General features: G+C 42.7%; 2 protein-coding genes, 1 long non-coding RNA gene and 1 pseudogene across 6 annotated transcripts; 1 reads left to right on the top strand and 3 right to left on the bottom strand.

Moving 5' to 3' along the window:
• Window positions 1-32,441: 32,441 nt before the first annotated feature.
• LOC136320418 (uncharacterized) lies at window positions 32,442-37,466 on the bottom strand. 2 transcript variants are annotated; one of them, XR_010728332.1, is made up of 5 exons: window positions 37,324-37,466; window positions 36,723-36,811; window positions 36,172-36,333; window positions 35,503-35,637; window positions 32,442-32,639 (listed from the first exon to the last, which is right to left on the bottom strand). It is a non-coding gene; the product is annotated as an uncharacterized lncRNA (long non-coding RNA). The 2 variants fall into 2 exon arrangements; XR_010728333.1 differs by lacking the exon at window positions 36,723-36,811.
• Window positions 37,467-74,955: 37,489 nt separating this feature from the next.
• On the bottom strand, window positions 74,956-93,989 carry ROPN1L (rhophilin associated tail protein 1 like). Of its 3 annotated transcripts, none has more exons than XM_066243626.1 (6): window positions 93,906-93,989; window positions 93,565-93,697; window positions 88,736-88,859; window positions 86,984-87,145; window positions 78,938-79,113; window positions 74,956-75,116 (listed from the first exon to the last, which is right to left on the bottom strand). In XM_066243626.1, exons 2-6 carry the CDS (start codon window positions 93,693-93,695, stop codon window positions 75,053-75,055), a joined length of 657 nt encoding a protein of 218 aa, XP_066099723.1. In that variant the 5' UTR covers window positions 93,696-93,697; window positions 93,906-93,989; the 3' UTR covers window positions 74,956-75,052. The 3 variants fall into 3 exon arrangements, with proteins under 3 accessions (XP_066099723.1, XP_066099706.1, XP_066099715.1); XM_066243609.1 differs by having other exon boundaries at window positions 93,565-93,738; window positions 93,906-93,987; XM_066243618.1 differs by having other exon boundaries at window positions 93,565-93,719; window positions 93,906-93,969.
• A 7,079-nt stretch (window positions 93,990-101,068) lies between these two features.
• On the bottom strand, window positions 101,069-179,992 carry MARCHF6 (membrane associated ring-CH-type finger 6). The gene is made up of 26 exons (XM_066243586.1): window positions 179,752-179,992; window positions 164,068-164,164; window positions 163,194-163,267; window positions 159,706-159,849; window positions 152,383-152,455; window positions 146,876-147,044; window positions 144,760-144,952; window positions 142,713-142,774; window positions 141,894-141,926; window positions 139,364-139,415; window positions 136,045-136,103; window positions 134,468-134,548; window positions 134,141-134,209; window positions 133,987-134,061; window positions 131,150-131,284; window positions 128,723-128,842; window positions 127,864-127,964; window positions 126,397-126,534; window positions 124,587-124,791; window positions 122,622-122,691; window positions 119,363-119,544; window positions 117,565-117,699; window positions 111,536-111,625; window positions 108,417-108,549; window positions 106,823-106,958; window positions 101,069-103,828 (listed from the first exon to the last, which is right to left on the bottom strand). The coding sequence occupies exons 1-26, from the start codon at window positions 179,768-179,770 to the stop codon at window positions 103,738-103,740; spliced, it is 2,736 nt and encodes a 911-aa protein (XP_066099683.1). The 5' UTR covers window positions 179,771-179,992; the 3' UTR covers window positions 101,069-103,737.
• On the top strand, window positions 111,637-115,422 carry LOC136313337 (proteasome subunit alpha type-3 pseudogene; annotated as a pseudogene).
• Window positions 179,993-203,402: the final 23,410 nt, after the last annotated feature.

Raw genomic sequence — 203,402 nt, 5'->3', positions numbered from 1 at the left:
GAGTGCATCACTTCCTCCTTTCCTTCTTAGAAATATGTGTCCAAATGGCACTCCAGTGGTTTTCCCTTTAAAGATAAACTTCTGGAACAGTCCTCTCCAAGTAAGAGCTAGTGGTTTGTGAGTGATCCACTCCAAACTCAAGTTGGTCATTTTCCTCCTTTAGAATTGCACTTGGTGACCCCCTTCAACCCCCCACTCAGCACACTGTAGCACCAGAGGCTGAAGAGGCCTTCGGGTTCACACCTCTGGCTACCTCGCTCAATTACCCCAGGTGTTTTTACCACAAAGACAATAAATTTTCAATATTGTTAAAAGAACACAAAATAAGGCGTATGTAGCAAAGTCCACATTTATTTAACATGTACACAAAATCTACATAGGAGAAAGTATCAAAACTGCTGAAATACTTAGGATAACTGTTAAACCAATTACATTTTGAGAAATTGTAGTTTATCCAAGAACTTTTCATTTCAATGAACTATTTATGATTTTTAAAGTTTCATACATGTCAATTACACAATTTGTTGATTTAGTTGAAAATTTTGATTTAATATTTAAAAATTTAATACTTCAGTTCTCTGTCTGGAGCGGACCACCGACCTGCACTACTTACAACAAAAGAATCTTTCCAAATTACAAGCAGTATATTTAAGAACTGAGAAGTGAACAGCCCTGTAGTAGTGACCCCCAAACTTTATTCGGAAAGCAAAGTGGAAGAGGGAATCCTAGTAGTGGAGCAAACCTAAGCCCACCCCACTATTCATAAAATACCATGGTCCCACCTCCAGGGCTAGAATGAGGATTGATTGGGAGAGTGATTTTAAACCTTTGCACATTGTTTGGAATTTAGCACACCATGAGTGTTCACTTTCGTTACTATTAAAAATTAAAGTATCCATTTACCTTGGTGATATAAACTGCCTTGCCGAAGCTGCTTCTCCAAATGTGTTAGCCTATTTGCGAAAAGAACTAGCCTGAGTAAGGTGACTTAAGAAATGCCTTTTAGTTTTTTCATATGGAAAGCAGTGTGGCTTTGAATAAAAAGTAAACTCATATCAGAGAGAACTAGTTTCCAATTATGACTCTACTGCTCTTGAGCTACAGCCATAATAGTAATGTCTGTTACTGTGAGTATGCCAGTATTCATCCGATCAGTCACCTATTCTTGATATTTAGGGTTAATCCAGCATTTTCTTACTGTACACACTGTCCAGATATTTCTAATGCACCCTTGTCCGGGTATTTCCTTAAAAGAACCACCCATGTCAAGTGGCCTGACCTTTTTAAACTCCAGTACTTTCTTTGTTGCTATATTCAGATAGTAACCCAAAGTCTAGACAATGGGGAAAGAAATCCAAGAAACGAATAAAAACTATTCTAAAGGAAAGAAACATGAATCAGTGGAGAACCATACCATTGACGTTCCATTTTCTCGCTCCCACTTTCCCTCAGAAATCTTCAAGGATGTAGTTTGGAGAAGTTCATTACCTCCAGCTCCCCTGATCTCTACAGGAGAAATTAGAAGTGAGTGGGGGGTGAGGATGGGACATCTCTTAGTCACCTTTTCTTTTCTTAACAGTCTTAAGTAAACCAAAATTATTTGACTTGGAGTTTTTGCAAATTTTCCTGTGTTTACTGCAAAAAAGAAAGCGACCTGGAGCGTCCTGAGTCCGTCTGCAGAATTTGTAGTCGGGTTACTTTTCTGACCTGCTGAGAAATACGAAGACAAGTTTCTGTGTATTTTTTTTTTATCTCCCCATTAAAGAGAGCAGCTGCTGTTTGGCTGTAACTCAATTCAATTGACAGCAGCTAGATCCCTCCCAGTGTAGTCTGAATTGGTGCGACTATGTAGGAACTTCATTTTCTTTTACTTTTAGGAATGGTTTCTGCCTTCGTGGTGAAATATTTGAAAGGAGTATATGCATGTGTGCACCTAACTGCCAATTCTTCTGCCTTTCTTCTGCTTTTGACAGGAATTAGCAATAATGGGATATAATTAGAGAACTCATTATTTGCTCCAAGGACAAAAATGCCCTGGGTCCTCATCTGAATTAAGGTGGTTGGATTTTCAAGGCCGATTCAGGGAATCATATGTGATGTGGAAAGCTATTAAAAGACCTACTCGGCCCTGGCCGGTTGGCTCAGTGGTAGAGCGTCAGCCTGGCGTGCAGAAGTCCCGGGTTTGATTCCCGGCCAGGGCACACAGGAGAAGCGCCCATCTGCTTCTCCACCCCTCCCTCTCCCCTTCCTCTCTGTCTCTCTCTTCCCCTCCCGCAGCCAAGGCTCCATTGGAGCAAAGATGGCCCGGGCGCTGGGGATGGCTCCTTGGCCTCTGCCCCAGGCGCTAGAGTGGCTCTGGTCGCAACAGAGCGATGCCCCGGAGGGGCAGAGAATAGCCCCCTGGTGGGCAGAGCGTCACCCCTGGTGGGAGTGCCGGGTGGATCCCGGTCGGGCGCATGCGGGAGTCTGACTGTCTCTCCCCGTTTCCAGCTTCAGAAAAATACAAAAAAAAAAAAGACCTACTCAACAAAAGGCTTCTCCATAACCTTGGTCTCCCACCCTGAGTACTGGGCACCCATTTTCCCCATCATTGTCCCTTTGGTCAAGCCCTTGTAAATGCTCTTGTTACCCTGTTTACCAGTAATGTTTTTGTAGCTTTCTTCTTATAACCTGAAAGTTCACCAAACATAAGGGCCAGGTCTTATTAGGGTTATTTAATCCCCAGAATTTCAGAGGGTGGCTCACCATCTTGTCGATCCTCTGCCAATCCCTGTTAAAGGAAAGAGAAGGCATGGCCTGCTGGACCAGCCTATAGCTGTCTCTCAGAACTTGCTAGATGAATATAAGAACAAGTACAGAGCAAGAACCTGAACTTTCTTTAGCTGCCTACACTCCCAAGTCTTTGGATCTAAGGGAATTTTTTGAAAAAGACACACCAGCAGAGGCAGGAAGACACAGGACCCAGCTACTGACCATCAATGGTTCCTCAGCTTGTGGTGTATAACCACTGTGTTCAAACTGCCGGGGGAGGGCAGGAACCAAGAAGACTCGGGCTCACCCAGTGTGGTGGTGCCGCTTCTAGAGAAACATCCTGTGAAACAGAAGGGATGGGCATCACAGACGGCTCTGAGCCCAGACCCACGTGTGGTTAATCCTCCTCGTACCAGCCTCCTCCTACCATCACACACACGTGTGTTTAATCTTCCTCCCACTAGCCCCTTGTCCTCTCCCTGCACCCACCCTGCTCCAGCAATGTAGGGTGCCGCACCTGCCACCAGGCCCTTCTCTCGGTCCCCACAGCAGCCTTCTCAAGTCTTCTCCTACACCCCTAAAGCCCAACCCACCACCCTCCTCAAAGCCCTCACCTCCTACTTTACAGAGAGAATGGGAGCAATCTGCTGAGTGAGCATGCTGGAATCCCTCTCCTAGCCCCTCACTGACATCATCTGCCTACTGACATTTGTTATGTCCAATCTCCAGGAGAAGAGGCATATTGGAGCCTGCCTCCCTGGGGATTCTAGATGCCTCCCCACAGGGTCCTCTCATCATTATCTATCACCTGTCCTCTGACATTGGCAACCCCACTGAGATCTCCACCTTAAAGCAGGCTCTACTTGTCCCACAAACCCTCTTGCACCTCCCCACACCTTGCCTTCACAGCCGGACCTTCTGCAAGAAAGATCTCCTTCAGCAACTCCACTTTTCATTCTCTGTTTATTCATTTAAAAATATATGGATGTTTTTTGAAAGTTACAAAAGTAGTTCAGGCTTCTTGAACAACCCCCAGAAACCCCTGGGTCTGTAACATGAGAAGGCCATGTCTCCCCTCTCTGTTTTCCCATCCCTCTTTGAATGCCTGTCATCTGCTTCTCCACACCCTCCCCACAGCCACTCCACAGGTCTGTGGAGGCTTCTTTCTGTTCAAGTCAATGGACATCTCCAGCCCTGACCCAAATCCTCTGCCTGAACAGTGACCATTACAGCAGACACAGACATAGTCGCTAGGACTCACTCTGGCTGTCCATATCGTCGGCACCCAGCTCTCCAGTGCAGAGCTGGGAAGTGGGGATGCCACACCCCATATTCCATACCCACAGGGCCCTGAGGCTCCAGGAAGGAGAGTAGGTGGGATTTCCGTCTCCACAGACTGCAGAGGAGCAAGGCTGAAGGCCTGAGAACTAGACTGAATTTCAAGAACAGAGACCATTCTGGGCTGCATGCTACCACAGCATGTGGTCCAGACTAGGCTCAGGAAACATTCCTGAATAAACGAATAAACCAATGGAGGAGATGGCTGAGCAACCCCAGCTTGCTCACAATCCTAAATCTAAAGCACCCTATCCCCTCCTACCCAACCTGGAAGCAATTAGCTCCTAAATCCTGAAGACCAACCCTGGCACAGATTTTATGGGAACTATATCTACCCCTTTACAACATAGACCGTGATTGAGACAACAGTTGCTCTTTTCATTAGCACATTGTTTTACACTTGAATGTGACGGCCTCTGGTTCTGTGGCTGGAAGAGTATAGATTCTTTCAACAATTCACCAGAACATTTTGGCAATTTATTTTTGGACCAAATATACCCCCAGATGCAAAATCAATGTCTCAATATGCACATTGTATCACAGACTCCCTCCATGGAATCCTCCTCCCAACCCTCAGTGACTCATGCTCATGTTTTTTGCGGTGGCAGCCAGCTCCCAAGTCCCCCATACCAGGCTGCAAAGGGCTTCATGCATCATCTCCCCTTTAAGGCCTGGCTTCTAGTTTCTTCTTTCTCAGCACAGAACTCTTCCCCTCCCATCCCTCACAGACATTCTCCTTGACATGGTCCTGCCCCGGATAGCTGGCAGTTACTCTCAGTGACAATTACCTGTGCCTGCCCACGTGCTCACAAGTGTCCCCTGAGAGCTACCAACCACTGGGGCTACAGACCGCTCAAATTGGAAGGACTGAACGATGTCACTGAAGAGAGCAGGACCTCACTGAAGTTCTCAAATGGAGGCAGTGACACAGAACACCTCTGTTGAGGGAAGCAGCTGGACCAGAGTCTTTATGACCCAAAACACAAGGCATCGTGGATGGACTGGGGCTGCCCTTGCTGGCTGGCTGAGTGTGTTGGCAGTAGAACCGGAAGGACATATAAAAGTCAATATTTCTACTGGTTTCAGCTCTCATTCAAGCCTAATGATGCGCGTACATTGGAGTGCTGAGGTGCAGTCAAGGGTCATCGTGTCACTGTCATCGTTTTCACCCCAAGGAGAAAGATTTTTTTAAGTGGACCCTGAGAAGTAATTTATCCGCTAAGATGGACTCCCAGTGGTCAACCAAGGACCAAAATTTTATAAAAGTCTAGTGGTCATTTGCTGACAGGGGCTTCTCGTACACCCCCAGTTCCAGGAAGAACCTCAGAATGAACTCGCAGCTTCCTGCACCCCACCCACTTGTGTTCACCATCTGAATCAGCCACTGCAGGGAAGTCCTGGATTTGTCTCCGACCAGCAAACTGAGGCCTGCCCCGTCCAATCAGATCACGTGATTTAAATATCTCAATTTTATTAAAAGGACCTAATTGGAAACTGAGGTGGAAACTTTCACTATTTGAGGTGGCCTCCCTTTTGTCTTGAGGGAACACAATTGCTACCTGAATCATGTGGCTGTGGCGCCACACGCTTTAGTGCCAAACTGGCCAGACTATGTCCCACACCACCGAGGACAGGGGATCACCACAGCTTGACTTATAATACTCCCTAGCTCTCTATCATAGATAGTTTTTCACTGCTCCATGTCACTCTCCTTCTCTCTCTGGGCCCCAGATTCTTGGGCCCAAATAGTCCTTCCTTAGATTTGTAACCGCACAAGAATTTCAATTCTTTAAGATGACTTTTTCCTTAATTCAATCTATCTTTGTCCAGTCTGATAGCACCACGACATACTGCACGTCCGCTTCCTTAATCATTAAACCCTTAGGATATCAGGTTCTGGTCAGAGTCGAGCTGTCTTAAGAATGAAGCTGCAGGCCTGTTGATCAAAGGAACAGAGTTTCAGTCGAACTGAAGATAACATCTCAACCTCAGTTGTGTTTCAGCATGCCTATGAAAGCAGAATGACCTACTGACCACACTTAGGAAACAAGACAGAAGGACACCATGGCTGACATCAGGACCTATTACAATGATCAACTACTCCCAACCCTGGCCCCAGCCTATCAGTAGAGCCAACTCTGCCCCTGTGAGGACCACCAGGGAGCCAGGAATAAGCATTAGCTTACCTGTGTCTCCAGGCTTGGCCCCATTCCCTTAAATAAGGACCTTTTTAGTCTGGTAACAGATTGTCAGAGGAATGAGACCAAATCATTCTCCATCTGGCTCAGATCACTTACCCTTGGAAGATTTCTGAATTCTATCAGTCTATTGTGTGTGTGTGTGTGTGTGTGTGTGTGTGTGTGTGTGTGTGTGTGTGTGTCAGAGACAGAGAGTCAGAGAGAGGGACAGAGAGACAGAAAGGGAGAGAGATGCGAAACGTCAATTCTTCATTGCGGAACCTTAGTTGTTCATTGATTGCTTTCTCATATATGCCTTGACCTGGAGGCTACAGCAGAGCGAGACCCCTTGCTCGAGCCAGCAACCTTGGGCTCAAGCTGGTGAGCTTTGCTCAAACCAGCTGAGCCCGCACTCAAGCTGGCAACCTCAGGGTTTCAAACCTAGGTCTTCCACACCCCAGTCTGACACTCTATCCACTGCGCCACTGCCTGGTCAGGCCCTATCAGTCTATTTTTTAAGAGGTTTTCCCTAAATCCTGAAAAATATCTCAAAATGAACTTAGTTTCTCTTTTGCCCAAACCAGGCTTCTCAGGGCCTTCTTACCTACCTCCCATCTACATTTCTCAGGCTTCCTCGTGCCTCACTGGGACACTGTTGACTAAGTATCCATTTCATTCCACCACATGAACTAGGACCACTCTTACCAGCAGGAAATATGACTATATCCCTACATCATACAATGACAAGTGTCCCCCACTCCCATCCAATGTACAAGTGACAGAGCTCTCGAATAAAGTGTCATTTGTAAGGAACGTCCAATAAGGTTTACTTGCCACTCATTCACCCTTATGCTCACCTGTGATCATTTATTTGCCACTCAACAGTAGCAGCACTAAAGAGGTAAAGAAAATGTTGGTATAAAAGTTGGTTAAATGACCCTTGAAGTATAGATGGCAGAATTCTACACATCTGGTACTTTTCTGTGAATTTGGAAAACACTGCCTTTGTTTTTTCTACCTGAAGGTAATTCTGGCAGCTTCCTGGACCACACATTTCCCACCAAGATGCGGCCTCAGTGGATCTGTTGGTCCTTTGACCTACCTAGCCCTAGGCTTTGTCAAACCCCCTAATTCTCCTTCTCCTTTAATGTTTATTTTGTGAATTTTAGAGAGAGAGGAAGGGAGAGAGAGAGACAAGAACATCAATCTGTTCCTACATGTACCCTGACCGGGGGTTGAACTGGCAACCTCTGTGCTTCAGGGTGATGCTCTAACCAACCAAGCTATCCAGCTAGGGCACTCCTTTCCCTTCTTTTTTTAACCCAGCATCATACTCTTGTTTCTGCCTTCCTTCCCTTTCTTGGGGTAATTCTATGAGGTCTCATCTAAATTCCTCTCTTCCTTACCTCTGACCTCCCAGCACTCACAGCCCACTAACCTCTCCTCTGGGGTCATGTCTACAAACCCATTTTTGGCACTATCACCCAGGTTACTGAGTACTTCCCCAGAAAGTCATGCTTGCTAAAATAAAAACAAAAACAATGCTTCGTAAAAATACGGTTGTGGTCTCCACCCTGGGGGGTTCTTGAACCCAGTGAGAAATTCTGGTACCTATTCTTCTTCTTGCCATTCTAGACACTCACCACTTTCACCTCCTCCTACTTGGTCTCAGCAGGTGACCTGACTCCAATGCCAGCGGTCCGCAGGGCTCTGCTCTCTGGGTCCATCCTCCCTGGCTGTCTCATCTTGTCCCTGGCCTTCCCCACACAGAGGGCTCCTGAACTAAGCTCTAAGGGCACAGCCAGACAGCACCCTGGATGATGCCACATGGAGGTCCTTTGTTCAAAAGGGTTAGAAATTCTGCTCTTTTTAATTGGGGTAAAATGAAAGTTCTCTAGGGCTAAAAAGTCCTCTCTAGGGACAGCAACATGCACCTTACAAAGCTGTAAGAGAAGATTGCGAAAAAGAATACATGGGAAAAGTTTAACATGGAATCTGTAATCGAATAAGCACTTAAATAATATTAACTATTATTATTAAGTTGCGTGCAGTAAATGTGTGAAAGGAAGGCTAAACCCAGAGCCCCAGCTTTCTCCCTGACCCAGAAATTCCTTCCATCTCTGTATCTGGAGGCCCCGCCCCTCCCAAAGGCACCCTGGGAACCGGTCATACTAGACCCCACCCCCTCTGCAACTTCTCACTGCCAATAAATTCTGGTTTCCACCCACCTGTGGTGTGGGGAGGGAGGGGAGGGAGGGGCCCCTCTGGCTCCAGATCCTGTCAAGCTCTGAAATTCCCGACTGTTGCTAGTACTACTCATGATTTAGGCATTTCTTGTTGGCTCAGGAGCTCAACCATTACTCATATCGTTGTTTACCCCAAATTCCCCCTCAGCCAGACCACCAGTTGGGGAATTCCCACCCTGTGTGTCCTTCAGACTTACTACTGAACATTTTAACCCAAAGAATAACATTGATGATGAAATAGGTGCCCAGCAGATTCCAATCCCCAACAAGCCTTCTTTAGGAATGTTGTTAACCCTCACCCCCTCCAGCCCCCATCTTCCAACCCATTATTAACTCTCACCCCACCAGTACCCACCATCCACCCATTGTTAACCCTCACCCCCTCCAGCTCCCATCTTCCAACCCATTATTAACTCTCACTCCCACCAGCACCCACCTTCCACCCCATTGTTAACCCTCACCCCATCTAGCTCCCACCTTCCAACCCATTATTAACCCTCACCTTCCCCAGCCCCCACCTTCTACCCCATTGTTAACCCTCACCCCCTTCAGCCCCCACCTTCTACCCCACTGTTAACCCTTACCCCCTAATGCCTCTATCTTCCACCTGTCTTATAGGAAACACATGGACTTTTCTTGGCAAAATAAAACTAATGTTTCAACTACTATTTAACCTCTTTATGTTTTCATTTGTCTGCAAAGATGAAACGAGTAATGGTGCCTTCTTCAAAGTTTTATTAATGAGGATAAATGAGCTGATTTGTGTAAAATGCTAAAAACAGAGGTTGGCACATAATAAGCATTACATAAGTGTTAGAATTGGCATTACTGTTGTTGTTCTTTAGAAAACAAGCACACAGTTTCTCCAGGCTGAACGGTCCTGATGGATGAGCTGAGCTCCTCCTTTGTTCTGTATATATAGCCTCTAATTATACCAGATTCCTGAAGAAAGACCTGTTCCTGACACCCAGGTATCATTTTGGAAGGTTAAAGATTGAAACGGGGAAAGGTGGTAAAGAGATTATGCAGGGACACCGTCATGATACTCCCCAAGCCTCCCATGCCACTAGGCACCACCAAGTCAAGGCATTAGTGGACCCATCTTGAGCCATATCCAGGATGCCCAGGGCCACCGCCCTGCCTCTCAGCAGCTGTGGCAGCAATGTCACCTTCTTTGAACAGTTACACAACCTCTTTAACACAACCACTGCTAGCCCTTCCATACCTGGGGCCCTTCTCCAGCTGTGCAGTAGGAGACTGTCACCTCCCATCCGCCTGCTTTCTTCTCTTGTGGCCTGGGACAAGAGCCCAGGAATAACAAACATGAAGAAGCTTCCAGAACCTCACAGACTTCTGCAACCAGAGGCCTGACCTGGAGTTGCCAGCTCCCTTCCATCATGGCACGTGGAAGCACCACTGCATTCCTACCCTCAGCAATTAGAGGGGCAAGCTGGTTTCCCAGAGCCTTCCTCCACCCCCGCCAATCCCTTCCTGGGGCAAGCCTAATCGTTCCTACCAGAGGCACTGCCTCCCAATCCTGAAGATGGAAGGCCACTCGAGGCACAACCGCGGACATTCCTTAGTCTCAAGAGAGTATTTATATCTTTGAAAACTTCCAGAACCAAAGTCCATTTACCTGAAAGCAACATTTTTGGGGGTAAATGCCATAAAATACTGACAATCTGATTTTAAAAGCCTTCTCAATCAGAATCAGTTCTTAATAAGCAAGCTGGACTTCTGGTCATCCTTAGAAGCTGACACATAATGCCTCACCAATCTGGGATTCCACCAGACCTTCTCCCATAGTTAAATGAGATAGTACTACACATGCTATCTTCTTACTTGCTCTTCCCACTTAAAAATATGTTGATATCTATGTGGTAGATATCTTTACATGCTGTTGTGGGTTGAACTGTGTTCCCTTAAAATGCATATTTTGCAGGCTTAACCCCCAGTGCCTCAGAATGTGACCTTATTTGGAAACAGAGTCATTGCAGATGTAAATAGTTATAATGAGGTCATACAGGAGTAGGCTGGACCTTAATTCATTATGACTAGTGTCCTTTTAAGAGATGAAGAGAGATACACAAGAAGAAGGCCATGTGACGACAGAGGCAGGGATTGGGCTGATGCCATTGCAAGCCAAAGAATTCCAAGGATTGCTGGCCCCTGCCAGAGGCTGGAAGAGACCTGGAAGGGTCCTCCCTACAAGTTTCAAAGATAGCACAGCCCTGCTGACACCATGAATTCGGATTTCCAGCCTCTGGAACTGTGAGGCAATCCACTCTGTTCTTTGAAGCTGCTTGGTTTCTGGTACTTTGTCAGAGCAGCCCCAGCAACCTAACACACACGTTAACAAATACAAACCCACATCCTTCTTCGTGATTGTCTAGCTCTGAATTGTATAATCGCACCATAATAGTTTAAAGAATCCAGTATTGATAAGCCCTTAATTTATTTCCTGGGGTCACTACTTTAGATCAAAGTGTAGTGCACATCCTTGTGTGTGTATAAAATTTGCCCCAACTGTCTCTTTATATCCTTGTAAGTATTACTGAAAGTGGAGTTACCTATATATCTTTCAAGGATTTTAAAAATTTAGACCAAGTCACCTACCAAAAAGGAAAATAGAAAAATTTATAAATAAATAAAAAGTTTAAACAAATAAATTGTCTGTTTCCAAAAAATAAGCAATTCAAGAATAAGAATACATGCTTTAGCTGAAAAATTTCCCAAATTATAAATGCTAACTTTCTACCTATCTTCATGTTGCTATGCCATAGGAAGCAATCATTTAAAAATGAAATAAAAGGAGATTAGGTACTATGTGAATCCACAGGTAAAAGAAGAAGAAACTGGGAAATGTAGAAATAGAATTTCAATGGCATTGCTTGAAAGTGTACTTGAATAGTGGCTAAAGAGTGTTAGCAAGCATTGTCTTTTTCAAAGATGGAGGCGCTTAGTGGGGAAGGAGGCCAGTTATCCCTAACTGTGCAGCTCACACATGAACCATGAGGATGGTAGACCTCTGGAAGGGGAAAGGTAGGTTGGATTCAGGAGGAAGCAAGTGAATCAAGTGGTCAAGCCCCAGGTGAGAGCCAACCAGAGGGGGTGCAGGACAAAGAACCTGAGAAGACATCTCCTGGGAGTTTGAAGCAGGTGATGAGTGGAAGCAGAATTTGCTCAAGGAAGCTTTGACCTACTTCAGTGGCTTGCTTGGGGCTGGCCCAGGGCCCATGGAAAGCGAAGGGAATTCCCTTGTGCATTTTCCCCTTTCCTTTTACTGTGAAAAGATATGTTTAAAAAGAAGAAGAAAGAAAGAAAGAAAGGAAAAGAAAGTCATGACTCTCACACAGATTTTAAAATCAACTCTTGTTAAAGATTTTCTTCAACAAACGAAGGAACCAGGAGCTGTTACCAACTCATTTAAAAGAAAATCTTAAGATCAGGCTCATTTATAAATCCAGAAAATTGAAATGAATGTGCAAATGAGGGCAACACTGGTTTTTCCAGGTGGGAGGGAGAGAAGCCAACTGAACCTCTTCGGAACGGGACAGACATTGCACATCTGTAAACAAGAACTGGTTTGCATTGTTATCCGTTACTGTACTGGGTTGGCGATTGTCCACCAAGAATTCATGTCCACCTGTGAATGGAACCTTATTTGAAAATAGTGTCTTTGTAGATGTAACCAAGTTAAGATGAGATCACCTTGGATAAGGATGGGCCGTAAACCCAATATGACTGCAATCTCTATAAGAAGAGGGAAACTTGGACATAGACACACACGTGAAGGCAGAGGCATAGACTGGGCTGATGTCTATGAGCCAAGGGCACCAAATGTGCTGGCAACCACCAGAAGCTGGAAGAGGTGGGGAAGGATTCCCTCTCCTGTTTCTGTTGATACCTTGATTTCAGACTTCTAGCTTCCAACACTGAGAGAAAAATTTCTATTGTTCTAAGCCACTTAATTTGTGACACTTAGTTACCGTAGTCCTAGGAAACGAACACAGTTACCTACAACTTACGGAGATAGAAATAGCTCAAAGACAATGAAAGGCTAGAATCAGACAGCTGGAAGCTTTTGCTGTTGGCAAACAATGCCTAGTGTTCTAATGAAGCACAGACTTTTCCTGCGTCACGTTCAAGTTCCCTACCCACATCATCCATACTGGAGGATGGGCTGGGTTTTATCTACATAAGTTTTTATGTGTTAGATGTCACTTCATCACTATCATTCAGTTTACATAAATGTCGGACCTTGGTGAGCTCCCATTTATGACATTTGGTTTTAATGGAGACATGGTTCTATATTCTAAACAACTGACAAACCACATTTTAATACACATAACCTGAGGACCGCCTATTTTAATATATTGGTTTTGCATTCATTTAAGAAAATCAGGGTAGATGATGTTCACAAAGTAACATTTGCTTCTCTGAGATTCATTTTCAGGTCATTTCATGTTAAATATCTCTTCTATAAAAGGTGGCAGGTGTGTAAAATTTGGTGGAACACCGGTGCCTTTCCCTTCCCCCTCTTCTTCTTCCCAGGTGTGTTATCTTTGCCTTTCTCTCCCCTAAGCTCCACGGGCCCTTCTTCTGCTTCTGTAACTTGTTTCCTGAGCCTACACAGTCTGGCTGGCTCACTTCTACTACCTCTGTAACTTTCTAAATAAACTTTCTCTTATAATCTGGAAAAAAAAGTATAAAAACAGACAAGGTTAACACTTGTCCTTGACCCTATGCGTGTGGAATAGACTGTCGTCAAGAAAGATGATCTGTCGGATGAGAGCAGAAAAGCAAATCCTGGAGGGAAGGGGGGAGGGCATTACGGGGAGGGGGACGGGGAGATGTACTGGGGAACACGGGGGAGGGAAGGATGTATTCGGAGTACACTAGAATCTATGTAAACACAATAAATTAATAAAAAAATTAAAATAAGTAAATAAAAAAGAAAGATGATCTATCTGACTCTTCCCAGGTACCATGCCATTAAATGTGTTGCTGTTAGGCCAAAGGCATGGTCCTTGGCCTCTGCCTCGTGAGTTTCAGCTACACTTGGGTGTCCGGACTGGGCACCACAGCCTTCACCGACAAGTGTGGGACCAAGTATTTAGGTCAAAACCTTTCATTTTTACTTACCTTGTTTTCCTTTTTGTGTACTTTAAAATGACAACAAAAATTTTGGCAATATCATACATGGATTCGTGCCAAAAGAGATGGAATGTTTTTTTCCAGTACGTTGGAGTTCCCAAAGTGTGAAAGCATGACAGAAATTTTTGATTAAAATGATATTTTAGTCAAAATATTTTAAGAGCACTTTTTGTATGTTAATATATTTGTTTTTCCTGCAAAGGAGAACTGTCTGTGGCATACAGGATTGGATAGAGTTATCAGGGATCTACAAAGTGCTGAGGGGTTTGTATGATTCAGCTTTTTCTATCAGCATGATTAAAACACCAACAACAAAAGCCAACCTTTCATGGTGGAGAAACTCAAGCGAAAATTTGCATTCTGTCAGCTGCCAAAGTTTCCTTTGGAGAAGAATCTAAGAAAAAAAATTCAGGTTGATGCTTAAGCCAATCCAAGTTTTCAGTCAAATAATGATTAGCCATAATAGCGTAGGACATCAAACTTCAAGTTTTTTTATAAAAAGAGATTTAACACTTCTCTTTTCCCTATTACTTATAAATATCCCAGTAAGGATACGCAGCCTAATAATTTGACTAAGCACAATGGTTTAAGATACTGCTGGGGGAAAATGTGGTTTTCTCAGTTCTCAGAAATCATCACAAAAGCTGATGATATTTTAGAAGGCGTGTGAAAATTCTTCAAAGTAAATTGCTCAAATAGGAAAAAAGTATTAATGGGGTTGTGCCCTGCGGTGCTCCAAAACTGTTGGACTTTGCAGATACTGAGTGAAAAATCAAAGGAAAACACTCATTTCTGGAGCTTGCTTCGCCATGCCTCATCAGCAGTGCCTTTCAGAACTCTGCCTGGGAATTGATAAGAAAAACCTCAACTGATGGTAATCAATTATATGAAAGGCTCTGCGTCAACCCCAGACGATCCACTTTGCTCTGTATGAGGCTCTGAATGCCGCCCAGAGGTTTGTTGATTGCCAAAGGGGAAAAAAAAAAAAACATTTCTACCTTCAGCAAGAGGCAGGCGTTCTGTTTTTGGAAACTAGAAAAAAGACTGGCCCTGGCTGGGTATCTCAGTGGATAGAGTCTTCCCAGCATGCTAAAGTCATGGGTTCTATCCTTGGTCAGGGTACATATGAAAAGTAACCAATGAGTACACAACTAATTGAAACAAGTTGATGCTTCTCTCTCTTTCTCCCCCCCCCCAACCTTCCTCTCTCAAATCAATGGGGGGGGGAAAGCTTCATAAAAAAAGAGACATAGCTTTAAACTTCTTCAAAGGATCTCTTTCAGCAAAGCTTACCATATTTGACAACTATATTTGAATGTTTAAATATAAACTTCCCTTTATTAAAACATTTGGAGCCCAAATTAAGCCACAGGTGCTGGGAATCATAGCTAATATTGTCTTTTTATATATTTATTTCAATTAAAACTTTCAAAGAGCCTGACCTGTGGTGGCGCAGTGGATAAAGCTTCGACCTGGAATGCTGAGGTCGCCGGTTCAAAACCCTGGGCTTGCCTGGTCAAGGTACATATGGGAGTTGATGCTTTCTGCTCCTCCCTTCTCTCTCTCTCTCTCTCTCTCTCTCTCTCTCCTCTCTAAAATGAATAAATAAATAAAGTTTTTTTAAAAAAAACTTTCAAAGAGAAGGTTCTTTTTTTTAGTTTAGTCATTTCAGAGAGGAGAGACAGAGAGAAGGAGCAGGAAGCATCAACTCCCATATGTGCCTTGACCAGACAAGCCCGGGGTTTCAAACCGGCAACCTCAGCGTTCCAGGTTGACACTTTATCTACTGTGCCACCACAGGTCAAGCCAAAGAGAAGGTTCTTAAAATGAATCTTATGGAAAAAATAAATGTATATCCAGTATATGTATAGGTTGAATTTAGGAAATATTTTCTAGATGTCATGGCTGTAAAATCTCATTTCAAAGCTGATCAAGAAACTCCTTTTCCCCTAATATTCAATCTGTGCCAGAAAACATCTCCAAGAAGAAATTGTATAGTTCAGGCTTTTGCCAAAGAAGAGTCCAGAAAATCACTGCAGAAATCCTTGTAAAAGAGCCTGCTGAGAGTAGCTATTGATGGTTCTGCCTTCTTAAGAGTACGCAGATTATCATGTGAGTGCACACCCTCTCCCTGGGGAAAGCCAGGGCTGGAGGGGAAGGTGATATGACCTCCATTTCTAGTTGTGGGGCTGCAGTTGACTTCAACTCATCAGCACAGCACAGTGTCCTGGTCACGTCATTGGTGCGGGAATGATATGGCAGTAGCTGGCCAGTCAAGTGAGACTTCTCAGGGATTTGCAGACAGACCCACTCTCTGTCTCCTACCAGGTGTGGAGGAACAAGTAGATGGGTTTGACTTCTGCAGGTCCACAAAAGGAACGGGCCTCAGGATAAAACTCTCCATACAGAAGGTAGAAAGCCGGAGTGCTTACATCACACGACTGAGTCATTGCATCAACCTTCTGGGGGATCTGAGCACCTCCAGACTCGCATTATGGGAGCCACTGAATCCCCCCTGTCATTGAAGTTAGATTTCTAATTACTTGCCACATATGGACTCTTGGCTGAATCTGAATTCGATGCCAGAGGTGAGTGTGGCAAATGAAAAAACCCTAAAGTTGACAGCAGTCCGAGGGAAGGTGGGTGGAGGGACTGGATGAAAGAGGGTAAAGGGATTAACCAAAAACACATATATACCTAACACAGAGACACGGATAACAGTGTGCTGATAGCCGGGGGGGGGGGGGGGGGGGGGGGGTGCAGGTGGAGGTGGGCACAGGGTGGGGGATGGGGACGGAAAGAGCCTGCTTGGGAAGAGCACGCGCAATGCACAGTACAGATGGTGTTTCATTGAGTTGTACAATTGAAACCTATATGGTTTTGCAAAACAACGTCACCCCAATAAATTCAATTAATAAAAGTAAAATACTTTTTTAAAAAAACTCTGAAGTGCTGACCTACCTGGAAAACAGTGGGGACACTGTTAGCCCAGTTTTGAAACTGGCGTATATTGCTATATGCTTGCAAAATGATTAATTAAGCTATCTTCAATTACATCTTAGGAAATAGGCCATGTATCCACCAAGACACTCTTAGGGGACCTGCTAGGAAACGTTCTGGAATCTGTTGGACAAGTTTTGTAGTCTTTTAAAGGATTTTAAAGGAAAAAAAACAAAAACACAAGTTGTGTCGAAGGCGGCCCAAGAAGAACCAGAGCCAATAATCCCTGTTAACACGACTGGAGTCTTAGCTGATAGAATCCCTTGGAGGCTCTCTAGGTAAAACATCTCACCTTAAAACAAGGGAGAAAGCATCCTCCTTGTTATCCCGCGTTTGCCCACATATATCTGATGTTTTTCCTTACCGAGGACTTCGAACACAAAACAGCCTGAGAGACCAGATACTGAAAAGGGCCATGTTGGGCTCCATCCTGCTTCCTCTGAACCAGGGACAGATGTAATTTTCAAGCTCCCTCAATGTTTCTGTGAGCTGACAATATTTTTAATGTGTCTTTACAAAAATATAAACATCATTTTCTTTTATTATTACCACCGTATTGATTTGTTTTTTTATCATGTTATTATTTTGAAATTCCCAACAACATTAAAGAAAAGCATGTACTTTTTCTTTTCTCAAAATGGGAATAGATTTTGATGTTTAAGAATATTCTTGGCCTGACCTGTGGTGGCGCAGTGGATAAATTGTCGACCTGGAAATGCTGAGGTTGCCGGTTCGAAACCCTGGGCTTGCCTGGTCAAGGCACATATGGGAGTTGATGCTTCCAGCTCCTCCCCTCTTCTCTCTCTCTGTCTCTCCCTCTCTCCTGTCTAAAATGAATAAATAAAAAATAAAGAAAAAATTTTAAAAAAAAAAAAAAAAAAAAAAAAAAAGAATATTCTTCTGGAGAGTCTGGAAGCTGCCGGGATATATTGTCAAAGGGAGCCCAACTGAAAATAATTGAAAGACTATAAACAGCAATGTTTGACGGAGAAGGTAGGGAGAAATTTAATTTACCAAAACATATATATATATATATATATATATATATATATATATATATCACTTTAACTTTTATAGAACCTGTCTACTTTGAAAGGCAAGAGTAATTGAACTGATTTCCATTTATTTTCTCCTTCCTGCCAAAGCTTTCAAAGTGTATTTTTTCTAATGATGATAACACAGTACCTTGCTTTTCAGGAGCTCCAGGGAGCTCGAAGCATTTTCCACATATTATCTCATTAGGCTCGATTCTCTCCCCAGATACTTTATGCACATCATACTGTTTTTATAAAATGACTGGAACTCAAAATGGAAAATGACAATGACACCAAATCTCCTGCAGCTCTTTTTTGAAAATGTTGTAAATATATATGTGTGTGTGTGTGTGTTGCGTATTAGTCTAGGTTCTCACTTGCAAACAATAGAGCTCCCACTGCAGCAAGTCTAAGCAGGAGAGGGGTTTGTGAAAAGATGCGGAATAGCTTACCAAAAGGCCTGGAGAGCCAGAGATTCTGGTTCACGGGCTGGCCACCCTAAACCCCACTGCTGCAGGGTTTTTTTTAACAGATTTTATTTTTAGAATAGTTTTAGATTTATAGAAATATTGAGCAGATAGTACAGAGAGTTTCTATGTGTCCAGCACCCAGTTTCCCCTATTAGTAATATCTAACATGAGTATAGTACATTTGTTACAAATAATGAACCAACATGGATACATTATCATTAACTTTATTATTCTAAAGGGCAGAGATTATTGAGATTTCTTTGGTTTTTATCTAATACTCATTTTCTGTTGAAGGACTCCATCCAGGTTTCCACATTGCATTTAGTTGTCATGTCTCCTATGACTTCTCTTGGTTGGGACAGTTTCTCAGACTCTCCTTGCTTTTAATGACCTTGACAGATCTGAGGGAAATGTCAATCAAGTGTATTGTAGGATGCTCTTTTGTCAGAATTCACCTGATGTTTTCCTCATGATTAGATGAGGATGATCGGTTTGGGGAGGAAGACCATAGAGGTAAATTCTATTTTCATCCCATCCTATCAAGGTCCACAGTATCAACATGTCTTGTTGATGTTGACCTTGATTGTTTGGCGGAGGTAGTAGCATTTGCCAGGTTTTTCCACTATACTATCACTCTTCCCCACTCGCCTTCCCACCACACACTGCCAGACATTTTTTTTTTTCTGTGACAGAGACAGAGAGAGGAATAAATAGGGACAGACAGTCAGGAAGGGAGAGAGATGAGAAACATCAATTCTTTGTTGCAGCACCTTAGTTGTTCATTGATTATTTTCTCATATGTGCCTTTTCTGGGAGGCTACAGCAGAGCAAGTGACCCCTTGCTCAAGCCAGTGACCTTGGACTCAAGCTAGTGAGCCCGAGCTCAAACCAGATGAGCCTGTGCTTAAGCTGGCAACCTTAGGGTTTCGAACCTGGGCCCTCTGCCCAGGCCCCAGTCCAACACTCTATCTACTGTGCCACTGCCTGGCCAGGCCTGCCAGGTTTTTATTTAGTCTAGTACCAGGGTGGAACTGCTGGTTGTCCCTGCTGTCTCATTCCTGTGCTTCTGATGAGAGTGGGCATATCTTCATCATCCCTGCACCCTCCACAGGCTCCAGCACAGTGCCCCACATGCAGTGGGCACTTGATAAGTCTTTATGGACTTTGAATAGAATTGGGTTTCACCTGATGCTTAATAAAGTCACCCATCAGACGCTGGTAGGCAAGTGAGGCTAAGAGCTATAGAAGGAAGGAGCCGCTTGGCTGGTGAACACCCACCCACAGGAATGGCCAGGCCCCAGGGCACTGATCTTGATCTTGTCCCATTCCGCATTGTAAAAACCTACTTGGCAGAGGCTGACCCAGTCAGTACATTTGTTGTTGTTGTTGTTTTCCTCCAAGTGGCAGAGGTTCTCCTGGGGCCTTAAAGTTAGGGTGTGAAATTTATTGTCACAGGAGTGTTAAGGTGACAGAATCTCCCGAAAGTCCAAGACTATGACATGTGGTTGGGCCAGGCCTTGGCAAAATTGTAACTGAAGGTCCCATGGGTCTAAGGCAGCGATTTTCGACTTATGTGCCACAGAATTTTTAAAACATGCAATACATACCTGACTGTTTTAGTCAGGGGCACTGACCAGATTGTCAAATAGAAAAATGACAACAGCCAACACAACAATAGCCATGTGATATGAATCAAAATTATACCTTCTTTTTTTTTTTTGTCAGATGGCCAAAAAATATAATATAATAGTTTTTTTGGTGTGCTGCAAAATTTTAGTAATTAGTTTATGTGTGTCATGAGGTAAAAAAGGTTAGAAATTTCTGGTCTAACGCATTGTGATCTGAACTTGGAGAGTCTGCTAAAAGTCAGGCAACCTGTGCCTCCCTGTGGCCGTCTCCTGTGCGGGCTGCCTCACCCCTACTCCACATCCTCGATCTTGGTAGCTGTGTTGTCCGCTCATAGAACTCTGACAAGCCTGTGGCCACCACGGCCCCTGCTCTACCTGTAAATGACGCCTTTGACTTTACCTTTTGCTTCTTTCTACCTGATGAATTCTAGACACCAGGACATAGACTGGCCCAGTCCTCTCCTAGTGGTCAAGACTCTCTGTACCAGTCCCTTTTGCAGGCCACTCTTGGATTGGGAATCTAGCCACCATTGGTCAACCCCTGGCCAACTCAACTGAGGCCCCGAGGACAGCCAACAGGGCCTAGAAGTGGGACAGGTTCCCGAGAAGGGGCAGTGGCACACCCAGCAGAAGGTTCAAGTGTCAACCCAAAGGCATGGAAACAGGCTTGCCTGATTTGCAGCTGCAACACAGCCAGAAAGGCATCTCTGTCCAACATGGTGGAACATGATGAGGTCCTGCCTGCAAATGCCTTACCTCCAGTCATGTCCTCAAGCAGTTTTCCTGGTGTAAAAGTAAAGCTCAGGTCAACTTATTCACCAGAATGCTTTTACAAAATCAACCTATGCTGAATGTCAACTGTGTCTTTCTTCAGACTGAATTTTATCTATTTTTAAATGAGTTCTTTTACATGTCGAGGGGGTGGGAGGAATATGAAGCAATTGTAAAACTGATGTTTACAGTGACTCCTGGGAAGTAGCACAATATAGAAACTAGTAAGTAACCTTAATTAAATTACATGCAGTGGACATGTGAATTTGGGCTTTTCAGCACCAAGTCTGTGCCTCAGACTCAGCCTCCTGCCACCCCCTTCCCTGCCAGAAGCCCCGCAGTGCAGTGTGGGCAGCCGGGGAGTGTCTGTTTGTTCCTTTCCACCTAGTACAACATGTTCTACCAAGTCATTTATTCCCGTCTTAGAAACCGGGATCACTGTGGGAGTGAGGATGTAGTCAGTGTGCCCACCTCCAGCTCCCTCCCTGGAGGAGAGAGACCTGAAAAGTGCTAGAGAGGAGCCCACTCTCCCAAATCAGCGTGGGGACAGCTAAGCTACTGACCCTGACCCAGACGCCAAAAGCCCCAACACTCACAGTCCATCCACAGCACACACACACTGCTGGGACCCTCTCTCCCAGGATTTTGTATGCAGGACCACAGACAGTCACCAGGTGGGTCATTGCTTCCCTCTTCTTTACAGATCTTTCTGAAACATTCCCATGGCCACCACCTGGTCTGAGCCCTTCTGTACTGGACTTCTAGGGTCTGAGCTCTTTGCCTGTAACCCTTCCACCTCTTGAAACATCATTAAGTTCATTAGACAATGGAGAATAAAAGGAAGCCTCAGGGGTAAGGGGCAGACGTGGCCTAAACCCCAACTCTTCTGCCCACCCCGGAGCACCTTCCATAGCCCGGCTCACAGAGCAGTCTTCCCTCCCTCCCTCCCTCCCCGCCCCGCCCCGCCCCTCCCACACCTTCCCCTCTTACTTCCCGGCTCCTCTCCTCCTCTCACCGTGCTGCTCCAGCCAAACTTCCTGAGTCACAAGTATCTGAACGCATGGTGTCTTTTCTCCTCCCCCCTCTATCCGCCATTCCCTCCACCTGGGGTTTTCTTCATCTAGGCTTCGCCACTCAAAATTCTACCTTCCTCTCACCCCAGCTCAGGGCTCCAGTAAAGACGTGGAGGGGGCAGGAGGAGGCTGAGCTCCAGTTTGCAAACGGCAAGGATCTCTGGGAAGGGTGTCCAGCAGCAGGCAGGTTGCGGGTGGGAGAGTTGTGAGAGGGGCTCAGCCAGAATCGGGATGTGGGTGTCCTCACCAAGGGCAGCAGCATGAGCCAGAAACCGGCCCCAGGGTATCTCGGTCTGGCCACTCCTGAGGGGATGCACTTGGCTTCACCCTGCAACCAGCAATCCCCTTCCAGCCCGGGGGCAGCAGAAATGGGGATCTAGGGTGCCCAGGAGGAGACTTTGACCTTTGTATGAGGCCACGCAAACTCAGGATCCCAGAGGCTGTTTGCTTCTCTCTGTCACTCTTCCAACCCTGGGGTGAGCTGTCACCCTGCTCCTCTGATGGGGACTCGTGAGTGAACTGAGAAAAGCTCAGAACAGGGCCCGGCGCAGAGCAAGCTGCATTATATAAGCACTTGCTTAAAAAGGACAAGGAGGGAAGCCTCAGCGGGGATGGATGTGCCATGCGTTTTGGCTACAGTTTGGTGTGACATGTGAGATATTTAATAAGCAGTAATGCAGGCCCCATCCTTCCTGTCACCCCGCATTCACCACATGGCTGAGGGGCCCTTGCCGGGGCTCCTCTCCAGGACCTGCCCCAGCGGGGGCGAACCTCGCTTGCCTCCTGCTGTGCGAAGGAACCGGACTCCAAATGTGGTTTGCATGGCACAGAAACAGAACAGGACCGTGAGGCCTGGGGAAGACCACCCTCCAGCGGTGCACGATTATGCAGAGCTTTGGGAAGTGACGGAGCTGTTCAATGTCTTGATTATGGTGGTGATTACATTATTATACACATTTGTCAAAAATCATAGACCAATAAATTATATAGTACTACAAATTACATTCTCCTATAAATTACATGATACTATATAATTATTATACCATGTACAATACTATATTATACCCTCATAATCCTATAAACTCTATTATACTATATAAAGGATAACTGTAGCCTGACCCAAGTGATGGTACAGTGGATAGAGCAATGAATTGAGATGCTGAAGGCCCAGGTTCGAAACTCCAAGGTCACCAGCTTGAGCACAGGATTGCTGACTTGAGTGTGGAATTATAGACATAACCCTATAGTCACAGGCTTGAGCCCAAAGGTCGCTGGCTTGAGCAAGAGGTCACTGGCTCAGCTGTAGCCCTCCAGTCAATGCATTTATGAGAAAGCAATCAATGAACAACTAAAGTGCCACAACTACTAGTTAATGCTTCTCATCTCTCTCCCTTTCTGTCTGTCTCTGTCCCTGTCTGTCTGTATCTCTCTCTCTCTCTCTCTCTCAAAGAAAAGAGTAATTGTAAGTTGAACATCAATGAACTGACTTAGAAAAACAAGACATTAGAAGCTGAGGGTGGGTTGTCACAGTGTGGTGCTTTTTCTAAGAGCCAAACACTGGACTTGGTTCCTGTCCTGATTCTGAGGCCTCCTGATCCCATCCTGCGAGGGGGACCTTTCCGGGCCTGTATCTGAGAGGAAGAAGCAGGGGCAGGGCCGTGCTGAGGCTGCGCTTCTGTGAACACAGGCTCCCACTCCCAGTTAGGAGGATGACAAAGAACCCTAGACGAACTATCCCTTGGAGGATCTATGGGCAAGTCTGTGCCTCCGCTTCATCCCCACTTGGACTTTGTTTCCTTCTGACTTGAGGGCTTTTCATAATTTCAAAACTTCTCTGAATAGCTACTCGGCAGAAGTTATGCCCCGAAGAACTTCCTGGAATTTATCACGGAGAAAAAAGAGGCCTCTTCACAGTGACTGAGCTTAACAGGGGGCGTGGTTTGGCTTGTGCATTAACTGTCTTATGATGGGGCAGAAAAACAAGTTCCAAGTGAATCTCAAAAACAAGAAACAATAATAATAATAATAATAATAATAATAAGTTTACATGTTTTCTGCCACACAGAGGAGCTGAAATTGGTTCACACAAGGCTCCAGATTCTACATCTCTTGCTCACTTTGGAGCTCAGAAGACCACACGTTTCTTTCAGGGGTATGGGCACACATGAGTGTGTGTGCACGCGTGTTTACACAGCTGCTTTTCAAAGTGGCCTTACTTGCTGCCGTGCTCTTCAGTGGATACAGATAAGAACATTAGTCAAGTTCCTTTCCCTAGCCAGCTTCCACATTCTGAATTTTTGTAACATGGAGCTGCCTCTGCTTTATATTTCTGTTGCAAGCAAAGTAAGGGAGGGTTTGGGATACCTCCGGGACCGCCCTCCTCCTGGCATCAAGAAAGGCACAGATTCCCTGCACGTCCGGAGCCAGAATTTCAGATGATTCCACAGGCCTCTGCAACATAACCTGAGGGGGCCCGGGAAGGCCTCCCAACCCACAGCTTCTCCACATGTGGGCTGAGATGCCAGCAGGAACAGCCAGTGCCCCAGGTTCTCCCTGCAGCGCTTTTCTGAAATGCAGGCTCCTCTGGCGGAGAAGCCATGACTCATGTAGGCCCCTGGCTTAGTCGCCAGCTCCAGCACTGCCTGTCACCACTAGCCCCTCGCTGCGGGAGCCCTGGGCACTCCACTCTGGGACAGTTGGTGAGTCCCTTCCCCATCTCCTCCTCTCAGTTCCTAGACTCCTGGAAGAATGAGGCACATCTCATTAAAAGCGCTGACCCTGTTTGGAGGGGCCTGGAATTGTCTTGGCTGCCCCTCTGCACCCAGAGCTCGGGCAGGGGCATTTGGGAAAGGGGTAGGACAGGAAACTGAAAAAGAGGATTCACAGAAGAAGAAACGGGTGAGCAAAGCAGGCAGATTCCTCTGACTTCATCATTTCTGTGTAGGAAGAGTTTCTGAAATGGCTTACTCTTAGAAAACTAAACAGATCCCAAAGCCTCCGCTTTTTATAGAACATCAGTCCCTGGTTCCAAATTAGCAACCCTTAATCTTCCACCGGTCTAGTTCTGAAGTGACTATTAAGCTGCTGGGTTAGGACTTCCTGTCAATGCCCAGATCATCCCTGACAAACCAGAGGCTTGGAAGGGAAGAGGCTGGGGTGTCCGCAAGAGCTTAGGAAGGCAGCACCGGGGTCTTATGGAGCAGGTGGGAGGGAGAGAAGCTGAGCCCCAGGAGGATGGCCACAGGGCCATGGCACTTCCAGCCTGAGCCCCTTCCTCCCCTGTCCCAGGGAAAGACCTGCTGAGTTAGCATCTTGCTTCTCAAACGTTTAGGCTTCCTTTCCTTCTCTTTCTTCCTCTTTTGTGCAGTGAGCTCAGGTCAGGGCACCCGAACACATTGGTTAAGAAGGATTCATTTTCCCTGCAAATCAGGTTTTGTGAAGAAACGGAAAACGTTCCCGGCAGGGCTGGTTCCTTCTGAGGCCGTGAGGGGGAACCTGTCCCGCCGTCTCCCCTGGCTTTTGGGGCTCTGCTGGCATCTTTGATGTCCCCCAGCATGTGGACACTTCACCCCAACTCTGTCTTCATCTTCACATGACATCCCCCCTGTGTGGGTGTCTGTGTCCAGATGTCCTTGCTTTGTAAAGGACACCAGCTTTACAGGATGAGGTGTCAACTCTGCCCCAGGAGGACCTCATCTGAACTAATTACATCTACAAGAAATCTTATTTCCAAATAAGGGCATGTGCTAAGGGTTAGGTGAGGGGGTTTAGGACTTCAACGTATGGATTTTGGGGAGACACAGTTCAACCTATAACACGAAGCAATCTGGTCTTATTCCTCCTGCCGCTTCTTCAGAGCATGCCGCTGAGATAACAACACAAGGAGACGCCAGTGTAGACTTGCTCAGCTCTTCCTTGTTTCCCAGTTGTCCTGCAGACACTCTAAATCCAGTCACTTGGCCACAGTACAGCTTGCAGATTTTTTTTTTTTTAGAATTGAAGCTAATTTTTTTTTTTTTTTTTTTTTACAGAGACAGAGAGAGAGTCAGAGAGAGGGATAGATAGGGACAGACAGGAACGAAGAGAGATGAGAAGCATCAATCATCAATTTTTCGTTGTGACACCTTAGTTGTTAATTGATTGCTTTCTCACATGTGCCTTGACCGTGGGCCTTCAGCAGACTGAGTAACCCCTTGCTTGAGCCAGTGTCCTTGGGTCCAAGCTGGTGAGCTTTGCTCAAACCAGATGAGCCCGCACTCAAGCTGACGACCTCGAGGTCTCAAACCTGGGTCCTCCGCATCCCAGTCCAATGCTCTATCCGCTGCACCACCACCTGGTTAGGCGAATTGAAGCTAATTTTAAAAAGTTACGGTCATGGGTATTGATATGTGATACCTGACATTCTGACCATAGCTATCTTTCCACACATTTACCATGAGAAAGACTGTGTTGGAACTGTTCCCATGTGACATGATCATTAATTCTGCTATAGCCTCTTAAGAGAGGAGTGTTAAACAGATGGGCCCTTCAGTCTGTTTCTTATGAATACAGCATCAGTTTAATCGTCATGGAAATTACACATCTATTAATGTTTCTCTTAATCATTCTTAATTAAAAGTCTCCTTAAACATTCCAGAGAGCAGAGAGCAATTTCCTTAAGGTAGTACATCAAGAAAGGTAAGGGCCTCTAGCCTGACCAGGCAGTGGCGCAGTGGATGGAGCGTCGGACTGGGATGCAGAGGATCCAGGTTCAAGACCCCGAGGCCACCAGCTTGAGTGCGGGCTCATCTGGTTTAAGCAAAGCTCACCAGCTTTGTGATTCAAGTCTAGCCATGCAGGAGGCATGGGCTTGGGGCCATGGGAGAGATCTGCTCTATCTGATGTGTGACTTCGGGCACATTACTCAACCTCCTGAGACTCTTGTTCAAAATACATAGAAGAGAGAGAATAAAACCTCCTTATCAAGGTGGAAATTAGAATTAAATGAAATTATCTAGGTGGAGTCTCTTGTACGGCATGGGCAAAGAGCAGGCACATGCTAAACACAAGGTTTCTTTTACCTCCTTGCTGGGTAGAGGTCTCAATAAGCATCCAATCCCCTTCCTTGCTATCCATGAGAAGATCATGGCCTCCCAAGCACATAAGTAATTTGCAACTTTAAACTATTAATATACAATTGCTTTAGTGAATTTTACATAAGAAACTAAAAATTGTTAACAACTATTGATTCCAGAATTCCCTCAAGACAAGAATTATCTGCCTCAAAGTTCCATCCATGGTTCTTCCTACCCTGCCTGCCTGCTACACAGTGGTGTTTGCCGTGTGTTTGTTCAATCAAGGAATGGCTTGTGCATTAGGTCAGGCTGTGTCTGCTGCTAAGAGCAGAGTGCCTGTCATAGCAAATGGTTTTGTGGCTCCTGTGGTGCTAAACCCAGAAGTCTGAGATTTTTGGCCTGCTTCCACTGCTGGGCAGTGCCATCGGGGACACAGGATTATCCCTGTACTTCTCCAGGTGGCTCTTCATCCTCAGTCTTATTTCCTCTTGGTTTCAAAAGGGCTGCTGCAGCTCCAGGAATCATGTTTACCTTCAAGACAGTAAGAAAGTGGAGAAAAGAAGGTCGTTGACACATCTATGCCTTTTATCCGGAAAGCTAAAGATTTTGCAATAGCCAGGTGACTGCTGCCCTCATTCAGTGAGCCTCCAGCTGCAAAATATTCAATACATGTATGTTAAATTGGGTTGAATGGTGGTTCTCTGTAATAAGGCAGAGGGGAGAGGTGGATGTTAGATGGGTTGCTAATGGGTCAGCCATAGAAACTCAGAATAACCTGAGTGAAGCCATTTAGAAGAGAGGCTAATAAATAGTCTAATTTGGTGTCTTTGTGGAAGTGGGAAATTGTCAACACACACACACACACAAAAATCTATTACTTATAAAAGCAAAACCATCTTTACAAAATGGTTTGATGTCCTTGGGGGATATTACCTTGATTGTTCTGGAGTATTTATATTTGTTTTTTTTAACAATACTTGTGGAAATAAATGAGTTCAATTGGCTAAAAAAAAGAAAACATGTCTAGGTTTGCCCATTTAAATGAAGGTTGTCACGACTATCCTGGGAAAAAAATACTTTTAAATAAATAATACATCTGCCTTTGCCGAAGATATCTATATGGTGCTTACAAAATTACAAAATTACAAAATTCAGGTCAATAGTCATGTATAAAAACCAGTTTGATTGCTTTGAAGGCAGTCCTCGTTTTTCGCTGAAAAATGCCTTGTTTATCTAAATGTGATCACTCCCCTCATTCTCCAGACTCGGCTCTGAATGACTCAGCTTTTTCTAGACTTCAACCCTCAGAGTTGGAAGATTCTGTATTATTTTTTTTAATGGGAATATATTCAAAACAACTTGCCACAAGGTTTAAAAACAGTTCAAGTGTTAGGGACGTTGAAATATGCATTTCTCCCCACAAGGTGACTCCTTTTGGGGACCCAGGCCTCCTGGAGTCATTGCATAACCAGAGTGGGTCATCCAGTCTGGAAGAGAAGGCTCCCTGGGCCTGCCCAAGGCTGGCCCTGCAGGGAAAGCCCACACTCCAACAAGAGAAGCATTCTGAGGGTGAATCAGTGCCTTGAGGCTCAAAATTATCCCCAAATGAAACCTGAAAGGAGATAGCGTCCTTGTCAGCAGGCTGGGTCCCGACAGATGCTGAGGTGGAAAGTGATGAGCTAGACTGCTTCACTGCACAAGCAATGGGACGGGGCCACGCGGCCCACCTGGTGCTGGGACTGCTGGCGCACGGGGCCCATGACCAGGAAAGGTCACCACGGCAGCACCCCCGAGAGACCATGTCTGCCACCCTCATTCTGTTTCCTGTCCTCCACAGTCACCTTCTGAGACCATCAGAGCCTCTGGCCCACATGTTGAGGACCTGCCAATAATAACGGTGAGAGTGGCAGCTGCTGACCAGGACAGTCAGGTTGTGAGGGTAGCATTCCTCTGCCCCTTTGTTCTGATCTTTTTCTTCTTTTTTGTAAAATCTGGGCACTGAGCAAGCACAAGCTTTGCACGGGTGAGTTGGAAGTCACAGCTGCTCCGGGCTGGGAGATTCAAATTAGAAAGATTTTAATTAGTCTTCATAACTGCCAGTGCCTCTTACTCAGTTATTTATTCACTCTCATCCCACAAACATTTACTAAGAACCCACTGTGTGCCCCAACCACTAGCACAATGATGCTTAACCATTTGGTAACTGAAATGATTATAACAAACCTCTTTCTTGGCTGAGTCAGAGTACAGCTGGGGACCTTTACAGGAATGCCACGAAACCCCTGCCTTGAACAAAGACAGATGATCCACACAAATTACTGACACAATATGACTTTATCATAAGCAGCACTTTCATCGAAGAAATCTCAAGGTCTTTAAAACTATTACAACAGCCTCCCAGGTTTAGGGGCTCACATTCCTGAGTAACACTTGCTTGGTGCCCAGTGCAGTCGGGCATGAGCAGCTGTTAAAGGGACCCTGGCTACAGGCGACTGCTGTGATTTGGTAACCAAGAAAGAGAAGCCGGTTTACTCACCCACGGGGAGAGAGGCCAGGTGAAAAGTTAACCTGGAAACTGAGTCACGTGTCCATGTATATTCATGTACAGAGAATTGGACTCGGTCCCTCCATCTTGCAAGACATGGAGTGGGCTTTGACCACAATCCCTGCCACAGCCTCCCTCCAAAGCTCTTACTGATGGACCTCAGAGGGCATCCCTAACACCTGGCATGCATTATGCAGCCCCTCCTTGTCTATACCTGCTCACTTCCTCAGGGGAAAATCCCACCTTATTCTGGAGTCACCCCCTCTACACAAACGCACACAAACACACACACACACACACACACACACACCACTAAAACAACACCAATCACTGGCCCAGGCCTGGCTCTCTTCCTCTCCAACTTCTTCACCTGCTTCTGTCCTACTTGACTTTATGCTCAAGTCCTCCAGCAGTTTTCCTAGAAACCCTCCAGCTCCGTCCAGCCAAACACAGCCTCTTTCTTTATGTCCCAGGTTCTCATCACACAGACAATGGAAGACAGTAACCTGTCTTTCTTCCCCTCAGAGGCACTGTGACAAAGGAACCCGATTGCTGTCTAAGTATAAGTGCCATTTGGACCAGAATTAAGTCCTCTGTGATCAAATTTGGACAGAGGCCTGTGCAAATTAGAAATGATCAAAAAGCTTACTTACAGAGTTCTCTAGGTAGCTGGGTGCTATTCACACATCAGCACATTTAATCTTCATAACAACCAACTCAAATGGGTACTGTTATCTCCATTACAGAGGTGAAGAACTGAGTGGCAAGAGAGGTTAAGTAACTTTCCTGAGAGCACAAAGCTGGTGGCAGAGACTGGATTTAAACCCAGGCCGCTCTAGAACCTCGTTTCTTAACCAGGGCCTGGCCTCACCAAGAGTACCATCCTCAGGCCTCCATCACCCAACAAACATCAGGACCCTGAATATGCCCGCTGTTCCAGTTATCCATACAGGGCAACAACCACCCCACCTTAACGGCACCAAAAAGGTCATGCCTAGGGATCTGTGGCTCAGGAATTTGGACAGGCCAGCGTGGAGATGGTTTGAAGCCTCCACTGAGGAGACATGAATGGCTTGGGGCTGGGATCATCTGGAGGCTTCTCTACTCTCAGCACCTGATCAGAGATGACTGGAAAGGCAGGTCCAACTACGTAGGGAGCACCTGCACGTGGCTTGAGCTCCTCCCAGCACGACAGCTGGAACCAGGGCAGGAGAGTCTTGAGAGGAGACATTCCAAGAGAATGGGGCAGAGCTTCAGACCTGTTCAGACCTGGGCTCAGAAGTCGTGCTGCCTCAGTTCCGCCACGTCCAGTTAGTCACAAGGGAGCCACGGGCAGCCCAGTTTCCAGGGGATGGAGAAACAGACTCCATTTCTTGACAGGAGAGCGACAAGGTCACATTGCAGAAAAGCATGGATCTGGAGGACAACTGTAGCCATCTTTGGAAAACACAACCTATCACACATCTGCCAATCCCAATTAAAATTCACCCTCAGATCCCAAGGTATTCACTTCTCACTTCTAATATCTTGTCCCTGTGATTGGAAACTACCACCAAAGGTAACATGTGAGCATTTTCTGATGGACTGGGCTACTGGGGACAAAGTTGGGTCCTAATCACAGGAGGTCCAACTGTGGCAGTGGCTTCTTTTTGTGTTGTCCTGGAGTCTTTCCTTGGACGACAGGAGACATCAATACTACTGCCTTTCATCAACTCTGCATTTCTGATCCAAATCCATTCTCCAATTGACACTGTATGGGAAGCTTGTTGAGAACATGAGTTCCAGGGTCCCACACACAAAGTCTAGTTGAATTAGTGTGAGGTTGGGCAGCACTGTTATTTTCCACAGGGTCCCCAGGTAGTGTGCATCTGAGTCTGAGGACACCTGTATTAGACGAAGACCTTGTGACCACTGGGAATAGACTACCTTCTGTTTCCAGAAGGCAAGCAAGTGAGTGACATTTTCACTGGCTCCTGGATGTATCATACTCTTTATTATTTTTAACTTTTACTTTTGATTTTTAGAGAGAGAGAGGAAGGGAGAGAGACAGAGAGAGAGACATCAATTTGTTGTTCCACCTATTCATTCCATCATTGGTTGATTCTTGTGTGTGCCCTGACCGGGGATCGAACCTGCAACTTTAGAGTATAGGAAGGATGTTCTAACCAACTGAGCTACCCAGCTAGGACCAGACATATACTCTTTCTAAAGAATTTGAGCATCCAGGTTGTTACTTGCCCATTGACCAAGAACAAGTAGCAATTTGCACTGGGGGAAAAAATGTACATTTAACTTATTTAGGTACAATGTTTCTTTGTGATGGCCAATAAGAAATGGAACGAGATGCAGACTCATTATGTGGCTATAATTCTTTATAATCAAAGGATCAGAGCACTTCCCAAAGAACTACTTGCCTTCAAATGACCTTTCAGAAGGAGACAGAAGGAAGCCCGTCTAACTTTCTTTTTCTGGCCTTTGGCAGTATGGGCAGGGTAATTCATCCTCACAAATAGTGCTCAGAATGTTTGGCAGCACCCTTTGGTTTTGTTTGTTTGTTTATTTGTTTGTTTGGTTTTTTGTATTTTTCTGAAGTGAGAAGCGGGGAGGCAGAGAGACAGACTCCCGCATGCACCCGACAGGGATCCACCCGGTATGCCCACTAGGGGGCGATGCTCTGCCCATCTGTGACGTTGCTCTGTTACAACCAAAGCCATTCTAATGCCTGAGGCAGAGGCCATGGAGCCATCTTCCGTGTCCCGGGCCAACTTTGCTCCAATGGAAACTTGGCTGTGGGAGGGGAAGAGAGAGATAGAGAGAAAGGAAAGGGGAAAGGGTGGAGAAGCAGATGGGCACTTCTCCTGTGTGTGCTGGCTGGGAATCAAACCCAGGACTTCCACACACCAGGCCAATGCTCTACCACTGAGCCAACCAGTCAGGGCCTATTTGTTTGTTTTTAATAGGAACTCACAAAAGCTTGATCTAGTACACTTAAATATTTTAGATATTCTTCAAATGCCAACTGGCTGAACCAATCTTTATTTTCAATTTGGTGTGAAACTCAAAAATGCCAAGTTGAAGTTGAAGCTACTAATTCACAATGGAGCAATAAACTGTGACAAGAGAAGCCCACTGCACAAGAGGAGATGGGGCCATAACTCATGTGTACAGACACACCATATTTTTGCAAAACTGTTGGCTTGCCTCCCAGCCTGATAAGAACACTCTGTTTTCTTAGAGCTGTTGCTTGTGGGTGACTCAACTTATATTCCATGAGAAGATCAAAGATTGTGTGTGTTTTTTGCAAGGCAGGCCACCTTGGCTTGACCAAGAGCCTCAGGTCTTGATTGCAGTCATCACTAGCTGTGTGGCCTTTGGCAAGTTACTCAACCTCTTATCTGTAAAACAGGAGACCATAGAGATACTTATCCCTGGGTTCTTGTGAGGGTCACAAGTTAATGTGGGTGAAATATTTCAAATGTTCTTTGGCACAGTGTAAGTACTTACTAAGTAAGTGCTTTAAATTACCCATCATCCCATGTTTTGAAGTCGAAATTACCATTACATGGGTTCTTCAGGGGAGTGAGAATATATGTCACCACCAATTTAGTAAGAACTCACAGCATTGCTGCAAAGCTCTGACAGCTTCCCATACCCCACCTTAAGCATGCACATATGCATAAACACACATGTGTGCACGCCTTCCCTGGTGGCCTCCTCGTTTCCACAGGCTGTTACACACATTGGATGCCCAGTCCATGCACCTTGGTTTGAGATAATGTGGCTCTGATCACCTGGGCAAGAAGGAGTAGTCTTGGCTGACGTGGAGGCAGGAAGGGTCATAACTGGCCTGCTAACACTGAGGATACTAGTAGAGCCTCTGAGATCTTGGGTTCTTCTGGAAGCTGACTTACTCCCAGAAGTAATTTACTGCTCCTCCTCATCTTCCAGTAAACAATGCTCTTCTCTCTAATACAGACTCCAGGCCTTAAGGACTGTCATTTGGTGCCAAGTGCTGTTTGTTCCGTGAGCAGCCCACCTGGCAAGGTTGAGTGACAGCTGGGCTGCACTGTCTCTTAAGGGGCTGGGGCTGATTTTGACCCTACAGTTTTTTTGGTTTTCTATTTTAAATTGAGGACATAATGCTTTATAACATTATATAAGTTTTAGTTGTGCAACATTATAGTTTGACACCTGTATATACTACATTGTGCTCACCACCAGAAGTCTGGTTTGCATTGTCACCATTCAGTCAAACCCTTTACTTATTTTACCTAGAGATTCTTCTGTTTTTCTAGCTTTGGATTATAAATATTTTATTATATTAAAAGATTTTAACTTATTTTTGTATTATAATTAATTTATTTTAAATTTTTACTTTTAAATAATGGCAAACTTACAGAAGAATTGTATTTTTTAAATTCTCATATGCTCATTGTTAACCTTATGCCTTATTTTTGCCACACATATCACTTTTATTTCTCTCGATAAATATACATACAGTATTACTTTTTCCCTAATCCATTTAAGAGCAGGCAGACATCATGCCCCTTTACTCCTAAATATTCCCACATCTATCTCTTAAGAACAAGAGCATTCTCTCATGAAACCACAGTGCAGTTATCTGAGCCAAAGTGCATCACTGATTACTACCATATGTCCCAGTGACGTCTCTGCAGTGTTGTTCTCCCAGTGCAGGGTCCAAACTTGGATCATTCATCATATCTAGTTGCCAGTTCCCTTTGGTCTCCTTTAATATGACATCTTTTATTAGCTATTTTTGTTGTTGTTCCTGTTTTTTTGTCTCTAGTGAGATTGATATACACATAAGTTGCTACCAAAGAGTTATAAGAGAATAATATAAAACTCTCATATACCCTTCACTCAGCTTTCTTGAAGTGTGAGTTTATCTGAGGTTTCTTCCTCACTAGATTCATGTTATGCATTTTTGGTAAAAATATATACCAAAGTGACATTCTCAGCACCTCTCTTTCTCATGATGTTAATTTTGTCCCATTTATTAATAATGTTAACTTAAGTTTAAGTCACATCTTTTCATGTGTTTGTTGGCTACTTGTATATTATCTCTGGGACAATTCTATGCAAATCTTTTGCCCATTTTTAAATTGGGTTGTTTGTCTTGTTGAGTTGTAAGAGTTTTTTATATATTCTGGATATTAAAATCATCTCAGATATATAATTTACAAATATTTTCTCTCATTTTTTGGGTTGCTTTTTTCATTTCCTTAGTGATGTTTGTTTTCATTTTGATGACATGCAATTTATTTTTTTTCCCTTGGTTGTTTATGCTTTTGATATCATCTGTAAGAAAACATTGCCAAATTCATTATCATGAAGGTTTTCCCATGTGTTTTCTAAGTGTTTTATAGTGTTAGCTCTTTCATTGAGATCTTTGTTCCATTCTAAGTTCATTTTTGTATAGGTAAGCATCAAAATGTATTTCTTCACATGTGACTTTTCACTTGTTTCAGCACCATTTGTTGAAAAAACATTCTTTCTCCCATTAAATGCTCTTGAAAAATCAGTTGACGTAAACACATGGGTTTATTTCTAGAGTCTCAATTCTACTCTATTGTTCTATATATTCATACTATGTAAGAACCACACTGTCTTGATTACCACTGTATGTTATAAAATAAGAAAATATGAATCCTCCTCTTTTGATCTTTTTTAAGATTGTTTGGGTATTCTGCATTAGCTATATATTTTTATGTAAAACAAATGCTGGGACTTTCTTTGAATAGCAAGTATATGTATAACTATTCAATTATTTTACTTTAATTTTTTAATTGGTATTTGTGTCTATGATCATACTCATCAGTTTATACATATAAATATCTTAATTTGGATAGGGAGAGAGATATGATGTAAAATGTGCTTCTGGACCATGAATCAGAGATATACATATATGGAAGGGGATATAGAGCTGGAGGATGCTTTTACCCAAACTGTTTGCCTGGCTAAGCCACTAATAAGTTAACAGAGGTCTAGGAAAGCCCTTGTGGCTTTGACTCCAGCTATGTACATTAACCTGAGTGCACAAATCTCAAGATTCTAAAAGGCACTCAACCCCAAAATCCCCCCCAGGACCTTTATTCTCTCTGCCTCCTCTGTCCAAGCATCATGTTTCCCCACCACATATTCCAGGTACGTGGACCGCCTCTAAATGAGATTATAACTCGAGCTCCTGGCTTGCCTGTAGCTATTCTAACCCTGGTGTCTCAGAGCCATCATGCAAACCTGGAAAGAGTTGAGCTGGATGAGAATCTGGATCTCGAGGTTGTGCAGCAGTCAGCAGGATTAATGAGGAATGAAGCTTCATCATTCTCTTTCATGTATTGTAGGACCCATGTCTCTGTAAGTTATGGTGATTTGCTAGAATGATTGACAGGACACGATAGTGAGTTATACTCCAGGCTAAGATTTATTACAGCAAAAGATGAAAAGCAAAAGCAGCAGGAAAAGATATATATCAGCACAATGCAGAGTAGCCTAGCTGTGCCCCCCTGCCGGGCCCCCATGCGAGCCCACTCCAATGTGCTTTTTCTCTGGCAGAGGACCACAGGGTCATGTATGGAAGGCCTCTGCTCAGGGAAACTCATGCAATTCTCAGAGCCCAAGGCAGTTATGGGGAGTTGGTCATATAGACACATCCTGCTATCCATCAACCATGGCAACTAAAACTCAACAATGAAACCAGGTTTCTCTAGATAAATATGTATATGTATAAATATACATACTTATCTAGAGAAAGAAACATTATCAGTCTTGCCTTTTGTGCTAAGCCATCATGGCAAGCTAGTAAGGCACGGTCCATTACCCAGGTGTACACAACAGAATCATCAATCACTGACATAACAAACTTTTCTCGAGCTACATTCCCAAGGGTTGGCCAGGGGTCAGTCATACCTCCAGGTTTCTTTGGAGACATGCAAGCAGGGAGCAACCAGACCTTCCCGCATATTTAACATTGTCTAAGTGGTTATCAGTCTACAGCTACAGGTACATCTAGATGACTTGCAGAGCCTCAGGAAACCATGTACTGCCCATTGGATTTCACTGCTGTGGTCACTGTAAAATAGGAGAACACAAAAAAGTGCGCAAATGGCCTACTTTCAAATCTCTTCTTGTGTGTGTTCTTAAGAAAACTATGTTATCTCTCTAAGCCTACCGTCCCAACCAAGGGTGCACCCCAACCAAGGGAATATTTGTGAGATTACTGTGTCAAGTGCCATGCCATGACCGGGGCCTCACAGGGGTGGGTGCGAGCCATGTGACCACCCACCCACTTCCCACCCCAACCTTTCTCACAAGCCAGTCCTGGACACTACATTTTTCCACATTTTGCAAATTTTCCATAAATGGTCTTCTGTGTTTTATAATCAGAAAAAAAATTATTTTAAATGAACAAACAATAGGGTCTCAGTTTCCCAACATATATACCAGTTGCTTATTTCTACCTTAGTGTGACCGTAGCCACAGAGTAGGAATAACGTTGTGGTCCCACCAATTTATCTTATCTTGAATTGTTTATCGGTTTTAAGATGAGCTGAAAAATAAAATTGAATTTGAGAAATAAAATCTGGACTTCATTTTTCCCCCTTTTTCTCCATTTGCGGCTGTGCCCTGGCCGACCGTCCTGGACTCAGGCGGCTGAGCCTCGCAATCTGCGCACTGCGCGTCTCCACAGCTGGGCGAACCCCGGTGCCCTGCTTACGCCAGCTTTTCCTCCTTAATCCCCGAGTTAGGATGGAAAACACGGCTGTTCTGATTTCATTAGGCCAGCAAACTGTTTTTGCAAATCCCCTAGACAGTCTCTTGAAGGTGTCTGTTAAATGAATGTCATTCGACATTTTTTAAAGGACCCATAAAGAAGAAATTGTGGTTGGGTTCTGGTCTATCAAGTTCCCTCTACGTGGATATAAAGGCAAGAATGGCCCTGGGTAACCGGTGATGCTGCCGATGTGTCTCAGAACTTTCCTATTTCATTCACTCGATAATCTCGTGAAATGCCTTTTGCCACTAGCTAGAGATACAGAGAGGATGAAATACTGTCTTTACCTTAGTGCGGGTGTTAAGCTGAAGATAAAAAAGCCCCAAGGCAGGCTCACATAACCCAGGAAGGGTAGAGGGCGCAGGCAGAGACTCCAGGGTTCGGTTCGTGGCCACTGTCTGGGCTCACTCTCCCATCCCAGGCCAGGCTCTTCCGCCCACAAGGACGCTGGGCTTCATTCACCACCAGAGGGCAAATGATACCTACTGCTCCTTCCCAGTGAAGGGCCCTGATTGGCCCAGCTGCAGTCAGGTATCCAATTCTGACCAATCAGTGGTGGTCACTGTAGGCAGACTCTGTAAGAGCCTGGTAACTTGTGGTTATGATAGAAAGAAGGCACATTTCTCACAAGGAGGGTGTTATCCTCAATAGACAGAGAGCCCATGCCCACCACAGCCCTGCTCCAGCGACCTCCCTGCCCATGTAGGGAGAGAGTCGAATAAGCCACGTGAGGAGGGATGGGCCACGTGCACAAGGTCCTCTGTTAACCAGAAGCGTGGGTACTTCTCTTTCGCCACATGGCTGCCTGGAAGGTTTCATGCGGGATTTAACAGCTTAGCTGAGTAGTAAAGGTAGAGATGAGGAACCGGCTTCCAAGAGGGGCCTGCGGAACGAGGAAGTGGGGACTTCTAGTTTGTGGGGAGATTTGGTGTTTGAGAGAGGGGTGGGCAGGGAATTAAAGACCTTTTATTCTGGTCAAGGGCCAGTCCTTTCTCTGGAACGTGCAGGACTTGAACACCTTCAGGCCTGCAGAGTTAGCCCTCTACTGCACAGAGGGAAACAAAAACAGGTAAAATTCAAACAAGTCTGTAGCTTAGTTAGTAATCATGTACCAAGGTTGATTTCCTGGGTTTGAGCATTGTATTATAGTTATGTAAATTGATAATGTTACATGAAGTGGTAAATGATATATAAACTCCCATCCAAGGGTAGATGAGGCTGAGGGAACAGTCACAGCCAGGATGGAGATGTTACCCACGGTGAGCAGACAGGGAGAGTGTGTTTTCCTGCAACCTCGGCCCAGCCTGGGTCCCTCTGGCCTGCCCCAAGGAGCCTGCCCACTCCTGTCAGTGGCAGACGTGGCCACTACCATTCTACATTCTAGGGACCCTGGGCTCCCATCTCTGAAGCCCATGGTCCTGCTGCAGTAGAGTCCACCCGCGCCCTAGGAGGCTGGAGAACAAATCTCTTCTCCATTGGGATGGGGGAGGGACATGGGGTTCGGGCCCACCACCCTGCTCTTCTCCCTGACATGTGGATTCGGGGCACACACAGGAGGCTGCTCTGATCTCCTTCCCCAACCAGCCTCCACTTCCACCTGCCCTAACATCCAGAATATAATATTTGCAGTAATACCCTTTCTGAGTTAACTGGGAGGCAGCCTGCTCAAGACAGGCATAACCACTGGGATGTTCCCACAGACAAGACAAGAGGCAGAAGGATGCACTCCATCTAGTTAACTTCGACTTTATTATTTTTAAACAATTATGCATATTACTATAGTTATCATAACTTTTTATTCCGCATTCATTTTATGATCAGTATGTGCCAGGCACTGAGCAAGGTGAATTATTGAGTTTTCCTGATGAAGCCAAACAAGTCATGAGTTGTATTTAAAAAAAAAAACAAAAAAAAAAAACTGGGCCTGACCTGTGGTGGCGCAGTGGATAAAGTGTCGACCTGGAAATGCTGAGGTCGCCAGTTCGAAACCCTGGGCTTGCCTGGTCAAGGCACATATGGGAGTTGATGCTTCCTGCTCCTCCTCCCCTTCCCTCTCTGTCTCTCTCCTCTCTCTCTCTCCCCCCCCCCCACCATCTCTCTCTCTCCTTTCTAAGGAAAAATTAAAAAAAAAAAACTGTATAAAGATATGGCATAAAGCATCTTCTATAATTAAATGGTATAGAAAGACTGTTTAGAAGAAGGGCAAGGAGAAACTTCCTTGAGTGAAAGCATCTCACTCAGAGATATTTCTTCTGAATGTCACCAGTAATTGTTGATGAAACATTTCTGTGGTCCCACCTAGCTTTAGATATAACCCAGTTGTTGCTCTCAGAGCAAATATCCCAGTGCCCCTGAGACACTATGATACAAACTCTCTTTGGTCTCTGTTTATAAGTTCTGGGAAACAAAGACATAATTACTTCTTGCAGTTTGGTCTAATTGTTCATCTGCTGCCCTCAGAGGGAGGCTGACTCTGTTGTCCCCCGGAAGGCTGCAGTCCGTCCTGGAGGAGCTAGGGTGATCACTGTGGGCAGAGAAGCAAGGGCCCTCTGAAGCTGCTTTGGTATTGCAAGTTTTTTCTTAGAGGTAGTGTTGATTTGGGAGGCTTGGAGTATAGAATAGGACTAGGTCTCTAATCTAACAAACCTGTAATAAACCAGTTTATTGACAGCCATGCCCACCATGTCTTTCTAGTAGCCACTGCTGACCAGTAAAAGCCAGAAGGGAGGAGCCCTTCCTCCCAGTTCTACACGGGTTTCCTCTGATGCTGAAAATCAGGTGTGGCCCACAGGGCAGCAGGGACCCTCTGCCCTCCTGCTGTGAACAGACATTGTTTCACAGTTCCTCCCAGGGGCCACCAACACACACCTCCAGGACCCTCTCAAAGCTGCTGTCTGGCTGTTTGCTAGCTAGTACTTCACACTGGCATCCACAAGCTTGTCCATCTGCTTATATTTAAGGATCTTTTAAAGCATCTGAAATAAAATTAATGGTAAGGAAATTAAAATTTTTTCAGTACTATGTGCCAAGCACTGTATCAGGCATTTTCATATACAGCAATTCACTTGGCCTCTCTGTGCTTCGGTTCCCTCGTCTGCACAAATAAACCCAGTGACACTAATCCTTAATCACAGAGGTCTTGTACAGAAGCACTGAGGTAATATACACAGGTGCTCAGAACAAGGTCTGGGACAGGATGCATTCAATAACTGTGAGTAGCTATTTCAGCCTCCTCTTTCTCTTCCTCCATAAAGTCCTTATTTAGCCCATTTGACAGATAAGGAAATGGAGGCTCAGGGAAATGACTTAATCCTGCCAAGTACCTCCTGGGGGAACATGGCTCAGTCACCATTCAAACCCAGGCAGGCCAGGCTCCCTTTCCTCACGCCGCCACTCCCTCCGGGAGGCACAAAGTCTAAAACCTAATTGTTACCTCCCTGGTGTGTTTTCATCATCTACTTTCAAGCCTTCTACACAGACTGGTGGCTTTCAAATGGTTTTGACTGCAAGCCTTGCTTAGAAATGTTTTACATCACAACCCAGAACATTTATGTATAAAGGTGAAGTTAAAGTTTCCTGAAACAAACTTCCTCTTACTATGGTCTATGCACCCTAGTATTTTTTCTACTTGGTTCTATTTTATTTTATTTTTAAAAGTTGGTTTCAATGCGGCCTTGCATGGCAGGTTGAAAACCACTGAGTTCTACCTTCTGAGCAGCCCTGCCCAGATGTGGTCCTGAGTGCTCCCTCCAGGTGACCAGGGCACTGGCTCCCACAGCACCAGCTTCTCCCCGCTGAGAAGAGGGGCCCTGGGCTCCAGGTGGGCATCAGAGGTGGGTTTAGCAGGAAGCTCACAGAGCCCATCTGCAGGTCCCCATATGCACCGGCCAGTCTGGGTCATCTAGATTCACTCAGGCCGTGTCCAAAAACATGTTCCTTTAGGCTTTATCCATTCAGAGTCTCCTTTACAGTGGAGTTGCTCCTTTCTGTTTGCCTCTTGGTGTCCAAGGGATTAGTACTACAAAGTAGGGATCCTTGAATGTCTGACCAGAGGCCAGACAGTGCTTAGCAAGGTGGAGGCAAGAACAAAGGGAAGAAGAAGCTGAGGAAAAATTCCTCCAGGGATGAGCCTCCCTCGGGGGCCAGCTGGAACTGCCAGTCCCAGCTGTGTCTCTGCCCCAGCCCTCTCCTCTTCCTCCAGCCCAGAGCCACCCCTCTTCAGCTGCCTTCACTGCTTGATGTGGCCTGTGCCCGAGATCTGGCCTGGAGGATGTTTGTGGACATGATGGGCAATGCTTCCAGGCCTGGCCCAGCACAACTGCCCACATGGTCTCCATGTTCTTCCCCTCTGTGGACAGATGCAGATGACTTGGGGACCTCGCAGAGACCATGGGTCCCCAAATCAATGCCCAATGGATACCAGCGGATACCACCTGCTAGTCAGGATCACTCATTTTAAACTTCATGTGAGTGAGACATAAACTTAAAGAGTAAAGCCAGGAAGATACAGAGATTACTCTAACTCATACACACATGTTTCCTGAATTTTCATGCTACCCAAATTCAAAACAGTGGAGCAGGAGATTCTTAAATGTGGCAAATTCAACTGCACAAAAAATTACTTCAAAACAGGATACTTTGTGCACTGAGTTGAATAGTGTCTCCCCACCTGGAACCTCAGAATAAGACCTTATTTGGAAATAGGGTTTCTGCAGATGTAATCAAGTTAAGACAAACTCATCCTGGATTAAGGTGGGTCCTGAATCTAACATGGCCGGTGTCCTTAGGAAAAGAGAGAAATTTGGACGCAGAGACACAGACACCCACAGGAGAAGGCCACGGGAAGACAAAGGCAGAGACTGGGTGATGAAGATTAAATCAAAGCACCCCCGAGGACTGCTGAAGCCACCCAAATTAGAAAGAAGGGAGGATCTTTCTGGGCATCTTCAGAAGGATCATGGCCTCACGAACACCTCAATTTGGCATCTCGCCTCCGGAACCATAAGACTGAATTCCTGTTGCTTTAGCCCCCCAGCTTACAGCAGCCACAGGAAACTAATGTGCTCTGTAATCAAAGCTCCATGTAATTTCAAGAAGTCGTACTATTCTTAGCCCAGTTCTGGCCATGTGCTCTTAGGAAGCCACCATCCTGAGTTTATGTTTCCAGCTGGAGGATGTGTGCACAGTCCCCTCCTCCTCTCAGCCTTCCAAAGAAATCCCCATGGGGTTGGGTTGCCAGGAGACTCCAGGGCAGACAAGCTCTCCGCCAGGGAAACATTTGGGTCTTCAGGCTTAATTGCCCTTGAAGATGGCTTGGCTGCCCTCTGCAGTGGTCTGCGCGGTGGAGTGAGAGGAACAGGGGCCTGGCAGATGAACTTCAAGAAAGGCCAGACATGCTCATCTGCTGTTCCTCACTATGGCTGCGCCTAGAATCTGGCCCAGCAGCTGGATAGCCGTTTGTCAGCTCAGACCACATGAAGATGGGTTTTATCTCCAAACTTGCCAAAAAAAAAAGTCTTTTTAGAGTGTTTTGGATTTTGGAACTGTGGGTTAGGGATTGGACTTATATCGTCATCATCATGATGTGAATGACGTAATGTGTTTCTTCTATACTTAGAAATCAGGTCATTTGCACGAGCTCCAGGCATACTTTTTCAGTATGAGACAATGTTTCCCAGTCTACAGAGACTTGAAAACTGGAAAGGAAATGAGAAGTACCTCCCAGGATTCAACTAAACAGACGCTACTGTTCTCTCCAAATCACAGGCCACCCCACCCCGGCGACTTATATGAGCAGACCTGACACAGCCACAATGCCAAGGCCCCAGAGACTCGCCTAGACACCAGCGACTTCTCCAGGGACAGAGTCTTCTCACTGTCCATGTGTACATGCCCTGGGCTTGTGGGAGGGGGGAAGCCTAGTGGGTAGCAGTGTCAGATTTAACAACTAGAAATATAGGATATCTGTTAAATGTGAATTTCAGACTAACAATGAATAATATTTTGTGTATGTTCCATACAACATTTGGGGTGTACTTATACTAAAATTTGTGGTTCATCTGGAACATAATTCATTATTTGGAATTCAAATTTAACTGGGTGTCCTGCATTCTATCTGGCAATCCTCCAGTGGGCTACAGAATTAGGTTGTCAGTAAAGAATAGTCTATATCAACCTGCTTCACAAAGAAGGGAGAACACCAGCTAGAGAAGAATGTAGAGCCATCTCCAGACCTGAAGGGTTGGACTGGGAAGTAGAGGCCCTCAACAGTGGAGGCAGCTTCCTCTCCCTCTCTCTCTCTCTCTCTCTCATTTTCTCTCTCTCTCAGTGCAGACTGTCACCTCTGCTTCTTGCCCACCTCGTGCCTTGTTTCCAAGCCCCTCCCTGACTCTGGAGTCAACTGCCATCCCGTTTCATGGACGTCCCCAAATGGATATGGTCTGCTTCTTACTCGGTGACGGCCCTTACACGCACTGTCCTGCACCTTGTAGCTCCCATAAACCATATGCCTTGGAGTTCCTCCAAGTTAGTGCATATAGAGCAGCCTCCTTTTTTGAATGCTGCAGAGAGATAGTGTTTGGAAAAGGGTGGTGGGAGAGCCTAGAAATTGTTTGAACACTGATTAACATCTTTCTCTGTACAGGGACTGAGTGTTGCCCAACCGCTAGAGAGTGCACACTGCATTCTGAGGACCATTGCCTTCGGAGTATGAGCAGTCGGTCAAGCAGGGCATTTCAGGGCCTCTGCACCTGCACAGCTGACAGTCCTGGGCCTCTCTGTTACTCTTTCAGGTATCTGCAGAGTCTCAGAGAACTCTCCTGGCTGAATAATCATTAGTTGATTGAGTAATCATTCAAGCTGTTAATTTTTTTTAATTATTTTTATTTATTTGTTCATTTTAGAGGAGAGAGAGAGAAGGGGGAGGAGCAGGAAGCTTCAACTCCCATATGTGCCTTGACTGGGCAAGCCCAGAGTTTTGAACCGGCAACCTCAGCATTCCAAGTCAACGCTTTATCCACTGCACCACCACAGGTCAGGCCAAGCTGCTAATTTCTTGATTGACTGTTGACTGTCAAGGAAAGCAGATATAGACAAACAATCTAATCACTCTTGCCTGGGGTCTAAAGTAGGGCTTTCAGCACTATTGACCCTTTGATTGGATAATTCTTTGTGGTGGAGGCTGTCCTGTGCATGTAAGATATTACCAGTATATCCCTGTAACTGTATATGCCAGTAACTGTTCCCCACCTCAGTGGTAACAATCAAAAATATCTCCAGGCCTGACCTGTGGTGGCGCAGTGGATAAAGTGTCAACCTGGAAATGCTGAGGTTGCCGGTTCAAAACCCTGGGCTTGCCTGGTCAAGGCACATATGGGAGTTGATGCTTCCAGCTCCTCCCCCCTTCTCTCTCTCTGTTTCTCTCTCCTCTGTCTCTCTCCTCTCTAAAAAATGAATAAATAAAATAAAAAATAAAAAAAATAAAAATATCTCTAGACTAAGGCAAAATTGCCTAGGTTGAGAACCACTGTACTCACAGTTTCTAAGCTCATCTCACTCCGTAGGTCTATCACAGAGGAAGCAAATAATTCACTTTTGACCAGTGAAACAGTAGTTATAATACCAGAAATAAAACTCTTCAAAGAGAAAGTGTAATCTAGAGGCTGAAGCAGTCTCCTGAATAAAGACATTTCCACCTTCAGTGTTCATTCCCTAATGTGTTTGCTCCTGGGAATCAATTAAACCCTTGTTTCTCTCTTAGAAAAATGGTTTCGGCAGTCCTCCTTTCCTTCCGGGACACCAGCTTCAGGTGATTTCCGTCTGGGACACCCTCTCCTGATAGAAGGTCTTCTGAAGTCAGGCTAGAGCCCAGAGCAAGGACCGTTGACCCCTGAAGGTTGAAGGGAACCAGAGACAGAGGAAGTTGGGAGAGTGCATGTATATTTCATACTATTGGCAAGGACTGGTCCTTTGTTTGCTGTAACCAGGTCCCATTTTGAGAGAGCTGGGACAATTCAGAAGCAACATTCCATAGACACTTCCATATTGCTCAGGTGCCTTTCCTGGCTCGTTTTGGCTGGGCGGAATCACCTCAGTGAAATCTGTGGCATCGTGGATTAAGGCCTAAAGACCTTCCAATCCAGTGCTCCTCAAACTGGGCTGCCCACTTCAGTCACCTGGGATCTGGAACAATTCCTGATGTCCAAGCCACTCTTCAACCAAGCCATGGCCGGTTGACTTAGCGGTAGAGCACTGGCCTGGCATATGGATGTCCCAAGTTCAATTCCCAGGCAGGGCACACAAGAGAAATGACCATCTGCTTCTCCACCCCTCCCTCTTTCCCTTCTCTCTCACTATCTCTCTCTTCCCCTTCTGCAGCCATGGCTTGGTTGGAGCAAGTTGACCCCAGGTGCTGAGGATGGCTCCATGGCCTTACCTCAAGTGCAAAAATAGCTCAGTTGCTGAGCAATGTAGCAATGGCCCCAGATGGGAAGAGCATCTCCCTATAGGGGACTTGCTAGGTGGATCCCAATTGGGGCACATGTGGGAGTCTGTCTCTCTGCCTCTCTGCTTCTCACTTAAGAAAAAATTTTAAAATATAAAATAAAGACTTTTATTACAAACCACTCCTTATCAATTAAATTAGGACCCCAGTGGTAGGATGCAGGCATCAGGGCTGTCAAATTCCCCAATGATGCCAACGTGCAGGATCTCCTTCCTCTGTGGCCTAGCACTGAGCCCCACATTCTAAAGTGCATTCAAATGACCCAGGGATCTGGTAAAAATGCAAGTTCTGAGTTAGGATATTGGGGTGGGCCTGAGATTCCTCATGTCAGGCAAGCTCCCGAGCTTAGAGCAAAGTGCAGTGCTTGGATGGTTGTCACCAGAGAGCTGTTTAAATGCAGAATCCCAGGCCCTACCCAGGAGGTGAGTCACATGCACACTCAAGTTTGAGACGCTCTGCTCTAACCCACAGCTCCTCTTTACTAATGAGGAAGAGAGGACAGAGGCAGGGCCCAGTCCCCGCCGCTACTTAATGCGAACATTCTTGGAACACGTGCTTGCCTGACATCCCACCAATGCGATGAGCTCAGTAAGAAGCATTTATGTCTCTGACAATTATGATTTCAGGCAATGTATATAATTTCCCTCTCCTATTACACTGAATTCAGGCACAAAACCAAACTAAACACAAAAATGTAGGAGGGACAGAGCAGAGACAAGATGAGGAAGATTCAAAAATAGGACAGAAGCAAGGTGTATTTTTCACCTGCCTTTGATTACAAAGCTCTGTAAAGTGGAAGCCTGCAGGTACAACTGCTCAAACACAGAGGAGGGAAGCTCAGTGGGAAATTGCGGTTCATTCCTGTTGGAAGCATGATCAGCAAGTTAGCCCAGCCCAGGGGGGAAAAAAATAGGAACTTCCTTTGCTTCCCTCAGGATGGGCTAGTTTCAGTCTGGCAGTGAGAGAGGCGTTAACCAAACGGAAATGCCCAGTTTCCTCTATTTCTAAGACCACAAAGAAGTGCAGAACTGACCTGAAGCTGATTAAACAGAGGTGGTGGCTCCAGAGAGCCACCAGAAAAAAATGTGATGACTTTTTAAATGTCTCTTAAAGGGCAGCCTTTCACCTTTCCAGCCTGGAGCTGATTTTTGGAAATGGTCAAAAGTTACTCAGAATCAAATCATGTGATTGATGTGGGTAAACAAATTCAGTTCCACTTTAGGAGACAAATCCAAAACATGGCCATAACGCAACATTCCTGGTTTCCTTGCGGGGGCTGTCACCTGGTTCTTAGGGGGCATCCTTACAAAAGTCCCAGTGCAGATTGGAGCAGGGACAGCAGCCTGCGGTTTCTCTGACGCCTCTTTTGAAGGACAAAATGTTCCTGTCAAAAAGCAGGTCCCTAATTATCAGGTTTCCTTTAACTCCCACCCTCACCTCAGTTCACTGAGGGTACTCAGCCATTTTCAGGCACAGTATGGAGCACTGTTATGGGTGCCAAGGCGGAAGAGGGGGTCACCCTCGGGGCACTGGCTATGGCAGGTGGTGGAGGGCGGCAAAGAAGGGGTTGATACCACCCACATTTGTTTCCTGCGGCTGCTCTGGCAAAGTACCACAGTGGGTGGCTTAAAACAACAGATAGTAGTTTCTCACTATTCTGAGGGTCAGAAATCTGAAATGAGGTGTCAGAGGGCCATACTCTCCCCAGAGGCTCAGAGAGAGAACTTAACCTGATCCTTGCCTCCTCAGCTTTGGGTGGCTGTCTAAACTCCTTGGCTTGTGGCCACATCACTCTAATCTCTGTCTCCTTGGTTACATCACCTTCTCTTCCTCTGTGTCAAGTCTCCCTCTGCTTCTCTCTTATAAGAATACACGTGAAGATATTCAGGGTCCATCTGGGTAATCCAGGATAATCTCTCCATCTCAAGATCCTTAATTTAATTTGCATCTGCAAAGACTTTGCCATAAACAGTCACATTTATAGGTTACAGGGATTAAAACCTGGTATCTCTTGGGGTCATATTCACCCCCCACACACACACAGCAGGATTGAGGCGCCCATCCTTGTTGCCAGACAAGTAGCAGCTCAGGCTACTCTGACCCCTTCTTCTTTCATCCTCCACAGGCTCCCAAAGGGGACCTCACTGAGGCTAGACCAAGAGTCAGAAGAGATCACCTCCCTTTTCTAATGGTTCTCCAGAGTTTTCCGTGTCCAGGAGGGGATCTGAGTGGCCCAGAGAGCTCAGAGTGGCTGGCATAGCTCAGAAAAAGTTTGTCGTTGACCTGGAAATGCTGAGGTCACCGGTTCGAAACCCTGGGCTTGCCTGGTCAAGGCACATATGAGAGTTGATGCTTCCAGCTCCTCCCCCCTTCTCTCTCTCTGTCTCTCTCTCCTTGCTCTCTCTCTCTCTCTCTCTGTCTCTCTCTCTCCTCTCTAAAAAAAATGAATAAATAAAATTAAATTAAAATTTTAAAAAAAGAAAAGAAAAAGTTTGTCCATCTGTCTGACTCCAGCACTCCCATCTCTGCCTGTCTCAGGTGAACCACGGGCTGGCCATCTTGGTGTCTTCCATAACAGGCAGCTTACACCTTTATTCAGTCCTGTCATTGTACACTCTAAGTCCTCAGGCTCACAGTGAGGTGGGGGCCCATCACCTGGGAGCTTGTTGGATAGGAAGACTTTCAGGCCCTGCCCCCCAACCTCCTGAACCAGAGTCTACAGTTTCACAGGATCCCCAGGGGGTTCCTGAGCCAGTTGTAATGAGAGAAGTACTGGTTAAAGGCTAGGGTCGTTCCCTTCTCACCAGTACAACTGCTCGCTCCATTCAGGTTCTGGTCTTCTCCCTGCCAGCAGGAGAGTATAGATGGCTGGCCCCCCAGAGCAGGGGCCTGGGGCTTGAAGCAAAGCAGTGCTCATTAGATTTCTCTTCCTGCCACTTAATCTATTTTGAATTTCAAATAACATTCTAAAACTTGGCTTGGGTTATTCTTAAGGAAGGGAGAGGCAGGTGTGCTTGTGTTTAACAAAGCTGAGATGTTTCTCCCGACTGAGTGCGTGCAGGATCTGGGAGCAGCAGCCTCCTCCCACAGCCTGCCCAGTAATCTCTAAAACCAATCTGATTCAGGCCCTCCCTGCCGGGAACATCTGTTGTTTATCCACCAGTCTCTCTCTTTTTCTCCTGGAAAGGTCTCCCACCATGGACGGGAGCTGACAATTACAGTGTGATCACCTCCCTCCCGCCCTCCACCCCAATACATGACCTGGGTCACATGGCAGTCATATGACTCAGGCCTGCCTATGTCAAGTACACTGGCCACAGTGATATGTCCAGCATTGGTCATGTGACTGGCGCGAGACCAATTAAAGTCCTTCTCTGGGGCTTTTCATACTGAAGCTGGGATAGTTTCTCTCTGTTCTTCAGGGATCCTTAACTGGGATGAGTCAGTCAGTGCTGCCACAGGGAGGTACTCCCTCATGGTAGCTCCACGCGGAGGTACCTGTCCCATGGCACCCAGCCACATGGCCCTACCTGCCTCCTAGTACCCACCCCACAGAGGGTCCCTGCCAAATGAAGAACACCCACCTGCAGGGGGAGGAATTGTGGCAGGAATAGAGAAGCCTAGATCAGAGTCCCAACAGAAGAGGAATTCCTGGCTCCACTCCAAAGCCCCCTTCTAGTCCCGAGGTCATTGGAGTCCTTTCCCCAGAGTCCTTCTATTATCACATTCGTTTTTCTATCTAAACTGGTTTGACTTTGGTTTCTGTTCTTTGCAATTGATAAAGACCTGACTAACACATTCCCATCCTGAAACGTTTTAATGGCTGCCTTGCTGGGTGACAGGGTCGCACCTCTCCTGTTGGCATTCAGAGCCCCTCCTTTCTCACTCCGTGTCCACTCCCTCCTATGAGAGCTAAGCTCTTGCACTCAGAACTCTTCAAAGGCTCAGGCGTCTGATGGGACAGTGCACGCCCTCTTTTTCCTCCCAGCATTTCAGTGTCTGCACCTGGCGGACAGCACTGCAGTGATCTGCATCTGTGTTTCTCCTCCATAGCCTGTGAGCTGCTGGGCCTTGGAGCCCTGGGGACCAGTAGATTTTGGAATCACAGAACTTGCTTAGCAAGTACCATGGATGGAACATCCAAACTCCATCTGGGGTTTTTGAACTCAGTGTCTGTGAACACGTTGTGTTTCAGTGAGCATTCATGAATGTTCTCAGGAAGGCGACACACTGCCTCTGTGCCCCAGTCTCCCTATCTGTAAGAAGGGGGAACCCATAGTTCCCACATCACAGACGTGTCAGGAGGAGTCTCTGTGCTCTGGAAGCCTTTAGAATGGTGTCTGGTAACCACTGTAAGCTTCTTGGGGGTTTGCTTGGTTAGTTACATTTTCTCTCCTCCCCCCAAGTCCTCTTACTCTTTCTCACCTTCTCCTGTTATTTCTTCACACTCTCCCTCTCAGCGGAGGGGGTTACTAAACATCACGGGCACCCGTTGCTGCCACGGGAACTTCAGGGATCTGCTGAGATGGCCCCCAAGTATATAGAAAGAGCCCCCCACCACTCTGTCCATTCTGCTTGCTTCAGTCCAGCCCCACGCCACCCCCACCCCACCCCACCCCCAGTGTAGAGCCTATTTCCAGCCAGGTGACCCAGGCACTGGGCTCCTTATCCTCTAAACATAATCCTCGGTTTATCCCCTGGGATTGGCAGGCCTAAAACCCTGGGGCAGATGCTCAGCAGCTGCGGGGTCCGAGGGGGTTGGCTCAGGACGCTCCGGCCCCTAAGTAAGATCTTTCCTTGAAAGGTGAAAAGATGCGTTTTCTTCCGCACAATATATTTTTGTTCTGATTACTCTATTTCCCCCTCCCCAGTCAGATTCACTTAATAAATTTTAACATATAAATAGTCACAGCTACCTCCTGGATTTAATCTCTAAGAGGCCAGGTGGGTCATTAAATTGTCATCCAGCGAGCAGGTAGCCCAGGACCCCTGAGTCAGGGCACTGGGCAGGATGAGGGGGTGCTCCTGGTGGCCCCCTGAGGTCGGCAGCAGATAGTACATCTACACTGTTGCTTTTTTCACAACTGGGTCATTCTGCTGAAACCACACTGAGTATTCAAAATGACACAGTGCAGTGGCTGGGGTGGGAGGGGGCTGCCGTGGGGAGGGGCACCCAGCAGAGACGTGGAGAACCTCCTGGCCACAGGCTTCTGGTATTTTTGCCAGTCCTTAGTCCTGTCTGCTTCTTTAGTAACAGCATCCTGATTTCCCTTGGGGAGGCTCCCCATCCCTGTGTCCATCCAAAGGTGTGAGTGGGACCCAGGTCTGGGCACTTGAAGGGCCCCACCTCCCACCTGCTGTGACTGCCTTGGGTGGGCAGCTCCCTGAAACCAGGCTACAAAGAGGCTCCTGAGCTTTCCAGAATCTCAAGTTGAGCCAAGAGACGAAGAAAGAAAGGTTCTAGAGGACTTTTTCTAAATGACCAGATCTAGCCACTTCTGGAGCTGACAGCCGCTGGCCAGTTCAGGTATAGGAACCAATAAATTCTCTCCTCTGCACAATGGCTAGGCCAGATTCCTGACCCTGCAACAAGGAGACCCTGACTGCTCCCTTGCCCTTCTTCATGCCTCCTGTTTCCCCAGATCCTGACCCGCTATCTGCAACTTTGCTTGCTTGCCTCTATTAGTCTCCTAGGGCTGCCCTAGAAATTACCACAGATTGGGGGCTTAAAACAGCAGGAACTTATTCTTTTATAGTCTGGAGGACAGAAGCCCAAAATCCAGGTGTCAGCAGGGCTGTGCTGCCTCTAAAAGCTCCAGAGAAGGATCCTTCCTGCCTCTGCCCAGCTCTTGACGGCTCCAGGTGTTCCTTGGATTGAGGCCACAGCACTCTGATCTCTGCCCCATCTTCATTTGCAGTTCCCCCCAGTGTACATATCTCTCTGTTTTTTTCTCCTCCTCTTATAAGGACATGATTTTAAATCAAGATTCTTTACTAATTACATCTGCAAATACCCTATTTCCAAATAAGTTCCCATTCACAAGGTCTAGGTGAACATAAATTTTGAGGGAAAACAGAGGCAGATTAAGGTTGGTTGAGGCCCCAGACACAGAAGAAAATATTGGATCCCTTAAAAAAGAGAGAGAGAGACAGGGAAAATAAAAATACATGTTAACCATATTTTTAAGTAAATAAAAACTATGTACTATTAATGTTAAAATTGCACATATAAAACCAAACTTGGTGTCATTAGAAAAAAGTGTAAAGTTGGGGTTTTGCGGGGCCCTTCAGAAGTCGGGGCCCAGGGCACACATGGGGTGCACCTGCCATTAAATCCACCTCTGAGGGGAAACTATTCAACCAATTGCCATGCCCCATTCTACAGCCCCAGGCTCTAGGTCCTAGGATTCTCCCAACTTTGCCTTCAAGCCCTGCGAGGTCCCTGGTACACAAGACTGTTTAGTTCAGAGTCCCTGTCCCCCAGAAATCTGATCTTCCATTCTTAGAACTCCCATATACCACTTTAAAATTCCCAGAATTGCCTGACCAGGTGGTAGCACAGTGGATAGAATGTCGGACTGGGATGCGGAAGGACCCAGGTTCGAGACCCCATGATAGCCAGCTTGAGCATGGGCTCATCTGGCTTGAGCAAAAAAGCTCACCAGCTTGGACCCAAGGTCACGGGCTCGAGCAGGGGGTTACTCAGTCTGCTGAAGGCCCGCGGTCAAGGCACATATGAAAAAACAATCAATGAACAACTATGGTGTCGCAACAAAAAACTGATGATTGATGCTTCTCATCTCTCTCCGTTCCTGTCTGTCTGTCCCTCTCTATCCCTCTATCTGACTCTCTGTCCCTGTAAAATAAATAAATAAATAATAATTTTAAAAAATTCCCAGAATTTATGGGAAAGAAATGTGTGCAATACTGATGTTATCAAAAGGTCATGAAGTGACAGCCATCCCCCCTCCCCCGACTTCTGGAGCAGGTCTGCAGTGAACCAGAAAGGCCTGCTGGAAGGTAACAGAAGAGAATAACAGAAGCATTTGTAAAGTTCTGTCTTTTAGGAAATTTTTTGTTTTGGTTTTGTCTTATTTTCAATTGTAGTAAAATACACACCACATAAAATTTACCATGTTAGTGACTTTTAAGTGTACACAGTTCATTCAGGGGCACTAAGTCCATTGTCATTGTTGTGTAACCATCACCTCTATTCATCTCCAGAACTTTGCATCTTCCCAAAGTAAAACTATGTAACCATTAAACAATAACTCCCCATCTCTCCCAACCCCTGGCAACACCCATTCTTTCTTTTTCTATGAATTTGGTTCCTCTAAGAACCTTTGTAAGTGGAATCATATAATACTTGACTTTTTGTGACTGGTCTCTTTCAATTAGCATAATTACCATCAAAGTTCATCCATGTTGTGGCAAGTGTCAGAATTTCCTTCATTTTCAAGGCTAAATAGCACTCCATTGTATGGCTAGACCACATTTTGTTTATCCATTCAACCATTGATGGACACTTGGGTTGTTCCCACCTGTTAGTGGTTGTATTGTGAATAATGCTGCAGACGATGGGGTGTACAAACATCTCTTTGAGACCCTGCTTTCAATTCTTCTGTGGGAAGAATCCCCAGGAGTGGGATTGCTGATTCATAGAGTAATTCTATGAATTACTATGTTAATTTTTGAAGAATGACGGAATTGTTTTCTACAGTGGCTGTACCATTTTTCCATTCTTACCAATAATGCCCAAGTGTTCCAATTTCTCCACCTCCACACCAATACTTGCTATTTTTCCTTTTTTTCACTGTGGCTATCCTAATGGCCGTGGGGCACACACCCACTTCTTCTGTGTGCCTGGTCCTCCAGGAATTCCAGCATGACGAGTCCTGCACCCCGAGCCCCAGGCCCACCTGGGACAGCCAGCACCAAGAACAACCCCAGTCTGGTGGGGCTCTGTGGAGCCAGGCTTCTAGAGGACATGGCATTTCAGCTAACCCCACAGAGAACGGAGCGTTTAGACAGGCAGGGACATGAAAGAACACTCCCTCCAGGCAGGGCACCCTCCAGGAAGGTCAGGGCTGCCCCATCGAGGCAGAAAGATTGGATGTGGACGTGATGTTGAGCATGAGGTGAAACCAAAGCTACTGTTAACCAGCCGCCACTGTGTGGCGAGTTCTGCCATGTCCACACTATCTTGTCAGTCCCCACATGACCCTGTGGGCAGGTGTTCTTAATCTTCTGTTTATGGACACAGGGACCAGCACTCAGAGTTAAACTGTGAGTTCATGCAGGAGCCTAGATGCATATCCAGCTCTTCCTAAAACCTGTGCTTTTGACTCTAAGACAGGCTAACCTCTGTGGGTGGGGACTTCTAGAACTTATTTTTAGTAGTTTAGTAAAGGCAAGGTGAAGCATCAGTTTCAAATCTTACAGAAGGATAAAAAAAAAAAAACCCATTGCATGTGTACAGTTTACAGAGTTACTAACCAAAGCAAGCAAGGAGACATTGGAAGTATAAAACTTTGACTTCAAGCCGAACTGGAAACCCATAGGAGAAACTCCTGAGCTTTTTTTGGTGCAGGGCGGTGGACGTCGGAAAGCAGCGCTGGTTTCCACGGGAGACTGCCAAGCGCACGCAGGATGGCCTGTGGCCGGCCAGCCCTGGCCAGCTCTGCCCCTTTGCTCGCTGTGACCCCATATTTCTGGAAGAAAAGAGGCCCAAATCCCCTAAGCAGCGCCCATGAATTGCTTAATTAGAAGGCAGAACATTTTCACTAACAAAGTATTTTTCAGAACTGTACAAATGTTGAGCAAAATATCAGTTTTGTGTCAGTGTACCACAAGGCTGAATCACAGGACCTCCAGCACCTGCACTTTCATTTCCCTCCCGTTGTCCCCCTGCACTCCGGAAGGTTCTTGGAGACCCCCTTCATTGTCAGAGTCTCAGCTTCACCTTTACTGCCAGAGATGAGCTGGTCTGCTTGAAACCCACCCAGCTAGCTCCGAGGGAGGAGCCAGAGGTAATGTCTCTCTGTGGGGAGGGGTAGCTACTGTCCAGTAGACAGAGAGTGTCTGGGGCAGAAGCCAGGCATGGTTGCCCACTGCCCATTAGAAACATGCATGTTCCCTGAGCCCTCCGTGTCAGCCCCGTGGGAGTTGGGAATAAGTTGGGAATTAGCAATCACCAAGCTAATATTCACCATGTCTTGTGTTTTTAGGATTCTGATGCTTTGATATCTGGAGGCTTGCTGACCCTGGAGAGACCCCCTTTCCCAGAGCTCGCCAATTCCTAGATACAGTAAATGTCTTTCCCATGGTATGCTTTTCAAATACTAACAACCAACCCAGAGCTGATTCCCAGACACCGCTCTCATGGGGCTCACCGTCCAGGCCATGATCCTGCCCTCGCCACCCAGAGCGAGGTCCTAGATGTCTAGGGTCACCCGTTGTCCTCAGAACCCTTGGAAGTTATCAAAGTAGCCAATCCTGGACCTACTTGCCCTACCTGTTTCTCCCCATGGAAACCAAAACAAACGGTCTTGTTACATTTTTCCCTGGCTCCCTCTGCCCCTGACCAACCCTGGTGCATCCCTATGTAGCCCATGTGATATGGCATGTTCCCTATCCCTTGGGAGCTGTCAACAGCAAACTACTTCTCTGATCTGTTGGTCTTTCCATACCTCAATTTCCTATCAATATGCCATATTTTAAAGCAAGGCTTGTGCTGCTTGCTGTGCTCTGAGTAATAGAGTTCTCTGTCCCCGGCCCAGGGACTGGCAGTGTCCATGGCCCTGACAGACCAGGGTACCCTCTGAACTTGGCGAAAGGAAAAATCTTAGACACTTCACAGTCTGTCAATACCCAGGCCTAATACACGGTGGGTTTCATAGGAACTATGAGGGAAGAAATAGAAGGTCTGGGATCAAAGAAGGCATGCAACCAAATTGGGTGTGAGAGAAGCGAGACCCCTTGAAAGATCAGTGATCAGAGAACAGGGTTCTTCAATTTTGCTAAAAGGTGAAGGGAAGTCTGTGGCCTTAGGGGATTTGTCAGTCACAGTTGCGGCCATTCTGTCTAAGGAGGGCCTCCCAGCTTCTCATGCTCTCGCTCACACTCAAACCCCAGCAGGCTTGTGCAGAAGCATTTCCTTTTTTTTTCTTTTTTAATTAAGAGGAGGGAAGGTGGAGACTGACTCCCACATGCACCCCAATTGGAATCCACCTGGCAAGACCCCTACAGGGTGATGCTCTGCCCATCTAGGGTGTTGCTCTGTTGCTCAACAACCAAGCTCTTCTTAGCGCCTGAGATGGAAGCCATGGAGCCATCCTCAGTGCCCAGGGCCAACTTGCTCCAATTGAGTTATGGCTGCAGGAGAGGGGGAGAGAGGGAGAGAAAGAAGTGAGAGGGGGATAGGTGAAGAAGCAGATGGGCTCTTCTCCTGTGTGCCCTGACCAGAAATCAAACCCGGGACATCTACACACCAGGCTGACACTCTACCACTGAGCCAACTGGCCAGAGCCACAAAGGCATTTCTGATTCAGGAGGTCTGGGCTGGAGCCCAAGATCCTGCACTTCTCACAAACAACTGGGGATCCTGATGCCTCTAGTGCTTGGCCCACACTCGTGCAGGGGTCTTGGGACACACTCAACACCAGGTCCTTACTTCCTGGCGTGCCTGTAAATGGGGCTGAGGACTTCCTTAGGCCCACATCTGCGCCGCCAGTCCCTCTGCCCCCCACCAACCTTGGGTTCGCACAGCCTCAATTCCAAAGCGTGCCAAAATGGGACACTGCAGGCTGTGACTCCCAGGGGATCTCAGGAATTTTCTGGAACAGAAGATAGAGTTCTCAGAATGGCCTTGATCTCCATCCCCAAGAGGGCTGGTATCCAGTGACCTCCAGCCTCTCAAATCCAGCTGCTGCATCAACTGCCTCGCACATATGTGGGGCCTGATAATGGGTTTTGAATTAATTTTAAAAATCCATCCATCTGTATTTCTGTATTGTGCATATCCAGGGGACAACTGAAAGAAAACTCCCAGCAGAATGATCACATTTCTTTATGGCCTATTTGTTCATTTATCTGCTCTTCTGGGAGCTAAGAAGTTCTTATTTTTAGCACCCCCCATACTAAAGCATGGATTTTTTTTTCTTTCAAGTTTTCTTCAAAAACTGACAGTTGCACAATGGAATACTACATAGCCATGCAAAAAAGAAGGAACTCTTACCCTTCTAACAGCACGGATGGACCTGGAGAGCATTATGCTGAGTGAAATAAACCAGTCAGAGAAAGACAACTACCCTATGGTTTCACTCATATGTGGAATCTAATGAACAAGATAGACGAATAAACAAAATAGAAACAGGCTCATAGAGAGAGAGAGCGAACAGACTGACAGCTGTCGAAGGGAAAGAGATTGGGAGGTTGGGTGAAAAAAGTGAAAGGATTAAGAAAAAAAAGAATCTCATAAAGACAACAGTTTGGTGATTACCAGAGAGGAAGGGGGTGGGGGAAGTAGAAGAGGTTATGGGGGGATAAATGGTGATGGAAGGAGATTTGACTGGGGGTGGTGAACACACAATACAATATACAGATGATGGAGTACAGAATTGTACACTTAAAACCTATATAACTTTATTAACCAATATCATCCCAATAAATTCAATAAAAGTTGTTGGGGTTTTTTTTATTTTTTTGCCTGACCAGGTGATGGTGCAGTAGATAGAGCATCAGACTGGGACGCAGCGGACCCAGGATCAAAAACTCAAGGTCGCCAGCTTGAGTGCGGGGTCACTGGCTTGAGTGTGGGATCATAAACATGACCCCATGGTTGCTGGCTTGAGCCAAAGATCACTGGCTTGAAGCCCAAGGTCGCTGGCTCACGCAAGGGGTTACTCAGTCTGCTATAGCCCCCTGGTCAAGGCACATATGAGAAAGCAATCAATGAACAACTAAGGTGCAGCAACGAAGAATTGATGGTTCTCATCTCTCTCCTTCCTGTCTGTCCCTATCTATCCCTCTCTCTGTCTGTCATACACACACACACCAAAAAAAAACAACAATAAAAAAAACACCTTTTCAAGTTAAAAAAAAGTTGACATTTTCACCTTTAAACTGCAAAGTTATGTCATACATGTCATGCACTCAACAGGAAGAGGCTTTGGGGGTAGCAGCTTAGGAAAGAGGCTTTCTCTACCAAAACCCCCAAGAAATATTCTCAAGGCAGGAATGGGGGGTAAGAGTGGCCGGGAAGAGTCAGCAAGGCTGTCCCCGAGGCAGCCTCCGGCAGAAATCCCAGCACCTCAGGCCTTTGTTGACTCTGGTGTCCGGGGAGCCGAGAGGAAGGGCCCCACCTCCACCCACCCTGTACTCTTTCCACTTCCAGAGAGGAAAATGTGGGTGTTTACTCCAGAGTCTCCTCCCTGAATTTGCAGCTCTGCCAAATAAACTTCCATAGACCACTCATTAAATAATGAACTGAGTGCAAACCCCCTACTGTATTCTTGTAAAAATATTTAAAAGAGGATCCTCATCACAACTGGGTTCTTGGACTCAAGAATTGTCTAGTTCTGGTGCACTGGAAGCACACACACACACATTTATTATTCCTATGTCATTCATGGAGAAATGGAGACCTAGAGAATTCAGACTTGCCCATGTGCTTACACACACACACACACACACACACACACACACAGCACTTCCAGAATTTGAAAGAACCATTGTACACTTCGAGTGACTAATTCATAGCTTAATGATTTGTGAAAGCTAATGTTTCCATACAAGTTACCATAATTATAGCAGCCACCTCAAAATTAATCATAGTAATAACAATAACAGTGCAATACTAGAATTTTCTTAATGCCTCTGTGAAGATAAGAGGTGGCTAATATTAGTGTAAATATAAATATCATTATTATGTATCTTTAATGTACACTGCGTAGTTTTTACAAAATTAAAAATATCATTTTAGCTCTGACCAGGTAGCTCAGTTGGTTAGAGCATCATCCTGATACATCAAGGTAGTAGGTTTGACCCTGGTCAGGGCACATGCAGAAATCAACCAGTGAATGCATAAATAAGTGAAATAGCAAGTTGAAAGTCTCTCTCTCGCCCTTCCTCTCTTTCTAAAATAATTTTTTTATAATTTTATTTTTTTAATGGGGTGACATCAATAAATCAGGATACATATATTCAAAGATAACAAGTCCAGGTTATCTTGTCGTTCAATTATGTTGCATACCCATCACCCAAAGTCAGATTGTCCTCTGTCACCTTCTATCTTGTTTTCTTTGTGCCCCTCCCCACCCCCTTTCCCTCTCCCATTCCCCCCTCCCCCCCCCCCGTAACCACCACACTCTTATCAATGTCTCTTAGTTTCACTTTTATGTCCCACCTACGTATGGAATAATACAGTTCCTGGTTTTTTCTGATTTACTTATTTCGCTTCGTATCATGTTATCAAGATCCCACCATTTTGCTGTAAATGTTCCGATGTCATCATTTCTTATGGCTGAGTAGTATTCCATAGTGTATATGTGCCACATCTTCTTTATCCAGTCATCTATTGACGGGCTTTTTGGTTGTTTCCATGTCCTGGCCACTGTGAACAATGCTGCAATAAACATGGGGCTGCATGTGTCTTTATGTATCAATGTTTCTGAGTTTTTGGGGTATATACCCAGTAGAGGGATTGCTGGGTCATAAGGTAGTTCTATTTTCAGTTTCTAAAATAATTTTTTTAATGGCACTCATTTAAAAAAAAGAAATGATCATTTTACTATGTTTTCTCACTCCCAAAATAAGTTCTTAAACTCCCAAAAACTGTTCTTACTTTTCCCAATAATTTTTTAGGCATGAAAACCTAGCAATGTTTGGGGTACGAAAGTATAATGAATTGAATAGTGTCCCGCCTCCCCAAATGCACATCCATCCAGAACCTCTGAATGTGACCTAGGGTCTTTGCAGATATAATCAGCTAAGATAAGGTCATCCCAGAGTAGGATAGGCCCTGGATCCAATGACTGGTGTCCTTGTAAGAAGAGGAGAGGACAGACCAATGTCCACACAGAGGAAAGAAAAAGCTGTGAGGAGAGAGAGGCAGAGATTAGAATGATGCAGCTGCAAGCCAAGGAACCTGCTGGCAGCAGCCAGACCCTAAGAGACGAGGAAAGATTCTTCCTTGGAGTCTTGGCAGGGAGCCCGGCCCTACAGACATCACAGTTTGGACTTCCTGCCTCCAGAACTATGAGCAATTATATGTCTGTTGCTTTAAGCCCCCAGCCTATGGCACTTTGCCGTGGCAGCCCTAAGATACTAACACAGAACGGAACAAGGAGCTGAGAGCCCAGGAGGAAGCTCACAGAGGTTTGAAGACACTCAGGGGCTGCCACTCAGATGTCTAGAGAAGGCTCAGGTCCCTCTGGTCCCATTTGATCCATCGCAGGAAGTAAACATTGCACAGTCAGGAAGCCAGGGTGACTCCAGTCCTCTGCCACCTCATCCCAACAACCCAGCACCCCCATCCCTGTTTGTACCTATGTAAGAAGACACATTATCTGACCAAACTGATAAAAGGTCCCCAGTAAGGAAATAGCAAATTGTGTTCTCCATGTGTTCACTTTGGACCAAACCTTCTGCTGTGAGTTCTTTCAACAGGAAATTATAGAGACCATTAGGTACAAGTGTCCTTTCCTCCCAACCTTCTGTACCATGCGCCCGCCCTCTCCTCTCATTCCTATAAGACTCACCTAGTAAATTTGCCATCATTTTTCTCAGAGCCTGTGAGCACCTTGACTGACAATCCAAATTCCTCTGCCAGTCCATTGTCAAGTCTCAGCACCAGTCCTCACCAGCTGCACATCCTTGTCCCTCCTTATGGGGACACTTCAATTCCTTCACCTACAAACTGTGAATGACAGGAAGAGGACCTTCCTTCTAGATAAAGGTAGCAAGTTTGGGAACAGAGAACAGAACACAGAAAGCCTGGTACAGCCAGCACTCAGGAAATGCTTAACATCTTTACGAATCTGTACAGGGTCAAGGTCAATTGCATAGACCAGAGGTTGGCAAACAGCCTGTGAGCTAAGAATGGTTTTAACATTTTTAGGATTTTTTTTTATAGAGAAAGAGAAAGAATGTATAAGAGGAAGGGAGAGATAGAAAGAGAGAGAGAGAGAGAGAGAGAAGTATCAACTCATTGCTCTACTTAGTTGTGCATTGATTGCTCCTTGTATGTGTCTTGACTGGGGATCGTGTCAACAACCCCATGCTCAAGCCAATGACCTTGGGTTTCTAACGGTGACCTCAGCATTCCTGGTGGAAGCTCTATCCACTGTACCACCACTGGCCAGCCCTTCTTACATTTGTAAATAGCTAAAAAAAAAAAAAGAATATTTTGTGATGTGTGAAAATTACATGAAATGCAAAGTTTGGTGTACATAGATAAGGTCTTATTGGAACACACCATAACCATTTGTTCCCACATTGTCTGTGGCTGTCTTCACGCTTCAACAACAAAGTTGAGTAAGCTGTGACAGAGACTCTTAACCCACAGAGCCTAGAATATGTCTACTAGCTGATATTTACAGGAAAAGGTTGCTGGCTCCTGGCACTGGCTCTGGAGTCAAATTACTTTACTTCAAATCCTGTATCCACTACTTACTAGCTGTGTGATTTGAGTAAGTTATTTCTCCTTTTTCTGTTTCCATTTCCACATCTCTAGAATGGGTATACTAGTCTTTATTTCAAAATATTTTTATGAAGATTAGATGAATTTTTATGTTTAAGGTCTTAGAATAGTGCCTGGCATATAAAAGCACAAAGATGACTTAAATTATTTTCTGGTCTTTATTTTAATCCTCAGTCTCCCTAAATCTTTAAACAACACTGTCCTATATCTGAGTAAAATGTATAAAAATTCACAAGCCTTTGCCCTACTTGACACACAGGGGTTCTTTAAACTTATCGTTTTCTTCACTTTTCTTCAATTCCTTCACTTTCATTATTGCTTCATTGGCAAACAGATCCAGGAAATCTTAGTCAGACTTCTCAAATCCCAGATGGGTTTTAATTTGTTACATTGGAGGAAAACTTCATATTCCCTAGCAGATGCACAGGGACTGTGTTGTTAGTCACATCTGCCACCTCCTCACTTTTTAGCATTAAAAGACATTTTTGCAAATGCTAAGGATCTTGATTCTAAAAGCAAAAGCAGAACAATAAACCTTGTATTTCCCATGTGGACAAGGACGTTTCCTTCTCTAAGTGCCAGTGGCGGGGGTGGCATGTGAAGGGGTCTGGCAGAGCTGGAACAGGCATGGTGGGCATGGACCAGTGCCCCCCACCGTCCTCTCGCTTCTATTACTCCATTGTGGCTGAGCACTGCCCGTATCCCAACCTCCTGTCCCATTTGGCGTGGTCATGTGACCAAGTGCACCATGCTGGAATGCAAATGGAGGTGACAGGCACCACTCCTGAGTCTGAACTTCAAGGCATTGAGCACACGCTCCTCCACAGTGGCGTGGGGGGGAGGTCTATCATGCCACGGGCACCACTCGCAGAGAGGTGCCAAATGGTCTCCAAGACAAACAAGAAAAACATAGTAGAAGTGCAGTTGGCGTCAATAAAGTGTCGTGCCCTGGGCGCCAGTTATGTTCGCTACATCACTGCTCCTCCATGCCTCCACCTTTCCATGAACCACAACCATGAGGATGAAGGTGATAAGTGAGGGCAAAGCAACAAAATGGATAGAACCTGAGTCCCTGAGTGACTATGTAGAGCAGAGCAGCCTGTCACCTTGGACCCCTGCTGAAAGGACAACTTATTTGAAAAAGAGTAAACATCTGTGTTCTTTATGTTACTTTGTTATAGCAGCTTAGCTTGTACACTAACACAAGTTCATGCAGCCCACTGCCTTCAGGGCACAGATGAGCAACCAGAGTGACTGGGTGATCCCCTCAATCCCATAATCACCTGCAGAAGCAGGGTTGGAAACAGCCTCTTGCCTGATCTGGGGTGGTGCAGTGGATAAAACATCAACCTTGAATGCTGAAGTCGCAGTTCAAAACCAGGGGTGCCTAGTCAAGCCACATATGGTAGTTGATGCTTCCTGCTCCCCACCTTCCTCTCTAAAATGAATAGAATCTTTTAAAAAAATAATTAATTTTAAAAATAAAGAAACAGCCTCTCACAGTCCTGTGCTCTGTCTGCTTCATGTGGGCATCATGTTTGCTCTTGGGAGACAGGCCCATGCCCTCCCAGGTCTCTGCAGGTATCCGCTCCGTGCTTAGCACTCGGTGCCCGCGGGCTCCTGGGAACAGTGCCTCAACTGGGTCCCGCCATGAGCGAGAAACCTCACAGTAAGCCACACAGGGAAAGTTTAATGTAGGAATCCGTAACTATAACTGGGACTAGGTACGAGGAAGTGGCTGGCAGGAAGTAGAGAGAACTCTAAGGAATGTATAAGAGATATAAGGAGCAGCCGTGACCCCCAAGGACTGGCATGGCAGCCCTCCCCCACCCAGGCTGAGGTCCAGGTCTCACTGGAAGGGTGTGGCTGTGGTTAGTGAATGGCAGAGAAATGGCTGTGATGCTGTGCTAACAGAATTTGCTGGAAATATGCCCTGTAGGGTGCCGGGAAAAGCCTTTCCTGCCGAGACCTCTTACTGGAGGTGCACAGCTGGGAAACCACTGAAGGGCTCGTGGGGGAAGCTGCTGGCCACACAAGAACAGCGAGCGTTCCACATTCATTATAGTCCACCTTCATTATCTCAAGGTTTCTGTGGGTTGGGAGTCCTCTGCTCATGTAACGAAGACACCTCATCAAGGTGAGGGCTGAGGCTCATCTGATGCTCAGGGTTCACTTCCAAAGTATCCAGGTTGCTGGCAGAATTCGAAGCTGAGGTTTCTATTTCTTTGCTAGCTGTCAGCTGGAGGTGGCTTTCAACTCCTAGAGGCTACCCACAGGTCCTTGACACCTGGCCCTCTCACAATGACAGCTAAATTCTTCAAAGCCAGCAGAAAAATCTCTCTGTAGTCAGCTACTGCTGGATCTTATATAATGTAACACAATCAAGGGTGTAACTATCCCATGACAGTCACAGGTCTACATACACTCAGGGACAGGAGCTTGCACAGGGTAGATATAGCAGGGGGCATAATTTTGGAAGCCGACTCAGAATTCTGTCTGCCACAGAAACTCAGAAAGTCTGTGAAACTTAGAAAATTTATCGAGAGCAACTCTATCTCCTTCCCATTCTAGAAATCTCTTTGATCTCCTAAATGAGCAAAGATTCCCTTGCTGCCCTTTAACGTTTTACCATCCTCAAACCCTTCCTTCTCACTGCTGGAATCCTTAAAGGGCTTTCTTCTTTGGGATCAACAGAAAACCAAACCTAGATCTCACTTTGGATCAAACCAGAGCTCCATTACATTTCTGATACCCCTTTATACTCAGTTTGCCAGAAAAGAAGAAATGGTGTGTATTAGTCTCCGAAGGCTGCTATAACATATCATCACAAACTGGGTGGCTTAAAACAACAATTTATTCTCTCACAATTCTGGAGACCAGAAGTTCAAAATCAAGGTGTCAGCCAAGCCATGCTCAATCTAAAGGCTCCAGTTTAGGTTCTGTTCTTGCCTCTTCCAGGCCCTGTTGGCTGCCAGCAGGTTCCTTGGCCTGTGGCAACATCACTCCACTCTCTGCCTCCATCTTCATGCCTCCTGTGTTTGTGTCTATGGCTCAAATCTCCCTTTGTCTTTCTCTTATAAGGACACCAGCCATTGGAGCACTTTAAGTCCAAAATGATTTCATCTCAAGATTCTTAATTACATCTGCAAAGACCCTTTTTCTAAACAAAGCCACATTCATAGGTTCCAAGGTGAAGACTTGGATGTATCTTTTGGAGAGCCACTATTCAACCAATTCCATGGGGGGAAGTATTGATGTAGAACATTGTTGCAAAGACCAGATATTCTCCTTGCCCTTGCAAAAGCATGGTAGGGGCCTTGACTGTTTGGTATAACTGATGTGAGGCTTAGCTGAAGTGGTGCTGCCTTTAGGACCAGGATCCCAACCACTCAAGACCCTGCTGCTCAGCCTCTCCCCTGCACGCCCCCCAACCCTATTGTGATGAGGCTCCTCCACACTGGGGCACACAGCAGAAGGGAACTCAAGTGCACACTGCTGGCTTCGGCAGCCTCCTGTGTGATGTTGGACAAGTTACTTAACTTTCCTCTTCCTCAGTTGTCACATTTATAGTATGAGGTTAATAACAATAATATCCATTTTATGGGATTCCTATGAAGATAAGTTGAGGTAATGTGTATAAAGTAGGCAGAATTCTAAGACAGCCCCCAAATTCTCACCCCACGAGTAAGTGTGCCCTGCATAAACCCCTCTCCTTGAGAGGCTGGCATGTATAGGTTAAACTAGATGACATTTCCTTTGGGGAATGAAAGATGGAGTATATCAGTAACTTCCATGGTTCAATGGAATGCAAGTATTATACAATTGTTTGCTACTACTATCACTACATCTCTTAACCCACATCCTGGTGGCTCTTCAACCCCAGGAAAGGAAAAGGATCTCTCTTCTTCCCAGCTCCAGACTGACAAGCTCAGGAAAGGCTCTGATTGGTTGAATGTGAGTCATGTGCCAACCCCTTTGACAAATCACTGTGGCCCGAAGGGGGAGCACTGTGATAGGTCTAGTTTAGAATACATGCATGCCCTATTAGAAGGATGGTTTTAATATGTAATATATGCACAAGGTAAAAGATCAAACAGTAGATAAAGTTACACAGTAGAAAGTAGGACACTTCTCAGAAGTTTCTACCAGTTTCTTTAGGGTGCATATCATTCCAGAAATAACTTGTCCATCTATAAGCATGCATAAGAATATGTAGAGATGCAGATATGAATCTCCTGACCTGTTTTCCACACAGATGGTTGTGTGCTGAATATTTTCCACTTCTTCGTCCCAAGCATTCCTCTCCTTGCTCCACCCTGCTCCAAGCCTGAGGCAGCTGACCTCTCTATCATGAGGCTTCCTTTCCCTTGGCTACTGGTTGGGCTTGGCCAACAGGAGGCCCTGGCAAAAGCTCAGCGGGTGGGAGGCAAATGAGAGCGGCTGGCATTTATTCCCCCAGCTGCCTCCCTGCAGATTTCTTTGGGTGTCTATCCCTCTACCAAATCCACAGCTCCTGCCAAGGGCCCTCTTCCCAGCTCTAGCCAGCTTTCTGAACCCTAGTGACAGATACACATACCTTTTCAGGCTAAGGATCATAAAACCCCCACATAGCTGACCCAGAGCCCTGCACCCTCCCTCATGGATGTCCCTTACCCTTCCCAACACTTAGGTAAAGAGTCTCTTATGAAACCTTCCTCGCCCTGGCCGGTTGGCTCAGCGGTAGAGCGTTGGCCTAGTGTGCGGAGGACCCGGGTTCGATTCCCGGCCAGGGCACACAGGAGAAGCGCCCATTTGCTTCTCCACACCTCCGCCGCGCCTTCCTCTCTGTCTCTCTCTTCCCCTCCCGCAGCCAAGGCTCCACTGGAGCAAAGATGGCCCGGGCGCTGGGGATGGCTCTGTGGCCTCCGCCCCAGGCGCTGGAGTGGCTCTGGTCGCAACATGGCGACACCCAGGATGGGCAGAGCATCGCCCCCTGGTGGGCAGAGCATCGCCCCTGGTGGGCGTGCCGGGTGGATCCAGGTCAGGCGCATGCGGGAGACTGTCTAACTGTCTATCCCTGTTTCCAGCTTCAGAAAATTGCAAAAAAAAAAAAAAAAAAAAAAAAATAGAAACCTTCCTCTCAAATACTGTACGAGTGTCCCACACAGGTGGTCCACTCTGTATACTTTCCACTTGAAAATCGAGAAGTGGAGTCAGTCTCCCTCTCATTACTGTCCTCTTCCCAAGAGCCACATTACTCTTTACCTTTTACTAGAGTAGATCTGTTTACTAGTAGAGTAGCCTGAAGTCAGACTGCAGGGTCAGTCACAGTCCTGCCATTTTCTACCTGAGTGACCTCTGGAAAGGCACTGTGTCTTGCCTTGTGGTTGGTGTGGGAACTGAATGAGCTGCGAAGCCCTCACCACAGGGCGCCGGTTGAGTAGGTGCTGGATAAATGCATTTTCATCTAAACCAAAATGTTATCCCAACCCAAATGTCCCTGAGGACCCACGGAGCTGTGTCTGCCAGGGCACTTTGTGCCTGCTGTCTGGGTGGTGACTAAGCAGAACATGTGCCCAGGTGGGAGCCATCCTCTCTCCCAGGTCAACAGGCTCCATTTTGGCACAGGAAAGTAGGGGATCCCTGCTCCATCTTAGTGGGGTCACATACCAACTGTCCATGAGGCTTCTGGAAAAACCCAATCATTCCAGTAAAGATTGCAAATTAACACATAACACCCATTTAGCTCACTCCACCTGTTGGGTCTTCTGACCTCATGGAAAGCCAGCACCAGGAAAATGGGGCTTGTTGGGTGCTGGGCAAATGAGTTTGTAAAATTTGTATTTTTTGTTGTTGTTGTTGTTCACTTTTATTGTTAAAAAATGGCACTGGGCAGCTATGTGTGTGCTTGCCCTCAGAGCAGGGCAGTTGATTGCAAATTGTGGATTACCTTCCTGCTTGGGAGGAGCCATTGTTTTGCTAATGCTTGCTGAAGGAGGGGTCTTTGTGGGCCTAGCCAGTTTTGTTGGGAGAGAAGAAGGAGTGTAAATGGGGAACCAGAGGTGATGAGCTTTTGCTAGCTCTGCTGAGACTGGTGGGGCCCTTGATTCTAGAAGAAACTGGAGAAGATTCTCCTGGTTGTGGAGCCGGAGAATGTGTCAGGGTTTTGGGAACCCTGAATGAAAGGGAAGTGTTTTCCCTGTGTGTTTGCTCATTGGCCGGTACAAGACTTTAATAAACAGAATGGCCCACCATTTTTTGGCTCCACTGTTCTTTACCATCTGCCTGAACCCAATGAGAACCTGCATGGCCACAACAGCATTGGCCACAGGCCACATACTGAGCAAATAATTTTTTTAAATGTGTGTTTTTAGGTGTAAGGCCAGAAGCCAAGGCCAGGGCTACGATCACAGCTGCCCGGTTCATGCAGGTTCGCATTGGATTCGGACAGTAGGTAAAGAAACAATGGAGCCAAAAACTGATAGGCCATTTTCTTTCATTCTAGCTTGCACCCGGCAGGCAAGTAAAAACACACACTGGGCTCCAAAACCCACTCACATTCAGTGCTCACAAAGCCACTGACTTATCCGAGTTTCCTAGAATCAAAGGTTTCTAGCTCACCAGCCTTATTCTCCTCTGTTCCCCATCTCCTTCCTTCTCCAGCTCCAAACTGCACAAACTGGCCTCTCACTCCATACTCCGCCATCTTGGCTGCTTCTCCTGGCCTACTCCACATGGCCTCTCTCTGCTCTGCTCTCTAACGCTATTCCAGGAACCGAGAGCGCAAGCTCCTGTTCTGCCCCCATTTTATATTGTAGCTTCACAACCTCTAATCCAATATACAAAATAGGGAAGTCTCTAATACAAAGTCACTTCTCTGAGGCATGATGGGATTGTACCACCCCACATCAAAAAGGGTGGGAAAGGCTTAATCCCAAAACCAAGCCCCAGGCTACAAGGATTCTCAACACACATTAATATCACCTGGGCGACGGCCTCCATCTTTAACAAAGTGAGCATAATACATTTTATCTGCCCAACATTAGGTTTGCTCACTTATATACATATTTTGCATTGGCCTGGGCAGTGCCATCCATGTGTATGTGGTCTGTGAAAGGCTGCGGTGCTTGCCCTCAAGATGGCAGATTGCAAATTGCGGGTTACCTTCCTCCTTGGGAGGGGTCATTGTATTGCTAATGTTTGCTGGAGAAGAGATTTTTTTCCCAGCCTGTGTTTTAGAGGAAGAGGAGGAGTGCAGATGTGGAACCAGAGAATGCGCCAGGGCTTTGGGAGCTCTGAATGAGAGGGAAACAGTCTTCCCTTCCTGTCTGTTCGTCCGCCGGTATGAGACTTTAATAAACGGAATGGCCCATCATTTTTTGGCTCCATGGTTTCTTTACCGTCTGCCCGAATCCAATGAGAACAAGTGAGAACCTGCATGGCCACTACGGCAGCGGCCACTGGCCTTACAGGGGTTGTACTGGAAATGTTGTTTGATGGGACAGAAGTATGAGGTTAGGTGGACAGGTCTGAGTTCTGGAGTGGGAGGGGGACCCAGGATACTGCCCCTGGCCTCTTAGTTCTGATTCAGTCCCCTAGAAAAGGGGATTAATTATACTTCCTGCAGCCTACCTCCTGGGCCATGGTGAGAATCCACTTTGATAACCAAGGAGAACAAATTCTGCAAAGCAATGTAATAGAATTAGGATTTTCCTTAGAGAGTGTCTGAATGCCTTTCATTTTTTAAATGCTAAGACACAGAGCCTCAGGCTTACCCAGTGTTTAAAGGATCTATGAAATGTTTAAGGCTGGGAAAAAAAAATCATAGACTGCAAATTATGGAAGCAGCAAAATCAAGTTCAATAAGTTATATATATATATTAGTTCTTCACTAATTGTTAAATTGAGTATACATAAAAATCTCACTACATTTGTGTAAAGCCAGTAGCCACAGTCACCATCACAGCCACCTGGCCCATGCAGGTTTGCATTAGATTCGGACAGACGATAATGAAACAATGGAGCCAAGAACTGGTGGGCCATTAGCTTTAATCCTAGCTTGCACCTGGCAGGCAAGAAATACACATAGTGGGAAAACACTTCCCTTTCCATTCAGGGCTTCCAAAGCCACTGACTTATCTGAGTTTTCCTAGAATCAAAGGTTTCTACCTCACCAGCCTTAGTTACCTCTGTTCCCCATCTCCTTCTCTCCGCACAAACTCTGCACAAACTGGCTTCTCCCTCAGCACTCCGCCATCTTGGCTGCTTCTCCTGGCCTCCTCTACATGGCCTTTCTCTGCTCTCTTACAGCATGGGCTCCTCATAGAACGTAATCATTCTTCCCCGGAACAAAGTGATCTCTCTTCCTTTTAAAACCTTTTGGTGCGAAAGCCCTACCCCAACACACATTAATATAATCACGCCCATCCCAAGCAAGGAAGGTAACTAATATTATCACCTGGGAGACGGGCTTCCACGTGGGCAGCGCCATCTTTAACAAAGTGAGCATAATATATTTTATCTGCCCAACAATTTGAAAACCATTTGTAAAGCTAGATCTTCTCACATTACAAGAATTCCCAAGTATTCTAGTGATTGTCGGGAAGTAACAGCTAATTATAAATCAGATGAATGACTTGTAACTAAATGATTTTATGGACGAAATCACTGACCCTGCCCGGCACTAAGAACCCAAGTGATCATGTTTCCAGAATCACCTCTACTTCTGCCTTTTCCCTTCCTTACACATCATCAACACCAAGCAAAACAAAACAAAAACCACTTTCTTTAAAGGAGAAAAATACAGAAGTTGACAAATAAGAGCTAGGTTGAAAATCAAATAATTTGCCAGTTGCTGCTACAAGGACAAGGACTTCTGAGATGCACTTCAGTGAGACAGCAGTTCCTAAAAGTCCTAAGGCCAAAGTCATCATCAACTGATTTGCATCTTATAGCTTTTCCAAACCCATTTCCCTCAACTCACTCTCCTGAATCAAGAGAATACAAATAGCCTGACCAGGTGGTAGCGCAGTAAATAGAGCATCAGACTGGGATGCGGAGGACCCAGATTCGGGACCCCGAAGTCGCCAGCTTGAGCATGGACTCATATGGTTAGAGCAAAAGCTCACCAGCTTGGACCCAAGGTCGCTGGCTCGAGCAAGGGGTTACTCAGTCTGCTGAAGGCCCAAGGTCAAGGCACATATGAGAAAGCAATCAATGAACAACTAAGGTGTCGCAATGCGCGACAAAAAACTAATGATTGATGTTTCTCATCTCTCTCCGTTCCTGTCTGTCTGTCCCTGTCTATCTCTCTCTCTCTCTCTCTCTCTCTGTAAAAAAAAAAAAGAGAGAGAGAATATAAATATTTTCAAGTGGTAGAGCATCCTCCTGGTATGTGAAAGTCCTGGGTTCAATTCCCGGCCAGGGTACACAGGAGAAGTGCCCTTCTGCTTTTCCCCCCTTCCTCCCTCTTTTCTCTCTCTCTCTTCGCCTCCCGCAGCCAAGGCTCCATTAGAGCAAAGTTGGCCTGGGCACTGAGGATGTCTCCATGGCCTCTGCCTCAGGCGCTAGAGTGGCTCTGGTTGCAGCGGAGCAATGCCCCAGATGGGCAGAGCATCACTCTTACTGGGCACGCCAGGTGGATCCCGGTTGGGTGCATACGGGAGTCTGTCTCTCTGCCTCCCTGCTTCTCACTTCAGAAAAATACAAAAAAAAATAATAATAGTAACTTTTTTAAAAAGAGAATATAAATATTTTCCAAACCCACACCTCACAAAAGCCGGGGATTTTTTTTTTTTAACGCTCAGACTCCATCATTGTCAAAGTCTATTTTTTACATCACTTCAATTAGAAAAACCTTCTTTATCTCTGGAGGAGCTGAATCCATGTAGGACATCTGCTCCTCTTGGTGTGCGTGCGTGTGTGCATGTATGCGTGCGTGTGTGTGTGTATGCGTGCGTGTGTGCGTGTGGAACTTGGTCCTTCCCACCCATCCTCAAGGACCCATCCTGTCTCCTGCAGCAAAGGAGTGTTTTTGCTGGGCTCCCTCTCAAGCGCCTTCGTTCAAACATTTCAGTCACTTGAATGCTTTATTTTATGCAACGCATTAATTAGTTAATGATACTTGCAACAAAGCTTCTGGTTATTAACTAAACCATTTGAGTGTGTTCCCCAAAGACAGGTAACAATCCAACTGAAAGCCAAACTTCCTATGGCTGTTTTTAAAAGAAATAACTGGGTCTGAAGAAAAATAAAGATGATTCAACTATGTCACAGGAAGAGTCCAACTCAAGATGAGAAAGGAAATGATTTCTCTTTAATGAGAAGAGGCTCTCTGCCTGAATATTGAAAATCTAGTGAATGGAGAGTAAACTACCAGTCTGGACACAGAGAGCAGAGTACCTTTATTAGATGCTACGACAAGATATTGGAGGCTCCCCAACACAAATGGGACAAAAAAGCACCTCCCCTTTGATGCTTGATTAATTACAGAACTGGCTTATTTTCCACCTCCACAGAGCCCAGTTTTGGGGCACTTGGGACCCCAGTGGTGGCAGTGAACAGAGAGGCACAGCCTCTGAGGCTGCAGTTGAGCTGAAAATGACCCAGAGAAAGACCCCCACATGCGTTGTGGGAGGCACCACAGGGGCAGAGCACCAAGATCTCAGTGTGAGGTCAGACCTGCGGGGCTGCCTCCATCTCCGTGGCTGGTGTATACCAAGCGTAAATGAGTCAGGTTTTGCTAGACTCAAAAGGGCCGGTTTCTCTTTCTGCCATCTTTCTGTGCCACCAGAACGGTGCACATGAATGTCCTGCTGATGCTCCCAGGACCCCACCAACTAGAACACAGTTAAAATTCACTGGTTTCATTTCACTTTGAATTTTCAGTGATTTCTTTTAAGTGTAATTGTTTTATAATTATGTAAAATATTTACAGAATTCCAAAATCAAATCAACACAAAGGGATGTTCAGAGAGGTCCACCACCAAGCCCTGCCTCTCCCATTCCACACCTTCCTGCTCCTACATGGTATTTCTTATTTTATGGTTTAGCCTTCCGCTGTTCTATTTACCTACCTGTTTATATTTATGTATTTAGGAAGGTTTGTATTTTTGCTATGATGATTAACATGTGTATCTTTATGTAATATCCTTAGTCTTTTCTTTTTTGGCTACTGTGTGTTGGCTCTTTACTATGATCAATAATGAAATTTCCTCTACATCTGATGTAAACTTCATTTTAACAGATTCTTTTCATATAGCTATTCCAGCCTCAGAATTCTTGACAGATGCTATATACTTACATGGCCAGAACATACACCCATTATATACTATAGCATATCCTTATAACTATCGCCTAGCCTTAGTTCTCCAGGTCAACAATATTCAGCACTCCCTACTGGTTCATATGTTGACCTCTCCCAGCTCCCTGCTTATCTGATTCTTTTTATCCAGCAAATTCCCCAGAAAGGGTTTGTTGGGACATACTGCCCAAGGACTTCCATGTTTAGACGAGCTTCTTTGTGGCCCTTATTCCTCAGAATGCCTTGCAGCTCATTCCATGTTTATCTCTGGCGACAGTCTAGCACTGGAAGGTCACGCAAGCAAAGGAGGCAGAATGCACGTCCCTTTCAGCTTCTGGCTGCACTTTTTGTTCACCCAGCGAACCCGGCAGACCTAAGGGCTCCAGGACTCCTCTGCACTGTGAAGTCCAGGTCCAACCTTGGGGTCAGCGAGGATCTCCTAAGTGCTCAGTTCCTTCACCATCCCATCTGAGGGGAGCTATTAGTTCATTATATTAAATTTTCCCTTTTCTGTCTCCTATAAAATGTCTTTATAAGTTGCAAACATCCTGTGTACTGCACCCATGTGTACTCTCCTGAGGTGGCTGATTTTCTTGCTTAAATAAATATAAAACCTGCCTGACCAGTGGTGGTGCAGTGGATAGAGAGTCCACCTGGGACACTGAGATCCTCGGTTCAAAACCCCAAGGTTACCAGCTTGAGTGCGGGGTCCCTGGCTTGAGCGTGGGATCAACATGAGCCCATGGTCGCTGGCTTGAGGAAGGCAGTCACTGGCTCAACTGGAGCCCCCATCAAGGCACGTATGAGAAGCAATCAGTGAATAACTAAAGTGCCTCAACTACGACTTGGTGCTTCTCATCTCTCTTCCTCTCTCCCCCTTCCTGTCTCTCTCACACGTGCACACATGCAAAATAAATACATATATACCTACATACATATGTGGATACAAAAACCTTTCTATATATGTCTTTTATCATGTCTGCAACAAGTGGACAGTAATGCTGGAGCGCTCGTCAGGGCTCTGCATTCATTAGAGCCGCCCTTGTTCTCAGCATTTTCCCTTTGGCACATCTGTTCACTCTATGACCACAACTGCACTTATACAAAATCCAAGGTTTCTTTTCTTCTGATCCCCATGTGTTGAGGCATTACAGTTAGAAGGAAAATACTTAAACTCTTTGGAGCAGTCAAATTTTTAGAAAGTTTAAAGAAATTTAAGGCCTGACCAGGTGGTGGTACAGTGGATAGAGCATCGGACTGGGATGCAGAGGACCAAGGTTCAAGACCCCGAGGTCGCCAGCTTGAGTGCAGGCTCATCTGGTTTGAGCAAAGCTCACCAGCTTGGACCCAAGGTTGCTGGCTCGAGCAAGGGGTTACTCAGTCTGCTGAAGGCCCATGGTCAAGGCACAAATGAGAAAGCCATCAATGAACACTATGTGTCGCAATGAAAAACTAATGATTGATGCTTCTCATCTCTCTCCGTTTCTGTCTGTCTGTCCCTGTCTATCCCTCTCTCTGACTCTCTGTCTCTGTTAAAAAAAAAAAAAAGAAAAAAAGAAAGGCAGTATGGAGTACAACTATTAAAAAAAAATAAAAAGAAATTTAAGAATAGTGAAAGCTTTTTAAAACTCTAATAATTACTTGTAAATTTATAGAGTAATCTCTATATGTTGCCTATTTACTGGGAGAGTGACCAAAAGTTCAGGCAAATGACATCTCAGATAAGGGAGTGTAGTATTCAGATGAAAAATATACTTTACACAGCTCAGTGCAAAAAACTAAACACTTTTTAGATAACAGCAAAACATTTCACTTAACTTTGGGTTTTCACAAGTCTTGGAACACCGATAATATTTATCAGCATGGTGACCAATGTGCAGAAAAGCAACGAGCCAAACCGTTCTGGGCTCTCAGAAAAATTAGCCAAGAAGTATATATGTTTCCTAATATTCTGTGCTCCCTACTGGTTCTCATGTTGTATGTAACACTGTATATAAAGAAAGCATGTAAAAGATCTCAGATCCTTATTCCTGTTCCACATGCTGGTCCACATTGCTTGTCCTGTTTGCTCTGCAGCCACAGCTGCCCTTTGAGCGAGCACAAGTCTCCAGGCCCACCTTTCCAGAGAAAACCCAGCTCTGGCTGAAGATGCCCTCCTGGGCAGTCTTTGGTGCAGCTGCCAGAGAAGAAAGGGTGCCTGCGTCCTGCAGGTCAGGGGTTCCCATGAAAAAGACCAGCCGGTTTTAAACTGCCTGTCGCCCTTCCAAGTAGATTGTTTTACTCCTGCTAGAAATGACTTGCCTTTAGGGTCTTACAAGAACACAGTAAAGGGCAATCCCTTCCCTGTCAATAGACCCTCCCGAACACATAAGTCACACTAAATTTCCATTATCAAAAAAACTCACACAGAGTATGCACGTGGTTAATGACAAGTTGTATTTTATGCCAAGATTTTAAAAAGCATTCTTTCGACATTAAAATGCTGTCCTCTGTATTAATGGCATGTCTTCTGAGTTGTCTGTCAGAGGTTTTCTAAATTTTCCTCTTTAGAACGAAGAAATCTGCAAGTCCTATCATGCCATTCTTTCTAGAGTCTCTAAAATGCAAACAGATAAAGACACTTATTAGTAATTTCTCACAATACACAATACAACTTTCATAAAACTATGATTTAGTATAATTTAATTTAAATATAATTTAAAAGTTTTACCCTAAAAATTGATTAGTTATGGTCTCTAGTCAGTAATTCTTACCTCAAAAATTAAACAGTTCTATTTTTTTATACAAAAATGGGTATTTATTTCTAGGTGAAAAAGATCAGTACTATATTTAAAGATTTTTCTTTTCTTTATTGACAACTCAAATTTTAGTCACCAGTTAACAAAAGTACTCTTCTGTTTAAAATGTTTGTCCAGTGCACCTGACCAGTGGATAAGAGCATTGACCCAAAACTCTGAGATTCCAGGTTTGAAACCCCGAGGTCGCCAGCTTGAGCACAGGCTTGCTGGCTTGAGTATGGGATCAATGGCTTGAGCATGGGATCATTGACGTGATCTCAAGGTCGCTGGCTTGAGCTCAGAGATTGCCAGGGCAACAGTGCTGGCTTGAGTAAGGTGTCGCTGGCTCGGCTTAGTCCCCTGGTCAAGGTATGTAGTCAATAAACAACTGAAGTGAAGCAACTACAAGTTGATGTTTCTCATCTCTCTCCTTTCCTGTCTCTCTCTAAAATCAATAAATAAAGTACACTAAAATAAAATAAAAAAATTTGTTCAGTGAAATTCAAAGAACTGTCTTATGTCCATGAAATTTGGCACTGACAATAGTATCTTTTAATTTTTCTCTTTATTTATACATATTATTTCTTAAAAGATGGTGAACATGAGTAAACTGTCAACATCAGTAGATGTACTATAAAAATATTGAACTATAACAATGTTGATTTTCTTTTTTTCTTTTTTAATTAAGTGAGAGGCAGGGAAGCAGACTCCCGCATGTGTCCCGACCAGGATCCACCCGGCAAACCCCTACAGGGCAATGCTCTGACCATCTGGGGCCACTGCTCTGTTGCTTGGCAACCGAGCTATTTTTAGCTCCTGAAATTGAGGCCATGGAGCCATCCTCAGCACCTAGGGCCAACTTGCTTGAACCGTTCCAATCATGGCTGTGGGAGGGGGACAGCGAGAGAGGAAGAGAAAGAGGAGGGGTGGAGAAGCAGATGGTCGCTTCTCCTGTGTGCCCTGATCAGGAATTGAACATACTAGGCCGATGCTCTACCGCTGAGTCAACCAGCCAGGCAACAATGTTGAGTTTCAGTGTCATGGGGAAAATGATATCTGTCTTTAGGGCTCATATTTTAAAAGTAAAATGAATACAAATTAGTAGTGGTTCTAAGTGGTGTTTTACTGTAAAAAGCAACCCTCTCCTACAGGCCCAGGGGAATTACATCGTGGAAAGTCTCTCATGTGGCCACTAAAAGAAGAGTGGAATGTTGTAGAAAGACGCCTGTCACCTGACCACTTGCTGTCCTCCTCAAGCTGCAGGAGAATGAAAGCCAACTGGCACCCATGTCCACAGCTGGGGAGAACTGATAATCAGGTGATGAAAGAAAATCATACTATGGAATTTTATTTGGACTTTCACCTTAGGTAGAGTCCAGGGGCTTGAGAACAAACTTCTCTATGAACACGTCAGGCCAGCGTCCTTCTGGCAACAGAGAGGGCTCGCTCTAACTTTCCAGGGGGCTTCCCAAGACTCCTGGGCTAGGTCCTGGCAATGGTGCTCCACAGTCAGCCCCCAGCACCTCATCGGCCAGCACTCCTGGTTGTCCAGCCCAGCCAGCAGTGGGAGGAAACTTATGGTGCCCCTGGGGCAGCACAGTGGGGGAAGCTCTCTGTGAGAGCGGGGACTGCCCCCCATCACTTGGGAGGAGGGAAGCAGGCTGAGGGGATGGACCCCAAGTCAGATAGCAGTGGCCAACAGGTCTGGTGGTAGGATGATGCCAGTCACCCTCCTGTGGCTTATCACTGGCATGAAGGGCGGGCTGGAGGGAATTGGTGACATGCCGGGCAGAGTGCAAATGCCTCTGGCCTGTGTTCCAGGCTGGGCCATGTCTGCTGAGTGCCTGGGGGTGTCCCCAGGAAGGCAGGAGGGCTATGGGCCAGGTGTGGGATGAGGAGGCTCAGGGAAACTCTGATGGGGCAGAGAGTAGGGCCACCTAATGGCCTGACAGCGTCAGGAGTGAAGGGAAGAAGGAGAATAGCGGAGGAGCCACAGGAAGTGGTTACAGAGTTGATAAATGACCTACTGGAGGACTATGGGGTCCAGAGGCACAGTCGGATGGCTGGGCCTCCTAGGAGATGCGATCTGGAAGGCAGGAGGAGAGGAAATGTCTTGGAAGGGACAAGGCAGCCAGGGTTCTGTCATGCAGGAAGTGAGGTGAGAGTTGGTCTGGGCTCACTCTGCATCCCGGACATGGAAGGTGGGGGAGGGTAAGAGGGGATAAGCATTTGGGCAGTGCTGGTGGGCCTGCAGGACGGAGCTTCTCAGGCCCAAGGGGATGTATTCTCCTCGTCCAGGCTCCACCCTGGGCTCTGCTGTCCTCATGGCCCTGAAGCCTGCCTGATGTCTGAGTATCTGTGCATCTGGAGTCCCTAGGATTGCAACTCTCTGGGGCCCAGTGTGCTATGATCCATGGGCTGCATCCCTGGCACCAAGTAGGCAATCCATACACATGTGCTGGGGACAAAACCTACAGATCAAAGGTGTGAAGTGGCCCTGGCCAATTGGCTCAGCGGTAAGAGCATTGGCCTGGCATGTGGATGTCCCAGGTTCGATTCCTGGTCAGGGCACACAGGAGAAAAGCCCATCTGCTTTTTCACCCCCTACTCCCCTTCTCTCGCTGTCTCTCTCTTCCACTCCCAAAGCCATGGCTCAATTGGTTGAGCACATCAGATTGTTCCATGGAGCCTCCACCTCAGGTGCTAAAAATAGGTCAGTTGCAAGCATGGCCCCACATGGGCAGAGCATCAACCCCCAGAATCCTCATGTCAGGGTGCATGTGGGAGTCTATCTTTCTATCTCCCTTCCTCTCACTTGGAAAAGAAGTAAAAAAAAAGAAAAGAAAAGAAAAGAAAAAGAAAAGGAAGGTGTGAGGCTTGGGAAAGACCCCCTCACACAGGCACTTAGGGGCAGTGGCCCAGGATGTGCTGGAAGTCCTCTCTTTCCCTCTCTCTCTCTCCCTCTCTTTCTTTCTTTCTCTCTCTCTCTCTCTCACTCTGCTGAAGTCTGTGGGAGCCAGGCTCCATCCTATCTCACCCAGAGCCCCCACTCCTGTAATTAACAGGCTTCCTGGGCTTAAGCCCATGAGGGGCGCTGTCACCACCCTCAGGGAGCCTCCTCTATGGAGCCATGGCCTCGGTCTCGGGGGGAGAGTAGCACCCTATCCCACCTGCCCGCTCTCAGGCTGCTCTTCCTCTGCACATCCCCCACTCCGGGGAGCACGGTATGGGGCACACAGTGAGCAGCTGTGTCCATGGGCCCAGTCACGCGCTCCTCCTGCAGTAATCCATTTCTGTGTTTCATTGTTGAGAAACAAATTCTATCTTACTTTTCAACATGCTATGATTTTAAACGACTTGACATATTGTACTTAAGAATCAAGATAAATTTGGATAAAGTTTTTTTCACGACAGGATAAATGTCCTCCCTTTGTAGTCTGAAGGGAACTGAACTCAAACCCCACACTGCCCCGACTCCCAGGGAGGAAAGCTGCCTGCCGCTGCAGCATGCTTAGATGGTGGGGGCCTTTCCTCCTCCCACAGCCGGACCAGCTGGGACAAGCTATCGGAAACAAGGGGTGAGAGACAGGAGGGTCTGTAATCATCAGTATGTCGCGTGTCAAGGAGTGCGTCTACTTACATGCCTTCCTTCAGAGAGGTGAGATAGACCTCCGTCTCCATCGCAGGGATCTCGGGGTCCAGGCCGGACAGGTAGCGGTAGACGTAGGAGAAAGTCTCAAAGGGGATGCGCGCAGGCCCCCCCTCCGGGTCTTTGGTCAGGATCTCGCACAGGTTCTTCATGGCAGTGTTCAAGGACTAAAAACATCACAAACGGGGGTGGGGAGGGACTATTACTGCTTGGATTTGCTAAAATTGGAGCAAAGATTATATTTTACAGAAATCCTCCCCAAAATACACTATTCTCTTAATCTAAATTAAGAACTTGGTGAATGTATACTTGCCATAAAAAAAGAAATAAAAAGAAAGGGTTCATTAGGATGCAACTGGTCTGAAAAAAAATGTTTAACTCACAGATTTTATATTAATATGGAAATGACTTAAAGACAGGAGGAAGCCTCCTTTTCCTTAAAGACACACCTCCTGAGCCTTCCAGAACCCTCCAGCTCCTCTGGCCCCAAAACATACCTAGAGACAAATTAAACTGTTATCAACTAGGGGTGCCGCTGTGGAGGGTGGGGGCTGGCAGGATCCTGCTGGTGCCCACCTGCCCACTGGGCGCTGAGGGCCCGCCCTTGCCCCAGGCCTTGGCCCGGTTCTGGAAAGCAACAGGCCTCCTCCCCTGAGCTGGGCACTCCCTCAGCTCTCTCCTGCTCCCTACATCAGTCACCCTCATCCAGCCTGGCCGACACCCTCGCCTCTCAGCCCAATTGCCCATCTTCAGGGAAGCCTGCCACCCCACCACTATGTTTCCAGAGCATGTGATCTGTTTCACCCTCCCCTTCAAGCCATTCCAGCCATGAGGGCATGAGATGCATTTGAGAAGCCGTTGCCTGTGTCAAAGACCAGAGTTGGTTTAGAAATAGAATTTGTCTGGTCCTGGTGACTTTACAGGAGCAACCTGGAGGGGCAGCAGGGTCCAGAGCCTACAGCCACCGGAGATAGGCAGCAGCAGAGAGCAGGAGTCGCCCCCCAGACCTGCCTGTCCAATGTCCAGGAATTCTGTAAGATGGCTGATCCTATGTTGGTAGGCTGACATCAACCATGGTGGGGGCAATTACACCACATTCATGGGCAGACACTGCAGCCCAAGGGCCTCCTGTAGGGAAGCTTCTGAAGGAAAAAACCTGGTCTGCACTTAGGAGCAAAGAGCAGGCAAAGAACCAGTGGGACTGGCACAGAGGGCAGCCCCAGGGGAAGCTGCGGCTGAGGGAAAGCCACACAGACTTGCTTGACTGGAACAGCGACTGCGTGGGCTAGCACTCTGCCGTCCTCCTCTGGGACATGCAGAGGGCTGGAGCCAGGTCTGTTTTTTTCCAGACACCACACATTTCCCATCTGGCAGGTTGTGTGGGGCGGGACTCTGGGCACAGCTGAGCCGGTTCTCTTGCAGGCCCCCGTCCGTCAGCATGCGCCATGCCTGTTCCATCCGCAGGCTCCTCAGGTTGTGGGCAGGACCCATTTCCTCGTGGCTGTAAGACTGCTGGGCCTCACTCCCTGCTGGCACTGGCTGGCGGCCACCCTCCGCTCCTCAAGGCCACCTGCAGGTCCTGGATGTGTGCCCTCTCAGGACATGGCAGTTTGTTTTTTCAATGTGCCAGGAGCTCAACCAGGTTCCCGCAGTAAATAAAACATGCGAGAAAAACCGTGCTGTCTTTGCCACAGGGGGAGGACACAGGCAGCGGGACAGAAACGAGGCTCTTGCACAAAGTGCACCGTCTGAAGCTTGATGGGGCATCTCCTTCCCTCCTCACAGCAACCGTGTGAGATGAGGACAGTGGGGCCCAGAGAGGCTAGGCTACTTGCCCAGAATACGCCAGCAGACCAGACACAGGCCACCTTGGTAGCCATCAATAACAGCTACTGGGTAGGGTCAGGGAGGGGGGGCAGGGGCAGACACGCTGCCACATTCCGGGGAGTCCAGGGCTGGACAGACTCCCCATCACCATCACCGACAGCTGGGCAGCAGGGCATCGGGAGAGCCCCTCCCACACTGGCCTCCGGGACGCGCTGCTGGGCGGAGGGCAGTCCTGAGGGGGCTCCTGGCCTCTGGGACGCGCTGCTGGGCGGAGGGCAGTCCTGAGGGGGCTCCTGGCCTCCGGGACGCGCTGCTGGGCGGAGGGCAGTCCTGAGGGGGCTCCTGGCCTCCGGGACGCGCTGCTGGGCGGAGGGCAGTCCTGAGGGGGCTCCTGACCTCTGGGACGCGCTGCTGGGTGGAGGGCAGTCCTGACGGGGCTCCTGGAGACAGTCGCTTGTTTCCTGCACGTCCCTGACGAACTAACTGCAAGGCTGTCCCTCTAACAGAATGTCCTCAAGAGAGGACTTGGTAAAACAGAAGTTGTGTCACAATATGTGTTTCTTGCTTGAAACTCTGCAAAGACATGATGTTCAATGTTGGATTCTGCTTTTATATCCGACACAAGTAGAAGGAGGTCCCCGCCACCCGGCGCGGGAGCCCAGCGAGGATGACAGGGAAGCAGCAGCTGCGGAGGAGCAGGCAGAGGAGGGCTGTGTGACTGGAGGTTCAAGTGCTCCCGAGGAAGAGGTATTTAAGGAAAAAAAATTCATCAAAACATTCTAGCATTGCTACCTTCTGCAAAGACACGATGACAAGACCGTTGTTAACATGTCTGACAGTAAGATTTGCAGTAATTTTTATATCCAAAAGGATTCGTGAAGCAACTTCCGTGGCTTTGCACTGAGAGTTGTTTCTTATAAACAGATTTCTCGGCTCCGAAGGGCTGCAGGTAGTCGGACTTCTGGCTCCCGGCCTCCTCGGCAGGCACCCCTCTGGCCTCAGACCCCCCAGGGGGGTAGCTGACACGCTCACTCTCTTACGGCCAGGCACTCGCCTGGGCCACCACCTGAAACTAAAGCGCAGGTGTGGGAGAGGCGCAGACGCAGAGGCACTGCCCTTGAGCATCTTCTATGCGCCAGTTCTGTGGAATTCTTTGATTTCAGAATCTTAGCTGCTGTCGTGATGACACACAGGACCACCTCACACATAACCCCAATGTGTCCCTTTTAATGAGCATGGAAATAAAAATGGAAACAGAGTCTGACGGACTCTTTCACATGGAGGAAGATCAGAGATGTCTGCTGCCTAAGGTGTGGCCTGTGTGTGCTCAGGAGGCAGCCGGATGGAATGTCAAATGGTGGTACTAACTCCACATCTCATTTGCAAAAAGCATGCGAGCCTTTTCACTCCATTGTCTTATCCTCACAGGATTTCTCACTTCAAGCTCGATTCTGGGGCTCCTGGCAGGTGAGGGAGGGAGATCGGCATTTTCCAGGTGGCTGGGACACAGTCCCAGAGTAAAGCCAACCTGCTCAGGCCAGACACCAGGAAAGGGATGGCGGGCCACCACTTCCAGCACCCGCCGACGTGTGTGGGTTGGATGTGAGCGCAGCAATGCTCCAGTGGAAAGACACCCCCCTTTCATCTTCCCCACAGAGGGAGAGCCTTGGACTCGGTAATGGGCTAAGTGGTGCTTGGGGCAGATGATCCCAGAAACCCGAGAGCAGCCCTTTCCTCTTTGGGAGTGGTTTCCAAACACATCGGGGCTTGCTCATGGTGGGCAGCTGTATCTTGTCACTGGCCTCAAGTGGCAAGGAATCTTCTTGGCCATCTCAGAATGGGCTTTAGAGGCCAACTGGGGAAGCCTGAACAGAAGGTGGTAGGAAAGTAAACCAGGACGCCACCTCCATCACTGGATTAGTGCCGCCATCAATGATCCTAAGCGTTAAAATGGTAGATCAAAAATTTTGGGGTTTTTTTTAAGCATGGTTATCATTTTTAGAGCACCAAAAAACAAGTTCCCTATTCCCTGCACACACTTACTGAGAAAGCCCATAATGACATTATAGGACATTTCATGGTGCTAAAGAAATGTAAAGATACAGGTCGTGACATACAGATGTGATCATTTTGCCAGGTAAGCATACCAGGCACTGGGAAGAGGATGGGAATCACTGCCACTCCCAACCTGCCTGGGGCAGCCCACAAAGCCCCTGATCCCCATCTGCAGGTTGAGAAAAAATGGCCAGAGGAGAGATTAGCACTTCAAGGAGATAATAGGATGTCAGCTCCAAGGGCACAGGGGCGCTGGCCTCTCTCATTCACTTTGAAATCATCAGCACCCAGAACAGGGCCCAGCACAAAGCGGTGCTCCAGACACATTTGGGAAGGAATGAAGGACTGGGTTCTAGTCTTTGCAGAAACCTTAAACTCGATTCATCTGACTAGAGTGATTTTTTAAAATTGACTTTTGAGAGAGGGGGAGGGAGAGAAAGAAAGACAGAAACATTAATCTGTTCTATATGTGCCCTGACTGGCGATCGAACCTGCAACCTTGGTGTGTCCAGATGACACTCTAGCCAACTGAGCTCTCTGGCCAGGGCCACAGTGATTTTTAAGAGAAATCCAAGAGCACAGAGAATAGATCTGCCACAAGCCACGCAGATATGGACACAGCAGCAAGAACAGCACCCACCATGGAAGCAGAGAGACTAGATACAGAGAAAGGCAGTAACTCATTCTAAACTACTACTCATCCCGCTTCATTTCATTTCTTCCCTTTTTGAAGGTTTTCTTTTAAAGCATAAAAATAAATGCTGAAATGCCAAACTACACCAAGAATTGTCTCCTGGAAGTCACAGCTTCACGTCAGTGCCCCTCCAAGGCACCTCGCCAACGTGGGCACACACAGTGGCATTAATAAGGCCTGGCTCCCAGGGCTTCCCTGCAGGAAGGAGCCCCAGGAGAGAGGCGAGCCAAGGCCAGCAGCTAACACTACCGCCAGGGTGGCTTGCTTAGGGGACAGGGCTGGACCCCATATAACGTATTACAGGAAGAGAGAGGGTTACATGCTCTTTTCTGTCCCTTCCCCACTGGGCAGTTTAGGAAATGAAGCTCCATCTTTGACAAAATGTCTCCACCTAGTGTCGCACACCACACAACGGATAAGAGACGTCTCTTCCAAAACAGATTCCTCGTGTTTGCAAATCTGTGCTTCATTTTCACGATTAGGGAAAAAGAAATGACAAAGATGGATCCCAAAATTTTAAATATTCTGCTTTTTCATCATTATTAAAATCTAAATTTCACAACTAAGTTTAGAGGCACAAACTATAAACATTAATCCAAATGTTTGATATTAATTTTATATTAATAAAATCTTAATTCCACAGAGGTCCAGCGGAGCAAACTGACATGAAATTTTCTCCAATAATTAAATTCACTTGTCTTTGCCCTTGCCTATAACACGCCACTGAGATACTACTCTTCTGATGACCCCGGAACCTGTCTTTCCTACGTGGTCAGCCAGTATCCAGCCCGTGGCACAATGGCCCAGGGCTGACTGCCCTCGCTGTGGCTGACCAGGGAACACTGCCATTGTGAGCAACATTAGGCTGCCACCAGCCTGAAACCTGGCCTTCCTGGGCTTTCAGTTTCTCCCTGGTGCCATGAATAGACGTGAACTGCAGTGTGTCCCCACAGTATTGCACAGCAGAGGACATGATCTATTGCTGTCTGTAATGACACAGATAAGTATCTGGCAAAATCTAATTGACAGTTAAAAAAAAGTTCCAGAATCTTACTAACAACATAATTATTTTTTTCATAAAGATAAAACCAACTACACTTAAAGCATTTCTCAGGGTAGAGGTGTGATAAAAGGGAAGCATGAGATTCAGGAAAGCCTGGCTTCAGGCGAGTAGGTTAGTTAGTGGGAGTAATCATGCTGAGTAGTGCTACATACAGTGATTTTTAAACATTAAAATTGAATCAAAGAGCCTCATGTATGGACCCAAGATGACTGTGCGCCATGAAGTGAGGAATATGAATTATCCGGTTATGTTCTCTGGGTCCAAAGACTGAAGGGGGCGGGGGGTATGGTAAAAGAAACTGCTCATTTCTACAGTGAAGAAAGTTCTCTTTTCTCTACCACCTTTCTTCAGAGCTTAAAGTGGTAACTCTCCCTTATTTGATTCAAACACTGGAGCTGCAGATTCTAGACTTCCGAAGGGAGGCGGGCCAATGTCCTTCCAGCTCCAACCCCTCGCCCCGCCTGACCTCCGGGGCTCACAGACCCTCTCACCTCAGAACAGCAGGGCTTTCTGGGACTTCACTCCCAAGCCCTTTGGTTATACTTGAACATCAGCAAAGCTGTACTGTAGCTATCTATACTGCTCACAAAAATGAGGGGATACTTCAAAATGAATCTGAAGCTGTGGTAAGGTACCAAAGAATGGAAGGATTAATATTTCAGGAGAGGAAAGAGGGAGTTTTTCTGGCTTGCAGAGACATACTGTGTAGAAAACCCCCTTTTTACTAGGAAGCTTAAAAGGCGTTTTATAACTTGGGCTAAGCATACAGAGAGATTTTGTAAATATGATTCTTGTACTTGTGTGTGATTTACACCAACTCAGGATAGACAACAACACTGTATTGTAAAAAGATTTTGTGCTGGGAGACTAGATTCCCCCTCCCCCACCTCTGTGAGAAACCGGGTAAACACCTAGCCAGGTGTGGGGAGAGGGGAGAGAGATTAAGCAAATCTTTTCCTCTCTTCTTCTTCCTTCTTTAATGGGCCATTTACAAATGCTTATTCCCTGGTGCCATGTAGGCTCCCCATCCCCTCCTGAAAACGTGTAATCAATGTATATACCTCTGGACCAGCGGTAGTCAACCTGGTCCCTACCACCCACTAGCAGGTGTTCCAGCTTTCATGGTGGGCAGTAGCGGAGCAACCAAAGTATAAGTAAAAAGATAGATTTAACTACAGTAAGTTGTTGTATAAAGATTTATTCAGCCAAACAGCAAAAATCCGACATAAAGTACTTGGTAAGTAATTATAATTATATGCTTTAACTTGCTGTAACTCTGCTTTATAAATTTTATAAAGTAAAGTTACTTCCCTACTTTATAAATCACCATTACTGTGGAACCGGTGGGCGGTTAGAGAATTTTACTACTAACAGAGATACAAAAGTGGGTGGTAGGTATAAAAAGGTTGACTACCCCTGCTCTAGACAAAGGAATGGCAAACAAACATTAGAAAATTTAGAAATATCTTTTTATATGTAGAACATTTTCTGCTATCATATTACCTTGTAAGTTTTAATGTGTAGAAATATTTTTATAAATCCTATAGATGAATGTTATAAGCTTGCTAATGAATTGTGTCATCTCTCTCCCTCCTCCTTTTCCCGCCAACCTGTGTGTGATCAAAGGTATATAACCTGCCTCAGGGCTATAGTCAGCACGCTTGATTTGGGTCAGCTATGCCTCGTGTTAGCCATATGCAGCCAGCATATTAAATTTCCTCCTTTTAATAAATAACTCCTTAAAAATTCATTTGGACTTAGTGTCTCTACATAAACCTAGCAGAACGGTACTTTATAACAAAGCCATAAAAAAAGCAGCACTTGATTGTTTTTAATTAAGAACATCAGAAAAGCAAATGACAAGTGAGAGAAAGTTGTTCAATTATGCAAATGAGATGCAAAACCAACTTTTATTTTATTGGTGAAAATGCACTATACAAAAGGCTGAAAGTACTAGAGTATCTGCACGTTCTCTGATCTCCTAATTTTTGTGAGCAGTGTATTAGTTACTAATAATAGATTTAATTAAAGTATAAAATAATTCTGTGCCTCTCTCCACAGATTAGGAAAACAGATACTATCCATTTACCAAGTGATGTATGGTTTAATAAAAAGTCATTGATGCATTCTCTTCTAAAACCTAAGTACAATTTAATGATATCCATATATTTTACCTACTGTTAACATCTTTTAAATTGAGGTATTCATAAGTATTTAACTTCTGTAAATTAAAATAACTATAAGTCTGCTAATACAATAAGTATCTGAAAAACATGACTTTTCTGAGACAAAATTACTAAAGAAATGTGTTTCCTTCAGTAATTGAAACACCTAAATTATTTTTCATCCAAAGCTATGATTACACAGAATTATCAATATGCTATTTCTAGGTACATACCCCACCAAGCATGCTACATCCAAGCGCTAAAAATTTTATCCACTCCATTTCTTGTTCACAAGGATCCAATTGCAAGATAGCTCTGAATTTTTCAATTGGCAGGCACAAATTTTTCCATTTCTGCTCAAGATCAGCTAATTTCACATTTCGCTTGTGGCTACACTGTTTAGAAAACACAGTATAATTCAATTTATATAAGTTTTTAAAACCCACAAAATAATATAATGTTGGGAATACTTGAACATACCCCAAGTACTCAAACCCATGCAGGGACAGGTGAACTCTGGATCCATGACCCAGTCAGCCCTGTGGTGAGAAGAGGGGATGTATGCAGTGGGAGGGCACGCGTGCAGGGACAGGTGAACTCTGGATCCATGACCCAGTCAGCCCTGTGGTGAGAAGAGGGGATGTATGCAGTGGGAGGGCACCCATGCAGGGACAGGTGAACTCAGAATCCATGGCCCAGTCAGCCCTGTGGTAAGAAGAGGGGATGTATGCAGTGGGAGGGCACCCATGCAGGGACAGGTGAACTCTGGATCCATGACCCAGTCAGCCCTGTGGTGAGAAGAGGGGATGTATGCAGTGGGAGGGCATGCATGCAGGGGTGGGGGCAGTGAGCTTGACAACAATTCTGACAATTTACTTTTTAGATAAGGACTGTGAAGTAAATATGGCGTAGTGTTATAACAATAAAACAGGCATGCTGATGTTGGGTATGTGATCCCCTATTATCTGTGTGAAATACTTCGTAATAAAAAATTAACTTCAGTAAATGTAATAAAAACATTTAAAATCCAACCCCATAAACATGTTAAAAGTTACATGGGAGAAATCGTAAATAAGAATTCATTCCTTCTACTATTTTAAAACAATCTATGAAAATGGATACCTTCTGCAACCTGCTAGTACTGTTCCATGTGAAAAGCTTTGAGCCATGCTAGCATATCTTTTCCCAAGCTCCCTCTTTCAATGGCTATGTGTTTTCCCTTATAAGAGAGTGCCATGGAAAAATCCTATTTTCGGAAGTCAATGTATCCTGTACAGAAGCATAGTACTTCAAAATGTATAATAGGCACTATGTTGTACACTTGAAACTAACATAATGTTGTATGTCAACTGTAATTGGAAAATAAAAAATTATTTTTCAAATGTGTAATGGGGACCAATCAATTTAAAAATCAAGGTTATATCATTGGTGTCATATTTAGCAATACGACCCAATCACTATGAACGTTGATCCTCATAGCTGGATGATATACCTCCTATTAACTCATTTCTCTAAAAGCAAGCTGGTAGTCAGGAGAAGACTCGTGAAGGCTGTGAGGGCAGGGCCAGACCCAGGCTGTCGGGAGGGTCGGAACCAGGCATCCCAGGGCAACCATCTTTTGGATGATGCCTTCAGCTTTCATGAACACATATTTCAAGAAGGGATTTGCAACCTCCATGTCTAAAATGTCATATTTTTTTATTTTCAGACCTTTTTATTTTAGTCCAACAGCATCGAAGCATCTTAATTTGGCATTGAAAATAAATTAGATTTTACTTTCCTACAAGCTAATCATGAATAGCTATTTTGGGTTCTTTTCAACTAGAGAAAGGCCCTGAACACTACAAGTTCCTCTTTGAATGAAACTCAAAGGTTTATCGCAGGGAAAGCACTTTGCGGGGATAACCTTGGCGGTTTCTGTCAGGCATTAAGGAGACAGCCTGGCTTTCTCTCAGGTTAAACTGATAACATAAAACCTCTTATACCTGCTTGTGCAAAACTTTGAGCATTCCTTGAGTCAAGCCAGTGTCTGTTTTCTGAGTGGCCACAGGCATTTCAATTCTGTCCTTTACAGGAAGTGGATCTCCTCTTGACAAAGCTGAAAAATACCTAACAACAACAGACATCTCTGAAGACTCATCAATACACAAAAAGCAAATAATTAAGTAATACACTTTCTTAAACAACATTGAGCCTAACAGTGATGAGACAGGAGAGCTCTAGAGTCCGAGGTCCCAAGTCAGTCCCAGTTCCTGCACTCAGCTCTGCTACTTAACCCTCTGCTGCCTCAGGGTCTCTGTCTGTAAAGTGAGGATAATGACAGTGTTGGGCAGATGAAATATATTATGCTCACTTTGTTAAAGATGGCGCTGCCCACGTGGAAGCCTGTCGCCCAGGTGATATTAATGTGTGTTGGGGGTGGGCTCTGGGCAGGCAGGATCCTTATAGCCTGGGGCTTGGTTTTAAGACTAAGCCTTTCCCACCCTTTTTGATGTGGGGTGGTGCAATCCCATCATATCTCTGATAAGTGACTTTGTATTAGAGACTTCCCTATTTTGTATATTGGATTAAAGGTTTTGATTTCTAAACTATAAAATGGGGACAGAATGGGAGCTTGCCCTCTTGGCAATGCTAATCCTGAGATTAGCATTATTTTATTTTATTTTATTTTTTATTTTTTATTTTTCTGAAGCTGGAAACGGGGAGAGACAGTCAGACAGACTCCCGCATGCGCCCGACCGGGATCCACCCAGCATGCCCACCAGGGGCAAAGCTCTGCCCACCAGGGGGTGATGCTCTGCCCCTCCGGGGTGTCACTCTGCCACGACCAGAGCCACTCTAGCACCTGGGGCAGAGGCCAAGGAGCCATCCTCAGCGCCCGGGCCATCTTTGCTCCAATGGAGCCTTGGCTGCGGGAGGGGAAGAGAGAGACAGAGAGGAAGGAGGGGGGGGGTGGAGAAGCAAATGGGCGCTTCTCCTATGTGCCCTGGCCGGGAATCGAACCTGGGTCCCCCACACGCCAGGCCGACGCTCTACCACTGAGCCAACCGGCCAGGGCCGAGATTAGCATTAGAGAGCAGGGAGCAGAGAAAGGCCACGTGGAGGAGGCCTGGAGAAGCAGCCAAGATGGCGGAGTGCTGAGTGAGAAGCCAGTTTGTGCAGAGTTTGTGCAGGGAGAAGGAAGGAGATGGGGAACAGAGGTGAATAAGTCTGGTGAGCTAGAAATCTTTGATTCTAGGAAACTCGGATAAGTCAGTAGCTTTGTGAGCACTGAATGTGAGTGGGTTTGGGAGCCCAGTGTGTGTTTTTACTTGCCTGCTGGGTGCAAGCTAGAATTAAAGATGATGGCCCATCAGTTTTTGGCTCCATTGTTTCTTTACCGACTGTCCGAATCCAATGCGAACCTGCATGGGCCAGGCGGCTGTGCTGGTGCCCTGACTACTGGCTTTACAGACAGTCCCTGTCTTAGGGCTCTCAGAAGTACTGAGTGGACACAGCGCCTGTTGTTCTTATTAAACAAACACCATGAGTGATCCTGCAATGTTGCCAGAGGAAATGGAAGATACAAGCCACAGCACCCAAGGGTAATGTCATGGTCCAGTCATTCCACTTGAACAGCTGAGGTTCGGTCTTCCCTTTTCTAGGCCTTGCTATTTTTCCAGAGGCTTGAGTGCAAGCATCTCTGCCTGTTCACTCTAAGGCACCCAGATCAGGGGTGTCTTCTATGTGCTCCACTGGGAGTGGGCTGCATAACTCTGCTAGGTCAGAGGCCACCCCTCTCCCACCCTTCACTGTTCCTGCCAGCTTTTGTTTCTTTGTTTTATTGTTTAGTATTTTTTTTCCCCTTTAATTGTTCCTTTCTGGGCCACAGAGATTGCTGCTTAATACAGGGGGCAAGCGGGGGCACAGAAATCTTTTGGGGCAACATGTCAAGAGGGCGCACACACTCAGCCTCTGGCTGGCAGGGAGGAGGGAGGGTGCCAGGCAGGTTCTTCTGCAAAACTCACTCCCCTTTGGGCCAGCGTGCCAGAGGCGGCCAGCGGCTGAGCCACATCATTTGCGGCTCTACAACTAACACCAGGAAAAGAAACAGGAGATCATCCACCAGGGTCACAGGTAATAATTTTAAAAACATGAATAATTAGAAACATTTCTGAATATGTAAGAAGATGTCCATAGGTATTTGATAGGCTAAAACAAATTTTATATCTCAACCATTTTTTTCTCCACCCCTCAAATTCAACTTTGCTTTCATGTTTTTAAAACAACTCCATTCATATCTTGTTTACTGAGTGGTTTGAGAGAGAGTCAAAACGAAGGCAGCAGTTAGACAAATGTGGACCTGAAGGCCGAAAATGCCAGGCTGAAGCATGGGTGCTTGGTTTTGCCATACTGTTCCTAATTGGTTTTCACCTACTTCATGAACTTTACTCTTCATAACCTATCAAACCCATCCCCAAGCTTGACAGAGCCTGTACAACAGTGGTTCTCAATAGGGGGCAATTTGGGTCCTTCTGTTCCCAAGCAGGCACTAGCAATTTCCAGAGATATTTTTGTTGTCACCAAAGGGTGTGGATGGTGTTACTGCCACCTAGTGGGTGCAGACCAGGATGCTGCTAGGGATTCTACATCCCCACTTCCCTCATACACCACCCCCAAAACTGTCCCCTCCAAAGTGTCAAATGAGCGGAGGCTGAGAAAGACTGCATTAATGACAAGACTAGCTTGTGTTAGCCTCTGCTAGTACCCGGGAGGCCCATGTGAGTGAAAGCAGCCTTTTAGTACTCGGTCAATTCTGGCCTCCCTCATACTGCGTGATACACAACTGCCCAATGACATCGTAAGGCACAGCAACGACATCACAGCAGAGTACACAGGCTCGGGGCAAAGCTGTCCCACCTTTGCTGCTGGAAAACCTCAGCTGAAAATAATGCTAACCTGAATGTCTACTTGGGATTCCACAACAGAGTTAGTTCCAAGTGCACCCTGGTTTTCTGCCGTTTTTATTTTATCCTTTTTTTCTTCCTAACACAGCCCCTTCATTCATATGCTGTGTCCTGTTCTTGGAATACCCTGCACTTTGTCTCAATCTCAATCTGCCTACAAAATCTTTCAAAGACCAATTCGCCTTCTTCTGAACAACATCCTTACAGATTCTGTTCTGAGAGCTGGAATAGATCTAAGTCCATCACACACACTGCTTAATGAATAATGCCTGATTTTTCTCCTAAACTCCCAAATTATTCTTGAAATTAGCTGCATGGAACATTCAGAAAGTTCTTGACTAAGCCTTTTTAAGTGAAGCTTAAAATAGTTGTCTTTAAAGTGTTACCAAATACAATGTTCCAAGAAAAAATGATTAAATCTTAGAATGTTTTGTAGAATATAAATAAATTTTATTATGAGTCCTATCTTTTGTTTAAGTTTGAATAATGGTTAAAACCAGAAACCATAACTTGGGGCGGGGGGGCAAGAACCTTGAGTGACTATTTCAGAAGCAACCGACAGAAGTGTATGCCGTAATTTTTTTTTTTTTGGCAAGAACATTGAGTGCCTATTTCAGAAGCAATTGACAGAAAGAAGTGTTTCTCAGAAAGCAAAGCTCCAGATTTGTTACAAGAAGGAGCCTTGAACAGGAGGTTCAGTAAGGGCCCCAAAGATATCTAGGTCCTAATCCTGGAATTGTGGGTCTTACATTGCATGGTAGTAGGGACTTTGCCTATTATGTAAGGATTTTGAGGTGGGGAAAATTATCCCGAGTTATCTGGATAAGTCCTGAATGCAACCACAAGTGTCCTTATAAGAAAGAGAGAGACAGAGGGAGACTTGAAGATGCCACACTACAGGCTTAAAGATGGACAAAGGGGCCACAAGCTAAAGAATACAAAGAATGCAGGCTCTAGAAGCTGGAAAAGGCAGAATCAGGTGGATTCTCCCTTGAACCTCCAGACAGAGCAAAGCCTTGCCAACATCTTGACTTGAGCCTGGGGAAACTGATTTTGAACTCTTGGCCACTGGAACTGTAAAAGAACGTCTGTTGTTTTAAGCCATCAGTTTGTGTGGGATTTTGTACAGCCGTCATAGGAAACTAATTCACCTTGGTTACAGACTTTAGAGTTCAGCAAAACTTGATATGCTAGCTACTAAACCAGTTAAATTTATACTGTCATTCTTGTGAGCATAAAAGTGAGCTTCTAAGTCTGTTAACTGAAAAGGGGCAAAGAGCTTTTCTGTAAAATCAAAACAGTTTATTTTAATGGTTCTAAGGTCTGTTGACTTGTAAATTTACAATTGGGAATTTCTGGTCCTGGAAATAGAACGTTTGCCACAATAAACTGTGAAGACTCATTTGCCATGAACTACGCTGGACAGTGCCTTAGGCAGTCTTGGGCTGAGGCCCCAGCATGACTTCAGTCTTCTGGTTTGGCCAGCACCTGACCCCGGGGGACTGTCTGAGGAGGAGGAACATGGACATAAAATTCCTCCTTGTAAAAATCACTTTAAAAATAAAATAAAGGGACTATAATTGCTTTCTATGTGTTAGTCTATCTGCATAGATAACAATCTCCAACAATGAAGTTGTTACCACTTGGTAGATAAGCGAGCATTTTGCAGTAATTTCTGGTCCCATGGTCAATAACCACGATGCTTTCTAGATAGAGACTTAGGAGTAGGTACCACCGATGCTAAAGTGAAGTCTTGCGGATACTGTAAGTGTCCTGGGCGTCGGAGCACGGCTCCAGGAAGGAGGGTTCACTAGCACGCCTGGGCACGGGGCCCATGGCTGTACGAGGCGCTGGTCCCGGGCGCTTACCCCGCGGACCACTGCAGCACATCGGTGGGCTGGGTGCGGATCGCTGCCTTGGTGAACTGCTTCAGGATGTCCGGCAGTTCCGGGGGGATGTGGATCTGCTGCGCGCAGAACATGGTGTCGGGAAGCGGCATCGCTGTGCAAAGATGAGGACCAAACTGGGAAGATTAAGGTGTGCTGCGTGGGGAGAAGTAAGTGAGTCAGCCCTAGGCCCGGCCCGCCCGCCCGCCCACCCCCCAGGCTTGGGACCGGGTCAGGGTACGGGGCTTGGAGCAGCACTGGAGTCCAGGATCCGGGTTTGGGACCGGTTTCCCCAGGCCCGGGCCGCGTGCGGCACCTCTTACCCGCTTATCTTCGGACTCCTCGGAAAATGAGGGCCAACCGCCCCCTCTAGCGGACCACACACAGCCGCTTAGGAGCTCGAGCCGGCGCTATTGTTTCGCATCAGTATCCCGGCAACCGGGACGCGCGTGGGCCACGCCCCTAGCCCCGCGCACGCGCACAAGCCTCAGACCCCAGGGCTTGGCGGGGCTGCCTAAGTGTGTGCGGGAGGCAACGCGCGTGTGCAGTTTGGCTTCGGACCCGTACTCTCCCAACCTCGACCTTGACCACTGACTGATAGAGCTGCACGAGCTAACCGTTTCACTTAGAAAAGGGCTTTATGATCGCTTTCCTACCGCCGGCTATGAGCAGCGAATTCACAAAGCCTGACCCACTTCTTGCACTGGCTACTTGATCTTTAGGGACGGGAGTGACTCAGATCCTCCTACTGTGGATGCCGTTAAAGTTGCGAGGGCTGATCGGTGCAGGCAGCTCTAGCCTCCCTGTATGAATCTAGCCCCTGCCTTCTTCAACTGCCCCGTTCATCCTGCACGTGCCCCTGACAGCTTGTCCAAAAGATATTCTCAACTTCAGGGCCCTGCGGTTGCTGTTCCCACTGCCCAACCACTTCCCCTTAGGGTGCTCATTCTTCAGATCTCATTTTTAAAATTTAGTTTAGATAGTGGGGAGTTTCCAGCCAAAAGAAGGTTCTATTTAACTTGTTTTATTAAGTAGGCTGGTTGAGCCAATACAATTGGGTGTAGAAAATAAGCCACTTCTGGTAAAAGTGGAAGAGGTACAAGCAACCGTTCTGTTCTGGTGATGCTGATCAGGGCAGCACGCAAGGTGTGGGCCCTGGTTTAGCCGGTACTCTGGCTGGCTGCTGCAGCCACCCCTAACACCCATACTGAATGAAAGAGGGACAGAGACCCGCCTCCCCTTGCTCATCTCTGGACAGGAAGATGGAGAACTAGAATGAACTATTTCTAGGAAGGGGCCAATGACAAGCCCTCCTTCCTTCCTTAAAGGTATCAAGCGCCGACCATGACTCCTCTACCTGGCAATTTATCCGCCAAATAAAAATATACCTTTTCAAACTAACAGCATTAGCAAAAACTGAAAATAGTCAAACAGCATTGATGACGATATGGAAAAACAAGGATGCTCATACACTGATGAGAGAGGAGTGTTAATTAGTAGATTTTGAAGGCAATGACACTTTAAGATTTTTTGATGACTTAATCTTATTTCTAGGAATTTATCCTACAAAAATTCTAGCCTGAGTATATAAAATAAATGGACGGAAATGTTTACTACAGCATATAATAAAATGGGTTAACTAAAACTAATTCTTTCAGAAAAGTTAAATCATAGCCTTATCCACAATGGAATACAGCACAGAATTTTATTTTAATTTTTATTTATTGATTTTAGCAAGAGAAGAAAGGAGGGAGAGAAGGGAACAATGATCTGTTCCTGTGTGTGCCCTGACCAGGAATCAAATTGGCAACCTCTGCGTTTCCAGATGATGCTCTAACCAACTAGACTGTCTGGCCAGAGCAACACAGTTCGAATTTTAAAATGGGTTAGCTACTTATGTGCTGACATAAAAAGATGTTTGTGAAATATAAAGTGAAAGAAAAGACCCTATAGAGCAGTCTGTGGCGCGTGTCACCTGTACTGTTGAGAAAAGTATGTGAATATATGCTTATATCAAAGCAGTCTGGAAGCATATGCTACTGACAGTGGATACTTCTAGAGAATGGCACAGGGCTTTCAGATTTCATCTTAACCATGTATTAATTCTTTTGATTCTGATTTATTTTACTTACTCAACAATACTGAATGTCAAATATATCCCAAGGAATGTCTAGAATACAGTAGGAATCCCCAAAAGTGTTTTTTTTTTTAATCTCTAGAGCTTATATACAAGTGAGGGGAAACATGCAAAAATCAACAAGATAGATAAACCCTATAATATGTTAATAAATATGAAAAAATACAACAGAAGAGACACGAATGCCTCAGTAGCTGCCATTTTAGATAAGCCTCGTTAAAAATGACAAGTAAAAAAAATGAGAAGGCTGGGGAGAGCCTGGATAAAGAACATTAAAGCACAGCAAACAGCAAGTGCAAAGGCCCTGAGGTTTGACTTGTTCTTGAAAAAAGGAGCAGTAAACACAGGGTGTGTTGGGCCAGAGAGAGTGTGGAGTTGTAAAAAGTTCTATTCTGATTGTCTTCTCAGTGAAAAATAGGAATAAAAGTCATCAACCAAAAATGAGGAGCAAGTGGCCCTTTGAGGAAAAAGGAATAAAATAGTCCAAGAGAGAGCCAATATGAACACAGCATCACTTTTTGAAATTGAGGGGTATTTAACATGCGATAAATTGCAAAAATTTGAAGTGTAGTTTGGTAAGTTTTGACATATGTAGACATGTCATACCAGAACCCCATCAAGATAGTGAACACGGCCCTGGCCGGTTGGCTCAGTGGTAGAGCGTCGGCCTGGCGTGCGGGGGACCCGGGTTCAATTCCTGGCCAGGGCACATAGGAGAAGCGCCCATTTGCTTCTCCACCCCACCCCCTCCTTCCTCTCTGTCTCTCTCTTCCCCTCCCGCAGCCAAGGCTCCATTGGAGCAAAGATGGCCCGGGCGCTGGGGATGGCTCCTTGGCCTCTGCCCCAGGCGCTAGAGTGGCTCTGGTCGCGGCAAAGCGACGCCCCGGAGGGGCAGAGCATCGCCCCCTGGTGGGCAGAGCGTCGCCCCTGGTGGGTGTGCCGAGTGGTCCCGGTCGGGCGCATGCGGGAGTCTGTCTGACTGTCTCTCCCCGTTTCCAGCTTCAGAAGAAAAAAAAAAAGATAGTGAACACATTCATCACCGTTTCTTCATGCCCCTTTTAAGTTCCTCAAGTCCCTCTTTGCCACGCCCGCTGATTTGCCTGTAGAATTATGTAGATTACCTTGCATTTTCTAAAACTTTATATAAATGAAAGCATACAGTACATTTTGGGTCTTTCACTCAGCATATTTTGAGATTTGTACATGTTGTGTATACCACTAGTTAATTGCTTTTTGTTTGGATATTTATCCATTCACCTGTTGACAGGCATGTGGATTCCAGTTTGGGGCTATTATAAAGGTACAATGAATACTCATGGACAAGTCTTCATATGGACTTACACTTTTCTCACCAAGTAACTAGGAGTAGTAAGGACTGATTTTAACATTTTAAGAAATGCCCAACTATACTGCTCATGAAAATTAGGGGATATTTTATAGCTTCATATTCATTTTGAAATATCCCCTAATTTTGTGAGCAGTGTATTTTCCCAAGTAGTTGTGCCATGTTAAGTTCCCTGTTCTCTCCAGCAGGGTATGCGAGTCCCAGCTCCTTTATTTCCTCACCAACACATAGTACCATCAGTATTTTTAGTTTTAGCCTAATAGATATGTGGTAGTATCACTTTGTGATTTTAATGTGCATTTTCCTAATGACATGATATTGAACAGATTTGCATGTGCTATTTGGCATCAGCATACCATCCTTGGTCTTTTTAAATATTTTGCTCATTTTTAAAATTAGCAAATTGGTTTTCTTACTACCTGATTTTGAGACTTACCTATTCTGGATGCATGTTCTTTATCAGAAATGCTTGGTAAATATTTTCTGCCACTCCATGGATTGACTTTTTGTTCTCCAAACAGTATACTTTACAGAGCAGGCAGTTTCAATTTTGATCAGGTCCAAGTCATCAAATTTTCCTTCTTTAGATTGTGCTTTTGTGATTGTGTCTAAATCTGCAACTAACCCCAGGTTGAACATTTTCCCTTTTCTCCTAGAAGTTATACAGTTTGAAGTTTTATATTTAGGACTATAATCCATTTTGAGTTTTCACATACATTGAAATATAGATCTTTTTTATTTTTAATTTTGATTTATTTCAGACACTGAGAGTCAGAGAGAGGGATAGATAGGGACAGACAGAAACGGAAAGAGATGAGAAGCATCAATCATCAGTTTTTCGTTGCAACACCTCAGTTGTTCATTGATTGCTTTCTCATATGTGCCTTGACCATGGGCCTTCAGCAGACCGAGTAACCCCTTGCTCAAGTCAGCGACCTTGGGCCCAAGATAGTGAGCTTTTTGCTCACACCAGATGAGCCCACGCTCAAGCTGGTGACCTCAGGGTCTCGAACCTGGGTCCTTCCACATCCCAGTCCGACGTTCTATCCACTGCGCCACTGCCTGGTCAGGCTAGATCAACTTTTAATTTTGCTTCTGGGTATCCAATTATTCCAGCACCCTTTGTTCGACTTCTGTACCTTTAACAAGAATCAGCTGTCCATATGTGTGAGTCTATTTCTGGACTCTGTTCTGCTCCACCAGACAAATGGATTTGTGCAGCCAGGAGTGGTTCATTCATTTAGGTAAAAAACAAAGAAGTGAATGAATAGGCTTTCTGGCATGAAGAAACTTCTTGTCCTACAGAAGCTACTGAACAAACAAGGAGAACAGAAAGATATAACAGTTACCTATGATAAAGAGAATTTCAGAAAGGTGATTAAATAATGTGAAGCCTGCTCTTTGAAGGTTACTCCTGGCTGTTGCCGTAGGGATGGTTTTCCTGGTGTTGAGTGACTGAGTGAAGTAGACTAGAGGAGGTTGAAAGGAATTATAGGGTTGTAGGGGGAGAGTACTAAATATACAAAAGTAACTAAGGATGCACCTAGGTTATCATAGACTCCCCCCAGGTACAATCTTTCTCCGTGTTCCTTGTATTATATTCATAACTCTAATAGTAACTTTCGCTTTTTCTTTCTTTTTCACTCTAACTGGGCTCCTTGAAGGCAAACCCCATACCTCAATCAACTACAGTGAAACCAAACAAACATCAGAAAAATCTGAGGGGGTGGACAGAGGGGGAAGCGTGGTACCTCCACAGATCCTTGTGGTATGGGTTTTATGTTTGCAACCAGGGGTGGGAGGGGGGACTAATGGTCACTTTCTGAGACTCACTATGCAACATCCTTTGCTGTAAAATTTTAGCTTCACAGATTAAGGATGCTCTATGGTTCAAATAGCATTTCACCTACTACCACTGCATTTAAAATAAAAAAAATGCACTTGATTTAAAAAATCATAAAAAAAAATTGAACCTAGAAACAAAGGAAAATTAGAAACAAAAGGATCTCGCATACAGGACATAGAGGAGGGAAAGAATCCTCATGTGATCCCTTTTTCTGAGACTTTCTGAGTCCATTACATAAAACGGAGTTGATTTGTTTTACTCTATCCAAGTATCCATCTAGAAGACGTATTGGGTGCAACTCTAACATTCAGATCTTGTAGCTGAGGCACAGAGGTAGGCAGCACAGGATGAGGGACTTGACTTCTCCCAGTGGAGATGCTGTGCAATTAGTGAGGAGGAGAGAAGCATGTGTCTCTGCAACTGTCATTTTAAATTTATACTTAGAACAGAGAGGCTATAATCACATTAACTTGAGTGAATTTTCTTCTATAATTATGTAAAAAATATATGGATTGCCTGACCAGGTGGTGGCGCAGTGGATAGAGCGTCAGACTGGGATGCGGAAGGACCCAGGTTCGAGACCCCGAGGTTGCCAGCTTGAGCGCGGGCTCATCTGGCTTGAGCAAAGAGCTCACCAGCTTAGACCCAAGGTCGCTGGTTCCAGCAGGGGGTTACTCGGTCTGCTGAAGGCCCGCGGTCAAGGCACATGTGAGAAAGCAATCAATGAACAACTAAGAAGTCGCAACGCGCAACGAGAAACTGATGATTGATGCTTCTCATCTCTCTCTGTTCCTGTCTGTCCTTGTCTATCTCTGCCTCTGTAAAAAAAAAAAAAAAAAAAAAAAAAAATATATATATATATATATATATATGGATTATCTACTTATGCTCGTAATACACATTCTGCAATTCTGAAGCAATCTTGCAATAAAGCAAAAACCAACTGAAAAAACTAGGCCTACAGCTAACATTCACTTTATTCAGTTTTGTTCTCTCAACTCAGAAGACAAGAAATGACCACATAAAAAAGGGAGCACTTTAGAACAGTGGTTCCCCAACCCCTAGGCCGCAGACTGGTACCAGTCCGTGGGCCATTTGGTACCGGTCCGCAGAGAAAGAATAAATAACTTACATTATTTCCGTTTTATTTATATTTAAGTCTGAACGATATTTTTTAAAAATGACCAAATTTCCTCTGTTACATCCGTCTAAGACTCACTCTTGACACTTGTCTTGGTCACGTGATACATTTATCCGTCCCACCCTAAAGGCCAGTCTGTGAAAATATTTTCTGACATTAAACCGGTCCGTGGCCCAAAAAATGTTGGGGACCACTGCTTTAGACTATATACAAAAAACTGATGAGTATGTAAGGTGTTTATAGAAAACTGGTGTCCCCAATAAATGTTCTATTTAGCTTCTTACAATAGTCATGTCTAGACCTTACAGTCCTTACATATTCATTTAAGGTACTACATAAATTACTTTCATGACTTAACAACGAGGTACTCAGAAACAGATGGGAATGAAAACATATATATTATCTTTTTGCTGAGATATTGTCAAGGGTTATTTCAAAGTAGCCTTTGCTCATACTGTTGAAAAGAAAAAGACACAAGGCAGTAAATGGGCTGAAGAGAAACCATCTGAATCAGGAAGCAAATTAAGTAAAAAGATACAAGACAGCTCCAGCAACCAAGTCAGAGCATATCCACAAATGAGGCTTTTAGTAATACTTCAGGGCTAAGATAGTTTACTTTTGTCTTTCCTTGATTGTGACTCATTAGGTACTCTTCTAACTAAAGAAGTATTTTAATCATGTAATTTTACAATTAAAATACTTATCACATTAAGGAGAGAGCTTAAAATAATCCTGAAAATTAGCTAATTTGCAAAGTTTTAAAATTTTTCAGTGTTCCTGTACTGGCACTACGTTCTAGTGTGTGCCTGTGTGTGCAAACACTATATGATGTAGAAATCTCCAGTGCTTCTTTGTATTGTTTTAAAAAGTCATCAATTCAACCTAAATTCAAGAATTATACTTTAATAATAGCATTTTGCCAATACAGAAATTATATATCTAAGATCAAATCATTTGAGAAAAAGTTACTCTCTATTACTTGAATAAAGGGTAAGAAAAAAACACAAGACAAGAATCCACAGTAATAACAGTTATATTGAAATAAAAATTACTTTTGTTTACATCTGGAATTGAGATGTCCAATCCTCACTGTTTCTCCAAAGAACTAACAGAAAAAGATCACCTAAAAACACAGAGCTTTTTTAAAGCTAGCTATACACAAACTTCACATTGGCATTTTTCTTCAGTTTTCATCTTAACTATTAGTTCTTAATAGTTTAAAAATCAAATATACTTTGCTAATAATGAACAACTGCACACCTCTTACTGTGACTATTTGGTAACTGGTCACATAGAACTAATCCTAAATGTTGATTTGTCTTCAATTTATAAATAGTAAAAGTAAAGCAAAAAGGTCTTCTTTCTTAATAAACTTCCTTGAAGGTTTTTAGCCAATGTAAAACGAAGCACAACTACAGTTATTAAAAATAAGTTCTACATGAAGAAGGGCAGCAGTACTTAGCACTTTCTGAACTAGAGATTTTAAATGTTTGTAAGACGACTGACTGGTTAATAAAATCTTGATGCTACCCAAGTAAACAGTATGCCAACAAATGTTTTCCTTATGAAAATATTCATCTTTTCAAAAACAGGAAGGACAAAACAGAACTGAAAAACTAGAGAAAATCATTAAATAAGACAAGATCAAGTTATCTGCAAGTGAAATGGAGGGCAACTTTTTGGCCATTCATATATATATGTATTTTACAAAACAGCTGATAAGTCATTTAAAATTTTGTAGAATAACAATTTTTAATCATTTGTGATATCTGCCTATATATCTTTCTAGTAAAACAGATAAGTGTTCCAATGACTTTATATCAAGATCTACAAATTCTCTGAAAAATTTACAAAGAAACCGAAATTAATATAATCAAGTTATATGCCAAATTTGATAGTATATTTCTCTATTTGTATAGACATAGACCATTACGTGGCACTGTTTTAATATGTTCCTTATTTTTTATAGAACTAAATTTCTAAGTGAACGCAGGGCTCGCAAAGACTTTATTTTAAATACAAAAGAAAGGCCTACTGCAAACTGCCATCAAGTATAACACTGACTCCTATGTCAACCTTTTTTTAACATATATACTGATGTATTAAAATATATTATAAAGTAACTGCTTACCATTTGGAAGAAAACTGTTGAAATATTAAACAACCAGAACATGTTGCTTTTGATTTTGGTAGCTTAGGTTTGGCTGACTTTCATATTTTAAAAATCCTCAGACTTGAGTTTATAGGTTTTAATACTATATGGAAATTCTTATACAATTTTTGAAGACCTGTGCTATTTTCTCTAAAAACTTTTGGTTTATTGTTAAAAAAACAAGCACTATTCTTAAAATACATAATGACCATTTAATACTTGGATCATGTGCCCAATCATTGTTTCTCTAAACTTCTACTTGAAGATTTGATTATATGGAAAAACCAAGTTTGTATGTTCAGTTCTCTAAGACTTTATAGCACATTTCCAATGAAATACATTCTCACTCCTATATTAAACTGCCAGCTCAGCCAGGTTCCTTCTGGACAAATAAAATCAAGTTGGTTTTGTAGTTATATTCTGTAAACAAAAAGCTCTGGAAACCTTGGGATTTACTTAGGGACAACTAGGAGAAATGTATTCCCTAATCCTTACCTAATGACACACTAACCAGCAGGACTAAGTATTTTAACCAGTCTTTTCTAATGCTGTCAATCTCAGACCAAAAAACAACTACATTTAAGAAACATCCCAATATGTCCTAATTCCAGTAAGATGCAGTGATACTGGTAATGTTATCCTATAACACTTATGATCTTGCATGACTTTCACCACTGCTGCCAAAAAAGAAAAAAGGATAGCTGTGTGTAGGGAAGAAAGTGGGTGTGGGGACTAATAAAAATCTTTTTTTGGACTTCTTTTCCCTCTAAGTATAGGCATGCCCCTAACAAGCACAAAAACCCAACTCCCAATGCTAATCACTAGGAATATTAAATTATCAAAATTAAAAATAATTTCCTCACCTAGCACAAGATACTATACAATATTACAAACACAGACACATGAAAAAAATCAGGCAGTAGAAAATGTACAACAGCTTTGGTGTTATACAAAATAACTTCCAAAAACGATCGACAGTGAAGCACAAAGTTCATGTTTTCTTACCACAGACACTCCACTGCTGATTTCTAATTGTTTCCTTCTATGTTCTTGGTAAGGTCTCAACAGCCAAGACAGATAAATGTGCAGTTTACTTAATAAGAACTGCCTGGAGCACCATGACATTGTGCTCCAAGAGATGTCATTATAAGTCTCGCCTCTGCACTGTGGCTCTGTGGCACGTTTCCTGTCAAGATCACAGCAGGTCCAAAATAAAGTGACAACTAGATTTAATAAATTAATATACATTTGTTTAAAGATGTACAATGCACATTCTGTTTAATCCAAGGTTTTAGGGTATCCAGGAACTTCTATGTACACATATACAGATCTCAGACAGCAGTGATGTCAGAAGATGCAGGAAGGCAGCAGAACCTTCACTGGCTGCTCTCTCCAAATGCTGAGAACACAAGTCAAATACATTTAACTTAGAAACAATGCTGAGAGATCACTGGGGGGAAATCTCCAAAGAGAGAAGTCCACAGAAAAGGACATGTAAAGGCAGGGGAAGGTCAAGGTAGTTGAGACAACCACTTTATTCTTGGGACAACTGTGGAGGTGGTGAAGATGTGCCTTGCTTGCCAGATTTCCGTTCATAGTTCACAAGGCGTTGGCCCACAAGGTACCTAGGATGCAAAAAAGGGTAATTACTCTCTTATATGATCTTACATATTAAGACATTCTTCCAAAAAAACAGTCAGTGACACGTCTTTTTTTAAAATGCATATCATGGCCCTGGCCAGTTGGCTCAGTGGTAGAGCATCGGCCTGGCGTGCAGAAGTCCCGGGTTCAATTCCTGGCCAGGGCACACAGGAGAGGCGCTCATCTGCTTCTCCACCCCTCCCCCTCTCCTTCCTCTCTGTCTTTCTTCCCCTCCCGCAGCCAAGGCTCCATTGGAGCAAAGTTGGCCCGGGCGCTGGGGATGGCTCCATGGCCTCTGCCTCAGGCGCTAAAGTGGCTTTGGTCGCAACAGAGCGACGCCCAGGATGGGCAAAGCATCGCCCCCTGGAGGGCGTGCCAGGTGGATCCTGGTCGGGCGCATGCGGGAGTCTGTCTGACTGCCTCCCCGTTTCCAGCTTCAGAAAAACACACACACAAAAAATATATATATATTTTTTATATATATATATATATATATATATATATATATATGCATATCACATCACTTCACTGCTACTTCCATGGATAGGTAGGTATCAATAGAAGGGGAGTGAGGAGAGGAGTGAACACCTGCCAAAGGCACAAATGAAAGCAGGAACCTCATAGCGAAGGCAGGTGTGTGGAAGACCTGAGCAGCAAGGGTCAGAAGGCCTCAGATCGGTGCAATGGAGCTCAGACTCTGTCTGTTAGAGCTTTTCATGACTCAGTTACTCAGAGGCCAGAGGAGAGTAAGGCAGCATAAACTTTACAGGGAATTTATCTGTATGGACCCTATTTTATGAAACAGCTTAATGCACAGATCTGAAGAAACAGACTAGAAAAATTAATCAGAGACCTGGGTAGGGAGGACCCACCCTTGCCTTTTTATTGAATCTGAAAAGCTCAATTTCTAGAGAAAAGGAGAAATCAAAGGACAAAGATTTCAATTAAGTCAAAAGGGAGATGACATTCACAAATGAATGTATGTGAATGACTGAAGTAGAGGGTTATGGTCCAAGAACAGAACATGAGGTGTTCGTAACTCAGGTGACATGATGACAGGGAGAGGTTATGGCCAAGAGCTCAGAATGGCAGAAACAAGAGACGGAACTGTCTCTGGTTGAAATGACAAGACCAGAGGTCCTCTATCAGGACAATGCATCATCATGACAACAGCAGGGATTGCCCAAAAGAGGCATTACACCATTACTATTGCCCACTAAATATGAAGGAATGGACAGGAGCTTGACCCCTGGAAGCCAGCAGGTCACAAAACTGATGGCAACAAGCTGGAGGAGAGTGGAGTAAAGCGTGCAAGTACCCATTTGGAAGCATCAGTGCAGATCAAGGAGTGTCAAGACCTTGCCAAAACAAGTGAAGTGAGAAGATGCACTCTCACCACTGAAATGCCCCTTCTTCCTCTTTCATGTTTGACAGAACTTGGTACTCAGATCACCAGAAAATGTACTTGTGTTGTCTACTGTCAGTAAATGCTCTGGAGAAGCCTCACTTTAAATTTCATTCATTTTTTTTTTTTTTTTCTGAAGCTGGAAACGGGGAGAGACAGTCAGACAGACTCCCGCATGCGCCCGACCGGGATCCACCCGGCACGCCCACCAGGGGCGAAGCTCTGCCCACCAGGGGGCGATGCTCTGCCCCTCCGGGGCGTCGCTCTGCCGCGACCAGAGCCATTCTAGCACCTGGGGCAGAGGCCAAGGAGCCATCCCCAGCGCCCGGCCATCTTTGCTCCAATGGAGCCTTGGCTGCGGGAGGGGAAGAGAGAGACAGAGAGGAAGGAGGGGGTGGGGTAGAGAAGCAAATGGGCGCTTCTCCTATATGCCCTGGCCGGAAATCAAACCCAGGTCCCCCGCACGCCAGACCGACGCTCTACCGCTGAGCCAACCGGCCAGGGCCTTAAATTTCATTCTTAAAATCATTACTTTTACAAGTCCCGAGAGCAATAAGGTGAGCACATCATTTCTGTTCCAAAATGAGACACTCATGAGTCAAGGGGGTGCTGTTCATGATGCCACAAAGGCAGATGTGTAAACTGGGACTCTCCCAGGCAAACCAGGACGGATAGCTATAAACAAACTCACTTTCTCTGCTAGACACCACTGAAGCAGAGCAGGAGCCAGCCTTCCTTAAGGACATGGAAGGTCAAATGGCTGTTATCCCCAAAAGTTATCCTTGGCTGTCCTCAATCTCTCAACGAGGTCAGGTCACAAAGTTTCTTTAAGAGAGAGCTCGACACTTTTGAAGTAACCCTGCAGCCTCTCTCAGCAGTGGTGACAGTAACCTAATGGCCCTTACTGAAAGAAAGGCTTAGGAAGGTACTGCTAATTCCTAATGTAGGCTTCTTTTTATCTCAAACTATTTAATATATTGTCAGATCAATGCATTTGAAAACAGACTGAAAACTGTAAAACAAGCATTAAAAAAATCTTCCTCTCCAAACCAGTTTCTCCTAGTCTTTTAATCTACCTCAGCAATTTTCAACCTTTTTCATCTCATAGCACAAACTAATTACTAAAAATCTGTGGCACATCAAAAAAATTTTTTCTCAGCCTGACCAAAAATATATATATAGTTCTAATTTATTCACACCAGACAGTTACTACTGTGCTGGCTGTTGTCATGTTCTAATTTGACAATCTAAGGAAAAAAGGTCAGTGCCCCTGACAGAACAGTCAGGCACTGCACACTGAAACAATTCTCACAGCACATGTGTGCTGCAGGACACCCAATGAAAACAGCCGCTTTACATAAATGACAGCTCCGTCCTGCCAGCCCTTAGACCAACAGAGTCCTAGATAACACTTCATACCCTCATCCAGTCTTACCAGGTCCTGCTAACTCTACCTCAATATACATCCAGAACCTAAGCAATTTTCCCTCCTGTGATTTATCACATTACACATAAAAATTAAAAAATGAGAAATCTTAATAAAAGTAGCTAAATGAATGGAAGTCAGACTTACTTGTCGTTTTTAATATGTTCATAAAGGCGCTTAAACTGGCGGACCTGGAAGGACAAGATCCCCATCAACACCACGACCATCAGTAAGAATGGATAAATCCGCCGGTGGACCAAGTTTTGCATTTCCACAGTAACACCTGTAAAACCAAAAAGGGAAACTCTTAAGTGTATATGGAAAAAGAATGAAATGAAAATATATGCCTTCACTAAGTAGAGGGGACTGGATGGTGATGTTTAACTGAAATTTATCATGTATGAAATGAAGTGAGGCAACAGGTGAGGTCAAATTGGAGCTGGTCACAAAACAAGGAGGAGCCATTGAACTAAGCTTAGGAGCTGGATTATGTTCTAAAGGCCACAGAGGAACCAAAGAAATAAAGTTCACTAAAGAGGAACATGAGATTTGTTCTTCTGAAAAGTTACTGTGGCCACTATAGAGAATGAATTAGTTGTCATGGTAGGGAAACAGACAGGAGGAGGCTGTTGATGTTAAGTGAGAGACAATGTACTCAATGAGTCTTGGGTAAGGACACCAGAAATGAGGGAATGGGTTCCAAAGGACGAATCAGTAGGACTGAAGAGCACTTGAGTACATAGAAAGCAGAGAGCCTCAGGTGACATGATGACCTTTAAGGTTTCTGACTTGTGCAGCCTGTTGGATGATAACACAAAGTCATGAAGAGGGAATTCAGAAGAAAAAGATCTGGAGGGGAAATTTTGGTGCTTATAATTTTAAACAGCCTTGGTCAGTTGACTCAGTGGTAGAGCATCAGTCAGGCATGTGGATGTCTAAGGTTCGATTCCTGGTCAGGGCACACATGAGAAACAACCCATCTGCTTCTCCACATCCCCCCTCCTTTCTCTCTCCCTCTCTCTCCCCCCTTCCCACAGCCATGGCTCAAGTACTTCCAGCAAGTTGGCCCTGGGCACTGAGGATGGCTCCACGGCCTCCACCTCAGGTGCTAAAAATAGCTCTACTGCCAAGCAACGGAGCAATGGCATAAGATGGGCAGAGCATTGACCCAACCCATAGGGGGCTTGCAGGTGGATCCCAATCAGGGCACATGCAACAGTCTGTCTCTCTGCCTCCCTTCCCCTCATTTAATATAATTTTGAAAACATGCTGGGTTTAAGATCCTGTGAGGATTCTTCAGTACAAAATTGATCACCTGTAGTTGATGAAGTGTCACAAATTAGCACTGCCTCTTTTGTTTTCTTTCATACTAAAGAACATTTTAAAAATTAATTATAACATGTCCTTAATCTTATAAGTCTGTGATCCCCACACTTCTAGTCAAAAGAAGACAACTTGAAGAAAATCTATTCCTGCCTATTTTGGAGATAATAAAATTTGTCAATACTTCCTCATTTGCCTAGAGAAAAAAAACTGTACCAAAGGGCTTTATGATCCTCTTAATTTTGCCAGGTAGTCAAATCTTAAGAAAAATCGTGGTTTTTTTTAATTATTGTTTTTAGCTGGATTTATATTTACAAATAAAGTATTTGGGGCCTGCCAGCCTATAATACCAAAGTGACAATAATGTAACAATGTCAGTAAACGTGCTCTTTCAAGCTCCCCAGCTGGCATTACGTACCTAGCAAAGGGACAATGCCGGATGCGATGACGTAAGGTACACACAGAGAAAGCAAGAGCACAGAAATCACAGGCGCTGCCAGTTTACGAACAATATAGTGAAGATCAATGTTCCGGATGCCATTTGCGTAAACCTGAAACATGGGGGAAAATATCAGAACAAGAGTACAAAACAACTCCTCCAAATTAATGGAACAATCTCTACTAAATCCATGCTGTAGTAGGGAGTCCAATCTACCAGCTACAAAGGATTCAAATAGGTTCTTTTTTCCAAAGTGAAGGCAAATTCCAGAACACAAACTAAGTGTGGTGCCCGCAAGTATTTACAGAAATCTATTTACCTCTTTGCACTTTGCAGTTAGCTCTGCTAAGAGGTGAAATAAGATGCTAATCTAGAATCATCATTACACTAGCCTTCAACAATACAATACCAAATGGTGTCCAATAATATTACTTTAAGACCACATTAAGGCCCTAGCCAGCTGACTCAATGGTAGAGCGTTGGCCTGGCATGTAGAGGTCTCAGGTTCAATTCCCAGTCAGGGCACACAGGAGAAGCGACCATCTGATTCTCCATCCCTCCCTCACTTCTCTCTTTTCTTCCCACAGCCATGGCTCAGATGATTTGAGCAAGTTGGCCCCAGGCACTGAGGATGGCTCCATGGCCTTGCATCAGATGCTGAAATAGATGAACTACTGAGCAACAGAGCAGCAGACCCAGATGGGCATAGCATCATCCTGTATGCAGCTTGCCAGGTGGATCCCAGTTGGGGCACATGCAGGAGTCTGTCTCTATGCCTTCCTGCCTCTCACTTAATTAAAAAAAAAAAAGACATTAACTTGATGTAATTTAAGTAATTTGTTACTACTCAAAATTGCATTCATTTTACCTGAATATATATATTTTTAAAAATTATAAACAAAGAATATATTTCTAAAAAACCAAAATGGCCTGACCACACAGTGGCACAGTGGACAGAGCGTTCACCTGGGACACAGAGGACCCAGGTTCCAAACCCAAGGTCACCAGCTTGAGCACAGGTTCATCCAGCTAGAGTATGGGGTCGCTGGCTTCAGTGTGGGATCATAGACATGACCCCATGGTCGCTGCCTTACAACCCATGGTCACTGGCTTGAGCCAAGGTCACTGGCTTGAGCAAGGGGTCACTGGCTTGGCTGTAACCCCCTGGTTAAGGCACGTATAAGAAACAATCAGTGAACAACTAAGGTGCTGCAACGAAGAATTGATGCTTCCCACCTCCCTTCCTGTTTGTCCCTATCTGTCTGTTTCTCTCTCCCTCTGTCTCACTCACTAAAAAATATATTTTTTATGTAAAAATTTAATATAAAATAATTCTACAGTGAATATGTTTTTAATTCAAAATTTTTAGAACATTTCCATAATCTTATCCAGAAACTCTACTGGATAGTACAGCAGAGGAAAGAGTGGATGAAAGTGGGAAAACTGGCTCTGGCCAGTTGGCTCAGCAGTAGAGCATCGGCCTGGCGTGCGGAAGTCCCGGGTTCGATTCCCGGCCAGGGCACACAGGAGAGGCGCCCATCTGCTTCTCCACCCCTCCCCCTCTCCTTCCTCTCTGTCTCTCTCTTCCCCTCCCGCAGCCGAGGCTCCATTGGAGCAAAAGATGGCCCGGGCGCTGGGGATGGCTCCTTGGCCTCTGCCCCAGGCACTAGAGTGGCGCTGGTCGCGACAGAGCGAAGCCCCGGATGGGCAGAGCATCGCCCCCTGGTGGGCGTGCCAGGTGGATCCCGGTCGGGCGCTTGCGGGAGTCTGTCTGACTGCCTCCCCGTTTTCAGCTTCAGAAAAAAAAAAAAAAGTGGGAAAACTTTGGGAATAATTGAAGATAAGGATGGCATGCAGAGGGAGACAAAATGACTAGAGTGTTGTTCTTGTTTTTCCCAGCACTTGAACCTCATGTGGGCCACAGTCACAACTCACCCCCCATCCCTGAGGAGAGGGCCAGAGAGAATGACAAACTGACAAATTGGCTTAACCCCCTAAAGGCAGCTTCTAATCCCAAAAAGCCTAGTTAACACAAATGCATTTACAATCACGCAGCAAGGCATCCCAGTGTTTCTCAAACATTTTACTTAAACTTAAACATATATATGAGAAGAATCCATCAGAGAGCAAAATATTACAAAAATCCATGTTTTACAGCCTCCAGCTATAAGTAAACTCTTCTCCACACTCCTTTGCAAGGAGTGGATATGCTGCCACAACTCCACCTCACTGCAGATCCCTCACAGAGTTAAGCCCACACTTGACAGATGCATATGAACACACAGCCATGCACTGGCCCTTCCCACACCCCCACAAATCTCCAGATACAGAAATTTTTTTTACCATTTTCTTGTGCAGGCTGTGCTGATAACTACTGCCTTTATTTCCTATACATCAAAAGGAGGTATGCTTTTACTGCTACAAAACTGGGACATCTTATTCATTTGGCACTGAATAAGGATAAGATGATTGCCCACAAGAACATTTTCTAGACAACTAAAACTTTAAAAAGTACCAAACTGTTACGTTGGCTACTCTGAATAAAAATCTTCCTAAAATGAATTATATAATAATAATTCCTAGCCTTATTATCAGAATACAGAAGCTAAATGCTAAATCTATCTCTTTCAAGGTTATCACTACAATGACCAAATTATCTGATGGTTCCATAATACAGTAATATTGTACTTTTAGGTGCTACATAGCTAGAATACTCCTAAATAGCTCTGCTTTTTTTAATCTATTATTTTTGTCCTTTTATTTATTACCTGAACAATAGCTTTTTCCCTACTATAGGTTTAGAAACCTAAACAACACGCCTCCACCGGAACTACTACCCTGAAAAAAAGGACATATGCTAACATTTGCCTTTACTTTGGAGACAGTTCTAACTGGTTAACCTTCAGATAAGAGAAGTCTTAAGAGTGGTTGATAAAAATTTATGGTGATAAAAGAGCAAACTGACTTTTCCTTCAAAATAAAAATTATATATACTCATTAAAGAAAATATAGAAAACTCAGAATGAAAAAATGTGTCCCATCAGTTAAATAGAATTACTATTACTCCCAGTCTTTTTCTGAAAAATTATTTTGCTTACCTGTTCAATTACAGTTTTCAACCACCATTGAGGACCCATCAATGTTATAGCTGCAATGATTTTGGCATGCAGGACTCCAAGTGCCCAGTCCTAGGGTAATGAAAAACATTTAACAGGTTTTGTTCTTTTTAGCAATAAATTCAACATAGAGGTTATATAGTTTTCTTCTGTTACATAAGTCCTGCAGGATTAGTAAGAGTTTTACAGAAGACTAACAAACATGCTAGAAAATACAGGCAATTTTTTTTCTCAAAGGCTCAAGTTCACATTTCAGTCCAAAAATCATTCTTGTATCTTTCAGAAATCTACATTATTTTCCCAAGAGAATTAGAACAAGTATGAACATTAATGGAGATCTCAGGAGCAAATAAATAAAACAGTGCCATGATTTTATTTCATAAACCAACCTTAGACTGTTTTATTGGCTTTTGCTGAGCTGATTATGTCAAAGTAAGATTGTGGAGGCATATCTGACCTAAGGAAATCCTCCCATGGATCACAGAGAGCTTGTAGCTTGGAGCATTCCCAGTTCTGCTGAACTGTTGTTACTAGAACCTCCACTGTCACACCAGGCTCCTCACTGTGGGAGACTCACTAAGGAGGTCCACAGATCACTGAGGTGCAAGCTCTTGCAAGATCCACTGCTTTCCTGGCTTTTCCCACTGCCAGGACACACCGCACCAGTTCCTCTGCTGGAATTCCTGTCTCCCGCAGTTCGGCAGCCGTTTGGCACAGGAAAGGCAAATAGCTTGGAGTCAGGAATGAAGAAAAAGCAAGTTGTTCTGTTTTCAAAGTTTGGGGTTTAATATGAAGGATTCCATGCTGCATATATCTGTCTATGACTTGTGTTTTTCCCCTACTCAAAAACATACCTGAAAGATACCTGCATCAAAACACACAGCTCTACTTCATTCTTTTAATTGCTACACTAATATTCCAAAGCGAAAATCTACCACACTTTACCTAGCCACTGTTGATGGATATCTGGGTTGCTTAGAATTTTTTCTGACATTATAAAAAAACAATATAACAGCAGAAATAGCCTCGTTCTTGCCTCCTTCTACACTCATGTGTATAAATGTTTCTTTGCAGCAGATTCTAAACAGTAAAGCTACTGGTTCACAACATATAATCCCTCATAAAATTGAATAGTTTCAAATAAAATTGAATAGTTTCTCCAAGGCAAAAACGTTGGGTACTGTCAAGACCACCATGTAACCAAATAAGTTGTATTCACTACCCACTGAGGTGAGAACACAGCATGAGGGTGCTTAGTAACAGCATGTTAGAAAAGCCTAGATACAGAATTTTAGTTTATGTGAGGTGACTTGGGGAGGATTGAAGGAAGCAGGCAGGGCTTTGCTCTGTCAGATGTTATTAGAAAGCAGAGGATCTATTATCTGGTATCTTAATAAATCAGACTGAGAGGCAGACTAAGGCTAAAATTGTATTGGTAATGAAGCAGCAGCCAATCATGTTTGCCTGGACGGGGGATATTTGGTCATTTTTGTGGTTTAGACAACAGTCATGTTTTACCTATGCTCAGACATAATTATGGCAGGGGTCTCATTTTTCTTGATCCATCAGGGTCAGAGTGAACTTATATATATAATGTTGATGTTCTATAAAACATGTTTACGCACAACAGAACACCAAGGCCTAGCTCAGTGGTTTTCCATCTTTTTTTTACTTGAGGACAGGTGAAAATGGATGAATTACTTTGGGGACCACAAAGGCAGAAATCACCCTAAGCATAACCAAATTCGACTGAGATCACTGTGTCTATAATATTCATACACCATCAGGGTGGTTACCTCTTTCACGAACCAGCAGAAACTTCTAGCACACCAGTCTGCAAACCAGCAGATGAAAAACACTGGCCTAGCTGACAGGGCCAGGCCAGTTCCTCGGTGTTAGGGCTGCCTTGCTCCTTTTCAGTGCTGCATCCTGAATAACACCAGGAGGCACATACCGTTTGGTGTATTTGCAGTGATCACTGAGTTAAAGGCAGCATCCACTTGACCCCTCTACTATAAAGTTGTGTGTTTGCCTTTGAGATTATCAAGTAATCTGTAAGGTGACACTTTGCCACCATGTAAATAATCACTTCTGCATTGTGGTGGTGCCAAAGCATGCCAGCAAGAGAGACCCTGTTAAGAGTCTGCACGCTGCAATGGAAGAGGAATGCTTTAGGCCCTGAAGCCCTACATGTTCTGCTGGTTATAGCAGGATGAGCTCAATCAGCATCAGGCATGACCTGTCAGCCTCTACATTCTCTCCTGATGGAAAAGTTTTTCAAGTTGAATATGCTATGAAGGTTAGAGAAAACAGTAGTATAGCTACTGGAATCAGTAAAGATGACATTGACTTTGGGTTAGAAAAATTATTCCTTTCTAAACTTTAAGAAGGTTCCAACAAACGACTTTTTAATGTTGATGGGCATGTTGGAATGGCAGAGCAAGTTTGTTGGCAGATGCTTGTTCTTTAGCAGACATTGCAAAAGAATAAGCTTCCAACTTTAGATCTAACTTTGGCTATAACATTCACTGAAGCGTCTACGGACACAGTGGCCACGTGTGTACCTGCATATACAACCTACAGTGCTATTAGACCTTTTGGCTAGTTTCATGTTAGGGTCTTACAGTGTGAATGATGGTGCAGCACTCCACATGACTGACCTATGGAATATTTCATATGGTTACTGGGGCTATGCTATTGGCAAAGTCAGGCAAGCTGCAAAATAGAAACAGAAAAGCTTCAAAGAAAAAAATGGCTTACTGTGTGATACTGTTAAAGAAGTTGCAAAAATAATTTACATAACACATAATTAAATTAGGGATAAAGTTCAAAATGGCACTCAGCTGAGTTGGTGAAATAACCAAAAGAAGAAAGGAAACTATCCCAAAAGATATAAGGGAAGAGGCAGAGAAGTATGCTAAGGAATCTCTGAAGGAAGACTATAAATTCAGATGATAATAAGCAACATTTACTGCAGCATTTATGTTAAATTTCTAATCCAGTCCCCATGTAACTATTTAGCCCCTTGGATTATTACATATCCACTGACAAATTTTCATTATATTTTTATCATGTTAAAAAAAAAATTTGGCCCTGGCTGGTTGGCTCAGTAGACAGAGCATCCGCCTGGCATGCGGACATCCTGGGTTCAATTCCTTGGTCAGGGCACACATGACAAGCAACAGATCATCTGCTTTTCTTCCCCTTCTCTCCCTTGCCCCCTTCTCTTTCTCTTTCCCTCCTGCAGCCAATGGCTCAACTGGTTTGAGTGTTGGCCCTGGGCACTGAGGATAGCTTGGCTGGTCTAAGCATTGGGCCTCAGGCACTGAGGATAACTCAGTTGACTCGAGCATTGGCACCAGATGAGGGTTGCCAGGTGGATCCCAGTTGGGGCACATATGGAAGTCTATTGCCCCTCCTCTCACTTAAAAAAGAACAAAAAAAACTTTTTGTAAAAAAAAAAGCATGTCTGCAAATTCTTTTCCTATTGAGCGGCAGGGGATCTACTTCCCCTTTCCTTGAATCTGGACCAACCTCTGTAACTTGTTCCCAGAAGAACATAGTGAAAAAATGAGGCTGCAGAAGATGCAGGTTCTGCCTTACTGGTTGGGATACTCATTTCCCTGAAGCAAAACATAAGAAGCTCAGCTCCCCTGAGGTTTCCAAGTTGTGAGGAAGCCCAAGTACATCCAGTGGCAACAGCTCAGGTAGGGTGCAACCAACAACCAGCATTGACCCCCTCACAGGGGAATGATGGTATCTCCAAATGATTCCAGCTACGGCTGTTAAGTCACACTCAGCCACGGAGTCTTTCCAGCTCAGGCCCAGACAACATGGAGCAGGAGACAAGCTGATATGCCCTGTCTTAATTTCTGCCACAGACTCTGTGGATAAAATAAATGGTTCTTTTAAGCCACTAAATGTGAGGGAACTTATTACACAGCAATAATAGCTGAGGACCCATCAACTTTCACCTGATGGGTTCAGCACCTGCTAACAATCATTGCTGGAATCAATTATTTTGTGAACTACCACAAAATAGTGATTTTCTAATTCTATTAATCCCCCTACCTTTATTAGCTGGTGTCATGGTAAAAATACAACAACAAAAAATAGCTTTCCTTCTATCAACTGATGCAATTTGACTACAATGCAATACAGCTCTCACAGACAAGCCTAACACATGCCTACTTACTTCCATCTGCTCTTTAGTTTTCTCTTTCATTCTAACTTATAAGCACACTGAATTAGAGGCAATTCACTATATACGCACCCTCTGAGGTCCACCCACTTGATCCTTCCTAGAACACACTTCTTCCTTTCTTACCCACTCCTCTCTACTCTACTACGTTGTCCTACACATTACCTCCTACAGAAAACCACTATCAGAAACTTCCAAAGCTGGTTAAATACCTCTCCTGATGCTTGCCCAATCATAGCACCATCTACATATGTACTTTTCTATCTTTCCCACCAGCCTGTAAGGTCCTCATGAAACTGCTGCATTAGTCTCACTTCCATCTGCATTATGCAGCACAGGGCTTTGGCACACACATTAAAGCACTCGAGTATATATCTGCTATTAAATGACATGTGCAGAAGTTCTTTATTTGGAAAGTAGAGGAAGGGAAATACATACCAAATAACTTTAATTGCAAGAAAATCCATTATAATGTACTAGGAAGTAAAAACAAGGCTGAAAAGCTTTTGAATGACTGAAGTCAATGCCTACCTCTTTCCCATGACACCTCTTAAAAATCTAAGGTCTAGGCCCTGGCCAGTTGACTCAGTGGTAGAGCGTCGGCCCAGCATGTGAAAGTCCCAGGTTCGATTCCCAGCCAGGGCACACAGGAGAAGCGCCCATCTGCTTCTCTACCCTTCCCCCTCTCCTTCCTCTCTATCACTCTCTTCCCCTCCCGTAGCCAAGGCTCTACTGGAGCAAAGTTGGCCTGGGCACTGAGGATGGCTCCATGGCCTCTGCCTTAGGTGCTAGAATGGCTCCAGTTGCAACAGAGCAACATCCCAGATGGGCAGAGAATACCACCTAGCAGGCATGCCAGGTGGATCCCAGTTGGGTGCATGCAGGAGTCTCTCTGTCTCCCTGCTTCTCACTTCAGAGAAAAAAAAAAAAGTGAGGTCTATGGCTTGATCTGTGGTGGCGCAGTGGATAAAGCATCGACCTGGAACACTGAGGTCACTGGTTTGAAACCCTGGGCTTGCCTGTCACATCAAGGCACATATGAGAAGCAACTACTATGAGTTGATGCTTCCCGCTCCCCATCCCATCCTTTCTCTCTCTCCTCTTTCTAAAGTCAGTAAAGAAAATCTTAAAAACAAAAAAATTTAAAAGTCTATGCCATTAACTTCAGTCCCAAGTACTATGAAAAAGTTAAATTTCTTTCTCCATAAGCTTTAAGACCTTTGTTGTGGCCTACATAGGTTCCCTCAAAATAATTCCTATGACTGTGGGATAATATGCTATAATTACTCAAAAGTATGTTACTGCTTGCAGTCTCAAAGCCAAAGGAGCAAAATATTTTACCCTAACTAAGAGGTATAAAGATCAAAATCTGTTAGTTTATACCTTTAAATACTATTCCTCAAATCAGTAGTAACATTTTTTTAAAGATATTTTTAAAATTTATTTATTTATTTATTTTAGAGAGAGGAAGGGGGGAGCAGAAAGCATCCACTCCCATATGTGCCTTGACCAGACAAGTACAGGGTTTCGAACTGGCGACCTCAGCATTCCAAGTTGATGCTTTATCCACTGCGCCACCACAGGTCAGGCCAGTAGTAACATTTTTAACCTATAAAATAAGGTCTAAAAGATGTATATAACCTGCATATTTTGAAAGCCATACGTTAAAATGTATTAATTTTACAAAGATTCCTGAAGTAGCAAATGTTGAGTCTTTCTAAACAAACTACTTAAAAAATCACTTTTAAAAATTAAGGACTTTCCTGATGCGAAATCTGAAAAGAAATATGTGCAAAAGATGTGCACTTACCTGCCATGGGTAAAAAAGAGGAGTCTGATCTAAGGGAACTCTCAGGGGAGCAACAATGACCAACTCAAATAGAAGCCCCAGAAGGAGTGGGACAACTCCAGCCAGCAGCACCGCAACTATCAAAGTCTTCATTATCTATTAGGAAATGAGAGGCATGTCATTAAAGACAATCTCTGACTTTTAACCAAATGCTTCATTCCATTTGGAAGTTTATTTTTCTTCTTTGACCTTACTTCTAATAGAATGAATATATTATCTTAAACAACTTACACACACTTGCCACATGTTTAAAAATTTAATATATAACTATAAAAGCTCAAGTGATAATAAAAACATTATTATGCTATGCTGCTAAAAAATTAAAGAAATTTCATTTTATTACATATATTAACCAAGTGGCTGTGCTGTTTTTCTGAATCTCATTCTCAATAGTAGGCTTTTGTTTGTCCAAGAAAAGCTATTGATTGTTCCAGGCCCCTGATACAATGGTGACCACCCACATGCTGACCTCTGACCCCTGAGGTGGACTGGTATAGAAGAAACCCTGAGGTAATTAATCAAGCTGATAAAAGTGGCTCCCTCTAGAATAGTGTGGTCCAACAGAACTTTCTAGGATAATAGAAATGTCCTATATTTGCAGTGTCTAATAGAGTAGCCATTAGCTACAGGGTCAATGTATTAGGCCATGCAATACTAGAATCTGGACAAAGTGGCAAGATGAAAATGAAGTATATACAAAAAGAAGAGATAGGATAAAAGAGCCACTATAAAATCCTGACAAAGGAATTAGTCTTTAAAATGGCCTTGATGTCAGATGACCTCCCTTTTCTTAAGATAGCCTCAATAAGTACATTTGTTTCAACAAAAAACTAATGAGGTTTGCATGGAGATGCAGTATTTGTTCTTTTAAATGGCAAATTAATGATATGGCAGGACATCAAATGAAAACTAGAATTAGCTGGTTTCTGTATTTTTAAATATAGTTAAGAAGTGTCTACATTTTAAATATAGTTGTGTCTCATTATCTTATTAATAGCAATTAAACCACTCCATCTATATATTTTTCAACATTAATATTAAATGCATATTAAACTTTCAGTGAAACCAAAATATAGATTCAGATACAAAATAAGAGTTGGTTATATAAATGAAAAGGCAGAGCAGTTATCTAAATATTTTTTACAAGTCGTGGCCAACATTACAATCAACAAATAAACTGCCACACTTGGACCACTGTCTTATAGCGGCGCTTCCCCCCACCTCTGTGGCATTTTAGTTCCTTCTTGAGAGTAAAAATTTCCATTACTTACTACACTTTCACATTAGCCAAGACATTCTTGATTTAGCAATATACTAAGAAACTAAAAAAAATCCCACTTATATGAAAAACATTGACTTAAGTCAAGATTTTTACATATTCAAATAGGTCAAGAAATCAAATTTTAGGGAAAAATATCATTAAAGAAAATTTCTACTTAAACATATCAATTTTAAATTCCTTAAAAATGTAATCAATCTCCAAAATAAGTTTTCTAATTATATTACTTACTCAAGAAGAGCCTTACTGGCCCACTTAATAATATGATTTCCTTTTACCTCTCAAATACATTTGACTGTGGTTCCCAGAATGAACCAGAACACTACTGTCTTAAATGACTACCCCTTCTAATTCAAAAAAAGCAACTTTCGTGCCACTATCAAGATAATCCAGAAACAAAAATGAAAAGATTTAAAGAAATGACTGCAAAACATCCACTACACATATCAGACAAGATCGGTCTTTATTAGAAAAACCTACCATGAGGGACCACTCTTTAACCTTCTGGAAGATCACTCTGCGTCCCTGGGGCATCCATGCTACCAGCACTGTCACTGCCCTTATGGTCAGCCAGCACACATAGAGACCACAAGCAGCTGTGTAGAGCTCATGAATTTTGGCAGTCCCTGTCCAAAATGACATTAACCAGCGGCCAGCAAATACTGAAAACAGACAGGGTGATAAGTGACATACTTGGCTACAAAACAGAGAACTATAATCTTTATGTTAACGCTGTTCTATTTTCAATAATTTTAAGAGATTAATCAAGATAGCATATTTTGATACATCACTGCCTTCATTAAAAGCAAACAACAAAAGCTTAGCAAACTCTACAGAACACAATTATTTGATTAAAATACAACCAAACCACAGCAAACCATTGGGGAAGAGCTCTCCTGTGATATGTACTCTGACTTGCCATGCCAATTACTTGTTCTTTTGAAACTGAAAAAGCTTGTAGGGGCTTTTATTTTCATGTTTTTATCACCAAATAAAATCATTAGGAAAATAAGACAAAAATTAGAGAATTTATTTTCTATTATTTGTGCTGTTAATAGTTTTAATATTTAGAAGCATCACAAATAATTTAGAATAATTTTATTTCAAATGACTTGTTAATCTAGACAGAAAACTAAGTGTATTTCAGTAAGAAGTGGGCACAATGACATTTTAAACCACAATAACCAAAGAATACCATATTAATTTTCTTGGCATAAATTAGGATCTAAATATGCTGAAACTAAAATAAACAAACAGGTTGAAACTTAAGAAACAGATTTGAAAGATGGCTAAGGAATAGCTTCAGATAACAGTTATTACCAATAAATTCTACAATGTACTCACACAGAAATACCTAACTTTCAGGCAAGACCATTTATTTAGTAATGTTCTTTACCTGGTTACTTCTTAATAAGGCTAGAGAGAACAGCGAGACCCAAATTTACAGAGCACTTTCCTATGAACCCATTCCTCCTCCTTACTCAACTATCTGTTAGTTCTGAACACCTAGAACGGGCCGGAAACCTATGGCTCGCGAGCCAGATGTGGCTCTTTTGATGGCTGCATCTGGCTCGCAGACAAACTTTTAATAAAAAAAATGTTAAAAATATAAAACATTCTCATGTATTACAATCCATTCATTTCCTACCACTCATGTTCATGGTTGCAGGTGGCTGGAGCCAATCACAGCTGTCCTCTGGGACACCAAATTTTCATTGGATAATGCGTAACATACATGGGTCGTTGTATGGCTCTCATGGAATTACATTTTAAAATATGTGGCGTTCATGGCTCTCTCAGCCAAAAAGGTTCCTGAACCCTGACCTAGAAGGAGCTAGTGGCTGTCCTGAGCACTTCTCATATATTATCTCATTCATCCTTCCTACAATACCCCAGCATAGATACTACTTCCATTTTGAAGATTAAGAAACGTAGGCTTAGCAACAGAAGCTTGCCCAATCAAGGTTACTCAGGGAGAGAGGCTGAATTTGGACTCATGTCTACATGACAAAGCTCATGCTCTTCATCACTGAAACTACAAGTCTCCAATCAAACTAAACTAGCTCAACTGTCAGTCTTACTGAATATAATGCTGATAAACACTTTGTTGCAGCCTTACAGAATGGCTTGGGTAGGAAAACAATATCATTTTTAAAGATAAATACTTATAAATGGTACATGACATGAAATCATGTGCATGTTAATTTGAAAATCTAAAAATCGTCTGTGAGAATTCTGTAGAAATTCTGTGTGTATATTTCTACTCCAAGGTTTTTTTATGTTCAATTTTGTTTGGTAGGTTTTTTAAAATTTAAAGGATACTTGCTATTCCATACTTCACATACTTCTAATCAAAAGTGTTTCTGAAAGAACAGGGTTAGGTTTTAGTTTGTAGTTATCATCAATTAAATGGTAGCTACAGAAAAGTAATCTATAGTGGGAAAGAACATCCTCGCCACCTGAAATATGTACTGACAGTAAACATTCCTATGATTAAATATATATAACTTCATTCTTTCTACTATATGGTAGGACTGAATTAATGGAGATCTAGTTAACAATCTTCAATGAAATTAAAAATACTTTTATTGCCAAATTCAAGTACTAGAACTAGGTTTCCTTCTTTTGTTGACTTTTTCTTAGTATTTCAGATAAAAACATGAAAATAGAACATAAAAATTATAACTATAAAACTGTCCAAATGGGTAAATTCATTTTAACAGCTGTGGTGAGTAGTGAGCTTAAGAGCAAAGTTCTAAAGGTCAAAAGTTATTATGCAGAAACAGTAAAAATATACAAACAAAAGCTTAATTTTACCAGTTTAAGGTAAATCACAATTCCTACAGTTTGGGGGGTGGGAGGAGAATATATAGATTAGAAACCTCACTTGAAATTAAAATTTCATGGTTGGTCCTTCATAACCTTAACCTTCATGGGAAAACTCAAATACTTATTAATATAAATTTGATCTATAAAATTATATTGAATTGGTGTTAAAATCAAGACACTAACTCAATACACAGTTATATGCTTTATAAGAGCTCAAACTTACCTTCCACTTAATGATTATTTAAGTGGCTAACACACATCTGCAAGATTTTGAATTTTCTGGCTCGCTATAAACACTAAGTGGGAGGGTAGAGGCAGCAAGCTGTTCCTGCCACTTTGTAATTGGCTTTGGGCTCCAACCTCATTTACACCAGACCTCTGAGAATATGACCAACTACTGTATTAATCCACAGCTTCTGGTAAAATAAAAAAATGCTGTTTAACTGAAATTTAAAGATGAATATTTGTGAACACCAGATGATAAAAAGATAAGAGTCTGGCTTCATAAAGGTCTCTAGCAACAGCATGCAGTGGATTGAGAAGGTAATTATAAGAGGAGAGCAAACAATTAACATCAAAAGACTGGCCTGAGAAAATGATTTAAGCCACACAGATGACTTTTTGAAAACCTGTACTGTAATAAGACAATGTCCATGAAAACTGAGTGGTCACAAGTACTTGACCTCCAAAAATAAATTAGAAACTATAACCTGAATTTTTCTCCCTCTGATCCAATACAACAGAGTCCAATGAGATGAAGAACCCTAAATAGATCACGATCCCATTTCAATCAGAAATGAGGGGGAATACATTTCAATTTGTATCTGATGAATAGTCACAGCAAGATATACCTTTTTACAACATAGCACCTTACCCTGACATCATCAGTAGAGGTAGGTTAAGCTCATACCTGGTAGAGTAAGGCAGATGAGGCTGGCGATCAGTAAGGTTATGCACATGAAGACAATCAACAAAAATATCTGCAAGGCAAAACATAAGAGTGCATAAATGATTTATATGAGCTCCATGCATTTTATAATAACCCTTTAAGAATCAACACAATTCTTCCAGGAAAAAAAATAATCTGTATTGTTATTTCCAGATTTCCTTCCATTCTACATAAAAAGGAAACTTATACTTTGGGTAAAATTACCTATAATTTGAGCCAAAAGGAAAATAAATGTCCATTTTCACAATTAGATGTATTGGCAGGTAACAAGTAAATACATTTTTTAATCAGAGAGCATAAAAGTAAAATGTGATCAGCTTAAATTTTTCCTCATAATTCATTAGAAGTAAAAATACTCACTTTTTAAAAAATCAAATTCTCAAAAATGACGACTCATGGGAGGAAAGCTTCTTTCTAATAGTCCTGCCCAATTAGAACCTTTTACCATGATGGCAATCTCTCCATCTGCACACCCAACAAAGGAGCCACTGGCACATGCAGTCAACTGAGCATCTGACATGGGGTCCATGTGTATGAATAATGGAATTTTATACTGTATTTTACTGTGTGTGTATGGGCATGCGCACGGGTGAGTGCGGGCGTGCTGCCTATAAAAAATTTTTTTTTTCATTTTTTCAGCTTTATGGCAGTATGGCTGACAAATAAAATTGTAATATATTTAAAGCGTACCACATAACCTGATATATTACACACTTTGAGGGAATTTTCACCATTGAGATAATGAACACATCTATATTTACAAACTGTACTCGCTTGTAATTAAATTTAAATGTAAGTAGCCATGTGCAGCTACTGGCTCCTGTACTGAGAAGATGAAAATGGCACATGGCTCCCTGGACAGCAAGGTAGTAACTGCTGTTTGCCTTCTATCAGACCAGGCGCAAGCCTTCCTAAGCCTGGCAAGCAAAGCTCTGGTGGGAAGGCTGAAAAGGACAGGTGAGAACTGTCCAAGAGGAGGCTGTGAGGTTTGGTCAGCTTTCTCTGCTTGAGAAACCCATTAATGATTACCGCTATGATAGAGGCCAGAAAATACTTTTTGCCAATCCAAGAGCCTCATCTCTTCCAGCTCTCCCCCATTTCTCATGGCTCCCCTTCATCTCGTAAGGTTCCCCTTCATCTCTCAGTACTCACCTACATCCACCCCACCCTCTAGATACATTCAATTCCCTGTAGTTTCAAACCTACCAAGTCTCACCTGCCTCTTGTCCTGATACCTGCCTGGAATCCCCTTCCTCCTTTCCATCTTTCTCTGCCTGGCCTTCTAGCTTTCAAGACTTAGCTCAGGCATCACCTCTATGAAGATTCCTGAAAACCTTCAAAAAAGTATTTTGTAGAACAAGGAGTGACCAATCATGTAATATGCTACTAATATAGCAAGTAAGGGAGAATCGAGGCCTGACCACAGGATTTAACAACACTGGTGACCCAGTGTTGGAATTGGTTAGGAATGTCTCTTTCCTAACCAATCTGGTCTTCAGTTTCATCAGATGTAAACATGAGATCCACACTCATGCCTCTAGGTATTTGGAGAAGAATTAAATAAGAGAAAAACATTAAACTGCCCTGATACATTAAACTGTTACCGATACATTGTTGAAATCTTTAAATGTTAATTTCTTATTTGACATACAGTCTTTTATATCTTTCCTTTGAAACAGCATGGAACAACAGCACAAGAAATCCCAACTCTAAGGCCCATCTCTGAAATTTGATAAATTTAGGTGACATTGACATATATTATGTTGCATAATGCAAAGGCTAAAACATGAGTTCTTGTCAGGAGACTGTTAAGACACATTTACCCAGAGGACTGACTACATGCTAACAGGACCAGTAACAGCACCAGAATTTCTCAATAGAAATTTGAAAAAACTTAACTTTTGATTAAGTCAACACAGTACCTACCCTGAGTGGAAAATTTAAAGGCCGGCGGTAAGGCTGAAAGCCAACAGGCCCTCCCTGCTGGAGTATGGCTTGGTGGGCTGCATGCAGGCCTTCCCCCACCACAGGAATAGCGTTGTTATTTCGAGCATGCTGGTTATTATTAACTTGTTGGTTTGCACTGTTCTCACTTTCTTCCTGGTCTCCCAATAAATAGGAATGAAGATCCCTATATAAAATTACATCAGTGAAAATTCTCACTTCAGGATCAGAATAAACAGAAGACATAATTATTTCTTAATAATTATTATTTAGGGTAGAAAATATAACAAGTAGAATCTGCACACATCACCACTATTACCTCAATCTGGTCTAAATGGTTGTTGTACCTGATTTAAAATAAATCCTTCCAAATTTAACATTAATTAACATACAAAATATCAATAAATTCAATTTATATTGTTATTATGAGAAGAGATCAGTATCTGGGGGAAAAGTATAAAATGTACAATATACTTTATGGGAAGATCTTAAGCAAAAATAAATAACAATAACTTCTTTTCCTCTTTATAAGAGGCTATTTTGTCTGCTGGACTGTATCTCAACTAAAACCTCCAATGCACAGATCATTTAAGGCATAAATGAGCCTGGGGAAAGAGACTTAGGGCAAGGCACAGGGCAGTTAGGAAAGGATAAATAATTAAATACAACCAAATGCATATCAACCAAATACAGGTATCACACTAAGGTTATCTACAGAATGCCACATATTTTTGGGGAGAAGGAATTTAAATCACAAAGATTCAACTTTTAAATAAGTATATAAAATAAAGCTTGAAAAAAATTCAATATGTTGACTAAATAATCGAGAAATCAAATCTGAGAATGACTCATACCAAGTTTAAGACTTTATCATTCATTCATTCATTCATGACAGACAGAGAGACAGAGAGAGAAGGGGGGGAGGAGCAGGAAGCATCAACTCCCATATGTGCCTTGACCAGGCAAGCCCAGGGTTTCGAACTGGTGACCTCAGTGTTCCAGGTTGACGCTTGATCCATTGTGCCACCACAGGTCTGGCAGGTTAAGACCTTTAAAATAAGGATATGGTGGTTTGTTTTTTAATGCACTAAAACTTTTTTTATTTTTTTACCCAGTATAATAAAATGAATAAACCTGGGCCTGCAGCAAACCTCTCTCTGTAAGAGGATAAAAACAGCCCTGGCCGGTGGTGCAGCACATTTAGTGCTGTCCCATAGGTCGAGGTCGCTGGTTTGATCCCAGGGTCTCCAGCTCGATCCCCAGAGCGCTGGCTTGACTCTGAGGGTACCAGTTCAAGCCCCAGTCAGAGCACATATGTGAAGTAATCAATGGATGCACTACTATGTGGAATGAGTTCATGCTTCTCTCTTTCTCTCTCTCTGTCTCTCTCAAAAACAAAACAAAACAAAACAAAAAAACATGCATACATTCTCCATAAACGTAGAATTATTTAAATATTATAACCTACAGATGTCACTAAATTGTCTCTTTCTGAAACAAGTACTTCCTGAGCAGGGCATGGAACATAGTTGTTCAGAAGGGTTACTAGTTGATGCTTCTCTTTCTTTCTCTCTTTCACTCTCTTCCTCCCTTTCTCACTCAAAAAAATAAAAATAAAAACATGCATACATTCTCCATAAATGCATGTAGAATTATTTAAATATAACCTACAGATATCACTAAACTGTCTCTTTATGAAACAAGTATTTCCTGAGCAGGGCATAGAACATAGTTGTTCAGAAAGGTTACTACACTGACACATAATATGCCTACAGTACCTGTCTGTACTTACAGCAAGTATCCAGCGGTAACAGTCCATGCTCGCACAAGCCCCTTCAGCCACTGACGCGTGTGTCCCTGCTCAAGTAATGCTGGCAAGACAACCTGAAGCAGAAGCAGCTCAAGGGACAGTTCACTCACCGGAGCATCACTAAGGCAATTACAAAGAGCCATAATTTGTAATGTGAATTCTATTTTCCATTATAACTCTATCATATTAAACATTTAAAGGAATGACAGCAAAACTCCTCCTATAGCTGAATGAACCCATTCCACTGTCTTTATCAATTCTCTCACTGCTCTCAAGGCCAGCAACACTTCCCACTCCAATTCCACAAAACTGTTCCCCACAAGGGTTACCAATAACCTTCCTGTGGTTAAATCTGATGGTCAAGACTTAGTCCTCACCTCACTGGTAGCATGTTACTAGTAGCATGTTACACAACTGGTCACTCCTTGCTCAACACACCCAGAACACAGCTCCCCTTCATCATTCTGACCCAGATATTATGGTGTAGATAATAGAGGAAGGGGTGGGGGTATTAAGGATGGATTACAAATGGAGAACAAAAGGAAGGCCTAAACTAAGGTAGTAAGTGGTAAACTGAAATGGAGTAGATAAGATGTAAAGAATCAGAATTAAAAAGATATAAAGACTATTTAGAAATAAAACTGAGGAAGAAATTCAATTTGCCTGGCAGATTTCTGCTTTAGGTGAAAAGGTAATACAAAGCACTCAAAAAGGGAGTATAGGAGCAATAAGAACTAGGTTTCCAGGTAACTTAAATTTTTAAATCAAAAAAAGATTTTCCATCTATAAGCCTTATATCCTATTTTCAATCCATAACTAAATGTGCAACTATAGCTACCTATATTCCTTATGTTTTTCACATAAAACATTTCAATGCTGAACAACAGCAAACTTCATTTGCAGAAAAATAAGTCTGCCTTCCTTTGAAAAATGTAACTGCTAATGTTTATGTGATCTAGAACATGGCAAAAGTTAACTATCAAACAATTTCCAATGTCTATTAAGAAATACATGTTTTACATGTATGTACAGGGGGTCTTCAGGTTACGACACAGTTCCATTCCTGCAACAGTGACATAACACGAATTTTGGTCTAAGTCGAAAGGCACCCTAGCATAACACAAACAGAACACTTACCCTTTTAACAGTCTAAAATGGCATAGGTAAGAGTACGGGGGTAAGCCAACTCCCTCACTCATATGCCACATTACTGTGTATTCTTCTGCCACACACAACCAAACTAGTTCGCCAATGTAGTCCATAAGCACAATGCTAATGGTGTAAGCCAAAATCCTCACATCTCAATTTTTTAAAAGTTTTTATGAGTGAGCATCATAAACTCAAAACGTCTTATGTCGAGACTGTTGTAACCCAAGGAGCCCCTGTACTCTGAATATCAAATCCCTAACAAAGCTAAATTAGTAAAGCTTCCGAATTTCAAAAACTTACCTGTAGAGCATGACATTATATGGTAGAAAATTAGGCAGCAGACTCTTAATTATACGTATAGGAAGCCAAAGCATCAGAAGGACAATTGAGCCAAAGACAATCTGCAGTAAGAAAAAGGGCATGACACCATTGTACATTACTGCCATGAAAGACAAGCTAACTTCTAAACATGCTCACCCAATATCTAAGCCAAATCTATACCCACCCAGGGTGCAGAGTGTTCTCACTCAACACATTATATTTGGATCCTCCTATGTAAAGAATACATTCCTGAGATGGCTACTCCTCTCTCTTTCTCCCTCCCTCTCTTTCTTTCTCTCTCTCTCTCTCTCCCTCCCTCCCTCCCTCTCCAACACAGTGCTCAAACAGTAGCCACAAATGATAATCACTGCATGGTACATGATGAGAGATCTAGAAACTCACAATGAAAGATCACAATTGTCTGCAACTTAATAAATCACCTGTGATCATTATAAAACATGACCCATATAATGGCTATAAAACTTTCCAAAGGGTGCAATATTGCTTTTACAATTTTATTTTGGAAAAGTTCAGATTTAACTAGGTAATTTCTTCTAGGCAGGGAAGAAACTTTGAGACACTATATTAAGAGTTTAATTTAGAAGCTATGAATAAGTCTCCATTGCTTTAATGCAAATTAATTATAATCCAGAATTTCATAATTTGGTAATTAATTATACTACTAAAGTAATAGAAAACATTTTTGTTTCAGTATATATTTTATTTATCAAAGTAACTAATAAACCTGCTACTTAACAACCAAGTTCCACAGATTTAACTAAGTTATTCAATCTATGGAGCACACTTGACTTCAAAAACAATAAAAAGGTATGCTTACCACTGACAAAATAAATCTTCGGAGATGCCTATATATGGGCAAATGGATCATTTCTTGTACTGGATTAAAATCTGGATCATTCAAATTCCTTAGAAACCACAGTACACCAGGTCGAAGTACCTGCAAATACATTTTTAATGCTATGAATACTCACCAATGTCTTCAAGGCTCTTTATATGAGCTAAACATTAAAAGGAAAAAAATCTTAAAATTACTTAGGCTTCCTAAAAAAATGTGCCCCAGAAAATTCCTATGGTTGTCCTGGGAAAACAAGTTCCTAAATCAGAATCTTTACAATAAATTATCTTGCGTTTGATATCCTTTTATGTTTTTAATCATTTAATGCGAAATAAATGTATTCAAGGGCATTTTGTCAAATTTAGAGCTCCTAGATGAAAAATAAGTGTTTTTTTTTAATTGTCATTATGTTGTATCATCTAGTGTAAGAATTAGGTTGTAATTTATAAATATTCTAAACAGAAGATCTGATTTCACGCCGACTTGTGGTGGCGCAGTGGATAAAGCATCGACCTGGAATGCTGAGGTCACTGGTTTGAAACCCTGGGCTTGCCTGGTCAAGGCACATATGGGAGTTAATGCTTCCTGCTTCTCTCCCCTTTCGCTCTCTTTCCTCTCTAAAATAAATATATAAAATAAAAAAATAAAAGATCTGATTTCATTCTTTCACTTTCTGAGAAGAGTTATTTTAATTAAGAAACCTTATAACTTCTCAGTACACATCTTGATTTTACTACCTACATTTTCGAAAGCATCAATTCAAAAGTCTGGGTATGAGTCCTGGGTGGTCCAAACTCACTGAGTTACTCTTGTATAAAGCATCTCATCTGCCCAAACTCTATTTCTCCAGCTTCTAAACAAGGAGATTATAACGTATATCTCTAAGGTTCCATCTAACTTCCAAATACTAGGATTCCATACCAACAGAAATCCACATAGATAAATTGAAAAATTCAGTATACAACTTTTTATCACTTAACAATGTAATTTAGAGGTAATTTGTAATTATAAATTTTTAAAAAATATTATTTAGTCTCAATCACTTGTTTTAAAAAAAATACAAGTTTAATTTGCAAACAGAATTTACTGAACTTACACTATATGATTCAGGAGAACATGTGGGCCCCTAGGCATACCCCCCCCCCCCCCAATTCCTTAAAACACTCAAACAGCAACTACACCGAGAACAGCATTAGGTCTCTATGCTTTTGGATCCCATTCACACTGGATTAGTCAGTCTGCTCCTTCAGGCCCTTGCACATCTCATCACCACTCTCAAAGGAGTGAGCTGACTTGTTCAACCGTTAAATTCCTTCCCGGGATATGATTTTACATTATAGAATGAGGACTATGCCTTTGATTCTCTTATCCCAGCAACTAACACAGAGTTGAGTGTGCAGTGATACTGAGGGAAAGAATGCACACTTACCAGTTTTATACTTCTTACTGCACCAGAATGACTCATGAGATGTATACTAAAGAATGACAACCGCCCCCTCCACGTCACTGTCTTCAAATCATAAAAACTGTCTTCTCCAAATATAGAGTTGGTAAGGTACCCATCTGGCAAATGAACTAGAATCATAAAGGACTTTCATTCTAATTCTATGCTTAAGGTGCCTGCTTCAAGGCCATTTTACATATTCGATCCTATAAAACCATAACCTTTGGGTATTTCCAACATTAAATTTCCTTGAATGAAGCTTAAAACAGGCTTGGATCACATAAAATTCCAAGAATTTGTATTAGAAGATGGCTACAAATAAGTGCATTTATTTGTCTACCCCCAGTCTAGTCGTCTTTGAAACTTTTAACTATTTCTAGACAGAAACATTAAAACTTGCCTATTTTTGAGAAAAATGACTGAAAATAGTTTAAAGCAATTAAGTCAAACTTATCTATCAGTTATTCTCTCTTAAAATAAATGATTTCAGGCCCTGGCCGGTTGGCTCAGAGGTAGAGCGTTGGCCTGGCGTGCAGGAATCCCGGGTTCGATTCCCGGCCAGGGCACACAGGAGAGGCGCCCATCTGCTTCTCCACCCCTCCCCCTCTCCTTCCTCTCTGTCTCTCTCTTCCCCTCCCACAGCCAAGGCTCCATTGGAGCAAAGATGGCCCGGATGCTGGGGATGGCTCTGTGGCCTCTGCCTCAGGCGCTAGAATGGCTCTGGACGCAACAGAGCGATGCCCCAGAGGGGCAAAGCATCGCCCTTTGTGGGCATGCCGGGTGGATCCCGGTCGGGCGCATGTGGGAGGTCTGTCTGACTGCCTCCCCGTTTCCAGCTTCGGAAAAATGGGAAAAAAAAAAAAAATGATTTCATTAGGAAATTCTAACTTTTGAGGCACAACTTACAGTTAAACAAAAGTTTTTTTCATGAATGTAGAGTGACAACACTTCCCTGTAGAACTTACCTCTCTCAGTAAAAGAATGAAGGAGGCAAAGTAGAACACGTAGACCATTCCCACTAGCCAGTGTAGAAACATGGTAGTACCTGGAGCCGACTGAAAGCTCAGCTCTCGATCTTTCAGAGTAGCATCAAACATTTCCTAAATCAAAACAGAACAGGTGAGCAAGAGTTGTAGCACCAATGTTTGCCACATTAACATTTCCATCTTGGCCCTGACCGGTGGGCTCAGTGGTAGAGCACAGCCTGGCGTGTGGAAGTCCCAGGTTCAATTCCTGATCAGGGCACACAGGAAAAGCACCCATCTGCTTCTCCACCCTACCCCTCTCCTTCCCTTTCCACAGCCAAGGCTCTCTTGGAGCAAAGTTGGCCTGGGCACTGAGGATGGCTCCATGGCCTCCACCTCAGGCACTAGAATGGCTCCAGTTGCAATGGAGCAACACCCCAGATCGGCAGCGCATCGCCCCCTAGTGGGCTTGCCAGGTGGATCCCAGTCAGGCTCATGTGGGAATCTGTCTCTCTGCTTCCTCGCTTCTCACTTCAGAAAAATTAAGATAAAATAAATAAAATAAAATTTTCCATCTTATAGGGAAGTAGATAAAAATCACTATACACATAGATTATGATGTTCTAGGACCACAGTTCTCTTAATACCATCTCATGATGTCACAGAAATATAAATGATATAAGGTTACACACTATTTCAAAGATGTATATGACACTTTAAAACGTTTATATATAAGCAGCAAGACTAATAAATCAGCCTGACCAGGCGGCGGCGCAGTGGATAGAGTGTCAGACTGGGATGTGGAGGACCCAGGTTTGAGACCCGAAGGCCGCCAGCTTGAGCACAGGCTCCTCTGGTTTGAGCAAAGCTCACCAGCTTGTACCCAAGGTCGCTGGCTCGAGCAAGGAGTTACTCAGTCTGCTGAAGGCCCATGGTCAAGGCACATATGAGAAAGCAATCAATGAACAACTAAGGTGTCACAACAAAAAACTGATGATTGATGCTTCTCATCTCTCTTCGTTCCTGTCTGTCAGTCTGTCCCTATCTATCCCCCTCTCTGACTCTCTGTCTCTGTTAAAAAAAAAAAAAAAAAAGACTAATAAATCAACTGTTATGTAAAAACCTTACTGATACTAATACTATAAAAGAACCATTTTTAGTTAACATACTATCTTCTTTTCCTGGCTATAGGTCTGTCTGTATTCATACCAAGTTTTAATAGTAAAGTATGAGAGAAAATGTTATCTCAGAACCGAAAGTAGCTTTTCTACATATAAAATATTTTTGAAAAGTCAAAAACTTACTATCACTGATAGCCATTAAAGATCTTAGTTAAAACAAATAGTTAGGGTTGAACTGATTACAAAAACCATCCTCTTATCACACTGCTCTTTTTATGTGTATAATGTCTTGGTATTATCGTAAAGTTTGAAAGAGTAAAATGAGAAGAAAATTCTCCATTGATTATCAAAAAGTTTCTCAAAGTACTCTAACATCAAAAATCTGCATGAGAAAATAGGAACAAGGCAAGGGCTGGGGCAAAGGTTCCTGCCCTGAGGGGGAAGAATAGGCTTGTTAGGACAAGATGTGAATAAATAAAATGTCCAAATACCCTGGGAAGAGGCAACTGTATTCTTTACCCTAGAGAACAAGAAAACTTGACTTCATTGCCACTTAATCCTCTGCAACATGAAGCCCAAGAGCAAGACCGTACAGACCAATGGATGACAAACATACTAGTTCTATTACAATGTTCTATTGTGGGTTTTGTCCTCCTTCAAAATCCCTTGTGCTCTGGAGTTGTGTTTTGCTTGACATGCTTGATAATAGTTTCTAATGTGTAAATTCTCAGTATTGATGATGTAATGTTAGCAATGTATCTTTATTGAAAAGCTGCTCCCATTTATGTTTTCTCATGTTTTAAACAGGGAAATTGAAAATGTTTGGTGACAACATGCCAAACTTTGACTCTTCAACTCAGCTATTTTAGAAGCATAGTAACTCTTTCCTTTGGATAAAGCTTCTTTAGTGCTGATTTCTTGGTGTAAGGAACCAAGAAGAGAATGCACTAACATTCCATAAACAAATAATTCTTTCATTTTTGTCAAGGAGAAAGAAACATTGGGAATTACCCAAGAAATATTGTTACCCAGGTAATGTTAGCATTTAGCACAAAAAGCTGGGAGAAAACTCTTAATACCAATAAACCCTGAAAATAATGATTACTTGGATAGCATGACATGTATCTGTGAAGTTCGCCCTGAGCATAAAAGAGGAATAGCTGTTACTTCCTTCCTAATTTGCATTGTTTTGCTGAAAAGATCTGTTACATAAAGTTATGATGGACCCATACTTCTGATATGCATCTCTCCCTAGGGATCAAGTTTCTGGGGCAGAAAAAGTGTATGTCCAGCAGAAGGTGCCCTCGTTTATTTTAGAGGGGGAGACGAGACTAGGTTGATGTGCTGCACAAAAGCCTAACTTAACTCAAAGACAAGATGACAACGATCACTGTGACTGGTTATGGAATTCAGAAAGTCTCCGTCTCAGTTGTCTGCTTAATGCTTACTAGCCTAGAGTACTATTTTGGTGCTTTCTTTGTAATAAAAAGACTGCATTTTCAAAAAAAAAAAAAAAAAATCTGCATGAACCCTCAAAAAAAAAAATCAGGTACTCAAGAAAAATTAGCAACATTAAGACTCCACAGTGATACATTCTCAGAACAAATTAAGCAAATTATTATCAAATACTGACTTTCCTTTAAAAGAAACCCATTCTAAAAATGTCTTTTCTGAAGCCTTTATATTATTTCATTGTATGATAATGAATAAACTCACCAGGGAACAGATATCCAGCCACCAGCCACAAATGAGAGGGAACACTCCAATTTCCACCACCACTAGCAAAGAGACCTTAAGCAAAAGTAAAGGTCATCAATATCACCCAAATGAAAAGAAATCATTTCCAGTTTTAACTTATAACAAGAATTACCTTAACAACGATATAGCAGACTCCCAGCAAGCGACGAGATCTATGAAATTTAACAAGAGTTGCCAAGCCCTACAGCATCTAGTCAAGGAAAAACTGGGCATTTCAAGGTACAATAAGACATAAATATTTAGGCAATATAGTATTACTTGGCAGATAGAATTAATTTATTCCATATTTTGTCTGTCCTTATCTTCACTTCAAATGTCCACAACTTTTACTAAGGGTACAAGGGAAGAGAAATACAGTACTATAGTTTTATCAGTAACAGAAACAACTCTTTGGTATGAATAATATTTCTAAACATCAAGTTGGTTCATTAAAGGATACATGACAAATTATCAGTGTTATTGCTAAAAGTATATACCCAACTATGGTTGTGATCAGGCCTTCGAAATGAGACGCTTGGACCTAGAAATAAAGAAAAACATAAACTTTCATTGTACCACATGACCCCACCCCAGGATAATAATGTATTAAACAATTCAACCAAACTAGAAATGAACCGTGTCTAGGCAATTTACATCTAGAAAACAACCACAAAATTCTCTTTGGATGACATCTTTGAAAATCAGATTCTCCCAGTCATATATTATAAAAGGATAAGGAAAAATTAAAGAACACTTTATTCAAGCAGACAAAATAGAGTAAATTAAATTTTATAAAACTAAGGGGAAAGTTGTAATGCAATGAGTCTGTGCTCTGCCCCATTCTGAAGCGGACTTGCTAAGACTGAGCACGAAGAGCAGCAGCACACTTTCTAAGCTGTCTACCTGCCCGATGCATCCCAGCCACCTCATTTCCTACCACTAAAAATGACTGTTTATCCCTTGCTCCCCAAATCTGTCCCATTCTCAACTCAGAAAACAAGAGTCTGGGTAGCCTCTTTTTGGTTCCTGAATTTCATATAGAGTATGAAGTGGCGATAGTTTGAAGAGTCAAAATTTAACAAAGAATTCACCATAACTTTTCAAGTTCTTGCATTCAACTAATGAGAATTCGGAGAGCTGTAACAAACTCTGAAACACATCTCCTTGCCCCTTCAGAACAGTTCAAAACGTGCTCTTTCAGGATTCACATACATAAACAGATGAGCATCCAGATGTCAGTTCTTTCTTAAAAACTAAATATCCCCCCCCCCCGAACAGCAGTACTTGTCCATCTAAATATTTACAAAACCTCTGAAAAGCAATGCTAAGATGTCAAAATTAAAGCAAAATATTTACAAAACACTACAGCCCATCATTCAAAGATTGGCTATTTTTTAATCAATTGATGATATACTGCTATGTTTCTAAATTTTTAAGGGGCATCTGGCAAAAAAGCGAAAAAGGGCGCACAGGTTCACTGGGCAGGTCACAAACAGTCTGCAAGGAAACTTTCCTATAGTATGCCTCTGGATAACCAACAGCAAGGAGGACACGGGATCTCAGAGCACACCTTCTTTAGCTGGCAACATAACCTACCAATTTGAGCCACTGTCAGTTTTTAAAGAAAACAACATGGTGTTAGATAACTATACCTTTGTATAAGGCAGACTGAGAAATGAAGTAACTCTTTACAATATTATTCACCCTTTGAGTAGTACGAACATTCATGTACGTCCTTGTGCCTCCTGACCATCCAGAGTAGGATCGTAACAAAAATTTATTTTTAAAAATGTATAAGGCAACATTAAAAAAAGGCAAATGTATGTTCTTATTGTTTCCATAAGTTGGTTATCAAACAAACATAATTTTAAGTTGATAAAACTGGAACTGGAACTAATTTCATTTTTTGAAAAACAACTCACTCTCAGGAGTCAGCGAGCATGAAAAAACTCACCACTCAAAGGGTTAATTATTCAACAAATATCATATTTTCAGGGATAATCAAGGAAAGTAAATTTGTATAAATATTATACTCACATGTTCTTCAAATCCCAAACCAACAAGGGAGAAATGACCAATGTGGTAAGGGCAAAATGCTGAAAGAGAGGAAAAAACTCAATGAAAACTTCAAAATCAAAACAATGAAAACTTCTAGTAGCATCTCCCACTAAAAGGAACCAGGGCTTTTAAAAGAAATGAAATATACTAGAACTGGGGCTAGAAATGCATTTCTTGGAACATTCTCTATAGCCAGAGAACAGCAACGTTATCGAGGTCTAAAAGGCTAGTGGCAAAAGGAGCCAGGAACAACTGTGAAGAGTCTCACAAGCATCAAAAAGCATAATGACCTAAACTGATAGAAACACACTGAATACATACAAATCCATGAGTTCATTACACTCAAAAAGTGGCAGGCCGAAAACAAAAACTTTTTAAAAAAGGAAAAAGCAACATCATAGAAAACATTTTTATCACCAATGTAAGTAGTAAGCTCATCAGTTCCTTACCATGAAAACTGATAATTAAAGGGAAATGACTGCGCATCTGTCCTGCTACTTTTGAACAAACAAGTTCACGTTAACTAAATAGCTCTAGCTGATAATAAGTAATTCTGTATAGAAAAACCAGACAATAAATGTAAAAATTAACATTTTGAAAAAAATTATTTTGCAATGCCTAATAAAATTATTTCAGGCCAAGTATCATCAGGGATAATAAAATCAGGTGAAATGTTGATGAAACACTAGATATCTGTACGATACTGAAATACCATCCCAAAGCATTCCTTTCTTATGGATAAGAAAAAAGAAAGCTATCAACAGATTTCAAGAAGCTATCACCTGAACCACTAAGATGGAGAACCAGACATGTCTTCTATGTCGTATTAGGCAAAGAACAACCAGTGAAAGATTTGTCCCAAACATACTGAACTTGAATCTGATCAGGCTCTTGCAGACAAAGAAGCAAGGTGGCAAAGTAGCAGACATCATCAGGGAGCAGTAGGACAGATGTAGAACATGAGGCACTTACAGGACAGTTGACCTAAGTAAGTATCTTCAACAAATCAATGGCAAAAAAAAGAGGGAAGCAGAAAAATATTCTTGATCACAGGATTACCAACCAAAAATAATGTCTGTCTGGACATTATCCGGATCATCATTCAAACAAACCAACTATAAAATGACATTTAAGGAGACAATCTAAGAACTTGTAATGTGCTGGACTGCTAGGATGATTTTGTTAGGTGTCATAATGGTATTATGGTTAAATAAAACAAATATCCCTTATAATTTTCATAGTAAGAATTTTTACAGTGTCCTTTCCTCAAGTCTTTCTTTTTGTTTGTTTTTTTTGTTTGTTTGTTTTTTTCAGAGAAAGAGAGAGAGTAAGAGAGAGGGATAGATAGGGACTAGGGACAGACAGGAACGGAGAGAAATGAGAAGCATCAATCATTAGTTTTTCGTTGCGACACCTTTGTTGTTCATTGATTGCTTTCTTCTATGTGCCTTGACCGTGGGGCTACAACAGACCAAGTAACCCCTTGCTCAAGCCAGTGACCTTGGGTTCAAGCTGGTGAGCTTTGCTCAAACCAGAGGAGCCAGCGCTCAAGCTGGCGACCTCGGGGTCTCGAATCTGGGTCCCCCGCATCCCAGTCTGACTGTGCCACCGCCTGGTCAGGCTCAAGTCTTTCTTGTTGTGTTAAAATTTTAATTTGTTCTTTTTATAAAAATGTTTATTTTATTGATTTTAGAGAGAAAGGAAGGGAGACAGCAAGACAGAGACGGGAACATCGATCTGTTCCTGTATGTGCCCTGACCAGGGATCAAAGTGGCAATCTCTGTGACTCAGGACGATGCTCTAGATTGAGCAATCCAGCCAGGGCTAATTTGTTCTTAATAATAACATTTAATTTTCTTTTATTTATGTCAAGAAAATGAACAGCATAGGTTGGGGAAGGGGTGAGAAATGTCCAATTATTAAGACGAAAGTTAAGAGTGAATTTACAGGAATCTGGCCAACAAACAGTTTTGATGGTGTATTCTATGGGTAGAAATTTATTTATGGGTTTAAGATTTATTTAGAATTTACTACAAATAAGATGTGTATATTATTTTACTAATAAATTATGTATATCATAAAGCACAAGAAATTTTTAAATAAGGAAAAAAATAAATAGAATTTTTCCTATTTTGTTCTCACACTCAACTCTGAGGATGACTCAAGAAGGTCCCTAGGGAAAGGTAAACTTTCAAGTTTCAACTCTATTTGTATATGTAAATATTAACCTAAGCATCATTTTAACAATTTCTATTCCATTCCACAGCAACTACCAGATAGGCATCCTAAAATTAAGGTCAGTTTTTCAGGATCATTCCCTTATATGAGAGACAGCAGTGAGGTAATATTTCTGCAAAGGACATGACCACAAGAGTCAAAAAAATGGCAGAAGAAAACTACAATAGAGTAACGCAAGTAGGGAAAAAAATGTGTGCTTAATCCCAATGACTATGTTCACCTAAAAGGAAAAAGTACATTCCTAAAAAAAAAAACTTCGATTGATTTCAAGAGATCCTACTTAAAGTATATATAAATTTAATAAGACAAGGTTTTTTCATATAAGCTTATATATGGGTTAAAAAAATAGATAATATTTCCTTTATATAAAATGAGTTCTTATTTTTGTAATTCAGGTTTTAAAGGTAACTTGTTCCTCCAAACACTAATTTAGAATCAAGCTTTTCTTACAAGAGAAAAGACTAAATTCTATAGATCAATTTTTCTCTCAAATAAAACTTAGTCAAATATCAGTTAGTATACATATGAAAAATAAATGCAAAATAATCTGCAAATTTTCACCCCATATGAAAGGGAAACAAAGAATGCTTCCTATTAATTACAGCCATCTTTTTTTCAAGATATTTTGTTATCTGTAAGTTTCTTTTGCTCTTTACCAATAATATTCAGAAATTTAGTTTTGTCTCAGCCCTGGCCAGTTGGCTCAGAGGTAGAGCATCAGCCCAGTGTGTGGAAGTTCCTGGTCAGGGCACACAGGAGAAGCGCCCATCTGCTTCTCCACCCTTTCTCTTCTCCTTTCTCTCTATCTCTCTCTTTCCCTCCTGTAGCCAAGGCTCTGTTGGAGCAAAGTTGGCCCAGGATGGTTCCACGGCCTCCCTCAGGCACTAGAATGGCTCCGGTTGCAATGGAGCAATGTCCCCTAGTTGGCATGCCATGCTTGGTGGATCCCAGTCGGGGCGCATGCAAGGGTCTGTCTCTCTGACTCCCCTCCGCTTACGAGGGGAGGAGGGGAGAAAAAAACTGAACTACTGTAATAAACAAAAGCATAAACACCACTTACCAAAAACAAGAATGAACAGAGTGTTTAAAGACACCACCCAGAAGACATGTTCCTAAAAGAAAAGAACATTAATAAAACATATTCATTCCTATTTGATATGTGTTTAGACTACTCCATTCATTTAGATGACTGAAATGTGCACTCTATAATTGAGATTTCATTCCAAAATTAAGTACAACTTTATATTTTTCATTAGATAGCCCATAAAAAGAAACCTAATAAAATTCAAAGTTCATAATGCTACACATAAAATCAAAAAAATCAATATACATTTCCTATTCATAAATTAATAATCCACCATAGACTACACAGATTCCCATAAATACCTGCCAGATTGCATTAAAGCAAATGACACTGAAAAATTACAAATGGAGAAAAAGTTCAAAGCCACATTAATTCCCAACAACATATTAATGTAAAAATATACAGTGCTTCTTCCAGTGTCCATTTTGTTCTCAAGACTTCTGCAAGGTAACTTTTCTGGTCCCTTTTCTCACTATGATGTCTTGACCTTGTTTGTTTGTGCATCAGAATCCTCACTCACTTGGCCACTGATCTACTTCCACAGTTATGTACTATCACCTCCAAGATGACTGCTATCATCTATTCCTCCAGCCATGTCACATGTACTTCAGTCACACTCCATGCTGCCACAAGAAAGTGCAAGCCCAGTGGTTTTCAACCATGAAACAAACCACTGTCCAAGCCCATTTGTGTAGGCCCATGCCCTCCTCCCCCATCAAGTTAAATTATCCTTCCAAAGGCGGCCAACACTGCAAAATTTTCTTTATAGAAAGATTTTTCTAATCAAGTCCCCAATCTGCTACAAACCCAAGTAGCAAGAAGGGTGACTGTCTAAAAGATGACTGCTACATTCCCAATCACCACCCTAGCTCGTATCACTTGAATTTTTTCAGCTTCTCTGCCTAAAGTTATCTTCTCTAAAAATTCCTTGCTTACAAACTCCACCAAGAGACAACTAATTAAGCCCTCCTCTATACCTCTTGTATCCTATGCACACCTTCTGTCACTGAGTCTTTAACACACAGTACATACCTCTGAGGGTCCTTATTCACACATTCATTTCTCTCTACTAAACTATAAAGCATTTTGAGTACAGGAATCCTATTTCATTCATCTCTAAATCTTCTAGTAATTATCACAATAGCTGACACATGGCAGATACTAAAACTATTTTCCATGAATAAAGTCATCCTATAAATATTTTCCCCAAAAAATTAGAATGAGATGAGTCAACCCAACTGCATCAACAACTTTTGTCATTCATCTATGAGAGATTGATGAGGTAAAAAATATAAATGAACATGCAGCCAAATAATACCTTCTATAATTTGTGATCAAACTTTGACTAGGAGCTCGGTGACACCACATTCTCACTAATCTGTGAAGTATCATATATATGCCTCAGTATAACTACTAACCTCAACTTCCTATTCTGGCTCCCATCTGGAGCCAACCTGAGGAGGACACCAGCACTGTGGACAGCAGAGGAACTAGATGAAACTTATTTGGGTTTCTGATGACCTTTTGGGCCTCTAGATCAAGCCCTCCTCAAGCCCACCCTTGTTCGAGACCTGTTCTTAAGTTATTGTTTTGGTCACTAGGGGTTCTCCCACCTGCAGCCAAAGTCATCTTGATACTCAAAACCATCTAAAATCCCAAATGGTAAGTGATGTTATATTATAGAATCTTCAAAAAAGTATCCTGTTTTGCTTTTAACCCATTTATGCCTCATGTTCTATTACTGCAACGGTAGTGTTATGGGAGTTACTTATATCCTACTGCTCAAGGTCACCACCGAGGTCTGATTTTTCACACATGCTTGCCTCCTGAGGGCACAATGTTATAACACGGTGCACAGGGTTAGTCACTGCTGCAGATACTGGCATGGTGGGAGCTTGTCAAAAAGTGATGTGAATATTCAGAAAACATTTGAAGTGAATTTCAAAAATTTCAACCTTTGGCATAAATGAGTTAAAGGACATATTCTTTAAAGAAATGTTCTTCATCTCTAAATTGTATTCTTTGCTAATAAGATAAAGATAGGTGGGATTCAGCAAAAAGTGGAAACCTGTGAGAACCTGGGGCTCTCACTGTGTGCATGGCAAAAGTGTTCTGTCTTCACTAGATGAGGCATTTAAACTTCAAAAGGTGGAACTTTAAAAGACCAAGTTCTTAACTACCATAAATTTTGTATTGTATTTTATTTTCTAAAAATCAAATATTTAATAATTTCCTTTCAAATTGTATGCTTTGCCAATATTTGAAATACATATAACAAACTTCCTTCAACATATCAAATAGTCAAAAATCAAAGAGCATTTTGATCTTTAGCATAAAAAGCCAGAACATACGTATATCTGAAACCAATGAGTCACTAAGACAAATAATTAAGTCACAATTCTATTATTAAAAAATATTACCTTTATTGTAAATCTGAAAACAATGAATCACTAAGATAAGTAATTAAATCACAATTCTATTATTAAAAAATATTAGCTTTACTTACTAGAAAAACTAGTGATCCATCAAGTCCTAGCATCTAAAATAAACAACATTCATTAATTCAAGATAAAACAGGATTTTTTATTCTATTTATTTTAAAAGTATCATTTTCCTTTCAATATCTTTAAACATAATCCTTACCCACTATTTTTCAATATAGCCTATCATTTCAGAGAGTAGAAAATCTCCTGTTTATGGGAGTTTTATATTTTAAGCATACTTTTATTCCAAATCATGGTTTTAAAGATTTTTTAAAAATATTTTATTTGTTCATTTTCAGAGAGAGAGGAGAGGAGACGGAGAGAGAGAAGCATTAACTCCCATATGTGCCTTTACCAGGCAAGCCCAGGGTTTCGAACCAGCAACCTCAGCATTCCAGGTCAATGCCCTATCCACTGAGCCACCACAGGTCAGGCCCAAATCATGGTTTTAAGTAAAAAAAATTCCATCTTGAGTTTCATTCTTACATTAGCTATGGAGCCAGTCAAGATTTCATGAATACAACTATACTGTCAAATGAAGCATCAGAATAATACTTATATTTAAATTGTTACTCCATTTTTTCAAAGTCCACAATTTCAGGTTAAACATTTCCTAAGTAGAGCAAGGTTTGAAGACAAAAAATGTTATCTGTAGATCTTCAGTATATTTTTAAAATTTTCAACACAAAGAAAACATCACAACTTTCTCTAGAAATTAAAGTTCTATTAAAGTTTTCATCAAATGTAACTACAAAATTAGTGTACACATTTGAATATGCCCAACTTTAAAATACACTTCAGAATAAAAACACCACAGCTTAATGGAAAGAAGTCTTACTCACTCTTTCCCACGTAAGCTCTTCTGCAGCTCGGTCCCATTCTAAAGCATTCCAGTTCATGTCGTCTGGAAATAAAATTGTAGTTTAAAGATTACTTGCAGAACTTGAACCATAAATAGTGAAGTGCATTCTCTTAATCTGGTGTTTTATAAGCTGTTATTGAGAAGATAAACCACATTTAAAAATTTTCCATATAGTTATTTGCTTGTTAGGTAATAAGAATACATATACATAAATACAACATATAAAATAAGTAAGGTGGTTCTAATATGTGCTAAGTACTAGAAAGGAAATGAACAGGATTATGTGAAAAAGAAGTCAACAGCTCTGAATCAGGATTGACTCCAGCAGATTTGAGAAAAGTAAGATAAGAAAGCCAGGTGGTCTACAATTCTCTGGGTGAGGAGGAGGTAGAAGATACGGTGTGAAAGACAGGGGTCAGAGCATATAAAATTAATCTGAAGTCTGGATTTTTTTTTCCTTTAGTATCATAGAAAAAACACTGAAAAGATTTTTTAAAGGCAGAAGAGCAATCCAAATACTATGTGGATCAAGAATGGAAGAAGGACCTGACAAGGCAGTGGCCAAGTGGATATAGAGCGTCGAACTGGGAAGTAGAGGACCCAGGTTCAAAACCCCAAAGTCGCTGTCTTGAGCACAGGCTCATCCGGCTTGAGCACGGGGTTGCTGGTTTTAGCATGGGATCATAGATATGAACTCATGGTTGCTGGCTTGAACCCAAGGTCGCTGACTAGAGCAACGGGTCACTCACTCTGCTGGAGCCTCCCAGCCAAGGCACATATGAGAAAGCAATCAATAAACAACAAAGGTGTCACAAGGAAGACTTGATGCTTCTCATCTCTCCCTTCCTGCCTGTCTGTCCCTATCTGTCCCTCTCTCTGTCTCTGTCTCTCTTGCTAAAAAAGAAAAGAAAAAAGAAAGAATGGAAGAAACAAAACTAGTTAGGAGCTAATGCATTAAACTGAAACAGAAATGGTGGCCAGCACTAGGATGTCAGTAGGTTGCATTCTCAGAGTCTTTGAATAGATAGATACTTGTCTCTCCCCAGCAAAGGCCCCATTACACAATTCAGTTCTTCTCATCCTTCTGGTCATAGCACTTACTCTGAGCTACCAGAACACCCAGTTATTAAGATTTTATTTATGGATTTTTAGAGAGGGGAGAGAGACAGAAGTGGTAAGCATCAATTCATAGCAGCTACCTCCTATATGTGCCCTGACCGGGCAAGCCCAGTGCTTCTAAACAGTGACCTCAGCATTCTAGGTTGACATTTTATCCACTATGCCACCACAGGTCAGGCCAGGACATCTTGTTTAAATAAGTCCCTCCCCAATAGCATCCTCAGAGTAATGTGCATAATGTTTATCACAATGTGTAATGATAAATTTGTTCACTTGGGTATTCTTAACTAGACCAGAAACTCCGTGAAGGCAGGGCCCTCACGTTTGCGTGCTTGGCACCCAGGAGACACTCAAGATAGTAGCAATGTCAAGTGGACCAGAGACAGGGCAGCACTTGACAGGAAAACTCTAGGGTGGGAAGAGAAAAAAGGAGGCCCTGAGGTACTGACAGCTGACTGGGGGACCCAGTCTCGAATCTTCTTTTACACTGTCAAGTTACACTGCTAGAAAAGGAGAAACTGGTTTCTTTGGATGGAATTTGGCCTATAGGTTACAGTTCAAGAATTCCTCTTTGAAATTAAAAGTACTGATGGAATAAAATGGCAAAGAAATAAATCTGTATCAAATTTTTTTTAAAAAAACTAGGAGCTATACCAACTTAAAAATAATTTTTTCTATCCACTCTACGAAAGTCCTATGTAAAGTAAGATTTTAAAACAAAATGTACCCAGCTTCACAGGGAAAATATGTATGAATATGTCTGTCTATACATAAAAATTTGCCAAAATAAAGTAAAAACAGAATTTTAAACTCATTAAATTTTGAAAACTCCAGTCCTTCTCCCCAAGGCAAGATGGGAATGAACTCATGGTAGAGAAGAGGAGTAAGGACAAGCCAGCAGCCATTACCCTGGGCCCCGTTGTTGGCATCTGCTGCATCTTCCCCGCCTGCCTCATCCTCTTCCTCGTTCTCCTCCTCCTCTTCCTCTTCTGCCTGATCGTCCTGGGCATCCGGGTTTTCCCCCACTACCGCATTCTCAGCTGGCGGGTTGGCAGGCTGGTCAGGGGCAACATTTTCAGCACCATTTCCTCCTGCTGGAGCCTAAAATCACAGAAGAGCCCAGACATTTAATTAACTTTTTTCAATCTTGCTCTATTTCCAAATCAAACTACCTTCTAAAAAAACTGAACTAGCCTGACTTGTGCCACAGTGGAAAAAGTGTCGACATGGAACACAGAGGTCCCTGGCTCAAGGTCCAGGCTTACCCGGTCAAGGTACAAGTTGATGCCTCATGCTCCTCTCTCCCCCACCCCATTTCGGATCAACTTGGTGTATAAGGATATAAACTCACTTCACACTGTATATATTCATTCAGTATAATTTAAAGATTATTCTTTTTTTTTTTTGTATATTTCTGAAGCTGGAAACAGGGAGACAGTCAGACAGACTCCCGCATGCGCCCGACTGGGATCCACCCGGCACACCCACCAGGGGCGAAGCTCTGCCCACCAGGGGGCAATGCTCTGCCCCTCTGGGGCGTCGCTCTGCCGCGACCAGAGCCACTCTAGCGCCTGGGGCAGAGGCCAAGGAGCCATCCCCAGCGCCTGGGCCATCTTTGCTCCAATGGAGCCTTGGCTGCGGGAGGGGAAGAGAGAGACAGAGAGGAAGGAGGGGGGGGGGTAGAGAAGCAAATGGGCGCTTCTCCTGTGTGCCCTGGCCGGGAATCGAACCCGGGTCCCCCGCACGCCAGGCCGACGCTCTACCGCTGAGCCAACCGGCCAGGGCCTAAAGATTCTTTTATAAAGCATTATAGCAAAATGAGTTAACAATCTGGTTATCCTGACTACATCATTCCATATATAATTCTTCCTTATAAGACAACTTCTATCTTTAATGACCACCTCCAGGATAAAAATATATTTATTCATGCATCTATTTGTTTGTTTATACACAGATATAAAATTTAATTCTCAGTTATCAAACACTTGAGGAAAACAAAGCTAATTTCTATTCTGTAGGTATGCCTGTCCATATAGACTTTATCAGTTCCCACATGCATCTTCCTCTGACTCTTCCTGAGTGCAGCTACCTAGGAAGCAAAGACATAGTTGTAGTTCATTAAGACACTCTCAACTTCCATGGAGTTAACAAAGATTCAAAAAGAACTATATTAAATGCTTCAAAATATGAGATACAATGATAAAAGTATTAATGCTGGATAAGAACAGTATCCTTGCTTTAGAGTTCCATTTTTGTATGTGTGGCTTTTAAAAGAAGTTGCACTCTAAATTCTGTAGATAAAAAAAATAAACCAGAATTTGATGAAATCATCTACACACTAACAAAAGGTCTTACATGAAAAATTAAGTTGTTAATTTTCATTTTGAGTATCTTATAGTCAATTTTTTCATAACAAAATTTTATGAAGTATGAATTGTTTTCATATGTAAGGAGCTAATTTTTTTACTATTTTCAGCCCATAATTTCTCAGCAAACAAAATACTAAAAATAATTTATGTCCTCCTTCTCTTCTTAATGCCTCTAACAAATATTCTTGCATTGTAAACATGTCATCTCTCAAAGAAATAGGAAAACTGCACACCACTGTTAATAGTGCTCCAGAATGTATTTCTACTTCTGGTAATATTCCTGCTGGGAGCAGCAAAGGCAGTGCATTTTACACACAAGGAAACTGATGATCAAAAGAGTAAGTTGCCTCCTTAATGTTATGCAGCATGTCAGAATCATGTGGAAAGAAATCTGTGTCTTAATTTCCAGGCCAGTGTTAAGCAGCAGAGACAATGAAAGGACATTTTACTATACCCCTATTATTGCTCCCAGCCTTGCTAGAAAATTAAAGAGACCACGTTACAGCAGCATTCTTTTGATTTTTCACATCTCCCTTAATCTTCTCCCAAACCTTTCCATTATTCTGCTTTGCAATAAGGGTTTGGGTCTTAGAAGGTGATGACAATTCTCATGTCCTGCTCCAATAAAATGAATTCGAGGGTGGGGGCCAGTTACCTCATTTTGGTGGTGTCCAGCAGCATTAAAGGGTGGAGCGGCATGTTCCAGCCAAATTGGGGCTCCCCCGTGGACGATCTGCTCTCGCAGCCACACCAGGCTGATGAATGCGCACAATGTGCACGTCACCACAAAACAACCCTGCAAACAATCTGCCAGTAAATTGTCCCTAGTAAAAAAAAAAAATACACGGAATTACTTCAAAGAACATCTAAGGAAACCAAAGAAACCAAAGGTAACATTTTATTTTATACTAAAATCTCAGAACAAAACAGCCATAAATTCATAATTTTCTGGCTGAGAGGCAGTTTCTCAAAAAGAATTATTTCTGAGGATGATGACCTATCTTATAAGCTGGCCAAATATACTTCTTTATATATTTTTATTATGTGTTTATATTATATTAGTAGTCAAAGAATAATATCAGAACTACACAAATTAGTGATCCATTGCCTTTCTTTGAACAAGACTTAGAATGAGGAAGGTGGCAAGCAAAAATCCAAAAGCAGCCAAAACTAGACAAAGACCAAACATGTGGCCTGTAAAAGGTTAATGACTGCCCAACCCTAACAACCTTCTTGTCCTATTTTATACACAAATTTAACAAACATGGTTAGCTGGTATCTGAGCCTATACAAATGAAGAAAACAGCAAGTAAGAAAGAAAAAAAAGCACGTCCAGAAAGGCCTAACACCAACATAAAGAACAGAAGGCCAAAAACTATTCAGTATGCATGTGTATGACAAAGAAGTCTGTAACACACTTTAGAAATCTGTCACTCAGAAAACAGATACAATTTTGATGCTAACTACAAGTACACCAAAAGTACATTAGTTCCTCAACAAATTCAGATAGACAAAAACAGTTCCCTTATAATCACATGAAAATTAATGGAGCATTACAATACTGACAAGCTTTTTGTTTTTTTGCTCTCTGAAGGAGCTTATCCTTCCCTATTCCATGTTTGCTTTCTGAATAATTCAAGGATAACTCAAGAATCTTGGTAGCATTTGGAAATCTGTCATAATGGAATAACTCTTTTTCCTCCATGGAAAACCTAAGTAAGGGTCAATTTGGGAGATCTCAATCTAGCAGCTCCAAACTTAACTGATGTGGCATTCAGCTATTATCTGGACTATACCCTGGATCAAAAGAGGAATCTTAACCACTCCCTTGCTGAAAAACAGCCCAAACCATTATAACTTTGATAGGTTGAAACTAAATTACCCACCCCCCTTCTCTACTCCTTCCTTACCCTCTGCAATAAAAACAACTTGTTGTAGATTTTAAATGACAGGCTCTTTGTACTTTTCCCTCACACCTTAAATCTAGGCTGGTTTTATAAACTGCATGGACCAGAGGTGATGTTGCCCATGGTCCAGTGCCTAGAAGAGAGCTTGCTAGCTTCCACTCACCCTTTTAGAATGCTGTCCTGAGACATGATGTGAAAAAAACCCACTAGCATTCTGGAAGGTGAGAGACCACATGAAAGAGAACCAAGGTACTCCAGCTGGGCCATCTTAGACCATCCAACAGCAGTGAAACAAATGAGTAACCAAGGCAAGCCCAATAGATAAACTCATCAGCTGAGCCCAGCCCAAACTGCTAACTCGCCAGAATTATGAGCAAATAAAATGGCTATGCTATTGTTTTGTCCTGATCAGATAGTTTAGTTTGTTAGCGCATCATCTTGATTGATGCACAGAGGTTGCCGGTTTGGTCCCTAGTCAGGACACATACAGAAACAGTTTGATGTTTCTGTGTCTCTCTCTCTGTCCCTCCTCCTTTCTCAAAAAAAAAAAAAAAAAAAAAAATCAATGAATAAATTTTTAAAATAAAATGAAATGGCTATTTAATTTTAAGTCACTAAGTTTTAGAGACAGTACTATATATTTTGAAGCAATAGTTAACTGATACGCTATGCCTAGAAATGACCTGAGGAACTGAACTACAGAGTATGTAACAACTACTATGCTGTTAAGAAATTTAAAGTATGCCCTGGCCAGATAGATCGTTGGTAAGAGCATCATCTCAATTCGCAGAGGTTGCCAAGTAGATTCCCAGTCAGGGCACATAAACATCAGTCTCTCTACCTCTCTCTCCCTGCCTTCCCCTCTCTTTAAAATCAATAAAAAACTTTTCTTTAATGTAAGTAAGAAGAGGGGGAGACAGACAGACTCCTGCATGTGCCCAGACCGGAATCTACCTGGCAAGTTCCGTCTGGGGCCATGCTCTGTCCACCTGGGTCCATGCTCACAACCAAGCTATTTTATGCCTGAGGAAGAGGTTCCACAGAGCCATCTTCAGCACCCAGGGCCAATGTGCTCGAATCAACAGAGTCATGGCTGTGGGAGAAGAGAAAGAGAGAGAAGAAGAAGGGAGGGAGAAGCAGATGGTTGCCTTTACTGTGTGCCCTGACCGGGAATCGAACGCAGGACTTCCATATGCCAGGTCAATTGCTCTATCACTGAAGCAAATAGCCAGGGCCATAAATAAATTTTTTTTAAAAATTTAAAGTAAAATGTCAAAAATAAAATTATAGAGAAAATGAAACTATTAAGGAAAAAAGTAGTTTAGTTACAAGTGTTTTCAGAAAAAAATGGCTCAATTTTTCAAATTGTAAACAACAGCATAGGATTATAAAACCAAACATGTTTACAATTTCTTTCAACTATTCACACCACACCTCCAGAATTTCTCTCATGAGAATGAGTAGTCTCATAAAGGCAATTCTGGTGGCCCACTAACCAATAAGGTCAGAAAGGAAAGGGGCATCTGCCCAACATAAGATAAGCCACAGTGAGCTTTTGTGGTGATTTTGCTATACGTTAACCTAGTGCTTAAAATTCGCATGGAATTTTTACATATATTTGCGAATTTCATCTTTGATCCATCCAAGTCCCTGAGGCACAATTTTTCTCATTTTACGGAAGAGGAAATTAGGCTTCAGAATGGTCAATAATTTGCCCCAAAACTGGCAAATACAGCAACTTTTTTATTTCAATGTCAGAGTTTCTTCTGTTACAACCAGCTACCTCAGTGCATCACCTAAGTGAGCACATCTGCCCAACAAATGATATTCAATGGCTCCACCAAGAAATAAAGGTGGTAGGAAAGCAGAGTACCACCTTGTTGATCAGGCACTTTCACTGATATGGCTTCCATAAACATCTATTTTATATATAGCCAAAGCCTACAAATTTAAACTGTGGTAAATATTAACATATTTAGCCATTTAAAACAAACCATTAAAAAAGTAATATAACTCTGCTTTATTAAGCAACACAGATGCGTATTCAAGTCACATTTTCTAGACAACTGAGATATTGATTTGCCACTACACTGTACTCTCTAAAACTACAATATTTGGAATTTTAGTTCTGAACAAATGGAACAAGACTTCCCAGCTTGAAATGGTTCTTTTATTGGTTTACAGACATTAAAATATAACTTCTATCACTCTCAGAAGTCACCCTTGCTTTTTTCTAACCATCCTCACAAATTCTAATATGGTTGTTTCATATATAATTCCTAGATGAAAGCTAGATGCAAACTATGTTTTCTACAGAGGCTCAATGAACAATGGCTAAGCCATTTAAGACTGATTTTTCTTGCATCTATACTAAGACTGTTCTGGATGGCCAAAATTAAAATCTGATGTCTAGAAACAGGAATGTTGTCCAATTTGTTTCTACTGCATCCACTTCACAGAACTGTATTTTTATACAAAAAGGTATCTTCTTACACCATTTCCAACTTTGAACTGTGTCAAATTACTGCTTCTCATTTTTATCATGGCCACAGCCGTTAGTGCCCTAATTTCAAGGCCCCTGTCTACTTCTAAATATTAATCAAAGCTGTTCTTCAATAAATTTAAAAAAAAATTCTAACGTAAATAAGATTCAAAACCTTTTATATTATCTATTCCCTAAACTGCCAAACGAAGACATAACTCGCCCATTCTAGCCAAAAGAATATAGAACAAGCAAGTAGATGTGTTGCAGACATATCTAATGTTTCTAGGTATTTTCAACCATGATTAAAATTACACCGACAGGCCCTGGCTGGTTGGCTCAGTGGTAGAGTGTTGGCCTGGCGTGCAGGAGTCCCAGGTTCGATTCCCGGCCAGGGCACACAGGAGAAGCGCCCATCTGCTTCTCCACCTTTCTTCCTCTCCTTCCTCTCTGTCACTCTCTTCCCCTCCCGCAGCCAAGGCTCCACTGGAGCAAAGTTGGCCCAGGCACTAGGGGTGGCTCTATGGCCTCTGCCTCAGGCACTAGAATGGCTCTGGTTGCATCCGAGCAATGCCCCAGATGGGCAGAGCATTGCCCCCTAGTGGGCATGCCGGGTGGATCCCAGTCGGGCGCATGCGGGAGTCAATCTGACTGCCTCCCTGTTTCCAACTTCAGAAAAATTAAAAAATAAAAAAAAAAAATACACCGACACAGAGACTTAAAAGACCTCCTCCTCAATTTCTTCCATATCAGAAAATGTAACATGCTCTCCTGTTTTTTTAGTTGTCATGTAGCTTATTTGGATGGTGCTATATTCTGAATGCTTCTGTTCCACAAGAGTCTAACATTACTCTTTGCGTTTACTGACACAAGGATCAGAACCCTAAGGGCAGTTGGGCACAAAAGAAGATTTAGCAAATATATGTATAATCTTTTGCAGGTTTAATATTCTAATAAACTTGATATAGTTCATCATTTATGGTGTTTCTAATTCTGACATCAGTAATAAATAAACACAGCTTTCCAAAAAAATGCAGTTGCAATGCTTAATGTCAAATTAAGATACAGCAAAATGACTCTGGCCAGTTGACTCAGTAGACAGAACATTAGCCCAGCATGCAGACACAGATGTCTGGGTTCGATCCCTGGTCAGGGCACACATGAGAAGCGACCATCTGCTTCTCTTCCTCTCCCTCTCCCCCTTCTCTCACTCTCGACTGGTTCAAGCAGCAGCCCCAGCCACTAAGGACAGCTCAGTTAATTCAAACCCCAGAAGGCGGTTGCCGGGTGAATCCCATTGGGGCATACGCGGGAGTCTGTCTCCCTGTCCCCTCCTCTCACTTAAAAAAAATAAGATAAAATAAAGATACAGCAAAACAACTTTAGTGAAATTTTTCGAGTTCATATTGTAATAATCACAAAATATTTTAAGAATAAATTTGAATTCAAATGTCTATATTGCTAAAAACACATTTAAATAAACTCGCAGCATGTGAACATAACAGTATATATCACACACTGCATGATAGCCTATTTAACAAGCCATTCTACCATTACAAAACAATCTTTTAAGACAGGTATGTTTTAAGACAAACAGCATTTATATGTATGTCAGCTACTTCTGTAGCTATAAATGTTAGACTAAAGATATAAATTTGTATTTGTACTCAGAACAAAAACCTTTTCAAATTATAACAGAAATAAATATGTGGAGAGAAAAACAAGCACCATCTACATTATGCAGCCTTCCACCATCACAAGGTTCATACTCACGTGGACAGCATGTCCAGTGGCAGTGTCAGTAGTGAGCTCACAGAGCCAGTAAACAAGCACTTGTAGATGCGGCCTACCAAAACAGGACACAATGATACACAGTTATAACTCTTGTCATGAATCACACAGTTGCTCAATTAAAGAGGTCAAGTAGAATACAATGAATACCACTAAAATAAACATTCAGTCTTTGTAAGGTTGAGTCTTAAAATATTAAATTTTTAAAAAATGGTCAAGCATAAAAATAGTGTCAGTGAATAATGTTACATAAAAATGTTTAAAGTTTAGTTTAGATTCTCGATTCACTTGCTTGTTTTTATTAAATGAGTTTAAATGTCTGAAAGAGAAAAAAAAATCTAAAGTCAAAAACATCTCCAAAATTACAATATGGAGAATCTTTTTTTTAACCTAGAATTCTAAAATTAATTTAATCTGCTCATGAATTAAAGATTTTCAGTTTCTGGAGTATACATTTTGGAAATTAAAAGGACCTCTCAATAGAGTACATGCTCCAATGCCATGAACAACAAACTAACAACCTTTTTTCTTTTTTTAACAACCATTTTTTAAAAACACAGGTTCGGCCCTGGCAGGTTGGCTCAGCAGTAGAGCGTCGGCATGGCGTGTGGAAATCCAGAGTTCGATTCTCAGTCAGGACACACAGGAGAAGCATCCATCAGCTTCTCCACCCTTCCCCCTCTCCTTCCTCTCTATCTCTCTCTTACCCTCCCACAGCCAAGGCTCCATTGGAGCAAAATTGGCCTGGGCGCTGAAGACGGCTCCATGGCCTCCACCTCAGGCGCTAGAATGGCTCTGGCGGCAACAGAGCAATGCCCAGATGGGCAGAACATCGCCCCCTGGTGGGCATGCCACGTGGATCCCGGTCAGGCGCATGCGGGAGTCTGTCTGACTGCCTCCTGTTTCCAATTTCAGAAAAATACAAAAAAATAAAAAAGTAAACACAGGTTCAAAGATCCTCTAAAAGAGAAAACCTTAAATCTATCCACGAAGGGAAAAGATAATGTATGGGTGAATCACAGCCATCATCCCATTACTCTCTTAGAAAAGGTAGGAATAAATTTGGAAACGGGCTAAGAGAAAACAGCTGGAATTTTCTTTCAAACCAGAATTTGTATATCAACTTAAACATTTCCTATAGCCTTGTATCAGAAATTTTCAGTGACTTCAGTGTCTGTTTTCAAAAGCCAAGTCAAAATGAAATGGTAGGAAAAGATTTCTGTAATACAAATTACTTACATATAAGTACAACGTAAAACTGACAACAAACCACATCTGTAGATTGGAAAATGGATTCATAAATGATAGGCCTCCTTATTATATAGTTTTATGTATTCTTTAAAAAATATGGTAGTTCAACATGTACTTACATGGAAAAACAGCCAAGGTACATTGCTAACTTAAAGGAAAAAAGTTACAGTATGTACTGTGTGATATAATTTAAATTTTAAGCGTGTATTGTCTGTGTGTAAACAAGTCAGAACAGAAATCAGCTTGTTAACTGTGTTACTCAAATATCCTAAATCCTTACTTAATTTTTGATTATCTGAATCTTCCGGTTTGGGAGAGGTATTTAGTCTTCCACCATAATTGTGAATGCTTTACACAGTTCTTAAGCCGTTTTCTTAAGTTTTATTTTCTTAGTGGACTATACCAGTGGTTTTCAACTGCGGGTCAGCAGTTGAACACTGGACCGCAGTTGAAAAACACTGGACTATACCTTTTATTAATAAATATAATGCTTTCCCCCATTTAAGGCTTTTCACCTTAAATGTATCTGACCGATTAAATACTCTCCCTGCATTTTGTTAGCATTTCCTACCAAATCCCTCTAGCGTTAATCTCAGCTGATTTGTACTTATCTTACCGTGCAACTCTTAAATGTACACAATTGTGAGGCTCTATCTTACAAAAGAGAAATTAAACCCTTTGATCACAGATGCTGCAATCTTATCCTTTCCTCTCTTTTATTTCCCTCCCTTTACCATCTCTTTCTGTTTCAAGTTGTACTTTATACATTTTATTTATTGTTTCTTATTCCCACACCCCAGGATAAAAACTGATCTCTTATTGCTATTCTTCTAGCAGTTATCTTTTTGTTTTGTTTTGTTACTTTTATTAAGGTAAAATTTACATAAAAACTTAAGTATATGTCTGGGTAAATTTTTATATATGTATATATCTAGATAACTGCTACCCAGATCAAGATATACAACATTTCTAGTCCCCAGAAGGCTCCCTCAATCCCTTCGCAGTCATCATCTCTGGCAAAATGTAACCACTACTCTAATCTCTATTACCATAGACCAGTTTGGCCTAGTTTTAAATTTCACATAGCCTGACTTGTGGTGGTGCAGTGGATAACACATCAACCTGGAATGCTGAGGTAACTAGTTCAAAACCCCAGGCTTACTCAGTCAAGGCACATATAAGAAAAACTACAAGTTGATGCTTCCACTCCACCCCTACACTCAGCTTTCTCTCTCTCTCTCTCTCTCAAATCAATAAATAAAACTTTTTGAAAATGCTTAGTAAAGTTCACATAAATGCAATCATACAATTCAAACTCTTTTGTGCCTAGCTTCTTTTCCTCAAAGAAGTAAAATTCACCCATGTTATTCCACACCACAAGTCAGCCTTTTCACTGCTATGTAATATTCCACTGTGTTAGATAAATCACAGTGTATCCATTCTACTATTGTTAATAGGCCTTTGGGTGGTCCCAGTTTTTAACAACTACTAATAAAGCTGCTATGATCATTCTTACACGTGTCTGTTAGTGGACACAAGGCTCTCAGTTCTTTTACCTATATTCCCAGGAATGTAAAAGCTGCATCCTAAGATATTTGTAATATTTAGCACTGGTTTTTCCAAAGTGGTTAAACCAGGCATGGCCAACATACGGCCGGCAGGTCAGATCTGGCCGCGTAGTGAGTTTATGCGGCCAGTGATTAAATTTTTAATATTCTCCGCTACTTTAAAATCTCAGCTACACAGAAGCGGAAGCATCTTTGATTATTGGAAATTGAGATATTTAAAAAGAGCGATACGCGGAAAAGAATTCCGCATGTGACTAACCTAGGGTTAACTTCCAATAATTGGTCGAATGGATTCTCGATACTTCTTTCCTTATTTTTAAAAAAAATTCCATTACAGATTTACAACTTATGTACTCATCTGTACTCAATATGAACTGTTTGACGTTTAGCAGCGATGTGCAACTCACATTCTTTTAGGCAGAGTTTGCCAATGCACACCCAAGGTCAAACAATTCGTATTTTTGTGGTCAAGTGTAATGAGTCAAGTGGCATTGTAGCATAGACAATAGCTGCAGTTGATAACTGAAAACGTGTCCATGCTGTTTGTAAAACGAAATAATTGTTTTATTTTCGATATAACCCCTTCAAGCTCATTCTATTAATTAAATATTGTTTCAATCTATTGCAATACAGTTTGGATATTTATACGGTATGTAGTTATATTTTTATTAAAATAATATTGTATATTAAAATTTTTTCACTCACATTTATTCATAAACAAAGTACATAATAAAATTTTGTGTACTTAAATCATTTTTGTATTTAATATTTTTTTATTTTAATATTTCATCCGGCCCATGAAAAAAGTTTTCTTTCTAATCTGGCCTGGGGGCAAAAACTGTTGGCCATGCCTGGGTTAACCTACTCCCACCATCAATGTACACAACATTTTCCAGATGCTCTACATTCTAAGAAACATTTGGCATTGTCTCATCTTTTAATTTTAGCCATTCTTAGTAAGTAGCAGTATCTTCCTGTGCAGTTATTTCCCTAATAACCAATGATGTTGAGCACAGCACCTTTCCCTGTGTTTACTGGCTATCTAAACTTTCCAGAAACACCTGCTCAAATCTTCTGTCCATGTGTGTGTTTTTCCAAAGTTAGACACAGGAGGCAATCAGACAGACTCCCACATGCGCCTGACCAGGATCCACCTGGCATACCCACCAGGGGGCGATGCTCTGCCCATCTGGGGTGCTGCTCCATTGCAGCCTGAGCCATTCTAGCACCTGAGGCAGTGACCATGAAGCCATCCTCAGTGCCCAGGCCAACTTGGCTCCAATGGAGCCTTAGCTGTGGGAGGGTAAGAGAGAGACAGAGAGGAAGGAGAGGGGGAAAGGTGGAGAAGCAGATGGGTGCTTTTATTGTGTGCCCTGCCAGGGAATCAAGCCTGGGACTTCCACACGCTAGGCCGATGCTCTACCGCTGAGCCAACCGGCCAGGACCTTCTGTCCACTTTTTAACTGCGTTGTCTACTTTTTCTTACTAATTTACAGGAATGCATTATATACTCTAGATACAAGTCCTTTTTGTTGGATATGTATATTGCAAATATCTTCTCTCCCACTGTGTTATGCCTTTCTCTCTTAAAGATATCTGGGCATGAACAAAGTTCTTAATTTTAATTAAAGTCCAATTTATCAGAATTTAATTTGGTGGTAATTCTATACTGTTTTAGAAGGGTTTTGGGGGTTTTTTTGGTTTTATACATTCAGGCAAATGATCCATCTCAAATTAACTTTTGAGCAAGGTGAGATAATTATATGGTTCATTTCACCCATGTGGCTATCCAGTTGATATATCATTTACTGAAAAGATAATCTTTCCTCCACTGAACAATGGTGGCACTTCTGTTGTTAACCAGGCAACGATGCAGGTGTAGATCTACTTCTGAAGTCTATTCGGTTACCCCTACATTTTTAATGCACAGTTAATACTATATTTTCCTATATACATTTAGTGCATCTATAATCTCCCACAAATAAGACAAACAGCTTAAAAAGCTCTCATTTCTATCCTCCCCTCATAATTTCTTCCATGGTGAGATCATCTAGAATTTTGGTTCCAGGCTGTTAGCTAAAAATTATTTTTAAATTACTAAATCTAGATAATTGTAGATTAATTATAAATTAATATAATTTTGATTTAGCTATAAGACGTACTTGTTTCTTTGTAGCTATAAGACGTACTTGTTTCTTTGTAGCTCATACCTCTCTCCTTGATTCCCTGCTCATTTTAGGCAAGTATATTCTCAAACACATAAACATGAATAGTTTGAGGTGACAAACTTTCTAAGCCCTTGCATCTATTAAAATGTATGTATACTGCCCTTCCATCTGAGAATAATTTATGGATAGAAGACTTTTAGGTTCAAAAGTTTTATCTTATAGCACTCAATTTGAAGTTTCTGCTGTCTTCTAGTTTCAACAAAAAAAATGCTGGTTTTAAATCTGATGTTAGTTTTATTTTCCTTATTCTGTGGGATAATCTGGAAGCATAACCTCCATATAACACCCTATTCAGTACTGGAAAACTTCAGAATGTATTTAGGTTTTTGAGTATCTTCCATTTATCACAGTCAGCTCTCTCTTTCAATCTATGAGGTGCCTATTATTTCCTCATCTCCCTTACCTCTTCCACCTTCTGGAACCACTTATTGGACAGATACTGATGAAAACTTGATGTAGTGCCATTCTCAGTTTTTTCTCCTCATACTTTCAACTTCTTGTCTCTTTCAGTTATATCCTACAGAACTCCTTGCTCAATCTTTTAGTTTTTTAGTTTTGTTTTGTTTTTGTATTTTTCTTAAGTTGGAAACGGGGAGGCAGTCAGACAGACTCCCGCATGCGCCCGACCGGGATCCACCCGGCATGCCCACCAGGGGGCGATGCTCTGCCCATCTTGGGGCATCGCTCTGCCGCAATCAGAGCCATTCTAGCGCCTGAGGCAGAGGCCATAGAGCCACCCCTAGCGCCTGGGCCAATTTTGCTCCAGTGGAGCCCTGGCTGCGGGAGGGGAAGAGAGTGACAGAGAGGAAGGAGAGGGGGAAGGGTGGAGAAGCAGATGGGCGCTTCTCCTGTGTGCCCTGGCCGGGAATCGAACCCGGGACTCCTGCACGCCAGGCCGAGGCTCTACCACTGAGCCAACCGGCCAGGGCCTCAATCTTTTAGTTTATTAATTCACTATTCTACAGTAGTACCTACTCTACCAATTTTTTGTATCTCCCAAGATTCATTTTCATAAATGAGCGATTTTATTTTATTTTAAGGAAACGAGAATATTAATTATATTTATATTCAAAAATGTTGTTTGCATTTAACTTAAAAGAAACATATCTATATACTTTGGCACCATATACCCATCTCCATGTCTTCCAGAACAAGAAGGAACCCAAAAGGTATCAATGAAGGGTTAGTATACCAACCTCCCTGAACGCCTCCTGTATTTGAAAGATAAGCCTCCCCAATTATTCAGGACTATATAATACGTGAGTAACTTTTAAAAGGGGGGTGAGAATCTCAAAAGAACCCATGTTTTGCAATCCTAGAAAGCTCTAACAAACTCTAAGGAATAAAATTAAGTTACTTCCAACTATGGTTTTATTTTACTTTTTCAATTCTTTCATAACTTTCTTTAATAACCTCTGTATGCTCTATTTTTCTTTACTACATTCATTCAAGAAACTGACTTGTTAAAAAATATTTAATTCAGGTGAACGCTTCCTAATGCGATTTTTCTAATATATGACATTATAATATCAAATAGTTAAATATAATTCAAATAAAAACATGATATAATACTCCTCTATATATACTGCTCACAAAAATTAGGGGATATTTCAAAATGAATAGGAACTGATAAAAAAAGCATTTGAGGCCCTGGCTGGTTGGCTCGGTGGTAGAGCGTTGGCCTGGCGTGCGGGAGTCTCGGGTTCGATTCCCGGCCGGGGCACACAGGAGAAGCGCCCATCTGCTTCTCCACCCCTCCCCCTCCCCTTCCTCTCTGTCTCTCTCTTCCCCTCCCGCAGCCAAGATTCCATTGGAGCCAAGTTTGCCCGGGCACTGAGGATGGCTCTGTGGCCTCTGCCTCAGGCGCTAGAATGGCTCTGATTGCGGCGAAGCGACACCCCAAATGGGCAGAGCATCGCCCCCTGGTGGGCATGCCGGGTGGATCCCGGTCGGGCGCATGCGGGAGTCTGTCTGACTGCCCTCCCCCGTTTCCAACTTAAGAAAAATACAAAGAAAAAAAAAAGCATTTTATTTTTTATTAAACAAGAACATCAGAAAAGCAAATGACAAGTCAAAGAATGTTGATTATGCCAATGAGATGCAAAACAAACTTATTTCATTAGTGAAAATGCACTGTACAAAAGGCTGAAAGTACTGGAGTATCTGCACGTTCCCTGATCCCCTAATTTTTGTAAGCAGTGTATTAAATAGTTATGCAATATTTAATTAACTCCAACCACAGAGGAATAAATACTCACATGCTGTAAGAGGAACAACTCCCAACCATGCAAAGGCCACAAGTGTATAATGAAACCAATATCGTATTGCAGTGCCAATACTTGTAACCAGTCCAGCAAATATGTCTTGGATTGGAAGCCGTGAAGGCATATCTGGGGAATAAACTATGATAGGAAAAAAAGACATATAATCTTGTGAAGACTGAAAAATAGCTTATTTCATATATATAATATAGGCATATAAACATCTTAACTTTCAAAATATGAATTACACTCAAATATTTTCCCTATAAAAATTAATCAACTCCTTATAATAATACATTTACATAGAAGCCAACAAAAGATTTCTGAGCAGAAAAAAGATTCAAGATAAGTTTGTATCCCTCACTCGTCACCAAGAACTTCATGAAAAGTTAATTTATACATATTTTAGCACTCAAAAATACTTGTCTGGTTTCCTAAATTATAAAAGATCAAATAAAGCGAACAGGAGTGAAAGGTGAAGCTGATGGCATGTCATCAAGAATAAAACCCTCCTTCCAAATACAAGCCTTAGACACAGTACTCAAAAAGCAAAAAACAGTCTGCAGTGGATCCATTTATATGTGAAGTGAACAGACAATTGGCATTTATTAGCCACCTACTCCTCAATTTTAGCACATAAATTAACACTGCAAAATGTTGTTCAAAGCACTCAGAAAGAGGTTTTGTCATCTTTTAGAAAGATTTCTTTTGTTAGTGTTTTAGAGAGGTTTCCTTTTTAAATGGTTCCAATGAAAACCACTGCTCTACCACAGGTATCTCTGAAAGAACACAGAAGAATGGCTCTTTTTCCAGTGAGGTCCAAAGAATCGTGATGTATAGTTTTAAAATCAATGCCTTCAATTTATGAGAGCACTATCAGAAAACTTCCCAGGTATAACCATTAGGGAATAAACAATTAACAAACAGCAACTTTTGACAACACACTTACAAAGATCACTTACTTTAAGATACTTGATACAAGGCCCTGCCCGGTTGGCTCAGCAGTAGAGCATCATCAGCCTGGCATGTGGATGTTCCGAATTAAATTCCCAGTCAGGGCAGACAGGAGAAACACACATCTGCTTCTCACCCTTCCCCCCTTCTCTCTCTCTCTCTGTCTCTCTCTCTCTCTCCTTCCCTCCCACTCCTGCAGCCACAACTCGATTAGAGCGAATTGGCATTGGGCACTGAGGATGGCTCCATGGCCTCCGCCTCAGGCACTAAGAAAAGCTCAGTTGCTGAGCAACAGAAGGCCCCAGATGGGCAGAGCATCGCCCCCTAGTGGGCTTGCTGGTGGATCCCCATCGGGGTGCCTATGGGAGTCTTTCTCCGACTCCTTTTCTCTCTCTGAATAAAAAAAAAAAAATTAATACAATAAGATAAAAAGATATTTGATACACAATAGCAAGTCATTAAACCAGTAAATAAAGAGTTTTTGAGAAAGATAAAGAATACAGCATATGGGGGGGTGGGGGGAGGGATGGAGGGAGAGGGGGAGGGGGAGGGGTACAGAGAGAACTGGATGGAGGGTGGCGGAGGACGATCTCTCTTCGGGTGATGGGTATGCAACAGAACTAAATGACAAGATAACCTGGAAATGTTTTCTTTGAATGTATGTACCCTGATTTATTGATATCACCCCATTAAAATAAAAATTTATTAAAATAAAAAAAAAGAATACAGCATATGGCTGTCAAATGAAAACTAAAATGTACTGGCCTCAAAGTAGAAAAGCTAACAAGTATTTCTAATCAAACCTCATGAGATATTTGATTATTTGGTCTCATAAGTTTGCTATACAAAATTAAGCTGCAGAGTTTTTAACCCTACAAAACAAGTAAAGACTATGTAACAACAGAATTGACGTTTGTTTGGTTTTTTTGGATAAAGAAAGCGGAGGTGGGGGGTAGGGGGGACAGGAAGCAAAGCATCAACTCTTAGTACTGTAGTTGCTTCTCACATGTGCCTTGTCCCAGCAAGCCTGGGGTTTTGAACCAACAGCCTCAGCATTCCAGGTCAATGCTTTATCCACTGCACCACTACAGGTTGACATTTTTATGGTGATGAATATAAAGCTCCAAAAGTGAAATTGTAATGACTTTAATAAGTTGTATTCATCACATAAAAACAAATGAAAACTAATACTAATTTGCAGCATTTATATCAGCAGCTCATGATACTTTATTTAAAAAAACATAAACACACAAAAATATTTGGGGGTAAAAGGACAATGTACTGATCCCAGAATAAAAATTATGTTTCAAATCCTGATAGTCTGCCAACACAGTCCTATGATGGTTTACAATGAATAACATTAAATATTAATCAACATGTACAGGAATTATAAAATATAATTAAAATTTTAAAGGCCTGCAAAATATTTACTGTAGGCTTACAAAATATTGAGAGCTTAAAGTCTCATTTAAAAATATGAGTTAAGCCCTGGCCAGGTAGCTCAGTTGGTTAGAGCATCATCCCAATACAGCAAGGTTGTGGGTTCAATCCCTGGTCAGGGTACATATAAGAATCAACCAATGGGGCAGTGGACAGAGTGTCTTCCTGGGACACTGAAGTCCCAGGTTTGAAACCCCGAGTTTGCAAGCTTGAGCACAGGCTGACCAGCTTGAGCATGGGGTCACTGGCTTGAGCATGGTATCATCAACATGACCCTAGAGTTGCTGGCTTGAATCCCAAGGTCGCTGGCTTGAGCAAGGGGTCACTAGCTCAGCTGGAGCCCCTCCAGGCAAGGCACATATGAGAAGCAATCAATAAACAACTGAAATGATGCAACTACGAGGCGATGCTTCTCATCTCTCTCCACACCCCTTTCAAAAAAAAAGAATCAACCAATGAATGCATAAATAAGTGGAACAACAAATCCATGTTTCTTTATTCCTCCCTCCCTCTCTCCCTTCCTCTCTAAAATTCAACACAAAGTTTTTTTAGAGTTAAAACTTTATTATTATTCCAAACTATATACTTTTAACTCAAAAGATTTTCTAAATTTGAACAGTGATATATTTGATAATAGCAAGGCATCATGATATTAATAGTTGTTTTTTTAAAAAAGAACTCTTACATTTTAGAGATATATACAAAAATAGTGGCATTTGCTATATAATAAATAATGACATTTGCTTTAAAAAGGATGAAAAGTAGAGCACAAGAGCACAATTAATGTAAAGGTCTTGGGTTGAAAATGGGTCAGACTGAGTAATGTGTATATGCAGTCTCATTTGAAGACATTTGCATACATTTGAACTTCATAATTAAAAAATAATAAAGAAAAAAAGAAATATCAGAAATTAAAACAATCAACATCTCTCATGTATGTGATAAAAGCTGACATATATTTTAAAAATTATTTTCTAAAATGCTTTAGCAATACTTTCCATTACCATCAAAGATAAACTAAGTTGAAAATAGTTTATACTTGTTAAACACTTTCAGCCCAAGAATGCAGTGAAAACTTCTAAAGAACTTACTTGGTGTGAAAGCAAATCTGTGCTTGCATAATTCACAGTATTCTTTTCGACTGTGTTTCAGCCACTGAACTAAGCTGCAATTATAAATACACTCATAAGTACAGTATTTAGAGCAAGGAAACTTTAAGGTTTCATTAAAAACTGATGTCCTGTTTTATTAAAATATTACATGTCACAGAGCTTTTACAATTTTGAATTTCAAATTTAAAACATTCCAGACTTTTAATAATAAACACCTACTAAGGTAAAGAATAACAGTAAAGATAAAAACAATATGTATTCCTACTATAAAAACAGCTAGATTATTTAAACTGTAATCTCTTCAAAACTAACCGAATAAATATGAATCTCCAAAACATTAACATTGTTGTTAATACTGGTCTGATAACACTGCTATCCTGGGGGCTGGGTCTGAACCCTGGTTCTGTCACTAACTTGCTGGCTGTGTGACTTAGGACAAGTTAACCTTTCTACGCTTCAGTTTCCTCATCTGCATAATAATAATAATAACAAAACAACTCCACTTTATGGTTCTGTTGCAAGAATTAAATGAATAAAGATGTATGAAAGCACTGAGCACTACCTAGCACAAAGCATTTTATAATGTAAGCTATCATTATGCCATGCAAAACTAGAAAATCTTAACACTTCCAATGAAGAAATTAAGCTTTCCATGGTAGAAATAAGAAATACTCACATAGACCTGGAAAACAACATACCAAATGACATGGCACAAAAATAAAGAATATGGGTAATTTCTAAATTTTCACAAAAAATTTTTAAATAATATAGAGTAAGATCACTGAAACAATCCCCCTTTTATGGATGACAAAACTGAAGCTCAGACATAAAATTTTCTAGAAGGATGACTCACCATTCTTGATGGATAAACTTAATACTGCCAGTACATACACAGGGATGATAAAGAGGTTTCTCAGGTGTTCCTTCTGACCGACACACTCTACATATGTCTGTTAATGAAAAGTTGAATTATCTTTGGTTATAATTTTTTAAAAATAACAGACTACCAAAAATTAAAATATTGCATGATAAAGCAAGAAACTATAACTTGGCAAAACATTAATCAACAGCACAGAAAACCAAAGTGTTAAGATAATCAAGTATGTATGTGAAACTAAAAAATTTACTAATACAAAGGTCAATTGTTCTTTTGTATCAGAGCTCTATAAGTATAACAAAGTTGAAAAGGATAGTTTTTATTTAAAACTGCACTCTTCCATAACTAAAAAAATGTTAAGTAGAAACATGCAAAATCAAGTCACCATTAGTATCCTAACAGTTTAAACTTAGTCCTAAATCCATTTCCGTTATAACAGTTTTTACAAAAACATATATAAGGATTTACATAATACAGCAGTGGGCAGCACAGATAGCCCTTTGGCTTGACCACACCCCACCAGAGGGAGTGACAGAAAGGCAAAGAAACACAGCGATTGGGCTTTGTGGGGGAGGGTTACCCCAAGACCAGAAAGATGCCAGGCCAGGGAGAAGAAAGCCACTCGAGGCCACATAAACAAAAGTTACCGGAGCGTATAACTACTAGGTCCGCAGCCAGAGGGCAGCAGCTCATCCCTTACCCTCCTCATCTTTTCACCAGGTGTGTTTCTGGCTGACCGGGTCCACATGGAGGAGTAATCACAGAGAGGGAATCGCAATAGATCCATTCTGCTCACTTATTCTTTATTGCTCCTCCTGCAAGACCACCTACCGAAACCTGATTGCAACTTTCATTTAGACAAGTGGTTGCAACCGCCCGTCTGTGGAGCGGTGCCGGTCCGCCATAAAATTTCGTGCCGGTCCGCGAAAGAGTTAACTAGCCGACCGGCATGAAATCTCTGGCAGACCACTGATTTAAACCATCTTCTCTGCGATCTGCCAGGGTCAACTGCCACCCCTTAGTGGGCAACCTGAGGACAGGCAGTGTGTACAAGGAGCAGGGGCTTAATGCAACCTTTTGATCTACCCGCTCGCTGGGACTTCATCCTCAATGCAGAATAACTGCAATCCAAGCCCACTACTAATGGATTTAACGGGCCCCTGGCACCCGCTGGAGCAGCGTGCGCACGCGGTCCCAGATATTTAAGAGCCTCATAGACTTAACGAATACTCGATATCAGATGAATGCAATTTATCGAAGTTGAGGGACACAGAGCACTTAGCATAGCCTAAATGGTTAACACATATCAATAAGTCAAACAAGTAGGATAAATTTTTTTATAATAAATCAGACAAATCACTCCGCAAAGGAAACGCCACATACTGCCACCCATGGAAGAGCTACCATGTGCCAATCCTGTCCCTGCCAGACTGGGGTGGGAATTGAGTCAAATTAAGCACGGAATCCACCACTGTGCCTTTCATCAGTTCAGCTTTGGAGCCAGACCCTCCAACCATCCAAAGGACTTTGGTTTCCTGGAAACTGACAGGGTTCACGGGAATAATACTGGCGGTTTACACTCTTTATAGTCAGAACTACATGAGACCAGCACCTGTTCAAACCTCCCACTTTCACCTTCGTCCCTGATTAATACAAGCATTCGTGGCAAAAAGCTTTCACTCTGGTACATCTTGCAATGGTCTAAGACTTTGAGTTATAGCTGTTCAATATTAAACACCACAGCATCCCACCTTATCAGCCTCCGCGAAGTTCCAACACAGAAAAAATAGAAATCACACTCACATTCCACGATAGCCAGCGGCAGCACCCAGGCAGCTCACGCCTGTTTTGAGCACTCTAATTTTCCCCAAGTGCACACTTCAGCGTAGGGAAACTCGGCTAAGAGCCAGGAGCGCGTAGAGGCAGGGGGCAGGAATGGGGACTCAGGCTCGCGTGCCATGGACCTGCACCAGAGATCCAAACACTGCAATTGAACTGCACCGAATTCTATACCATGCACTGAAGCCAGGATTACCCCAGCTGCTGGCACCAGATTTGCCATGGAATGGATCCTTCTTAAAAGATTTAAAGTGAACTCATTCCAATTACAGGATCTCAAAGGAGTCCAGCATTGTTTTTCACCATAGCTCTCCCGAGTTGCTATTCAGTAATTCGCGTGTCTACTGCCTTTCTTAGTTAGGATAGTCCATTAGGCTCCTTCTAGGAACCAAACCTGATTTCCTATCACCTGAATTACTAATCACCGCAGCCGTCACCTAAGGAACAATGACTTCCACCTAAAGTAGCTGATAAGACAATGGGATGCTTGATCAAACTTGATTATCTGGAATCACAAGAGCCGGTGCCCTTAGGCATGGATTAGTTCTAGAATTACCACAGGCGCCACAGTAGGAGTTAGGAGTGGAACAAGCGCTCAAAGCCACAGGTAACATCACCCAGAGCCGCAAGTATTTGGGCCGTCCTGGGTTAACTTCAGCGATAAACAACAACGCTACTACTGCAAGACCCACCATGGAGGGTGGGTGGGATGCAAATGTGAGTGGGCCGATCAGATTAGGGGTGAAGCTGTCCCACCTTGTCCTGTTTCCTCAGCCAATTTTCAGGCAGCTGTGGATGTAGGAAGTAGAGCACAGCAGTGACAGCGTGGCAAGAGGTGTTCCGTAGGAAGAACACAGTGCAGAGAAAGACAGTGGGAACACCGTGGTCATGAGAATGAGTCTCCACCTAGCCCTCCATAAAAATGGTAATCGACCTACTGCGAATGCAGCAATAGACTGGGGTAAGATAGGGGTTATCCTTGTTGGCACACTACTGCCAGGAGAATGTAAAAGCTACACTGGAGGAACTACCACATGAGTGTGAAACATATCCAGGGGGGCTGCTCCTATGGTATATGTACCAGCCCCATACGGGGAACTCAACTGCACCTAGCTGGAGGGAGTGTGAAGAGGACCACACAGCAGCCAGCTTGGGGGTCAGGGCTGTTGGAGACACTGAATCTCCACTTTGGGTGACTGAGGCAGGCCCACATTTGAATAAAATGGGATACAGATTTTTCAGAAGACCATGTTCCTTCTGAATGACATACCAACAAACACAAAACTAAGTAAACATAAATCTAAATCAAGCCCCAGGCTCTGCCTAACAGAGTCCAGCTTAGAGAACTGGGACTCACTAAGTGTCTGCAAGGTCAAAACTATTTTTGTTGTAACAGTAAGACACTGTCTGTCTTTTACTATCATTGTCTTGCCAGTGTACAGTGGAGTTTTCCAAATGCTACATGAGACAACTAACTGAATGCAGCCATAGATGAAAAAAAAACCCAGCTGCCTCCCATTAAACAAACATTTAAGAGATTTGTAAATATAAAATAAATCTCTTACCAATATTTCAGATTTAGAATATATATTTTCATTTTAAAAGCTTATATTAACAAAAAAAGCTTATATTAACAGATAATGGATATGTTAAGTGTATTAATATTTCCAATTTTTTTATTTATTTTCTTAGGTAGAAAATAAAAAGTTGTCTTCGTGTTTTTTCTAGTTTTATTGTGCTTCACCTTATTGCACTTTACAGATGTGCTTTTTACAAAATGAAGGCAAAATCCTCCACTATCTAAAAAAGATGACCACTTAATTTATTGTAATACTTACTTTATTACAGGGGTCTGGAACCGAACCCATACTATTTCCAAGGTATGTCTGTACTGAAATTATAAATTGCACAGTAACTCTTTAGTAACAGAAATTTTAGTAACCAAAATTGAACTACAAGTCTGGAAACTTTAAAGAGACTCAAGTAAGTTGCTGCCCTAAGCCTACAGAAGAATCCAGGCCAAAAAGGGTATGAGAATAAAGCTAGTTTCGTATCTGCCCACAAGCAAAAATTCTTCATGTTTTTAAGGGTTCTGAAACCAAAAAGGTTTGAGATCAACTGTTCTATAGTAGTGGTTCCAATATTATTTTTGCTCTTGGAACCTTTGGAGAAAAAAGCAGAATAACTACAGTTCTCTCAAAATATACACACACACAAATTTTTCATAATTTTATCAGGGGCTTCACAAGTCTCCATTGAGTATATAAAAGGAAAGATAAAGGAACAGTAGATATTGCATTGCCTGGCTTTAGAACCATGAAAACATTTTACATAATAAGAATAAATTATTATCAAAATGGAAAATAAGCAACCCCTAAATCAAAAACGAATCAAACAAATGACTCTATTCATATCAGGCTTAACCACCAAAGACAAAATAGTAATATGATCAATCATACATCTCTAGTAGGCTATATTCTAAGACAGAAGGAACTGCAAAGAAATCATAAACAGAATTCAGTAATCATGTATATAACACAATAGTAGTTTTAAACCTTGGAGGATAAAGGCAGTAAGCGGTATAATAGTGGTATTGTGGTTAACCGTTTAAGAAGTTATTTCTTAGAATACATACATATTTACAGATAAAAAGATAGCATATCTGGGATTTGCTTTAAAGTAACCCAAAGTGGGAGGTGGCAATGAGATGAGAGAATTATCGGACATACACTATATCTGTTGAATGTAGATGTTGATTATATGAAGGTGCACTAAAGTATGTAGTCTATTTTGTAAATGTTAGAAACTTTACGTAATAAAACATTTTTTAAATATGCAAAGGTTAAACATGTAATTTTCAATATCACTACCAAGTTTTTTTTAGTTTACTACCAAGTCCAATTTTATCAATATAGTTCTTTTCTTTAGCAAAAGGGCTTAGCATGTGATTTATGTAACACACAAAGTTGAAAATACATATTAGGAATTTTCTAATTTCATTGGTCATGTTTTTAAAAATGTGATAAAACTTTCACTAGCTATATCTTCATCAGAGGAAGAAAGCAGAATCAGATTTAAATATACTGTTCACAAAATTTAGGGGATATTTCAAAAATGAATATGAAGTGATAAAATATCCCCTAATTTTTGTGAGCAGTATAATATCTGTCTCAACAGTTCTAAAAGCCTATTTCTGTGCAAACAACAACCAATTCTAACAAAACCATTTAACCTAAGTGTCTCAAATACGGAATTGATTCTGAAGAACTATATCACAATTTTCTCTTGCAGTATCTGTTTTTTCACGCGTTGATGTGACTAAATGAGTGTTATCTAAGAGCACTTTATGTATAAATATTCCCCTAAAAGGGAAGGCAAAGATTGTTAGTATAAATCAACTAGAATGGTAATAAGCCAGCCATAAAATAATTGTAAGGCAAACATTCTGCTGTTTTGCAGGCCGCCAGCCCTGCTTAGACTGTGTCATGGGCATATACACACCTTATTAGGGAAATGGAGGCCAGAAAAAGCTGCCAAAGAAGCTGCACCTGCTCTTGCTCTATATTCTCAGCTAAAATATCTTTAAATAAAAATCTGTGTGTAGTCTAGAAGGAATGGAAGCTTCTTCCCTGTCAATCCATCTTCCATGAAAAGCTAAAACAAGGCATAAGTTCACAGACCTAAATATTTATTTTGGAAGGATACATGAGAAACTATTGCTACCTTTGGTGGATCAGTGTTGAGAAAAAGAAGTTCTTTCCTTATTTTATATGTGTGATGTCTATAGCACATAATTGTGTGGTATTTTGCTAGCATCTTATTTCTACAATTAATAGTTTCCTGTATACTGATGTTAAAAAACATGTACAAAAATGTTCAGAAAAAAAAAATGTTCAGAGTAGCACTATTCATAATAATACCTCCAAACTGGAAACTACCCAAATTGCTCATCAACAGTAAAAACGGATAAGTAAATCTTGGTATACTCACACAATACTATATGGCAATAAGAATAAACCAACAAATAATTCAGATTTATCATAGAAAGAGTACCAACTACAAATCCACGTTTAAAAAGTTCAAAAAGAAGAAAAACTAACATAGATCATTGTAAGTCAGAACAGAAGAAGGCAATTAAAGACTACATAGAAGAGGACTGAGAGGACTTAAGATTCCAGACCAAGATGAAACTGATGTTCTTCTTCTTCCTGTCAAGTACAGCTAAAAACCAAGGCCATTATACAGAGTGGGGCAAAGCAGGTTTATAGTTGTAAGTACACAGAACACTGATTTTATTCTTGTATTATTATTTATTAATTATTGTATTATTTTATTGTAAACTATGTATTGTATTGTTTACTGTAAACCTACTTTTGCTTCACCCTGAGTGTATATAGAACAAACATAAGACTCTAACACCAGCAAGAAGCCAGGAGCCAGCAAGAAACCACGTGACAGTTCCCTGGATTAGCACTGAGCTTCATATATCCCAGTCTGGTGGAGAGGTGGAAAAGCCAGCAACCAAGAAACACCAACAAGTACAGAAAATTTCCCCCCAAACCCTGCTCTCCCTAGCCAAAGAACCACGAAAAGTACAACTAGCAGAACAAAAAAATTTTAAACAGTAACTGCTGCTGAACCCCAAACACCACAAAAAAATTAAAAATGTAGCCCCAACATCACCTCGGCCAGGCAAGGCTGAATGAACAGTATACTTTGATTCGCTAACTCTATTTCAGTTACTGAGACCCAAGTAAACTATCAAGCAAGTTAATGAGGGAATGAGGATTCAAACTTAATCACCAATCTAGAAGAGTGCTCCTTTCAACTTTATCTACTTCCTCTCCAACATTTTGGTTGTGTGATCAAGTTTTCTTGAAATTTTTTCCACAATTTAATGTCAATATTCTATATATCTTTACTATTTATTCCTCCAACTTTATATATTCTATCAGACAGTAGACTGTCCCCTCTAGCAACACAAACTGCATTACAGAAATAAGGATAAAAATAACTAGCTAATCATTGCAGCTAGGTAACACAGCAGCTAAAGCTGATACATACCACTTTTTTGGCTTTTTTTTTTTTTTTCTGAAGCTGGAAACGGGAGAGACAGTCAGACAGACTCCCGCATGCGCCCGACCGGGATCCACCCGGCACGCCCACCAGGGGCGATGCTCTGCCCCTCCGGGGAGCCACTCTAGCGCCTGGGGCAGAGGCCAAGGAGCCATCCCCAGCGCCTGGGCCATCTTTGCTCCAATGGAGCCTTGGCTGCAGGAGGGGAGGGTGGAGAAGCAAATGGGCGCTTCTCCTGTGTGCCCTGGCCGGGAATCGAACCCGGGTCCCCCGCACGCCAGGCCGATGCTCTACCGCTGAGCCAACCGTCCAGGGCCCTTTTTTGGCCTTTTAGTTTTATTTTATTTTTATTAAATTTATTGGAGTGACATTGCTTAATAAAATTATACAGGTTTCAGGTATACAATTCCATAATATATCATTTGTATGATATGGACTGTGTGTTCACCACCCCAAGTCTAGTCTCATTCCATCACCAGTTATCCCTCTCTCCTTTATGCTCTTCTACCTCCCTCCACTAAGTGAAATCATATGGTTCTTGTCTTTCTCTGCCTGGTTTATTTCATTTAACATAATACTCTCCAGGTCCATCCATGCTGTCCCAAAGGTAAGGTTTCCTTCTTTCTTTCTTTTAAATTTATTTACCGATTTGAGAGAGAGGAATGGAGAGAAATAAATACTGATCTGTTTCTGTATATGTCCTGACCTGGGATTGATCCAGCAATCCCTGAAGAATTACCTGAACGATGCTCTAACCCAGTGCTTTTCAACCTTTTTTGAGCCACGGCACATTTTTTACATTTACAAAATCCTGGGGCACACCACCTACCAAAATGACACAAAATCACACTCTAACTGTTAGAATTTATTTAAAGTTTAAATAAATTACATTTATTAAAAAAAAAGTTAAATAAAAAGGATAACCCCCTCATATATACAGTCCCACGTAACATCCCTCATATATACAGCCCCACGTAACATCCCTTATATATACAGTCCCACGTAACATCCCTCATATATACAGTCCCACGTAACATCCCCTCATATACAGTCCCACTTAACATCCCCTCATCAGTCCCATGTAACCTCATATATACAGTCCCGCTAATAGATACTGGAGCTTTCATCAAGGTTGTGGGTTCAAATCAATTTGGCAAATACTCTCTCTATATAGAGACTGGACAAAATCAATTTTAGAAAATGTTGGGTACTTGTGTAACATCATACATAAGTCCTCAGAGCATCTCTACTGTCAGATTGAGAAGTTTGCTTTCTAGGTAAGGATTCTGATAAATACTAGAGTTCTCCCTGAGGTTGTGGGTTCAAATCCCATGGTCAGCTGGGTGCAGGGGCCTTGGTTCTGTCTGTTTTGATAGTGTATATAGAGATTTGAGCTCTTTAAGAAGATGACCCTTCAGGAGGCCATATACAATATAGATAACATTGTGATGCATTGTATATCACCCTCTGCGGAGGCCTCTTTTAAAAAGAAAAAGGTCAAGTATCTATATACACCATCAGGATAGACATAACCAGCTGAGGCTGAGGCTTCATCTAGTGGTGGCAACATTTACCTCCAGTACTGACCAGGATTAGAAATCGGGGCCATGGGGAGGAGTAGCAGCTTCAACTACTCGCTGTGGCCACACAATGACAAGTGCACGGCAGCCGGGACCTTCCTGGGTGAGGATGAGAGGTGGCCTACCATTGGTTCATCGCTAGTGGTCAGGATGAATCCTAGAAGATGATTGGTCAATGAGCATTCCCTGTGCCTCCACTCTTCCTGTCACTGATAGCTGGAGGGATTGTGAGGGGAATGTTTATGTTCAGATGGAGGCGGCTGGTGATGGTCCGGATAAATAGCCTCCATGGGTCATAGTCTGGGGATCCATGTTTAATTTTCCCACGGCACACCTGACCATGTCTCACGGCACACTGGTTGAAAAACACTGCTCTAACCAACTGAGCTATCTGGCCGGGGCAAGGCTTCCTTCTGTTTTATGGTAGACTAGTATTCCATTGTGCCAATGTACTGCAGTTTCTTTATCTACTCATCTATTGATTAGCACAGGGGTCGGGAAACTTTTTGGCTGAGAGAGCCATGAACACCACATATTTTAAAATGTAATTCCATGAGAGCCATACAACAACCCATGTACCTTACGCACTATCCAATAAAAATTTGGTGTTGTCCCAGAGGACAGCTGTGATTGGCTCCAGCCACCCGCAACCATGAACATGAGTGGTAGGAAATGAATGGATTGTAATACACGAGAATGTTTTATATTTTTAACATTTTTTTTTTATTATTAAAAATTTGTCTGCGGGCCAGATGCAGTCATCAAAAGAGCCACATCTGGCTCGCCAGCCATAGGTTCCCGACCCCTGGAATAGCAGTTAGGCTGCTTCCAAGTCTTGGGTGTTGTAAATAACACAGGAGTGCTTATATACTTTCAAATTAGTCTTTCAGGTTTCTTCAGACATAGACCCAGAAGTGGAAACGCTGGGTCTCCTACTGATATCTTGATCTCAAACTTCTAGCCTCCAGAACTGTGAAAAAAAATAACTTTCTGCTACTTAAGCCGCACAATCTTTAGTACTTTGTTATGGCAACTCTTGCAAATTAATACAATGTCCAAAACCAAATTTTTCTCTTCTCATTCACTGTTGAAATCAATCATTTTTTTTTTCAGAGAGAGAGAGGAATAGACAGGGACAGACAGGAACAGAGAGAGATGAGAAGCATCAATCATTAGTTTTTCAATGCACGTTGCAACACCTTAGTTGTTTATTGATTGCTTTCTCATATGTGCCTTGACCGCGGGCCTTCAACAGACTGAGTAACCCCGTGCTGGAGCCAGCAACCTTGAGTTCAAGCTGGTGGGCTTTTTGCTCAAACCAGATGAGCCTGTGCTCAATCTGGCAACCTCGGGGTCTGGAACCTGGGTCCTCTGCATCCCAGTCCAACGCTCTATCCACTGCGCCACTGCCTGGTCAGGCGAAATCAATCTTTTTTTTTTTTTCATTTTTTCCAAAGCTGGAAACAGGGAGGCAGTCAGACAGACTCCCGCATGCGCCGGACCGGGATCCACCCGGCACGTCCACCAGGGGGCGATGTTCTGCCCCTCTGGGGTGTCGCTCTGTAGCATCCAGAGCCATTCCAGCACCTGAGGCAGAGGCCACAGAGCCATTCCCAGCGCCCGGGCCATCTCTGCTCCATTGGAGCCTCGGATGCAGGAGGGGAAGAGAGAGACCGAGAGGAAGGAGAGGGGGAGGGGTGGAGAAGCAGATGGGCACTTCTCCTGTGTGCCCCGGCTGGGAATCGAACCCGGGACTCCCGCACACCAGGCCAACGCTCTACCGCTGAGCCAACCGGCCAGGGCCCGAAATCAATCATTTTTAAAGGCTCTTCTCTCCTACATCTACATCACCTCACCAATCATTATTCTACTAATACTACTCTGATCTGTTTCTTCTTTCTCATTCTTTCCTTTCCCACTGCCTTTATTTAAATGCCTATATAGGCATACCTCATTTTAATGCACTTTGTTTTATTTGTGCTTCACAGATGTTACGTTTTTTACAAATTGAAAGCAAGAACCTCTCCACCAGGAAAAATATTACAACTCTCTTTATTATGAGACTCACTCTATTGCAATGGTCTGGAACAGATCCCAAATATCTCCAAGATGTGTCTGTAGTATCTTGCCTAGCTCAGTACAATAGCATTCTATAATATAACCTGAATTAATAACAGTTCCTCCTTGGGGTCTTACTTTCTGTCCTCCCCATTTTTCCAAATCTCTGACAAGACCCTTTTAAAATTTTTTGACTTTTCTAGAGAGAGAAACAGCCTGGCCAGGCAGTGGCGCAGTTGATAGAGCATCAGACTGGGATGTGGAGGACCCAGGTTCGAGACCTCGAGGTTGCCAGCTTAAGCGAGGCCTCATCTGGTTTGAGCAAAGCTCACCAGCTTGAGGCCAAAGTCACTGGCTCAAGTAAGGGGTCACTCGGTCTGCTGTAGCCCCTTAGTCAAGGCATATATGAGAAATCAATCAATGAACAACTAAGGAGCCGCAACGAAGAATTGATGTTTCTCATCTCTCTCCCTTCCTGTCTGTCCGTATCTGTCCCTCTCTCTGACTCTGTTTCTGCCACACACACAAAGAGAAATATCGACTTGTTGTTCTACTTATTATTCATTCATTGGCTGATTCTTGTATGTGCCCTAACCAGGGATCAAACCTGCAACCTTGGCATATCTGGATGATGCTCTAACCAACTGAGCTGCCCAGCCAGTTGCTGTCACCTTTTTAAGAACTCTTTCTATTTCACCTGTATTATACTATAAATAAGCGATCCTCATGTTCTTACGGGAGAGAAGTAAAACCCACTAAAATTAGCCTTTCTGGAAGAAGATACTGGGATGGCCCCATATTAATCACTCATAGCATTCCAGCCTAGAAGGTAGTCAACAATGTAGCAGACAACTTTGGGGATGTCTGTCCAGATCAAGAATGGACAGAGCCAGCCATGATTTTATTTTATTTTTTTTTTACTGAAATATAATTGATGTATTAGTTTCCAGTGTATAACATAAAGATTCATTATATGTATATATTGTGCAATAAGACAAGTTAAATGCATCACCACAGTTACAAATTATTTTTCTTGTTCTGAGAACTTTTAAGAATTATTCTCTTAGCAACTTTCAAATATGTAATATAGTATTATTTATTAACCATAGTCTCCACACTGCACATTACATCCCTAGGATTTATTTCATAACTGGAAGTCTCTACCTTTGGACATAATTTTTATTCTCATATTATCTTCCTGACTACCCCCCAGCTATCTGGATCATAGGTAGACACCTGACCCAACATGGACCAATCAGATTCCAGCTCCAAGAAATTTGGGTTTAAGAGCTGATTGTGAAAGAGGTATATTCAGGGAAGTAGCCAGCGACAAAGTGGCAAGACATAAATTGTCTTATCTCTGTTCAAAATCTTCCTATGGCTCCCTATCTCACAAAAGTCAGTAAACTATGTTCTACTTACCTACCCCTACACTCCTCACTGCCCCCCCCCCCCCCATCTCTCTGTCCTCTTATTTTACTTACTCTTCCTCCAACTCATTTACTGGTCTTCCTGGTTATTTCTTGAAAATTCCCAGCATATTCCCAACGTACAGATTACACACTGGCTATTTTTTGTTTAGAATGCTCTGCATACAAAGCATTTATTTGCATGTCTAACTTCCTCGCCTCCTTTGCTCCTACTCAGTGGGCAGGAGACATATTTAAAATTGCAACCCACCCTCATATCCTGACGATTAACTGTTCTCCACAGCACTTACAACCTTCTAGCTATACCATATGATTTATGTTTTTTTGTCTTGGATTTTGTGAATTTTGTTCTCTGCCTAGCCCAAATGCATAAAATAGTGTGCCTGGCTTGTAACAGGTGCCCAATAAACATCTGTCAAGTAAGTGCATATTTCTTTGGTCATAAGCATGTCATAACAGTGAAAGTTAACCTCTGATGAGAAGAATTAAACAGATATGTCTGAAAGCAGAGATGAAAGACCATATGGCTCTAGAAAGCCAGTAACTAGCAGTCTGGATATGACAATTTCTCATCCTTTTTAACTCATCCAAATGTATGTCACCTCAAGTTTCCCACATGATCAATCGCAATACACTTCAGCTTCATACCTTCCCACTGAATCTGTTTCATAAAGCACAAAGAATAACTGCTTTGGTATTTCATTAAAAATAAAAACCTGCTGCTAAGATTTTTTTATGTTCTGCTAGCCTAAGAAGTAATTTAGCAAAATGGAAAAAAAAAACAAAACAGCTCTATGTATCACTGACCTGAAATGAGAGCCTTCTACGATGGCAAATGTTTAATATCATATGAGAATTTCAGACATTAATACTTGCTTGCAAAATCTATTGCAGTAGTACCATGCTTTTCTTTTTTAAAAACATATATTCTTGAGCAAAGGATAAAATTTTCCCCCTGAAAATGAAAAATATCGGTGCATTGCAGGATCAGACTCCTAATCCATAAAATGAGGAAGAAGCATATCTATGGTCTCCTCAGCTCTGAAGTTTAAAGATTTGATGGAGGACAATAGTTTATATAATACATTTGCTCATAAGAACAATAAAAATGACTCACCCATCGCCTATATTATGAAAATAGATTATAAACCTGTTGATTTTAAAAAAATAAAATTTAATACACTTAACACTGTAGAGATCTTTATAATCTATTAAACAATATAAACAGCCAAAATCCATATGGCAAATAACGAATTTTCTAATATAATAGAATTTAGTATTGTTTACTATAAATACAAAATATTCTGAACATTATAACGTCATATATGGTACCACTAGAGAAAAGCATATGCTATTTTTAAAAGGAGAGAAGAATTACACTGTTTGCATGGTAGATATTTCGGTAGAATTCCTATTGTTTGCTCAGATTAACACATTAAAAAAACAGAAAAGTAAACAATATTATCAGTGTTTTTAATAAGGTGTGATAGAATTAAAAGATTCTTTTTTTTTTTTTTTTTTTTTTCATTTTTCTGAAGCTGGAAACAGGGAGAGACAGTCAGACAGACTCCCGCATGCGCCGGATCGGGATCCACCCGGCACGCCCACCAGGGGCGGTGCTCTGCCCCCCAGGGGGCGATGCTCTGCCCATCCTGGGCGTCGCCATATTGCGACCAGAGCCACTCTAGCGCCTGAGGCAGAGGCCACAGAGCCATGCCCAGCGCCCGGGCCATCTTTGCTCCCATGGAGCCTTGGCTGCGGGAGGGGAAGAGAGAGACAGAGAGGAAAGCGCGGCGGAGGGGTGGAGAAGCAAATGGGCGCTTCTCCTATGTGCCCTGGCCGGGAATCGAACCCGGGTCCTCCGCACGCTAGGCCGACGCTCTACCGCTGAGCCAACCGGCCAGGGCAGAATTAAAAGATTCTTAAATTTTCTTTATATTTAGCCAAATTTTCCCAGTCTCCTATAAAAAGACTATTTCTTTTGTGAGCAGATAAAAACTCAACTGCATTTCTTAAATTTAAGAAATAATCTGTAATTTACCAAATAGAACAGTTGTTTCCAAGGTTTTGGCATCTTGACTAACACTTTTATCATGAAATTTTCTGTAATCCTTTCATTCCATTGTTTTTTCCAAGTTCAATTTAAATTAATTTTGAAAATTTCAGAAGACTTCCAATTTAGAATTTTGCAAAAGTAAACATGAAAAATACTGAAATTCATTTTTATTTCATGATTGATAGTTTCATAAAACAAATACAAAATAAGGTTCTGTCAAACAACTAAGGCATAATAAAAAGAAGACTATTTGTAATCAGAATATCTAGGTTCAAATCTCTTACTAGGGTGTGAAACGTGGACAATCTAATAAAATAACTAAGCCTGAATTTCCACATCTATAAAAGATAATTCCCACCTATTCCACAGAGCTCTTGGGAAGATCAAATGTAAATGTATGTGAGTATGTTTTAACTGTCATAAGTCACATGCAAATGTTATTACAGTTGAGGTTCTCGTTAAGTATCAAAGAAAGGACTTCTTTAAAAAAATGATAAATCGAGTTCTATCAATTCATGACATAGAGACAATATCAAACTTTCCATCACTTATTATTGCATGCAATGACAGTGCCTCATGATTTTCATCTAAAACCATTAAAATTGTAATCCACAAGATTGAAAGGTATTTATCATTTCCTCTTGTAAATATATACCCAAAGCATAATTGTATCTTCACTGATAACAAAACCATCAAGAAACAGGATAACTTAGAATTTCTTCTATAGACTTACTAAATTATTTCATAGACTCTAAAAAGATAAAACTGTTTAAAATTAACCTACCACCTTCAGTATCCGGATAAGCAACTGTATTTCAGTACTCAGACGTGTACACCCATGTATTCTGTTTACAAGGGGCAGCTCGTTCCAAAACAACCATATCCAAAACACACGGACGCACAAAACAAAACACACACCCCAAACCCTGCGTCTTGGTGTCAAGGATTCAACATAAAACAAACTACACCAAAACAAAAGAATTCCAAAGAGCTTCCCTCCTCCGAATAACCTCCCCGGACCTTCCTCGCCTCGTTCAGTAAACTGCTTCTCCTGGGACACGCAAGCAAGAGGGCAAGGTTTTTAAAGAGGGGTCACTTCAGTTCACTCCACTGGGCCGTCACCTGGCGGGGTATTTTTCGCGAAGTTTCAGAGTCAACAAAGAAGTTTTGCTGCGAAGGAGTGGGGCCAGTATAACCACGGGCAAAACGACAGAAAAAGACCAAACCGAGCGAGGGAAGGGTGTGGAAAACGCCCCCACACCCCAAGCAGCCTCGACGGCCTCGTCCCCCCGCCCGCGGCCTGGCGGGGTGCAGGGGGCGGGGGAGCCGGGCCGCCGGGGTCCCGCATCCCGGCCCGCAGGGTCCCGAGCTCCGCGCGCGCGGGCGGGAAACAGCCGGGGGCGCCGAGGGGTCACCTTCCCCTGCCCGAGCAGGCCCCCCGCCCCTCGCGCCGGCTGCTCCGCGGGCAAACGGCTCGGGCGCCGGCCCCGCCGTCGCCGCCGCGTGCCCGGGCCCGAGGGGAGGCGCCCCACCGCACGCTTCGAGCGCTGCGGACTGGGTGCAGGCTGGGCTGGGCCCGAGCCCGAGCGCCGGTGCAAGGGCGCGGGCGCCGCCGACTTACCTTCCTCGGCGGTGTCCATCTTGTCTGGCGGGACGCTGGTGACGCAGCCGCGAGGCTCCCGCGGCGGAGGCCAGAGCCTTCCGTCTGGGGCGGGGAGGGAGGGGGGTGGGGAGGAGGGAGGAGAGCGCGGAGCCGGGCCGGGCAGGTGCGTGTGATCAGGTGCGAGCGAGGAAGCGACAGGAAGGAGTGAGGGGAAGAGGGAGAGGGAGAGGGAGAGTGGCTGACAGAACGCGGGCGAGAGCCGGGGAGGGGGAGGGGCTGGGAGAGCGGAGGGGCGAGGCCTGGGCGGGGCCCGGGCCGGAAGGGGCGGAAATGCTCCCAACGACAGAGGCCTGTCACTTCCGGGGCGGCCCTGGGTTGTTGAGGGTGGTTCGTGGGCAGAGGCGGCGGTCTCTGGAAGTCACGGGCGCCTTTGGGCCTTGTCCCTGGGGCCGTGCGGGGCAGTGGGCTTGTAACCTAAGCAGGAGCTGAACTCGGGTGGCCCGTGGGGAGGCGACAGAGAACGGAAGGGGGAGAGCCGCGTACGCTAATGCCTAGCGGAGAGCCGGGGAACAGCCCGGGCTGGCCACTGCGGCGCACCACACCTGTCCCTGAGGTGCTCAAGAATTCCCTGGGCGCTTTGAAAATAAGAGTTCTGTGCCCTTCACCCCACACACTGGAAGGTTCTGGTCCCGCATGCCTGAAGTGGGCCCAGGAAGATGCATTTTGCTCTGGACCCAGGTGGTTCTAATGCAGGGGTCCCCAACCTTTTTACACAGGGGCCCAGTTCACTGTCCCTGAGACCGTTGGAGGGCCGGACTATAAAAAAAACTATGAACTAGTCCCTGTGCACACTGCACATATCTTATTTTAAAGTAAAAAAACAAAACAGGAACAAATACAATATTTAAAATAAAGAACAAGTAAATTTAAATCAACAAACTGACCAGTATTTCAGTGGGAACTATGCTCCTCTCACTGACCACCAATGAAAGAGGTGCTCCTTCCGGAAGTGCAGGGGAGGCCAGATAAATGCGGGCAGTAGTTTGGGGACCCCTGTTAATGCTTTTGAGGAAGTACTAAACTAGCGATTTTCAACCTTTTTCATCTCGTGGCACACACAAACTACTAAAGGGCGTGTTTTTTGCAGCACACCAAAAAAATTTATTATTTTTTTTTGGCTGATCTGACCAAAAAAATAGATATAATTTCAATTTATTCACACTAGATGGCTATTGTGTTGGCTGTTACTTTTTTTATTTGACAATCTAAGAGAAAAGAGATCAGTGCACATGACAAAATAGTCAGGTATTGCATGTTTTTAAAATGCTTGCAGCACACTGGTTGAGAATCGCTGCACTAAAATATCACTGAAGTATAAGAGGAAGTGCTAAAATACCGCTAAAAGTAAGACAAGCACTAAACTCTTATCAGGATTCCATCCAGAGACACTTACTTTTGGTTGGAATGACAACTAAATAACCTGCTTGGGCTGGGGGTATGTTGGTCAAATAAGTTTGTAAATATGATATATATGTTTGCTCACTTATAGTTTGCACAGGCTGTAAGCAGGCAGGGTCATTATAGCCTAAGCCTTAGTTTTTTGGTGTTTTTTTGTTTGTTTTGTTTTTTGTATTTTTCTGAAGTTGGAAACGGGGAGTGAGTCAGACAGACTCCCGCATGCGCCCAACTGGGATCCACTCGGCACGCCCACCAGGGGGCGATGCTCTGCCCATCTGGGGCATCGCTCTGTTGCAACCAGAGCCACTCTAGCGCCTGGGGCAGAGGCCACAGAGCCATCCTCAGCTCCCAGGCCAACTTTGCTCCAATGGAGCCTTGGCTGCAGGAGGGGAAGAGAGAGACAGAGAGGAAGGAGAGGAGGAGGGGTGGAGAAGCAAATGGGCACTTCTCCTGTGTGCCCTAGCCGGGAATCTAACCCGGGACTCCTACACGCCAGGCCAACACTCTACCACTGAGCCAACCGTCCAGGGCCTAAGCCTTAGTTTTAAGACTAAGCTTTTCTCCACACCCTTGACTGTTGCTTGATAGAGGGTGGTGCACTCTCATGAGAAATTCCATTATGCCTCAGATAAGTGACTTTGTATCAGAGACTTCCTTGTTTGTATATTGGATTAAGGGTTTTGATTTCTACACTATAAAATGGGGCAGAGGAGCCCATGCTGGAGGAGAGCAGAGAAAGGCCACATGGAGGAGAGGAGAAGCAGCCAAGATGGTGGAGTGTTGAAGGAGAAGCCAGTTTGTGCAGAGAAAAGGAAATGGGGAACAGAGGTGAATAAGACTGGTGAGGTAGAAACCTTTGATTCTAGGAAACTCGAATAAATCAGTGGCTTTGGGAGCCCTGAATGGAAAGGAAAGTGATTTCCCTCTATGTGTATTTCTCGCCCCTGGGTGCAAGCTAGAATTAAGCTAATGGCCCACCAGTTCTTGGCTCGGTTGTTTCATTACCGTCTGTCCGAATCAAATGCGAACCTGCACGGGCCAGGCGGCTATGATGGTGGCCGTGGCTACTGGCTTTACACTTGGCATAGTCTGTGGCAGGATTCGATACAGATCGGCATGGAGCCACCACCACCTTTGAGCAGTGAGGTAGACGATTGGCGCTGCAGGATGAACTGAACGCCGGGTTAAGGCGCCCGATGCCGACGCTCATCAGACCCCAGAAAAGGTGTTGGTTGATATAGACAGCAGGACGGTGGCCATGGAAGTCGGAATCCGCTAAGGAGTGTGTAACAACTCACCTGCCGAATCAACTAGCCCTGAAAATGGATGGCGCTGGAGCGTCGGGCCCATACCCGGCCGTCGCTTGAACCCACGCAGTTTTATCTGGTAAAGCAAATGATTAGAGGTCTTGGGGCTGAAACATTATCAACCTATTCTCAAACTTTAAATGGGTAAGAAGCCCGGCTCGCTGGCGTGGAGCTGGGCGTGGAATGCGAGTGCCTCGTGGGCCACTTTTGGTAAGCAGAACTGGCTTTACAGGGTAGAAATATGAACCTAAGAGGGATCAGTTCAAATGCAGACAGGGCTTGATATACTGAGTTCTGGACGCTTACCTGGCCAAAGCTAAATTGCTTCCACCTGATGAAAGGTTGCGCTCTACCTCTGTCAGCACACCACCTTTCCTTGTAATCTTGGCTTTTTCTCCAAATGAATGACTATTTAAAAAATACAGATCAGAACGTCACCACCTTAGCATTGCTTGAGTAGAAGCAAAGATATCTGTAACCCCAATAAAAAAATACTTTAAACAATATGCAGATGGATTCAAGAAGGCTAGCAAACTTTTTTCCATCTGTGTGAGTAGAGGAATTGGAAAGATCTCCCTCACAGGGCTCATCAATCATAACAAGACTTGGAATAAAAATCGAAATGGAGTCCTCCAAAAAGAGCAGCCCTTAAAGACATGTCACTGATTTGACTACTGTTAGCCCCAGCAGGAAAGCAAATTCTTAACAGGATAATACAGACCCACCATTTTCAATGGCTGACCTAGAAAAATGATCATGTTTACACTTTTCATGTTGAATTTGAAGGAGGCTCACTTCTAACCCCCATCCCTCCCACCCAACCCCAACATGAGACACACATACACCCCATGAGCTTACAACCCTGTAAGGCAGTGGTTCTCAACCTTTCTAATGTCGTGACCCCGCAATACAGTTCCTCATGTTGCGGTGACCCCAAACCAAAAAATAATTTTGGTGGCTACTTCATAACTGTAATTGTGCTACAGTTATGATTCGGAATGTAAATACCTGACGTGCATTATGTATTTTCCGATGGCTTTAGGCGACCCCGCCTGGGTCGTGACCCACAGGTTGAGAACCGCTGCTGTAAGGCTTGTGGCAGAGCAGTTTCACTCAGCTCAGGCCAGGGGTGCAGTTCAGGACCACCAGACCAAGTCTCAGATGTTGGATAGCATAAGGGGAAAGGATTCTGAGAGAGAGATGGACTTTGAGATTTACTGAAGGAAGTACTAGTTTTTCAAAGCGGGTATGTGAACCTCCACCAGCAAAACCCAGTTAGGATTGGAGGAGTGTGTGTGTATGTGGCAGGGGTGGAGGATTCCTTCCTTTTGTCTTTAGGTGGCTTCTTTAGTGATGCTCAGAGAAAAGTTACATCTAGAAATGAGAATTGCTGCAATATTTTTTCATTTGGAGATTAAATATAAGACTACTAAACCAACATTTGTTGAGTCCCTGCGACGTACCAACAATGTCCTTTTGAGATACATGAGTCAGTCACACCTCTCTCAGTTGCCATTGAGAGAAATCCCACTAAATTGGTAGGCAAAAGGGAAGAATGTACTGTTGATATGAATGAACTGTGACAAAAGCAATGGTCCACTAGGCCTCAGGGATTGCTCAGTCAGAGTTTTCCCTCCCTGCCCCCGTCCCGAAGCTCTGCTTCTCTGCACATTAGCTTCATGCTGTCAGACCAGCTTCCTCTACATGGCTGGAGAAAAGGCCACTGATAGCTCTCAAGGTCACATCTTCAGCCTCACCATCAGATAGGCTCACAGTGATAATCTTTTGTCCCAAGTTAAAAATTCCCAGAGAATGACAGTTAATTGCAGTGCCCATTCCTGAACCAAATGATTTTGCCAAGGAACTAGGATCTATAAGAACATGGACACTGCCACTGAACTAGGTTATTGAAGTGGAGAAAGCATTTCTCAGGTAAGAGGGAAAACAAAACAATAGATGCCCATTATATTAGAATTCTCATTGTTTTCAAATGAGAAGCCCAATATTACATAGAAACATTTTCATTTGTAACATTTTTATAACAAAACCAATGTTAGAAGTGCTACAAAATTTCAATCTGGAAAAAGATGTTATTTTAATCAAAAGAGATACTTAAAGGTATAGCATACAAATGTTCTAGTCTCATTTGTGTGTTTGTGTGTGTGTGTGTGTGTGCATGTGTGTTTACTGTGTCATGAGGATACTATAATAATGCTGGGTTTCATATAGCAATAAAATGAACAAGAGGGTATGTGTAGCAAGACAGTATAATTTTTTGAGCACTACCTATAACAAACTAACAATAACAATAATTAACCAAACTCCCTATTATGTCCAATGAACATCAATGGCAATCCTGTGAAATAAATATACTCATTACACGGATAAGGAATTTGAGACTCACAGTTGATAAGTATCTAGCTCTTGGCCATACACATTGGAAAGAAACCAAAATTAAAGCACAGGTCTGTCCTATTCCAGACCTCTGTTAAACTTCCACTTTGCCATTAGCAGCCACCCTTTTAACACTGCCATTAAACTCTCAGCTTTTTTCTGTAAGCCTATTTTATTATACATAGGACCTAATCACTTTGCAATAGTGGCACAGAATTGCTGCTGGACATACATAGATATGTTAAGTAGACAAAGTGCCTTACTATAAGCTTATAATTATTAACATTTAACAAATTATTGAAGGCAATTTATGGCTTTATCTTAATACAAAATTCTTCCCTTCCAGTTCTTTTTTTTTTTTTTTTTTTTTTTAAGTGAGAAGCAGGGAGGCAGAGAGACAGACTCCTGCACACTCCCCAACCGGGATCCTCTCGGCACCCCCTGTCTGGGGCTGATGCTCTGCCCTTCTAGGGCTGCCACTCTGCTGCTCAGCAACCAAGCCACTTCAGCACCTGAGGTGAGGCCATGGAGCCATCCTCAGCACCCAGGGCCAACCTGCTCCAACCATCTGAGCCATGGCTGTGGGAGGTAGAAGGAGAGAGAGAGAGAGCAAGAGAGCGAGAGAGAGAGAGAGAGAGAGAGAGAGAGAGAGAGAGGAGGGGTGGGGTGGAGAAGCAGATGTGCGCTTCTCCTGTGTGCCCTGACTGGGAATTGAAATCAGGACTTCCACATGCCAGGCCGACGCTGTACTGCTGAGCCAATTGGCCAGGGCCCTTGTTCTCTTTTTTATATTCCCTTCCTTCCTATCTTTTCTTCCAATCCATCTTCCCTTTCCTTCCATCTTTTTTTTCTGTTTTTCTTCCCTTTCTTCACCGAGACATAACAGTGATGTGGCTAAGAGCATGACAGCCGGAGGGAGAGACCTGCAGGTGGCAGAGAGAGAGGAAGACTCGTGTTGTTGGACAGTTAATTACATTGAGCGAATAAATTAAGAATATTGTAAATAATGATGAGTAAATTTCCCACTATTAGAGAAAATGCTAGTATGGAAAGGGGGTAAGCTAGAAAGAACCCTGAGATATTGAATTGGAAATGCAGGTATCATTATGAACTCACTTTAAAAATATAAACAAATATACAAATGTATATATATGTATGTATATGTCTATAACATATCTAAAATATATTAGATATTAAATCCACTACTCACAAAAATTAGGGATCAGTGAATGTACAGATACTTCAGTACTTTCAGCCTTTTGTAGAGTGCATTTTCACCAATGAAATAAAAGTTGGTTTTGTACCTCATTTGCATAATCAAACAACTTTCTTTAACTTGTCATTTGCATTTCTGATGTTCATGTTTAATAATAAAAACATCAAATACTTCTTTTTTATCGCTTCAAATTCATTTTGAAATATCCCCTAATTTTTGTGAGCAGTATACATATACTGGAAAATATGTATATATAAATTTCCTACTTCTGTCCTCTGACAGAATCTGCATGCTGTAATACCCCAGTAGCTTTAAGCACATTTAGTGTATGGATTTTGGTTTGTAATGCCATACTCCACTAAAAAGAACCAAGATTGTATGATACCATAATGATGGCAACATGTCATACATTTGTCCAAACTCAGAATATACAACACCAAGAGTGAACCATAATATGAACTATGAGTTTGGGTGGTCATGATGTCAATGTAGGTTCACCAATTGTCACAAACATACCACTATAGTGAGGGGTGTTGATAATGGAGGAGGCTATGCATGCATGGGGGCACGGTATATATGGGAATCTCTGTACCTTTTTCTCAATTTTGCTGTGAACCTTAAACTGCTTTAAGAAAATTAACTCTGATATATTTTTAAAGTATTTATATGGGAGAAAAAAAACACCAAGACTCCTTGTGAAAATATCAGGTATTTTGGGCTGAAGCAGGAAAACTACAAAATTGGTCCAAAACATTTTGTGACAGAAGTTAAAGAAGTGTTCAAAGACTAAAAGGAACATGTTAAAAGGACACAGAAACCAGATCATATGGGCTCTCGTTGGCTCAACTGGGAGCAATTTGAGCATGAAAATAAATACAGTAACAGATTATAATCTGTGCAATAAAATAGAAATCCACATGCTCATAATGCTATAAAGAAATAAGTGAGGGGAAAGCCAAAACTCTTCCTATGCAGTATAATTTCAACCAATGAATGTAAAATGAATGATATAAATAGAAAATTATTTGACAAACATGATAGGCTAGCGTTTTCAATGGAAGCTAAAATTGAGCAAAATTCAATGAGGCACAGGATTTTGGCATATTGTTAACTATATTTTCCAATAGTTACAAAAGAAAAATAGTAACTTTACAGTGAATATATCAACAAGACTAGATAACCAAGGGTAGCATCACCAGTGAATAAACAGAATGACATAAGATAAGCAAAACTTACCAAGAATGCATGTCTGAGTCTGGGCATAAGGAAACATAGATGCATTCAGGTGCGGGGTCATCCTACAGGTTGTAAGGCCTGTTTTCTTTCAAACTGTCAAAGACATGATAGAGAATGACTGAAGAAATGTTCCAGATTGGAGGAGACCAAATATATAGGACAAAAAAAATGCAATGTATGTTCCTGGGTGGGATCCTGGACCTGAAAATTAAAAAAGACTTTTTTAGGGCAGTTGGACAAATTGAATTTTCAATAGGGTTTTTGAATAGCAATGTATCAACACTGATTTCCTGATTTCTTCGGGTTCCTTTATGGTTCAGAAAAAGATGTGTGTGTGTGTGTGAGAGAGAGAGAGACAGACAGACAGAAAGTTAAAAGTTGTTATGTTTGGGTGAAGGTAATGTGGGAGTTTTTTGTACTGTACTTGCAGCTTTTCTGTGAGCTTAAATTATGCTATTATTTTTTTAAGTTAAAATTGCTAAGTGCTGATGGAATGCCAAAGCAATAGTTCCCAAATTTGGTTTTGGAGAATCAGTCATAAACACATTTGACAAGCTGATAAAATCTATGGACTTTTTTCCCCCAGAAAATTTCATAAACAAAAAATGTTTCAGGGGAGTTCATGGATACCTTCAAGTCAATGCACAAACCCCAGGTTTAAAAAAAAAAACCCTCTCTGTTCAATTATTGATTTAAAACACACACAAAACAATGATGTTCCCTTCCTTTACAAGAATATAGCAGACTAGGTTATTTAGACCAACATTTGAAAATACTTGATAAAATATGAAAAATATATTCTTTTTTTTTAACTTTTTTATTTATTTATTTTTTACAGAGACAGAGAGTGAGTCAGAGAGAGGGATAGACAGGGACAGAGAGAGATGAGAAGTATCAATCATTAGTTTCTCGTTGCGCATTGCAACACCTTAGTTGTTCATTGATTGCTTTCTCATATGTGCCTTGACCACGGGCCTTCAGCAGACCGAGTAACCCTTTCTGGAGCCAGCGACCTTGGGTTCAAGCTGGTGGGCTTTCGATCAAACCAGATGAGCCCACGCTCAAGTTGGCGACCTCGGGGTCTCGAACCTGGGTCCTCTGCATCCCAGTCCGATGCTCTATCCACTGTGCCACCACCTGGTCAGGCTGAAAAGTATATTCTTAAAAACACAGAAGAGTTGACAGAAATAGTAAAGCAACTACCTGGCCCAAATCTGAGGAGAAATGGTAAATGAAAGTTGCTATTACCCTGCTGATCCAGGCAAGCTTGAACTTGTGTTTTGACGGCTTCCAGGAGTAAGAAGAATAAATCTCAAACCCTAAAGCCCCCAAGGCTTTAGGGACTGCTATCTCAGAGGGATGATGTGCCAAAAGTAAATCTGACCCCTCTCTGAAACTTCTATAAAAAGCTATCTTAGTTGAAACTTAGATAAATTTCAACCTGAAAAATTGTACCCAGCCCTAGCATGGATTATAGCCCCAAGCAGTTTGCCTCAGTGACCAAATAATCTCAAACAGTGAACTTAGTTCAAAATTATTTTGGACTGGTAGGCTCCCCAAGCACCTGGTAGAAGCAAGGACAACATGAAGCAAGACCAGTAGCCCTGGGCAAACACGGATGAACCCTGCAAGGAAGCAAAACGTGTCAGCCAGTGAGCAGGTACCTACCAGGGACAGATCCCATTGGAGTCAGCACCAGTCCTGGGGTTGCACATTGATTGGCTCAGAAAGAGGTGTAATCTGATATTCCTTCATGTGCCAACTCAGAGAAAACAGTGCAAACAAATGCCCATACATTTCCTTTTCAGAGATCTCCCTTTCAAAGCAAAGTGTGATTTTTGAGTTGTAAAGGGTTGCAGGCAAGTTGGGAAATGCAAGGCTTCTCTACTATAGAAAAAGCCTTTCTGAGTTAATATCACTTCAGGCCTATATGAACAAACAAGAGAGAGCCGAAGTAAACCACTTAACTTCACACCTTAAGGAACTAGAAAAAGAAGAACAAAGACAACCCAAAACCAGCCGAAGAAAGGAGATAATAAAAATCAGAGCAGAAATAAACAAAATAGAGAACAGAAAAACTATAGAAAAAATCAATAAAACAAGGAGCTGGTTCTTTGAAAAGATCAACAAAATCGACAAACCCTTGGCAAGACTCACCAAGGAAAAAAGACACAGGACTCAAATAAATAAAATCCAAAATGAAAGAGGAGAGATCACCACAGACATCATAGATATACAAAGGAATTATTGTAGAATACTATGAAAAACTATATGCCTCCAAATACAACAATCTAGAAGAAATGGATAAATTCCTAGAACAATACAACCTTCCTAAACTGAGTCATGAAGAAGCAGAAAGCCTAAACAGACCAATCAGCAGGGAGGAAATAGAAAAAACTATTAAAAACCTCCCCAAAAATAAAAGTCCAGGCCCAGATGGTTATACTAGTGAATTCCATCAAACATTCAAAGAAGACTTGGTTCCTATTCTACTCAAAGTCTTCCAAAAAATTGAAGAAGAAGCAATACTTCCAAACACATTTTATGAGGCCAACATAACCCTCATACCAAAACCTGGCAAGGATGGCACAAAAAAAGAAAACTACAGACCAATATCTCTAATGAATACAGATGCTAAAATACTAAACAAAATACTGGCAAATCGAATACAACAACATATTAAAAAAATAATACATCATGATCAAGTGGGATTCATCCCAGAATCTCAAGGATGGTTCAACATACGTAAAACAGTTAACGTAATACACCATATCAACAAAACAAAGAACAAAAACCACATGATCTTATCAATAGATGCAGAAAAGGCTTTCAATAAAATACAACACAATTTTATGTTTAAGACTCTCAACAAAATGGGTATAGAAGGAAAATATCTCAACATAATAAAGGCCATATATGATAAACCATCAGCCAACATCATATTAAATGGCGTAAAACTGAGGACTTTCCCCCTTAAATCAGGAACACGACAGGGGTGTCCACTCTCTCCACTCTTATTTAACGTGGTGCTAGAAGTTCTGGCCAGAGCAATCAGACAAGACAAAGAAATAAAAGGCATCCATATCGGAAAAGAAGAAGTAAAGGTATCACTTTTTGCAGATGATATGATCCTATACATCGAAAACCCAAAGGACTCCACAAAAAGATTACTAGAAACAATAAACCAATACAGTAAGGTCGCAGGATACAAAATTAACATACAAAAGTCCATAGCCTTTCTATATGCCAACAATGAAATATTAGAAAACGAACTCAAAAAAATAATCCCCTTCACGATTGCAACAAAAAAAATAAAATACCTAGGAATAAACATAACAAAGAATATAAAGGACCTATATAAAGAAAACTATAAGGCATTGCTAAGAGAAATAGAAAAAGACACAATGAGATGGAAAAATATTCCTTGTTCTTGGATAGGAAGAATAAATATAATTAAAATGGCCACATTACCCAAAGTAATATATAAATTTAATGCAATTCCCATCAAAATTCCTATGACATTTTTTAAAGAAATGGAACAAAAAATCATAAGATTTATATGGAACTATAAAAAACCCGGAATAGCCAAAGCAATCCTAAGGAAAAAGAATGAAGCTGGGGGCATTACAATACCTGACTTTAAACTATATTATAGGGCCACAATAATCAAAACTGCATGGTATTGGCAGAAAAATAGACACTCAGACCAATGGAACAGAATAGAAAGCCCAGAAATAAAACCACATATATATGGTCAAATAATCTTTGATAAAGGGGCCAACAACACAAAATGGAGAAAAGAAAGCCTCTTCAACAAATGGTGTTGGGAAAACTGGAAAACCATATGCAAAAGAATGAAACTCGACTACAGCCTGTCCCCGTGTACTAAAATTAATTCAAAATGGATCAAAGACCTAAATATAAGATCTGAAACAATAAAGTACTTGACTCCAATGGCAAGAGAAGTGAAGGCAAAGATAAATGAATGGGACTACATCAGAATAAAAAGTTTTTGCTCAGCAAGAGAAACTGATATCAAAATAAACAGACAGCCAACTAAATGGGAACTGATATTTTCAAACGACAGCTCAGATAAGGGCCTAATATCCAAAATTTACAAAGAACTCATAAAACTCAACAACAAACAAACAAACAATCCAATAAAAAAATGGGAAGAGGACATGAACAGACACTTCTCCCAGGAAGAAATACAAATGGCCAACAGATATATGAAAAGATGCTCAGCTTCATTAGTTATTAGAGAAATGCAAATCAAAACTACAATGAGATACCACCTCACCCCTGTTAGATTAGCTATTATCAACAAGATGGGTAATAACAAATGTTGGAGAGGCTGTGGAGAAAAAGGAACCCTCATACACTGTTGGTGGGAATGTAAAGTAGTACAACCATTATGGAGGAAAGTATGGTGGTTCCTCAAAAAACTGCAAATAGAACTACCTTATGACCCAGCAATCCCTCTACTGGGTATATACCCCAAAACCTCAGAATCATTGATACGTAAAGACACATGTAGCCCCATGTTCATAGCAGCACTGTTCATAGTGGCCAAGACATGGAAACAACCAAAAAGCCCTTCAATAGAAAATTGGATAAAGAAGATGTGGCACATATACACTATGGAATACTACTCAGCCATAAGAAATGATGACATTAGATCATTTATAGCAAAATGGTGGGATCTGGATAACATTATACGGAGTGAAATAAGTAAATCAGAAAAAAACAAGAACTACATAATTCCATACATTGGTGGAACATAAAAACGAGACTAAGAGACATGGACTAGAGTGTGGTGGTTACCATGGGTGGGGGGAGGGAGGACGCAGGAGGGAGGGAGGGAGAGATTTAGGGGGAGGGGGAGGGGCACAGAGAAAACTAGATAGAGGGTGACGGAGGACAATCTGACTCTGGGCGAGGGGTATGCAATATAATTTAATGAGAAGATAACCTAGACATGTTTTCTTTGAATATATGTACCCTGAATTATTAATGTCATCCCATTAACATTAATAAAAATTTATAAAAAAAAAAAAAAAAAAGAGAATGAGTTGCTGATACATGCATACACCATTATGAACACATCTCCAAAATATTTTACTGAGTGAAAGAACTTTCATACAATGGTATATGTATAATTTCGCATTCCCCATGTGATACCAAACAGACAAGATTAAACTATGGTGATAAACATAAAAACACTAGTTGCCTGGTTTCAGGGAGATGGACTACAAAGGGACCTAAGAAAATTTATCAGGATAATAAAATTGTTATGTATTTTAATCTAAAAAAAAAAAGCCTTTCTGTGTGCTTTTAATCTATTAAAATGTGTTGAGGATCTATAAGAGGGAAATATGGCTACTGAAACCTTCTCTACAAGGCCATCTAATATTACTAGAGTGCCCAAGCATACAATCCACAAAATGCTGAACCATGCAAGACTCATGGACCCCAAGGATAAATGAACCAAGAGGTTCACCCTTGAAAGTAGAAAAGAATCTAAATTGGCTGTGGAACCCCCAGTTTCAGAGGATCCTATAGCCCAGGAATTTCTTGAACTATGTTGGGTTTCCCATGTGAAGTCAGGTCACTTCAGGCTTGCAATGAATCCCATCTCTGAGAGTTGGAAGCCATGTTGACCCATGTGAACTTATGGATTCAGCTCAAGAACATCATGGGAGCCATCAATAAGCACATTCAGGAGTGAATGTCTTAATATTCTTGCCTTTGGGATATGGTGTAGTGGGCTAAATGGTGGCCCCCAAAAGATATGCCTATGCTCTAATCCCTGAAACCTGTGAATGTTACCTTCTTTAAAAAGAAACAAAGAAAAAAGAAAGCACTTATCTCAGTTTGTTGAGATCTTGTTTCCAGGTGTATCCTCTATTTGACTCAACTAAATTTTTGTAAAAATTAAAAAGAAAAAAATACAGTCTTTGCCAATGTAATTAAGTTAAAGATCTTGTAATGAGATCATCCTGCACTAACCAGGCAGACCACCAAATGCTGAAGAGCAAAGAAGAGGCAAAGAAGGCGTCTCCTTAGAGCTTCTAGAGGAAACGGGGCCCAGCCCACACCTTGATTTCAGACCTCTCACCCCCAGAACTGTGAGAAAATAAACTCTGTTGTTTGAAGCCACCCAGTTTGTGGTAATTTATCACAGCAGCCACAGGAAACTTGTGTTCAGCACCAAGTTAGACTTCAACCTTGACTTGCTGGCTCCAGAGGCTGTAGACAAGTGCCACACTTGGGACAGCTCCTGGGCCCCAAGGGCATGTCTCTCTTACTAATGAGTCTCTTGAAATACAGTATACATTTCCATCTGACATTTGGTTTCTAACCTGAAGTTATGTAATCGCCCTAAAGTGAAGCTCTTCCTTAGAGGTTTTATCTTAGATGCATGGAGCCCAAAGGAACCTTTAGGGATTACCATATTTCCCTATGTATAAGACTCACCCTTTTCCAAAAAATTTGGGGCCTAAACACTGGGGGCATCTTATACAGTGGTTGTAGTTTTTTTTTACTTGCATTTCACGCTTTTTCATGCTTGTTTTTGTGCTCATTGTTGAAGACAGTGATTCGTCATCAGACACAGATGAGGACAAGCTAATGGATGGGAGTTTTCACAGTGATGAGGAGTTGTATGAATTTTATGATGAATAAAACTTGAGTTTGATAACTTTATGTAATACATTATTTTTTCAATTTTTGAACCCCCAAATTAAGGTGCATCTTATACGTGGGAGTACTTTATACATGGGGAAATACAGTACCTAAAACCTCTCACTGCTGTATTTATGAAAACCATTAAGCTCTGAAGCTGAATTTCTTTTTTTATCCTTTTGTATGTCTTCATTATCATCAGACATTTACTCAGAGCTTATTCTGTCGAATATGCTGTTTTAGACCTGGAAGAGAAGCAGGCCAGAGTAATTAAAGTCCTGATTTCTGTCCCTAAAGAAAGTTAGCATTGAACTAGGTACTGCTGCCTAATTTTACTAAGAAAGAATCTTTTTTACAATCTCACTTGGGGAACACATATAACGATTGCCATTCTGACTACTTAGATGGAGCTTTGAATTCTAACTGTAATTTCTGGATTTCTTAGGTTTAAATCTTCTTTTGGACTAACATTTTCAAATGTTAAACCTATGAATATATTGAATACATACATGCTATTTTTGTTTGCGAAGTCCTCCACCCCCTTCCTCCTGGTAACACTATCTGCCTCTCTTAGAGAACTGCTCCTCCCTCACCCGGAACACAGAATTCTAAAGGAACTGCCAGTCTCCCCCTGGCCCACGCCCCTTCCTCCTCCGCCCCTGAGGAGGGCATGCAGTCTGGACTGGACCAAATGTCTACATGGGGCCCATGGGTGCTGTGTTTACTGCTGGCTCCTTCAATGCACTCACCACCCTTCTCCAACCAGCTCTTAGTCCAGGTTTCTGACGTTTCAGTTCAGTTACATCAACACAATTTGACATTGATCCTAACAATATTTTAATTTAAATTTCTGAGCAGTTATTCAAAAGCTTTAAAATAATGTAGCTAACTTTTATTGAGCACTAGCTGAGTACCAAGTACTGTCCATAGAATTTGATGCATACTAACTCATTCAACTCCCAGCACTCCAGTGAATAGGAGCTAAAGAGGAAAACACTGGAGTTCAGTGAGTTACGCGGCTCCTACACCCTGGAAGCGGCACTCAGTGTCTGGCTCCAGGCTGCGCTGGGAACACATTCCAAGCTCACAAGAAAAACTGATACTCCATCAAAAGTGCCCCTGCTCAGTGTTTCTGAGTTTAGATGCTCTTACTTTCCTCCCTGTGATGCTCCATATCTCAGTTCTTGTGGGGGCGGGGGCTCAGAGCAGTATTCCACTCTTCACAGTGCCTCACTCCCTTGTTAGTATGACCAAGGGGTCCACTCCCTTGACCTGTATAACTTCCGGAAAGTCACCGAGAGACTGGATATGCAAACGAACAATGGCCAGACCATATATGACAACAGAACTCTGACCCACAGTCAGCTGCAACCAGCCCAGAAAACCAGACCTCAATCTCTGCGGCAGTCGCCCCAGAATGATCAGCAGTTAATCAATAGCTCTCAGCTTTCTTAATTTTTTACTCCTCTTCCAGTTCAGGACCAACCAGAGAAAGACAACTGTGCTCCCCTAACCAATCACATAGGATGCCCCTCCCCTTCTAGTTAGCTGACTCCAGCTTTCCCAGGCCAATAGCCACCAATCAGCGCATTTGACGCTGTCCTTTTTTCCATTTTGAAGCTTTCCCCATTCCTTTGCCCACCGCTGAGTCTCTGCCAAACACAAGAGAGTAGCTAACTCCTTTTGTCGAGCAAGCTCTGAGTAAACACTTTGTTTTTTCTCATTAGGGCGGTCTTTATTTATTTCCACATGGTTTTTGTTTTCACTGGTCTTGAGATCTTTCTGTAGTGCCCACTCTTACCCTCCAGATAATCTTCCCCACTCTCTCTGAGGCCTGCCCCCCAGTCCTAAATCTGTCCCATTCTGACAGAAATTACCCTGCCCAACAAGCATCAGCTTTTTCCTGCAGTGACTCATCATCAATTTCCTCATCAGGCCACTGTATTCCACAGCGGGTGAGATCTCCAATCACTGCTGTGACACCCACAGAGGCTCATTTTAGCCCCAGTACCGGGGAGCAGTTGCCATAGGAATAGATACAGCAGGCGGGCTGGAGAGTGGCTCAGTGCAGCCAGCTCACGTCAGGAGGAGGCCGCCAGCTGCTAGTCCCTGCTGCTCAACCCCCACCCCATCTCCTCGCACCTCCACACCAACCACTCAGGAGCCAAAAAAGGGCTGGGGCTGAGGATTGTCCACTCCACAGGTCTTGGGTCCTTGGCTTAACACATCTCCCACGTCGATTGCTAATGGTTGGCGTCACTAGGTTGTGCTGCTAAGCAACGAAATAACAAACAACGTAAATCGATCTCTATTGAATCTGCGTGAATGTCTTGTTAATGTGGTTGCAATCTCAGTACTGCAGCGCCAAGGTGGGGTGTGGTCGTTCTAAACCTTTTAAAAAGTAGGATTAGGCCCTGGCCGGTTGGCTCAGCGGTAGAGCATCGGCCTGGTGTGCAGAAGTCCAGTGTTCGATTCCCGGCCAGGGCACACAGGAGAAGCGCCCATCTGCTTCTCCACCCCTCCCCCTCTCCTTCCTCTCTGTCTCTCTCTTCCCCTCCCGCAGCCAAGGCTCCATTGGAGCAAAGATGGCCAGGGCGCTAGGGATGGCTCTGTGGCTTCTGCCTCAGGCGCTAGAGTGGCTCTGGAGAGTGGCTCTGGTCGCAAAATAGAGACGCCCTGGAGGGGCAGAGCATCGCCCCCTGGTGGGCAGAGCGTCGCCCCCTGGTGGGCGTGCCGGGTGGATCCCGGTCGGGGCTCATGCGGGAGTCTGTCTGACTGTCTCTCCCCGTTTCCAGCTTCAGAAAAATATAAATAAATAAATAAATAAATAAATAAATAAAATAAAAAATAAAAAGTAGGATTAACACATAAAGTAAAAAGTGTACAAAGCCTCAATGCACATATTGATAAATTACAACACCCAAGACGGCACAGAATTCCTTCCTGCCCTTACCTAATCCCACGGACATGAATGTGACTTCCATCACCATCAATTGTCCTGCTTTTGAACTTCTTCTGAATGGAATCAGACAGTAAGGACCTTTTTGCGTCTGACTTATTCCACTCATTTTTACAGTCTCAGTGTTCCCTCCAGCTACACACGCAACATGCCTCCCCCCGCTTTTTTTTTTAAAGCAATACAACATACTTATAGGTTTGGGGGATTACAAAGTGTACATCTTTAAGGGCCATCATTCTATCATGTTGTATTTTGTATATTTTAAAATAATGACCATAATTTTTTTTGGTAATAAAAATGATTTAAAAAAAGATCTAGATGGACAGCCGCCCTCTTGTTCACCCCCACAATGGTTTTTGTTGTTGTTTTTCTTTTGGTTGTTTGTTCCTTTGTTTGTTTGTTTGTTTAGAGAGAAAGAGAGAAGAAGGGAAAGAGAGAAAGAAACATCAATTTTGTTGTTCCACTTATTTATGCATTCATTGGTTGACTCCTGTATGTGCCCTGACTAGGGATCCAACCCACAGCTTTGGCGTATCCGGAGGTGCTCTAACTAACGGAGCCACCTGGCCAGGGCCACCCCTGCAACTCTTGCTGGCATCTGCCACCAGCTCTTGAAGCATCCCTGCCACTTTGGCCGGAGGGCAGCAGAGGAAGCAACTTGTGACTAGGTGGCCCCAAGGAAGCCGCAAAGGCAAGCCGCCGGGGTGAATGGCTATGGACTGGGTAGGGGGCAAGATGTCTTTCATTTGCCTGTCTTTGACATTCCTGCAGCTGGCACGATTTTTAGAGGCAAAACTAGGACACCACAAGGCGCCTGGGACGCGGTTTCCATTCTAGTAGATGGATTGCAAGCACACGGTGGTGGTGTTGAATCCGTGTCTTACGCACTCGGAGTCTACACCGCCGGCTCCCTTCGCACCCGCTCCACTTCTTGGCGCGTGCCCAGCCTGCCCTGCCCATACTGCCCACCCCACGGGGCGGGGGGCACTAGTGATCCCGCCGCACTCCGGCCTCCCACACTAGCTCTTGGCCGCCTCGGTTCTGCTTTCACCCCGCCCCCACGAACCCCTGCTGCTCGGACACTCTTATTTGCGTTCCTCCCTAACAACAATATTGCCGTTTCTCAAGCCTCCTGCCCCCTGCCGTCCCTTAGATTCTGAGCCAGAACCCTGGGAGAGGCGGGCGGATTCCGCTGACTCGGCACCTCGTATGAGTGTTCCCGGTTTCCTTCTCCGCCCGCCCCCAGTGTCGAGCGGCCTTTGGGGGGCATCGCGCCCACCCAAGAACACCTCCCGTCTGGGCCCTGGCAGAGGCTCTGTTTTCCCTCTCCGCCCCCTTCTTCCCCGCAGCCTGAGGTCAGCAGCGTCTCCGGGAGGAGCCAGGAGCCAGGTTCCCAGTGGTGAAGCGGACTGGTGGCCGCCACCCCCGCCCTCCGATACGGCCTTTCTGGTCTGGGGATTCGATTGTGGTTGCTTTCAGGACGTTCCGGGGCTGCTGGGGTGCGTCTGATCCAAACAGCTCCGTTACTGTCAGGTGCCACCCTTTTCCGGGACCGCAGCCGCTGGGAGCCGGACAGGTGTGCAGGCCCACCGGCGTCTCAAAGGGTCGCGGTGGGGGACCAGCCCTGGCCGCGGGTGCGGGCGACATCGCAGCCAGCCTTCCCTTGTATGTGGGGCAGGAGGCTCCCCTCCACCTCCTGCAATTCTGAAAACCCCACTCCACCCCATGTGAAAGAGGAAGAAGAGGAAAGGGAACTGGAGGCTTGAAGAAAACCCCACAGGGCCAGGTGCTGGAAGCGGTTTCCGAGGCGATTTTGTTGTGCTTAGAACAGAAATGACAACGTATAAGCCTCTAAAGACTGGATACCCTTTGACAGTGCTCAAAATACATTTATTTTAACCTCTTTTTTGAGCTATAACTTACATATCATATCATTCGTCCACGTAGTGTATATTCAATGGTGTAGTATATTCACAGGGGTATACAAGGGATTTTAGAACGTTTGTCTCTGTAAAAACAAACCTGTACCCAGTAGCTGTCATTTCCCATTTCCTCCTCACCCACCAGCCCCTGGACCTCTCCATGAAATCATATATTATGTGATATTTTGTGGCAGCCTTTTTTTTCACTCTGAATAATGTTTCCAAAGTTCATCTATGTTGTAGCATGTATCAGTACTTCATTTCTTTTTATCACCAAAAATATTCCATTATATACCACCCTTTATTTCTCCATTCATTAGTTGATGGACATTTGAGTTGTTTCCACTTTTTGGCTATTGTGAATAATGCAGCAAGAGCATTCATGTATAAATGTTTGTATGGACATATGTTTTCAATCCCTTGGCTATATACCTGGGAGTGGATTGCTGGGTTATATAGTAACTCGAAGCCTAACATTTCAAGGAAACATCAAAGAGCTAATTTTAAATATTTTGGAAGGAGGGGGTGGAGCCAGTTTAAAAAAAATGATTGAGATGACGTCAGAGTAATGGCGGAGCAGGAAGCGATACCGATAAATCTCCCCCAAAACTCAACAAGATCTTCAACCAGAAACAGAAAAACCTATACTTGGAGCCTCCAGATGCTTCACAATACACCCGAAGGTATGGTCGAGTGAAAAATTGGCTAAATATATAACCAAATCCTGAAGGAAATAGGGAGTAAGAAATGCTCTGCCTTCCTCACTAACCTAAACAGGGCGGCTTTCTCTGGTAACTGTGAATATAGAAACTGAGGTGGGCAAAGGGGGTGAATACATCCAGGCTGCGGCACAAAGGGCCGAACCAGGCTGTGGCACGGAGATCCAAGCCGAGGAAAATCTGATCCTGTGGCAACCCGGGCAATACAAGCTAACACTCGCGCCAAACCCAAACAAAGAAAGACAAGCGGGGCAGCCATTTTACCCGTTCTCCTGGTTGGTGTGCAGTTAGTGGGCGAGAGATCTCTTCCTAAGCCCCAAAAGTGGGTGCCCGTGTTGCCCCACGGAGAGGCAGGGTCAGAGGCCTTTCTGTGGGCCGAGGGCAGAGTCTCTGGGCAGCCCCAGCACCCTGGGAAAGCCGCGCACGGGAGGGAGCAAGAACTAATTCCAACGGTGGAAATTTTCCGTGCTGGTGAGGGTTTCACTCAGGGAAACGCGGCCGGCCTCATATCCTGGTGTGCGCGCGCAGATAGGTAGTGAGCGATTCCTCCGAGTGCCTCGGCAGTGCGCGCCCGTGTTATCGCACAGAGGGGCAGAGTCAGGGGCCTTTGTGTGGGCAAAAGCGGAATCTCGGGCCGCCCCAGCGCCTTGCAAAAGCCGCGCACGGGGACGGAGCGAGAGCGAATTCCAGCGCTGCAAATTTCCATGCGGATGGGGGTTTCACTCAGAGCGTGAGACTACTGGCCAGATATCCTGGTCTGCGCGCGCAGATAGTGAATGAGAGTTTCCTCCAAGCACCCCGGAAGTGGGTGCCCGCCTGTGTTACCGGACAGAGTGGCAGAGCCAGAGGTCTTTGAGTGGGCGGAAAGCCCACCTGATTATGCTAGCAGCTCTGACTGACTGAGCCTTACCCAGAGCCCTGTGCTGAGTGGAAATAGAGTGGGGAGTTGCCAGCTCTTTGAGCCTCTTACTATCCAGGCAGAGGCAGCAGCAACCCCATAGCTGGATTATCAGGCTACTAATTGAGGAAGGAAAGACTAGGAGAAAGGCTCCAGGAACACGGACTCTCTCACTGTCGGAGCCTATGAATGCTAATGAGCCTTGACTCCCAACGAGACTAAAGCACAATACATGACATTGCCATAGAGACTTATCAACTGCAAACCTCTACCTGAGCATGCCAAAGGGGCAGAACCTGGGGTACAGAGTCACCGACCAGGAAGAGGGAGAGAAAAGAAAAAACAAGAAGATAACCTCTCAAAATCAAGAATAATCTGCAGACTTTATAACCTATCCCATTTTATTATATTTGTTCACTTGTTTCTCTTATCTTCATTCTTGATACTTTTTTTCCTCCTCCAATTTGGCCGATTAACTCTCTGCCGGTCTTACTCTCTCCTCTCCTTGAACTACACTACCCATAAGTGTTACATCTCCCATTATCTTTTTTCTCCTCTTCCTTTCTCTCTATGAGGGTTGCACTCCAAAACCCTTAACTCTCTCTCTCTCCTTTCTTTTTTCTTATTTTACTGGTTCCCTCTTTTTTTCTCTCTCTCTCTTTCTTTTCTCCCTCTATATTAGTTTCTTCCTTTCTTCTTTACATCTCCTCTCATTCAAACATCAATAACAAACAAATTATCTTATCTGGGACTCAAACTTATGTTTGTGGCATTTTGGGGGTTTTTACTTCACCTTTTTAACTCACTAGCAGTGCTCCCATCCCTGGCTCTCCATTTTATCTAGTTCTTGTTCCACTAAATACAATAGTATTTTTTTAATTTGTCCCCCCATTTTTCTGTTCTCCTCTTATTCCTCTCATCATAACTCTTAGATAACCAACACCTAAAAGCAAATCATTTTATTCTTGACCCAAATTTTTTCCTTATTTGCTTTTTGTAGGTCCATACCGCCCCCCTTTTTCTTTTCTTTTTTTTTACCCCTTTATTACTTTTCCCCAATTCAGGACCTCCATCACAGGCATTATTTGTTATAATTCACAGTTCACCACAAGATTTTCTCAAGAAAAAGGGGAGAGGAGAGGAAAAAAGGAAGGGGGGAATAATTTCCTTTTTTAAAAAATTATTATTTTATTTTTCTTTATTTCATTATTAATTTTTTAAAAAAAAAACAACTCTTTTTGATTTTTTATTTTTTTTAACTTTTTATTCTTTATTAAATCTCATTAATACTATCAACAAAACCACCCTCAGATGCCATTAAGGAAGAGAAAATCGAATATCATGGATACAAAAGAAAGAGAGGTAACACAGCTACATGAGGAAAAATCTATGGAGAAAAAATTTAATATATTGGAAACCTTGGAGCTAAATGACAGAGAATTCAAGATAGAAATCCTAAAAATCCTCCGAGATATACAAGAAAACACAGAAAGGCAATTTAGGGAGCTCAGAAAACAACTCAATGAACACAAAGAATATATGTCCAAAGAAATTGAAACTATAAAAACAAATCAAACAGAGATGAAAAACTCAATTCACGAGCTGAAAAACGAAGTAACAAGCTTAGCTAATAGAACAGGTCAGATAGAAGAGAGGATTAGTGAAATAGAAGACAAGCAACTTGAGGCACAACAGAGAGAAGAAGAAAGAGACTCAAAAATTTAAAAAAATGAGATAGCCCTACAAGAATTATCTGACTCCATCAAAAAGAATAACATAAGAATAATAGGTATATCAGAGGGAGAAGAGAGAGAAAATGGAATGGAGAACATACTCAAACAAATAATAGATGAGAACTTCCCAAGCCTGTGGAAAGAACTAAAGCCTCAAATTCAAGAAGCAAACAGAACACCGAGTTTTCTTAACCCCAACAAACCTACTCCAAGGCATATCATAATGAAATTGACACAAACCAACAGCAAAGAAAAAATTCTCAAGGCAGCCAGGGAAAAGAAGAATACAACATATAAAGGAAGGCCCATTAGATTATCATCAGATTTCTCAGCAGAAACTCTACAAGCTAGAAGAGAGTGGACCCCAATATTTAAAGTCCTGAAAGAGAGGAACTTTCAGCCACGAATACTATACCCATCAAAGCTATCCTTCAAATATGAAGGAGAAATAAAAACATTCACAGATACAGAAAAGATGAGGGAATTTATCATCAGAAAACCCCCACTCCAGGAATTACTAAAGGGGGTTCTCCAATCAGATACAAAGAACAAAAAAAAAACAGAGCCACAAGTAAAAGCTCCAAGAAGAACACAATAAAACCAAATTTAAACTGTGACAACAACAAAAAGAAAGAGGGGGAGAAGATGGAGATTAACAGTAGCAAAGGATGATGGAGTGCAAAAGTACTCACAAAATAGTTTGCTACAATGAACAGGGTAGGGACCCTTTTCATTACTCAAAGGTAACCACCATTGAAAAAACCACCACAGAAGCACATGAGATAAAAAAGATAGCAACAGAGGAAAGATGTATGGAATACAACCAAATAAAAACAAAAGATAGAAAAACGAAAGAGAAGGATCAAACAAGACACAAAACTAACAGAAAGCAAGATATAAAATGGCAATAGGGAACTCACAAGTATCAATAATTACACTACATGTAAACGGATTAAACTCACCAATAAAAAGGCACAGAGTAGCAGAATGGATTAAAAAAGAAAATCCAACTATATGCTGCCTACAGGAAACTCATCTAAGTAAAAAAGGATAAAAACAAATTCAAAGTGAAAGGCTGGAAAACAATACTCCAAGCAAATAACATCCAAAAAAAAGCAGGTGTAGCAATACTCATATCGGATA

Source organism: Saccopteryx bilineata, chromosome 1 (assembly GCF_036850765.1).
Source record: "Saccopteryx bilineata isolate mSacBil1 chromosome 1, mSacBil1_pri_phased_curated, whole genome shotgun sequence".
NCBI classification, from domain to species: Eukaryota; Metazoa; Chordata; class Mammalia; order Chiroptera; family Emballonuridae; genus Saccopteryx; species Saccopteryx bilineata.
Note: the sequence above shows the minus strand (reverse complement) of the source record. Positions and strands in the feature narration are given on the sequence as shown.

Coding starts and splice junctions, on each gene's coding strand:
- ROPN1L (XM_066243626.1), bottom strand. CDS start 93,695: ATGCCGCTTCCCGACACCATGTTCTGCGCGCAGCAGATCCACATCCCC. Junction 87,146..88,735: donor TCAAAGTTTTGCACAAGCAG/GTATAAGAGGTT, acceptor TTTTCTAAACAG/TGTAGCCACAAGCGAAATGT. Junction 75,117..78,937: donor ACCTCTCTGAAGGAAGGCAT/GTAAGTAGACGC, acceptor TTTGCATTTTAG/AGACTCTAGAAAGAATGGCA.
- MARCHF6 (XM_066243586.1), bottom strand. Junction 152,456..159,705: donor AGTTGTTCCTCTTACAGCAT/GTGAGTATTTAT, acceptor CTGTTTTGGTAG/GCCGCATCTACAAGTGCTTG. Junction 126,535..127,863: donor TATAATGTCATGCTCTACAG/GTAAGTTTTTGA, acceptor TAATTGCCTTAG/TGATGCTCCGGTGAGTGAAC.